Source organism: Mustela putorius, unplaced genomic scaffold (assembly GCF_011764305.1).
Source record: "Mustela putorius furo isolate JIRA1106 unplaced genomic scaffold, ASM1176430v1.1 tig00537350_pilon_pilon_pilon, whole genome shotgun sequence".
Taxonomy (NCBI): domain Eukaryota; kingdom Metazoa; phylum Chordata; class Mammalia; order Carnivora; family Mustelidae; genus Mustela; species Mustela putorius.
This window is the reverse complement of record NW_025422471.1, coordinates 21,779,730-22,068,087: the sequence shown is the minus strand read 5'-3', so window position 1 is coordinate 22,068,087 and position 288,358 is coordinate 21,779,730. Positions and strand designations below refer to the sequence as shown.

The following is a 288,358-nucleotide window of genomic DNA, read 5'->3' as shown; positions in this document are numbered from 1 at the left end:
AAGGAAGTGTTACATGGCAGGAATTGAAGTAGAATCTTCCTCGGGCAAAAGAAATATTCCTAGAGGGTCTCCCCTTTGAAGAAAAAATTCTCTTCTCTCTGATCATTTTATGTGTAGATGTATTCATTATGTATGTGAACTTGTTTTTAAAATAGTGTATTTTAAAAATCATTCTTTTAAAAAATAATTTGTACTTGCAGATATGGCCAATGGTTTATAAAAATTAAAAGAGAACAGTTAACTCTCAATTAAACTGCTTATCTGGTTCATAAGTGTCTTCCCTCTACTTGGATTTCATAAGCCAAATTGTGTCTTCAAACTGGCAAATATAGTTGCAATTTTTTTGAACACATTTTTTCATGGAAAATGCTATGAGTACAAAACAACATCTTAGAGGTGCCTGTCAATATATATTTTCCTTACACATACTATATGTATGTTTCTGTGTTTTAGAAATACCTTAGGAGACATTTGAGTAAAAGAATTAGCAATAGCATTCCTGAGTTTCTCCTCACAATAACCCTAGTCATAGTATTATACTCATTTTATAGATATATCCCTTTCAATCCAAGAAACACTTACTGAGTCCACAAAATGCTGGCACAGGTAATACCAAGGTAAATAAAATGGAGTTCTTATTATGGAGTGGCTAACATCAGAGAAGATAAGCATATAACATACATCCTGTTCAGTTTGTGCTCATTGGGATCAATTCAGGATATTATGAGACTATAGAGGAAGGATAATTCACCCATCTGCAGAGGGCTTGGCGATGAAGCAGTGTCAGGCAAACACCTGTTAGAAACAGTTGGCCAGGAAGGAGTTCCCAGCAGAGATAACAGCTCCAGTAAAGACATGGAGTAGAACCTACAGAATGGGAGAAGATATTTGCAAATAACATATCTGATAAAGGGTTCGTATCAAAAATATGTAAAGAACTCACACAACCGAACACCCCCAAAGCAAATAATCCAATTAAAAGTGGGCAGAAGACATGAACAGACATTTCTCCGAAGAAGGCAGAAAGATGGCCAATAGACATGTGCAAAGATGCTCAACACCACTCATCATCAGAGAAATGCAAATCAAAACTGCAAAGAGATACCACCTCACACCTGTCAAAATGGCTGAAATAAAAAATACAAGGAACAAATGTTGGTGAGGATGTGGAGAAATAGGAACCCTGGTGCACCATTGGCAGGAATGCAAACTGGTGCAGCCACTGTGGAAAACAGTATGGAGGTTCCTCAAAAAACTAAAAATCAAGCTATCCTATGATTGAGTAATCACACTGCTGTGTACTAACCCAAAGAATATGAAAACACTAACTCAAAGGGATATACGCACCCCTATGTTCATTGCAGCCCTGTTTACAATAACCAAATTATAGAAGCAACCTAAGTATACACTGATAGATAAATGGATAAAGAAAATACACACACACACAACACTGATAGATAAATGGATAAAGAAAATACACACACACACACACACAGAAAACATTACAGTGGAATATATTGAGCCATAAAAACGAGTGAAATCTTGACATTTGCAACATGGGTGGAGCTAGAGAGTATAATGCTAAGTGAAATGAATCAGAGAAAGACAAATGTCATATGATCTCACTCATTTGTGGAATTTAAGGAATAAAACAAACATGCAAAGGAAGAAGGGAAAAAAAAAAAAAAAGAACCCAAAGGAAAGGACTCTTAACTATAGAGAATAAACAGAGAATTACCAGAGAGGAGGGGAGGGGGATGGGTGAATAAAATGAAGGGGATTAAGAGCACACTTACCATGATGAGCTCAGAATTGTGTATGGAATTGTTGAATCACTATATTGTACACCTGACATGAATATAACCCTGTATGCTAACTACACTGGAATTAAATTTAAAAAAATAAAATAAAAAGACATGGAGTAGGAAAATTCTATGCTGAGGTCTGAGAACTATGTATAATTCAACTTTTTGGGAGAGGAAACTGAGCAGTAGAAAATGATGAGAAATCAGAAGCCTATGTAGCCCGCTAAGGGATTTGGACTTGGAGGCACCAAGGGTAAATATCTTGCCCTGAAAAGTGATCACATTACTTATTATTAAAAATGTGATTTTTACCCAGTTTCATTTGTCTCCAAAGTCTGTGCTTTTTACGCTATTGTATATTTACTCCACAGACGTTCTTAAAGTCAACTATTTACCAAAGGTGTAAATAAATTATATTGTAAGTAAGAAAAAAATAACATTAATTTGGAAAATACTGGAATAACACTATTTGGAAAATGCATGTTATAATCCTACTTTCAACAGTCTTTGAACTTTGTGTCTATCAATTAGACATCTTACACTCTGCTATTTTATACCATAGCATGCATTCTATTTGTTTTTGTTAACTGTCATTAATATTAAAATGGCAAACTGACCAGAATCTAATACTGGACTTACACTTGGTGGGTACTCCAAAAGAGGCACTCTGCTTTTTGAGCATCCAGCTGTCGCCTTCAGTAGCTACCTGACATAGTTTTGGATCTGAGCCCAGGCCTTCACATCAGGGGCATTTCTACCCAGGTACATCTTCTGGGCCTGATGGGAGCAGAGGTCTTGCCCAGTCCTGGCGTAGGGGACTAACATCCCCTCGATGGAGGTTGGGGGAAGCCTAGATGCCAAGGATGACTCTGTTGCCCCTAAACCATTAGCGTTTCCAAAGAGGAACAGAGAGAGCCCCAAGGACCGTGCCCCCTGTCATATCTAACAGTTGTACTGCCTTAGGAAGGCTGGGAAGAACCCCTCTGGATGACCTCATGCTCCATCCCAAGGTGAACGGTCTTCATCTGTTTTCACCAATCATTTAAATAGAGAGGGTACCGAGAAAGTCAACTATAATCACTTGGTGCAGAGCAGAGAGCAGAGAGAACACATTTTATATTCAAGAATAAATTGTCCAAGCAAAAAATGTCATTCGGGTGAGTTCTGTAATGAGACAGGAGAGAAACTTCGGACAGCTGAGGAAACTCCAGGAGAGAAAAGAAAACTGAAGAACTTCATGAAAGAGCATTAAGATTAAGGACTTCTGAGCAAAATTGCACTGATTGCACTGGAAAGCTGAACCAGTACAAACCCCTACCATACGGGTGTGTGGAGGAACTATTACTGCAATGGAAGTTCATGTGAAACACTTTGTTTCATCTTTCTCTTTACAAGTTTTATTAAATGCCTGGATTCTTATCATAAGAGCAAAGAACGTATTTTTTTTTTCTAGTTAGAACAAGTTTGTTGTTTTAAAAGTCAGTATTACAGTCTCTTGCAGATGAATGCACGTTAATACTTAACAATACTTGTGTTTACCTCCTGGGTTGGAGAACGCAGGTGGATATTACCAGGAGAAGGATATTGGAAGGGGCTTCAGTAATTTGCAATAATCAACTTAGCTGAGCAGGGGGGATGGAAGGTTTATTGCGTGATTCCTTATACCTCTGTCTGTGCCTGAAGCGTTTTATGTTTAGAAGTGAATTGGAGCTTCTGGTAATATTTATAGAAAAGAGAGAGGGAACAAGAAAGAGATCAGAAGGGCAGGAGATGAAACAGAAGAAATAAGCAAGAGATAGGAAAAGACAAGAAGGGATGGTTTTGAACCTACAAGAGCTTTTTGACTCTGTGCTGTTTGCTAATGGTTTGCCCTAGTAACGACTGCCTTGATGAAGTAGGCTGTTTCCCACCACACAGGAGGCTCAAGCAGCTGCTCATGGCATTCTGATCTCTACAATCCAGACACAAAAGCCGTTCTTCCAAAGGCAAAAAGAGGGGAGGGTAAAAAAAAAAAAAAAAAAAGACACAAGTGCAGCTACTTGGAGAAGAAAAGAAAAAACAACGAACATGTATATATGAACAAACCTAAAGCCGCTCTAACTACTCCCCTTTGGGGACAGAGGCAGATGCCTCAGCCAAGTTCAAAATGAAATCCCAAATCCCTCCAGACCCTTTCCTTGCCCTTACTGAGTAATTTACGGGCACGTTGTCTGCATAGTTAATCTCCTTCCGTAGCATCTGGTATTTATCATCAGAAACAGATTTGGGGGAGATTCTGGAGAAGCTCTTCATCTACGGTGGGTATTAAACATTTCTCTGCAAGTCTATTTCCTTAAGAGTTAAAGGTGCTGCTGAGCAAAGGGAAATATGTAATAAGAAGTAGGGGACACATGACTAGAGAGGTGAAGATAAAGGGACCTAAATTTTACAGCTAAAAGGACTTTGAAAACCTCCCAGTTCAATTCGCTGAATTTCAACATATGCCCGGTAGCTTTTGTAAGGGGTGAGAGCCACAGTGGCTGAGCTAGAACTAGAAGCTAGGTTTTCGGAAGTGTCATGCAGGGTTGCCCTGAAGGTTTTATTTTTTTTCCAGGTGCCTGGGTGGCTCAGTGGGTTAAACCCTCTGCCTTCGGCTCAGGTCATGATCCCAGTTTCCTGGGAACGAGCCCCACATTGGGCTCTGTGCTCAGCGGGGAGCCTGCTTCCCCCTCTCTCTCTGCCTGCCTCTGCCTACTTGTGATCTCTCTCTGTCAAATAAATAAATAAAATCTTTAAAAAAAAAAAAAAGTTTTTATTTTTTTTCTCCCAAGAGAAAATGGAGAAAGCTTTTATGAGATACCAATTTTAAAATGAAAACTAAGAATTGTAAATGATATTGTTCAAATTCAGTCCATGGGATCAGCACAACCTTCAGCTGGCCTGGGGGAGTCAGGATTCTGCCTTCTAGGCAGGTGCTTTCAAATGTTGATGATGGAAAATCTCTCTCAGCGGATCTGAGATCCTGCACAGGCTAGATTTTTGCAGCCCATTGGGTTGGACCCTTTAGATTACCCTTTAGATTCTCACCTATGAGGGTCTTCCCTTCGCTGTGGCCTGTAGAAATGATTTAGAAATTTGGAAAAATCTAGAAATAAACAAAGAGATGAACATTTAGAGCAATGTTTGCCCACTGAGGCAAAGCTTCAACTTTTAGCATTCTGTAACTGTGGAAAATGAAAAAATAATAATAATAATCAGGACCAATTTAAAAGAAGAATAATGATTAGAGCACAGAAATGGCAGTAATTAAACAAAGTTTATGTGGAACAGTTTCACTCGATATTTTGGAACAAGGTAGGTTTTCCTTGTTCTTTTTCTTAACTCCTTTTGCATAGATTTCTTTTAGAAAATCCAAAAAGTATTGTAAATGCCTTCACTTTTACTGTCATATTCTCCAGCTTTCCCACTACTGGCAAAAGTAATGGATTATGGATTCCTCAAAGCTTAGCAGCTTATAGTCCCATGTGTAATAAAAATAAATGTAGTTAAAGGTTAATTTAATTAGGGCGCCTGGGTGGCTCAGTTGGTTGGACGACTGCTTTCAGCTCAGGTCATGATCCTGGAGTCCCGGGATCGAGTCCCACATAGGGCTCCCAGCTCCATGGGGAGTCTGCTTCTCCCTCTGACCTTCTTGCTCATGCTCTCTCTCACTGTCTCTCTCTCAAATAAATAAAATCTTTAAAAAAAAAAAAAAAGAAAGAAAAAAAAAGGTTAATTTAATTAGTAAATTTGCAGTTATCTGAATTAACCATCCTTTAAAATTTCGTTTACCAGAATGACAGTTTTGGGATTAAATGAAGTCATTCCTAATATATTTTAGTGTACCTAAATCACAAAGTACCTTAAACTTTGTATAGAGAGAGGCTGGCCTAGAGGATGAACACTAGATATGAATCTAGTGAGTAAGAGGTGACCACATGTTGGCCCAAGCAGCTCACCTTACTTCTCTGAGTTCTGGAGTCCTGATTTGTTTGGAGGGGGCAATGGTCACCCTTCTGCTTGGCTGGTGGAAAGCTGTAAGAATCCAGGGTGTGTGTTAGAGATGTTTATAACCCGAACAAGTTCACAAGTATATGTTGTGTTTGTGGCATTGCTCTAAAGTAGAGGGTTTTGTATATGTTTGGCTTTTCCTGGAAAGCAGTGGTTTTCAGAACAGGAATTGGGGCAACTTGTTTTTCTCATAGCTATAAAATATCAAGAGGTCTTGCTTCCACAGGTTGGTCTGTCCCCCTCTGTTCTAGTTCTTCTTGGAATGAGACTTCTTCCCTCAGATGCTTTTGCACTCATGGTCAGATTGGACACTGCTCCCCTCACTGGACCTGATGGCAGAACCCCCAGGAGTGTGAAAGTCTGAAGTGGGAACAGCCAAGGAAGGAGTCACAAGAGCTGGCTGGGAATAAAAGAGGCATGCCAGTCATTCACTCAGTAAACATTTAGTGGGCACCAACTATGTGCTGGGCACTCTACAGGGTACTTGGGGTACATAAATAAATAAAATGGACAGAAATTCCTTCTCCCATGGCGCTTACATTCCTGAATATGAGGCCAAAGACATCAAAGTCCCAGCAGGATCAGATAGGAGGGCTAGTGGATGATGCCCAGTGAACAACAGAATAATGCTGGGGTGGGGAGAGTTCATCCTCTTTCATAACATCATAGCCCATAAACAGACACACACCCAGATTTGACCATAATGGGACTGAATACTAACAAGGAGTAATTAAGCTTATTTTTTCTTTTTCTTTTTTAAGATTTTATATATTTATTTGACGGAGAGAGAGAAAGAGAGAGCACAAGCAGGCAGAGTGGCAGGGAGAGGAAGAAGCAGGCTCCTCACTGAGCAGGGAGCCTGATTTGGGGCTCAATCCCAGGACCCTGGGTTGATGACCCGAGCTGAAAGCAGATGCTTAACAAACTGAACCACCCAGGTGCCCCATAAGTTTATTTTTTCTTACGATTTTCCCAGGCATATAAAATAACATGGTTAAAAATGACTAAATTAAATTAATGCTAGTAATTTTTTCAAACTTTCTGGTATTTAGTGTCAGTTCTTTCTTTTCCCAGCCATGCCCACTGGTAGGTTTGTGGACCTTGACTGCACAGAGCTGAGTGCAGGGGTATCCTGCATTTCCTGAAATCAGTTTGTACCATGAAGCTAGGTGGCTAGTGTTCAAGGTCATTACCCAGATCCTGGTTCTCAGTCCCATTCTACCTCAAGACTGGAATCTTGTCAACTGACACAGCCCTTGACGTCCATTTGCTGCAGGAGCCCAGCTTGTCTGTGAATCAAACTGAAGCCCAAGAATTGGTGAGAGCCCCAGAGTGAGCCCAGTAAAAGAACCTCATCCAGAATGCAGGTCTCCTGATACCAGCCCTCAGCCCATACACATATCATGTATTTGATGAAAGACAAATACTATTGTTTCAGGTCTTACTGTCACTTTTCTTCCAGTCATATGGATGGTATGTTAAGTTTTGTCTGAGATTAATAGTATCAATTATTCACATTATTCCCAAATCATAACTACTTTATTTTATTTTGAGAGTGAAGAGGGCCATAGATGCTCCTGCAAGGGAAGAAAATATAAGACCCCGATTTGCATATTTGGGGTAAGATCTTATTACAAGTTGAACCAGGGTCCAGAATACATGTGGACCATCCTAGCAGAGTTTAGGAGCATTAAAACATTTATTATCACAACTATGCTAACAAAAATCAGATGATTGGTATAATTTTCAGAGAAGAAGCTAAAGATACACTCAAGCTGTGTTCAGAGTAATACAGGCTCTGAAAGATAATTAGCTTGTTTATGTACTATTTAAAAACTTTTCAAAGACCCAGTTAGCATCTTCTAACTAACATCAGTGATTTAAGTTAAGACATAAAAATGGTTCTTCCAGTGAAAAACTAAGGCAAATGTTTCCATCTAAGGTAAGGTTGCCAGGCAAAATATAAGATGCCCAGTTAAATTTGAATTTCATGTGAATAACAAATAATTTTTAGATTGGTAAGAACTTTAACTCAGCTTCCTGTATTTTTATTTGATAAATATGGAAACCATAATCTGAGGGGAAATTTTGGTTTCCAAACACTGCTCCTGTATAAAACCAAAGGATATGATAGCAAATTAATTTGGAAAATAAATACAATTTCAAATCTTACTGAAGGCACTTACATTGGCACTACTGACATTTCAGGCTGGAAAATTCTTTGTCATGGGGGCTGTCCTGTGCCCTGTAGAAAGTTTTGCAGCACCCCTGGCCTCTCTCCACTGGGTGCCAATAACATCCCCTCATTGTAACAACCAGAAATGTTTCCAGACATTTCTAAATGTTCCCTGGGACACAAAATTGTCTCTGGCTGAGGAACACTGTTCTGAGGGAAGAAGCTTGTTTGTAAGTAATTATGGTGCGTGTATTTTTTTAGTAGAAAACTAGCCTGTCCTGGTTTTTTTTTTTTTTTTTTTTTTTTTAAGATTCTATTTATTTATTTGAGAGAGAGAGAGAGAGAGAGCACAAGATAGGGAAGGGTCAGAAGGCGAGCAGACACCCTGCTGAGCAGGGAGCCCAATGCAGGACTCAATCCTGAGACTTCAGGATCATGACCTGAGCTGAAGGCAGATGCTTAACCAACTGAGCCACTCAGGCGCCCCTGCCTGTCCTTGTCTTGAAGAAAGAAGGGGAAAGCCGTATTTTATACAGTTTTCACTTTTTTTTTTAAAAGCATCTTGGGAGACACACCAATGGAGAACTGATGGAAAGGGGTTGAGGAGTTGAAGAGCTGGTAGACATGGGATTGTTTTGCAATCTGAGGCTCTGTGAGAGAAGCTTCTGCTTCCTCTTTGAGAGAAAAAGGCAGCAGAAAGAACTTATGAGAAGTCTCAGTTTCCCAGTATAGCATTCATCCAGGCTCTGAAAGAACAGTTAGTACTGAGTCTGATTTCTGGAAAAGGAGTGTTGTATTTGGATAACAATAATTGAAATTCCAACCTAGACCACCTAGCTGAATACTCGTGTGTCCGTCCAAAAAAACCAAATTGCTGAGAGATGTGTTGAGAACCAGAGTGGGGAGAACTGTTTACTCTTTGATCTTCAGAAAACAGTTTGAGAGGAAATATTGCTATGGTGTTGTTGCTTCTGTTTTCCCCAAGAAACATATGAATTTAGTTTGCTGTCTTAACCAAGAAAGTAATGTGGTTACGCATATTATAGAGAATTTTTTAAAGAATTAACCTTTTGAGGCTCTGTGGCTCTAATTACTGTTTTTTGGTCGTACATAGAGAGTCACTAATCATTCCTTCCTCCAAAGATTTTTCAGCATAATCCTATTTTCCACTGAGTTCTACAGGATTGCCAGATTGGAGTGAAAAATCAAATCAACTTCCAGTGAAGAGAGACTCAAGAAAACAGTGGTTTAAACAAAATTCCAAAAAGAATACATGAACTTCTTATTCTGCCTTTATTAATTTGAAATCTACAATTTTATATTTTTTGAGGATAGCACAAACGATGTCTTTTTTTTAAGATTTTATTTATTTATTTGACAGAGAGAGATCACAAGTAGGCACCGAGGCAAGCAGAGAGAGAGAGAGAGCGAGAGAGAGAGAGAGAGAGAGAGGAGGAAGCAGACTCCCCAGTGAGCGAGAGTCCGATGCAGGGCTCGATCCCAGGACCCTGGGATCATGACCCCAGCTGAAGGCAGAGGCCCTAACCCACTGAGCCACCCAGGTGCCCCCAAAAGATGTCTTTTGATGGAATCATTCTAACTAAATTTAGGGGTTGAATATCCCTATTAGTGTTCTTCTCTCTCTTTTTTTCATTTCAATTAGCCAAACTATAGTACATCATTAGTTTTTGATAAAGGGTTCAGTGATTCATTAGTTGCATATAACACACTGTGCTCATCACATCACATGCCTTCCTTAATGCCCATCACCAGTTTCCCCATCCCCCCACCGATCTTCCCTTCTGCAACCCTCAGTTTGTTTCCCGAAGTCAGGAGTCTCATATGGTTTGTCTCCCTCTCTGATTTCTTCCCCTTCAGGTTTCCCTCCCTTCCCCTATTGTCCTCTGCAGTATTCCTTATGTTCCATATATGAGTGAAACCATATAATTGTCTTTCTCTGATTGACTTATTTCATTTAGCATAATACCCTTTAGTTTCATCCTTGTCAATGTAAATGGTAGATATTCATCTTTTCTGGTGACTGAGTAATATTCCATTGTATATTATGAACCACATCTTCTTTATCCGTTTGTCTGTTGAAAGACATCTTGGCTCTTTCCACAGTTTGGCTATTGTGGACATTGCTGCCATGTACTCTGGGGTGCACGTGCCCCTTCTTTTCACTACATCTGTATCAATGTTCTTGTGTCAAGCCAATTCTGCTCTAAGTGAGAATCCTCTCAGTTATTTAGACAAACAACAAACACAATGCCTGAAGATGCAGCAAAGACCCATTGCCCTTAAGATAAAGTCTTGAATTCATCCTGTGGTCTACAAGGTCAAAAATTATCTGACTGGAGTTGATCATGTTTTCTCCAACTCCTAAGATATAGGCTAAGCTGCTCTAACATAGAGACCCCAAAGTAGAGTGGCTCAAATAAGATCAAAGTTAGTTACTCTCTCACCTAACAGATTAGAATTAGGCAGGTGTTCAGTGGCCCAGGGTTCGTGGGAAGCTTGCTCCCTGAGGTGATCCAGTCACCAGGGACTCTATCTTGTTGGTCCTCGTCCGTAAGTCATTCTCCTCATCCATATGGTCAAAGCTCACTCAGAAGCACCTCTCTGTGCTCCAGCCATAGAAAGATGGACAGGGTTTCAGGCCAAAAGCTTTCTTTTAAAGATGAGTTGCAGGTGGGTTTCCTAGGAAACAGATTCTGAGATGGGGTTGGTTAGGGAGTGAGTGCTCCTGAGGATCGACAGCTGTAGGAGGAGAGGAAGGAAGCAGAATTGGGCAGGAGAGAAATTAGTCTGCAAGGCTTCAGCTGACCTTCTAGAGACCCCTGAAGCTGAGATGGCCCTTCAGAGGTGGGATGGGCCTTAATGTCCCTGACCAGTTATCAGCTGTGAACCCCTTCAGGCTGGGGCATGACCTTGGAGGAGATGGCTCTTCTCAGCTGAGGCAATGTCTAAAGAGGGCTGTTAACCAAAAACCATCTGGATGGCTAGGTGGCAGTGCAGCCCAGCAGCCAGGATGCGATGTAACCTGGAATTTGCATAAATCCCTTCTACTTACAGCTTCTTATCTAGAATGTTTAGAATGGTCACCAGAGTTGCAAAAGAGGCTGGGAAATATAGCCTTTAGCTAAGAAGCCGTTTGCCTAACTCTGACTAAAAGGAAGAAGGGAAGAATGGGTATCGGGGAACAATCACAAGAGGGAAGGAAATCATTGCTTGAGTTTGCTCTGCTTATTGACTATTTTAGATCAAAAGTTACTTCACTGAGGAAGCCACCTGCAAAACGCAGAGGCAGAAAGAGAGCTAAAAATGGGGCAAGAGGTTGCTTATACCTGGTGACGTACTTTGATGACTCTACACACCTTAGCTGCATTTTGGAATGAGCCAGAGACTGATTCCCTGGAGTTCAGCAGGAAGAGGTTCCTGAAGGCGCAATTTCAATCTACTTCCCCAAACCGCAAGCTTATAAGCATTGTCTCCATGAAAGGCCCTACTTGGGCTCTATCTATAGCCACCTATGGGACTAGATGCTTTTCTAAGACCTGCTATATACCAGAACAAGTCGTTTAATGTAGAGGAAAAAGTACATTGAAATATAATTTTGATTCTATAAAGAATATAGTAATTGTTCTGACCCAAATCAGGCACAAATCAGAGAGCAGTAATATAAATTTACCACTTTCTGCTGAAGGTACTTGGATTTTCAACAGAATGGTGTGGAAAGAAAGGAGGCTGAGAAAAGATTAAGTGCTGCCACCCGCTTTCTGCACAAAGCTTCCAGACCAGTTCCTGTCGCTGACTGGACCAGGTATTGAAATCTAAAATTAAAGCCACCACTATGGGCTGAACAGAAGGAGACCAGCAACCTCTAAAGAAGTCTGGTAGTAAACTCTTCCCAATAAGAGAACTGTATTAGACAGCATGGAGACTAACCAACCTACTGATCTTCTCGTGCAGTTGGAATAAGACAGGGAAAGAGCCAGGATGCAGTAAGAGGAAAATCACAGCGAAACTACAGAGACCACAGCAGAGGGAGTATGGGGGGCCATCAGTCTGACTTCAAGATGGCTGATGGTCTCCTAGAGGTATTCCTCTCTCCTCCCGGCTCCGCCCCGATTCCCTTCCTCTCCCACACACCCAGGGCTGGAATTCAGGGCACTTGTTAGCTGCCTGCTGGCAGGTCCATAGGGATCCTCAAAACGGGCCATGTTTCTGCCTTCCCCCATCAAAAAAAAATGTTTCATTTCTTAATTCTAGAGAAGTCTTGCCAGGATTCTGCATACTGATATTTTAAGAATAAAGTGATATTGTCATGCAAGGCACTACTTGGAGCCCCATCTATGTCCACCTATGGGATTTAGCCATAACCAAGTACATGTAATAGGAGATGGTGATGGTTTGCCCCATGTGTATTTGTACCAGGCAGTGTAGGACAAGCATTAAGAAAGCAGTCTCCAGAATTCCACAGATCTGGGTTTAAACTTTAGCTGTGCCACGTATTAGCTATGTGGCCTTGGAAAATTCACATATCCTCTTTAAGCCTCCATCTCCTTATTTGTAAAATAAGGACATAAGGATAGTGTTTGCTTCCCAGGGCCATTGTAAGAATTAAGTGGGGTAAAATTAGCTCTTGGCACAGGGCCTAGAATGTAGTAAGCACTCAAAAAATGACAGCTGTAATAGTAGCTACCCCATAAATAAGACTCCTTGGCAGAAATTTACTTTAAGGTAAGAAGTCAACCCAGTTTAAAAAAAAAAAAAAAAAAAAAAAACTCAGAAAGAGAGAATATGAATACAATTTGGAGGTGCCCAGCTCTTAGCTCCATTTCCTGGCCCACCTTCTCAGTAATTCATCATCAAATTCCATGACGAGGTGGGATTATAAGCGAATTATGAAAAGAGCTGTTTCATGAAAAACTCATTAAGGCTTTGGGATACAAGGCAGTGTTGCCTTGGCACCACCACCAATTCCTACAATGTATATATGTTCCACCTGCCCGGGGGAGAGGGAAGCCCTCAAACTTCCCTTCACCATGCTGCACAGCTCCGAAATCCCACAGGATCCAAAGCAAGAGGTGATACCAAGCAAAGGTGATAGATTTTTCCAGCAAACATGACTTCGGTCCCCAAGCTCATGTGACAGCAGTACTTAATATAGGCATCAATATGGTTCGCAACAGATGTAGCAATGATCTCCAGCAGACATGACAATGGTCCCTGACAGACATGGTGATATTTCCCATAGAAGCATGAATGGTGCTCTGTGGATGCAACAGGACCCTTGGTGGCCACAGCAGCGTGAGGCTGGTTGAGACAAGGGGTGCTGGGGCCCAGGGCTGTGGTACTGGCCAGTGGTTGGAGGAAGAGAGGAAGAAAGTGGCCAACACCAGGGAGGAGTTGTTGGTATTCACTCAGGAGCATGTGTAAGTATAGCCCAAGGTAGAGAAATGTGGGTATGAGGAGAAGTGGAGAAGAGACTCCGAGGTGAGCTAGAGTGAAGAAAATAGGCAAGGATGTATGGCGTATGCCTCTGTTAACTGGGATGTCCATAAGAGTCAAATGAAGACCTTCATTTACAGCACCCTATTTCAGTGAGGAAGTGGAGTGAACGCTGCACCAGGAGCCCGGAGCACTAGGCTTTCATCCCAGCCTACCCCTGACTCTTTCTGGAGAAGCACCTTCACCTTTTTGAACCTCAGCTTATCCCTGTACAGAAAGGAGGGAAGAGAGTCACCCCTTCTGTAATAGTTTTATTTCATCACTAGCAGATTCAGATAAAGCCAAGGTCCTTCTAATGCCCTTTTCCAGTTGAAATGTGTTAAACTCCTGTGAACTTGGAAATGCCACCATTCTGGTAAGTAATCTTTTCATAGGAATAGCACATCCTTTAACATAATTAACGTTCAGTACTCAACCTTAGAACATTATCCAAATTTAGATGAGAAAAGATGAAGCAAGGGAAAAGGTGCGACCCTATCATACTTTTTCTTTGGGGTATTCGAATACTCAGTAAGGGGATGGGGAAAGTTTTAGTTTCTTTAGCCCCAAGTTGGTGGCAGCAAAAGCTAAGTGAGAGTTGACTACGTCAGGTATGGACTTCCCTGAGATGATCCAGGTATCCAGGCTGCTTCCTTGTCACCAAGGCAAATGATGCCCATCTGGGGCTGGCATGCTTGGCCACAAGTAAGAGAACTTCGACAGAGGTCTACAATTTTAAAGAGCTAAAGGTGGACTAACCTGAGGGCTGAGGGGTGGGCAACCAATACTTCTGTGAGATTTACTAGGTGAGGTGAAGTCATCTTCTGGAGCTTATATCTCTATGCCTTCTCGCACATATCCCCCCCACCCCATTAAGGAACCTCTGATAATCACGTGTTTCACTGGAACAACACCATCCTCGTCATTCGGAAAATGATTGCTGATTGTGGACATTCATGGAAAAGGTGTCTGGGGAGGTCAGGTGTCACAGGGAAGACTGGAAGACAGACTCGCAAGGAGAGTGTTCCTTTCCATGGTGAAATTGCCAGAGCCCAGAATCTGGAATTCAGTCTTAGGCATATAGAAACTCATCTCTTGTCAGTGTGTGAGGGAGGCTGGAGAATAATCAGCACTGTCAGTATTGTCATTAAAAGTCAAGGCGTCTTTTAGGAGGCTGACATTCACATCAGCCTGGCATGCACATTCTTAGACAAACTGCAAGGAAGCCAATTTAACAGAAAGTTGTCTGGCAAGCAGCAAAGGTGCTACTGAATGGGGTCAGCCTGTAATTACCTGATGTATCCATTTCCACCGTGTGGCCTCCCTGCTTCTTGGACCAGAAGGGTTGTGTTCAGGGCCAGGACAGCCCTTCCACGGACAGTACTCCTATGTCCACTGCCAACTTTTGCCTCAATGACTCTTCCCGTGCCACCCATTTCCAAACACCAATGTCTGACTGAATCAATCCTTCCATAAATGTGTTAAGATCTTTCATCAAGACAGGTCATACTCCGAGTTATGGCTACACACTGGGTTGACCCATTACACGTGCTCAGCCGGTGAAAAGCTATTCCCTTTCACAGTCTAACGCGTGGGGTCACCCCATTGTTGCCCTCCCCCATGTGACACGTGCACTGTAGTCTTAAAATGTCATTTTATTTTATTTCATTTCCCTTTTATTTTCTGTTCTTTTGAATGTCTCCACTGATTTTTTTGAGTGGGATTACTCTGAGAAAGGATGTTATTTTTAGCATAAATCGAATCAAGTGAGATGAAATCTTATAACAAATTCCACTGCCATAATCCACTTCATTATATCAAGGGAGGGCAGGTTCTTTCCCTGCTATAATTTCTCTTTGAGGGACAAAACTATGTTCATAAATAGTGAAATAAAGATACATATATTATCACATTTAGAATTACTAGCTCTAAAAGTTGGTCAGTAAAGTACTAACAATGTAAAGTAATAGGTTTTTCTTTTTCTTTTTCATAAGACTTGTCTTGTTGGTGTTTTGTAACCACTAGCAGCTACTAAAAACCCTAAGCCTAGATAAACTGCTTGTAATTCCAACTTTAGATGAACAGATTCAAAGAGGGTAGATTAACCCATACTTCACTCCCAGTAACAAAGAATACTAAAAAACAGGCAACATAGTTGCTGCTTTCCAGATTTCAAGATTCTATTTGCTTTAATCACTTTTATTTATTGTCCCACTCAATTTTTTAAAAAGATTTTATTTATTTATTTGACAGAGAGAGAGAGATCACAAGTAGGCAGAGGGGCTGGCAGAGAGAGAGAGAGAGAGAGGAAGGGAAGCAGGCTCCCTGCTAAGCAGAGAACCCACTGCGGGGCTCCATCCCAGGACCCTGGGATCATGACCTGAGCCAAAGGCAGAGGCTTTAACCCACTGAACCACCCAGATGCCCCATCAAAGTGCTTTTATTGGCATTGAAGTGGAAAGAAAATTTTTATTTACATCTTTATATAAGAAAAACTCAGTAACAGGGATGACACCATCCTGCAATACAGTTTGGTAACACAAAAAAACAAAAGAATTTTGTGTTTTTTGAGGGTTTTGTTTTCCTTGTTTTCTTTGTTTTACTAGAGCAATGCATCCTTTGTCTATTCTTCCAGATGTTAGCAAACATTTTTTTAATACTTAATAACATCTAAGTTTAATCAGTATTTTTACCTGCTCCTGAGAAGTTCAAGGACATTATAAGACTCTATCAAATTATTTCCCTCCTAACTTTATAGTTTATGCTAGTTTGGTTCTATCTTGCTTTGTAATTCTACAAATGAAACATCATTGTTGTTGTTTTATATGACCGATGTTTATATTTATTTATGAATGTCTTTGTTTACCATCTCTTCTTGCATTTCAGACTTTCAATCTGAGTTCATTTTCTCTGAATCTGAAGTATATCCTTCAGAATTTCATTTTGTAGGAATTTACTCAGTTTTATTTGCCTTAAATGTCTTTATTTTGCCCTCATTCTTAAAAGAACTTTTCACTAATTGTAGAGTTTGGGATTGATCATTCTTTTCTTAGCACATTAAAGGCAATATTCCTTATCTTCTGGCTTCCACAACAACTGTTGAAAACAGTGCTGTAATTTTAACTTTTATTCATTTGAGGTGATTTGTCTTTTATCTTTGGCTGCTCTTAAGATCTTCTCTTTGACCTCAGTGTTCTGAACTTTTGTGATTTTTTGCTTTTTTATCCTGCTGAGGATTTGTTGGGATTCTATGGTTTAGAGTCTTTCAAGAATTCTGAAAAATTCTCAGCCATTATCTCTTCAAACACTCACTTTTTCATTCTTTCTAATGTTTTCACCTAGAACTTCAATTAGACATATGGACTTTCTCACTCTATCTTCCTTTACTTGTAATTTCTCAAATTTCTTTTTAATATTGTTCCTCTGTGTTATATTCTGTATAACAGAATAAAGCTTTATCTCCTGCTTCACTGGTTATCTCTTAATATTGTCCAATATGTTGTTTAATCCATACATTGTTTTTAATTTCAATGATATTTTTCACTTCTAGGTCTATTTCAAATACACTTGATGTTTTATTTAATACTTTTTGTGTGTTTCTTGTTCTTACTTTTAGGCTTCTCATTTATTTCTTGAGGCATACTAAATGTACTAATTATATAGTTTGAAAGTCTATAAAAGTGTAATTCTGTTCTCTGTTGTTTCTGTTGATTCTCACTTATGATCCTTGTTTCTTTGAGTGTTCTGTAATTTTCTTTTTATTGTGGGCTTATATTCTTTGGAACATTATCTGTAGGAATTTTTTGAAAACTGGGTTAAAGTTCCTGTCCCCCAGAGAGAATTTCCTGTGACTTCAGTGACTACAGGCACTACCAGTTTTCTGAGTTTTTCACACTGTATATTAACATGAATCTGAATCTACAGAACAATAAGGACCAATATCAGCTATGAAGCATTCATGATGAAAACATTTCACCTGAATCTAGTCGTGAGGAAAAAAACTGGTCAAACCCAGAAAAAACTGATCAAACAGAATATGACTGTTGGCCCAAATTCTTAAAGAAAAAAAAAGTCATTGTCACACATGTGAAAAAGAAAAGGGAGGTTATTCTTTTTAATTAAATAGAAAAAACTAAAGAAACAGAACAATCAAATGCAATGCATTCACTTTAATCAACTTGTTTTTCTCTTTTAAGACATATTTGGGAGATAATATTAGAATACAAAGTATATATTAAATGATATTATGGAATTATCATTACTTCTCTTAGGTGAGATAATGATACAGTGATTATATAAGAGGATATCTTTGTTCTACGAGATGCCTGTTCAAGTATTTAAGGGTGAAGTGTCCTGTGCTTATAACTTCATTTCAGTTGGTTCAAACAAAAACCCCCAGATGGTTATCTAACACACACACACACACACACACACACACACACATAGGTATAGGAAGAGAAACTGGTGATTCTAGGAGAACTATTGGTTGTGCTCTTCTCTGGACTTTTTTGTAGGTTTTTAAACATTCAAACTTTTAAATTTTGTGAGAAAAGGCAAAAACAAATAAACAAAAAATCACATGAGGGAAGGCTCTAGCCATAAATTTTTCTCCCCTTCATAAGGGCCAACATGAAGACAGGCAAATCTTGTTCCCCCCTTCTGGACAGAGGGCTTATTTCTAATCTTCTCTTACATGGAGGATGCAACTCCTTGAGGTCTCAGCTTTATCTGGAAGTTGGGGGGGGGGGCGTCCTGTATTAGACTCTTTGCCCTAGGAAAGACAAGCTTTTTTAAATTCCTTCAACCTAGGAAGCTGATAAAACAGAAGTTCAGTATCCCAGGGTTTATCAGATACTCTCAGGGTAAAAACTGATTTTCCTGCTCATCTACCTTCGAGGATTCATGCTTTAACTTTATATTTGGCCTCTGTGGATTTCTTGCTTTGTTGCAGCTGAGTAATTCATCTAATTTGTAAAATGTTTTCCACCCCAGAGATGCCTGGGTGGCTCAGTCAGTTAAATATCTCCCTTCAGCTCAGGTCAGGATCCCAGGGTCCTGGGATTGAGGTGCCCATTGGGTTCCTTGCTCAGCAGGGAACCTGCTTCTTCCTCTGCCTGCCACCCCCCCTGCTTGTGCTCTCTGTCTCTCTCTCTCTCCCTCTTTCTCTCTGACAAACAGATAAATAAAGTCTTCTAAAAAAAAAAAATATTTTCCACCCCCAAGTTTTAATTGTTTTTACTAGGAGAATCATTTAGGGCTTCTTGCCATATGATACTAGTAGAAATAGAAGTCTTCATGCAACAATATTTTAAATGAAAGGTATTGTTTTTTTTTTCTCAATTCCTGTAGAGATTTAAATAGCAATTAAAGCCATAAGCACATTTTGAAAAAATATGCCTTATCATATCATTATTATAAAGCCCCTGGCCTTAATAAATAAATCCAGTATATTTACCTTTCATCTGCCAGTTGGAAACATAGTTGTCTCAAAACAAAAGAGTACTCCATCAAGCCTATCTTTTCCTCCAAGTTATTATGAAGCTCATTGATTCAATTTATTGTAAAGTCATAATTCTACATTCTGTGCCCCAAAATGTATATGTGAAGAGAGGCTGGGTCATGAAAGAACACCTTCTCAGTGAGTCATAGACACCTTTCCTAACAACAGTGGAAACAGCCCTGTTGACAAGAGCAATACAACCCTTCTTTCATGCTTCATTTGTTTGCTTCTATGAGGAGCAGGCTACTTAAGCCAATATCCCCCACATTTTCTTTTTAGTGTACTGGACTTGGGAGCCCTGGACCAAGACACTCCAGGATGTCACACTTCCCTTAACACAAGCCTCCAGCTAAGAACCAGGGTGAACCTCTCCCCTAAATGGCTAAATAAGCTATCACCAGTTCTCTCAGTGGTGTGAACACCAGCCTCAATGGATGAAGGGAAACATTTATTAAAGAAAATAGATAAAGAAAAGAAAAGAAACATTGTTCTGCAACAAGCCAACCTCAGAATCATAACATTCCATGATGTTCCATAGTCTCTGATTATAACAGAATAATTGTTCTCCAAAGTCAGTTACATGGAGGTTGTGGATGGAGGCTCTTTTTATTCTGGGATCTTCCTTGGCCTGAACCAGCCCCCAAACTCTATTTCTCTGATCTGTGTGTTGGCCAACATATCTAGGTGTCCCTGTACGCACAGAGTCACTCAGGAGTAAGATTATTCTGTTTCTGTATATAGTAGCACAACCTCTTTGATAATCCTCCTCCTTGATTTTGGAGCTCCATTTTTGTCCTAGGTTACCAAAACAGCCAAAAGCATTAATTTTGCTTGTAGTCAGGGTAATTAACATTTCCTCTCAATCCTGCTTTCCTTTTCTTCTTTTTACAAGAGGTTTGGGTGCCCTTTCCCTGGGAGGATGTGCTCTGCTGTTTAAAGATTGTCAAGGCAACCTACTGCTTCTCCAATTCCTCTCATTCAGGCTCAGGACAATAATAGATTAACTAACTCAGTGACAAAGGAAAATACCTGAACCTCACCAAAGAAATAAAGAAAAAAGAAAGAAAAGATACTAATGTTAGACTACTGATTTAAAGAGAGAATAAAAGCCAACTCTGTAGATCCCTTCAGAGTTTAGTTTTATAATAAAAAACTGTTTGAATAATTAGACCTTTACATTCCTGAAGATAAAATAAACATGTAATATTTTATCTTATTTTGCTCAATAAAATTGTTCAGAAGATCAAAAGTGGTAAAGACAATATAAAATTTAACATTAAAAAGAAAGAAAGAAAGAAAAGATACTAATGAAACAACTATATGCCAGGCACTAGGTCAAATGTTTATTCTTTCACCTAAAAAGTGCCACTGGTATCTCCATTCACCTCACAGCCGGTACCATTAACATCCCTATTTTAGGGTGACACTCCGGTCTCAGAGCAGAGAAACTGAATGGCTGCCCAAGGGCACACGGTGACGGTGATGGAGCCAGGAACAAAACCAGGCAGTGTGGCCACAGAGCCTGCTGCAGTCCTAGCCAGGACACTACCCCTGCTCGTTGGCACCAACTCTGCTCAGAAGTGTTTCAAATTCATATGTCTGGGATGTCCGCTTCAGATCTCGAGAGTCACAGCCCCAACCTAGGAATAAACAACCAGTACTGACTGAAAGCCACAATAGGCCAGCCACCTCCCTAGAGCTGCCTCTCCCACAGCTCTCAAGATCTATGGCATCGCAGTTCCTGCTGAAGAAAAGGAAACCCCACCCCACCCACACAAGAGCCCAAACGAATTCCCAAACCATACCCCTAATAAGTGCTTAGGCCTGTGTGGCTCCTCCAGGCCACTTCCCCAGAGTAGACATAGCATTCCTTCATGGTGCAGGCGAGGTCATCATGTACTGTGCTGCTGACCTCGCCATTTTGGCAATGGTCTTTAAGAAGCATAGAGAAAGAGGGGCACTTGGGTGGCTCAGTGGGTTAAAGCCTCTGCCTTCAGCTCAGGTCATGATCCCAGGATCCTGGGATCGAGCCCGAGCAGAGAGCCTGTCTCTCTCTCTCTCTCTCTCTGCCTACTTGAGATCTCTGTCTGTCAAATAAATAAAATAAAATCTTAAAAAAAAAAAAGGCTTAGAAAAAGAAAAAGTAAATACTAGAAAACTGAGTTTTATAGAGCATTTTCATTTATAGAGCATTTATTTTCATTTATAGAGCATTTTCATGTATAGTTAAATGAACACCAAGAAATTCATTCTTATGGCCTCACTTCACTTAATCTGCCCAGGCAGCAGAGTTTAATGCGTTGGTCAGATATTTCCTGCTCCCTGAGATAGCACCGCAGAGTAGAAGGCTGCTGGGGCTGGGGCTGGGGCTGGGGTCAGAGACCTGAGTGTGACTCCAAGCTCTGGCATTTCCTTGGGGAGGTTATGCAACCTCCCAGACCTTTAGTTTTCTAGCCTTAACAGTGAGAATTAGAACCATCCTACCTCTCACACCTCATTGTGAAGATCGAGATCAAATATATGAGCGACTTAATGAGATATTTAAGGTCGATCGCTATGATTATGTGGGGGTACTAAGGCTCTTCCACAGAAAAAAAGAGAAAGATGAGGTGTATGTGTGTGCTCATGCATGTACATGCACAGACACGTGAGCACGAACATTGACACAGTGCGTGTGTAAGTAAGCTGCGTTATGCAGATGAAGGTGAAAAAAATTCGTCATAATGTCTCAGGAGAAGCTCTGATAGATTGTGCTAAGGCAAGCCATGTGCTAAGGCATGCCTGCAGGCCTCTGATTTTAGCTGCTTGACTAGCGGGACAGCAGACAGTGCTGAAAGATTGATGCCATGACCAAGATAAGAGGAACGACAGTCCTCAAAGGACTGGCACGAAGCCACGCCTCCCGCGGCCCCTGCAGGGAGCTACCTCGGAACTCCCTAGCTCCCCCTAGAGGGCGCCGCTGGAAATGAGCTCTCAAGGAGAGGGACGGGATGTCCGGCGATGAAAGAGGCAGGTATGATGAAGGACATGGGACTCTCTGACAGGTGTTTTAAAAGGAATCAGCATGTAGCAACCCGAGACACAATAAGCTTGTCCTTGAGGGACGCTCTGCTGCCTTCTCGTCTTTCCTTCCCATGCCCTCCTTCTCTTTTCTTGTTCCCCAGTTCCTCTGCTACTTTTGCTCACTTCTGGTGTTTTCTGGCACAGCTTTAAACTTTCCTGAATTGGTCAGGTCTATTTTCCTTTCCCGCTGGCCAATTTTTAAATGCAGCGGCCAGAATAATCATCACTAGGAATTAGATCCACACTCAGAACGACTTCTGGGAGGGGACATGCCAGAACCCCACAAGGAAATCTCTTTCCGAGAATTACGTTAAGTTGGAATTTCATTTTTAAATGACATGTAGGATGGAACACATGTTATATATCAATGAAAGTCAATGTTCAAACAGAATAATAAAATAAGTTTGCAGTTCACATCTCCCATAAGAGGAATCACATTTTCATTATCCATTTTTCAGGTTAGTGACCAAGTCCCTCCCGTTTCTCCTGAAACCGATATAAAGTTTGTCCATTTTGATGCCGCTGGGAAAATACTATATCTAGAAAGAGGAGAGAGAGGAACAGTAGATTTAATGTTTGTTAGTTTGTGGTACTAGGCAGCAGGATGTAACTCATGTCATGTCCCTCAGCTCCTAGGTCTGAGCAGGATTGTAGAGCAAGGAATAGGGTATCAACAACAGGAGTCCATTAATATTTGCTTCTTCTTCCTTCCCACCCACCCCTCCTTTTTTGTCTCTGCTTAATAATTAAGCCTAACTTAATAGATAGGATTTTTCAGAAAATGTATGACTTAAAACAGAGCTTGGTAACGTTTTCTATAGAGGGCCACGGAGTAAAGACTTGAGGCCTTTGCAGGCCATAGGCGCTCTGTTCCAACGGCTCATTCTTGCAGTGATGTAACAAAAGCAGCCACAGATGAGTGAACACGACTGTGTTCCAATAAAACTTTATTTATAGCTTAAATTTTACATAATTTTCACATTTCAGAAATAATACTCTTGGTTTTTTTTTTTTTCCTATCCTTTAAAAACTGTAAAAACTCTGTTTGCTGAGACCAGAAGAACAGACAATGGACCAATTTGCCAATTCCTGGCCCAGAACTTATTTATTAAGAGTATGCTTCCCATTAGACCTATCAAAGTTGAAGTTATCTTTTTTTTCCCTTCCACTTTTCCCTGCATCAGTTACTTTTTTCCCCACAGCCTCCTTCTTACTCTGATTTACCAATACCTCACTTCTCCTCTAGCTTTACTTGTTTTTTGGCACTATGAACCTCACAAGAGAATAAAGACCATTTGCCAAAGACCCCCCACCCCACCTGTAAGCACCCAGCACTGTGGTGAGCACTAACCAAATGGTAGACACAGACTCTGTGGCTGACCATGTTGATATCATCAGCTCTCTATTGTCCTCTTTCTCTTCCTTCCTGGTACAGTCTACTCCCACAATAGATGCTGGACCCTAGTCATCACTTCCCACCCCTCCTGGTAGATAAGATGTGGGTATATCTGTGATCTACTCCTACACAATTTTAAACCTGAGAAGTCTATTTGGGTGCTCCTGAGAAAGGTTTTTCCCACTGAAAAAAGAGAGAAAGAGAGAGTGACAGCAAAAGTGAGAGAGACAAGAACAGAAGACTCATCTTCTTGCTTCCTACTTTTGCATCATGTCATGTAAAGATATGATGTTTGGAGCTGCAGCAGCTGTCTTGCAACTGTGAGGAAGGTCCAAAAGCTTTTTGGCACCTGTAGAATACCTTCTCATTCTTCATGACCCAAATAGAAAGCCATCTCTTCTAGGAACACTTTTCTAATTCTAACTACAAGTTACTTCAAATATTTCCTTATTTCTTGGGACACCTGTGTATGATAGCCCTTGTTGTATTTTTTTATATCATCAGCTTCTCTGAGTAGACTATGAGCGGGAGAACAAGAACTGTGTTTTATTCATCTTTGCATGCCAGTTGTCTAACAGTGCTATGCACATTCTAGAAGACACTAAGTAAATATTTTTTGAGTGAATTAGCGATGGACACATAGTAATTATTTGTTGCTTAACTGATCACATTAATGAGAAGAAACTCTAAGATTTTATATGCAATAGACAAATATTCTTTCCAATTCAACACTTTTGTCACTGACTAGATAGCAACACCCATATAATTTTAGAATTTGGAATTGGAAGGGCACCTGGGTGGCTCAGCCTTCCTCTGAGGGTCCGGGATCAAGCCCTGTATCTGGCTTCCTGCTCAGCAGAGAGCCTGCTTCTCCCTGCCCCTCACCCCACTCATTCTCTCTCTCTCTTTCTCTCTCTCAAATAAATAAATAAAATCTTTAAAAAAAAGAATTTGGAATTGGAAAAATTGTATGTATCTAGTCCAACTCCTTTATGAACTCATTAATTACCATGAGCCTCATTAAGGCTCACAGTAATTAGCAGTACCAATTTTCCTGTTGACAGTTAACTAAAATCCTTCATATGTTTGTTCCTTTAGTTAGGTTAAACATGTACCCAAGGATTCCAGTGATACTATTTATTTGTGTCTAAACCTTTTTTCTGTCCATAGGTAAACTTCAGTTCAGAGCAAATTATCCCTAATCCTAAACTCCTTACATCCAAATGAGTAGCATTTTAGCACTTTTTGCAGGTTTGCTTTATATCCTATTATTTTATTGCAATTTTTATCATATTTTCTTAGCAAATATATTTAGACATCTGGCCCTAAAGTTGGTATTGTCTTGGTACAGTAATCATTGTTATCACTTGACATTGAAGGAACTACCATGCGGATGGATTAATGCATTATCTATTGAAGGAAAGAAGTTACTTTAAGAAATGCTAGAGGCAGGGTGCTTGGGTGATGCAGTTGGCTAAACATCCAATTCTTGGTTTTAGCTCAGGTCATGATCTCAGGGTTGTGGGATACAGCCCTGCTGATTGTGGAGTCTGCCTGAGACTCTGTCTCCCTCTCTCTTCGTCTCTTCTCACAGTCCCCACCCACCCACCCACCGCCGCCCCTAAGTGCGTGCTCTCTGTCTCGCTCTCTCTCTCTCAAATAAATAAATCAATAAATCTAAAAAAAGAAGAAGAAGAAATGCTAGTTGTCAAAACTCTCTCTGGACTTCAAGTCGGGTAGACATAGTTATTTGTAGTAATGGTCCACACAACTGCATTTTTCTAAGGAATTTTTACACGGTATTTGGTAAAGTATATTAAAGAAGCTTAATGAGAGTTTTTTTTTTTTTAATAATCTACTTAGACCCTTAGTGAGATTGAAAATGAGTGATTTTACACATTTGTTTTTTGCTTCACTAATCTTCAGTGCCTAAATTGCTATCTTTTAAGTTCTGGGGGGAAAAAAACCTGTTTACTTTTAACCGTACACTAATCTGAATCCCCCTACTTATCAGTTCCTTATTTGTGCTAACTAGTTTCTAGAGAAGTTATTATCCTGTCAGTGAATCAAGTACCTTCCTTTGGGGGCGCCTGGGTGGCTCAGTGGGTTAAGCCGCTGCCTTCGGCTCAGGTCATGATCTCAGGGTCCTGGGATCGAGTCCCGCATCGGGCTCTCTGCTCAGCAGGGAGCCTGCTTCCTCCTCTCTATCTCTGCCTGCCTCTCTGCCTACTTGTAATCTCTCTCTGTCAAATAAATAAATAAAAAAAAATCTTTAAAAAAAAAAAAAAAAGTACCTTCCTTTGTTATTAACATTAAACTGCATAGTAGCCCACAGTCTACATTCTCCAGGGCTGTGGCATAAATGTTATCACACATTAGGGTATAAACCATATTCCCTTTAAGCCATCTTTAATTGTTAATAATTATTTTCCATTTCCACTCCCTTCAAGAATTCAAGTGGAAAACTTAACCTAACTCATGATAATCTTATCCAAATATCAATTAACAAATATGTGTAAAACTTCTTAGTTGTGTCAGATAGCAGTATGTAATAATGAGTAACTTCCCCACTACTAAGGAACACAGGAGCAGGAGCAGGATAGGTATCTCCACACTCAAAATGAAATTCGGATGTTTAGACTGATGACAGTGCCACATGTGCAGCAGAAGGGTTTGGAAAAGTTTATTACCCACATAAGAAGGCTTTCTGCCAAGAGCAGGATGGGCTCCCAAGCTGGTGTGAAGATGACTTGGAAGAGCAGGGAAAGGACATTGTTTGGGAGAATTCGTGGTGGTCAGGGGGTGGGCCTGGAGTGAGGATTCCTGGGTGTGGTCTAGGGCTCCCACAGTTGGAACTTCCTGCCAGCACCAAAGGAAGAAGCACCCAGGCTTTCTTGTCAGCTAGCTCCGATGTGGGGCCAATGGGAAGGGGGAATGGTAGAACTTGAAAGCTGTAAGCAAACATAAAACATGGAGTTATGCTCTGTATAAAACAGTTATAAATGGAAGGATACCTAGTTTATCAGCTACCTATTGCTACAATAATATTACATAACAATCTTAAAATCTTATGACATACAAATTAAACTTTTATTGTTCACACGTCTGGAGTTGGCTACACAGCTCTGCCGATCTTGCCTGAACTCCTTTACCTGTCTAAATCAGCTGTCAGCTGATCTCAGGTGGCTATGCCCAGGGTGACTGTGGTGACCAAGCTTTGCTCTGTGTCTCTCATCCTCCAGCAAGCTAGCACAGCCATGCTTTCACGACAAAGGCAGAAGTGAAAGAGTAACAAGCCCAATCACACAAATACTTTTGAAGCTTCTGAATATGGCAGTTTTTTTTTTCTAATATGTGTGGGCCAAGGAAATTACATGGCCAAACCTAGAAGCATAATGGGAAAGCAAAAGATGTATAGATAGAAGAGCAAAGAATTGCGACAATTTTTGCAACCTACCACACAAATAGATTACTAACATATCACAACCTCTTATCCTACTTGACAGTGCTGAGAGAAGAAAAGTCAATTCAACAAGCTACTCACTAGTACATGCTAGGCACCAGGAAATGGGGGTACAAAAAGAAATGAGACAGTGCTAAGAAGGTCACAGTCTGATATTGGAGAAAAATTAAACAATCCATTATTAAATTAAAATTCAGTGAAATAAGTGCAACAACAGATATTTTAATGAGGTGGCACAGACTAGACACCGATGAACTCTTTCATTTCCTTTATCATTGATTTCATATCCAGTTTAATTGATTGTATTGTGATCACTGTCATCAAATTTCCTCTTTGTGTTGAAGATATAAAGAAAAAGCTGACTGAGATTCTCCAGTGAATGGCTTCCTCAAAAGTCAGGCTCTTTAGAAGCAAAACTAAATTGTAAGTACGCTAGACTAGCAGAAAGTCACTGGGTTCTCTTATTGATCCTTACACTTATTAGTCACTCAGGTTCAACCAAAATTTATTGTGTGCACCCCTGGGCAAGCTATTTTGCTGGGAATAGTCTAAGAATTGGAGTTACCTAACAAAGATGACTAAACAAAAATGTCTTTAAAAATAAGATCTGCCTTCAGATAACTTACAGTTTAGCCCTGCTGACTCTGAAGTCCTCCTTAAAGCAGAAGGTGGTAGCCTGGAGCGCCCTCTAACTCAGGCCATTGTTGGGGACACAGTTTGAAGATTTGAAGATTCTTCACTCATGTCATTAGTACACAATCACAAGGCCAGAAACACGTACACTTTGTCTCTACAGCACACTCTCATATGTAGGTAGATGGTGACCCATTCCACAGAGTGACATCAGTGTAATGGGACATTATATGAAGACAGACTTCAGATAGAAGAGCTATGTTAAGATAGCTCACAAATCCCCAGGTCACTAGTTATGACCGGAATCATAACTGGTGAGGATTATTCTAGTAGAGTTTGAAAATAAGGTGTTGAGTTAATCTTCCAGCTTGTGGCAGATCAAAGTACAATATGAAGTTCTTTGAGACATGAAGATAGCATAGAAATGCTTTGCTGGATCTTCTCCAATACTCAAGATTTTCCAACAGGGAAACTTTTTGCCATTGTTCTGAAATATTTTTTTTCTTCTACTTAATCCACGTTATTTCTAGGAGAACTCACCTACCTCTTACTACCCAGCAAAAAGACCAATTCCTTACGTTCCTTCCCTCTCTTTCAGTATGTTCCCTACTCCCATACCTTTCAACTGTCACATGGAATCTTTGGGGAAGACGGAACAAAAGTGGGCAGGCAGAGTGGAAACTAGACTGAAAATAAATTTTCCATAAAGCACCACCGTCCTATCTAGAACAATTCCTTGGGATGTGTTTTATTTCCTTTAAAAACTCAAAGCTTTCAAACGTTCGCTGTTCAGGTCTCAAAACTTGATGGGGGAAAAAAATACGCAACGTTTGAAGTACCCAAGAAAAGCTTGAAGAAATAAAAATCAATTGCTCCCTGGACCACTTGAGGAAGCAGGCGTTCCTGGAGAGCCTTCAGGGTTCCTTCGCAAGGGAATCTACGACGGGTGTTAAAAAGCCTCTCCAAATTCTGCTCCTTTTAGAAAACAAAAGGAGTAGAGGAGGTGGCGGGACTGACGGTGCCTAACGCTAGCGGGACAGGGTCACTTTGTTCCCCCTTTCGCTCCCCTCTTCCTCGTCCAGTGCGCCTATCGCAGCCCCGGCTTCCCGCTCCTCCAAAGCGCCTCGCCGGGCAGCGGCCGCTGACTGCGCCCAGACCGGGTTCCGCTCGGCCGGGTCGGCTTCCCCACCCGGCACCCGGGCCTTTCCCCCCGCCGCCCACGCTCCCCGCTCCGGCCGCCCCCTCTCTTCCCGGCAAACCGGCTTCCCCGCCAAGGGGGCCGCCCCGGCCTCGGCCCTCCCCCGGCCCCGGCCGGCCAGACCATAAAGAGCCGGGCGGCCGCCGCTCAGCAGAGCCGCGAGCGCACTCAGCTCCGCGCGGCGTCCGGACGCTAGCATCGCCCCCGACGGCAGCCCGGGACGCCGCGCCCCGCACACGCCTCGCGCTCCCTCCACCTGCGCCGCCCGCGGGGCCGGACGGAGAACGTACCCCGCAGGGGACAGCGAGGCGCGGCTGAGTTGCCTTCGCCCGCGGCTGCAGGAAGAGCCAACATGCTGGCCCCGCTCGCAGCCGCCTTCCTCCTGCTGCACCTGGCTCTGCCGCCGCGGCTGGGGGCCGGCGCCCAAGCCACCCCCCAGGGTAAGTGGGCTCGCGCCGGGGCGGGGGGCGACCGTCCCCGGGTCCCTCCTTCGCGTTCCGCTTGAACGGCAGGAGGAACCAACTCCGTGCGCGCTGCTCGGCCCCTGGTACCTCACTGTCCCTCTGGGGCCCGAGTCACAGCATTTTGTAACCGGACGCGGTGATTACAGTACAACATCTTCTGAGTCTATTATGCAGCGGTGAGACCAATTCCCTAAACGACAGCTTAGGGGATGCGAAACTTTTCAGTCTGTGGGTTCATTTCCGAGTTTACCGCCGTGCTTTAGACCTCTAACGGGTCCTGTCTGGAGTGGGGTGAAATCCAGGTTCTGTCCCCTGGGGCTCTCTCTGGCGGACCATCCTCTCGCCCTTGGCCCCCTAAATTCTCCTACGCGGGAATAATCTTCCCCCCAGAAAGTCTGAGGGTCATCCCCCAGAAGGGCACAGCGTAGTTCTGTTTGCCCCACCACTCGCTGTTTTCTGCTGTTTGTTTGGACCCCAAAGCCTCCTTTGGGAGCTGGCATGATCTGATTCCTGAGATAAATAGAGCAGGAAGGACTGAGAGGTCGGTCTTTCTGTTCTAAAGAATCTGAAAATACCCACAAAAAGACACCTGAATAATCTTCAAACCCCTTATTGAGATTGGGGTGACGATAACTGTTGGGCAGAAGCACTTAAGCTTAAACTGATTTTTTTTTTTTTTTTGTAAAGGCCAAAAGGAAGAAATTATTTAAGTGAGAAAAGATCTGAGCACTCTAACTAGGCACTCAGTAATGACCTTCACCTGTTGATGTGTTCTCACTAATGAAATAAAGCTGGAAGAGTCACATAGGTCCAAGTAAACGTTGTTACTCCTCACAAAGCCAGAGTGAAAAATGCCTGTGAGGGAATTCTCAAATTCCTTTCCCTCCCATTGCAGTCGCCCCCCCTTCTAAACTTTGCATTTCCCCCAAATGACCTCTTTTGATTTTTAGACCGGGCAACCAAATAGTGGTTTCAGGGGGTAATGTTCTGCGTTTAGTTTGCCTTGAACTATTTGAAATGCTGTGATTTATCATCATTGTGACTGCTCTTCTAGGAAGGTGAACAATGATTCCGCAGGTGTATACACTGTGAAATGATCACCACCATAAATCAAGTTAACATCTGTTACCATACAGGATTACAAAAAATCATTTTCTTGCAATGAGAACTTTTGAGGTCTTCTCTCTCAGCAACTTCCAAATAGATAATATCATAGTATCGATTATAGTTATCATGCTGCACTTTAAATCCCTGTGAGTTATTTATTTTATAACTGCAGTTTTGTTCCTTTTGACGCCATTCACCCATTGTCCCCATCCCAATCTGTTCTCTATCTATGAGCTTGGGTTGTTGTTGTTGACGATTCCACTTCTGAAGTAAAGTATTTGTCTTTGTGTGTCTCGCTTATTTCACTTAGCATAATGCCCTCAGGGTCCATCCATGTTGTCACAAATGGTGAGATTTCATTCCTTTTTATGGCTAAATGATATTTCATTATATACATATACCACATCTTTATTCATTCATTGTTAATGGGCACTTGGGTTGTTTCCATCTCTTGGCGGTTGTAAATAATGCTACAGTGAACTTGAACCTGCGTATATCTTTTTGAATTAGTGTTTTTGGGGTTTGGGTTTCATTTTGGGTTTTTTTTTTTGTTTTTTTTTTAATAAATACCCATCAGTGGAATTGCTGGATTGTATGTAGTTCTATCTTTAGTTTTTTGAGTATCCTCCATAATGTTTCCCATAGTGGCTGCACCAATTTACATTCCCACCAACAGTGCACAAGAAGTCCCTTTGTTCCACATTCTCATTCACATTTGTTGTTTCTCTTTGATAATAGCCTTTCTAACAGGTGTGTGGTGATTACTCATTGTGGTTTTAATTTGCATTTCCATGATAATTACTGATGTCGAACACATTCTCTTGTGCCTGTTGGCCACCTGTAGGTCTTCTTTGGATAAATGTCTGTTCAGGTATTCTGCCCACTTGAAAATCAGATTGTTTGGTTTTTTTACTATTGAGTTGTATCATTTCTTTATATATTTTGGATATTAGTCACGTATCGCATAGGATTTGTAAGTATTTTCTCTCATTTGTATGTTATCTTTTCATTATGTCCCAGGTTTCTTCTGCTGTCTGAAGCTTTTTTTGATGTAGTCCCACTTAGTTATTGTTGCTTTTGTTGCCTTTGCTTTTTGATGTTAGAAAGGAAGCTTTTTAACGCAATTCAGAAGTTTTCTGGTTGAAGACATTATCAGGCAGTTTTGAATTTATGGCTATAATATTTTGTGTTATATGAATTCTTGACGTTGGAAGACACAACTTCATGGGGTGCTATGGTAGGGATTTTGCTGCTGCTTAGAGATGCCCGTTTAATGGGACTTGTAATCAGGCTATACTACCTAAATTACCCAGTTAATTTAGTTGCTGGAGATTATCAGATTAAGTCAAGTTTCTGATACATTCTTTTATTGAGTTAATTAGTCTTATAATCATCAGCTCAAGTGAATAATTTGTTTATATCCTTTCTCCTCTGAGCTGCCTTGCTCGTCTTATTAGTATGTATTCAATTTTCATACCGCGGTGGCTGGGCTGATTGGTAGTAGTAATTTCACCTCTAACACTAGAAGGTTGCTTAGATCCTGGCACTATTACTAAAATGTAATTAATAGAAAATTGTTGTGTCTCATTTCCTTTTCAAAACACTTTCCAAACTCGTTACTGACTAATCCCAACTCTGTCTCTAGAGAGAGCAGCCAATGGATTAGATGAACCTTGCAGATCGAAATAGAGTAAATTTAGCTTGAGCTAAATTATGAACATAATCATAGATCAAGAATCAGGGATAGGAAGAATTTAGTTTTGAATGCAATTCACATGCCTTAAACTCACATCTGCAGATTCCTTCTCCTGAATGGAACTTCTAGACATACTGTCTCTTTGTCCTCACTGCCCTGGTGGAAAAGTAAAGCTTCCAGTTCTTTGGAAATTAAAAAATTCTGTTTCCCGGGGCACCTGGGTGGCTCAGTGGGTTAAAGCCTCTGCTTTCGCCTCAGGTTGTGGTCTCAGGGTCCTGGGATCAAGCCCCACATCGGGCTCTCTGCTCGGTGGGGAGCCTGCTTCCTCCTCTCTCTCTCTGCCTGCCTCTCTGACTACTTCTGATCTGTCAAATAAATAAATAAAAATCTTTTAAAAAAAAATCTGTTTCCCTTTTAGAGTACAGTAGGCAGCAGTGTTCAAGTTTTGGGAGAATGTGGAGTACTGGAAGGAACATAATAGATCTTTTGCTTTCCAATACTTCTAGGATCAAATTCATTATTTTCTAAGACCCTAAGGACACAGAAAAGAAACAATACAGATCTAGTATAAAGACGGATTGTCTTTTAAAGAGTAAACATTCTTGAGTAGCTAGGTTTTTGCCTGTTTTATAACTTATTTTTTTCTACTACAAACCCAACACCTGTTCATTGTAAAAATAAAAATAAAAAATTGGGTAAGCCAAAGTAAAGTAAATGTATACTTATACAATCCAAAGAAAGCTACTATTCACGTTAGCATTCTGTTGTTCTGTCTTTGAAATCTTTTTATTTGTGGGGGTGCCTATGTAATTCAGTTGGCTAAGTGTTTGCTTTGGGCTCGGGTCATAGTCTCAGGTCCCTGGGATTGAGCCCCACATGGGGCTCCTTGCTCACTGGGGAGTCTGTTTCTCCCTCTGCCTGCTGTTTCCCCAGCAGGGAGGAAAGGTCTGTGAGGTCTCTCTGATAGATAGATAATAAAATCTTTAAAAATTATTAGACAGTTTTATTAGACAATTGTATGGGTATTTACCCCCCAAATACAGATGTAATGAAGAAAAGGGCCATATGTACCCCAATCTTCACAGCTGCAATGACCACACTCCCCAAACTGTGGAAAGAGCCAAAATGCCCTTCAACAGACGAATGGATAAAGAAGATGTGCTCCATGTATACAATGGAGTATTATGTCTCCATTGGAAAAGATGAATACCCAACTTTTGTATCAACATGGACGGGACTGGAGGAGATTATGCTGAGTGAAATAAATCAAGCGGAGAGAGTTCATTATCACATGGTTTCACTTACTTTTGGAACATAAGGAATAACACGGAGGACATTAGGAGGAGGATAGGAAAAGTGAATTGGGGGAAATTGGAGGGGGAGACGAAGCATGAGAGACTGTGAACTCTGAGAAACAAATTGGGGTTTGGGGGGGGCGTGGGGGATGTGCAAGCCTGGTGGTAGGTACTAAGGAGGGCATGTTTTGCATGAAGCACTGGGTGTGGTGCATAAAAAATGAATCTTGGAACATAAAATAAAAATTATTAGACAGTGTTAGAGGCTAAAGTTCCTGCAGGTTTGGAATTGTTCAAATAATATTTGTATAAACCAACAAATGCTAAGTAACTTCTAGTATTGCCCATTTGGCCTTTGCCTTTAAAATAACTCTGGGGGCACCTGGGTGGCTCAGTGGGTTGGGTCTCTGCCTTCGGCTTGGGTCATGGTCTCAGGGTCCTGGGATCAAGCCCCGCATCCGGCTCTCTGCTGGACAGGGAGCCTGCTTTCTCCCTTCTCTCTCTGCCTGCCTCTCTGCCTTCTTGTGATCTCTGTCAAGTAAATAAATGCAATCTTAAAAAATAAAATAACTCCGGATGTATACTCTTAGAATTTGCATAAATACAACAAAGCTTGAAAGTACTGCTGTCTTAAAAGCAATTTATATAAACAAGTTTGGATTCTAGTTTTTGTAGACCACCTCTATCAGGTTACAGTTAAGAAAGAGAAACCCCATTGTTTTGTTTTTATGTCAGGATTTTTTTTTTTTTTTTTTAAAGTAAGCCCTATGCCCAGCGTGGGGCTTGAACTCACAATGCCAAGATCAGGAGTTGCGTACTTCACTGACTGGGCCAGCGAGGTGCCCCTGCATCAGGAATTTTAACAGGGAAATAATAGAGAACTATAAATGCATAAAGGGAATCACTTGGGTCTAACAGAGGCAGCAAGTCATTTTGTGGACAGACTGTGTCCTACCACAGCCATGCTTTCTTCTGCATTCTCTGTATTATTTATCACTGCCCAGGAAAGTACAGTTGTCTCTGGTATACCAGGTACATGAGGGACCCTAAGGCAGACATCCACTACTTGGGGACATAAGAGAAACTGTGATTTGTGAGTTCTCGCCTGTCCCCTTTGTTCTCTAAGCCAGTAGTAAGCTTTTCCTAGTGGGCATTTTCAGAGCCACTTCTTCAGCCAAATGCAATTTAGAGTTTGCAAATTTAGTCTTCTCCTGGTCTCCTAGTCATGACCTAGTGAGGAGAATTGTGTTGTGCTTTTTCTGGTTCACATGTCCAATCACTATAAGAGTGATAAGGAAGAATGGGTGATGTTAGCCCTGTGAAAAAATAACCGTGTTTGTTGACATTACTTAGATCTTGCTGTCAAACCGTGCCCCCTCAAAAAAAGCAGATTTGTCTGAAACTTCTTTCACTGATGATCCCCTTCTCCCTGTTCTCCCCAGTCTTTGACCTTCTCCCATCCTCCAGCCAGAGGCTGAACCCAGCTGTTCTGCAGCCAATCCTGACAGACCCCACCCTGAATGAGGTCTACGTGATCGCCACCTTCAAGCTGCACACGAAAAGTTCAGCCACCATCTTTGGCCTTTACTCTTCAACGGACAACAGCAAATACTTGGAATTCACCGTGATGGGACGCTTGAACAAAGGTAAGCACGTTGGCAGAGATCATTTTCTTAAGAATCATCTTTTCCTATTCCAGCATTTGGGGTCGACTTGCCTTAAGATGCTTCCCTCCTACAATTTTATTTTCATCCGTCACTCATTTCAGTTTTCAGTACCAAGTTCTTCTTATTGTACATTGACCTGTTTGGGGAGGGCGAGTTGATATATGGCATGAGAATGAAGAATTGATTAGGGCCAAGATGCCCGTCCACCTGTTGTTCGGGATCCAGATTGGAAAGGAACAGGACCCAGGACCTTTAGGCTACTGTCTTAGTTCGGGATGTTAGAGTAAATATTATAGACTGGATGGCTCAGACAGCAGACATTGATTTCTCACAGTACCGGAATCCGAGAAGTCCAAGATCAAGGTGCTGGCAGATTTTGTTTCTGGAGCAAGCCTGGGTGCTGTCACCTTCCTGCTCTGTCCTCACAGGGCCTTTCCTCCCTGAGCAAGCGAGTGGAGAGAGGGAGCTTCCTTTCCTTATAAGGATACAAATGCCATCCTGAGGGTACCACCCTCGTGACCTAATTTAAACCTAGTAACTTCCCAAAGACCCACTTCCTAATACCACCACATGGAAGGTTGGGGCTTCAACACATAAATTGGGAGGGAGGGAGGGACACAAACCTGCAGCCTAGAGCAGCCTCCCACCCCAATCTTCTGTTCCCTTGAGAGCATGTGGCTTAGCAGACCTCGCTCCCAGCTCTGCAAGCTCTCTCCTAGACATGATGGGGAAAATACACCTGACAGTGGCACTGAATGAACAGCTCTCCTTTCTACCTGTCTGACACCTGTTTGGTTGCTTGCTGTCAGATGTTCCACTATCAGAATAAGTTACTATGAATACTAAGAAGTGGCTCGCAGAGAGAAAGGTCACTATTTTTTCATCTCTTTCCCCTCCACCCGTGCCCTGAGGACACCACCTGTTCCTGCTTATTGAGGAATGTGACAGATACGTGTTCCTGCTGCCGCGTGCTTTTAATAAAAGAAAGGAAGGAGGACCGGTGCTTCTGGCGAGATTTCATGTTTATTTCAGCTGGCTTCACTTGCGCTGCGTCAGACTATCAGATTCCAATTGTGATTGAACACTCACATTTTCAGGTGTTAGGAGCTGGAAGAAATTCCTCATTCTTAGCTTTCGTGAGACTCCAGAGTTGACAGCAAGAAGGAATGGGATTTTAACCCCTTGGTGTGTCAATCCAACATCCCCCTTCCCTCTCCCCCTCCCCAACTCCAGCTCCTGCTTCGTCTGTACCTCATGCCATCCTGTCTTCTCAGACAGCATTTCCTGAACACGTATTTAGAAAACATACCTTTTAAAAAAAGATTTTATTTATTTGACACACAGACAGAGATCACAAGTAGGCAGAGAGGCAGGCAGAGAGAGAGGTTGAAGCAGGCTCCCTGGTGAGCAGAGAGCCCGATACGGCCCGATCCCAGGACCCTGAGATCATGACCTGAGCTGAAGGCAGCTTAAACCACGATCCGAGGCAGTCAGGCCAATGCTCTTCAATGCTCAGGCTCCTTCAGGGGCTGTGGTGAGGTCTCCAGTAGTGAAGGGAGTCCGGGAACATGGCTCAGGGATGCTCTAAGCACTCCTGCACCCTTTGCCCCATCCGTAGCCCCAATGGAAGGTGACTTCACTTCTCTCTCTGCCTTGACTCAGTCCCATTTGCCTCTCATCCCTGAAAGAACTGCTCATGTGCCACTAACAGGCTATTCTGTTTGTGGTCTATAAAAACCATTCTTTATCCAAGGGTCAGTAGCTTCTCACAGAACTGTAATTTAGATGCATTGGAAGATTTTCGTTTAGCTCACCCAGCTTAGTGGCCAAAGGGCCCTCCGCAGAGTGAAAAGCCCAGCATCTCGCTGTTCACCCTCAGTGAATCACCCTCTCGGTTTCGAAATGGGCCTTTATGTGTGCCTATTGTGGAAGAATCTGTTGTACGGAAAAGCAAGGCAGGAACTTCCCGGAACTGACTTTTTCTGTTTGCTCTGTATGGGCAGAGGTAACGCTAGATGGGAGTAGAGGGGTCAGGGTGTTGGTGTGTCCTTTGGATAACCATCAGTCATAGGATTGGCCTGTAAATACCTGCTAATCCCCATGTTGATGAACACATCTCTACCTTCCAGCCTTGGAAAAGATAAATAGCTTTTAGAATTTTTTTTTTTTCTGTTGTAGTGGATTCAAATTTAATGTCGCTTATAAGTGCATAATAGCTTCTATAAGTCAAACCATAATCATAATTGAAAATTAGAACAGTTGGGTAGAAATATTTCCAGTAATAATGCAAATATTCAAGTGATCTGAATTGTGTATAAGCAATTATATACTAGATACTTATTATCATCAGTATATTCATGCTGATACTATTAATATATAAAATAAAACAATGAACAGCATTTCCTGAACACGTATTTAGAAAACATACTTTTTTTCAAAAGATTTTATTTATTTATTTGACACACAGACAGAGATCACAAGTAGGCAGAGAGGCAGGCAAGGAGAGGATGAAGCAGGCTCCCTGCTGAGCAGAGAGCCCGATGCGGCCTGATCCCAGGACCCTGAGATCATGACCTGAGCTGAAGGCCGAGACTTAACCCACTGAGCCACCCAGTCACCCATAGAAAACAAACTTTTTTAATGAGAAACAAAATCTTGGGGCACCTGGGTGGCTCAGACAGTTAAGTATCCAACTCTTCATCTCTGCTCAGGTTTTGATCTGAAGGTTCTGAGTTCAAGCCCCTTGTTGGTCTCTGTGCTGGACAAAGACTCTTCTCAAAGTAGCCTCTTCTTAGCTTCTTCGTGTACTTCGCTCTATCAGTCCTCAGGGTAATTGCTTGAGTATTCAGAACGATTCAATAGTCATCCAGCTGTGCTCAAGGGAGGAGCAAGACTTGGGTTCTCCTACCATGCTGGCGTCTTAGCTCCCCTGACCCTGGAGTGTCCTCCCTTGAGAATTAATGGTGAGATGCCAGAAACACATCCAAGTGGAAATATTCATCACCTTAAACCACAATCCGAGGCAGTCAGGCTTATGCTCTTCAAGCAGGGACCCCACAAGTGGCAGATCTGGGGAGACCCCCTCCTTCCTCCTCTGCAGTGAGCCTTGCGGAAACACACTACAGGAATCTGCTGAGTTTGGAGACTCCAAACAGGGCCATGTGCCAGAGATAGAAATGGTCAGTCACAGGCCCAGTGAGCTCAAGAGTGCAGTGGGCCAGAGACCAGGGAAGTAGGAATGATTGCTGGCTTTTCTCTGATGTCATGCTTAGGAGCTCCTTAGGGGCTCCTACAGGACCAGAGACTCGAAGGCCACCATCTTCATTCCCATCCTCCCTTAGAATTCTTTTTATTTTTTTAAAGACTTTATTTATTTATTTATTTGACAGAGATCACAAGTAAGCAGAGGGGCAGGCAGAGAGAGAGAGAGAGAGAGAGAGAGAGAGGAGGAAGCAGGCTCCCCGCTGAGCAGAGAGCCCAATGCAGGGCTCAATCCCATGACCCTGGGATCATGACCTGAGCTGAAGGCAGAGGCTTTAACCCACTAGGCACCTAGAATTTTTTTTATAAACATTTTCTAACAGAATCCAGTAGTCAAAATCCTCAGAAAACAAAGAGCAATTTATACCAGAGTTTGGAGAGTTGAAGAATTTAACATGGAGAAGCTTCACTGGAGCCATAGGGAAAAATACAAAGATTTGCCAGCACTGGTGAATCTGAAGGTTCTAGGAAGGAGAGGCAGCCTTTCTGATGCTAACAAGGAGAACTCACTGGGGCCATTAGCTCCTGGAAAGGGTGGGGCATGTGGTTGTGACTCCCCATTGAAGTGTTCATCGGTGAGGGCCTGACATAATTGGAGGGGGATGGGGGAGAATCCTCCTCCCAGAAGGTGAGCCCCAGTCATTGTCTAGGGCCCTAGATGCGTTCCTATAGTAAACCAAAGTGGATTCCATGAAGAACGGGAAGCACAGGTTTGCTGCTGAGCTCTCTGCTTCTGCTCTCACGCTTCAGAGTCCTCCTTCCCATGGCTGCCTCAATACTGTTTATAAGCATAACTTGGAACAAATTATGCCTGACAGCAGAGACGTTTAGTGACTTCCCATTCTAAACTGAATAAGGTACAAATGTCCTTGCTGCTGGGCAGTCACGATTTTCTGCTGCATGATCCCCAACCACCTTTCCAATGTATCCCTCCTTCCAACCCTGCATGTAGGCTGCACTTGAGCCGGGTGTACTAGTTTCCATTCCCTGGGCCTACCCACGCTGTCTGTCCTTCTCCACCCATTTACCCTCCCCACTGGGGCATTTCCTGCACTGTCTTCAGTTGCCGAATCCTACAGATGCAAGACCCATCTCCTATTCCTTCTGACATCTTTTATCATAGAACTTTGTCCTGTGGAAGGTGCTAACCTTAGCTTGCCTTGTACTTGAATTACCTGTAGGTCTTCTCTCCAGTACGTTGTAAGCTCTGTCAAAGCAGGCGCTGAGCCTCCCTTAGCTCATGTCTGTGTCTGTCACAGCACCTAGCACAGTGCATCGTAGATAGGAGTAGCTCATGGGCAAACTGAACAGAATAAATGGAGGTTGAGAAGAGTAGCCTTGTTTAAGAAGACGGGAGATGAGGGGCGCCTGGGTGGCTCAGTGGGTTAAGCCGCTGCCTTCGGCTCGGGTCATGATCTCAGGGTCCTGGGATCGAGTCCCGTATCGGGCTCTCTGCTCAGCAGGTAGCCTGCTTCCTCCTCTCTCTCTGCCTGCCTCTATGCCTACTTGTGATCTCTCTCTGTCAAATAAGTAAATAAAATCTTTCAAAAAAAAAAAAAAAAAAGAAGACAGGAGATGAGGTATTGTGCAAATTCCAGAAGCGCACAATGTCTGGCATGTAGTAGGTCTGGCTCGAATTCATTAAGGAATTAATGAATTTTGAAGACATTTAGATGAGGTTATAAAGGAAATACAGTATTTCTGGTACAAATGATCTATCAGTTGTTAGTAATACAGGTGGTAGAATCTTGATAGAAATAAGCATTCTGTAGAAACCACCTGGCTGGACAGAAGATCTGGGTGATGCTTTTCTTGTATCTAGCATAGGGCAACTTTCCAGTTAGTATTTTGAGTTTGAGTCACAGTTAAAAATTTTAACAGCTGTGTCCCCACGGATATGTCTCTAAATTGCTTAGCCCTGGTTTATTGTCTCTAGAGTGGGGGTGATAATAGCTACCTCACAGGTTGATTGCAAGAACTGAATTATATAAAGTATAATTTTTTTTAGACTGCAAAGCCCAATAAAAATTTGAGGTTCTTCCGTAAGCTTCTATAAGGTAGGTAGAAAGAAAGAGGGAGAGAGAAAGATCTCTACTTTTTCGACAACTCTTCTCAAGATGATTTGGCAAACTCTTGACTTGCCCTAAAAAGGCCTTCACCTTTCAGAAAAAGCAAACGAGGGATGCCTGGGTGGCTCAGTGGGTTAAGCCACTGCCTTCAGCTCAGGTCATGATCCCAGGGTCCTGGGATCAAGTCTTGCATGGGGCTCCCTGCTCAGTTGGGTGTCTTTTTCTCCCTCACTCTCATGCATATGTTCTCTCTCAAGTAAATAAAAACCTTTTAAAAAAAAGAGAGAGAGAAAGTAAACAAGAACTGCTTTTTTAGTCTTAATTTGATTGCCACAGAGGAACAACTTGGTGCTGTGGTAAGGAAGGGAACCCCAAGAATTTGCAGTGATGACTGCAGACAGTCAAGCTCCTTAGCCTAAGGATAGGATGTGTCAAATAGACTAATGGTTCACAGGGAAGCCTGTGGGCTAGAGAGAAATACAGTATGAGAGAGAGAGAAGGGTTTCAAAATTAGAATTCTGAACCCAGTACAGACGGTGGATAATGAGGTGTGTCAGACATTAATATTTATGGAGCCCTTATAATGTACCAGGACTGTGCTGAAGGCTCAACACTCATTTTCTTTTTAATCTTCACAGTACTCTTGTGAGGTACCCTTGAATTAGCTCAATTTTAAAGTGGTCATGTACAGAAAATGGAAAGAATTTTAGTGAAATTTAGGACAAACTCCTGGAGGGTTATATTATTATCCTTGTATTGGGGGATTACCTGGGAAAGAAAGCTGGGATTATTTGAAGGTAAATGGGTTCACTAAAAGGCATGCTGAACTTTTTTAAAAGTAAAGATTCTAAGCTGATAGGTCATGCTCACCGCATCTTTGTGATCTATCTTGGCATCAGAAAAGAATCTTATGAAGTCATTCATTATACCTTTCTGGATACTATAAAAAAGAATGAGCTAGATAAATAGTACTCATAGGGACTGGTAAGTTGTTTTGTAGCAAAGCATCTAGAGTTTTTTGACAAGGCTCTATCTTGGGCATTGAACCATTGAACATATCAGTGACTTAGGTGAAGACATAAAGAGTATTTTATCATGTTTGCAAACAGTATATAGCATAGCTGGAAAAGATGGTGGAACATGTTAGATGGCAATCATCAAGATTAACAAGGCCCTACCATTCCGACAAACATGCCACAATCAGGCAGGTGAAATTGAATGGGAATAAATGTAAGTCCATCATTTAGGAGTGAAGAATAAAATGCCAAAATATAAGATATAAGACACCTCCCCAAGGAGTTCCAGTCAACAACATTAGAAACCAAGTAGTGTTGAGCACACAGCCTAACCTTTAGCAGATGTTTAGAAATGTTCACTGAATGAATGAATGCAAAGATACAGCGATATAACAGTTTCTTAAAAATCTCCTTCAATTTTAGGCTTCATTAATGCATTTATGTGGCCAGATTAAGGGAGCTAAGGAGTCCCACCTTGTGGCTAAGTGTCCAGGCCACATCTAGAATATTGTCTCATCCTGGACACATTTCACAGGGACATTCTTAACTCCAGAATCGCCTTAAGGAGCGTCACCAAAACAGTAGTCTTCTAGACCCCATTTTTTTTTATGACCTCACAAATAAAAATGTTAAAGGATCTGGAGAAATGAAGGAACCAGATAGAAGACATGAGAGAGATGAAAGTTGTCTTCAGATATTTGAAGAATAGCGTTTAGATGAAGGATAAGACTCAATCTGTCTATAGCTCTGAAGAGTATAGTTACAGTATAGTTATAGTTACAGTATAGTTATAGTATGATTACAGTATAGTTACTGTCTGTTCCCTCTGACTCCACATTGTGGTGGGAGTCAGAGGGAACGGATATTGGCCCTGTATTTGGAAAATCTTGGCGAGTGATCCGAAAGTGAAATGGGTTTCTCTGCAAAGTAATTAGTTCCTTGTTCCTGAAAATGTGCTGGTAGAGGCTATCCTTTCATTGAAAGGATTTGTGAAGTGAGATGCTGAGCTAGATGACTTACAGTCCTCATATTCTGTGGTTCTGCTAAGGCCAGAGAGGTTCCATGGGCGCTTAAGGAATTGCTTGGCAACTCTCTCCTGCAAACTGACCTTGGGATTTTGTACACAGTCACAGCTTTGTCATCCACCAGAGAGCTGAGGACATGATGAATCTCATAACTTTTCAAAATATAAAGCCCTCTGCAGATGTTTAATATCCTCACTGTGCTTCCTTTCCCTGGATGGTTTCCTTGCACAGGGCGTGTGTGTGTGCACGCGAGCGCGCATGTGTGTGTGTGTGTGTGTGAGAGAGAGTGTGTGTGTAGGTAGGTAGGTAGGTACACTCTTGTGTACTTTACCTTTGTTCAAACTGCTATAAGAAGACTTCAGAACCTCCAGACTGCATCCATCACACCTCGGAGTCACCCAGAGTACTTTCAAGAAACGCGATTTGATGATTTACCTTTTATGTCTTTCCAAAGCACTGAAGTTACAAAGACCCAGTGTATAGGGCATGAAGATAAATAAGCAAAGGCAAACAAGAGTATCCATCACAAGAGACATTAATGGCAAGAAGGCTTTTTTTAAATGTACAATTATTTAAAAAGAAGAGGAAAGGTTGACAGCAGTGGCTTTCATCATATATTTAAAAGTGCCAAAGAGCAAAGCCATTTGCCAAGCAAAGCAGAAAGCCCCAAACTACCTTTGCACGCTCGCTGCCCGCAGGCCAGGTCACTCTGAACTCTTTTCCCCAAGCAGACCAAATATTATCATTTCCAGTCCTTGAAAGCTGGCCTCCTCCTTCGTTGCTTTGACATTCAGTCCATCATAATATTTTTGACTACCAAGTCTACTTTTTCAACAGCACCTTTTGAGAATTCTTTTCCAAGAAAACAGTATGTCCAATCTTCATTGCTGGGGTTTGCACTTTCATCTCCCGCCAGGCCGGGAGATGGTCTTTAATCAGGCTAGGCTCTGCGGTTCTGGTGTCAGGCTGGTATCCAGGCCTGGAAATAGAGCCATAAAATCAGACCCCAAATTGTCCAGTGTGCAAAGACGCGAAGTTTAGAAGGAAAGGATTTTCAAAAAGAAACCAATAGAACCTACCTCCCCCACATTGTTGAAGAGACTGTGGGTAAAAAAATAAAAAAATGAAAAATAAATCAGAGTGGATACATGAGTACTCTGTTTGATCTATTTTTCATTCAGTTGATAGTTGTATTTAGTGTTGTCAGATGCTATGGTATATGTATGAGAAAATTAATAAGAAATAGAATCCTAGTCTCAAGTGCTCTAATAGAGAAGATAAGAAATAAACACAACCCACCGTTGTGTAGCAGTTTATAGTTTCTGCATTTTCTTGTTTGGCTACCACTGAAACAATGAGACAGAAAAGCAATTATTATTAGCTCCATTTAATAGTTTAAGAAATGGACCCTTGGAGCACCTGGGTGGCTCAGTGGGCTGGGGCCTCTGCCTTCGGCTTGGGTCATGGTCCCGGGGTCCTGGGATGGAGCCCCGCATCGGGCTCTCTGTTCGGCGGGGAGCCTGCTTCCCTCCCCTACCCCCTTCCACCTGCCTCTCTGCCTACTTGTGATTTCTGTCAAATAAATAAATAAAATCTTAAAAAAAAAAAAGAAAGAAAGAAAAAGAAATAGACCCTTATCAAAGTGAACAGTCCCAGGGTCACATAAGTTATCAGGAATCTGGGCCATGACCAGACTGTGCATCCTGGGAACATTGAGCTAGAAAAGCCCAGAGCAGGTGTTATGGGAACAGGAATGAGAACAACTGCCAGGCGTGGGGAGGAAGGAACTTCAGGGAGGAGGATGCATTGGAGCTGGATGTTGGCTTCCGCTGTGCAGCAGTGATGGGTCAGGAAAGAGAGGGATAGAGAAGAGAATGTTTCACAGAGAGGGAAGGACGAGGGAAGCCAGAGAAAGCTAGAGAGAGGTGAAAACGTAAGACGGGTTGTTCATCTCGGTGGGCATCAGCAGCACAGAGGGGAATGAAGCCAGGGGGAGGTTGCAGCTAGTCCTGGGACGAGGAGTTCAGGTATGACGTATGAACCACTAGAGAGCTATTAAGATTTTATTTGCTTGTGGTGTGTGGCTTTGAGAAGGCAATTAACTTGATCAGAAGAGTCCTAAAAGGAGCTCAAGCTGTCAATCCAGAAAAATTGCCACAAGAACACTTCAGTAGGAAGGTGAGTCAGGAATCTGGAGTCACATCCAGCGATAGAAGGGCATAGAGGTGGGAGACACCACACAGAGCCCTGCAACCTTGGGTTATAATCAGATGTGCACGGGTCTTTGTACTGGCCCTGAGAGAACCAGGTTGAGAGCCCCCAGAAGCTGATTTCAGCTAGTGGTGAGTGAAGAGAGAGTATGAGAACTCAGCAAGTCTCCGCTGAAGGAACAAAGATGCGCCCAATGACTGTTTTCCCGAGTGGAGTTCTCCTAGAGGTGGTGATGGGTAGAGGTGTGGAGGACCCAGAAGAAGACCACTGCTTCCAGCTTCAGGAGGCTGGCTCTGCGCTCCTGCTGGAGGAGGAAATGATTGTGTTCCTGGCGCTGTAGTACTTCCCCTCTGTTTTGCTCTCTGTCCGCTGTGTGTGTATATGTGTGTTGGGCTAAGCTAGGGCTATGTGAACACTGGGAAATGGGACTAGAGAGAAGAAGGCAGCCATGTCTGTTCTCTATGTCTGTTCTCTGTTGTTCCAGTGGTGCTATCTCTGCAGAAGGTCAGGGACACTTCTACCCAGCAGGCTGCAGGCTCCTGGAGCCAGAGCTTTCAACTGTTTCTGGACTTGCTATGACTGATGTGAAAACATTGAGCTTCCTGAGCAGGTGCCTGTCTGCCCTCTGGGGTAGTCTTACTCCTCTGAAGATAAAATAAGTATTGAAGCACTGAAGTAAGGAGTTTGCAATAAAACAGAAAAATGAAAAATGGAAGCCATAAGAGGAATGCGAATGACTGGATCAAATATGAAGAATGGCAAATGTCAACGCACTTGATAATTTTTCTGTGAACAGACACCGTGAAGACGGAAGTTTCCATAATTCTTCTTGTCCTTTTTTTTTTTTCTTTTTCTTCTTGCTATTGTCACAAGATCTAGGAGCACAAGGAATTTGTCATTTCAGTATTGCATTGCAACACAGAGCAAGGCAGAAGTGTAGAATGCCCTTAAATGACAGCATGAACACGACAGGAGGTTTTGCTGCCTGCAATGGATGTTGAATTGCCACTCTCCAAACTTTCTAATTTATATATGAAATGCTTTCAGTGCCATCGTTGCATTATTCATCGAAAGTGCACATGCACAGTGTTCAGTGGGCACCTGTTACATGCAAAGTATTCCGCTGGGTACTATTTATGAAATTAAACTCAGTGATCCAGTTGTGAAAAGAAATCATGGCCCACATGCCCTGGAAGGCCGGCTAAAAAGCAGACAAGATGCCCATACAATATGTTTCCTTTGAATTCCACAGAAATACCAGGTTGGGGAAGAAAACCAAGGCCATTTGTTTTAAGCCACTAGGGGTATCCTCTCCAACATGTTAATATTTGGAGTCTGGGGTTGCCTGGGTGGTGCAGTGGGTTAAGCCTCTGCCTTCGGCTCTGGTCATGATCTCAGGGTCCTGGGATCGAGCCCCGCATCGGGCTCTCTGCTTAGCAGGGAGCCTGCTTACCCCACTCTCTCTACCTACTTGTGATCTCTCTCTCTGTCAAATAAATAAAAATCTTTATAAAAAAGATATGAGGAGTCTGGATTGTCGCTGCTAGGAGAATAAGGATGTGTTGACTCTACGTGTCTGTGACCTCATTGAAGTTGGGTGGTCCCAGTGGCATTTTCATAGGCCTGTAAAAACCCCGGGTACTTGTAAAACTATTCAAAATAGTAAAGAAATAAGAGTTTTAAAAGTTGAACTAGTGGGACACCTGGGTGGCTCAGTCGGTTAAGCATCTGACTCTTGGTTTTGGCTCACGTCGTGGTCTTGGGGTCTCAGGGTAGTGGGATCAAGCCCCACATCTGCTTGTCCCTCTCCCTCTGCTCTCTCCCTTCTCTCTCTCTCAAATAAATAAAGTCTTTAAAAAGACATGTTTTGGTCAGTTTTCCCCCTTTTGGGTACCACATGGGCCTCCAGTTTCCAGCTATGCAGTTACTATTTAAATTCTCAACAAATAGAGGGGTAAAAATTCTATGGTATCCTGTATTTACAATATCTCAAGAATTTTTACTCCTCTTTTCTTCCTTCCTGTTCTTTCTTTTCATACCACAGTGATTTATGTCTTATCAGTCCTTTACTTCAGGAAACATAGTACTCTACTATCGTCCTACGAAGGCCTTCTAGCCAGTCTTGTCTTGCCAAGTCTTACAAATTCTTTTCTCTTAGTAAGCAAGCTGTGGTGACCACATAAGCAGAAAAGAAGATCTCCTTACTCCTCCTGGCGTCTCTCTACAGTACAGAACCTAAAGCCATCTGGCCCTCTCCAGCCATGGTCAAATGGAAAAGCAGACCTAGTCTTGTGGGAATAACAACCTAGAAAGTGTAATATATTTGGAGGAAGTCTTCGAGTAAACTCAAAAGTTTCACAGTAGTGATTATTTTCTCTGGCAGTACCACAACATAAACAGGCTGGTGACTCCATGAGGCAGCACCAAGTTGGTACATAAAGGGTACCTGAGGAAAAATAGTCCAAGTTACTTGCTACAAAGCATACAGCTTGACGGAAACACAGTCTGGGTATAGGTGTGTAAGTCATTGCTTCTTTTTTGTGTATTGTATAAGTAATTCATGTTTCTTGTGCAAAAATTAGACAGTAAAGATGAGCGAGAGGAAAAATTCATCATCCAAGCAACCAGCAGTGACCACATTAATGTTGACATATTTCCTTCTAATTTTCTGTATATTTTTTCTGTATGAGATTACACGGTGACTCAACCCTTTTTTCACTCAGCAAAACACTGGAAACATTTTGGGGTTTTTAGCATGCACCTATTCCGTAGTATTCCATTTCATGATTATATCATAATTTAAGTAGCCAGCCCACCCTCTCTTTTTATACATACATGTTGTGCCAAATTTTTCTTATATATTTCTGAAATGATTGTTTCTGGTAATGAACTTGGGTTTGGCAACGGTACCTTTGAATGGATCTGGAGGTGTTCTTGGTAGGCTCGCTAAGCCCTTGGAAGCAATTCACTTTGGTCTTTATAGCAAACCTCACCCAATGGGCTTTACTCCCAAAGGCTCAGCAGCCAGGAATAGATTTTTAGCTCAGAGCTCAACAAATTCAAGACCATAATGGAATAAAACCAGACAGAAAACCAGAATCCTAAAATACGTCTGAATTTTCATTTAACAAAAAAAGTGAAAATGCTTGAGCTTAAGCTAAATGAATAGATAGCTACCTACATAGAAAAAAAAAAAACAAAACAAAGAGATAATGAGGTGATGGATCCTCTTCTAGTCCTCCTTTTGCGACCATGGGTATCTTCGGTTCTCTGAGCATTGTTAAACTGAAGATGGGTTGTTGAGGGACAGTATGACAGATTCTGCTCCATTCGGTATATGCTTACACAGGCCTATCCATACATCACCTTCTTTTAGTCATGGAATAAGCCACAGTCAGTTTCAAATTCTGGTCCTGCCACTTAAGACGTCCTTGAGCAAGTGCCTTCCCTTTCCTGAGCTTCACTTTTGTCATCTGGAGTTATTCTAATTTGCTAGTTTGCAATGAATAGAAATTAAATGTTGAAAGCAGCTCAGGGCAGCGCCCAGCCCCCCAGTGTAGTGCTCAGGAAATATTTGGTCAATTAATTTATGCGTTGAAGAGCTTACTTGGATTTCAGTTGACTTTCAATGCGTTCTGCTTGCTCATTGTACTAATTGCTGTCTGAACTAGCGTGTTTTCAGATTTACCACCTATACTGTCTTCGCGTGAGCACAAAGCATCCTCAGTAACAGAGTGGCTTACCAGCGCCTAGAACAATGGATGGCACTTAAGATGTTGAATATTTCTGCTTCCAGCTTCCTTGGATTCTTTTCCGTAACCGGGCCTTGTGACCTAGAGGCTCAGCAGAGACCTGCCCCACGCCCCCAGCCCCACTCCCCTTATCTCATCATTGACTGGTATGTGCTTGCTTCCAGCCATCCTCCGTTACCTGAAGAATGACGGGAAGATTCATTTGGTGGTTTTCAACAACCTGCAGCTGGCGGATGGCAGGCGGCACAGGGTTCTCCTGAGACTGAGCAACTTGCAGCAAGGGGCTGGCTCTGTAGAACTCTATGTGGACTGCACCCAAGTGGATTCTGTGCGCCATCTCCCCAGAGCCTTTTCCAGCCCCTCCCAGAGTCCCGAGTCCATTGAATTGAGGACTTTCCAGAGGAAGGCACAGGTAGGAACCCACAAACCATCCTCCATCCTGGAAAGATGGGCTGCCCAGGCTCAGGGAGGGCAGGGGAATGTGCCGAGGTCAGGAGTGGGTCTGACTGCATAATTCTAATCACCTGGGGAACTTAAACTCTTGCTAGAGGGCCCACCCTCAGGATCAAGTGAATCAGAATCTATTGAAATGGTGCCAGGGTGTAGGTATTTTTAAAAATACCGATTCTAATGGGAAGCTAAAATGGAAAACTTCTGCTTTAGATGCTAAATAAAGACCTTTTGGACATAATTGCAAAGTTGGAAAGGATTAGCAAAAATTAAAGAAAACAATCTTAAGGGATGCCTGGCTGGCTCAGTTGGTAGAACATGTGACTCTTGATCGTAGGGTCATGAGTTCGAGCCCCATGTTGGGCATGGAAATTATTTCAGACAACAAAAAACAAAAACAAAATCTTAGGGCAGTAGGATGATATAATTTTAATCTTTCTATGATGATAGTATTTATTACTTTAACAAAAGTGATAAAGAATGATTGGAAACTGCCAAGAGCTTAGAAACAATATTTTTCAAAGGTCTTATTAGAGCATCCCTAACAAAAGGGACCTCATTGCCAACTTAGTTCCACAAGGCCTTGAAAGTTCCATCACGTCTGTTGTCTGTTTTATGCCATGTTGATGGTATTTTTCATTATATCATGGCACCTACTGTAAAAATTGCCGCATGTATTTCTTTTAAAAAATTTGTGTTAGGAGATAGTTTCCTATGAAGAACTAGCATTCTTTGTCCTTTCCATTAATTATAACTATAACTGGTCATAGTTCCTGAATTTTATCTGATATGGAAGTCAGTGCCAAAATCAGTAACTGTGTTCATCTGTTATGGCCCATAATGTTATTTTCTGTGCCTCAATCCGCACTTTGCATTTATGTTTTATTATTTTATTATACGTGCTTTAGTTACAAGCTGCTCTGAGCCCTTTGTACAAAGAGGCTGGGAATAAATAGTAATATCCATTACAACTAGGAATGCTGAGAAGTTTTATATAATAATGTAAAAACTATTAATCTGATACTAGAATTTTGTGCTTGGAAAATAGGAAGCATCTTCAAGCAGAAATTTCAAGAAAGCTAAAATTCAAAGATTTTGTTTTGTTTTTGCAGAAAAAGAGAGAAAGATGTTTACATACTTAGCGTAGATTTCCATAGACAAAAGAATAGTGAAGAGAGAGATATGCTGAACTTTATTTCTGAATCCCTAGGGTAGCCCAAATAATCAGAATGATAGAAATTGTGTCACTGACATTTCAGAAATTCATGTCTACCACCAAATAAGCCAATTTCCAAAAGCCAGGAGTCAGCCATGACAGGGTCAACAGAAACTATACCTACTGGAATTTTTTCAAAAGTTCTAAATCCTTAGACGATCAGAGACCCTTACACTCTATCTTCACAGTCACCTCATTTATTCAGTGAATTAACAAATAGGTATATTCTAGGCATTAGGGAAAGCATAGGAGGCAAAACAGTCATGGCCCTGCCCCCACAGAGCTCATAGCCTGACGTCCAAAACAATATCCATTATATAACACGTGTTGTACGCGTCATAACTCAGATAAATTAAAAAGTAGAACTCTGAAAATCCTCAGCATCCTCATTTTTAAATTAAAAGGGGATGACTTTACATTGGCAATTCACATAAACTCTTTCTGTCATGAACATATAATGGTCCGATTAAAAGTTACAAGAGAGGGTGCCTGGGTGGCTCAGTGGGTTAAGCCGCTGCCTTCGGCTCAGGTCATGATCTCAGGGTCCTGGGATCGAGTCCCGCATCGGGCTCTCTGCTCAGCAGGGAGTCTGCTTCCTCCTCTCTCTCTCTCTGCCTGCCTCTCTGCCTACTTGTGATCTCTCTCTGTCAAATAAATAAATAAAATCTTTAAAAAAAAAAAAGTTACAAGATAAAGCAATAAGGAAATTGACCTTGGGACTAACAATAAATGATTGACATCAACCCAAAATGTAAACATACGATCCCAGCTACCTAATAACCCTAGAGTATACTGCTTATTCATTCTCCTAGCCTGGGACAATCAGGGACTTCGCTAAAACTTGGAGCTAAGACATCCTAAAAACAATCATGTTTAAAATTGAGATCAGTATCTTTTTTATTATGGTCTAAGCTCCATAAATAAAGGCCAGACAATTCTTAATAGGCTCCTGACACAAAATAACTTGCTTACCATGAAACTCAAAGCCTTTCCTGGCCTCAGATCCACCTTGATGCACCCTCAGGCCAAGCTGGAGGCTCACATGTTCCTAGGCTGTTGGCTCCTTCCATATTTGCTTCAGTCAAGAGGATAGGGCTGGCCAGTTTCAGGAACAAAATCAAACCCACAGAATTATGTAAGATGTCAGAGTCCAAGGATACAGGGCTACTTAGGCTGTTAGGAAAAGTGTGTGAGTATGCGAGCACATTAGCTTTGGAGCAGCGGCAGCAGCATGTGGTATGGATGTGATTTCTTCCAGGACTTCTTGGAAGAGCTGAAGCTGGTGGTGAGAGGCTCGCTGTTCCAGGTGGCCAGCCTGCAGGACTGCTTCCTGCAGCAGAGTGAGCCGCTGGCCACGGCAAGCACAGGTGTGGGCTCTGGGGCGGGTGGTACACCTCCATCGGTCCAAATAAAGCCTCAGACCCCGAGGGCCCTGGGTCCCACCCCTGAAAGGGGGACTTCGGCAGAGAACCCCAATAGGATGTGTCTACAGAGATCAGTCTCTTGTGCCAAAGTCCAGGACAAGAAAATATGTCCATTGCACTTTTGTTTTTATAGCTCAGGAATCTGGGCTAACAGCCAGTGGCCTCAGTATCACTTTTTAGGTGAATTAGATGAATAAACCCAAGTTAAATTCCTGTACGTTAGGTATTTGTTGTGATGGTTCCCTGGGAAGTTACTGGTTTTCAAGGCACTGGAGGAGCGTCTGCTCACGGCTGAAGGCCCTTTGCTTTTTGCTGTTGCTACAGGAGACTTTAATCGGCAGTTCCTGGGGCAAATGATGCAGCTAAACCAGCTACTGGGAGAGGTGAAGGATCTTCTGAGACAGCAGGTAATGGCAAGGACATCAGAAAACACTGGTCTGGCGGAGCAGCTCATTGTACAAGCGAGCAGAGCTGTAGAGGCCGCAGAGGCGGACAGGCGGGCGGGAGGCCAACCTCAGGCGCCCCGTGCACCCAGCTCCCTGGAGGTCTGTTAGGAGGGCTCTGGAAATGGGGGTCGGGTACGTGAGAAACACAGTGGCTTGGAGCAGAGAGGGAGCCCTCAAGGGGTACCTGAGCACTCCTTTAAGAAGCGTTTACTAGATTGCTACCCGGGAATGCTTTCATTCCCAGATTACATCTCAGATCTCCTTTTCCATCTTGTTTTTTCTTCCCTGTTTCTCAAGGTCAAGGAAACCTCATTTTTGCGGAACACTATCACTGAGTGCCAGGCTTGCGGTAAGTGCTGTTCCAGTAGCTGCTTTGTTCAGAGTTGTTTGGGCAGGGGAGGATGGTTGGAGGGCCTGGGGTGAGGCGACACTGATGGTGGCTTCTGGATGGTTGGCACCAAGTTGGAGGGAAGGGAGGGCTTGTTGGGAAACCAAACTTTGTTTTGTATCAGCTGTGTGTGTTTTGCTGGTGGTCAGTAGGTCTACGGATTATTGCTTTTCTCTAGGTCCACTCAGCTTTCAGTCTCCAACCCCAAACACACTGATGCCCCCAGCGCCCCCCGCCCCCCCGACACCCCCGATACCACCCGTGCGTCGCTGTGACTCCAACTCGTGTTTCCGCGGCGTCCGCTGTATGGACACCAGAGACGGCTTCCAGTGTGGGCCCTGCCCTGACGGCTACACAGGAAACGGGGTCACCTGTTCTGATATCGATGAGGTAACAGTTCACCTCGATGGGGTGGGGGCTCCCTAAGTGTCTTGGACACCCTGCAGCCAGGTGGCTGTCCTGGCGTGTCCTCCAGCAAGGTGGAGGACTTGGGGTGTCCTCCAGGTGACATAACAACTACACCCTTGTGAACCCTGAGAGAGCACGAGCGACCGAGAGCAGGGGGACATAGTAGGCGTGATGCACCATGGTGGCGGCATGGATCATGTCTCCTTGTTCTGTCTGCAGCTCGTCCCTCAGGCCGTGTTGCTACCCTACAGACATTGGTGCTTCCAGCGCTGATTATTTCTGCTGTGCGATCAGCATTACAGTTTTGATTTTTCTACACTTCTATGTATGGGGGCAGGGGAGATCTGTGTTAGGTTGTATTTCAGGGCTTGCAACTAATTTCTTCAGCTTTCCTAAACTGGAAGTGCAGACGGGCATCTCAAACCAACAAGACCTGTTTGAGGAGGTCCTGTAATCTGTGAGTAATCAGAAGTGCTGAAGGACAGAGCCAGAGACACACATACGGCGAATACAGGCTGCTGGGCTGGCTTGTAAAGCCTCTGCAGGAGACTGATTCAAGGGCACAGCTAACCAGTCTTGAGTCCAGTCCCGAAGCAGTGTTCACATGTGTAGCAAGGCTACCGTGAGGATATGCCTTTCTCTTCCCACCAGGCTAGAAGGAGAAAGAAGGGGCATGCAAGGAGTTTAGGGGTGTGCGTGCGCACACGCACGCACATACACACACACACACACAGCTCTGCAGGCTCATGGTAGGACTGGGCTAATTACCTCCTCGGTAGTAAGCAATTAAGATGGTCTGTAGTAATCCCTCAATTGGAGAGTCATTGTACATGTGTCACAGAACTGCATCTGGTTTCTATCCGTGAGCTGGAATTTTCGTCCTTTTGAAAGTGCAGGAAGTGGTCATGTTTTTTACATTAGTTGAAGTGGTTAGGGAAAAAAAAAAACACAAAACCAGTCTCCTAGACTCCACAGAGAGCTTTGGAAGAGCTGTGGACTTGAGAGGACATGAAGGCAGGCACAGCCCCGGTAGACCACATCTTACAAAGACACAAGTGCTCTGGCTCGGTCTTCTCTGGATCCCTTCAGTGGAGAAGTTGGCCCAGTAGTGTGTTTGGATTCCTCTAACAGCCAGCTAACAAGTGGTCCCGGAGCACTGTCCTTTCGTGGCGATTTTTCTATTACAAGGTAGAATATCAGGGAATTGACACTGGGAGGTAGACTGGTGATCATGAAGGACCTTTTCACTTGGCCGTGCCATTCTCCCGTGGTTCAGCAAAGCCCACTGAAATGTAACCCCATCCTGTGTGTGTCTGGGATTCTGTGGGTAACGATGAAATAAGAAGCTTTTATTTCCTTTTACCACTTTGGGCACCAACTAATGGACGGTTAGGCAAAGGAGCACATCCGAGTGGATGAATGAAAGTTTGTGTTTTCCCTGTGACGCTAAAGACTTTGCTTTTTATTTTTGTTTTGTGTTTTGTTTTGTTTATTATTTTTTTTTTTTGTTTTCCTTTCCAGTGCAAATACCATCCCTGCTACCCAGGCGTGCGCTGTGTGAACTTGGCTCCCGGCTTCCGGTGTGAGGCCTGCCCGGTGGGCTTCACCGGGCCCGTGGTACAGGGTGTCGGCATCAGTTCCGCCAAGTCAAACAAGCAGGTGGGCTGAAGTGATGGTCTTTCTATTCATTTTTTTAATCTGAATTACCAACTGAAAAACTTTGGTTTGTTCCCACCTCTTTCATTACAACCTCTTTGAACAGTCAGTGCCACGTGGAATGTCACAGGGCCCTGCGGGCAAATGAGGACGCTTTCCGCTCATTTCTGAGCAATTATGTTCATCATGTCTCGTAGGAAGGAAGCCATTAAGTCAGGATAATAGAGCATCACTAGGAGAACAGTGAGTGAGGTAATCCTAAACACGCGGCGAGATTTCCAGCCTCTTCTGCTAGCCATTGAACATTTTGTCCCACAGAATAACTTGAGAATCAGGGAAACAAATAAAAGCTTTGAATAATTAGGTCACTTTTATAGAGTCACTGTGGCTGATAAGAAGCTGTTTCAGAGATGAGAGGAATTCAAGAGTAGAAATAATCCCCTGAGGAAACCCCCTTCTTCTTTATAAGCTATAAATTGCCATAAAGCACTTGAGCACTTTGTGACAGTCTCCATTTATTTCTAAATGTTCTACTATATCGTGGCTGTTATTTAACTGACTGACTGTGAAATTCTTTTTGATGTTTTCAGCCCTTGAAAATGGTTGGTCTATAAATATATTTTACTACCTTAGCGCAATTATTAGATTGAAGAAGGGCAAGGGTTCGTTATTTTCTAGCTGCCTATCAAAGGACGCTAGAGGGCATCGTTTTTTAGACTAGAAAAAGGAGGCAAGCTGGACACATAGGAGTGACAAGAAGCCGTTAGAGTAATGACCCAGAGTTTTTCTTCTTCTCTTCTAAAGACAAAATCTCCAAGACCAAACCAAGGAAAATAGACAAAACGAAATAGTCAGTGCTTTACGTGCGCTAGTAAGATTTCCAGCAGTGTGGTAGACGGAACTGAAGTAGAAGAGAGTCAGCTCGCCACAGCCTAACAAATTCAAGTTCATGGGACATGGGAACTGGGTGTCGGCTCTAGGAGTGGGGCTCTGGGGTTTAAGCATCTATGCACACCTTGGGAAAGTCCTAATGCCCCTGCAGAAAGACACAGTCTCAAAGAGCTACCCTACCTGTTCGAAGGAGATGAGAAAACTGCTAGCCCTCGCAAGTGACAAGGAAGCTGGATGTCATCTCTGGGACATGGTCGACAAAAAGGGAAATTGCCCACAACAAATCAAAGCTTCAGGGTTGTACAGTATGCTGCTAGGAGCTTCAAATCTATGTTACACATATAATGTGGGAATAGAAGCCAGAAAATTAACAGAAAAATTAGCCCTGGAGTAGGAAAATCCCCAGGGCCCTGGCTAATGTCAACACCATACTTCTTGTGAAATACCAGATCAGCAGCTATCACTTGAAATTGGGTTAGGTACAGAGTGATACAAACACAAGAAGGTGGCTAAAATGATGCTCCTCTTAGCATTGTACCTGAAATCCCATGCCTTCACACAAATCTATCAAAACAAAGCAAAATTTATTTGCATTTCTGCTTAAACAGAGTATCTCTTTGAACTTTCCTGCACTAGGTCTGCACCGACGTTGATGAGTGTCAAAATGGAGCATGTGTTCTCAATTCTATCTGTATTAACACTTTGGTAAGTATTTTTTCATGGAGGATGTTATCAAAGCAGACCAGTTATTGAAACAAGTGTATGTTTATAAATCATAACCCCAAAACACACATAGAACAGATGGGCACAATATATCTGATTGGCATATGAAGATAAAAGTTCATATTGAAAAAGAGCTTTCCATGTAAGAATAATCTTATAAGTAATTTCTATATGTAAGAATTTATAATAATTTATATATAAATTTTATATATAAGAAATTTTTTATATAAAAAAATTTTTATAAGTGCCAGACTTTAATTGAAGTTGCCATGTTAGGCTTTCAGAAAAAAATTTATTGAGTAAACCATTGGTCTTGTATTTTAAAAACGTGAAGATCTTCTGAGTTTATATGGTTCAGAATATGCATTGTATTGGTGATGACACAATCCCCAAAGAGTATTCATTATTTTTAGGAATCTTTTCAAAAGTCATTTGTATTAAAATGCTTAGCCCTTGGCGGGGGGGGGGTCCAAAATGTATATTCTGGTATATATTCAGAAATATATGTATATTTCTGAAAGTTCTTGTCCACTGATTGCAGGATAGAGGTGTGGCCCAATAAACTGTCCACAAGAGAGCCACTGAGTCCATGACAAAATGGCGGCTTCCCACTTGAGGTCCATGGGAAAGTTATCCCATCTCTAGGTTCCTAGTTGCCTTGTATGTAAAAACATTTTATAAATAACAAATCACATATTTGAATCTTGACAACCATTTTGTCTCTAGGCACTATTATTCCCATTTTAGAGTTGATGATGCTGAGCTGTGGGAAGGTAACGGGGCCCAGGCCTACCATCTCCTAAGGCTTCCGGTCTGGCCACAGAGCCTGTGTTCTCATCCACACGCTCTGCTACTGTTGCTTCTGGGCTTCTCCCCTGGGCTGTCTTACCTCGTGTGCCGATATCGATTTGGGAGACCCTGACCTGAAGGGAATCACTCACACCACCTGGGGGAGGGAAACCGGATGGTAGAGCTCTCTAGAAAGTAGAACTCCAGCGAACCTCAGGAAGGGGCAGAGGCAAAAGAGCAGGAGTAAAGAAAAGGGGAGACCTGGCCCCACAGAGCCGTCCCGTGAGGCTGACAGGTCAGGAGGGGCCACCAAAGAGCACCCTTTGGCCGTGGCAAGTGGGAGGCTGCTTGTGACCAGAATCCTTGAGCTATAGACTTTACACGGATGTCATTCATGAAATGTAAATTTGATCTCAGTCAAGCTGTTTTAAAAAACCATGAAGTCATGGCTGGCCTGGGCAGCACCGTTGCCGTGGAGCCGACAGCTAGCTCACTGGCCGCCGGCGCCGCCTCGCTCGTTGAGAATTCTCAGGGCAAGGCCACTGACATTTCTCTGCACTCCTGTTCTCCATCACTCAGTTGTAAAAAAGCCAAAGGAATGGTTAAAAAAAAAAAAAAACAACCTTTTTCTTCCTCCCTAACCTGCTTTTTAATCAAACCACCTCCCTTGTTCCCAGAATAAATCCTCACTCCACCTCCCAGAGCTTCATGGGCGCCATCAGTCCTTTCCCCTTTTGTCCTCACACTGGAGCTGGCAGGCCAGTGACAGTGGTTCATTCCAGCCTTCCTCCCTCACATCTGCGTGGCTCGCTGCCACTCCCAGGCTGGTGGCATCTTCCTCTGCATTCCCACAATCTTAGGACATGCACGCGGCGAGGCAGGCAGGGGAGGTCGCGTCTTCCCGGCATCATCGAGTACGTGTGAAAACAAACACGATCGCGGTAGCTTTGCTCATGGTTCTGAGCCCGCGGCTCACGGTCTGATCTTTGCTCCCTGCAGGGATCTTACCGCTGTGGGCCCTGCAAACCAGGGTACACGGGTGATCAGACAAGGGGGTGCAAAACCGAAAGGAACTGCCGAAATCCTGAGCTGAATCCTTGCAGCGTGAATGCGCAGTGCATCCAAGAGAGGCACGGCGATGTGACCTGTGTGGTGAGTTGTTTGTCGCCTGCTTGACCAGGTTTTCGTCCTCCATCTTAAATACCTCCCCTGCCTGGGTTCTGCTTGCTTCCCGGAAGAAAGTGCTCAAAAGTGAAAACATTCCCGTGGAGATAAGCACAGACTGTAACCATCACAGGGTTCGCTGAGCTCCTGGAGAGCAGTCTCAAGTCCATTTCACATCAATTGCCTTTTCTCTCTCTCTCTCTCTCTCTCTCTCTCTCTCGGCCCGGGGGTCGACACCCTATCCTCCGGCACATCAGCAGGGGAGCACCCCCCCATTTCCAGGCACCCACTGCAATGGGCCAAGAAGCGAGAAGCAAGCTGGGAAGGAACCTCCTCTTCCTCCCTCCCATCCACCCTCTTATTTGTTTGTGTCACTAAGGAGCACGCTGCTATCCTTTCTAACTGTCCTCAGAATTACTCCAGGCAGCAGGGGACAGTGAAGGGGTGAGCTGCCAGACACTCTCCGAGGGCCCCTGTCTCCCCTCAGGAAGCAGGAGGGGGCCAACGGCACCACTCCGTGTCCGCCTACACCCGGATTCAGGAATAGCTCAGTGGACGGTCACTCTCCTCCCTCTCTGTTCCCCTGGAGCCCATCTGGGGAGGAGGCGGCTGGGGAGAGAGCGGGACCGTTACAGGCTGATGCTGGTGCCGTGCCAGGCAGGGGTGTGAGGAGCCGTAGGTCAAGAAGCAGGCCTGTGCCTGCCCTCCACTCCCAAATCCCAGGCTCCAGGGTCCTCAGGGCTTCAAGGTGCTGAGACAGCAGCCTCTCTCGCTGCTCGCCCTCGCCTGCCTTCCCGCTAGGCCAGGCCCTGGGCAGCGGGGCCCTTCTGGTTCTGGGATCTGCAGGTTCCCATTGATCTCCTGACCCTTCTTTCTACCTCGAACACAGGCTGCTTCAGCGTTAGGCTCACAAAATGTTACACAGCAAGCATATTGCTTTTCAAATAGGGAAAATGCGAAGAATCAGGCCGAAGTTAAAGAAAGAAATATAATAATAGCATCTGTTCTCTCTGGTGGCACAGACAGTCTGTGACAACGTCCTGATGAAGGAGCAAGCTGGGTCAGAGGGGAAAACCCCACAGTTTTCCTAATTCCAGTTGCCTGGGCATGTTTATTACCATTGAGAGGCGAGGGGGAATCTATGTGTAAAATCCTAATTTTCTGCGAACAAATTAATGACTTCCCTGGGATGGTGGGTGATGGGGCTCTTAATATGTTTTTGCATTTGTAATAAGGCACAACGACAGATGGGAAAGGATTAATATACTTGGTGTGACTACTAAAATAATTTAATCTGCCAGAAAATGGCTCATTAAAAATGTATTTGTTCCTAGAGGAAATTTTTCCTTCATTAAAATGAGTCAAGGACCATACCCCTTGGCTGAGCTCTCCAGGCCTTCTGACGGCTGGCTGAAGCAATTGAGTGGAAATAGGGGCCCTATAGGGAGGGGCGTCTTTGGCCTCCTGCCTTCTAAATCCCTAGTTGCAGAAGGAGCGCCTGGATGATGGAGAACAGGCAGCGTGCCGCTCAGGAAGTCCCTGGTCTTCAATCACCACACTCGGATTAGCAAGGCCAAGAAATTTAACGTTTATTCATGCATGGAACGTTTCTTTTCCCTGGGCCCCGTTTCTGTTCCGCAGACTCTCTGCTTTATCCCCCACCCTGCCTTTCTGGTTCCCTCCTCTTTTCCAGGTCCTCCTCTTCTGTGTTCCTGGGATCCTGCCTGCCCCCGCCTCCCCCCGCCCCGCCCCTGCAGGCGCCTATCCTGGTCCTGGGCTGAGTTCCCGGTCCCACCTCATGCCAGGGCACTGTGGAGGGAACCATTTTATTTCTCTCTGGTTTGCCAATGATCCTTGCCCAAGAGCCTGGCCATCTCTGGTCCAATAGGATCACAGCGACCTTGTAGTGTCATTGTATAGAGTGGACACTATGGTAATACAATCTGATAGAGGAAAACTCTTCATGCCTCTTATGCTGGCAGTGGCTGGTGGTGGCAGGGTACTTGGGTAGACTTCTCCAGGGACAAAGAGAACCCAACACTGTACCTGGGGGAGTCCTTTCCTGTTAAAAGAGCATGAATAGAGGTAAAGCACCTTGGAAAGTTATTTCTGTTGTTGTTGACAACTAATCTAGAATACTGTTAAGTGCAGAGGTAAGGCTGTAGTTCAAGAATGACAAGGGAAGTGCCACAGAAGCCACACGCATGAGTTTCTGCTGGGAGAGGAAATGAGACAGTCACATGGAGACCATTTCAACAGTAACTCAAAATTACAAAGACCCATTGAACCAGAAATTCCACACTGAGAAACCAGTACAGGCGCGGAAGGACAAATGTACTAGAATTCCTTGTTGTGGCATTGTTGGCAATAGCGAAAAAGGTTTTTAAAAACCAGACAGCTACCCGTAGAACGCTGGGTGACTTCATGGAGGCACACGCCTACCACTTTACGCATCCTGCGTCTGTGACCATTAAAAAGAACGGCGTGAGCCTCCGTGGAGTGATACGGAAAGAGCGCCAAGGTACGATGCTAATTTTTTTTTTTCTTAATTAAATTTATTTATTTTCAGCATAACAGTATTCATTATTTTTGCACCACACCCAGTGCTCCATGCAATCTGTGCCCTCTATAATACCCATCACATGGTACCCCAACCTCCCACCCCCCACCACTTCATTCCCCTCAGATTGTTTTTCAGAGTCCATAGTCTCTCATGGTTACCTCCCCTTCCAATTTCCCCCAACTCCCTTCTCCTCTCTATCTCCCCATGTCCTCCATGATATTTGTTATGCTCCACAAGTAAGTGAAACCATATGATAATTGACTCTCTCTGCTTGACTTATTTCACTCAGCATAATCTCTTCCAGTCCTGTCCATGTTGCTACAAAAGTTGGGTATTCATCCTTTCTGATGGAGGCATAATACTCCATAGTGTATATGGACCACATCTTCCTTATCCATTTGTCCGTTGAAGGGCAGAAAGATTCCCTTCTTTTTTTTTTTTTATAAACATATATTTTTATCCCCAGGGATACAGGTCTGTGAATCACCAGGTTTACACACTTCACAGCACTCACCAAAGCACATACCCTCCCCAATGTCCATAATCCCACCCCCTTCTCCCAAACCCCCCTCCCCCCAACCCTCAGTTTGTTTTGTGAGATTAAGAGTCACTTATGGTTTGTCTCCCTCCCATCCCATCTTGTTTCATGGATTCAAATAAGGTGAAGAACGGTGGATATATGGGCTCTCAATTGCGTCAAAAGATCAAAGACGGAAAAGAATGTCTGTCTGCCTGTCTGCATTGTGTTATCTCTTACGGTATATGGAAGAACGGATTGCCTAAGCCAAGGAAACAGGAATGGGAAGGAGTTTTCACTCTATGTCCTTTGTACCTTCTGATTCATTAGACTATTTGAAAAATAATAATTTTAGGATCCTACCCAGCAGCGCTATATAGCTCTGGGCCCTCCCTCTGGGGCTGTGCACTGGGGAGCAAGGATTCCCAGGTTCAGAGCAGTGGCCTTTGTCAGTCCCCCCCCCCAACATACACACACCCCTCAGCTCCCCGAGCATGTGCTGGCCTTTACCTTCACAGTGTGGCGTCGGCTGGGCTGGTGATGGCTATATCTGCGGGAAGGATGTGGACATCGACAGTTACCCTGACGAAGAACTGCCGTGCTCTGCCAGGAACTGCAAGAAGGTAAGGGAGACACACGGGAGAAAAACTGCACCCACCATGGGTGGTCTGCACCCACCAGGGCCCTGTCTTCTCTGGGGGAGAGATGCTATGGGTTCCACTGAAAATGGCATTTTTCATGTAGCTGCCTCTCACACATCCCAAGGCAGCCAGCCATCCAGGTGAAGTCAGGTGGGTGCCGTCAGCATTGAGGTTGGAAATCCTTTCGGACTTAAGACAGAGGTAGATGAGGGTGGGGGACATAGGGAGAAGTTGGTAAAAGGGTAAAGACTTTCAGTGATCAGATGAATAAGGTCTGAGGCTGTCGTGTGTAACATGGTGACTTTCACTGACAACACTACACTGTCTAATTGAAGTTCACTGGAAGGGCAGAACTTAAACGTTCTCAAGGGGAGAAAAGGTCAGTATGTGAGGGGCGGGACATGTTAACTCCACGGTGGGAATCATTTCACAATATAAATGTACGTTAAATAATCACCGTGCGCTTCACATATATTAGAGTTTTTTTCACGTATGCATCAATAAAATTGAAAAATCGAGTCGGATGTAGATGTCTCTCTGAGCCCTGTTTCTTCTCCCTAGGACAACTGCAAGTATGTGCCAAACTCTGGCCAGGAAGACGCAGATAGAGATGGCATCGGGGACGCTTGTGACGAGGACGCTGATGGAGATGGGATCCTCAACGAGCAGGTACGTGCTTGTCGGGAGGGTCAGGGAAGTGCCACATGCCAGGGACGGTGGAAGAAAGCCCGTGAAATCACCTGTTTACACGGGTCATCCCAAGCATTGGTTTCCACGCCTGTGACCCTGTGGCATTGTGACTTTCTGTCCTGAGCGCTGACCACGCGGGACCACAGGGACGGAGGCTGGCTGACCCGCCTCTACCACAGGACCAGCGACTTGGGAGGGACTCTGTAGAATCTGAGTGTTTGGTCTTCTGACCCTTTAGGATAACTGTGTCCTGACTCACAACGTGGACCAAAGGAACAGTGACAAAGATATCTTTGGGGACGCCTGTGATAACTGCCGGACTGTCCTGAATAATGACCAGAAAGACACTGATGGGGATGGAAAAGGAGATGCCTGTGATGATGACATGGATGGAGACGGTGGGCCTGGCTTGCTTTGTCTCTTATTTGGGACTCCTTTGTCCTTTTACCCTTGTTCTCTATTAGGAGCAGAAATAGAATTGCTAACTCGGAAGGCCTCTCACACCGAGTGGTTCCCCGTGATCTGTGTCTGGCCCACCTGTTTACTTTTTTTTTTTTTTTTCCTTGAGAGGGAGAGGTGGGGACAGGCAGAGGGAGAGGGAGAATGTTTAAGCAGGCTTCATGCCCAGTGCAGAGCCGGACACGGGGCTCAATCTCACAAGCCGGAGATCATGACCTGAGCTGAAATTGAGATCCATATACTTAACCAACTAAGCAGCCCGCATGCCCCTGGACCCCTTGTTTCAATAAAGGAGGATCCATAACCCACTCCCCTATTTATTAACTCTGAGTGTTTCTGGAACGCTACATCATTGCCAGAAGCTTTGTAGGAATTCCTTTAAGCAGTGTCTTGTCAGGGCTGGGTCTTTGTAGGGCCTCTGTCCTCCCAGAAAAAGTATATCTCCCCCACCACCTCCTCCAGCATCCTCTCCATGCCCGAGAGCCCTGGAAGTGGAGAGTGGAATGAGTGGGCCTCGAGCAGGGTCGCAGGCTTCAGCTGGGTCTGGCTGCTCCTGCAGAGAGTCGGGTGTCTCCCGGGAGATGCGTCCATGTCCTGCCTATTCCGGGAAGAAGGTGGGGGCAGGAGAGCTGCAGTGCCCAGCTCCTGGCTCCACTGAAGGGGCCTTCACGAGTGTGGGCTGTGTGAACGGCACCCCCGGGAGCCCAGCGTGAGCGCTGGAGCCTCTCTGGATGTGAAGAAGGACATGTTTGGGTTTTTTTTTCTTTTTTAAGATTTATTTATTTATTTGAAAAAGGAGAGTGCAGGGGGTGGGAAGGGGGAGAGAAAGAATCTCAAGCAGACTCCCCCCTGAGCTCCACTAGGGGCTTTGATCTCAAGACCCTGAAATCGAGACCTGAGCTGAAATCAAGAGGCAGCCGTTTCACCAACTGAGCCACCAGGGTGCCCCAAAGGACATTTGTTCCCATATCATTTGCATAACACATAGATGACTGTCATTCAAGTATAGACTGGATCTCATCGTTTGTGAAAAACATTTCACATGACAAGGGCCTTGAAGGAAAATCTTTCCAGAAATATACCCCATTCCCTCCACCCACCCAACCACCACACAACCCCCCCCACTCCAGAATACCTACGCCTCCCTGAAACACGACTTCGTCTTCTATAAGCCTGACTGATGGCCAGATCCAGTGGTATGTGGCAAACCAGCTCAACAAAACAAAAAAGCCCCAAGTTGCAGCATTTGCCAGTTTCCGTGACAGAAATACCACTCCTGCCGTGACTAATGACAGGCTGCTGATATGAAAGGACGCGGTGAGACAAAAGCTGAGAAGAGAGGGACATGGTGGGCCTGGCTCTGGTACGCCGCCGCCCCTGCCCTCAGGTCTCTGTCTTTGCTCACACCCCAACAAGGCCCCTCTCCAGGGTGAGTCCTACCCAGGAGGCCTCAGTGCCCCCGTAGCAGTCTTCCTAGAACCTCCAGGCCAGAAGTATGCAAAAGCCCTTGCCCTTGTGACCTCCTCATCTGGTTGCAGTGATAGCCCTTGACATCTTGGACAACTTAAAACTCCATTGGGAAAGGCCTCAGGTCATCCTCATTGTTAAGTCTCTCAGAATCCATCCTTTGATGTTACTTGCAGATAACTGCTGAGAAATGTAGTGGCTCTGGGATGATGGCCCAGGCACAAGTCACTCCCCAAGTGCCTGGGTACAGGCCTGCTCTCTTAGCGCCTAGAAGTCCATGTTCTAAGACTCTCTGCAATATTCACTTGACTCAGGGAAGTGTTCCTTTCTTGCAGGAATAAAGAATATTCTGGACAACTGCCCAAGAGTTCCCAACCGTGACCAGCAGGACAGGGATGCGGATGGTGTGGGTGATGCCTGTGACAGCTGTCCTGATGTCAGCAACCCTAACCAGGTGAGTAGCTTTTGGGGGATTCAAACTCCAGACTGAGCTCCCCTGTGCAAAGAGTCTTTAAGACACTCTTAAAGATCCCAGCTCAGCTCCTTGCTGTTGCCATGTGCCTCCCTGAGCAAAGGTGGTGGGATTGTATACTTCTGGCCTGGAGGCTCTAGGAAGACTGCCATGGGGGTGCTGAGGCCTCCTGGGCAGGTCTCACAGGTTGCAGACTGCCCGTGAGGTGAGGAGAAGGAGTTGAGTGATGCCCCAAACCTGTGGGTTTGTTGAGAGGAACATGCAACATGGCGGCTAACCACTGGGAGCCTTGTGTCCTTTTAGACCCCAAAGTCCTACAGGACCCATGTATGGATGCCTCAGATGCAGTTCAATCAGCAACGTGTTGTTTCCCTTCTTACTCCTCCTTCCTGTCTAGATAATTGGATAGGATGTGTCATGTATTTTTAAAGCTCTGCGAGAGGGGCGTCATTGTTGCCCTCTGTGACTCACTCCCTCTCTGGCTCAATTCCAACATGCCGAAGCAAAGCAAAATCAGTTTGCCTTGTCCCCAGGCCTTTGGCCGGCTCCCCTCCGACCCGTGCCAGAGTCGCACGTCTCCACCTGCCAGCGTCCTGCCCCGGCGCCCTCTCCAATCAGCTCATCTGGTGTGTAGGCAGCCCCGCCATGTGGCTTGATATTTTGGAAGGCTTTCTTGACAATTCAGCATTGTGCCTACACCAATATGGTGTTGTCCTTTTGCAGTTCTACACCAACCCAATTCCAGAGAAATAATTCCTGAGATGCGGGGATGAAGGGCCAGGTCTGCCTTCTCTGGAACATTCTGTCCATGAAGGCCCAGGGGTAAATAACATGTTCTGTTCTCTTTGCAGTCTGATGTGGATAACGATCTGGTTGGGGACTCCTGTGACACCAATCAGGACAGGTAGGACCCTTTTACCCCAGCTGCATCAGGGCCAGATGAAAAATTCGAGACTATTTTAGCCTTCAGAGCTTGCTGCTGCTTCCTGGCTTTGGGATCTCTCTGAATAGATTGAGAGAGATTGAGCCACTGGTGGGACAGTAGCCCTGCCTCTGGTCAGGGTCACCACACCTCTTTGAAAGTTCTCCATAGCGGGGTGACAGGGTCAGGAGGGGCCTCGGGGCACTCCAGCGAGTGAGACTGTATTACAAGAGAGGCCGAGGGCCATCGTGCTTCAGAGCTGGGGTCTGGAGGACTTGCTAGATGCACACCCCAGGCCCTTCACTTACAAATGGGCTAGGCTTAAGCAAGTCACTGGTCTCTGTGCCCCAGAAAGCTTACCGGAAAAATGGGGATGACAGTGACATGTAGCTCATAGGTCTTTTGTGAAGACTGAGTTAATGGACAGAGTGCACATTACAGTTTCCCTTACATAGAAGCATTTGATAGGGTTAGTGGTTTTATTATTGTACTCTTTGAGCTCAGGAAGGCTTCCCCATGATCCCCGAATAGACAGTTGGCTGAGGGAGCGCCGGGATTTCATGGTCCTTGGAATTTGCTCATTCTGTATCTGTTATTTGGGGGGTAGTGTTCTGGGCAAGCGAGTTTTGTCAACCCTCCTAGCCCCACATGGAGAGAGTCCTGTATTAAGACACAGGGCTGGATCAGATCCAGGATCTGATCGTCACCAGGAACGTCACCAGGAACGTAGACAAGAGCACGTCGGCCTTGAGGGCGCCTGCAGTCAGAAGGGCTCAGTCCCCTCTCATCTGTAGCTGGAATGCTTAGGGAGGTAGCAGGACAGGGATGTGAGAGGTAAGGGATTTGGGAAGGCAGGGCAGGAAGAAGGAGGGATTCCCTTCCCAACTGCCTCTCCCAGGGTGCCCTACAGACAGTGGTTCCCGAGCCCAACCCTATGAAAGGACAGCTCCTAGCAAGCCCCACCTCGGTCCTCGCGCTCAGCGTCCTTGAGGCCGAGTCTACACGAGCCAAGTGAACTTAAAATGTGCTTCTCAAGTGCACTCTCCATTTCTTCCTCTGCAAAGTAGAGAGAATGAAATGTGCCTTGCTGCCTTGGATAAAAATGAACGAGAAAGTAGGTAAAGCTCCCAGCAGAAGGCTGGCCCTCGGGTGACCGGCAACAAGCCGTAGCTGTGTTACTGTTACCGTGGCGTGAGGAGAGGCAAGTCAGCACCAGAGTCTGACATGGGAGGTCACCATTGTTGCGAAGGTGGTGGGACTGGTACCCTGAAATCCCCCTAAGTGGTGGACATCAAGAATTTTCCCTGGGGCGGGTCCTCTTGCCCTGACTGCCATCCAAGGAATCTCCAAGAGATCCTACCCTGTCAGCCTCTAGATATTTGTCTAAAACAACTGACTCATTCTGCTCCATTTTAATACCCACAAACTTGAACCTTGGGGAGGAGGACAGGAACTGCTTGTTTTTGCAAAAAAATGTTCAAGGCTCTATAGAATGGCTTCGAATGGAAATAGTTCCATCTTCCTTTAAAAAAACAGCCCTGCTATAGGCACAGGCATTCCACTGTTGGAGCCGCGTCATTTTCTGCTTATCCAGGTGGGTCTCCTTTTCTCCGGGACCCATCTGGGAAACGGGGCCTGAGGGGCATGGACTCGTCTCTAGCTTCCCTCCCCCTTGCCTGGGAGAGGCCACAGGAAGAGCGGGGTGAAGGGAGCATCCGCTCTGATTCAGAGCAGCCGTGGGAGGCCTCCATTAACCCAGGGAAGCCTCTGGGGACAGGGCAGACTCATCCTTGGGTGGCCGTTAGGCCTGGAGAACAAACAATTGTCACGTGGGCAGAGAACAAGAGTTCTGAGAAGTGCTCGAGAGAAGGAGTGAGCCCAGCCTCCACGTTCCCCTCTCCGGGAGGGGTGGCCTTCTTCTCTCTGTCATTCTCCCTGTGGCATTCAGGTCTGAACCACCTTGGGTCTGCTGGGCAGGGAATGGGAAGAGGACTAGAAAACACCGCAGGGCTTTCCAGGAGCCAGGACATAGAAATGCTTCGTCATAGATTCAAATGTAACATGAAAAATTCTTATAAGCATTTAATCTTCGTAACAACCCTACGAGGTAGGCTCGGTTATGCCCGTTTCACAGATGAGGATACTGAGCCACAGTGGGGTCACACGCTGGTAAGTGGCTGAGCCAGGATTCACACTGTACGTTCTCCGAGTTGGGGGAGGGTGGCAGTGATCAGAGTCCCCTGGGACTGAGAGGAGCATCTGGTCACAACATCAGGAATCACCCTTTAACTTAAGTAGGATATGATCTACTTGTTTTAACAAGATGGGGAAGTAGAAAAAGGATCTCTGAGGCCCAGAGGCCAGGCTTGTCTAAAGACAAACGGGTTTGACAAAAGACAAGCCCCCAAACACCCTTTGTTTCTTATCCCTGTTGTCTGCTCACCGGTGCCACACGTCCTCTCTTCTTTCTCCCGCAGTGATGGAGATGGGCACCAGGACAGCACAGACAACTGTCCCACGGTCATCAACAGTGCCCAGCTGGACACTGATAAAGATGGGATCGGGGACGAGTGTGATGACGACGATGACAATGATGGCATCCCAGACCTGGTGCCCCCTGGACCGGACAACTGCCGGCTGGTCCCTAACCCAGCCCAGGAGGACAGCAACAGTAAGTGGGCCCAGCCCAGGATGGTGTGGGACCCCCCCCCCAGGCGCCCCTTAGGCACACGGTCAGGCCTCTCCCAGAGCTTCTCCAAGCAGCTACAGCTTTTGTGGATAGTGGATGGCCAGTAGACACCATTCTCTAACTCTTCAGAGAAGAGCTGCTTTGCGGCTTCAGAGCAGCTCTGGGATGCGGTCACATGGGACAGGGAAGCAGCCACATGCTCCCACTCAAGGGCCCTGGGCAACTGCTCCACCATCTTGCCTGCTGCTTTCCCCCAGGAGTCACAGAGAAGGAGCAGGGCAAAGAGAAGGGCATGGCAGCAACTGGCTTAGACCGGCTCCCAAAGAGTGCTGCGGGGCCGGGCCGATAGGGAAAAGCACGTGCAAAGCCAGAGACAGGATACAGCAGTGAGGACCATAGTGAGCTGGTGAGGGCATGTCCACCCACAGCTGGACAGTATTTAATTCACGTATTTTAATACCATGTCAGCTGAACAAAACCTACCACAAGCCAGATTCATCCCAAGGATCAGTAGAAATCATGGTCTAGAAATCATGGTCTTAGAAGCACTCTGGTGACAATAATTCCCCTGTTATTCATATGCTCTAGAGAAAGTGCTAGGGGCACTTGCTTATGTAAGGTCAGCCTTAAGATCCACCAGTCCGTGAACACCGGTCTCCTCAGAGAACCTGCAGGGTTTCTTATCAGCTTTGAACAGTTGCCTTCCACTCTGCCCCCAGGAAGTTCTTTCGGTCACACACAGTGGGGTTCACCAGCCCACCATATAGACCCCAGGGTGGGGCCCAGGGCCACCACGGACATAGCTGATTCTGGGCTCTTCTGCCCGCACTGAAAACCGTCTGCTGGGTGGGGCCTGGGTTCCCTTCAGCTCCTGGCCCAGCCCTGTCTCTGTCAAGGAGCAGTGGGGTGTGTGGGTGGCAGCCGGCTCCCGTCCTCCTCCCCCACCCCACTCAGGCGACGGTGTGGGAGACATCTGCGAGACAGACTTTGACCAGGACCAGGTTATCGATCGGATCGACGTCTGCCCGGAGAATGCAGAGGTCACCCTGACCGACTTTAGAGCCTACCAGACTGTGGTCCTGGACCCCGAAGGGGATGCCCAGATCGATCCCAACTGGGTGGTCCTGAACCAGGTACGTGCCATGCGGTGGTGCCTCTCAGCACAGCCCTTCTGCGAGGGGACAGGTAACGTGGGAGGGGGCACCGACCCGGGCTGCAGAGACTCCTCACCGTAGCCCTGTGACCGAGCACGGCTACTAGCGCCGGCTCACATGGGAGACAGAGCCGCACCTGTCTGTGATGCCGGCTCAGGGGAGCACCGCAGGGTGTGGCGGAGCACGCTGGGATGGGGCTCCAGGCGGGCCCTAGAGCTGTGCTCGTGCACTCTCCCAAAGACCACCCCCCCACACACATCCTCCTCGTCAGACTACAGCAGGCTAGCAGACTAGCACAGAGAGGCTGAGACACTTTAGGGTCACCGAGCCAGTCACATTCATCAGAAGCGTATGTTCTCCCCAAATGAAGCGGATCCAGCAGACCCTTCATTACAGTTCTAGCAAAATTCTTTCTGTTCCGCATTTTCTTTTCCCCTCACAAGTCTGTGGTTTCTTGGAGCACAGAACGAGGTAGAGCAGTTGCTCATATAATGCATCTTTGTGTGGAGGTCAGAGCTCGCTGACCACTCCCTAGCGCGCCGGAGGCCCTGGGCTTCCTCAAGCTTCTCCACCCTCTGCGGTGGCCCTTAACTCCTTCCACTATCTCTGCAGGGCATGGAGATTGTGCAGACCATGAACAGCGACCCCGGCCTGGCAGTGGGTAGGTCCAGGTCCTCTGTACCCTGTCGCTAGAATCCAGTCTTTGCAGCTCCTTCCGGGGCTGGTCTGCTCTTCTGACCTGCTTCTGATCCCTCCAGGGTACACGGCATTTAACGGAGTTGACTTTGAAGGGACCTTCCATGTGAACACCCAGACAGACGACGACTATGCCGGCTTCATCTTCGGTTACCAAGACAGCTCCAGCTTCTATGTGGTCATGTGGAAGCAGACAGAGCAGACGTACTGGCAAGCTACGCCATTCCGGGCTGTCGCCGAGCCTGGCATCCAGCTTAAGGTAGCCACGGTTCTCAGTCAGTCATCTCCCCTCGGAGCCCTTCACCCTCCTTATAAGTCCTGTTCTTCCATAGGGCATTTAGTTCATCTGTGAAACTGAGGTGTTTATGCTTGAGTTCAGGGCAGGGCCCACCCAGGGCCTTGCCTTCATTCCTTCATACAAGCCACATCTTAACCTCTGAGTGACTGACGGGGAGTTGGGGGGACTCTGGGGACATGTCAGCAGGTGCACACTGCCAGAAACTGGCTCATCTGTTCCTGCGCTAGGGCCAGCTCGGTCTAGAGATGCTACCTCTGTCACTCCTGCTGGGAGAAAAGGCAGCCTTTTGAGCACTCATTGGACAGATGTGGGGAGCAAGGGATTCACAGCAGGAAAAACATGGAATGGGTTAATGGGGTGTCAGCCAGTGTTAATGACTCAAGGACTAAGGGTGACCTCAGTAGAAAGGGCATTTAAGTGTTTATGCTTTCATCCAGATCCAAGGCAGCCAGATCATAACCATGAAGTCAGCACCCGACGGACCCAGGATGGGTGGGCTGTGCCTTCTGTTCTAGAACCTTGCCTATATCCTTTTCAGGCTGTGAAGTCTAAGACGGGCCCCGGGGAGCATCTCCGCAACTCCCTGTGGCACACGGGGGACACCAGTGACCAGGTCCGGCTGCTATGGAAGGACTCAAGGAACGTGGGCTGGAAGGATAAGGTCTCCTACCGCTGGTTCCTGCAGCACAGGCCCCAGGTGGGCTACATCAGGTACGTGCAGGACACAGCTCCTCACCAGGCAGAGGAAGCAAAGCTCCCCCCCACCCAACTCCTGCATCACAGGGCTGACCCAGGATGGCCTCCAGGACTGCCGAGATGTCTGGCTACAGCTCCCAGCAAAGAAGTGGGAAGGAGACACCCAAGCCCAAACCAACCACATGGACATTAGGGCCAAGCTGAGGGTAGAGGGACCTTCTCCACAGCAGGGCAGGGGCGGGGTTCTCAGCATTGGAGGATGGAGGTGCCCAACTGATGCTCCCCTTTCTGCCATGCCGACCAGTGTGGGGGAGATGGGGTTCAGCCTCCCCTCCACCCCTGCCCTGGATGGCAGCTTATTCATGAAGAGGTCACGGTGCACTGCCGTGAGTCCCTATGGTCCTTCCCTGCTGGACTAGAAACACCGTGAAGGCCATGCCAGGATCTCATTTTACCTTGTTCTCCTCGCTGCCAGGCCTTCCCACATGGGGCAGGAACTGATTTTCCTGGGAGCCCACACAATCTGCCTCCTTTCCCTCTAGAACGATTGAAAAACACTCAAAACTATTCTCAGCAGCCGCGGATGGCTTAGGCTGCATCCTTGAAACTGAGACCATGTACTTACTCTCAGTCCTCAGACTTGCAGATCAACACGGAGGCCTCTGACGTAGCACACTGAGGAAGGAGTACTCATCATGGTCTCCTGACCAGGGCAGGAAGGCAGCCTCGTGGAAAAACAATCAGGACCGCTAGTTCACGTTTTCTTCTTCTGTGAGACATTAAGTCCAATGTACTGTTTGTCACACAGGGAGATAGATGATCGTGGTCTCAGCCCTGTGAAGGCTAGGGCCTCCTTTTCTGTCCCAGAATGAAACTGTAGAAAATACAATCTGATCCCTAACCCCTATAACAGACAAATAAGAATGTTTAACAAAATCACGCCAATGCCTAGACACCATGACTCCATGACATGAAATGGAGGCAGCGACATTCTAATGCAAATTGTTCTGCTGGTGACTTAAGGTCTAAAAGGGAGAACAGCTCTTTTTACGCAAAACAAAGTGTTCCATCATTTCTCAATTTACCCCAGAAAATTCAGTATATATTAAAGCAGTGCAGAAAATACCTGATGTTCACAAGTAAAAGGAAGTTGGGTTCTAGGTCCAGATAATTATAAACAGGCTCTTCACCTACGCAAGTGTCTGGAGGAACTCTCCAAATGCATACAGCTTGCAAGACAAGCTTTTGTTCTCTCCAGGGCCTTGTAAGCCCTTCAGCATCCCTGGCTTCTATCATAAAATGCCAAAGAAACAGCCAGAAATGTCCCCACAAATTTCTAAAACCTGTTTTTAGGGAGTGCTACTGCCCCCCGACCAGGATCACTATTCTGAGATTCCAGCAGATTCTGTCATTCAGAACAAAGGAAAAGCAGTGGTTGTGAAGCATGATGTCTAGACAAGGTAACCCAAAGGACAGTGAGGTCACCAAGACTCTTGGTCCTAGGTCATAGTGTGGTGTAACTCTGCAGCAGGTACCCATCGAGTTTATATGCCCAACATCATGTTGGACCTTTGGAGACCAAGAATTTTGGCGGGCATGAACATACAGTGCTTGACCATGTGGAGCTCCCAATCTAGTAGGGAAGGGGCAACAGCTAGAGCACAATTGAGGCCTGTGAAAATGGATTATGAAGCAGCAAAGAAGTAGGTCTGACCTTGACCTCGGTGTGAGTTTCCTGGTGACTGGCTTGGGCTGTGTTGTCTGCAGAGTGCGATTTTATGAAGGCTCCGAGTTGGTGGCTGACTCTGGGGTCACCATAGACACCACCATGCGTGGAGGCCGGCTTGGCGTGTTCTGCTTCTCCCAAGAAAACATCATTTGGTCCAACCTCAAGTATCGCTGCAATGGTAACGTACATTCTCGTTACTATACAATATCAGAATTAGAATCCATCAAGTAACACCACCTTATGTTTATAGCACATTTTCCTCCCAGAAGCCCAAAGCCCATGCCCTGTATTCATTAACATGTAACCATCTCTGTGTAACTGAAGTAAATGATAGATTTTTTTTTTTCCTATTTGATAGATGAGGAAATTGAGACCCATAGAATTTAACTGCTTGGCTTAGGATTTGGGGGTTCAGTGAGAAATTCAGTCAGATTTAATTTACAGGCAGCCTTTATTTTCTTATGGCTCAAACATAATCACACTCAAAATCCATTCTGCCTGCTAATTTCCTTTAGGCCTGTGAATGAGCACTCCTGGGCTTTAAGCCAACAATTTGCAAAGCAGCCCGAGGTAGAAAATGGCTGTGGAGCCTTCTGGGGCCTGTTGCTCGGGCTAACAGCGACCCCTACAGGACGCTTGCACAGCACGAGATAGACCAGGATCCCGGTGGAAGGAGCCTTCCTAACCCTCTGTGCCTGTTCTTGTTTCCAGACACCATCCCAGAGGACTTCCAAGAGTTTCAAACCCAGAATTTCGATCGCCTGGATAATTAAACCAAGGAGGCAGTCCGTAAATGCTTTTCCAAACACTAAAGCCCTATATTTTTTAACTTCCTACAACTTTTTTTATATACACCGTGGCTTTCTTTTTTACCAGTCCAGATATGTAAAACTTTTTATATGAATGTGGCAATAAAGAAGAGATAATTTCTAAAAACCATGTTACTCAGATATTGCTTACGTGTGGCTCAGGCTTTGAGGGTGTGTGTGTTGTTCTCGGAGGGATGCACGTTGAACTTGAAGGGGCATCTTTTTCGTTGTTCAGACTGGGTCAGTCCTTGAGACTGAGCAAGTGTGTGAGTCAGAAGTCTCACACCAGAGATCTCTGTGGTCACCCCAGCTTCCCTTCACAGGAAAGGCTAACAGTGCCATCAGCAGCTTCCTTCTTCTGGGGAAGGAGCCTCAAAAACACCTGCTCAGGGGAGCCTTCCCCGAGAAGACATTTCCTGACCAATCCTGGAGCAAATTTGTTCAATCTTTTCTGACTCCCTCCCCCACTCCACACACACCTTCCACACCAGCACCTTCAGTGCCTGTTATGCTTGTAGATTTGGCTCCCCCTAGTGGAAGGCAAACTTACTGAGCTAAAGGACCCTGTCTTACTGTCATCCATATCCCCCACGCTCAGCTTAGTACCTGGATGTAGTAAATACCCAGTAAGCGTTTGCTGGCTGGTGGGCTGGCCGCCTCTTAAGTTATGAGACAGCAGTGCAGGTGGAGCCTGTAATCCCTCCTACAACTCAGACAGCTCCTCGCAATATGTGCTCCAACCATGATGGTCTCCCTGACATCCCATGAGTGTGGTACAGAGACGTGCCTCATCTCTACACTAGCCTTCTACCATTCCGTTTGTAAGGCAAAGAGCCTGGCAAGTTTTTACAAATTCCCTAAGAATTCTCCTTCAAAGAATATTGCTGGGTAGTAAACCATCCCTCTATTCCCCAATTCCCGGAGGTCTCGTGAATCCTAAATAAAGGAGAGACGCGGTCACCACAGTTGGAGCATGATTTCAGTAGGCAGAAAATACAAGGGCAGACGCATGACCAATGAGAGATACAGAGGGTTTCGCAGTATCTACCCACACATGTAAACCCAACAGACAGATGTTGCCTCATAATGCAGAACATTTGATCTCCCACATCAAGGTTTTCAGTGAGTGGCCCGAATTCAGGCCTACAACCGTTCCCTCCATGGACACTGTCTAGTCTCCCAGGGGGATTCTGCTCCAGGACCTGCCTTCCAAGGATTTCTGTGCCATGTTGCTCTCAAGGGTTTTTCCCAGTCTGTGGTTCTATATCTACAAGTCTTTCCCAATTCCAAAAAAACCTTAGGAGGACAAGTTCACTTGGTTGGAGATCTCTTTCGATCTTCTCCTTTTCCTCAATTTTTGTATCTCCCTGGAAGGTTATTTCTGAGCGCTTAGGGACTCTAGGAGCTCTTCCACCCACTGTATCAATAGTACCGTTAGGTTAGACCTTTGTAGCCATTTTAATGCCCTTTTACTGTGCAGCATATATAATAATGCTTTTGGCAGCATATATAATAATGCCCTTTCACTGAGTCTCTGGCACTTTCCTAAGCAGTCTGATGAAAACCACAGATCTACTTCTTGAGAGATTTCATTCTCATCATTGAAGTACATACCAGATCCTGGGCCGGAAATATGTTCATCTCTAGGGGGAGGTTGTGTTGATCAGCTCTGGATGTGAATCTGAGATGAATTCTTACAGTATCTTGATCTGACATGCAGTGAGCCTGGTTTCCTTATCGAAACCATCCTATGGCTCCCATGTTCGCTCCTTCCTGAGGCTGGTGGAAAGAGGAGGCAGCCTTTCTGTGCCCTCCCCACCCTCAAGTCTCCCCACCATGAGCTCTGCCATTGCTCTGAGAAAGCAGCATATCCAAAGGAAAGTTTCCTTAATCCTGCTAGTATCATCAGCCTGCTGGAGATCAAGAATCTAATTGCATCCCTTAGAAAGCTTATTACATTGTTGGGAGGACAAAAGTCATTACATGCAGAGAGCAGACAGATCCAGTGACGTGCTGAAGCCCGCACTTACAGCTCATGAGAGCCAGCCATCAAGTTTTGAGGAATTTTTTGAGCTAGTTGTCAAGCTGTTGATAGCCTGAAATTAGCCATGGTAAAAATATTTACACCACAGAAATTGGCAAACACTACAAAGCAGGGCACCAGAGAGCTGATCGTCAAACATTTACCAACACACAACTGGGTGGGTACACTATCTTGTCTTCTAGTCATCCCTCCTCAATATCTTGGAAATTGGTGTAGAAAGTTTGAAACTTTCAGAAAACTTTTTATTTAAATGGAGAATTGCTGGGGCAACTGGGTGACTCCATTGGTCAAGTGGCCAACTCTTGATTTCAACTCAGGTCATGATCTCAGGGTCTTGAAATCCCAGCCCCACAACGAACAGGTGACAGGCCCCTAGCTGAGCAGGGAGTCTGCTACCCCTCTCCCTCTGTTCCCATACACACACTTTCTCTAAAATAAATAAATCTTTTAAAAAGATTCAAAATGGGGAAGTATCAGAAAAAATATACAGAAAAAGCTTCTTGACAGTGGTCTTGGCAATTATTTTTTTTAATATGATGCCAAGAGCACAAACAGCAAAAGCAAAAGTCAGCAACAGAACTACATGAATCTCAAAAACTTTTGCACAGGAAAAGAAACTGAATGAAAAGACAACCTACAGAACGAGAGAAAAATTCTGCAGACCGTATATCAGATAAGGGGTTAATATTCAATACATATAAAGAATCATACTACTCAATAATTTTAAAAATCTGATTTTAAAGTGGACAGAAGGGGCACCTGGGTGGCTCAGTGGGTTAAGCCGCTGCCTTCGGCTCAGGTCATGATCTCAGGGTCCTGGGATCGAGTCCCGCATCGGGATCTCTGCTCAGCAGGGAGCCTGCTTCCCTCTCTCTCTCTCTGCCTGCCTCTCTGACTACTTGTGATTTCTCTCTGTCAAATAAATAAAATCTTTTAAAAAAAAATAAAATAAAAAAATAAAGTGGACAGAAGAAGTAAAGAGTTTTCCAAAGAGGACATCAAAATGGCCAATAGGCCCATGAAAGACCCTCAGGCAACTTCACCAAGGGTGACAAGAATCAGCAGGGGCTGATGAGGATCTGATGAAAAGGGAACCCTTTTACACTGTTGGCGAGAAAGTAAACTGGTCCAATCACTATGAAAACCAATATCAAGTTTCCTCAAAAAATTAAAAATAGGTCTACCATACCATCCAAGCATTTCTGCTTCCGGGCATATACCCAAAGGAAAGGAAAACAGGAGCCCAACCTGGTATCTGCGCCCCATGTTTACCACAGCATTAGTCACAGTGGCCAAGATATGGAAACAACCTGAATGCCTGTCAGTGGATGAGAGGATGGAAAGGGTGTGGTAAATATCCACAACGGAATATCGTTCAGCCCCAAGAAAGGAGAAAATCCTGCCATTTGCCACAATATGACGGACCTTGAGCACAATATTCTAAGTGAGATAAGTCAGAGAAAGAGAAGTACTTACATATGATATCACTTACATGTGGAACCTAAAAACATCAAACTCCCAAAACACAGAGTAAAATGGTACTTGCCAAAGGATGGGGTAGGGGGGATAAGATTGATGGTGTTTAAGAGTACAAACTTGCAAATAAGTAGTAGTAAATAAGTCACAGAGATCTGAAGTATAGTATAATGAGTATAGACAGTATTGTGCTACAATCATCAAACTACTAAGGGACTAAAACTTAATTATCCCAACTGCCAAAAGGAAAGAATAATTACATAACATGATAGAAGTGCTAAATATCACTACGATGGCCATCTTCTATTACAAAGGTCTCCAATTAACAAGTCGTAATGCTTAAATGTACACATTACATGTCAAATAGACTAAATTAAAAAAGGGGGGAGAAGTGGAAAATTTTGTGAGAATCAGGAAACACTTGAGAAAGTCTAGCCCGATACCAGCCACACAGTATGAGAACAGACTGGCCTGTGTGGGCCCCTCTCCCCCATCCTGAAACCAGGACTTTTCAATGTTTATACCCAACCCTAGCGCAGAAACTCAAGTTTCTCTGAGTTCTATTCATGTTATTAAGGTCTTCATTTGAATCTTATTAAGAGTTGGAGCAACCCTCACTCACCAACTAGGATTAACTCATTCTATTAGCTATCTTCCTCCTGACTGTCCATTGAGACCAAGGGTCCTGAGGGAGGGAGGGAGGGGTGATGGGGAAAACAAGAAGGATGTCGCTGTGGGGAAGACCATACCAGGAGAGACTCCCACAGGATGTGGGGAGAACTCCTCGGGCAGGAGGAGGGCACTGATGCCATGAGGAGAAGGCCCAGGGGCATGGAAGCAGGGGCAGAGAGAAAAAAAGAGCACATTTTGCCTTCATCCAACAAAAGGGAAGCTCTTCCTCCTCTTCTTCCAGGTTATTATCTCTATATCTGAGAACTATTACAGGTGACTGTCCTCAGATTAATTTTAATGCTGGGCTATGGAATGAAAGAGAATGAGAGAGATACAGAATCCAGTCACCCATTATTTAAGTATCTATAAGCATTCTTTATGACCCAGACTAGAAAGATAACTTGGAATAAATATACTGATACAGCTAAAAAGAATCTGGTCTGGAAGAAACTAGAGAACTAGGTCATTGAGGATACGAATCAAGGGGAGTAAGGTGTGAGGTACTCTTGTAAAAGGCCATATACTTAGGGTCCCTAAAATCACTGGGTTTATGAGCAGTCAGCCTTCCTTTCAAAGTTATGAACAAAATCCCCTGCAGTGTCCCCAGCTCCATATCCTACATCCTTGCCTACATCTTTGGCTAATAAATAACCTTAGTCCACCGAGAAGCTTACCCTAAATTTCTTGAGACAGTAGTTTCCTTAATGGGTCAGGGTTTTTTTACTCCTGAGAAAACTTAAAATTAAGTATAGAGACACTAAACCCACTATCCTAGTATTGTTGTGTAGTGTTTAAGAACTGTCTTTGAATATATGGTGTGTATTTTTTTTTTTTTAGATTTATTTATTATAGAGAGTATGAGAGTGAGTGAATGCACGTTGTGGGGGGCAGAGGGAGAGAATCTCAAGCAGACCCTTTGCTGAGCATGGGAGGGGAAGATGGGGCTCCATCTCTCAACCCATGAGATCATGACCTGAGCTGAACCCAACTCAGGTCATTTAACCAACCAAGCCACCCAAGCACCCCTGAATATGTGATATTTAAAATACTGAAGGGGCACCTGGCTGGTTCAGTTGGAAGAGCACAGGACTCTTGATCTCATAGTTGTGAGTTTGAGTCCCATGTTGGGTATAGAGATTACTTAAATAAATACATTTTTTATTTTTATTTATTTTTTTAAAGATTTTATTTATTTATTAGACAGAGATCATAAGTAGGCAGAGAGGCAGGTGGAGAGAGAGAGAGGAGGAAGCAGGCTCCCTGTGGAGAAGAGAGGCTGATGTGGAGCTCGATCCCAGGACCCTGAGATCATGACCTGAGCCGAAGGCAGAGGCTTTAACCCACTAAGCCACCCAGGCACCCCAATAAATAAAATCTTTATTAAAAGATCTAAAAAAAAAAAAAAAGCAGCCATCCAAAAAAAAGAAAAAATCTTTTTTTTGCAACGAAGTGGATGGAACTAGAGGGTATTATGCTAAGCAAAATAAATCCATCAGAGAAAGACAATTATCATATGAACTCTCTGGTATGAGGAATGTAAGAAACAAGACAGAGGATCACAGGGGAAGAGAGGTTAAAGTGAAACAAGACAAAACAAGAGAGGGAGACCAACTGTAAAAGAATCTTGATCATAGGAAACAAACTGACTGGCTGCTGGAGGGGAGGTGGAGTAGGGGATGGGGTAACTGGGTGATGGTGCTGACTCACACATGCTGAATTGCGCTCTGAGGGAGAACGCTCAGAGCCCACCCCCCCTCCACCCCCGCCTGAAGCCTGAATGCAAGCGTCATCAGGGAACAGGAACTATGAAAGGGAAATGGGGTCAGTGTCTTAAGGAGCTACCCCACCACTGTCTGAACCACCTGAAATGTAGATGATCTAAAGTGTAGGATCCTCTCTGGGTTTCTGGGACCTACAGAAAAGGAAAAGGAGAAAAACAGCTACCAAGAATACTGTTTGGACAAGTTAGACTTATGGGATGAAATCAGAGTTGCTCAAAAGGCAGCGGGGGGATGTAGCAGAAGAAGAAGGAAAAGGGATTTCCCCGAGGCTGGAGGAGCAGAAGGGTGGTGGGGGCCCAGAGTGGCCTTGTCTGCCGCACCCCTATGTGGTATGAGAAAACGTGAGAAGCCTCTCAGGGGGTACCTGCTCCTGACTGTGGCCTGGGCACCCGGCCTACACCCCGCAGCAGTGCCCAGGGAGCCGCGCTCGGGAGGACAGGCAGGCCCATCGTGAGGAGCGCCGAGGTAGACAACCCGAATAAAAGGACCACCTTCTCTCCCCATGCCCCATAAGTCCAGGGAACCCACGGATGGGTCGAGGAAGGAGTCCCATTAGGAACTGAATGCAGGCTGATGGAGTGAGAGAGCAGGGGGATGGAGCAAAAGCTGGGAGCAGGGCTCTGTTTAGCCCTAACAGACAGGAGCTGACAGAAAAGTTAAGGAAGGGAGGACATGAGGGCCAGGGCCAAACCACCTGTGTTCCGGGGAAGGAAGGAGGCCACAGGGAGAACCAGGACCACCTCCAGGCCCCCCACACTCCCAACTCCAAAAGGTGTTTCTGGTGACACTGTCCCTCCAACCCTGTCACCAGAGGCCAAAGTAGGCAGACTTGGACCCTCTTTTCTGCAGAAAGAGGGAGTCTGCCAAGCATATCCACTCTTCTAAAACTCCTGTACCTCTGTAGTTTCTAGAAGAAGAAATGGAATAGAATCAAAGTTAAGAAAGTATCAAGGAGGGACGCCTGGGTGGCTCAGTTGGTTGGACGACTGCCTTCGGCTCAGGTCATGATCCTGGAGTCCCGAGATCGAGTCCCGCATCGGACTCCCAGCTCCATGGGGAGTCTGCTTCTCTCTCTGACCTTCTCCTCGTTCATGCTCTCTCTCACTGTCTCTCTCGCAAGTAAATAAATAAAATCTTTAAAAAAAAAAATTATCAAGGAAACCAATCAACAGTTTAAACTGATTCAGCAGAATACTAGCTAAGAGAAGTATGGGTGATTAGATGATATAAATGGGAAAAAATAAAATGGAAGTCAAACAACCTCAGCTTTACCTCCTAATTCACATCACCAAGGTTGGACCGCAGCTCAGTTTCTTGAGCCCCTACAAACTGACCTGGATGAGTCAGCTTCTACTATTGGATTTGTTTCTAAAACTGAAAGATGCCTGTGTTTAGGGAATAGAAGATATTTGCAAATGACACTACAGGCAAAAGGCTGATATCCAAGATCTATAAAGAACTCCTCAAACTCAACACTCAAAAAACAGATAATCACATCAAAAAAATGGGCAGAAGACATGAACAGACACTTCTCCAAAGAAGACATGCAAATGGCTAACAGACACACGAAAAAATGTTCATCGTCATTAGCAATCAGGAACATTCAAATCAAAAGCACATTGAGATACCACCTTATACCAGTTAGAATGGCCAAAATTAATAAGACAGGAAACAACAAGTGTTAGAGAGGATGTGGAGAAAGGGGAACCCTCTTACACAGTTGGTGGGAATGCAAGTTGGTGCAGCCACTTTGGAAAACAGTGTGGAGATTCCTTAAGAAATTAAAAGTAGAGCTACCCTATGACCCTGCGAATGCACTACTGGATATGTACCCCAAAGATACAAAAGTAGTGAAAAGAAGGGCCATCTATACTCCAATGTTTATAGCAGCAATGGCCACAGTTACCAAACTGTGGAAAGAGCCAAGATGCCCTTCAACAGATGAATGGATAAGGAAGATGTGGTCCATATCTACAATGGAGTATTACACCTCCATCAGAAAGGATGAATACCCAACTTTTGTATCAACATGGACAGGACTGGAGGAGATTATGCTGAGTGAAATAAGTCAAGCAGAGACAGTCAATTCTCATATGGTTTCACTTACTTGTGGAGCATAAGGAATAACAGGGGGACATTGGGAGATGGAGAGAAGTGAGTTGGAGGAAATGGGGCGGGGGTGGGGGAGATGAACCATGAGACACTGTGGACTCTGAGAAACAAACTGAGGGTCTTGGAGGAGCCTGGGGTGAGGGATGGGTGACCAGGTGGTGGGTATTAAGGAGGGCACGTATTGCATGGAGCACTGGGTGTGGTGCATAAACAATGAATGCTGGAACACTGCAAAAATAAAATAAAAAATTTTTTAAATGCCTGTGTTTGGACCAAGCCATGTTCTGCACCTAGAAATTCCACAAACAGCCACTGAGCCGAGTGATCCATGTTGGTGGGGGAACCCAGGTCTTGACCCCACCCTTGAGGGGCAACTCTTGAAGTCACAGCTTCGGTTCCAAGTACCCTGAAGAAAAGATTCATTTCAAATCTTTACCCAAGCTATGATCTAGCACACAAGTCTCCCTTCACTAAGTTTACCTTGTTAAGTAGTATCAGAATTTTTTAAAGATTTTATTTATTTATTTATTTATTTGAGAGAGAGAGAAAGAGAGAGAAGACGAGCATGAAATGGGTAAGGTCAGAGAGAGAAGCAGGCTCCCCGCTGCTCAGGGAGCAGGATGCCGAACTTGATCCCAGGACTCCAGGATCATGATCTGAGTGGAAGGCAGACGCTTCACCAAATGAGCCACCCAGGCACCCTAAATAGTATCAGATTTATACATTATAAAACACAATAGGAAATCACTGTCGGGAACATATGTCTCAACAACAAAAAAAGTTTCCTAACTAGTGTGAATATCTCTTACCATATCTGGGGGGGGGGGCGGTTCTTCTAAATAGCTGTGGTTGGTCTTTTGATAGAATGCAGTAGAAAAACAATGGAGGTCTAATGTCAAAGAAAAATTTATGGAAGGAAAATTCTCATTAAAAATGTTCTCCAGGGGCAGCTGGGTGGCTCAATCGGTTAACTGTCTGCCTTCAGCTGGGGTTGTGATCCCAGGGTCCTGGGATAGAATCCTGCATTGGGCTCCCTGCTCAGTGGGGACCCTACTTTTCCCTCTGTCCTTCCTCCAACCCCACACTGTTCTCTCTCTCTTTCTCTCTCTCTCTCTCTCATTCAAATTAATAAACAAAATATTTTTTTAAAAAAGAAGGAAAGAAAAAGAAAACATTCTCCATTAGTTTATTTTTAATGCATTATCCTCCCAAGAAGCCCATCTCACTCCCACTCCTCTTCCAACACACTTCTGAGGAACAGGGGTTGAGAACTAACATCTCAAAAGTCCCTTCCAGCCTGTGGTTTCTGTGAGCTGCTGGAGGATGAGTACTGTGCAGTATTTATCTCTGTACTCTGCCCTTTGCCCCTCAATAAAGCATGAGCCAAATCAGAAAAGCCATTTGCCTCAATCAAGCCCCAAAGAGACTTCAAATTCTTGTCTTTCCATAGAATCCACGAGGGGGCAGCAATCCTCCAAAAATAGGCCTCGTCTTAGCAAGCTGCTCTTTTCTGGCTAAAAAACAACTCCTGAGGTTCATTAAAAATAAAGTAACAACTACAACTGATTAAATACTTACTTTATTCTAGTATCAGCACTGTTAATGGTCCCTTACTTCAGATCCCTTATTTACCCAAACATTCAACTAAATCAAAACCGTTGCAACCACACATGAAAACAAAGGAAATTTGAATTCTTGCAAATTCAGCACTAAATAAATACTGAAGCCTCATTTTCTTTGTTTCCTTTCCAGAATTGCCTAGAGAAGACCTTCCTTGTTCCTCAGCCTAATTCATATGACACAGTCTTCTCTGTAAGCTGACTTCATCTGTCCATTCATCACTCACCACTCATCAGACAAGCACCTACTGAACAACAGCTGTGTGCCAGGCACTGTGCTAGACCCCGTGAGGGTCACCAAAAAATATAGGTAAAGCCAATTGGCTTTAGTCCAAGTCTTTGCATGAGTGAAAGCCATTTTCACTCAAATGCTGATAAGTGCGAAACTATAACCTGGTTTAGGACCTGATGAAATTTAAAGCAGCTGTGTGGATTCCCTTGCTCTTGGACTCTACCTGTAAAGCATCTGTCTACTGGAAGAACTCCTACTTCCTTAGTCCTGAGAGTTTTTAGCTAGGCCAAAAACAGCCTTGTCCTAAATGGCCCACCAGGTAGAGTGACTTTCCAGGGAACAAAGGGCAGCTTCAGTCAAAAACTGTTTGGCCTGCAGTGTTCTCATTATTCTTGGGGTTTTTTGTTTGGTTGGTTAAACTCTGCAACCATGTAGAACTCGGAAGAATTTGTGGTCCAAGATGGCAATCTAAGACCCTGAACTTACCTCCTCCACAGACACACCAAATCTACCCCATCTACAGAGTGACGCCTCCTGAAAAAGGGCTGAGGCCTGTCTGAGCGGCTTCCCCACAACAAATAATAGAGACCCCACAGAGAATGTCGTCAAGAGATGGAGACACAGTAACAAGGGGAACCCTCAGTCCCAATACCATAAACTGCCCTGGGGAGGGACGGTTCCCAGAGACTATGAGCACATTTATACTCCCTGAGGTACAGAAAAAAAGCTATAGTTTAAAAGGGCAATTAGAGGGGCACCTCGGTGGCTTAGTGGGTTAAGAATCTGACTCTTGATTTCAGCTCAAGTCATGATCTCAGGTTCATAAGATCGAGCCCTGTGTCAGGCTCCACATGGAGTATGGAGCCAGCTTGAGAGTCAGTCTCTCCATTTCCCTCTGCCCCTATGCCCTGCTCACTTGCTCTCTCTCAAAAAAATAAATAATGGAATAAAAAAATAAAAAATTAAAGGGCAACCAGCATAAAAGGAACCACCCTAGAACCCTGCCAGACTGTGGGAGGGTTCCAGCTGCTGGAATGCTCTCAGGGTTAGAGGGACTAGTGAGCACCACAGTTTATGTCCCAACCCCCAGCTGGCCTGCCACCTCAGTGAGCCCCAGATCCCCCAGCTCATTCCATAGCCAACCATCCCATGAAGGTGGCCCCAGCATGGTGCCCATGGCAACACCCCTGATTAGTCACTTCAAGATGGCACAGGCTGCAAAACCCCCTGGAACACTCCAGGCCTACACTATTTTGTCCCCAGATGACCTGCCAGGCACCGCCAATGCAGTGCAATCCACGGCCCTCAGGGACACACCAACCTTGGCTCCAGTCACCCTGGCGGGGCACCACCTACACAAAAGACCCAGTCCTCTGGCCTGTGCCCACCTCAGCTCCAGTCTAATGCCTGAAAGCTCCCTGCACAAGACAACCTGAAACAGCCTAGGGCTTGTACCCACTTCAGAGTCTGCTATCTTGCCAGAGTACCTTCTGCAGAGAGAGTCTCAGGACCACTCTGGCCCCATGCCTACTTCAGTTCCAGCCATCCCAACAGGGCAGCCTAGTACAGAGTATCCCCAGATGCCCAACCCATGACAGCAACAGCTCCAGCCAACCAACCAAAGTCACCAGGAATGCACAGTCTTCACAGGGGACAACCATACACAAGACCATTCTCTCAAGGTTAGAAGTAGATGTTCCAGGTGCCTGGGTGGCTCAGTCAGTTAAGCATCTGCCTTCAGGTCAGGTCATGATCCCAGCTGGGATGGAGCCCTATGTCTAGCTCCCTGCTTAGCAGGACACCTGCTTCTCCCTCTCCCACTCCTCCTGCTCCTGATCTCTTTCTTTCTCTCATGCTTTTTTTCTCTCTCTCAAATGAATAAATAGAATCTTTTGAAAAAAATAGAAGTAGATGTTCCACCTAATGCACAGAAACACAGAAAGTTGAGCAAAGTGAGGGAACAGAGGAATATGCTCCAAACAAAAGAATGAAACAAAAGCCGCTGAACTAGAAGCGAAATGGAGATAACCAATCTACCTGATAAAAAGTTCAAAGTAATGGTCATTAAAATGCTAAAAGGACTGAAGAGAAGAGTGGATAAACTCAGTGCGAATTTCAAGAAAGAGATAGAAAATATAAAGCAGAAGGAATCTGACTTGAAGAGTACAATTACTGAAATGAAAAATACAGTAGATGGAATTAACCGTAGACTAGAGGATACAGAAGAACCGATCAGTGATCTGGACGGCAGGACAAGGGAAAACACCTAAGCAGAACAACACAAAGAAAATGGGGATTTTTTAAATGAGCATAGGAAAGCCTGAGAAGGTGGCAGAGTAAATAGACCCTAACCTTGCCCCATCCCATGGATACAACTAAGTAACACTCACATCAGCATAAATAACCCAGAAAATAACCCGAAGACTGGAGGAATAAACTCCACTAGTGAAGACTGGGAAGAGGCCACATCAAGAAAGGTAGAAAGGGGGGCACCTGGGTGGCTCAGTGGGTTAAGCCGCTGCCTTCGGCTCAGGTCATGATCTCAGAGTCCTGGGATCGAGTCCCGCATCTGGCTCTCTGCTCAGCAGAGAGCCTTTTTCCCTCTCTCTCTCTCTGGCTGCCTCTCCATCTACTTGTGATTTCTCTCTGTCAAATTAATAAATAAAATCTTTAAAAAAAAAAAAAAAAAAAAAAGAAAGGTAGAAAGGATGAACACACAGTTTGGGAACAAAAGGACCACCGCCATCCATGGTGGGGAAGGAGTTGGTGGTGCAAAACAGAGTGAAAAAACAGAAGTTCACACCAGGGAGCCTACACAGGGAAGATGAATCCTCATAACATTTTCTTTAAAAACAAGAGGGAACAAATTTAGTAAGTTCTTACAACCAGGAGAATGTAAGACCTCAATTTTAAAAATCATAGGTCTCGGCTCTGGCAGAGTCTAGAGGATATTAAGAAGCCAAGTCCCCAACACAAACAGTCTTGCAAATACAGCCCAGAACCAGCATTTTGAAACACACCTGGAGCAAATGGGAAGGAATGACTCAGAATGGCAGGGATCATGGGGAAGCCCCTTCCGGAACAAAAGACCTGGAACATGCCTTTTACCTCCTCCTCCCACCAGCATAAACAACAGCCCTCTAAAAGACCCAGGGCAGCTCTACACTTTTTATCTAACTTGCTAACACCAAATCCTAAGCCTCCCCACTTGCCCCAACCTCCATCCCCACCCTCCCCACACACACACTTCGGCAGATCCACCCTTTCCAGTCACACCTGCTGCCCTCTCCAGGGGCAGTGATGGTAGCAGGTCTCATTTCACAAGCAGACCAGCAAACACCTTGTAAAGACACACCCCACCCCTGTGGAGTAACAAACACTGCCTATGACAGGCAAACAGGTACTGGACTGAAGGGAAAAGAGGCAAGGATTCAGCAAAAGAGCTCATGCAACACACATACGAGACACTCCCTGAAGTACCAGGCCCGGGGAAAAAGGGGACAAATCAATGCAGGTCACTACAGGACCTCTTCCTCCTAAGGCCATTGCCATCCAGAACAAGAGACGTGGGTGAATTAACAGGTGATTTTTTTCTAACAAAACAGACACAGAAAGTTAGGCAAAATGAGGAGACAGAGAAATATTCCCAAATGAATGAAAAGGACCAAACCAGAGCAAGAGACCTAAGTGAAACAGATGTAAGTAATATGCCTAATAGAGAATTTAAAGTAATGGTCATAAAGATAGTCACTGGAATTGAGAAAAGAGTGAGATGCTTAACAGGGATTTAAAAAAGAGCCAGATGGCGTTCTTTATGACTGAATTGTTTTTTATGTAAAAATGAAATATTTCTACCTCTTCACTGCCTGACACAGCTCTAGAATACAATTTCCCTATTTTTTTGGCCACATACTCTGATTACCTCTTACAGCAACAATGTGTAAGTTTATTTTCTACAGAGTTTGGAAAGATAGATCACGCCAAGATCTAGAATACTTGACCAGCATGCTTTCTATCACTGATAATTCTTTAGAAGTTTCCTTTACTTTCACAACTCATTACTGATAGGTCATGTACAGTTCTCAGAATGTTGTCTCTTTTGGGAAAACATCTATCAAGTTCTTTTCATACAGTTATTGTATCATTGTGCCCTATCCCTAAAACTAACAAAACATTGTGTATGTTTTATCATGTACTGTACTTCAATAACAATGTAATGAAATGAAATAAGGAATATTTAAGATTCTGGGGACACCTGGGTAGCTCAGTCAGTTAAGCGCCTGCCTTTGGCTCAGGTCATGGTCACAGGGTCCCGGGATTGAGTCCCACATTGGGTTCCCAACTCTGCATGCTTCTTTCTCTACCTTTCACCCCACTAGCGCTTGTTCTCTCTCTGTCTCTAAATAAATAGAGTCTTAAAAAAACAAACAAACAATAAGACCCGTCTATATGCTGACCACAATACACTCATTTCAGACTAAAGACACGTGCAGACAGAGAATGAGGGACTAGAGAAACATTCATCATGCAAATGGAAGTGTAAAGAGAGCCAGGAGGGACGCCTGGGTGACTCAGTTGTTAAGCATCTGCCTGGCTCAGGTCATGATCCCAGGGTCTTGGGTTCCAGCCCCACATCGAATGGGCTCCCTGCTGGGCGGGAAGCCTGCTTCTCCCTCTCCCACTTCCCCTGCTTGTGTTCCCTCTCTCGCTGTGTCTCTCTTGGTCAAATAATAAATAAAATCTTAAAAAAAAAAATAACCAGGATAGCAATATTTATACTGGACAAAATAGACTTTAAAACACAGACTATAACAAGAGACAAGAGAAGCATCATATAATAATAAAGGTAAGAATCTAACAAGAGGTTAGAACAACTGTAAATAATAAATAGTAACATAGTAAAAATATAGGACTTTAGCATCCCACTTAGATCGATGAACATGTCATTCAAACAGAAAATCAACAAGGAAACAGTAAGGAGCTTTGAACGACACACTGGACCAGATGGATTTAACGGATATATTCATAACATTCCATCCTAAAACAGCAGAATACACATTCTTTCCAAGTGCACATGGAACATTTTCCAGAACTGTCTCAAGAAATTCAAAAGGATTGAAGTCATTCCATGCATCTTTTCTGACCACAACACTAAGAAACTAGAAATCAACCACAAGAAAACATCTGGAAAGAGCAAAAATACATGAAGGTTAAGTAACATGCTACTCTAAACAATGAAAGGGTCAACCAAGAAATCAAAGAAATCATAACGTACATGGAAATAGATGGAAATGAAAACACAAAGGTCCAAAATCTTTGGGATGCAGCAAAGGCAGTTCTAAGAAGGCAGTTTATAACAATATAGGCCCACCTAAAGAAGAAAAAACAACCTAACCTTACAGCTAAAGGAGCTAGAAAAAGAAAAACAAAGAAAACTCAAAGAAAAAAGGAAATAAATATTAGAGCAGAAATAATATAGAAACTTAAATAAAAATAAAAGAACAAATCAATGAAACCAGCAGGTGATTCTTTGAAACGATCAAAATTGATTTACCTCTGACTGCAGTCATAACGCGCGCGCGCACACACACACACAGAACCCAAATAAAATCACAAATGAAAGAGAAGAAACAACAACACTATAGAAATACAAACAATTGCAAGAGGATATTATGAAAAGCTACATACCAAGAAATTGGACAACCTAGAAGAAATGGATAAATTCCCAGATATATATAACCTACCAAAATTGAAGCATGAGAAATAGAAAATTTGAACAGTCTGATTGCCAACAATGAAACTGAATCAGTAATTTAAAAACTCCCAACAAACACAAGTCCAGGACCAGATAGCTTCAAAGGTGATTCTACTAAACATTTCAAGAAGAGTTAATACCTATTTTTAAACTATTCCAAAAAATAGGAGAATAAAGAAAATGTCCAAATTTATTCTATGAGACCAGTATCACCCTGATACCAAAACCAGATAAAGACATCACAAAAGGAAAAAAAAAAAAACCACTACAGACCAGTATCTCTGATGAATGTAAACGCAAAACCCTCAATAAAATACTGGCAAACTGAATCCAACAATACATTTTAAAAAACCATACACCACAAAGAAGTGGAGTTTATTCCCAGGACACAAGTATAGTTCAGTATTCACAAAACAATCAACATGATAAATCACATAAATAAAGAGCAAAAATTAAAACTATATGATCACTTCAATAGATACAGAAAAAGCATTTGACAAATTTCAACATCCATTCATGATTTAAAAAAAAAAAAAAAAAACCTTCAATAAAGTAAGTCAAGGGACCATACCTCAGTGTAAAAAAGCAGATCTGAAAAACCCACAGTGAACATCATACTCAATGGGAAAAAAAAAAAAAAAAACCTGAGAGCTTTCCTCCTAAGATCAAGAACAAGACAAGGATGTCCACTCTCACTACTTTTATTCTATATAGTACAGGAAGCCCTTGTCACAGCAAATAGCAACATAAAGAAATGAAGGCATCCAAATTTCTCGGGAAAAAATAAAACTTTCACTACTTGTAGATGACATGATACTGTCTGCAAAAGATGCCACCAAAAAAGCTTCTAGAACTGATAAATGAACTCAGTAAAGTTGCAGGTTATCAAATCAATGTTCAGAAATCTGTTGCATGTCTCTACACCGAAAATGAAGCGGTAGAAAGAGAAATTAAGGGATCAATCTCATTTACAATTGCACCAAAAATAATAAAATGTCTAGGAAGAAACTAAACCAGAGGTACAAGGCTTACACTCTGAAAACTATAATACACTGATGGAAAAAAAAAAAAAAGATGAGACACAGAAATGGAAAGCTCCATGCTCATGATATAAAATATTGATAAAAAGGTCTATATTACCCAAAGAAATCTACATATTTAATGCAATCCCTATCAAAATACCAACAGCACTGGGGCACCTGGGTGGCTCGGTCAGTTGGTATCACAATTCCAGACTTCAAGTTATATTACAACACTGTAGTAAATAAAACAGTATGGTATAGACAGAAAAAGAGGTCAACAGAACAGAATAAAAAGAAAATCGAGAAATAAACACAGTTATATGGTTAATTTATCCTCAACAAAGAAGAAATGAATATACAATTGGAAAAAGATGGTCTTTTCAATAAATGGTGTTGGGAAAACTGGACTTACATAGAAAAGAATAAAACTGAATCATTCTCTCTCACTATACAGAAAAATAAACTCAAAATGGATTAAAGATCTAAATGTGAAACCTGAAACCATAAAAATCTTGGAACAGAACATAAGTAGTCATTTCTCTGACATCAGCCACAGCGATATTTTTCTAGATAGGTTCCCCAAGTCAAAGGAAACAAAAGCAAAAATAAACTATCGGAACTATATTAAAATAAAAAGCTTCTGCCCAGTGAAGGAAGCAATCGACAAAACTAAAAGGCACCTACTGATGGGAGAAGATATTTGCAAATGACATATCTGACAAAGGGTTAGTATCCAAAATATATAGAGAACTTATAAAATTCAACACCCAAAAAACCAAATCCAATCTGAAAATGGGCAGAAGACATGAAGAGCTATTTCTCCACAGATGACATATAGATGGCCAGCAAAATATGAAAAGATGTTCAACATCAATCGTATCAGGGAAATGCAAATCAATACTGCAATAAGATATCACCTCCTACCTGTCAGAATGGCTAAAAGCAAAAACACAAGAAATGACAGGTATTGGCAAGGATGTGGAGAAAAAAGGAGCCCTCTTGCACTGTTGGGAATGCAAACTGATACAGCCACTGTGGAAAAGAGAATGAAGTTTCCTCAAAAAATTAAAAACAGAACTACTCTATAATCTACCAATGGCAATAAAGGGTTTTTACAAAAGAAAAAAGAAACAGTAATTCAAAGGGATACAGGCATGTGTGCGTGCACACACAGAGAGAGAGAGGGGGGGGAATATTATTCAGCCATAAAAAGGAATGAAAACTTGCCATTTGCAATGACATGGATGGAGCTAGAGAGTCAAATGCTAAGTGAAATATGTTCATCAGAGACAAATACCATATGATATCACACATACGTGGGATTTAAGAAACAAAACATAGGAGCTAAGGAAAAAAGAGACAGAGAGACAAACCAACAGACTCTTTAATATAGAGAACAAAATGATGGTTACCAGAGGCAGGGGAGGTGAGGGGATGGGTTGAAAGGTGAGAGCGACTAAGGAATGTACTTGTCCTGATGAGCACTGGGGGACTATGGAATTGTTGAATCATGACATTGTATACCTGAAACTAATATAACATTGTATATTAACTATACTGGAATTAAAATTGAAACTTAATAAACAAAGAGCGGCTGGCTGGCTCAGTTGGTTAAGCATACAACTCTTGATTTCAGCTCAAGTCACGATCTCAGGGGTGTGAGATTGAGCCTCATGTCAGGCTCCACACTCAGTGTAGACTCTGCTTGAGATTCTCTCTCTCCCTCTTCCTCTGTTCTCCCTGTCATTCACATGCACAGTCTCTCTCTAAATAAATAAAATCTTAAAAAAAAAAAAACTTAAAAATAAAATAAGATGAGGATAGAGTACAGGATCTCTTAGCTAAATAACATCAAGCCAAGAGACACTTACATTTATTAATAATTTTAATTTATTAAAATAATTTTAAATGATATTATTATTGATATTATTTATTTGAATAAACAATAGCTGAAAAATTCCCTAACCTGGGTAAGGAAAGAGATATCCAGGTTCACAAAGCATAGAGAGTTCCACATCATGAACCTAGAGAGGTCCACACCATGTTACATAATAATTAAAATGTCAAAGATGAAGGAGAGAATTTTAAGTGACAAGATAGAAGCAACTAGTCATAAAGAAAATCCCATAAAACAACAGCTGATTTTTCAGCAGAAATTTTATAGACCAAAATGGGGTGGCATGATATATTTAAAGTGTTGAAAGGAAAAAAACAAAACAAAACAACCAACCACTTACAACCAAGATCACACTATTCAGCAAGACAATCATTCAGAATTGATAGAGAGAGAAATAGTTTCCCAAACAAAATCTGAGTTCATCACCGCTAAACCAGCCTTACAATGAATGTTAAAAGGACTTCTTTAAGTGGAAAATAAAAGGCCATACTTAAAAAAAAAAGATTATAAGAGAAAAAATTGGGGGGCACCGGGCAGTCTCAACCAATAGAGCATGCAACTCTTGATCTCAGGGCTGTTGAGTTTAAGCCCCACACTGGGTGCAGAGTTTACTTAAAAATAAAATCTTAAAAAAATAAGCAAATGAAAGGAAACAATTTCATTCAAAAATCAAACATACAATAAAGGTAGTACAGCCATCATATACAAAGCTAGATGAAGATTAAAAGACAAAAGTAGTAAAATCAGTTACATCTAAAAAATTAATTGAGAGTTGGGGTGCCTGGGTGGCTGAGTCAGTTAAGCATCAGGCTCTTGGTTTCAGCTCAGGTCACGATCTCAGAATCATGGGATCAAGCCCCGTGCTGGGCTCTGCACTCAGCATGGCATCTGCTTTGGATTCTCTCTTCCTCTCCTTCGCACTCACTCACTCGTGCTCTCTTGCTCTCTCTCAAATAAATAAATAAAGCCTTTAAAAAATTTAGTTAAGAGGACTTACAAATCAAAAAGATGTAAAATATGAAAATTTTCATAAAATGTGGATGAAGGACTAAAAGTTCTTTTCAGAATGTATTTAAACTCAAGTTACATAGACTGCTATATACACAGAATGTTCTATATGAACCTCATGGTAACCACAAACCAAAAACCTGTAATGATATAAATATATTTATAATTGCGTAATTGTAATAATATAAATATTATATATATGTAAATATATAATAAAAATATAAATATAAAAAACAGAAAGAAGGCCAAGCACATCTCTTAAAAAAAAAAGCCATCAATCATAAGGAAAGAGAGGAACAGAAGAAGAAAGGAACAGAGAAGAACTACAAAAACAACCAGAAAACAATTACTAAAATAGCAATAAGTACATATCAATAATTCCTTTAATTTGCAAATAGCCTAGATGCTCCAATTGAAAGACAGGCAAGATGGATTAAACAAACCAAGACCCATTTATATGCTGCCTACAAGAAACTGACTTCAGAATTAAAGATACACACAAACTGAAAGTGAAGGTATGGAAAAAACTTTGTACACACAAAAACATTCCACACAAAGCCAGGGTAGCAATACCTTGATCAGATAAAATGGACCTTAAGACAAAGGTTTTAACAAGAAGTAAAGAAGGGCATTGCATAACGATAACAGTGAAGATCTAACAATTTTAACATCTATATACCCCACTTTGGAGCCCCAAAATACATAAAGCAAATATTAACTAACATAAAGAGAGAAATTGACTGTAGTACAATACTAATAGGAGACTTAACACACCACTTCCAGCAATGGATAGATCATCCAAGCAGAAAATCAAAAAGGAAACAGTGGTGTTTTTCTTCTTCCTCCCCACTCTTCAGCAACAATGTTTTAAAATGACACAGTAGACCAGATGGACTTAAGAGATATATACAGAATATTCCATCCAAAACAACAGAATACATGTTTTTTTCAAGTGCACATGGAACAGTACCCAGTATAGATCACACATTAGTCCACAAAACAAGTTGCACTAATTTTAGAAGGAAGTCACATCAAACATCTTTTCCAAACACAACAGTATGAAACTAGAAACCAATTACAAGGGGGGGAAAAATGGCAAAGACACAAACACATAGATACTAAACAACATGCTACTAAACAACCAATGGGTCAATGAAGACATCAAAGAGGAAATCAAAATATAAATTTGGCGGACACAGCAGAAGCAGTTCTGAGAGGGAGATTAGAGCAATACAAGCCTACCTCAAGACACAAGGAAAATCTCAAAACATCTAACCTGACACCTAAAGGGACTAGAAAAAGAAACAAAGCACAAAATTAGTAGAATGAAGGAAATAGTAAAGATCAGAGCAAAACAAACGAAATAGAGACTTTTAAAAAAAAAGAAACAATATAAAACATTAATGAAACCAAGAGCTGGTTCCTTGAAAAGATAAACAGAATGAATAATCTTTAGCCAGATTCAATAAGAAAGAAAGAGAAAAGACCCAAATAAAATCAGAAATGAAAGAGAGCTAACAACTGACACCACAAAAATATAAAGGACTCAAGATGTCTGGATGGCTCAGTTGGTTAAGCATCCAACTCTTGATTTCAGCTCAGGTCATGATCTCAAGGTGCTGGGACTGAGCCCCACATCAGACTCCACACTCAGCATGGAGTTGGCTTGAGGACTCTTCTCCTCTCCTCCTGCCCCTCCCCCTGCTCACATTCTCTCTAAAATAAATAAATCTTTTTTAAAAATACAAAAGATAAGAGATTACTATGAAGAATTCTACACCAACAAATTGGACAATCTAGGAAAAAATGGATAAATTTCTAGAAACATATATTTTCCCAAAACTGAATCAGGAAAAAATATAAAGTTTCTACAGACTGATTACTAGTAACAAAAATGAATCAGTAATCAAAAAACTCCAAATGAACAAAAGTCCAGGACCAGATGGATTAACTAAATGACAAATTATACCACTCATTTAAAGAATTAATACTCACTCTCCTCGAACTATTTCAAAAAATAGAAAAGCCTGGGAAGCTTCCAAATGCATTCTATGAAGTCAGCACTACTGATGCCAAAAGTAGACAGGGACACTACAAAAAAAGAAAACCACAGGCCAATATTCCTGTTGAACATAGATGCAAAAATCCTTAACAAACTGTTAGCAAACCATGGGTACATGGGCGGCTCAGCTGGTTGGGCACCTGACTCCTGATTTCAGCTCAAGTCTTGATCTTGAGGTCCTAAGATTGAACCCTATGATGGGCTCCATGCTAGACATGGAGCCTGCTTGGGATTCTCTTTCTCCCACTCCTTCTGCCCCGCCCCCTTTTCACGCACACACTCTCTCATAAAATATATTTTATATATATATATATTAGCAAACCACATTCACCAATACATTAAAAGAATCATTCACCATAATCAAAGGGGATTTATTCCAGGGATACAAGGATTGATCAACACCTGCAAATCAATTACTGTGATATACAAAATGGAGGATAACAAATCATACATTAATCTTGATAGCTGCATAGAAAGCATTTGAGAAAATTCAATACCCATTCACGATAAAAGTTCTTAACAAAGTGGGTTAAAAAGAAACATATCTCAACTAACTAGAATTTGAATAAAAATTTGAAAAAAAAATGAAACATACATCAACATAATAAAGACCTTATATGACAAACCCATAGCTAACATCATAATCAATATAAAACAACAACAACAACAGAGCTTTTCATCTAAGATCAGGAACAAGACAAGGATTTCCACTTTCATCACTTTTATTCAATACAGTACTAAAGTCCTAGCCATAGCAACTCTACAAGAAAAAAAAAAAAAAAAAAAGACATCCAAATTGGTGAGGAAGAAGTAAAACTCACTGTTTGCAAATGTTGTAATACTATACCCAGAAAACCCTAAGGATTTTACCAAAAAACAACAAAAAACAAAAAACTATCAATAGTAATAATTCAGTAAAGATGAGGATGCAAAGTTGATATACAGAAATCTGTTGTGTTTCTATACATTAATAACAAAACAGCAGAAAGAGAAGGAAATAAGTCTATTTATAATTGTACCAAAAAGAATAAAATACCTAGGAATAAACTTAACCAAGGAGGTAAAAGACCTGTACTCTGAAAACTATGGAAGATTGATGGAAGAAATTGAAGTTGATGCCAACAAATGAAAAAATACTCCACACTCACGGATTAGAATTTATATTGTTAAAATGACCACATGACCCAAAGCAATCCACAGATTCATGCAATCTCTACAAAATACCAATAGCATGTGTCACAAAACTAGATTAAAAAAATCCTAAAATGTGTATGGAACCACACAAGATCCCAAATACCAAAAACAATCTTGATAAAGAACAAAACTGGAAGGATCACAATCCCGGATTTCAAGATATACTAGAAAACTGTCATCAAAACAATGTGGTGCTGGCACAGAAAAAGACACAGAGATCAATGGAACAGAATAGAAAATCCAGAAACCTACAGTTATGTGGTCAAATAATCTGCAACAAAGGAGGCAAGAACATACAATGGGGAAAAGACAGTCTCTTCAACAAATGTGCTAGGGAAACTGGACAGCTCCGTGCCAAAAAGTGACACTGGGCCGCTTCCTTACAGCATACACAGAACTAAATCCAAATGGATTAAGGACCTAAATGTGAGATCTGAAACCATAAAACTCTCAGAAGAAAACACAGGCAGTAACCTCCTGGATATAAGTCTTACCAACATTTTTCTGTCTCCTCCGGCAAGGAAAACGAAAGCAAAGAGAAACTAATGGGTCTAATGGGTCAACACCAGAATAAAAGGTTTTGCACAGCAAAGGAAACCATCAACAAAAAGGGAATCTATGGAATGAAAGAAGGTATTTGCAAATGACTTATCCAGTAAGTGGTTAATATAGGATATAAAGGATATAAAGAACCTGTACAACTCAGCATCAAAAAAAAATCCCAATTAAAAAAATGGGCAGAGAGACTGAACAGACATCTTTTTAAAAAATTTTATTTATTTATTTGACAGAGATCACAAGTAGACAGAGAGGCAGGCAGAGAGAGAGGAGAAAGCAGGCTCCCTGCTGAGCAGAGAGCCCGATGCAGAGCTCGATCCCAGGACCCTGAGATCATGACCTGAGCCGAAGGCAGAGGCTTAACCCACTGAGCCACCCAGGCACCCCAGACATCTTTCTAAAGAAGACATCGGATGGCCAAAATACACATGATAAGTGCTCAATATCCTCGGCATCAGGGAAATGCAAATAAAAATCACAGTGAGATATCGCCTCACACCTCTCAGAATGGCTATCTTTTTAATAAAGACAAGAAATGACAAGCATTGGCGAGGACACAGGAAAAAGAACCCTTTTACACTGTTGGGGGCAATGTCCACTGGTGCAGCCACTGTAGAAAACACTACAGAGGTTCCTCAAAAAGCAGAAATATGAAAAAAAAATTAGAAAATTTTTTTAAAATTAGAAATATCAAACAATTCAGTAATTCCACTACTGGGTATTTACCCAAAGGAAAAGAAAACACTAATTTGAAAGCATATAGGCACCCCTATGTTTATTGCAACATTATTTACAATAGCCAGGGTATGAAAAGAAGCCAAGTATCCACTGATAGATGAATGGATAGAGAAGATGTGGTAGGTACACACACACACACACACACACACACACACACAAACACACACACACACACTGAAATATCACTCAGCCATAAAAAAGAGATCTTGGGGTGCCTGGGTGGTCAGTCAGTTAAGCCTCTGCCTTCTGCTCAGGTCATGATCTCAGGGTCCTGGGATCAAGCCCTGCACTGGGCTCCCTGCTGAATGGGGAGCCCGCTTTTGCCTCTCCCTCTGCCCTTCCCCCTCCTTGTATGTACTCTCTCTCCAATAAATAAAATCTTTTAAAAGAAAGGAAAGAGATCTTGCCATTTGCAACATGGTTGGGTGTATAGGGTAGGGTATTATGCAAAGTAAAATAAGACAGACAAAGCAAGACAAATACCATATGATTTCACTTATATGTGAAATCTCAAGGAACAAAACAAACAAAACAAACAGACCCATAAATTCAGAGAACTGGGGGGTTGCCAGAGGGGAGGGAGTGGAGGGATGGCAAAAGGGCTGAAGGGGAATGGTAGGTGTGGCTTCCAGTTTTGGAACCAGTGATTCATGGGAACGAAAGGCACAACATAGGGAATATGGTCAGTGGTTCTGGAAGAGTGATATTTGGGGACAGACAGCAGCACCACCTGCGGTGAGCACAGGATAATGTAGAGTCATTGATTCATTCTGCTGAACTCCTGAAACTAATGTAACACTGTGTCAACTATACTTCAGTTGAAAAAAAAATCCTGGGCGCCTGGGTGGCTCAGTCATTAAGTATCTGCCTTAGGCTCAGATCCTGATCCCAGGGTCCCGGGGTCAAGCCCTGCATCCAGCTCCCTGCTCTCTCTCCCTCTCTCTCTCCCCCTGCTTCTGTTCCCTCTTTCACTATCTCTGTCAAATAAATGTTTTTTTAAAAATCTTGAAAGAGTTCATGTTAAAAGCTGGATTTTCATCTTCTTTGAAAACATCAAACACTCTGACCAGTGTCTATAGTGTAGTGGTTACGTTTGCCTCGCAAGCGTAAAGGTCCCCAGTTTAATCCCGGGTGGAAACACACTCATGTTTTTCCTTACTACAGAATTTTAAAACATATTTCAAAGTAACCGTAATGAAACTCAAAAGCTCTGTCCACACTCTCAGCATTCCTGCCCCAGAATCTTAGAGAGGGCTGCATTCCCCACACGCCAGCCTCATTCAACTCCCTTCCCTCGCCAATCTCCTGAGCCCCCTGGATTGGTGATGTCCCAGGCACTCTGAGAGGCCAGTCAGGGTACAGAGAAGGGTTAGTCCCCACCACGCTGACACCTGTTTGGTAACCTAGCCCTACTCCACAGCTACTGAACGGCAAGGCCTGGGCTCTAATCCAGGAGTCCTAACTCCTTATACCAGCAGGGCTCCACTAGAAACAGATGGCACATTCAAATGGGGTAATTAAGAAGGTGTTAATAACGGGGCCATTTACAAAGCTTGGGACAGGTCTCAGGAACCGAAGGAGAGAGTACAGCGTCCATCTCCGTGTTCCCCTCTACCTCTGTGCACTAAGCAGGAGTGAGAGCTGCTCCCACCCCTCCCCACCAGCCTTGCCAGAGCAAGTAGAAAGAATAATCATTCATGGAGAGGGTAGGGGTGCAGTGAGGGTTGTAGACCAGAGCTGTGGCCTTGGATAGAGGGACACAGCGACCCTGCAGAACGCTGGGGAGAAGGAGCCAAGGAAATAAGGAGCCCAGCCTCAATTTGTCCCTTTCCCCAACTATTTAAACTCAGCACTCAGGTGTGCGAGGGGGTCCATTAATGTGAATCGTTCATGCCAGCCTCTTCAGAGGGAAGGCAGGGTGGAAGCAGGTGGGGAGTGGGCCCTGCTTGTGCTCCAGGAGGAAAAAAAAGACCTCAACATACTCTTACTCCACCTTAATTTAGCCCCACACTGCCCTCTGCCCCAGGCAGCAGGCACCAGGCCAAAGCGACACATTGACACATCGCAGACAGACAGGGAGGAGAAAAGAGTAACAACAGGAATAGCTTGGCTTAGCATTCCAGACACTCTACACACATCACCTCTAATCCTGACAACAACCCTGCAAGGGGCAGGGGGAAGGAATTTCTTCCCGTAAACGAAGAAATTGAGGCACGGGATGGTAAGGACTCGGCAAAGAACACCTACTTTAAAAATGGGAGGGACAAGATTCAAACTCCGTGTCACTCGCTCTAAAACCTGACACTATTATATAGTTAGAGAAAATATTACTAGTTGTGCAGGGGGAGTTAACATAGCAGGCCTGAGATTTTTCAGAAGGCTGCTTGCAAAGTTAGCCTTTGGCTGGTGTCTGAGACCTTGAATTTCAGGAGGGCCCCTGCCATTCCCAGAACTGATAAATGTGGCATGCCAGGCCTGAACGGTATGATGTGGTTTGTGCTGAACACCTGCTTTCCTTCTGGGAGTCGGGAACTTCGGTGTGTGCTAGGCAGACTGTCCTTCCACATCCAGGCCCCGGTAAAAACCTGCATGTAGAACCTCTAAAGGGCTTCCCTCGTGGAATTTCCACCCACATTGTTTCAACCCGTTGGAGGGGAGTGTGGTACAGGGGGTGGAAATGAAACTCATTCTTCTGGGAGAGTAATTATGGGAGCTTGTACCTGGTTTCCTCAAGATTCTACCCCATGCACCTTTTTCCTTTGCTGATTTGCTTTGTATCCTTTGCTGTAAGAACTCATCACCACAAGCTCAGTGATATGCTGATTCCTAGCAAGTCACTGAACCTGCGTGTGGTCCTGGGCACCCCTGAAACATCACACCTCTTTCCAGGAACTGAAAGAGATCTCAGAGCTTGTGTATGGCAAAGACTACACAAGGCGCTAGTTCTGCTTCACTAATCAAGACATAAAGGGAAACAGAGACCCAAAAGTTAAGGCTAATAATTGCAAATTGCCTGTAGATCCAGAAGGCAGACTCGAAATGGGAGAATGAACACGTGTAGCCAACAAGGAGCACGTGGAGTGGCTTATTTGGCTAGTCCTGCACCTGGAGAAACTTAAGTAGGGGCAGTGACCCCCAATGTCTTCCCTACCTTTCTTCCACAGTCACAGAGCCCTCAGTTTCATCTAGAACACAGATGTCCAGAGTAAGACCCCATTTCCCAGATTTCCTTGTAGTTGGGTGTGGTCATATAACTAAGTTCTGGCCAATAGCATATAAGCCAAAAAAAAAAAAAAAAAATCATAGTAGCGTCTGTCTACTGCGTGCTCTCTCTCCTTCCCTTCCTAGGGTTCCTTCACCTCCCAAATAAACAAGTTGTACTCAAGGTCTGCTTCTAGGGAAGCCAATGAGAAGTAAACTTCCCTCAACACTAGCCCGTGCAGATTTTACTTAATCCAGTCAGAGAAGGTACACGGATACCCCGTGCCCATAAGCAAGCACGCGTGTGCACGCACAAACACTCACACCCACATAACTTCTCTCTGGACCAACCATCCCAAAGACATCCATATTGCTCAGCCACTTGGCTGGGCTTTACGGCTCCTCCACGAATAGCCCAGAAGACAAGTGAAATGAACGCCGGAACAGTGGAGGAACAGCAGTACTGGAGCTCTCCAACTTTTTAACCCTACCCACCAACCACACCATCCACCACGGACTCCCAGGCTGCAGACCTTGGTAAGCACTCATTAGATCTCTGTTCATCAGATGAGAAATTGGATCAGGCAGCCTCTGCTCCACAAAGCTCCACCCCACTCCCCTGCTGTATTCTCTCTCTGGGCACCAAGGATGATTTCCCCCACCCCTACCCTCTCTGTACACAATGGTGCAGAATCTGCACTTGGTCTTTCGATCTATTCTTCTGCATCTTCAAGACAGCCTGCCAGAAATATGCTCCTCCAACAGCCTGCTTGTTCACAAATACATTTCCATTTTAGCAAGCGCAGCTGTCACTCCTGCTGGAGGGGGCCCGCTGGCTCATTGAGGTCTGCAGTCTCACCCCTGCCACCTGCCCAAAGGGAAAATTTAATTCAGAAACTTAAGAGCGCCTAATTCAACCACCCTTCTAATCAAAAGATCCTCTCAAAAGCCTCCCTGACAGCTGCCATCCAATTATTTTGGGAACGCTCCAAATAACAGGGAATCCAGTATTACAGGCTACAGCCAATCCTATGGCTGGAAGGTTCTGATTAATAATAATTTTTAAGGAGAGACATTTATTAAACATTTACTATGTGCCAGGCACTATGATAAGTGCTTTAAGTGCAAACTCACTTCGTCCCAACCACCCCATGAAAGAGCTGCTGTTTATCCCCTGCTGTCACAGCACAGAGAAGGAAAGAGCTTGCCCAAGATGACAGAGCTGACAAGTAGCAGAATGAGATTTCAAACCCAGGAAGTGTGGCTCCAGAGTCTTCCTGTATTGCCGTTTTCTTGACTGGGGGCAGAAATCTCTCACCATATAACTTACCTTTTTTAGGTTCATATCCCTATGAGATGGTGATGCTATCCAAGGATCTGCCCCTTGGTAATGTGCATATGGACCTAAAATTTTGCATATTATTTCAGGGAGCCAACCCACTCCAACCCATCACATCCAGGTTTAAAGCTTCTGCCAAATCCCTATCAAAATTCCAATGGCATTTTCACTGAAGCAGAAAAAACACTCCGAAACCAAAGGCCCCAAAGAGTCAAAGAAATCCTCAAAAAGAAGAACAAAGCAGGAGGCATCACACTTCCTGATTCCAAGCTGTACCACACAGCTATAGCCATTAAAACACTATGATAGCGGCATCAAAACAGATGAACTGATGGAACAAAATCTAGAGCTGAAAAGTAAACCCAAGCATACACTGTCAACTAAGACTGGACATGGGAGCTAAATATACTCCACGGAGTAAGGACAGTCTCGTTAGTAAATGGTGCTGGGATTATTTCTGTCACTTACAGGCTTCCCAGGCCCTGGTGTGTTGTTATAGCAGCCTGGAAGGACGAAGGCGATGTGCACCCACGGAACAAGAACAAAATTCTGTATCTAGGGAAGAACAGGAATAATTAGGAAACAGAAAAGAGCTCTTGCAAATTAGAATTATGAGAGCTAAAATAAATTCAACAGAAACGCTGAAAGATTAAAAAAAGGAACCATCCAGTCAAGGCAAGGAAATAAAGAGGTAGAAATGGAAGAGAAAAGATGACCAGTCTGGAAGGCTCGATATCTACCTAGTAGGATTCCCGAAGGTCAGGGACAGCTGTCAGGACAGAATGTCGTTGGCTAAGTCAAAGGCATGAGCTCCATCGGCAGCTGGGTAGGGAGGTGAGGAGCTGGCCCCTTTAGGTTCGAGAGGACAAGGGTGCGGCCTCAAAGGTGACTACACACAGGAATATGGTCCCCCAAAAGGTAGTAGGTGCTCTTACGAGTGAGGGGGAGCTGATGGATGGCCAGAAACTACAAATGCCACCATTCAGGGACACATGCTGACTCTTAGGAAGCAAACATTCTTCTCTAACTACTGATAGAACACCTTAAACAGGATCTTAGCATCCTATCGATGAAATCTACCCCCCTCAGACCTCATGTGCACCATCATAGGTAAGACTTCACGTGTATGTCCTACCGGCCAGTTGCCTCACCTGGGCTCTCTCATGAAAGTTTGCAACAAAGCAGCTATATACATTCTTAATATCCCCATTTTACAAACGAAGGAATTACTGCCCAGAAAGGTTAGGAAACAAATTCACACTCGGGGCGCCTGTCTGGCTTTGAGGGTAGAGCACAAGACTCTTGATTTCAGGGTCGTGAGCTCAAGCTCCACGCTCAGCATGGAGACCACTTCAAAAAATTTTTTAGTTAAATTTTAAAAAGCAAGTTCAGCCAGCTAATGACGAAAGCCAGAGTTTGGGCCAACTTCTCATGACCATGGAGCTCGCTCCCTTACGCATCCACGGGACTTTATATGCCTCTTCCAGGGCTCTCCAAGATCCAGAGGTCCCACGGTATTCAGGACCCCACAGGGATTACTGGTGGGTCGTTAAACAGCCACAACCTTACCAGAGCCAGGCACCAGGGGCATACAGCTCAGCACCTTGGCTCAGGGAGACGCTGGGATCCCCAGTCACCCACAGGAGGGCCAAAAGTCCTCCCCATCCCTTTTAAAAATAGACATGTAGGGACGCCTGGGTGGCTCAGTTGGTTAAGCAGCTGCCTTTGGCTCAGGTCATGATCCCAGCGTCCTGGGATCGAGTCCCACATCGGGCTCCTTGCTCAGCAGGGAGCCTGCTTCTCCCTCTGCCTCTGCCTGCCATTCTGTCTGCCTGTGCTCGCTCTCTCCCCCTCTCTCCCTCTGATAAATAAATAAAAAATCTTTTAAAAAAAATTGACATGTAACATTAATTTCAGGTGTACAACATGATTTGATATTTGTGTTTGTTGCAAAACGATCACCATAGTAAGTCTAGTGACCATCTGCCACCAGTTGGACATTTTTTTGGAATGAGAATTTTTAAGATCAACTCTTAGCAACTTTCAAATTTATAATACAGTATTAAAAACTATAGTCACAATGGTGTACCACCTGTCCTCGGGACTTATAACAAAGCGTGTTCCTTTGGACCCCCGTCACCCATTCTGCCCATCACCTACCCTTGGCAGCCACCCCTCTTACCTTCCTCTTCCCACATCTCCCTCAGGGGCTGCGGGGTATTTGCTCAGAGTACAGAACAGTAACCTCTACTCTCTCCCTGCTGGGAAGCCAGGCAAAGCAGAAGCTTGGGTGGTTTTGAGAGCTTCCAAACCCTGCTTCCCCCTTGCCCTTCTGCTTGATTCTATTGGGCCCACTTGGATAATCCCTAGTATTTATTTTAGGTCCACTGATTAGTAACTTCAGTTCCACCTGCAAATTCCCTCCTCAGCTGTACTACATTGGTGTTTGATTTGAGTAACAGGGCCAGAGAACGGTGTGGGGGGAGGGGAAGGGCTCGCAGAAATTTCAAGGGCCACATACACCCCCGTGGGAAGGCATCCCCGAGATGTGCCCGCAGCAGCCCGGAGAGCTGCTGAGACAGTGCTTGCCCCTTTAGCCCACCGTCACCGGCACATGAGACACCCTTTCAAGGTCATGGTCTTCCGAAGGCTGAAGCCTCACTTTCTGACTCTGGCTCTCTTGGGAAGGCATTAGCTCTGCTCCGAACCACACTGGGACGGGACCTCTAGAGGCCGTGGTGTCACCTCTCCCTCAACACACCACACAAGCCATTTCCTCCCTGAGGGCTCCCAGGGCTCGTCCAGTTTGCAAGACGCAGGACATCCCCCAGTCCCCCATATAGGAACCACTGTTTCTGTCCCATCATCGCATTTTCCTCTTCCTCCCCGCCCCGCCTCATCATCAAAGACAACAAATACCATGTCCCAGATACTTGGGCTAGATCCAGAGTCCTGTCTGTCCTGGAGCTGCTTTAGGCTTTTAGAATCTGAGGCCTGATCCTGTTTTCCTCCCCATCAACATTCCTCACCTGAGGCAAAAGGCCTGGTAATCAGCTGCTTTCCGGTTTAAGTCTGTGTGTACGGGGGAAGTGGGAGGGGCAAAGCAAAGCAACCGAGTTTTCCTGCCACTCTCCTGATGTGGGCTCTTCTTTAGAATGCCCTTAGCACTGGGTCCATCACAGGACATCCTTGGACACCGAGTTGGAGCCAGAACCCCCCTTCCATGGGCTTCACCTTTAAGCATGGGGTAAGGAGTGGCTGCAGGCAGCTTTAAGGCCTGCACCTGACCAGGGAGAGTTCTCTGTTCCCTGTTCGGGCCCAATTCAGAACTCACCTCTCTATGTGGCCTCTCCTTCCCTCCTTGTGGATTCTCCCATTTGCTGTCTGATGTCCTTTCAAGGAGGTGGTGACACACTTGTTCTTCAGGATCAGACTGCCAGAGAGAGCACGTCAGAGAAGCCTGTCCCCGGGATGAATGAATCAGGCACAGCTTTCCCCGGGCCCACCTGGAAAGGAACACATTAAGGCTCAGCTTCCCATCCTAACCATGCCAGAAGGTCCACAAGCAGAAGGGGAACACAGGAGGGAGGAAAATCCTTCAGATCACATAGTTGCATTGATCTTCTGACTAGCCCTGGGCAAGGGCGAGTGGAATCTTTAAAGGAACATAATCTTGATCCTTGTCCTCAGGAAGCTTACGACCATTGAGGAGAAACAAGATTCTCACATAAATGAATGAGACCAGGGGACCCGGGTGGCTCAATTGGTTAAGCGTCTACCTTCGGCTCAGATTACGATTCCGGGATCCTGGGATCAGGTTCTGCATTGGGCTCCCTGCTCAGTGAGGAGTCTGCCTCTCCCTTTCTCTCTCAAGTAAATAAATGCAATCTTTAACATAACAAAAATAAAAAATAAGTGAATGAGACCAGACACCGAGGGGGACGGACCAAGTTCTCACACAAGCCAAGTCTGTGCAGTAAAAAGCAAGCTGGGCAAATTGGAAGGGGGCCGCTGGGGCCGCTGGGGCAGGGTGAGGCAGGAGTTTCTACAGGCGGTCTGTTACTTTGCTGGGGCTGCTGGAACAAAGCTCTGCAAACCGAGGGGTTTAAACAATGGATATTTATTGTCTCACGGTTCCAGAGAACTAGTCTTAGAAATTAAGGTTTCTTCTGAGGACCAGAAGGGATGATCTGTCCAGACCTCTCTCCTCAGTTGTTGATGGCCATCTTCTCCTTGTGTCTCTTTACATCATTGTCCCCCTGTGCCTATCTGTGTCCAGATGTCCTGTTTTTAACAAGAACACCAGTCATATTGGATCAGGGCCCAGCCTAGTGATCACGCTTTAGCTTGGTGAGCTTTGCAAAGACCAAGACCCTCTTTCCAGGGTTCATATTATGATGTGCTGGAGGTTAGGACTCCAACATGATTTTTAGGGGACATGATTCAACTCAAAACAGGTGGCTTCAGGGAGGAAACGAGGCTTGAAAGACAAAATTTGCCCATTGGAAGGGGCAGGTTCCTAGGCACAGACAGGCACTGGGGGTCTTGCACTGTGTAATTACTGAATTAATTCTAGGATTTGGAACTATAGGAACATTGTCAGGGCCAAAAGATACCACATTGCACAGGCCTTCTGTAAGCATGCCCCACATATGGGTAGTGGGGCATGCAAATTAGTGGGTAATCTCTCCCTGTCCCTCACAGAGTCATGGTCCCTGAGGAGACTGCATCCAGCCATAGGCATCAGCTAAAGCCAATTCCCCAAGGTTTCCCACCAAAGGGGAAAACTGCTGAGATGTACATGAGGACCCTAATGGACACTGGTTCAGAGGGCAGCAAGCAGCCAGAGTAGGCTAAGAGGGCAGGAGGATCCTTCTCTCTGTCCTCACTACACATGAAAACATAGGAAAAACCCCTCTCCTGCCTGTTTGGATGACTTACGGGTCCAGGACACAGGGTAGAGGAAGGAGAGCCACTGAACCTGCACCTGACATGCACGAAGGGGCTTTGTTTGACTTTTGGTGCCATTTCCAAATGTCTTTGTTATAAGCAGAGTCGTGTCCTCCAAAAATCAAATGTTGAGGTTCCTAACTCCCCAGGACTTCAGAATGTAGCAGTATTTGGAGATAGGGTTTTTAAAGAAGCAATTAGGTTAAAATGAGGTTATTAGAGTAAGCCCTGATCCAACATGATTGGTGTCCTTATTAGAGGACAATGGGACACAGAAAGAAAACCATGGGATGACACGGGAACAGACAGAAATCTACAAGCCAAAGAAAGAGGCTCAGAAGAAACCAACCCTGGGGACGGCTGGACTGCAGACTTCCGGCCTCCTGATCTGGGAGATGATTTCTATTGTTTAAGCCACATGTCTGTGGTACTTCATTAATGTAGCTCTAGCAAACAAATACGACGTTAAATCAAGATTCACATCCTGTGTATTTTTAAACACTAATTCTTAAGTGTAAATATTAGAAGACTGTCACATTTTCATCTGTTCTGACTTTTTTTTTTTTTTAAGGAGGCCCCACACCTAGTGTGGAGCCCAACACCAGACTTGAACTCACCACCCTGAGATCAAGACCTGAGATGAGATGAAGAGTCCCCCACCTACCCAACTGAGCCACCCCAGTGCCCCAGCATTTCTGCATTTTCAATACACTGGAAACTACGACCAGCCCTCACAAATCAAAGTGGCTCGGATCTCTGGGTACCTCTGCGTAGCCCCTGTGCAGTGCCTAGGCTGCGAAGAGACGATCAAGCAGCCCACTGCTGGCTCTCTGGAAATGGGGAAGGTTGGTGTGCCTGCACGCGGCCGGCATATCTGGCCCCAGAGCCAGCTGGCACCACTGGACCGCACTTTCTCGGTAGGCTGGCAACATCCCAGCCCCCCTTCCCCCAACCCCCACAGAACCATCTGGAAAATGAAAATAATACCGTCTGCTTCCTACCAAGCTCCAGGGACTCTGCGAGGGACGGGGAGAGATTACCGACTAAGTCCCCACATTCCTAGAGAAGCTTGTCCTGGAACAGGCTGTTGTCTGACCTTCTTTAAACAGCAGAAGGTGCTGGTCGGAGCGCTCTCCAGCTGCCCTGGGCTCAGGAGCCCCACCGCCTCTAGCCCATGTGACTGAAGGTGAGGCTACCCACGGGCGCCAGCCCCTCTGAGGGGTCCTTGCCTCCCACTCCCGTGCAGAGTGAGGCCAACTCCAGCCACCTGGGGATTGTGAGACTGCAGACTCCAAGCTTCTTCTGCCCTTCGCCCTCGTGATGCAGATCTTAACGGTCAGGGTGGGAAAGAGCTAGACAATACAGCAGGAGGAAAGTGGAGTCTCGGATGTGTTTTGGCAGAAACCCCGACTCCCAGGCCAGCAGCCTGATGGTTGTTGTGAGAAAGTGTGCTGCTCTCCCTGGAGGCTCAGAGGGGGTGCAGATCCGCCTGGGCTTTTGCCCAGGCCCGTTTCCTCCCACTTCCAGGTGGGCAAGCAGCCCCAGAGTCAGGGCAGTGTTTTCACTGGCTTTCCATCAGGCACCAGCAATTAATTTGTAAATTAGGGCTCTGGAAATCCATAGGTGGGCACAGCTCAGTTTTAGAGTGTCCCTGAGAAACAACGCAGCCCCTCTCCAGATGGGCCTCTCTCTGCACCTTTCCTCCCTCCAGGGAGGCCTGGCCCAGGCCCCAGGGAAGATTCGTTCTGGTTAATTGCACTTTTCCTGGCAGGATTTCCAGGCTCATGAAATTTGTCTCTTGCCAAAGGCAGAGGATCAGCTGGCAACAGCACGGGCTCCAGCGAATCAGGTGTAATCATTTTTTAATGACACATTCTTCCCCCTAATTATCAAAATCGTGCAACTCACTTCGTGTAATTAGAAAATGTTGAAAAGTATAAAGAAGGAAACGAGCCTGCGGTTCTAGAACTGGAAAATAACCCGTTTTAGCATTTTGAAAAATGTTCTTCAAATCTTGCATATGCTTAAGTGTAATTGGTATACGGCTCCGCACTGGGCTCCCCACGGTCTGAAAACATGATTTTCGACAGCTGTGGAATATTTTCCCAAATAGACCCTGAGCCACTTGAGGCCAGGACTTGTTCCTGTTCATATTCCTGCAATTTGACAAACAGTAGGTGCTTGACAAAATTGTGGTGAATAAATGGAAGTTTCCTGAGTTTATGGTTTACTGCAAAAAAGATGATCCGTTTTTGCTAATTTCAATCTCAGTTGAATCTCTGAAGGCTAGTGTAGGAGTATACAAAAAACTATACGTAGAGGTCGAGTGCAGTTACCCTCTGCAAGCAAGCCATCTAGAACGTTTCTAGGGCTCTTCAACAAGTCTTCAGGGGGACCGCTGCCTCTGCTGACAAATGGGGAAAATTCTAGAAAGGAAGGGAATCTTTGTTTGGGGTACGTAATAGATTGGTCACAAAGTTAATTCAGCATTGAAATGGACAGAAGACGTCAATTCCAACAAATGTAAAAGAAATCAACCGTCTGGCCTCATCTGGGAAACCCATGCTGGGGAAGAATGGGGCAGATGGACTAGTGTGGGGCAGAGCAGAAAGCCTCCCGTTGCGGCAGTGTCAAATCGGACCCCTTACCTTTGGCCCCCCTGGCATTCCATCTTGTCTCTCCCCTTCTTGCACAAGCAAGCTATATTAGATTTCCTTTACAGATTCTAAAACCAAGCTTTCCTGTTAGAGTCAGGGCCCAAGACTTTCTGCTGCCTCTTGCCCTGGGGATATTTGACCTGGGCCTTAAGTCCTATAACATTGTTTTCTGGGAAAGAAATAGAAATGAAAATCTAGCTTTGTGTCCCCTCTTCTCACTGACAGAGGTGGGACAGGCCAAGTCAGTCCAGGCCATTTCGAACCTTGTAGGAAATGTCAGTGCTTATTCCCTCCTTCCTTCTCTGGGACGTGGGAGGCCCATCTCCATGCTCTGTGGCTGAGGAGGGGTGAGGCAGGGATGCCCACCTGCTTTCTCCCCCACTGTGGGCAGAAGCTGAGAAGCTGGTGGCTTACCTCTAAGAGGATGTCATACGTTCCTCCAGTGGCCTGGAAGCAGCCTGAGCTCAGCCAGCATGCCAACCCATGCCAGCCCACTGACTCATTAGCAGCCCTCCGCGGAGCCAGTCCTGGCCTGGCCTGGAGGGGAGGCTGTATACAGGAGGATGAAGGCTTGCAGAGACCATTTTTCATTCCACTCCCTGGCTCTGGCCACCGGAAGTCATGGAGCCCAGAACAACATAACTAAGCACGTGCCAGAGAAATGACCCACAGTGAAAATGGTGCAGGGGGCCGCTTAATCTAAGATGTGGGGGTAAGACAGACCTGAGTTTCCGGGGTCACTCTTCCCTGACTCGCCATCCCACCACAGAGTAGATAGGACCTGAGCCTCAGTTTCCTCATTTGTACCCTAGGCTACTAGCGGCACCTCCCCGGGAACTGGTGGGGGGCTTAAGTGAAGTGTGCCCGGACAGCACTGCGCCTGGGGCCCAGCACATATGCAGCACTCAACAATATTAGAAATGACGAAGGCAATGATGAAAATATCATAAGTGTGACACCACCAAAAGGAAGGGGCAGATGCTGACGGATGATTACAGTGGGCACCCTGACTCCCCAGTCTGCAATCTTTCTCTGATTTTCAGGGCTTTTTTTTTTTTTTTTTCCCAGTCTGCGAGCACACGGCATTTCCATCAGCCCTGAATGCTCACTGGTGTTTTCACTTGAAGCAAATAGGCTGTATTAGTTTTCTGTGGTTGCTGGGGGAAAAAACATGTCAACACAGGAGTTATACTCTCCCAGTTCTGGAAGCCAGGCATCTGAAATCTAGGTGTGCTCTGAGGCATCTACCCCAGGGAGCTTGCTAATGCAGGTTCCTGCCCTGCCCCCTGGACTGGCGCAGGAAGCTTGAGCCGAGTGGGGATAAGAACTAACCATTTCAAACAGGTGCCTTAGGTCGTTCCCATGCACTTGGACAAAACCAGCCATGACAAAGAAATTATAATGCAACCAACCTGTCCGTAGCCATGGGCTCAGTCCCCAAACTTTCTAAGATCCTATATGTCAGACTGGAAAGAGTAAGAAGTTGGGAGTCCAGCAGCATTGAGTTCCAAACTGAGGTCCTCCACTTAATAGCTGTGGGACCTTTGGCAAAATGCTTGATGTCTCTGGATCTCAGCCTCCAGTTCTGGAGAGTGGGAATAATACACCTCTCGTGATTGTAGTGTTAACTAAATGGCGATTGCGTAGAATGCCAGCAGTAGGTTGAGGCAGAGACTGCCGCCCTTCACTAACTCATTCCCTCCTCTTCGCTGATACACAGCTAAACTATGTCTCCAAACACCCGGGATAGTTAGATATGACCACTTGGCCAGCGCTCGCCAAGGAAATGACTGTTGTGTGCTTGTGCTGGACAAAGGCTTAAGGAACAGTGCACCTACTCCATGTTTTCTTCCATCTCGCACTAACTGGAGGTAGACGACAGGCCCTAGAAAAGAGGGGAGCAACAGTTACACAAGGAGCCTGGGTCTCTGAACTGCTAGACAGTGGAAAGCTACCACCAAGAAATCCCGCCCGGTATTTTTTTGCAAATGAGTATGAAGCCTGTAAACTTTGAGAATCTATTTTTCTTTTTATTTATTTATTTATTTATTTATGAGCATGAGAGAGAGAGAGAAAGAGAGAGAGAGAGAATGAGAGAAAGAGAGAGCAAGTGCCCAAGCGCAGCGGGGCGGGGAAGGGCAGAGAGAAAAGACTCCCAAAGAGACTCCATGCTGAGTGTATAGCCTGACGTGGAGCTTGATTTTATGGCCCTGATATCACAACCTGAGCCAAAACCAAGTCCCCAGGAAATGTTTATCTTCTTTCTGCAGCTCCAAATTACAATTACAAATTACCTAAAACTAGTGAAAGAGTTTAATTCTACTCAAAATACCTTTATAGGATAGAACATGATCTCTTTGTGGTAGGCAGAACTCAAAGATGGCCTCTCTGAGATTCTTATCCACTGGTTATTCAATCAACTGAACACAGATCTAGGTACTTATGTGAGGGAATTCTTTAGATGTAATTAAAGGTCCAAAACAAGTGACCTCAAAATGAGATTATATCAAGGGACTGATTCAGTCATGGGGAGGGGCACCTGGGTGGTGCAGTTGGTTAGGACTCCCAGCTCAGTTCATGATCTCAGGGTCATGATCTCAGATTCTTGAGATCAAGCCCTGCCTCAGACTCCCTGCTCAGTGGAGAATCTGCTGAAGTTTCTCTTTCTCTCTTTCCCTCTCCCTCTGCTCCTTGCCACTGTACTGTCTGTCTCTAAAATAAACAAATCTTTAAAATACAAAACAAACAGGGTGCCTGGGTGAAATAGTCAGTTAAGCATCCTACTCTTGGTTTCAGCTCAGGTTGTGATCTCAAGGTTGTGAGATGGAGCTCCAGGCTGGGCTCCATGCTCAGCACAGAGTCTGCTTGAGACTCTCTCTCCCTCTGTCCCTCCCTGCTCTTCCCCCTACATCACTCCCACACCCCTGCACTCTCTCTAAAATAAATCTTAAAAACAAAACCAACAAAAAAAGAAGGGAAAGTCAGAGAGATTCAACCGTGAGAAGGATCCATGTGCCCTTGCTGCTTTGAAGATAGAAGGCTATGTGAGGAGCACCTGAGGGCAGCCCCTGGCTGGCAGCCAGCAAGGAAACTAGTCCTTCAGACCTACAGCCACAAAGAATTGGATCCTGCCAATTACTTGAGAGAAGATTCTTTCCAGAGCCCAAGATAAGAGCTCTGTCTAGCCAACATCTTGATTTCCAACTTTGTGATACCCTCAGCCTAGAACTTAGCCAGGCCCACCCAGAGAGTTCTCACCTTCAGAACTATGAACTAATTTGTGTTGTTTGAAGCTGCTAAGTTTGTGGTAATTTGTTACAACAACAAAAGAAAAATAATATATTCTCTAAACGCAGCAGTAGTAAGTTAGAGGAGTTGCTATCCAAGTACCCTCTTAGATTCCCACTTGCTCAGTTCCTAGTGCTTGGTTGTATATTCGGGAGCTCCTTGCCCTATAGCACTTGTGATCTGGTGGGAACACACTCTGGATGTTAGCTGGAGTTTTATGAGCAGAGATAATCCACTGCCCACGTCACCAGCCCTTAGATCCAAAACTTACAAGTGGGACTGCTGTCAAGAAAGAAAAGTTGGGCAAAGCGATTTCAAAGCCCACTGTGCTCACCTTCAAGTAATGGTAGTTGAGTCCCCTACTATGAAGCAAGTTCTAGAGAGCCTTTGCCTGTTCCCACTTAGCTCGTCTTCATCTGTTTCCACCATATTTATTTTTCAAGTAGATTTAGGGCTCTGAGATAAAGTAACATATTAGGTGTTTTTAGTAGTTTTAGAAATTATTCACAGTAATTCCAATAATAAAAGGAAAATTTCATATAAGGAGGCTACAGGAATGGGTGGTGGAAACTCATAGTCAGGAAAACATGTGGGGAAGATCCTAGAACCAGAATCTGGAAAAGTGACCAGAGCTCTCTCATTATCTTGTATCTTGTCTCAGAAATCTTTATCTTATCTTATGACAGATAGCCTTCTTTCCTACATCTCTGGTCCATAGGACCAAAAAAAAAAATGTGACCATGGAATGGCCTGTATTTAATGGTGATTATCTGGCCACTGGCAGGGAGATTGCTCTTCCTCCCCAACACCCTATCCTGATTTCAAATTTCAGGGGAAGGGACACAAACTGGACCACCTTGGTCCAAGTGCCATTCTAGATTAATTCACCAACTAAGTCGCCAACCCCCTAACCTGGGTGGTAAGTGGCTGTGGGTTGTCTTACTTATGAATGTGGCAACTCAGCCTATCTCTATAACCCTTTGGAAGAAAGGGTTGGGGAGGGGACAATTCCTAGAGAAAATGTAGAGGGGAAGACAAGGCAAAGGGGATTCACCCCATTCCTGATAGTGTGGTGAGATAGTAGTTACATGGCACCAGACTCTGTGCCTCCCATTATCTCAGTATCAATAACTAACATGCTATAGTCACACTTCCTTGTGAAGCCATTCACCCATCCATTCATTTAACAAAGAGCAACTACACATCCCGACATTACACTAGGTACTTGGTACACACAATGGTGGAAAAAAATAGGATATTCTATCCTCTTGGAGAAGGCAATACTACCACATAAATTGAAAAATTACAGTACTGTAAAAAAAATATATTAAACTTAGTCTAAAACCCACATCAGATCAAGGGTTGGGCTGAGGAGGTTGTCAAGAAATCTTCCTAAAGAACATGATACCTGAAAGGAATCTTGAAAATCAGTGAGACTGGTAGAGATAGGGATAGGAAGAGTGCTCCAGGCAGCAGCAAATTTCATTGCCATGGAGGAGCATTTGGGGAAACAAAAAAGTAGTATAGAAAATTGACATGAAGTGTATGGGGGTGAGAGTATTGGGAAATAGACTAGAAAGGTAAATAGAGACTAGATCTGAAGGCACCTGGAAACCATAAGCACATGATGATGGCAATGGGCTTCCTACAAAGGCATGAACTAAGTAACTTGAGTTAATTTCTTGAAAGGTCACCATGGCTTCTAATGGACTGGGAGTATCCGAAAATGGAAAGACACAGGTGGGCAGTTGTTCCAACAACTGGTGACTAAAGGTGGCCAAGGTGAACTAAGACAGCGACTTTGGAGATGGCAAAGAGCAAAGTGATTCAAGAAATGTCATTGCATGGGTCTAGAAAAGGCCATACAGTAGGTGGGGTGGTGAGAAAAAGATAAATAAAGTTTACTTGAAATAGTGGGAAAAAGACTCATTCTATCAACATTTACTCAGCAGATTCACAAGGCTGAATCATGAACATTCCTGCAAACCTAAAGTTTGAGCTTATCTGAGCAAGGAGGAGCTTATGAGTTACCTGTCCATGTGGTCGTCTGGGTTTTCTTGTCTCCACAGGACAAACAGGAAGAGAACCTTTCAGGATCATTATTACAAAAATTCAGTCAAATACAATGCAAAGCCAAAATGGTGGGGTGGAGGAGAACTGAAAATTTGATTGAGTTTCAACCCCCATGTAGAACTGGGACAAAAATGACCAACTAGGCAGAGACCCAACTTGGATTATAAAAAGCTAATTCATCAGTAAGATCGGTACTGACTCTAAAAACAGAAGTAAATGAAGAGTCAGTTAAGCACAAAAGTTTTTGCTGTGATGTTATGCAGGAAGATCCAAACTGCATTAAATATGAAATTCCCTGCCAAGGAGAAATATCATCTTCCCTGATGGCAAAAGTCAGAATCTCATGACATCAGCCAGATAACCACAAAAGAATGAATCTTGTAATACAAGATGTCCGTAAGCCATCATGAGACTATGCTCTCCCCACTAACTAACCAACATTCATCATTCACTGATTCTTTTACTTAACAAACACATTCCATTTCATACCCATGTTTTTATTATGCTGACGAGTAAAATAGTGATCTACCTAAAATGTAAGCTTTCCAACCAGCATTTTTTCCTTCAGTGTTGTGACATGTATCTTTCTATTTTTGTGTGTGTGTGTGACATGTATCTTTCTAAAACGGCTGTACACATACCACTCTTTCTGTATTAAAACCAACAAAGAGTTATCTACTGCCTTTTTGTCCAAATAAAATTTATAAATTTTAACCTGGCTACTAAAGGAATTTTTAATTAAAAACTTTAATTTAAAATGTTTAATCTGACCACAGTACCTGGCTATATTCATTGTAGAAATTTCCAAAGAAGAATATTAAAAGCATAAATTCAAACACTCAGAAGCAATCAAGTCTGTAAATTAGCACATATTGACAATATAGGTGACAGAGAAAAAAAGGAAACTGTAAGAAAAATGTTAAAATCTCCTTATTCCATATTATGATTGTATTATACATTTTAATATTTGGTGTCCCACCCTTGGGGGAGATAATACGTCCCTGTCTCATTGCATCAGCCCTGGGTGTGTGACTTGTGTGGCCCCCAGTGTGGGAAGGTTATATATCCCCACCCTGTTGACCTCAAGAGTGGCCATGGGACTTGCTTTGAGCAAAGTGATGGTAACAGAAATGTACACCACCTCGTGCTTCTTCCATCTTCTCTCTTTCTTCCATGTGATGAAGGATAATTAGAAGGTAGGCAGACAGGGACTAGCCCCCATCCTCCCACCCACCACCCCCGCCCTAAAAGGAAACCACCCTTCAAAGGATTTACATCACCCTCAAAGGAGCCCTCCTCCCTTTCCCATGTGACAAAAACCTGATTGGATGGCAGGCGCAGGGATGGTTAATCAGATTAAAATAGCCCACCAACAAGCCTATAAAAACCCCTAGACTTAGAAATTCCTGTGGCAACCCCTTTGGGTACCCTCCTTCCTTCCTTTGTATTATTTTGCTGTCACTCAATAAACCTTACTTTGCTCTCCACCACTCTATCTAGTCTACTGCTTCATTCTTTGAAGTGGTGTGACCAAGGACTGTGGGCACCCATGGAGAAAAAAGTCCTGTAACATGCAAGACCAGTGTAGGGGAGAAAAAATAATTTTCCTTCTACCCTTCTAAGTTCTAGGCTGGAGCCCCTATAATAAAAGAGAAAAACAGAACAAAGAGAGATTTATTGACATGTTATAGTAAAGGAAAAAGAATTTTCACTCTACCCTTGAGTTCTTGGCTGAGACTCCTGTATTAATAAAAGATGAGCAAGAAAAAAACAAACAGAAGCTTATTAATATGTATATTTCATGTACACATGGGAGATAACCCAGGGGAAAATGAGTGATCTCTGAGGTGGCTTAGAATTCAGGCTTAAATACTGTCTTAATAAGAAAAGGTGTGTGTGAGTGGGATAGGGTGGGAGGTGTAGGCTTTTTAGGGAGAGTAGATGATTTTAGAAAAGAGGAATGGGCCCTTAGGAGAATGGATGGGAGGTATGATAGTTTGGAACAGTTCATCTGGGTGTGATGTCAATTTCTAGTCTCTCCTGTGATGAAGTCCATCCTCCCCAGTTGATGACAATCCCAGGGAGATTTATGATAACTGAGTTCCTTTTAGAGGATCTGTCTTTAGGCAAACAGGGGGAGTTCAGAAAAAGCTTCTCCCTGCACTTGCTGTTTTTAAAGTACCTACAACTCAAAATAATATGCTTAAGTGGCATGTTTGTTACCCATCATTCTGTACTTTGTGTATACATGGAGATACCCACAATGAAATAACTCTCAGAAACGGGTAACAACTCAGGCTTAAATAACAGCTTCAGCTAAAGACAAAAGAAAGAACAGTGTGGGGAAGGCCAGTTATGGGCAAGTAACCCAGAAAGAAAGAGCATGGTAAACAAGAGTAAGGTTTTTATGCAGATTTAAGTCACTTACCTCCTCCATTGATAAGGGTCTAAAGTTGTCTCCAGCGATGAACATTTCTCCTTTCTGGTACACAGAGGATAGGGGTAGGAGTGGAATATAGCTGTAAATTTACTCCCTGCTTTCAGGCAATAGGGAGAGAGCAGAGCTTTTCTTCTGTTTCTTCTCAATTACCTTCAGCTCAAAATAATCCTTATGCAAAGTGACATATTTTGGTATGCCATATTCTGCTATCTTTCATCAGCAAAGTGTCAAATAGCCGCTGTATCAATCTGCCTTCTGAAGTGAAGAGAAACAAACAGAACTACAGACAGCCCACAGCTGAATGTAACATGAAGGAGAGCAGAACTTTAGTCACTATGAACCGCTGAGACTTTTGGAGTTGCTTGTTACCACAGCATAACTGAGCCTACACTGACTGATACACCCCAGGTGTCAACTGAGTTTTTACATCTAAAGAGAGCTTTCAGTGGTGCCTGGGTGACTCAGTGGGTTAAAGCCTCTGCCTTTGGCTCAGGTCTTGATCCCAGGGTCCTGGGATTGAGCCCCACATCGGGCTCTCCGCTCAGCAGGGAGCCTGCTTCCCCCTCTCTCTCTCTCTGCTTGCCTCTCTGCCTACTTGTGATCTCTGCCAAATAAATACATTTTTTTTTAATCCTTAAAAAAAAATGAAGAGAACTTTCAGGCACTGAGATAAGTAAGTAGAGTTTCAACTTATGTTTGATATATACAAATAATGTATTTTAAATTTTAATTTCTAAGCCTTTAAACTCATGTAATTTTATTTACAAATTGATGATTTTTTGTTAATATTTTATTATCCAATTTGATTTTGGTTTGATTCATAACTTTATAAGCCTAATTAGCAAATTAGGTTTACAAATTTAATAAAGTACACCCTAATATTATCAAATTTTTAAATTAAGTTTTAGAAAATTCACATTACAACTAATATATTTGATTTTCTCAAGTCCTTCAAAAATTCCAAAAAAGTATTCACATTTCTATAGACTAAATCTTTCTAAACATTTGAAACACGCTAGAGTTCAACTATATAAACTTAATAATCTGTAACTTAAACATTTAAATAGTGACTTTAAACTACCTATATGTTCTTATGAATTATTGATATTTTAAGTCTAATTAATCAGTCTCTTTACTTGCCTTGTCACTCTAAAAGTTGGAAAAACGTACTACATACTATAATGATTACAAAACTTATTTCTAGATAAAATTCATTACTAGACATAACTTATCTTGTCATCAGTTTTTGTAAGTATTCTTGTTTACTGGCAGTATCATAATATTCCAAACCCTCATATTTCCTGTCCTAAGATATGCAGTGTGCTTCTCTGCAGGGAGCCCTGAGCCCTACCTTGGGCTTCTGTCTAGAATGTCAGAAGATGGATATACAAAGTAGCCCCTGAGGGCCACAAAGAAAAAGCCAGAAATTCACAATAACCTTTGGCTTGAAGTCCTTGAGATACTGAACCAAACAGTCAGGTGTTTAAGACACTGAGGTCCAACAGATTACTCCAGGGCAATTCCTCACTAATAAAATTGCTATACAAATAGAAAAGCCAAGAGAAAGCTCTATATATGAAGAGAAAAAAAATTGACCGGAAAGGGTAATTTGGATGGGGGGTTGGGGGATAGTAAAGAAAAGAAGGAAAAGGGATAGGAGAATGGAGATTCGGCAACCTCTGTAAAAACAATTGCAATTATTCAGAATTTTGAGAAAAATTTGCCCCTTTCCCCTGTGTAAAACAAGGGTTAGAACAGTAAGGACCATGGGATCTTTGTGAGGATTATGCCAGGCACACATCAAGGGTTCCATAAACATGATCTACCACTATCCTTTTAAACTGGAATTCCAGAATGGATTAGAGCTGGGGACTGGACACCATAAGACATGCAGAAGCCCATTCTCTCTCTGCCTCCCTCTTCTCTTTGACTTCTCCTCTGAGCATCTGCTTCAATCCTGTAGCTTTCCTGCAAACTGGGTTTGTGTCCATAATGCCTAAAAGAATCACTAACAACATCTTTTAAGTTTCCGACCCTCTTGAGGTGCCTGGGTGGCTCAGGCAGTTAGGTGTCCAACTTTTGATTTTGGGCTCAGGTCATGACCTTACAGTTGTGAAGTTAAGCCTGACATCGGGCTCTGCTCTTATTGGGGAGCCCACTTGAGATTCTCTCTCCCTCTCTGCCCCTTACCCCACCCTCTCTCTCTCAAAAAATATAAATAAATAAATAAATAAATAGATAAATAGATAAATAAATAAACTAAAAAAAAAGAAGAAGAAGAAGGAAGAAAAAAAGGTTTCCCACCTCCTTGGTTCAAGAATGCAGCCACTCTCTGGCTGTATTTTCAGTTCTAAGCCCAAATTTCGAGAGAGGTCTGCTATGAAGAGATGAGCATATGGGTACATTTTCTGGCTGTGCACGCTTGTGGGCATGTTCTGACAAAGACCCTCCCCTCTCCTTGACCAAACTTTAGTCAGGCTCCTCTGGGCTCTCTTCTTGACTAGGCCTGGGCTATCCATGTCCATTCTGTCCTTGCCAGGCCCACACAGCCCAGTCTTAGCAAGAACACCCTACCCTTGACATCAGCTCATGTTCTTCATCCCTCACCCTTCCCCCCAACTTTTTAAAGGATTTTATTTATTTGACAGAGAAAGCATAAGCTGGGAGAGAGGGAAAGGGAGAAGAAGACTCCCCACTGAGCAGAAAGCCTGACATGGGGCTCCGCCTCTCACCTTTGATGTATAAATTTTTGGTATGCCTTTAACAAGAGTCTGGTTAGGCCAATTTATCAAGAATCCTTCCATTTGGTGATGTGGAGCTTAGCATAAGCAACTCCATTTTGGGCCTGTTGTCTTATTTTTAACAGCCTGATCTCTGCCCTGTTGTAGAACTCCAATGACAACAGTCCCGAATAAAATCTTCCTTACTGTTTTAACAAGTGTCAGAATAATTTTCTTCTTTGACAGTTCACACACACCCAGGGCTTGGGTTACACTCCAATAGTTTTCTAAACTATTTTTCATTTAACAACGTATCTGAACACATTCAATGACCTATTTCCAACAGCACTATTTTATTAGCTGCTTATCATTTCTCATATGCCACAAGTAAAATGTGACCTCAGCATCGTGATAAAGCCCTCTCAGCTAAGACCTCAGAAAGATTCGAGGGAGTGATTCTCAGATCCTCCTGGCTAGACAAAAAGGCTTCTGCAAGAATAGGAGTACTGTCACACAGCACTGATCTACAGCCGAAAGCAGAAATCTAGAAAAGATCAGTGGAGATGGCTTTTATCTGACCTATTGAATCTCACTAAAATTCCCAGAAAACACGATGTTTCTAAGAGAAATGAGCCAAAGCACCACAGCTTACACTGAGGCAGAACTATTCAAACTAAACCCACTGACTCGCAGTCATTATGGGCTGAAAGCCAGCTGAGCAAACTATTGAGCTGCAAATCAGACCTTATGGAAAAAGAAAGGAGGTTCCAGAAAGTGGTGCTAAGAATGAAGGTACTGTCCACTTGAAGACCATGCTCCCAGGGGTGGTTCCTTGGGTGTGGTCCTGTGGGTGCAGAGACTAGGACCTTGGGTGTGGTCCTGTGGGTGCTGAGAAAAGTTATCTCCTTCTTCTGATCTTAAGATCTATGTCAGCAGGGCCAAGGTAACAGAATAGACAATCCCTTTCAAAACAGGGTGTAAATATCAGTGAAATCTGAATGAGGTTGTTTAGTTGATACTTTCGAGTGCTTCTGATAACCCAAATAAGATGAGGACAAATGGATTCAGCAACATGGAGGTTACCAATGGCCTGAAAAAGCAGCTTCAGGTAAAAGGTGTGTGCGAGGCCCTGTTGCAACCGGTTCAGTTCAAGAGCCCATGGAAGAAATGATGGCAATGACAAAAGTAGAGACTTTGGATATTCCTGAATTCTCACACAAAAACAGAGTACTTAGCACGACCAAACTCACATGGGCAACATTTGCAACAAAAAATGGTGCACCCCAAAGTACAAGTGAGCCAGAAACCTGCACAGGATCGTCATCTAGGTGGGAAGATGCACAGAGGGGACAATGAAGCAAATGGCAAATTCAGAGAGACAGAAAGTAGGACAGCAGTGCAGAGTCAGGCACTGGTGGGAAGTGCCATCTAATGGGTACAGGGCTTCTGCTTTGCAAGATGAGAAGAGTTCTGGAGACTGGTTGCACAACAGTACGGATGTCCTTAACACTATGGACCACACACTTTGAAATGGTTAAGGTGGTCACTGTTATATTATGTGATATGTATAATTCACATTTAAAAAAGGACTAGAAGAATCAAGATTACATTTATGGGATGCCTGGGTGGCTCAGTTGGTTAAGCATCTGCCTTCAGCTCAGGTCATGATTTGTGGTCCTGGGATCCAAGTCCTGTGTCAGGTCCCCTGCTCAGTGGGGAGCCTGCTTCTCCTTTTGCCTGCTGCTCCCCCTGCTTGTGCTCTCTCTCTGACAAATAAATAAAATCTTTTGAAAAAGAGATTAAATTTCATACAAAGACATTTTAATAAAAATAGCAATACTATACCATGCTACTAAAGAAAATTTTAAGAACCTACATGAATGAAAAATAACCCTAGATTGGAAGACTTAATGTTAAAATGTCAACTCTTTCCAAATTAGTCTAATGACACAATGCCATCCCCCTCCCTCAAGCCTAAATTTTCAAGGAAAATATAAAAGGCCTAGAAGAGCCAAATCTTGAAAAAGAAGACCCATGTTGGAACACTTCTACTATCTTCCTTAGAGACTTGCTCTAATTCTCGTATTTGTGAGAGTGTGGCACTAGTCTAAGAATAGGAAAAAGGAAGCAGCCCACAAAAGCTGTGGGGTGGGGGGAGTGAAGGAAACAAAAAAGTTAGGTTTTCACGTTTATATTTTCATTATTAAGAATCAGAAAAGATTCTATGAGCTTGAGAGAAAGATGATTAACACCTGAAGGCAACATCTTTGGAAAATACCACCTGGAGGACTTCTAATTACAAAAAAACCCCCCAAATCAAAACAACAGCAACATAGTTTTCCATTTTAATTTTTATTAAAGTACAGAGTTAACAAGTTCTGAGTTTTCTACATAGGAAAAGACTGGTCAACTTCAGACACTTCATAGAAAAATTAGCATTCAAAAAACAAATATAAACCCACAGTTGCCTTTGTGACTCGAGGGAAGAAAATAACTTTTAAAAAAGTTACCAAAACTCTAACCATATCCAAGGCTATTATAAATTTCAAACAGTAAATTTATCACACATACTACATTTCAAATTCTAAATAGAGCAAAACATAAACCCATAATTCTGCTACAACTAGTTATTTTGGAAAAGTTTAAAAAAATTAACAATGTTACAATTATAAAACTTCCGTAAAATTTTTTTTTGCAAAAGTAAAAAAAGAACTTAAATCTTTAATATAGGAAACCAAAACAATCCTCATAAATTTCTTATAAATAACTCTCAAGACATATATTACACATCTGTTGCAAACTTTCTTTACCTGAGAGAACTTCCCAGGATCCTTCACCCAGAGTATTACCTTAAAGAGTTCTTCATCATTTTACTCACATAAATATGACTAAACTCCTAAAGAAGCAGATTTGGACATATGTGGTTTTAATCTATCCTTACCCAATTAAGTTTTTCTGAAGGAATTTTGTTTAATAACAAACAAAAAACCCTCTTTGGTAAAAGCCAAATATTACCCCTTTCAAAATGAATGCCTCTGCAAGTGACTTACTGAGGAAGAAAATTTTTAAAAGGTAAAGATCTTTAGAATGACCAGTGTTAGTTGGAAAGATCTATGTAAACAGCTATCTAGTTCTGTAGCGTAGGTCCAACATGAGAGTGCCCATCTCTGCCTGAAATGCAACACTGAGATGAATGTGTCTGAGGCTTTACAAGCATTGTAAAGATGGTGGGAAACATGGTGACCTTAAGAATTAAGCAGAGGGAGTTAGTCCTATTAGGAGACTATCCTACAGAGAATTCCATGAGCTGAGTGACTCCTGCACTGTCCCTGATTAAGGAGGACCCAGCGTTCTCTCTAGACAGGCAGGGTCGTAGCCCAAGGTCACACCCTTCTTCATTATAGGTTAAAACTGCTTTCACTTCCAAGAGGAGTAGAACACAAATGTACACTGAAATGAAATGCTATTTAGAAAGGCAGTCAAAGGAGAAAAAAAGCCCAGGTGTCTTAAACAAAGGCTCTGGAATTCCCTTTGTAGGGTAACATGAAGCACCAATGGTGATAAACTTCTGGCTAAAATTAAATAAGTACATAATCTTAAATAGGCAGAGGGGGACAATATGGGGGTGAGGGTGGGGACTAGCGCTACATGAAGGTCACCCAGAACGAAGGATCCTCTGAGGAACTGGAAATTTAAAAAGATGAGGTGTGGGGGCCCAATTGCTGTCTATTCCTGATGGGCACCAGAACCCCAAATCTCCGTAACCCCACCGTCCAACAGCCCACATGCAGACAGTCCTTCAACTCCACGAAAGAGCCCCAAACACCTCTGGGGAACAATTCTCTCAAGCTATTTCCCAAGAACGGAGAGGACAAAAGCAAAACCCGCTAACCAGTATTACAAAAACTCAATCCAGTAAGGACCGAATCGGGTTTCCAAAAGCTTTTGACAGAAAAGTCTCCAGCCTTAACTCAGATAACCCATCTAGGTATACAGCAACATTCCCAGAAGAATCCCTTCCCCCACCTAGTGTTTTTACTCATGAAAACGAGAGGGGAAAATATTTCCATATCTAAGGAATAGCACAAAAGAAACATATACACAGTTTAAAAAAAAAAAAAATTTCTCTCACATCACTAAAGGAGTCTGACCAGCAGCTACTGGGAATGTACTTTTAAAAATCATGTACAGAAAGGTGGAGGAAGCAAAATTATTTTAAAAAGAGATCAGTGAACTTACCCAATGAACAGCATCATTACAGCAACTGAAAGCAATTGACACAATTTTTCCAGTTTCTCATATCACAATAGCACGAGAATGTAGGTTCTTTACACCCACAAACATTAACTCATCACCTGAGTATTGTTTATAACAATTAATAATCATTAAAGTCGACTTATTTATATGCCCTCAGTCCTTCGAATATATTCACATCTCTCCCATCGTTCAGATAAACTTGCTTCGATTCTGTTGAGGATAAAAATCAGAGTGACCGCAACTCTATCTCTTCCATCAGACTACACTTCAAGAAGAACTTTGGGCCACAAACCAATGTGAAGCAGTTGGCAAACACGGTTTGGCTGGGTCAGCTAAAGAAGGGAACTCTGAAGGCCCTGCCACTGGCAACGAATGTCCTTTCCTTTCTGTTTCCCTAAGCTTCTTTCTGCAGGGGAAGCCTGCCAACAAAGGCCAGCCAAGGAAGAGGAGCCTTGTCAGCTGGACCGTGACCTGCCCTGAGACCAGTTCTCAAGTCACATAGTTGGCTGCCCAAAGCAGCAAGACTCCAGCAGGAAGAAAACACAATGAAACTAGTATCCCAGTTTTTGATGGGATTCTTCTCGAGGTCTTTCCTAAAGCCACTCTCGGCTTACTGCCCTGTGTCACCGCGCCAGCTACTGCCACAGTTCCTGCCGGGGGCTCCCACACACGGCCAAGTCCCTCAACCTGTCCCCGACCCACAGAGCTCCCAGGCCAACGGGCTTAACAGGGGCTGCGCATGGCGGCTTTCCATTCTGTGACGCCAGAGGACCTTTCAACTGCCAGAAGAGCTTCTGGCCTAAAATAAGAAATGGGATAAAGTTTGCAAAACAAGGCTCTCACTCATACACGAGTGCCTTTCAAAACGGAATCTCAAACATGAGAAATAAGGCATGATTCTAGAAGAATTCGTCCACTGAAGTTGTCTCCCAGCTTGTGTTCCTGGGAGGAGGGCAAAGGAGCAGAAATGAAGAATCTAATTCCCCAGACCAGCATTTTGGCACACTGAGACCCGATTCTGCCCAGCTCGGCAGGATACACTCTATTCTCAGACCCTCTGTGCCAGAGAGCTCAAGAAGACCCTTTCCACCCTTACAGGGCACTGACAGAAGCCTCCGCACCACATCTCCACTGGGGTCTCTGATAGACTTTCCGCTGAGAAAACTCTTCCCTGACTGAGGACAGACATCAACACTGAACATGAGTATTTTCTTGGGCAGCTGCCTAAAGTCAAACCTCTTACGAGGATTACTTTACAAGTTTGTATTTTTGGAAATCTCCGTGGATGTTGCTTATGGCTTAATTAAATACCCACCTCCCCACCACCCATCCTCCAACCCATCGTTTCTTTTAAGTATATTTGGCCACTTCTACATCTTGTACAAAAGGCCTTATCCTGTCAGCGCAGTTTGAGGTGCTGCCTGGAATCCTCACCTCAGCAAATTTACTCCAAAAACCACAGTGAATATTATCATTCACATTCCAGATCCAGGAAACAAGAGCCCTTTTGCTTTTACAACTTCAAAGGCCTCAAGGTGGAAAAAAAACTGGCTGACTTTCACAAGAAAAGAGAGGTGCCGTGGGCTTCGGTTAAGAAGCGACTTTTCGGGTAAGGTCCTAGAGTATTGTTAAAATTAATAGTAGAAACAAGTAAGAACGATAGCCTTCCACTGTTCAGGCAAAGAAAACAACATGAATATTGTTCTATAATCATGTGAACAACACCACAGACAGGAGTCATGATTATTGCCGGAACTCGGATCAGGAACGAATAGTACAGTGGGGGAACCACATGGTAGTGATGGCAAATTGTGCTTTTTCACATTATAGCAAAGACGGCGAGGCCAGACAGGATGGGGGACCTCTGGGAAAGGCAAGGGTAGAGAGTGAAGTTGTGATTCCCAGCACCACAGCCTCAAAGGGAAACGTCTGGGGGCCAGGAGGAAACAGCACAAGGGTGGAGTTCAAAGCAGGTGCTTCCTCTTGTACCCTATAAATACCAAGTAGCGGGGGGCAGCAGAACGAGTGCTGGCTGCAGAGCCCGCTGCAGACGAGGGTCCCGGCTGAGGTGCGTGACAAGGGTCTGCATTCTGTCAGGGGCTGAGGGTTTGAGATTTTGGCAAGTTTTTCTATTCCAAGGATAAAAATGACAAGGGCAGATTTATCCCTGTCGTGCCCCAAACTCTGTTTTGGTTAAAAAAAAAAAAAAAATCAAGGAAAATACTAGCCTAATTTCTATTCCAGTTTTTAGGGCTAACACACACACAAAATACATTATCCCTCAGGATCAGCTTGGTTTAAAATTTCAATTCTTTTGGAGTAAAATGGTTCTTTCTCTTGATTTTCCGAATTAAAAAGTCAATCGGGTGACTTTTTTTTCCCCCTCTGAAAGCCTTTTTCAGACTCACTCAAACCAGCCAGCTTTTCACAAAGCACCAGTCACGGCTCAGACCCCTGGGACACTTCTTCAAAGCACGTCACTTCCAACCTGCAGGCCGGCTCAGGTCCTCCTCACACGGAGAACTGCCGAGAGGGACAGCAGAGGGGAGCGACCAGGGTTGCCAGGTATAAGAGCACACACATCCAGCAAGAGGCCATCTTGACCCAGAAGATGGACCAGCTTCCGCTGAAGAAGGTTTCGATGTTGGCGCTTTCATAGCTATGGAAACAAGAACCAACTGTTGTCAGAGCAAGAAGAGAACAGGCAGAGGGGAGGCCTCTTCCAGAAGGGGTAAATCCCAAACACCAGAAGGGGTCTCCCTGCTCCCATAGCCTCCAGTCTTTCTGTTGTTCTGTTTTATCTTGTTTTTCCTAACAGCTCGATTCAGATACGACTCACACTATTTAAAGTGTACACCACTTCCCCACCTCTTCCCAGCCCCTGGCATTCACTGGCCTACTTTACTTTCTGTCTCTCTGGATTTGCCTATTCCGGATATTTCACATAAATGGAATCATGTGGCCTCTTATGACTGGTTTTTAAGATTTATTCATGTTGTAGCATGGATCAATACTTGATTCCTTTTTATAACTGAGGATTATCCTACTGTATGGAGATAATGTATTTTGTTTATCCATTCATCAGCTAACAGCCATTTGGGAGGTTTCTACTTTTTGTCTGTGATAAGTGATGCTACTATCAACGTGTGTGTAGAAGTTTCTGTGTGATCATACTTCTTCCTATAGGGAATATACCTGGGATTCGAACAACCAGATCCTACCATAACTGTGTTTAACATTTTGAGGAACTGACAAAGTGTTTTCCAAAGTGGCTGCACCGTGTTTATGATCCTAGCAGGAGTTTTTGTAAAAGGTTCTAATTCTTCCCATATTCTTGGCAACATCTCTTATTTTTTGCCTTATTAATTATAAGTCCCTCCATCAAGCTTGCCATGCCAAAACTTGCCAGGAATTACCAAAGCATTAGATGCATTGGGGATGCATTAGAAGCCTTCCTCCTCCTCTCTTCTTCCTAGGATGTTCTGGAAAAAAAAATCTCCCCGACGAAGCCTTCTGCTGGCCCCAGCATCCCCAAGCCCCACCTGGTATTCCTCATTCCTCTTCCTCTTTTTCCTCCCTAATAGTCAGTGCCATCTGCCTACTGCATTTGGATCACAGGCTGTCTCCTCCACTAGATTATAAGCCGGCCATTTATAAAGGGGCAGCACGTAGGAACCGCTTGGATAGTTGCTGCGTGAATGGATAAAATAAAGCACAATGAGCCTAAATGTCTATCCCATGCGTATTCTGAGTTATAACACAAAACTGGTTCAGTGAAAAATGATCCAAAAAGAATTAAAAAGAGTTTCTATGTAGTGACAGGGAAAGTGAGATCCATCATGGATTACCAACTTTAAAAAACAAAACAAAGCAAAAGAACAAAAAAAAAAAGCTGAAGGGGAAACACATATAATCGTATCTATGTTTTTTTGTTAATTTATTTCTTTTTAAACATTTTATTTATTTATTTGACAGACAGAGGTCACAAGTAGGCAAGAGAGGAGGCAGGGAGAGAGAGGAGGAAGCAGGCTCTCTGCAGAGCAGAGAGCCCAATGTGGGGCTCGATCCCAGGACCCTGGGATCATGACCTGAGCCAAAAGCAGAGGCTTTAACCTACAGGGCCACCCAGGCACCCCTGTTTTATGTTTTTTTCCTATGTTTTAAAGATTGCACAGGCTTGGGGGCTTCTGTTGTTGAAAGGGCTGCCTTTGGCTCAGGTCACGATCCCTGGGTCCTGGGATTGAACCCCACATAAGGCTCCCTGTTGGGCAGGAAGCCTGCTTCTCCCTCTCCCACTCCCGCTGCTTGCATTCTCCCTCTTGCTGTCTGTCAAATAAGTAAATAAAATCTTTTTTAAAAATCACACAGGCTTGTAAATGCACAGGAAAGGAATGAAGGAATATGCGCTACCGTAGCGCAGGTTGTGGGGCATGAGGATCAGGAAGTCCCAGGATTAAAAGCATGTCTGCAGACTGTTGAGACCCCAGGACTGTTTCTGTGTAGGTGAGCACAGAAGGACCTGGAGAAGAGTTAACTGACTCCCGGAGATTGGATCTGGGACTCCGTGTGGCTCCCAGCACTTAAAAAATAGGACTTAAGTTGATTGTCTAAAGACTGTCCCTTCTTAAATGTCTAAGACAATGGGCCACTCACTTGAACCAGCTGGTGACGGTCATCATCACATAGAGGGAAGCCAAAAAGAACACGAAGTGGAAATAGGAGTAGCTATACACGGTGCCTCTCTTCTCATCATAAATGACCCGCGGTCCCTCCTTTACGTTCTGCTGCTCTTCAGTGTCTGTGAGGCACAAAGCGAGCGCAAGCTCATTGAGTGGACACATGCACACCTGCTGCCCCCGCAGAGCCACACTCATTCATTTCCACCCCAGGGGCTGGTGAGTAGAGAAAGATGGCAGAAGCCATGTGTAGCCTTAGGCAATTTCATCCACACCCTCTGTGCAGAACCCTCACCCCCGGGACCGTTCTGCACAGGATAAATTTCCCAACCTCTCATTCGTTTGAAAAGAGCAGAAAAGAGCCCATATAAATGGAAAACCCATGCTCAGCTCAGAGGGAAGTGAAAGGGCATGACAAGTGTTTTCGAGCCCCAGGATTCTCCAGTCCAAGAAAGAAAGAAGGTAAAGCAGAGAAATTTTCAAAATTTTCATTCCTTTGAAAAATGTACTCCTCGAAGTCTCACTTAGAATTTACCTTACAGATGAGCCGGCCAGAATACCAACATGAATACACCCAGCGATCGATCGCTAAGAAAGAATGTGAAAGTAGAGCCAACAATTCACCAGCTCTGGAAGAAAACCTTCCGCTTACCATTCAAGTTATCTGGGTGTAAATCCCAAACACCTACAGACTAGAGCTGCATGGGAGGGAGGTTGTCTACTTACCCTCTCCATCAGGGCCGAAGCAAAAACAACAGCGGGCTACCTGCAAGGGCAAAACCCAACAGCGTCAGGTGGTGTTTCTACCGTCAGGAAGGCACGAAGGGCCATCCCCATGCTGTGCCAAGCCCTCCATGCAAACCCGCGGCCAGGCTCGGAACTGCGCTCATGGACCCCTTTCAAAGGATCTGACTAGGCATCTGTTCTTCCCAAGTGCTTCAGTGCTGGTGACAGGAAACAGATACGGAGGTGAGCCACCCAGGTTCCCTTCAGCGGTGCTCACTTAGTGCTCAGTCAGCTCCCTGGGAGTGCTGGGCACAGCCTCTAGACGGCAGCTCCCAGGCGTTCTCTCAGCCACAGCGCCAGCCTTCCCAGGCAACCCACGCTGAACTGGCTGCTCGAGGCAGGGAGGTAGAGGTGCAGCCACTGACTCTTGGCGACAGTTCTGATGGGTCATATCTGCTCTGGGGCCCTGAAGGGGTCAACAGAGACTTTGTCCCACCTCTGGGGCTTTTTAACTTCGCCCAATCTTGCCTCCCTCCCTTCCACCAACATTGATCCCTAAGGGACAACCTGCACCTCAACTCTGCCTTGGCAGCTGCTTCTGGAAAACTCGGCCTGAAACACAAGGTGAACAAGACTGGTCCCCCCCCTCACAGAGCTCATTCCTGGTGACGATTTGCTATACTTGCTAGGTCTGGGAGCCGGTAGAGCTGGCAGGATCAGAAACGGTCAAGCTAAGAGGTCTGGAAGCAGGAGGTCCACCTGCATTGCCGATGAAATCAGGCTGCTCAACTGTCTCTACAGAGGCAGAGGGCTAGGGACCGGGTTAGATGGAGGGGATACTTTCCTTTGAAGAGTCTCTGGCACCTTTTAAATTCTGTACCATGTTTCTGACCTAGTCAAAACAATAAACTAATAAAAAACTGGATTACAAAAAATTAATACATGATTTCAGAAAGACTCTGGTAACCAGAGTAAGAAACATTACACGTTGGGGCACCTGGGTGGCTCAGTTGGTTGGGTGTCTGCCTTTAGCTCAGGTCATGATCTCAGGGTCCTAGGATCGAGCCCTGCATTGGGCTCTCTGCTCAGCGGGGAATCAGGATCCTTGCTTCTCCCTCTGCCCTTCCCCCGCTCATGGTTTTTCTCTCTCTTTCTCAAATAAATAAAATCTTTTTTTTTTTTTTCAAATAAATAACATCTTAAACAAACAAACAAAAAGGAACATTCCACATAGCAAGACCAGCTGGGAAGTACTGGGTCGTTGGCACTTTCAGGCTGATAGTATTTGTACTGGAAAGAACAGAGAGCCAGGGACAAGGGACAAGGACATAGGAGCTCCAGCCTACATACAGCAAGGCCAAACCCCTGTTTCCCTACTACATCAGGGACACTTCTAATAGAGGGAACGGACTTGACAGAATCTTGGATCAGGTGACACAGTCTAAGATCCACTAATCATGCAGGGGGCTCAAGACATGGTATCCTGGGGTCCTAGTTCTTCTGAAACTTAACTTAGCATAAGAAACTACTAACTTTCTCTTTCAAAGGTATATCCTGTGAAACCTGATACAAGGAGAACAGACCAACTTCCGTTTTGCATGCTCTCCAGTTCAGAAGAAAACACTGGGACACTTTCCTTAGCACGAGAAGGAAAACATCCTCTTCAGTCTAACTTGGAGATGTGCTATTCTTTGGGCTTGCACTCTACACAACAGGGATATTGAAGCCGCTGTGCACAACCCCAGCAGGTGGTCACCCGGCTGTGGGGAGAACAAACGTGTCCCTTCTAGAGACCCTTCTCTTCTGTGTAGGAAGCAGTAACCTATTCAGACTCAGCAGAGCCTTCTTCTTTTTTAAGGGACAGAAAGAGCTGTTGAATGCTGCTGGCAGCCTGACAACCCCTCATAATGTTCACTGTCTCCAGGTCAGGTGCAGGAAAGACCGTCCCCATAGCCTCAGCTGCAGAGAAGAGTGTCCGTATCTGGACACATACCAGGGCTCCTCCATCCGGGGAAAGCTCTGAGGACACGGCAAGGGAGGGGGGGTGGAGGGCTGGGGGTCAGGCAGGGTCTGCAGCAGGGCTGGGAGCTGGCACTGAGCTCTCGCAGCAGAGTTCGGGAACATGGACTCTGGAACCAGGGTGCCCAGGTCACAGTGCCAGCAAATCAGAAGCTTAAGTAACTTTTCTGTCTCTCCCTTCTGTTAAAACAGAGTTTATAAAGCCCTCACTGGGTTTTTACAGGGCTGAAATGCGATCACAAATACAGTGCTTAGAACAGTGCCGGGCACGTAACAATTGCTGTGAAGTCTCAGCCATTATTGGAACCCTGTGTTCCTTCCATTCCTGGGGTCAGACTTTTCCTGGCTGCCTCCACGGAATTAGCCCTTTTCTGACCTTGATGGATGTTCCAAGGGCCCCCACAAAAGATTATGGCACAGGGAAGGAAGTGACAGGCTTCCTGCTGACCAAAAGGCATCTACTGCTAAGCCCCCTGATTCTCCGGACCTCTACTGCTCCCAGGTCCTTACCCAGAAATGCCCACCTGACCAAACCGAAGCAATGAGATAAGCTAACGTGTAGACAACGCTCAGCAGTGTGGCAGGGAGGGTGCTCATTCCTTCCCTTCTGTGTTATACCTGTCTGTGGCCTCCATACATAGCACGACCCTAAGGTTATGTGTAACAGCTGTTCTGGAGAAGAATGGACTAGAAGTTAACACACACACACACACTCCATTGTGACAGGAGGAAAACGCAGAGAGCAGCCCAACAAAGCGACCCAGGCCTCGGATGGGAGAGGGGGAGCAAGGCCACAGTAGAGGCTGATTCTGTTGGATGAAAATCAAAGATTCATTTTAATCCCATTGTCTCTACATTATTTTTTTTCTGTACAAAAATTGTGTTCTTTCCTGAGGAGAAAAATGGGATCATGGAATGCAGATCAATAAAGACACAAACACACAGAGCCTTCCTGAAAAATGGGTCTTCTGAGATGAAGCAGGGCAAGGGAGGGAAATGAACTTACTTCCAGTTCCGGAGCTGCGTATCGCCCCTGCAGAGCATCAGAACTTGACCTTGTCGTCGATGTCAAGCTAAGAAACAAACACACACATTATATCCCATCAGAGGAAGGGCAGAGCCCCCTGGCCAGTGCTCTCATGAGAGGCTCACCACGTCCTCCAGCTCTGGCTCCTTAAAAAGAATTGTCTGTTTCAATATTCCACTTTACTCCAAAACTGACCGACCAATTCTACAGTTGTCTTTTTACACAGATTGCATTAGATCATTCTAAGCAAGAGAAGTTTGTCAATAAAGAGATAAGGTATCTTTTGGCCCTATTATCTTGATTTTCACCTCTCCTCCCTCATAAACCAAGCCAAAAGGATTTTCTGATTTCCATTTTATCTTTCCACAACTTTTGATTAGTCTCACTTAGAAGGATCAAAACCAATGAAAGAACCCAGAGATGGCATTAAAACAAAAAAGGCAAAGGCATGGAAAGCAAAGGTCACAGTTATTTACTATGATAATCAGCCTTTGGCAGAACAAGGTTTTCTGCTCGGAAATTCAACATACTAGCTATCACTGTGATTAGGGAAAAAAAAAAATTCTTCCCACCACTCTCCCTATACCCAGAGAGTAAAATATTATAAAATCTGGCTTATAGGGGTGAAAGAGGTATTTCTTTGGGGGGGGAAAAAGGGAATAGTTTAAGCAAACAGAAATGTATATAACACTCAGGGTTCTAACAAACTCTGTAAGTTCATTTAGCAAATATTTACTGAAGGCCTGCCATGTGTCAGGCCCTGTTCCAAGCCCTGGGGACTCAGTGAAAAAGACAACAGTCCCTAACCTCTTGCATCCTCTGTGCCAGCCTGGGGGTGTGGGGGTGTGGCCATGGGAGAAGCAGGAATTAGCAGACTCATTTCAACCAAATAAACCCCATGAGGCAACATGCCTTCTCTGCTCATTCTCATGCTCCTTCTCAAAGACAGAAGAGATCAATGAAATGCAAATAAACAATAAAAAGCCTTCCGCACAAAAAGGTCCTCTGGGATCCAAGCACACTGCTTCCTTTGTGGGCCACTCAAGTCCAATAGCATCACTTTCACTTCTGCGCGAAACAGATGGGATGCTGATCAAGGCCCAACCGCCCCTGCTTCCTGACTTCAAGCCTTGTCAGAGGAATTTTAGAGATCCTTTCCGACGGCGGTACACCCCAGAAACACATTCCCCTCGCTCCTGCATGTAAGAGCGTGCTGTATTTTCTGCATGTGAGTTATGATTTAATAGTGTATCATTTCTGTGGAGGAAAATGTAACTTTTTAGAAAGATCAATTTTTTTTTTGCAATTTTCACCTAAAGGATGGTATTCTTTCTTTAAAAGCATTAGAATAAATACTGTACTTTTGCAAATTTCTTTGGAATAAAGTGGTTTCAAGAACAACAAAGCTTTTGATTCTGGCACCTCTGCCAACTTACTTCCATCATCAGAGAGCACCGAATGGGGAAGCTTTTGTTCTTTTTTCTAAATACCTATATTCAATTACTCAGCAATCAAACGGGATCTTGCCATTTCCAACAATGTGGCTGAAACTAGAGCATATTATGCTAAGCAAAATAAATCAGAAAAAACAATTATCATATGCTCTCACTCATTACTGGAATTTAAGAAACAAAACAGAGGATCATAGGGGAAGGGAAGGAAAAATAAAACAGGATGAAACCAGAGAGGGAGATTAAACAATAAGAGACTCTTAACAAACTGAGGGCTGCTGGAGGGGAAGTTGGTGGGGGGATGGGGTAACCGGGTAATGGGCAATGAGGAGGGTGTGTAATGTAACGGGCATTGGGTCTTACATATGACTGACGAATCACTAACCTCTACCTCTGAAACCAGTAACACACTATATATTAATTAACTGAATTTAGTTTTAAAAACAAATAAATACATTCAGTTCATCATTAATGACAGAGAACTTCTACAAGTAAGATGCCATTATAAAATACTATTATAATTCAGTCATGGCCTTCACCCAGAAGATACTCTTTTTGGAATTAACAAGGACACACTGTTTTCCCAAACTCCTTAAAAGCTTAGGAAATTCTTATTGTCTGCACTCTACTACTCAGACCCCGCTGTTTGGTGAATGCAAGACACATTGCTGAACAACAACTCCTGGATTATGCAGAAGCTCTTCCCTTCCAGGGCTAAGGCATGAGCAACTTTCACCCACTGCTTCTGGTGGGGCGCGGAAGGACAATGATCACATTTGATTGGGACGGGGCTTCACTGTACAGACAAGTCATAGCCCGTTGACTATCTCTAGCCCCCACTCACAAGAATCCAGCAGTGCCTTGCAGCTATTGCGAAAAGCAAAAAAGTTGTCTCCCGTCTGCCCATCCCCCACCATCACTGCCATGCCCAGGGCCTCTTCTGTATTGGCAGAATGACTCAAAATGCAGGTGGCCCTCTGCACCTGTTTCAGCTGCTTTTGGAATTGGCCAAACTCTCCTAGATCAAAGAAAATCTCTAGAGAACAGGTCCAGACTTTCCTGTTGGGAGACCATGGATTCTGCTCCCTGACAAACTTACAGGGCCCTCAGGAGATCTCAGGACTAGTCCTACCCTTTGTGTGAAGTTTCAGTTAGGCCCCCGATGCACAGTATAACTGGTGACTCACAGCTCCCAAAGGAGATGACAGTCCTATGTGAACTGAGGGGGGAGGCCTGGCCATGTCCCTAACGTACAGCCAGGAAGATTTCTAGCTGGTAGTTGAGGGAGCAGCAGGATTCTCAAAATAAAGCTTGTATATTCCTCCTTCATTTTTTTTTCTTAACTTGTTCTCCTTTCTTAAATAAAGGTAGCAGACACAGAATGCACCAAAAGAACAGACACCATGATTTGCTAACTCATCTTGGTTTAAGCCAATCTTCTCTCCAATTCTCTTACCAACCATGTACTTATTTCTACATGGTTGGCCTTATTGCCATGAGTGTTTCATTTTGAATTAGCAAGTTGTTTCACATTTAATAAGAATTCTCAGTTTTTCTCATTTCAAATTCAAATTCCTAAACATTTAAATAATAAATTCTCATAAGCATGGTTAAAACTGAAATAGCTGGGGCCATTTTATAGCACAAATACCTTCTAATAATAAAATGAGGCAAGGCACCCAGCTTATGGTTGAACCTCAGTGAAAGACCTTACTCCAGATAATCCCAGGGGGAAAAATTACTTTGAACCTGCCTCTCTCCCAGAACCCTAGCACAGGAAACTCAAGGAGAGGGTCCCTGAGACTAGGAGTAGAGAATCACAGAAATGGGCTCTATGCTCTTCAGTTTCCTTTTGATGTACAATGAGGGAACTGAGGCTCCCTCACTGAATCCAGGATCCCGCCTGGCTGGACGGTGTGAACTTGAAGCCAACAAAATAACAATTTCAATCAAAATCTAAAGACCAAGGAGGGAATTAAGAAATAGTATAGTGGAGGCTGGGACCTAAGGGTGTGTCAGGGGGATGGACCTATACAAAGGCCATTAGGGAACCCCTACCTGGGATCCAAGCTGTGATACTTCTTCATAGCAGTAATGTCTGGGGACAACAGAAGGGGCATCTGGAGAAAGAGTGGCCTCAGCTAAAAAGCCAGGGAGTAGGTATAGGTTGAGCCGTTCCTTCAAGCTATGACAGCAAAGATAAAACATACTCAGAGTGAGTGCCCCAAAAGCAGGACTTGGGACAGAGAACAGAAACTGAGCGCGGAGGCCAGCACGGGAGTCCCCTAAAGAAGCAGATAAGGAGATAGCGCAGTAAGCCTTCTAGGAGCTTACAAAAAACTTAACCCCAAACATACGCAACCTTGGAACTTTCAGTAACAACATGTAATGTTCACCCTATGCAGTCTTTAGGCTTCCTACCATTTCTCTCACGAATCCTAGATATTCCTGGGGCAGACAGCAGATTCAGTCAGAAGAGCATACAACTCTTCATCTGGGGGTTGTGAGTTCAACCCCATATCAGGTGTAGAGATCACTTAAAAAATAAAATCTTTAAAAAAAAGAAAGAAAGAAAAAGAAAAAAGAATTCTAGATATTCCTTTAAAAAAAAAAAAAAAAGTATGGGGCGCCTGGGTGGCTCAGTTAGTTAAGTGTCTGCCTTCAGCTCAGGTCATGATCCCAGGGTACTAGGATTGAGTCCAGCCTTGGGCTCCTTGCTCAGCGGGGAGCCTGCTTCTCCCTCTCCCTCTGTCTACTGCTCCCCTGCTTATGCACACATGCTCTCTCTCAAATAAATCAATAAAATCTTTAAAAACATATATTAAAAATACATAGTTGTGTCTTCATATATAGAAAAAAATCACCACTGTTTTATGGTGAGGTACCATGTCTCTTGTTTGTTTTTATATCACTAAAAAAAACTCTACAGATATTTGACAGAATAAAATGGTCTGTTTTTGTGGGCTGCGGAATGCCTAATCACACACGAGAAAAAGCGTTTGCTGCTTGGATGAAACAAGGCTGCGATTTTCTATAAATCCCTCAGTGGAAAGATGGCAGTGATTCTACTTCATGGGCTGACAGACCTGCCACGTGGTGTTAGTTTACAGCACGGCATTTTCACCCTGTCAGATTTTCACTGCCACTCTTGAGTGAGAGATGAGGAAGAAAACCTCACCTCTTTCGGAATTTAGAGGCTCCACAGTGGAGGCTGGTAGAACTGGTTTGATATTCCCAAAAGATAACAATTTTCAAAGCCAACCATAGCTACTTGGAATCTGTGTAAATGCCAACAACAGACGTTACCAAATGCTAGTAATTAAACTGTGACACCGTGGTGCCTGCTGGAAGGAGATGGAAATCAGTATCCGCACAGGGGGAGCCCTTCAGGAACCTCATAGCTCCGGGAGCCCTTGTGTGATAGGTGGAGTCAATGGTAATTACTCATTAGTAATCTACTTTCGCCTCACATAATCTGCAGTATTTCTTATGGGCCAATACAGAAAAAATCCTGAGGGATAAATGATGAAATTAGCCATGCTGCTGCTATTTCCCTCCAAAGCCCACTAAAAACAGACTCAGGAAGGAAGAGCTTACTCAGAAAAAGAAGAGCTGGAAATCAGCATTCAAAATTTGGGTGGCTTTACGGTTTTCCTGACAACATTCACTGACTTAGGCCCGAATCCTATCCACTGCTTTGGGTAGAGTAGGTACAGAGTGAACAACTATGGAATTAATAGAAATGAGAGGCCAGACATGGCCAATGTAGTCCTTTCCACTGCAAGGACAATCTGTCACTCTGTGGGGGACAGGATGAGGACCAGTGTTATGGAACCTTCCATGGGACAACCATTGCAACACAAGCAGGGACTTTCGTGGCCTAACACATGACTCAACAAGTACTCTAAAAACCCAGTTCCCCCATTTCCAAAATGTCTGTCTGTAGGTCCCTTTCTAACAGGAGGGAGTGTAGGAGCTGTAGGAGAAAATGCCAGCGTGCACAGAAAGACATTTTATTTACATAAGCTAGCACCACCAGGATTCTTTGGTTTCCACCAGAGGAGTCCATAATGCACCCATGACAAGTTGAAATTTTTATACATTGAAACCTAACAAATAAAACATAAAACACAGAAGTAAAACCTCAATGTGAAAAGGTCACTGCCGATGGGAAGCTTCATTATCAGTGAAATGTGTACTCAGAATCAGTAATTTCTATCTGTTACTTTCCTCCCCTGGGCAATCTTTTAAACATTCTAAATAAAGGGGGCACCGACTCCACCACGAACAAGCACGTGAAATACAGCCCGCTTTAACGGCATTGTGGGTTTCGGCATAAAAGAAAGGGGACGTTTCCTGTCTTTTTGGGCCAAGCACAAAATGACCGTGTATGTACTGCTTTGTACTCTTTCCATCAGCAGCAGAACAAATGGTATTTCCCATGGATTAGAAAGCTGCCAAAACATTCTGGCACAAGCCATTTCTTCCCTACTTTGTAATCCCTTGCCCTCCAATAATGCTTTAGCAACGAATATTCAACCCTTTCCTCAAGGCTTGCAATGTACTATAGATCTATTATAGTTACCCACACAAATACAAGTCAGGAAAATGTCCAAACACTGAGGTTCGATGCTTTGAGACACACTTTTTAGTTCAATCTACTTTCCGTCTTCCTCGGCTGGGATTTGTTTTGCTACTTCGCCGTTGCTAAAGCTTACTTAAATTATCCTCCAAAATATTAAAGTCTGCAAAGGTGACCTCCAGTATCTCCTAAGACTTACCATGAATATAAGATGCACAAGAACAGGAGAGTGGTACCCAGGCCAGTAACCAAGTTTTCATCTCTGTACAGGTCCTGACCAAACTCTGGCACACAGATTGTCACATTCTTCCCATGCTCATCTAGAGCTTACAAGGAAAAGACAAAGAAATCAGAATTCATTAAAAAAGCATGTTGTAGCTCACAGACACATTCACTTGGGGAAAATTCTGGTAGCTTAGAAGAGTGAAGGCTTCTTATTGCAAACTCCTACTCTACAGTCCCACTGAACTCAGGCTAGATTGCTCCTACTTCAAAGGACCCCCTGCGACACAGTGGCTCAGTTGGTTGAGTGCCTGCCTTCGGCTCAGGTCATGATCCCAGGGTCGTGGGATCGAGTCCCACATCAGGCTCCCTGCTCAGCAGAGACCCTGCTTCTCCCTCAGATAAACAGATAAAATCTTTAAAAAAAAAAAGCAACCCCTCCCACCTAAGCAGCATCTTCAAACAAGACCCTCAGATTCCAGTGGAGGGCCAAAGGGTTCAAAGGTTTCCTCTATGCCATGATGTAGTAAGAGTCTCCTCTTTTCAGTACTCTTCAAACAGTAGTAAAAAGTGAAACGAGATCCATTTTTCAGTTGACTTAGCAGGCTCTGAATAGAAGTAGTATGCACACATTGTTGAGTTTCTCCCATGTCTATCTTCTCCAGAAGCATGTTGAGGCTACTCAGTCACCAAATATGTACTGACTACAGCAGCCCCTGGTTCAAAGCTCCAGCCAGACGAGAAGTCCCTTTACGTCAGTAATAGGATCATCATGATCCTATGATCCTTTGCTTACTTCTTGCCTCCTTTCCCAGGAAGAGTCTCCCATAATGGTCCCTTTCTCTACACTTTCTTTCTTTTATTCTTTTTGTAAGATTTTATTTTTAAGGTGGTGCCTGGGTGGCTCAGTGGGTTAAGTGACTGTGTTGGGCTCAGGTCATGATCCTAGAGTCCCAGCATTGAGCCCCACATCAGGCTCCTTACTCAGTGGGGTCACAAGCCTGGAATATGACAGGCCCCCTACCCGCGCCCTCAACTCAGCTCCCAGTGGAGCCTGCCTTTGCCCCCACAGATCAGGGTTGCCATGCCTCTACGCCCTAACCCTAACCCTAGGTTGGCTTCTGTACCCAGAGGCCTGGCCGAGTCAGTTTCTCCCTCTCCTCACCAGCCCCCACCCAGCTTGTGTTCTCTCTCTACTCACTCTCCGACTCAAACAGGCAAATAAAAATTTAAAAGAAAAAAAAAAAGGATTTTATTTTTAAGTAATCTTTATACGCAACTCAGGGCTTGAACTCACAACCCAGAGCTCAAGAGTCACATGCTCTGCCAACTGAGCCAGCCAGATGCCGCCTCTCTACATTTTCTTTATATATATATATATATCTTATTTCTTTTTATTGATCAGGACTGTAAATGTGCTAAGTCTACAGTGCTAAAATAAAAAAATCAGTTTATTTATAAACAGAAGAGTTATTTAAAGAGAAGTTCTTTCCTCAATGATACTGCAGTATGCATTAATTCCATTTGTTACTACTGTGCACAAAAGTCTTGTTTACAAGGGAACAGAACAAACATATCATTTTGCTCAGTGTATTGAATAGGTATAACTGGTTAACAGTTACTGAATCATGATGTAGAGAAACATGACAATACCAGGTGTGTACTTCCTGAGTGTTTCAAATTACAGTCTATGAAATTGCTGACATCCACAGGACAGAATAAAATTACCTGTGCAAAGGTGGGGTAAAATTAGTGTGTGGGGTCGCCTGGCTGGCATGATCGGTAGAACATGTGACTCTTGATCTCAGGGCCATGAGGTTAAGCCTCATGTTGGGCATGGAGCCTACTTTTAAAAAAATAAAAATAAGGGTGGCTGGGTGGCTCAGTGGGTTAAGCCGCTGCCTTCGGCTCAGGTCATGATCTCAGGGTCCGGGGATCGAGTCCCGCATTGGGCTCTCTGCTCAGCAGGGAGCCTGCTTCCTCCTCTCTCTCTCTGCCTGCCTCTCTGCCTACTTGTGATCTCTCTCTGTCAAATAAATAAATAAAATAAAAATAAAAATAAAAATAAGTGCTAAACACAAACACACCCTGGGGTGCCTGGCGGGCTCAGTCAAAGGAGCACGCAACTCTGGATCTCAGAGTTCTGAGTTCAAGGCCCATACTGGGTGCAGAGATTACTTAAAAATAAAATGTCTTAAAAAAAAAAAAAGTTTAGGGGCACCTGGGTGGCTTAGTCGGTCAAGTGTCTGCCTTCAGCTCAGGTCATGACCCCAGGATCCTGGGGATCAAGCCCCACATTGGCCTCACTGCTCAGGAGGAAGCCTGCTGCTCCCTCTTCCTGCTGCTCTCCCCACTTGTGCTCTCTCTCTGACAAATTTTTAAAATCTTTGAAAAAAAAAAAGCTTAAAAAAATAGCATATGAACATCCTGATGTTTTCTAGATTTCTAGATTTCTTAAAAGTTTCAAGAAGTAGGGTACCTGGGTGGCTCAGCTGGTTAAGCATCCAACTCTTTTTTTAAGATTTTATTTATTTATTTGAGAGAGAGAGAGAGAGCATGTGTGCACAAGCAGGGGAATAGTAGGCAGAGGGAAAGGAAGAACCAGGCTCCCCGCTGAGCAAGGAGCCCAATACTAGACTTGATTCCAGGACCCTGGGATCATGACCTGAGCCAAAGGCAGCTGCTTAACCTAATGAGTCACCCTAGCATCCCAAGTAATCGAACTCTTGATTTCGGTTCAGGTCAGGATCCCCAGGTTGGGAGATCAAGCTCCATGCAACAAGCTCCCTACTGGGACTGGAGCCTGCTTGAGATTCTCTCTCTCTCTTTCCCCACTCCCTAAATAAATAAATAAAAATAAAAACCATTTTACAAACATGCACATTCTGAGTATTAGAAGATGGACTACAATTATTACTGGCACTCACATTTGAGACAGCAAAAATAACTGTGCTGTGGTGTAAGGAATCTTTATTCTTAAGCCAAAGGGGAAAAAAATTTTTTTAACTGACCAAAATATGAACTTTTCTCTTTAAATAGTATTTCCTGAAACTACGAGTAAGTTTTCTGTTTTTAAGTGATAACTGCCATTTAAGAGAAAAACACTCTAACCAAAAACCTCACTATATTAAAACCAAAAATTAATAGCTGTAAAAGAAATTCTTAAAGAAGCTAGATAAAAAAACTTAAGAGTCAAGATAGAGCTATTTTAAAAAAGAATTAAATCTAGGATAGACTATACTTAATATAAGACCTACAATTGTACCACTCTGCACTATAAAAAGCTCTAAAGACAAGACTCATACACACAATACATGTATGTAAAACTTTAAAGATGATCTTTACATTTACTTCCTACATTTAAAAAAGGAAAACTTCAATTTTCTATTCCAGAGAAAAGATAGCACATTTATTTAACTTGATTTATAATAAAAGATCAAATGTACCCAAACATACACACATTTATAAATACTTCTGTGTATATATGTGTGTATACATTTATATATACATTTATCACAAAACTGATATAGATAATGAAATACAGTGAGTTCAGAAATCAAAATAAAAAATGGTCTTTTGGGGCGCCTGAGTTCAGCTCAGGTCATGGTCTCAGGGTCCTGGGATCAAGCCCTGCATCAGACTTTCTGCTCAGTAGGGGGCCTGCTTTCCCATCTCTCTCTGCCTGCCTCTCTGCCTACTTGTGATCTTTGTCTGTAAAATAAATAAATAAAATCTTTTAAAAAAATGGTCTTTTGGTGTTTTACTGACAAGGGGCTCATACATTAACAATTTATAATACGACAGGGCTCTTATAGTTCTCAAATAATCTTTACAACCACTCTCCAGTAACAATAGCTAACCCACATAGAGTACCTACAACATGCCAGGACCATATACACACATACACACTCACTGAATTCTTTAAAACTACCCTATAAAATAGGAATCTTATTTAATTGCCTTGATAAAATAATAATGAAAATCCTTACTTTAAAGACAAGGTATCTAGGCAGAGAGAGGTATAACCTTCTACAAGTTACTGAAGTGGCAGAAGCAAGCTATAAACCCAGGCGGTCTGACTCCCAAGTTCATGCATGTTCTATAGTCTCGATAAATAAACAGCATTTAAGAAGAGCAGTTCAAGTCAGCCACTGTTAGAGCTGGGCTCAAATCCTGTCTCCTGCTTCCTTCTCCCACTCTCTCTTACGTCAGAGAGATGACCACCTGAAGAAAAGTAAATTAACAACAAGCAAAAAACAACACAAAATAAGCAAAATACAGTAACGTTCATTGAAAACACAGAGTGGGAAAATGCATATTAGGCTCCAAAGCAAACTCAACAACCCATCTTTGTTCCTGTCTTCCCTACACAGCGGGAAGACTCAGGAGAAGAAATTTTTCATTTTCGTATCCAATTTTAAAGACTTTATCTAGTGAAAAATTTAGATCATCCATTCAATTTATTGTACCTTCGACATTCTGAATAACAGTTCAAATTCCTTCCTCCACAATGAAAATATTTGTACCGCACGCACACACTCCCTAAGGTGGCGGGCTGGCTTACCTACTTCTACGGGTTTGCTGGACAGAGCCGAGAAAGTGAGATACGTCACGTAGCAGCTTATAAGCCCAGACTGCAGTAACCCGGAATGGGGCTGTCCTGGAAAAATCAGAGGGTCAGATTTTAACACAGGGTCTGAAATTTCAAAAATAAGAAAGCCTAAGAAAACGAGGTCCCCATCCCCAAATGATGCTTCTCAAACCAAGACCCCCATCTCTGAAGGAAGGAAAAGGTCAATAATGTTATTTTCCAAACAACACTAAAAAGACAGGGAAAGGGGCAGAATTATCCACGAAGCCTGACTATGTTGTTTTAGAGACGCCAGGTTCTGCAGTCCTCTACTGCCACATCACTCTAATAACAACTGAATTAAGTGTACTGCCTGGTCCTCCTGAAGTTCATGGACACCAGTTCTCAAATCTTAAGACCTCAGAAGAAAATTCACCATCATTATCGGTGAGACCATGTAGCTTAGTGAGATAAATGGGAAACAGATGTCACAAGGCATGGATTCCAGATTCTAGGAGGCCATCAGACACTTGAAGTCCATGACAGCAGAAAAACTTCGACTTGTCAATAGACAAAAAACAAAAAACCTTCGTGAATACCAGTTCAGGTCAAAGAAGAAGGCACTGGGGTTCAGCAGTCATTGAGGGAAGAGCTTTAACATGCTATAATATTTAAATTAAATGAGGTGTTTCCTTCATTCAGAGTTACCAGGAAATGACAAAAAGGATGTATCATTTTTGGGTGGAATTTTTAACCATCTGCCTACATGAAAGGACTCAGAGTTCATCCAGTCTTCCCTCTGATTAAATTTGTTTCAAGTTTTAATTGCTAAATTTTACTAACCAGGGGTGCCTGAGTGGCTCAGGCAGTTAAGTGTCTACCTTCAGCTCAGGTCATGAGGTCAGGGTCTTGGGATCAAGCCTTGCATTGGATTCCCTGCTGGGCGGGAAGCCTGCTTCTCCCTCTCCCACTCCTGCTTATGTTCCCTCTCTCACTGTCTCTCTCTCAAATAAACAAATAAATAAAATCTCCTTTTAAATTAAATAAGATAAACTATACTATACAACAAAAGTATATAAGTAGTCTTTTTTTTTTTTTTTAAAGATTTTATTTATTTATTTGACAGAGAGAGATGGCGAGAGAGGGAACATAAGCAGGAGTGGGAGAAGGAGAAGCAGGCTTCCCGCCGAGCAGGGAATCCAATGCAAGTCTCGATCCCAAGATCCTGGGATCATGATCTGAGATGAAGGCAGATGCTTAATGACTGAGCCACCCAGGCATCCCTAGAAATAAGACTTTTATAAATGCTGCTCTTTGACACGGGAATAAGACTAACTTCAGCAACTAATGGCATTAAACTAAATATTTCAAATTATAACTATTTTAAAAAGTAGGATTTAATCCAAATGGAAGTTTAATCTGAATACTAGCATGTTTTAGGAAATTCTTAACTGATCAGTTAAAGGGACTGGGAGATTAGGACTCTCATTTTCAATAATGTAATTGGAATTTTCAGTACCAGAAAACCTTTAAATTATTCAATACTAGTTCACTTCTTTTTAAAGTTTATTTATTAAATTCCTTAATCCCTACACCAAACGTGAGACTTGGACTCATGACCCTGAGATCGAGTGTCATACACTCTTCCAATAGGGATGGAGCAAGCCAGGTGCCCTAAGACTAGTTTCACTTTTTAGATAACCATTTTAGAAATGACTGGAGGCGCTATACATTATTGGCCACCTTTCCCTTTTCCTATTAAAAACCTAGATATCACTTGCATTTCATCTCCTGTAGAGTAAGATACCTTCAAGAAAATTAGATCATGAATACTTCTTTCTACAACCAAAGATGGTATTCTGGTCTAAGATATCAGGAGTTGTTTATAAAAGACAACTCAGGCCTATACTTTCTAAAGCATTTTCAAATCCCAGTATCTCTTCCGTTTTGCCTTTGTGGGGTTTTGTTTGTTTTTAAGTAAGCTCTAGCCCAAAGTGGGGCTCAAACTCATGACCCTGAGATCAAGAGTCACATCCTCTACTGACTGAGCCAGCCAGGCGCCCCTCTTCCATTTGCCTTTGAAACAACCTTGAGCCAGGAAGGTTTACAGATTTCTGTTGGCTTCACTGAGAAAGAATTGGGTCTGAGGAAGGTTAGCTCACGGGGCTGGCTGCTGGCTCAGCCAGACTGGATTTTCTATTTCCTGACTCCTACACCACATGGTTCCCGATTTCTGACCCAGAGGCCTTGGGTGAAAGATGAGCCCAGAAAGAGCTCCTTCTGGAGTTTTCTCATTCAAGTTTTACACAGGGAATACAAGGAAGAACTTAATACACACTCAAGGCATCCTCCACTTAAAGGGTCCCTGTAGTACATTATTTAATAATGGTAACATCTGGAGTGCCTGGGTGGCCCATTTGGTTAAGTGTCTACAGCTCAGATCATGATAGGATCAAGACCCATGTCACACTCCTTGCTCAGCAGGCTCCCTGCTTCTCTCTCTCCCCCATTCCCCCTGCTTGTGCTGTCACTATCCCTGTCTCTCTTCCTCTCAAATAAACAAATAAATAAATAAAATCTTTAAAAAATAATAATAACGGTAACATCTACCTTCCTGTTGATTGACTTCACCATATTCCGATCTTTCTGGACCCGAGGCACGCCGGCTATCACATTCAGCCCAAGTGTGTCCTACCCTTCCTATGGCGGACCCCTCCACAGTAACTTAAGGAATGACCATAGTTTAAAAACACAAAAACATGAGGTTTTGCTCAAATTTAGACACAACAAAATACAAATCAAGGGGAAGGGGGAAAAAAAACGTGCTTACGATTTTGGACGCAGGGCGAGATGGCTACTGCTGAAATGAGCAGACACAGGCCCCCATTCAGCCCCAGGAGAATTTTGTTTTCCAGACAGCCATCTTTCTGTGTATAAAACACCGCCATCAAAATCAGGCCTCCGGTGGCAACGGAGTACATGATGAGTGTCACGAGGGCCAGAGCTGCGTACCACAGCTTGTTGGTAGCCGTGCCTGCAGTCCTGTTTCTCCACAAGTGTCAGACAGAGGGGAGAGAAGACAAGTCAATGCAGCCCCCATTCTCTGACCACACTTAACCACCCCTCAGGCACTCACAGTGCTCTCAGGCCGCAGGCCAAGATAAACCCAACTGTCCAGAAGACCTATCCTTTTACCACAATTATGCTCCAGCAAAGCCAGAAGATACAGGTAAATATGCAAAAATGTTTTAGATCAGGCTCAGAATGTTTTCTAAACATGAAAACGTTATTTTTAATGTGTGTTCATCAACTACAATGCACGTCCACAGACTTGACTCTACCCTCCCCGTTCTGAATAGGAATTACCCTGTGGCGGTCTTTGGCAAGTCTCAAAAACAAGTGGCTCCTAGATGGGGTTCTCTTCACATTTTCCCCGCTCAACATGGAGCCCGAACGTGCCACTGCCTCTTACTACTTTAGGGAGAGAAGCAGCAAGTCAACCTCACTCACAGAAAGACTAGCTGACCTCGGCCCTTTCATCGATCTGCTGCAAAGAGGCATCTACTGCTTCTCGAAAACAATGCCATGTAGGATGGAGGGAGAGTGTGAAGAGAATAAAATCAGCCTGGAAATGAGTAAAAATTATAACGGGATTTACAATAAGAAACTTCCAGAGATTAATCTGCTTTCTAGTTTATATATATATTAATAAAGGGAAGGAAGGAATAAGTGGTGGTTTAATAATCTCTAGAAATTCTTCAGAAGAATGACCCAAAAAAGTGTTCCAAACCACGAAATAAAGAGGACAGAACAAGAGAGCGCACGGAGTGAATCAATGCTGTCCGTCTTACGATTAAAAGGCCCCGCTGTAACTACGTTCCAACAAACCTTCACAGAGAGAGCAATTTGCTTCATGTTTTCACAAAACTGGAATGCATTCAGGCAACTCAGCTAAAATGTTTTAATTATGAAAAAGTTATTGTAGCCAGAGACAAACAAGGAGGACAGAGAGAAATGATGATGACCATCATATTCCTGAAACCAAGCCAGGCACTCAATGACGACAGAATTAGTCTAACATAAAAGGCACACAGAGGAAATGACAGAAAATGAGACTTATGAAAAATAAAATTCTAAAAGCCAAATGGTGATCAGTGACAGAGAAACAGAATGCATCGTGTAGAAAAAGATGAACACAGCTGACCAGTATGTGGGTGGGGTGAGACTGTTTCACCACTGGTCTTTTGGGCTATTTTTAGCATATGAAGGGCTTTTTTTTTTTTTTTTAAGATTTTATTTATTTATTTGAGAGAGAGCACACACAAACAGGGGGAGGAGCAGAGGGAGACAAGCAGAGTGCCCTGGGTGCAGAGCCCAAGCTAGGGCTCAATCCCAGGACCCTGAGATCATGACCTGGAGCTGAAACCAGGAGATAGACGCTTAGCCAACTGAGCCACCCAGGCACCCTGAGAAGAGGAATTTTTTTACAAAAAGGGAACAACTTCTGACTGTAATCTTCCTCTCCCAGCTCCCTCCTCCCCGACCACATCCTCATCACCAGCAGCAAAGTCTATGAGTTCCAACTTTGGAACATACCAGAACCTAACTGCTGCCATCATTGTTCGAGCTACAGTCAGGCCTGCTCACTTGCAACTCTATCCTCCTCCAATCTTTTCTGGAATTAAAATGTACATCATATCATGTTCTTCTTGTTTCAAACCCCAGTGATGCCCTCCCATCTCACACAAGGGCCCCAGAAGCCTGACATGATCTGAACCAATGCCTTCTCCTATTCTCACCTCTGGTGCCCACCCTTCAGCACCAGGGGGCGCAGCACAGAGGATGCCCGTTTGCCCCTCAACACACTGGGCCTGGGCCCAGCAGAGTCCTGCCTCCAACTCTCCCCCTTCCACCTCTCACGGTTGTCTCCCTCACACCTGATTGGGAAGCCTTTCCCTGCCCTGCTCTCCCCAAAGCCCACACCCTGCTTTCTTTCCCTCCAGTCTTTTCTACCACTGAGCCTGTTACTTCCTTATCTGCTTGATCATAAACTGATGTCCTCCCGGTGCCCCTGCCCTCCCCAACGGAGGAGGTAAGGTCCATGGATCAGGACATCACTGTGTTCTCTGCTCTTCTCCTGCTGTTGAGCGACTGGCAGATAATATGTGCTTAATGAATACTGGTGTGAGGACTATCAACCATTAAACCATAACTTTGTGCAGCAAAGGTAGCAGAATGGCCGCCACTCCTGCGGCTTCAGACTCATGACTTCCGCCTCGGTGACAGCTTGCTCCGGCAGGTGTCCCACATAGGTGCCATATCTTTATACTCTCTGTGCCTACCACACAGTCTGGCACATAATTAAATCCCCCCCAAAATGTGAGTAAATGCTAAATGGGAAGAAGCACTTGGAAGGAGATGAGAAAAGGACCAGAAAACCGGCAGAGTGCACAACACAGTATGCGGGTGCCAGGTTGGGAGAGTCGGCTGCCCTTGGGCTTGGGACTCAGTAGGACCCAACAACAATGGAAATAACAGATCTAGCACATTTAGAAGATGGGTCTTTGTGAGAAACACCTGAATGTACCTTCTACTTTTTGCTATTTCATTTTTGATAAAGAGTTGTCATTTCAAATCACAAAATTTGAGGTAGAAAGGAAAGAACACATGAAACATCTAATGCAACCATATTATTCTGTAGGTATGAAAACTGAGGTCAGAGAGGCCAAGTAATATACCTAAAAAGAAGTGGGGACATGAACACTTGGAGTCTCCTGGTTTCTGGGCCCAGGGCCTCAGGCCTATTAGCACTGGGATCTTTTCCTTCTCAGGATGTTTACTGAAAAGAGAAGAAAGGGGGGCCCTGGGTGGCTCAGTCATTAAGCCTTTGCCTTTGGCTCTGGTTGTGATCCCAGGAACCTGGGATCAAGCTCTGCATCCAGTATCCTGGTCAGTGGGAGGCCTGCTTCTCCCTCTCCCACTCCCCCTGCTTGTGTTCCCTCTCTCACGGTCTGTCAAATAAATAAATAAATAAAATGTTTTAAAAAAGAAAAGAAAGGGATGCTTGGGTGGCTCACTCAGTCAGGCGTCTGCCTTCGGCTCAGGTCATGATCCCAGGGTCCTGGGATTGAATCCCATGTCAGGCTCCTTGCTCAGTGGGGAACCTGCTCCTCCCTTTCCCTCTGCCTGCTGCTCCCTCTGCTTGTGCTCTTTCTCTCTGACAAATAAATAGAGAAAATCTTAAAAAAAAAAAAAAAAAAGAAAAGAGAAGAAAAGGAAAGAAAAAGTACTTTGGTTGTTCCATAAGGAGTGATGTATTTTCTAGACTAACCCTGTAAGCAACAGTCTTTATTTAAAAACGACACCCCCCAAAAACTAGTAAATTAATTTACCTGAAAATAGTTTCCTAGCTTAATCCTAATTTTAGGCAGACAAATCAGCTATGAATATGATGACAATAGGGATTTTGTTGGGATATTAGCCTCAACGCCAAGACAACAGCAACATCATTTGTCGCAAAGCTCTTAAGCCATTCTTATTGAGTGGTTTCTGGAAGGTTTTTACAGCAGCCTAACTCTTCCAAAATGCCTGCTAAAACTTGGCATCAATAATTAGTCTCTGAAAATGGCTTTAGAATCAATCAAAACAGTCAAATCAGAGCTGAAGAAGCACAAGTATTCTCAAGAGAACATACTACTTAATGGGCAAATCAGGCACTCAGTACTGAAGACATTATTATTTTTAAAAGTTCAATATTTGGGGGGCGCCTGGGTGGCTCAGTGGGTTAAGCCGCTGCCTTCGGCTCGGGTCATGATCTCAGGGTCCTGGGATCGAGTCCCACATCGGGCTCTCTGCTCAGCGGAGAGCCTGCTTCCCTCTCTCTCTCTGCCTGCCTCTCCATCTACTTGTGATTTCTCTCTGTCAAATAAATAAATAAAATCTTAAAAAAAAAAAAAAAAAGTTCAATATTTGGGGGGCACCTGGGTGGCTCAGTGGGTTAAAGCCTCTGCCTTCGGCTCAGGTCATGATCCCAGGGTCATGGGATCAAGTCCCGCATGGGGCTCTCTGCTCTGCAGGGAGGCCTGCTTCCTCCTCTCTCTCTCTCTCTCTCTCTCTCTGCCTGCCTCTCTGCCTACTTGGGGTCTCTGTCTGTCAAATAAATAAATAAAATCTTAAAAAATAAATAAATAAATAAAAATAAAAAAAATAAAATAAAAAAATAAAAGTTCAATATTTTGAAGTATACATGTGAAAATTTTACAAAAAATTTTGGATGACTTTTTATTAGACAAAATAAATTTCTGTAGTGCTATCTATGTGACTATTCAATGTGCTGTAAAATTTTAAAAACTGTAAGTATTTGAGTGCTTACTCCAATATTTACCAAATTAAAAAATGATAACACTAGCCTTTCACTCATGCACCTCTTGATTTGTTCTCCAAAGAAACAAAACCAAAATCAAAATGAAACTACTACTACTACCAAGCTGAGGAATGTAATCAGAATGAAAAGTATTTTCAGGGGCGCCTGGGTGGTTCAATTGGTTCAGCATCTGCCTTTGCCTCAGGTCATGATTCCGGGGTCCTCCTAGCAGGGAGCCTGTTTTTCCCTCTCCCTCTGCTGCTCTCCCTGCTTGTGTTCTCTCTCTCTCTCTCTGTCCAATAAATACATAAAATCTTAAAAAAAAAAAAAAAAAGATTGTCAAAGAATTCAGACCATGTGTTTTTTGTCCAAGATAAAAAATAAATTTCAAATTCATTCATTACTTTCTGCCCTTTTTCCAAAACATTATAAAATAACACAATACAAACAAAAATCTACAAAATAGCAAAAGTTTTATCAGGTACAATAGGTATTTTCATTCAAGTATTTTTAAAAGATTTCATTTATTTATTTGAGAGAAAGCACGGGGGGGGGCACACAGGGCAGGGGGAGAAAGAGAAGCAGACTCCCTGCTGAGCAGAGAACCTGATGCTCATACTTTCCATCCTAGGACCCTGAGATCGTGACCTGAGCCAAAGTCAGGTGCTTAACTGACTGACCGACCTAGGCACCCTTCTATTTGTATTTTATAAGCAAAGTAAGACAACAAGAAGCCAAGTGCCCCTTGCCTGGAGTCACAAAGAGAGCCCAGCCAGTCTTAGCACTCAAAGGGCTAACCCTCTTCTAGCTGCCCGTCCCTCAATGTGGTTCAGTAATAAAATAAATAGAAATAAAAGTAGCTATTAATAGTTTGGCATTTCCCACTTCATTCTAGGATGTGAATCCCATGTTCAAGGCAGTTAGAAGAACTCTACATCTTTTAATTCAGGATAGCTCTCTAAGGCAACACAACAGACCTTCCTAGTGAAGGGATCTTTATACTCTTAGGCAGGTGGAGGAGGAACCAATAAAAATTTAAGAAAACAACTATCATATTCTTTGCAGAAAGTGTATTTTCAGCTCCAAAGTTTTTTTGTTTTTTTTTTTTCTTTTTAAAAATCTCTTAAGGACAGAAGCCTACAATAAAGCCTGCCCAAATTTTCAGGCACCCACCATCCCAACCAGGAAGCCAGGGCTGAGAAGTGCCAGCCCACTCAGAGCCCAAACGACAGCGCATGGGAAAAAGCCAAAAAGGGAAGAGAAATGAAATGGAAGAAGGAAAGGGAGAAAGGAGAGAAAAACAGCATGGTAAAGGAGTGAATGAAAAGGTTCAAAGAGCAGGAGTGAAGGGAAAGTGTGGACCAGCTATCTGAGGCGTAAGCAAGCTGCTGATCCCAGCACAATTCAGAGCTGCTGGTTAACACCGTCCTGTGGGCAGTTTCTCTGAGCAGCAGGCGAGCTCACTTGGAAGCTTCCCCCAAAATGCACATACCAGTTCTTGTTCCATTTATGTGCGAACTCAACGAGCAGGATGAGTTGGATGCCTATGAAGATGAAGCCTCCGACGGCTCCCACATAGCGCCAGGCTGCAAAAGAAGACCATCGTCCCAAAGGAGCTGAGGTGACTGTTCTGGCATTGAGTTCAAAGGAGAATAAAGACTGTAGTTATCTTTACCGTGTTCTTCTTGTACCTTTAATTTCCAGGCAATCCCATACAATGGGTGCCACCACTATACCCACTTCACAGATGAGAAAAATGGAGAGTCCATGTAAACCAACCAAGTCCCATAGTTAGTAAAGGACTAGGCTGGGATGTGAACACACAGAGTGTGGCTCGGGAGCACCTGGGCTTAACCTCCATACCGCATCTGCCAGATAGCCTAACAGATGAAGTCGTTCATAAAATCAACAATGACCCACAATCTAAAACTAAAAAACACAAGTTATGAGGTAAAAAAGGGTTCAAACTGTATTGCCCATGGAGTCACCAGAGACTAGTAGAGAAATGAGGTTCAGAGAGACTCAGATCCACTTCTCTGCGACACAGAAGCTCTAACCTTGAGTGAGCCATGTCGCTCCTCTGGGTTACAGCTTGTCTGTAAAAATGACTGAGCTGCACTAGAGGACCACTGGGCCCCTTCCCACCCTAAATCTACCATTTCCATACATAAAAGTACATCTGTAGGGGACAGAAAACTAATTAACAGCATTTTAGGAAAAAAATAAGACTTAAATATAACTTCCTTAAGGACTACAAAAATTAGTATGACCCTAGGGGCACCTGGGTGGCTCAGTTGTCTGTCTTCAGCTCAAGTGGTATCGCAGGGTCCTGGAATCGAGCCCCACATCAGGCTCCCTGCTCAGTGAGGAGCATACCTCTCCCTCTGCCTCTGCCTCTGCCTCTCTCCCCATCTGGTCCATGCATATATGCGCTTTCTCTCTCAAATTAGTAAATGAAATCTTGAAACAAAAACAAAAAAATTAGTATGACCCTAAAAACTAGCCAGACCCTAGTGACCATCTGAGAGGCTGTGGGCTGTTCCTTACGGACGGCTACTGCGTGCATGTTTTTACTACTTGAACTAGACACATGAATTCGTATGGGTTAAACAGAGTTTCGAACCACTGAAATTCAGGCTTTTTTCCCTTCCGGACTCTTATGAAAAGAGGCCCCTGTTTCAGGTATGATTAAAGGCTTCCAATTAAATTAATTTTGGTAAATCCTACGAAAAAGAAACATAATTCGGTGTTACACAGTTTCACGTCAGGTAAGTTTACAGGTAGGACTAGGACTAGAGGAAGCCGGTCTGATCTCACCACAGCTGCAGGCAGATCTGAAGCTGCTAAGACAGCCCAAGGAGGTCGGGAGCAGGCGGATTTCCTGGGCGGTTCCCTGGGAAAGAACAAGGCCTCCCTGGGCCCATTCAAACATGGCTGATGGGAATCATGCTGACAAGCCGAACTGGTTTTCAAACACATTTTAAGTGCCCCACTTTTCCCCTCCGGCCAACAGCCTTAAAATTATCCTTTGAATTCTCTCGGCTGCAGAGGAACACCCAGCCAGAAAGGGAGGAAATAGGGGAGAGATCAAGCAGGAGTGGGTGTCGCGGGGAGAAGAGAGGGAGAAGAGAGGGTGGATGAAGAGTGGGCAGGGAAGGAGGGGCTTTTTTATGAAACCACAAGAAAATCACTAATTCAAAATATCAAAGGCACCCTGGACTACAGTTTGCAACAATTTTACAAAACAGGTAAGGACAAAATAAATAGGTACCACCCAAATACCCCATTTGTACCATTCAGAAAGGTCTCCTGATCTGGAATGAAGAAAGCTCCTGAGCACATGGCCCCCAGCAACAGAAGTTTAAAGAACCAAAAGCTGGAAGGGAAAAAAAAAAAAAAAGAGGAAATGTATTTAAATGATATTCATGGAAGGACAAAAGAGCTCTTAGAAGGTAAGTATGTCAGCCCATGTTTCTGTTGTTGGTACTGTTCCTTCCAAATCGAGGGGAAGTAATTAAGTGACTGGAGACTGCCTTTTCCCATAATTAGACCAACCCAACCACTTTGTTGAGGTGGGGGGATGATGTAGGGACAGGCCTTAACACAAGAAATAAAAACTCTCATCTCCGCTGCAATTCTCGTTGTGGTACTAAGTGTTACAAATAGGACTCTAGTTCTTAAGCCACTGAGGGGTGACAAGTCCCACCTTCCCTAAGGTCAGTCAACAATTTCAACTAGAGGAAGAGTAGTCAGACGGTCTGATGAGCATGAGGTTGAGGATCAGTACTCTAAGCATCAGGGGAGACCATCTACCCCCACTCTCGAAGACCAAAGACTTACCCATTGTGAATATGCGCTCTACAACCTTTGCTGCTATTGATTTTCAGGGTCAGGAGGCAGAAGATGAAGAAGAAACAGGCCATTCCAAAACAGACTCTGTACACTGCAGAATACCCCACCAACTTCTCACAGGTGTCACCAGCTTTAATGCCTTTACAAATATCTTCATAAAATGGAATCTGAGGAAAAAGAAAAAATTCATCTGTTCAAACTGGGTGAAGAGGGGCTCCTGGCTGACTCAGTCAGAATAGAATGTGACTCTTGATCTTGGGGTGGTGGGTCTGAGCCCCATGTTGGGTGCAGAGATTACTTCAAAAGTAAATAAGTAAATAAAGGGGTGCCTACGTGGCCCAGTAGGTTAAGCATCTGCCTTTGGCTCAGGTCATGATCCCAGGGTCTTGGAATCAAGCCCCACCTGGCACCCTGCTCAGCAAGGAGTCTGCTTCTCCCTCTCCTTCAGCCCGGTTTCCTCTGCTTGTGCTCTTATGCTCCCCCCCGCCCACCTCTCTCTCTCTCTCTCTGAAATAAATTAATAAATAAATAAAATCTTAAAAGAAATAGACTTCTAAAAAAAAGAAAGCCAGATGAGGAAGGGATGTCATGAGTGTTTGTTCAGCACAAGTCAAAACCCAATGTGGAAATGTACGTGGTACACAGAGAAATGCAGACTGAGAAAAAAGTCCCTCTTCCAAAGACTTTTTCTTAATTTTCTTGGAATCTTTTTTTTTAAAGATTTTATTTATTTGATAGACAGAGATCACAAGTAGGCAGAGAGGCAGGCAGAGAGAGGTGGTGGAAAGCAGGCTCCCTGCTGAGCATAGAGCCCATGTAGGACTCAATCCCAGGACCCTGGGATCATGACCTGAGCCAAAAGCAGAGGCTTTAACCCACTGAGCCACCCAGGCACCCCTCTACGAATCATTTTTAAAGATATAGTGCTATAATGTACCATTTCACCTTTACTTAGTCTAATGAATTCTGACGTCTAGAATCAGAACTTTAAGAAAATTATACAGTAATACACGGATATATTTTTTGTGAAATGCATATACAGACTAAAAAGTGAAAGACTTCCTTCGGTCCCACCCCAAAATATCACTCCTCTCCTCAAGAGTTAACAATTTGGTGGGTATTTTTATTAGTTTACAAGTGTGTCCCCAACCCCAATATTCATTCATAATATACCCACATACACATACGTACATACATACACTTGTATGTGGCATATATACAGTGTATAAACAAAAAACTTTGTTAAAGAGTATATGTATTGTTCTACAATATGTTTTTTCCTAATTAACAATAAGCCATAGAGACCTTTCCCTACTAATTTATGTAGAATTCCAATCCACTTTTTAACCACTATTAATATTTTATGGTTAAGAATAGATCAAAACTGATAAGCATTCCCACAGTGAACACCTGGAGATGATTTTTTGTTTTCTGTTATTTGTGGTTTTTTGTTATTACACACACTGACTCAGTAAACACTGTTACGCATGCTTCATTGAACATGTGCCTTATATGGATAGACTGCTGACCTAGAAATGGAATCAAATTTTAAAGTTTCAAGAGGTAAAGTCAAACCATGCTTTTGAAGACTGTACCAATTTATATCTCATCAGTAATATTGGAGACTGCTCACCATTCCCAACGTGAACATCCAATTTAAAGATAATGTGTAAGTTCAGAATAATATGGCACTTTGGTATGCGAATTATTTTTATCTGAAAACAATCAAGTTCTAGGAGACTCAAAAAAATGTTGACCTCCCTGATAATTGCCTAAAAAAAATTTAGACTGGGGGGCATGGATTTAATAGAGGACCTGCTCCAGGAAGAGAGCTACTGCCACAGAGAAGCACAGAATACTGTGAACTCAGTGTGGTAGAGAAGAGGAATTGAGCAAGGTCTGTTTGTAAAAATTCCTTTCTCCATCCCTTGCTTCCATATGGCTCAGTAAACATTTGTTTACCAAACATTCGCTCCTCTTCATCCTCCTGGAAATTACTTTTCTTCCCATCGAAGTCTCGGGTCCCTTCGCCCTTCTCCTTAGTTCAGGATAACATATATATCTCATTTTGCCCTTCTTTGGAATCTCATGCTTATGAAATTATGTGGATTCCACCAAAGTACAAAATTAAGTTTGACTCTTCCAGATTAATCTGTCTCATGTCAATTTAATTTTTAGACCAGCCAAAAGATTCTTGAAAGGCAAAGAAAAAATTTTCCTTCCCAAAAAAAACAAAAACAAAAAAAAACCACTATCTTATTTCAATGTCCATCTTCCTCATTACAAGTAAGGTTCACATCATCTGTTAAATTTATGGCTATCTGGATTTTACTCTGTGAATTGGATATTAATTGGGCTTTCTTTTTTATTCACTGGCATTCTTTATAAGTCTTAACCTTCTGAGAAAGGTTGACAATGCTTTATTCTAGTCTAACCAGAAGGTTTCAGTGTAAAATCTATGCATATTATCAGAATAATTAAAATCTTACATAATGAGAACAAGCAGGGTATTTCTATTAATGTTGGGAAATAAAGTGGTTAAAAAAAAAAAAGAAACCTTGCTTCTTATTAACATTGAAGTTGAACATTCTTCAAAATAAAAATATAAGTTGAAAATCACACTGTAAGTGTTATGCACAAGACAAAAAAATATTGCAGAGGAAAAAAAAATGACACAAAGCTGGAAGTAAAACTGAAGCATAACAATTTGGTTTTATCCTCTGAAAAGATCTTAAAGGAACAATAGCAACTGAGGCTATTCAGATTTCCATAAGCAAAAAGACTAAGTTTAACCAGAGTTCATTTTCCTAAATGAGGATTCCCTCCACTCAAAAAAGGTCCACAGTCATTACTACACCCTAATCTGAAACATGTTTCTCTGAAACAACATGTTTTTTCAAGTTAGTGCCTCAGGCAAAAATGTGTTGCTGCTGAGACCCAATTAAGTATAGCTCCCTTTTTTGTGAACAGATGGATACAAAAGTTTTCACAAAGAAATGTCAAATATTTTGTAGTCACAAAGTTTCTGCAACTGCAATTTTTTTTTTAAAAGATCCAATCAAGATGTAAACGCATAGAGAGAGACACAACTGTGTTTCTGAAAAGGCTACAAAACAAAGTAGCAGACATGTAGGATTGTCAGATAAAACACAAAATATGTAATTAAATTTTGAATAAACAACTACTAATTGTTTAGTATGTCTGCAGGAGTGCTGACAGTAATGACTCCATCTTTGGTCCTCCATTTAGTTTGTGCTCATTCAATGACCCCTCTTGGGGTCCCCTGAGGATTAATATACATACCTTAGAAATGTCTGCCAAGCCTAGGATAAGGGTTGCAGGGAAGGCTTGTTTGAGGCTCCTGTGAATCTGTTAGATATACCACAGGTGGTGTCACAGATCTAATTAAAGACTGGCTGTCAATGAGGGGCCTACCAACCTTCTGATCTCCTGATAGTCCCTTCTGCCATGTCCCCTCACTCTGTAAAAATCTGGACTAAGGTCTGGACTTTGCAGAGAATTAACTGTGCAGCTGCTATAGATCATTGTCTGCCAGATCCACCCCCCTGCCATTCCTGCCTCACCCTCACCATCAATAAGGTACCCTGAATAAAACTCTATAAATTGTATGAAGTTGCTTGCTTCATTTTCCAGTCTCAAAATTGCCTTCTTAGTTTGGGGGACACTTTACTGTTCCTCTCCTATCTTCCAACAATGCCCCCATACAATATTTGGGACATACTTATACTAAATATTACATGAGACATACTTATACTAAAAAGAGCATTCCTTTTGCACAAGATAAAGCTAAAAGAAAATTCAGGATCTCGCTCCAAAGAGCCAGGTGTACTACTCTAATGCTAAGAAGTCTGGTCCCCATCCTACACGCAAGAGAAAACAACAATTTTAGCTACAATATGGAGGTAGGGCTGGGAAGGCAACCGGCTTCAGGCAGGAGGGTTAGTTGAAAGGCCACTGGTTTAATAGTCCAGTGGATTGTCGATGGATGCCAACAGTCAATGAATGAAGAAGGTAAACCACTGGCAGGGAGACCAGAAATTCTATAGGTAGAGATCAGAGTTGGTAGGACTATATGGATGACAAGAAAGAAGTAAGGGAAGTGGGCAGGTGCTGTTTGGTGGGGGAGTAGGGTTGGTAGAGGACAAACAGGTGAACCAGAAGAACAGATCAGGAGTTTGTGTCAACTTATAGGGTTTGAAGCTTCCTGGGGCATCGCAGTGAGAATGTCTGGTCTGGAAATTCCTCCAGGACAGTAATTAGGACTAGACGCAAGAACACAGGAAGCACTCCATGCAGGTAATGAGAGGAGTCAGCAAGTGCTTTCTGAATTTTGAGTGTGAATTTTTAGCTGTGTTTTATAAGTGAGTAAACTCACATGGTTAAAATCTTCAGATATTCAACATCCAAAAAACAAATAATCCATTAAAAACTCAGCAGAAGACATGAATAGACATTTCTCCAAGGAAGACAGATACATGAAAAGATGTGCATCACCTACCATCACAGAAATACAAATTAAAATTACAATGAAATATCACCTCACACCTGTCAGAATGGCTAAATTAAATAACACAAGAAAAACAGGTGTTGGCAAGGATGTGGAGAAAATGGAACCCTCGTGAACTATCGGTTGGAATGCAAACTGGTGCAGCCACTCTGGAAAATACTACGGAGCTTCCTCAAAAAGTTAAAAACAGAACTACCCTATGACTCAGCAATCACATTACTGGGTACTTATCCAAAGAATATAAAAACACTAATTCAAAGGGATACATGCACCCCTATGTTTACAGCAGCATTATTTACAACAGCCAAATTATGGAAGCAGCCCAAGTGTCCATCAATAGATGAATGAATTAAGAAGAGGTGGTATGAGTAAATGTATACAAATATACACGTGTGTACACACACACACACACACACACACTCTCTCTGGACTATTACTCAGCCACAAAAAAGAATGAAATCTTGCCCTTTGCAATGACGTGGATAGAGCTAGAGAGTATTATGCTGAACGAAATAAGTCAGCCAGAGAAAGACAAATACCATATGACTTCACTCATATGTGGAATTTAAGAAACAAAACAAATGAGCAAAGGGGGGAAAAAAGGAGAAAGAGAGAGAGAAACCAAGAAAGAGTGAACTTGTCATGAAATGAAATGAGTGATGGTTGATGTATGGAATTGTTGAATCACTATACTGTACACCTGAAATTAAATAACATTGCATCTCAACTAACTGCAATTAAAATAAAACTTAGTTTAAAAATTTTTTTTCAAAAATAAATAAATACAAAAGCACCTGTGTGGCTCAGTCAGTTAAGCATCTTGATTTCCCCTCAGGTCATGATCTCAGGGTCCTGGGATCAAGCCCAGTGGCAGGCTCCCCTGCTTGACTTGTCTCCCTCTGCCCCTTCCCCTCCTAGCGCACATTAGCATTTTCTCTCTCTCTCTCAAATAAATAGGTAAATCTTTAAAAAATAGACAGAGGTGCCTGAGTGGCGCAGTGGGTTAAAGCCTCTGCCTTCGGCGCAGGTCATGATCCCAGAGTCCTGGAATCGAGCAACACATCAGGCTCTCTGCACAGCAGGGGAGTCTGTGTCTTCTTCTCTCTCTGCCTGCCTCTCTGCCTACTTGTGATCTCTGTCAAATAAATAAATAAAATCTTTAAAAAAATAAAACTAAAAAAATAAAAAATAAATAGACAGAGAGAAAATAAATAATAAATTTTTTGGATACTGACATAATGGGAGAGCCCACACGAAGTGAATGTTTCTAAACTTTTCAGAGAGGAACAAAAGCTATACCCATATTAAGTAATGCTGTGAGAAACAGGTAATATTGCTTTAAATCTGTAAAAGTCACGGAGGCATGACACCACCTCACTTATTCAGCTGTTTTATTTAAGCGGGATTTATTGCTCTACAATATTCATTCAGCTTTTTCTTCCTTCCCTTCTTTCTTCCACTCAATCAACAAAACTAATTCCTGACACCTCCCTCTCCCCCGCAACTATAACACCTGCAAGTCAGTACCCCTTTTGTCTCCACCAGCCCATCTTTTACCTTCAGTCCCCTCTCCCCCACCCCAACAATCCTCACACCCATTTCAAGAAAAATGCTAATGCCAGGAGGGCCTAACCTTGAATTCTATCACCACCCCCCAAAATCCCCTCCCTTATTTACTCCCAGAGGCTCTCAGGCTCATCAGTGGGTGACTATGTGGCATTGAGTATTTCATCCCAAATAGAAGTAGCCAAACAACCGGTTGCTCTGTACTAAGACCTGCCTTACGCTCTGTGGGTGACTTAGTCATTTAGTCCTCAGTAAGTGGTGAATATTTTTAAGCGAAGAACCTCTATTTGAACAAGCCAAGAGAATTTACCAAGGGGAATTTGCTCTGATTAAATATTTGCTACTCCAAGCTCCATCCCAGTTTTAGAAAAAGAAAACTCACATCACCCACAGACTCTACACTGTGGGGGGGAGAAGGTGACGGGCCTGCTCAGGGTGTTGCCTCTTCAAGTCTGGCTCTGGGCATCCAAGGACACTACTTCTATGTTGGTTCTGTAGGGACCTGTGGGCAAGAGGCTTCCTTTCAACCCTCAAGGCAGCCAAACTCAGAGCCATCATATTATCAGTAAGAGTAAACAAGGACTCAGTAGACTTCCGACCCTAACTCCACTACTAACCTGAGCAAATATCACACTCTCTCTGAGCCTCAATTCCCTATTTGTACAACAAAGTAATATTGCCACCACCTTATGAAGTTCTCCCAAGAATTAAATCACTCAGTCCTCGTAAAGTGCTTGCCATGGTTCCTATTCCAACATAGCCATGAAGTAAACTTCCTGGGTGCCTGGCTGGCTCAGTCCTGAGACCATGGGACTCCACACTTGGCATGGAGCCTACTAAAAACATAACAAAACAACAAAACAAAACAAAACAAAACAAAAAGAAAAGAAAAACAAAACAACCCCTCACACAGTAAGTTTCCTTAAATTCTAAGGTGCTGTCTATCTTATAAAAAGAACTTTGGGGAGAGGGAATCAGCACATTACATGAATGACAGTTTCCTGCATTCTGATTTGAACATGGGGGGAATAAGCATCTTAGAATTCAGTAGATGCTCTACTCATTTTGCCAAGGATTCATACTGCAATAGTCAGGAAAATATATCTGGGGGCACCAGGGTGGCTCAGTCATTGGGTGTCTGCCTTCGGATCAGGTCATGATCCCAGTGTCCTGGGATCAAGCCCCACATCGGGCTCCCTGCTCAGTGGGAAACCTTCTTCTCCCTCTCACACTCTCCCTGCTTGGGTTCCCTCTCTCACTATGTCTCTCTCTGTCAAATAAATAAATGGGGGGAAAAAGAGAAAGAAAGAAAAATCAGGGAAGATATTTTCAAAACATCAACACAAGTATTAAGCGCAAAGAGATGGAGCTAGAAGAAACCCCACATGATGTTTCTTGCACAAGAGAGACACTAACTATGCTCCCCGAACAATTTCTATCTCAGATGAATAAATATAAAGAAACTACAGAAGAGCCACAGAAAGGCCCACATACAGCTCTGGTTGGCCAGGGGCCCAGATGCTGCAAACCCAGAAGAACAGACTTTGGGAGGTTTCTTAAAGAAACAGAGAGGAGAAAGATGAGATTGGTGCCCCTCTGATATGGAAGTGTTATTTGGAAAGATAAGAAAATGGTATATTAGCAAAGCTAATGATTCTTACAGTCTATCAGATTTCTAGAAGGCTGCATGAATCCAAGGTGCCAAAAAAGCTGTAGGCAGTTTGGCCTGAGTCATAGCATAAAAACTAGAAAAACTGGGTCTTCAAGTTCAGTTTAATATCCCTTACCTGAACATGAATTTCAGAACCAGAGCCTCTTTCTGTCTGCCTCTCCTCTTTCTGGAATTCCACTGATCTTCAAACATTCTAATTCTAAGACAACTTGGTTTTTCTCTGTGGAATAAGTCCAGGTCCAGCAATGTCTGTCTGCTACCCACGACCGCCAGCAGCTGTGAAAGGGGGAATGCTGAGGTCAGCTTCCGTGCTCCCGGGGACCACCTCCAGGTTCATTCCTTGGTAAGGAGTCAAGTCTACATTTGTCATTATTAAAAGCCACAAGAGAAACTAAACTTAAATGTTTAACGTCTAGTTTTATCTGACCCCGTCACTTCTGAAATCAGGAACTTAATGCTCCCAGTGGTAACTCTGCAGAATCTCAGAAGCATGAGACAGAGACTAGCATTAGGGCTCACAGCCCCTTCACCACAAGCACTTCATCAGGATGGAGCAGCCACAAATTTGATTAGATGGAAAACAACTCTGATCAAACTGTAAACAAAAAGCTTTCAATCCAAACAAGACAATTCCCAGAGGACTGACTAATTATGATGGAATGAAGGGATCCTCCACAAAAGGAGACGGACCAACTAATGTCAGTCTCTGTAAACAGAGAATGAGTTAACATCCAAGGTGGAATGTACAAACCAAATCGTACAAGTAACCAGTCTTGAATGAGAAGTCGATCCCAGTGAAAACTTACGTTAACTCTTCAAGGAGGCAAAGAATTTGGTGACTGGGGGCCAGGGAATGGGTAGGTCCTCTTTGCTGATTTGGGGTAAGCCTACAGATAAAGGCAGAGGAACTCAGGTATAGGAATCCTGGTTTCTAGTTTGACAGCTGATCCAATGGTCGACCAGTGGGGAAGAGGAATCACAGAAGAGCAGTTTCAAAGCAGTGGGGCAATACTTCACTTAAAAACAAATTGCAGGGGTGCCTGGGTGGCTCAGTGGGTTAAGGTCTCTGCCTTAGGCTCGGGTCATGATCTCGGGGTCCTGGAATGGAACCCCACATCGGGCTCTCTGCTTGGCAGGGAGCCTGCTTCCTCCTCTCTCTTTCTTTCTCTCTGCCTGCCTCTCTGCCTACTTGTGATCTCTGTCTGTCAAATAAATAAATAAAATCTTTAAAAAAACGAAACAAAACAAATTGCAGGGGTGCCTGGGTAGTTCAGTCAGTTAAGTGTCTGCCTTCGGCTCAGGCCATGATCCCAGAGTCGGGCTCCCTGCTCAGCAGGAAGCCTGCTTCTCCCTCTCCTTCTGCCTGCCTCCCCTTGCTTGTGCATGCCACACATGCTCTCTCTCTGTCAAATTAATAAATAATTGATTATTAATAAATATATTTATAAATTAATAGACTAATAAATTGTTTGAATAATTAATAAATATAAATCTTAGTTTAAAGATTAGTAAATTAAAACTCTTTTTTTTTTTAATTGCACGGGAGGTGCCTGTATCAAGAGGACGTGTGAGCAGGTGACTCAGCAAGGGCGCGGCACTCCAGGAAAGATGGCTGGACTAGAGCTACAGATTTGGTAGAGCAGCAGAAATGACCGTCAGTAGACTCCCATGGAGAGGAACGTGGTGAAGGTGGGGAGGGGGATGGTGGACACAACCCAGAACCCTGGAGAATACAAATATTCAGGGGCTGGGAAGAAGGAAAAACTCAAGGAAGAAACTGAAAAGGTCCAGAACTGAAGGAGGAGACTTGGAAAGAGAGGCTTTCAAGAAGCAGAGCGAGGTCAGCAGCATCAAATACCACCAACATGAGGAGGACTGAGAAGGAACACAGGGTCTGGCTGCCGGCAGTCCTTTGGGACACTGAATCAGAATATTCTCTAGAGCCAGTGGGAGCAGAAGCCAGGATGCAGATGGCCAAGGAGGTAGCCAGGCTCTGTGTAGGGATCAGGAAGTGAACCCAGAGGGTCTTCCACCCCTGTTTTCAAGAAACCTAATGGCAAATGCAGGGGGTCCAAGGATCATTCCTAAATGTCACTGATTTGTGATTACACAGCAATACATAATTACATGCCTGTTGCCAGGGAAAATGTAAATTACCATAAAATAGAGAAAATACAAGGGGCGCCCAGGTGGCTCAGTCAGTTAAGTGGCTGGCTCTCGATTTCAGCTCAGGTCATGGTCTCAGGACTGTGAGATGGAGCCCCACTGCGGCTCCGTGCTGGGCTCAAGCCTGCTCAAGTTTCTCTCTCCCCCTCTGCTCCCCTCACCCCACCGCCTCGCACCCAAGGACATGCACCTTCTCCCTCTCTCTTTCAAAATAAATAGATAAATAAATAACTAAATAAATAATAAAAGAGAAAATATTATTCTTGACCATTGTCCCCCAGCTCTAACTCGATAGCTTTCCAGAGGTAATAAGCACCGTCGCAGCTGTGTGTGGACCCTTCTGGACCCTTCGCTGTGCTGCTCTCCACTCATTGTGTCTTGCAGATCGCTGCACGTCTGCACCAACCATCCTTTAGTTTCTTTTACCCAAATGGCAGACGTTTAGGCTGTTTCTGATTGTTCATCATTACTTCATCCATAATTCACAAACAAAGCGTACTGGGTATTTTCCCTATTGTGCATCTCTCTCAGCACATGTGTAAAACATCCAGGAGGACAGCTACCAAGAAGGTAATCTGGGGGTCAGAAAGTCAGGTACTGACTAAGCAGGTACTGCTAAGCTCTCCCCAGGGAGGGTTTCTGAGAACTTGAGGGCTGGAGTGACAAGTGGAGGAAAAGAAAGGAAGGACACAACTTTCAGAGCCACTGGCCTCTCAGGGTCAGCATCTCAATCCTTTTTCTTGGGGGTCTTTGTCCAGAAGCACTGCAAGGGGGTAGGATAGGGATGGGGCCCTCTGACTCTAAGGAAAAAATCTACACCTAACCACAGAGACACCTTATAACTCACCACAGAGCACTGTACTCCATTTTACTGGCAAATAAGGTTACTATCCACCCTGCCCCTCCCACAGAGTACAGGGTCTGAAGGAGTTTGTACCTGTCCTGAGGAAAAGAGGCCACTGAAGAATCACCCGTGAAGGCAGAGATGCTGGACTGTCTCTAATGAGAAGATGAAACATCTCAACAAGCAAAACTTTCTATTTAGATCACTTACCAGATAGAAGACATGTTCAGAGCCCAAGTGAGCCCCAAATCAATGGTCTTTGTGACTATGTGGACTGGAATACAGTGATACACAAATTCAACTGTGTGCCTGTCTTCTATGAATAATTTTTTAGACCCAGTAAAACTAGATTTCATATGTGCAATCTTTCTTCTATACTATATGTTAATGTCATTCAAGCATTTTCATGGTTAATGTTAATTGTTCGTGATTTTTGCCTTAGGTAGGACATGAGAATCTAATATCCCCCCAAAAACTGCACCCTACCACACCTCTAACTGCAAGTTTCTGAGAGCCCCTACTCCCCAATCCTCGTACTGAGGACCAGGAGGACATGGCATATGTTCAGGTTTCTGGCCCAGCATCTTTTCCATTTTACAATTTACCTGACTTGGAATGGGGAGTCCTTGGCAGCCGGGGAAGCAAGGCATCTTCTCCCTCCCCACTTTTTCCTGATCACCAAAATGCTTCATCTGACTACAGAAGAAGAGTATAGATTATTTTTATCTGTGAATAATTTATCATTTATTTCAAAAGGCCACGCATACCAAGACAGAGCATTAAATGTGTCACAGTAAATTTATTGCTGCAATATTCTTGTCTCGTCGATCTAGCACGTGGTTGACACATCCCAATTATCTAAAACTGAAAGCAATGACTCTGGTGTCCTCAACGTAACTTTTAACCATTGAAGTTCTCCTCCCAAGGTGGACAGACTGACTGTACATGACATGCATAGGGCCACTGACAACAGAACACAAGAATCAAAAACTCACAGTCTGTGGGTTAAATCCCGCTAGCTTCTGTTTAGGAAAATAAAGTTTGATTAGAACACGGCCACACTCATTTGCTGGCACATTGTTTTGGCTGCTTTTGCCCTACAATGGCAGCATCTGAGAAGTTGCTGGAGACCACAAAAACCCCCAGACTGGAGAATGTTATCTAGCTGGCTTTCTACAGGAAAAGCTCATCAGCTCTACAGATCAAAAGCCAAAGGAGGAGCAGAGAGGTCCTAGGACTCTGCCCTGCCTTCTCACCTCTACAAGACTCTGGAACTTGTGCTTTAAATGAATCCAACTGTGTATCTCCCATATGCCATTTTTAGAGCAGCAAATTAAGTATTTTAATTTAGCTGCAGGGTGGTGGGGGTGGGGGGGACAGGCATGGGAGTCCCAGTGCTCCTCGCCACAGGCCAGAAGCCCTCAAGAGCTCTAACAGAGAAAAGTCCTCACATCTGTTATGCAAACACACTCCATGCAACCAAAAATAAAACCCACTCTGATGAAAGCCGCCATTTGGAAAGATAATTTTAGACTTATTCTGAGACTGTAGAAACAGTCATCACTGAAATGTAAAAACCACACCCCCAAAATGCCTGACCCCCTAGAGGTACAGCCTTAAGCTTAGAGGGCTAGACACATTCCCTCACAAACCCCTACCCTCACCCAGGCTCCTCTGCTTGCAGTCAAGGACACAGAGAAAACATTCCTGAGTGCTAACATGACCCCAAAGGTTAACAGAAATGATGGCGAAGCTGAGGGCACTGTTTCCAAGTCACTAATGGAGTTCACACACCCGGAGCTTTCAAACCCGTCCCCGTGTGCACACTTGCCATCTAACATCAAGGGGCTCCTCCTGAGTGCAGTTACTAAACCATTCTGCTTCCCCTACCTGGGGGCCAGTTCTCTAAGGACGACAACTGTGTTACTACTTACATACCCTTGTACCTCGCCCAGGGCTTGGCACTTACATAGGAAAGAAGGAAAGACAGGAGGAAGGAAGGAATTATTTGACTTAAAAGACTTTTCCAAGCACAAACTTGGGCTACAGTTTAACCAAGGAACATGATCCGCCTTTTAAATTCTCAAGAGCATCAAGACTCAACTATTCACAATATTTATGTTTCCTGCTCCCAGCTCTTTGAGGCTACTGACTCTTAGTTCTTTCTGCATCGTGCCATTGGTCTGCTCCCCCGGGCCTGTTTTTATAATGACAGAACTGTTTGCTTCCAACTGGAAGTTCTTGTCTGTTTCATTTATCTGCAGAGGGGTGTTCTGAGGGCCCAGCAGACAGTCGGTGAGATGCTTTTGAAGATGACAGCAAAGGGGGTTCGTTCTCCCCTTCCCACAGCCAGATCCATCTTGAAACAGAGATCCTCTTTAACACTTGATGCCCCCCCAAAAGTTTCTAGGTAATGGATCCTCCAGTCCAAAGACAATAACTATTGTTTCATTGTTCTCTGGCTCCTGGGAAGCTCATTATTCCTGGACAAGGATCAAACTTTTCTACCCTTGGTTCAGATTCAAAAAAAGACTCTCAGCAGGGTCTCCATTAGTTCAAATCGCTGCTTGTACTACAGAACTATTTCCCACCATCATTTTCCCAGAATTCACTTGTGAGCAGGAGGGTGAGGCCCGATCAAGGGGAGGAGGGAGGGATGGCAGGGTTGTGAGGACTCTTGGTTTTGTCCCACACGGTGTTAGGTCTGGATGGAATTGAGACCAAACAAAAGCTGTTCGGAAACACATGCCCCCAAAGTCACTCCCACTTGGAGGGGAGGGGACCCAGAGTATTAAGAGGTGGAAAATTCACTGCCAGCTCCCCATAGGAAAATTCTCATTAAGACATGGTGAAAATATTCTCACGGGGTCCTATCAAGGACTTTGAGGTTTGAGGGCCCAAACCCACCTTTAACCTCAGAAACATATTCATTGATAGACTCTACACATACAAGGTACAACAGTACGATGAACTCAGCTGCTGTTCAGAAAGAGAACTTCTGGAGAGCATTCTATCCCATCTGGATTTAAAAAAACAAAAACAAAACAAAACAAAAAAAACTCCAGAATTAAAGAACTGATCAGGTCAGCATTTTTTCCCCCCTAATTTGACACTGGGTCTAACACAAAAGCATAAAATGCCAGCTAAAAAAGGGGAGTTCTACTATCTACTACTCTATAAAGCTTCATTGCTTGGTAATAACACCTGATACCAGGTCTCAGATACACAGTTTTCTTCACATTCAACTGGTAAACATCAAAATCAAAACAAGAGCCAGACTTTCCACTTGAGTGTGAATGACTGTCATTCTAAGCTGGGACAGACTCCTCAGTGTTTTGGATCAAAGCAGAGTATTTTTCATTGCTGATATTTGTTTACTTTTAAAATATAATGACACCAAACACAACCTGAAGGCAGTTTCTGTTTCACATGCAAAGCCGCCAAATAAATGAAAACTAAATTTGCGGTTGCTTCTATTTTCTGCGACAGACCAACCATCATTCCTGGAGCCCAGCTTCTGGTCCTCACCACCAGAAAGCAGCAGATGGGAAGATAAGCTAAGAAAGCTGCCTCAGGCCCGAAGCTGAGCTGCTTACAGAAGAAACACTTCTCCTGTACCACGGGCTCCAGAAGAAAGATTAGCATTCAGGAGGAAGGATAAGTTTTCTATGGCCTTCCCTATGAGACTTCTTTGAATACCCAAGGACAACCAAACATAGAGGTACGGGCAGGAACAGCACTGGCCAGGCAGCCAGGAGGCCAGCACTCCTGGGGTTCTAGTCTCAGCTCCATCTGGGGTCACAGCCTTGGACAAAACATGTCCCTGCCCTGCTCCCAACCTGTCAAATGAGGGGTCTAGTTAGGATTCTGACTTAAGATTCTCCCACTTTTAAAATCTCTAACCTCCGGGGCATCTGGCTGGCTTGGGCCAGCTTGATCTTGATCATGGGGTGGGAGGTTCAAGCCCCACAATGGGTATAGAGATTACTTAAAAAACATCTTTCAGGTGATCAAGATATGTCATGGGATCCAGACCCATGTCAGGCTCTGCGCTTAGCATGGAGTCTGCTTGTCCCCCTCCCTCAGTTCCCCTTCTCCCCTTTTCTCTCTCTTGTGCTCCTTCTCAAACAAATAAAATCTTTAAAAAATAATCATAAAAATCTAAGTAAATGTCCAGTGATGGGGCCTCTGAGGAAGCACGGCAGGCTCACCCCTCCTAAAGGAGCCAATTTTAAATTTTAAATGAATGATAATAAAAACCACTGGCCAAACAAGAGCCTGTAGGCCAATGCACAAGTCCTAGGCTCACCGGCAATCTCTGGATGTGGCAATAGCTGGCAACTGGGGGCCCGGATGCTAATGTCAGGCTGGCTGACTTGCAGCAAGTCCTAGGAGAAAATGGAATGTAAGGACTGCTTTTAAGACACTGAAGAGGGGGCACCTGGGTGGCTCAGTGGGGAGCCTGCTTCTCTCTCTCCCTCTGCAGCTCCCTTTGCTTGTACTCTTTCTCTCTCTCTCTGTCAAATAAATAAATAAAACATTTGAAAAAAAATTTAAGTTTAAAGCAAACATATAACAACAAAAAAACCTCTGTATCCACAATGTTAAACATGTGTTTGGGTTCTAAAGACAATAACATGCAAAGATTCAGCTAGTTCAGGCACAAATTACCACATCTCAGTGAATGAGAGCAGCCTGGGGACAGCATGGGACACGAGTGAAGAAAATGGATCTAGGAAGGTTCAGGGTAGGCCCATTTAAGTCTGCTCTTATGCTGGCCTGTCACCTGAGCTCACAGGGAGCAAGGCCCACCTGTCCTTCCCTCTCCAAAGCAGGCAGGTTTGGTTTTAGAGGCCCCTCCTCCACGGGAAACAAGGAGAACCTACCTTTCTCCTCCCTCTTAAAAAGCCACGGCAGGGGCACCTGGGTGGCTCAGTGGGTTAAGCCGCTGCCTTCAGCTCAGGTCATGATCTCAGGGTCCTGGGATCGAGTCCCGCATCGGGCTCTCTGCTCAGCAGGGAGCCTGCTTCCTTCTCTCTCTCTCTGCCTGCCTCTCAGTGTACTTGTAATTTCTCTCTGTCAAATAAATAAATAAAATCTTTAAAAAAAAAAAAAAAAGCCACGGCAGATTCCCCTGGGCAGATTCCCAGGGGACAGAGCCCTCAAAGTGTCATCACTTACTTCCAAACAGAGAAGTTACACCTTGATTTAGTGGTGCAGGTCAGGAGGCTTAAGTCTCTCAAAACAGCCCCTCACCAGCCCATTTTGGGGTTTTTGTGGTGTTTTCTAGTCATCCCACATTCTGAAATGGATTTTTTAATCCCCCAGCATCAAATATCTCAAGACTGATGAGGGAGCAAAAGGCAGGTTGCTGACAAAGCACAAGAGGACCCCACAAACCAGCCCGCTCCCCCAGGGGGGATGGTGTGACATTCCTCAGTCACTCCAGGCTGCCCTAAAGCTAACAAACAGTTAACTGACAGAGATCACAATCTTGCAGGACAGGAGCCTCCACCAGTTTACAAATGTCTCAGTGATTTACAAGGAAAAGGCATTCTAACCAATAGCCTAACTTTTAGAAACCCAGAAACCGTGGACTCCATTTCCTAGAGGCCTGACAGCACCCTCCCCTCCACAGTGATGTGGGAAACAAAGGTAGAAGAGAATGTAAATAAATTAAAATTTCCTTATAACCTGCAGCCCACTGACCAATACTTGAGGCAGGCAGAGTGTAAGTTCCCTCCAGATACTCCCCAAAGGTCTTATGCCTTACTAGAAGAAAAACACCTTCACTTGATACTAGCCAGGCCTCCAGCATCCCAAGAGTCTTCCTTAGCATATGAAAGTCTTTAGGAAGACCTCCCTTTGTCCTGGCCTCCAGCTCCCTAGGCTGTTATCAGCCACTCCTCACAATCCCTGTGCAGCAGGTTTTCCTACCCATGGGTCCTGTCCCCATGCTTTAATAAAATCACCTTTTTGCACCAAAAACATCTCAAGAGTCATTTCTTGGTCTTCAGCTCAGGACCTCACCAACAATCCAAAAACCATATCTAAATGATACCTGCTTGGGGCCCCGGGGTGGCTCAGTAGGTTACGGTCTCCAACTCTTGGGCTCAGGTCATGATATTGGGGTTATGAGATCGAGCCCAATGTTAGGTTCTGTGGGCAGAGTTTTTTTCTCCTCTCCTCTCTCATTCTCTCTAATAAATAAATCTTGGGGGGGGGGGACTATACCTGTACCAAATCAATTGACCTCAATGACCTGCAGTAAAATGGCTCCTACACTTTAGGATGGGAAACATGCCTCAGGAGAAGACAGAGATCATGCCCTGCTTTACCAGCACTGGCAGAGTTTGCTCTGAGCCAAAGTTCTCATGGAAAAGAGGAGTTTCCCTAGTGAAAGGAAGCAGGATGAAGTGTGGCTGGGCAGCTCCTTGCAGTCCCCTCCTGCTCAAATCTAAACTTGGGCTACATTTTGAAACCAAGGCAATAACTGAAAAGGAGGGCTGCCCTCGTGTTCTTAACCCACGCACCGATGGCCCGTCTGGCTCTGGACAGAGCCCCATCCTCTGTACCCCAACGTGAGAATGCTGCGTACGAGGCAATTACACACTCCCACCCGGGCCGTTACAAGCACCCACGCTTTCTCCTCTTCCCATCACATCCTCAAACTTTCCACAGCCCAGCAAAGCGGGGGCTGCAGCAAAAGCCCAGTGTGTCTGCCCACAAGGGGACCTTTCAATGCCTGCCTTCAAGCATCGCCTGAGTATGAGGTCAGCCTCCATTCTATAGGCTGCAAACAAGCTGACTTTGTGACCAGCCAGTCTGCCTCCTATGAGGCCCTAAGAATGGAAAAGGAATGGTTTAGCCAACAGAGACCTCATTCCCTATGCAGAAAGCCCAGCCAAACCATTTTTAAGTAAGTACATTCAGGAGAGAAGCATAGAAATGCTTACAAGAGACAATGTGAGGAGACGGGGTGGCCCCTCTCCCTTTTCCTCCTTCTGTTCCTCCCTGCTCTGACCCCGAATCACACTGTACACACAACCACACCACCTTGCTGAATATCTGTCTCCCACTCAAGAATCGATAATGGCTTCCCACATTTGCCACCACACCATGGTCAAATGCCTAACCTTGGCACTAAAATCCATGCAAGACCATTTCACCTACCCAAATCTCCTCTCTTTGCCCTCCTCCCCACCTACACAGCCTAGTAGCGAAGAACACATTTGGCCCAGGTTCAAATCCCAACTGTACCACTTAGAGCTGGAGGCCTCGGGCATGGTAACGAGATGATTCAGTGCCCCAGCCTCCTCGTCTGGAAGGCAGGAGCAAGCACAGCACCCACTGCCTGGCCAACAGCAATAGTGAGGAACCGAGAGAATTCAGGTAAAATGCTCAGAATAAAACCTGGCATGGGGTATCACCCAATAAATATCAGCAATTAAAATACTTATTATTATCACACAAGTCCCTTCCATGAAGCCTCCCTTAGGCATACCCCTCAACACTCAATGTCTTCTGCTTCTTAAATGTTCTACAGAGACCTGGAAATCACAGATACAGGCTCAAGTTGTTAAGGATGGTTTCATGCAGGCAGGTTACCTGGAAGGCCACCAAATGTTAAAATTATTATTATTAAAGTCGTAGTCTAAAATGTATCCTTGTGGGTCCCAAAGGACACCTCCCGCCCCCCTCCCCCAGTCCCCCCACCAAGTAACAATGTTTCTGATGGGTTCACCACTACATGTTTGTAGAGTCTCTGGATTTGTTTCTTGGATCCAAAGCTGAATTCTATGGAGACTGAAATTTTCTGAAGTGCTGGAGTTGCAGCAGAGACATCTGCTACCCGCTCAGAATTCCCACCACAACCCCAAGGGGATCCTCAGACCAACGCCTGCTACATTAGAAAGAGAACATGAAGTTATCTGGAAGACAGAGGTGATAAATGTGAGATCAGACACCCTGTCAGTATTGCTCTTCTCAAACTTACTGCCACAAACATACAAGATCAAACCACAGTATGATGAAGAGGACAGGTGCGGACTATCACCAATGCAGGGTGAAGCCTGGTGTGGCCTAACAAGGCAGCCTTAGCTATGGGTCTCCCTGCCTCCAAATTTCCAAAGCATTTTATAGATCCCTTCATATGGCACCTAGTCATTTCTACTTTTTTTATGCCTCTGAAGACTTTACACGCTGTCTTCCACAGAAGCAGCTCCGTCTCTCACAGGTCTGAATGCCCCGGAGCTCCCACCGCAGTGCCTTACTGAGGAAAGAGAGCCAACGTTTAAAGCAGTCAGCAGAGAATCGCAATTTCACAAGCTTTCACAGTAGTCCCACTATATTCCAGACTCTAAATTCACAATTATAAAAGCATTACCTAACAGAACTCTTCAAAGGGCCTAATGGATAAGAATGTATCAAGTGTTTTTTAGGAAATGGTTGTTTTGAAGCCTTGAGAGTGAGTGTATGGAATAGAGTCCGTACCATCAACCTAAGGTTGAGGAGAAGAGACTCTCGTCGGGAGCTGCTCCTGGTGATGTCACCTCCACTGTGGACAAGGTCCATCAGAGTACTGCCCCTGGCCTCCTCCCCATCCTCATTCTGCTGGTCTATAGGAAAACAGGGTTGGAGAGACAGCCTTTCCTCTCCCCCTTTCCTTTGGATCTGCTGCTCTTCCTGGTGAACTGTGTACCTCTGTAGGGGACGTCAGGTCCAGCCCCGTGAGACTGGTAACTGGGTCGGGTCTCCCAGAGTCATTTCGGGGTTCAGTAGTAGGAAACACACTTCTCGGCAGATGCAAGCCACAGTGTCTCCCATCAGCAGTATGAGGGATAAAGGTGATGTCTGGCATCTATCTGCTGACCTTGTAGTCTCTTTGGTCAATTTGTTGACAAACTGACAAAACTTAGGAAGAGAAATGTTATTTATTAGGCTCCCTCAAACGCCCCAACGTGACCCCCTTTCATCTGGCTGATCATAAGGCCTTCCACAGGGAAAGCCCACGAAAAGGGCCGCAGGTGTCTTCCTTAGCATCACATCACCAGGCCCACCTCTGCATACACTGCCCCAGAAATGGCCAGAAATCCATCCCTCACCCAATTTACAAATGATACATCAGCAAAATAAAAACTGCCCTATTGCCCATTCCTCATTATCTGTGGGGATTTTGTATGCTTTATCATGCATCCCACGTAGGCCAAATTGAGTTAACAACAGCTACTACTTGAGACACCGGCAGCCTTCCTTCGGACAAGGGAAAAGTACAAAGTCTACAAGAAAAGACTGTACATCCGAGGAGGAACAGCTCTAAACAAGGCTAGGATAAAACACACACTACATCTAAAGCATCGGACTCCATCTGTACTACTGCAAAAGTGCAAGATGCTGAATGGTTCCCCAGTTTGGCAGGAAAGTACCCAAGAGGCTTCCGGAAGGTTCTGAGAACGCAGGCCGACCCCCAACCACACCACGGTTGCTGGGCCCTATCCTCTAAATTGAACACTTCCCACACACCCTCCTCAACCAAGGAAAATGGGAAGGGCTGGAAAGAGGCCAACTTACATGCTCTTTCATCTCGTTAGCCACAGTTTTGGACATCATGACGCAGCAGAGCAGGACGACGAGAATGAAATACAGCGCATACATGGTGCGTGTGCTCCGGGACTGTCGGATCTTGGGGCAGCAGCCGCAGCAGAGGGAGCAGCCAGCAGTACCACAGCAGCAGGCCAGCTAGGGAAGGAACACAAAACAGCCTCTTAGAGTCACACATTGACAGCCCCACAGATGCCAGACCTCTACAGGTCCACCTTCCCAGGCAATCATTCTTCAGAGCCACCCTGCCCACAGAACGTGCGGGAACAGCGCGGTGTGGGGACAAAGCTTTCTCTCTCTCTCTCTCTCTTTTTTTTTTTTTTTTTAAGATTTTATTTATTTGACAGAGAGAGACACAGTGAGGGAGAGAACAGGAGTGAGAGAGGGAGAAGCAGGCTTCCCACTGAGCAGACAGCCTGATGTGAGACTCGATCCCAGGACCCTGGAATCATGACTGGACCCGAAGGCAGGCGCTTAAGGACTAAGCCGCCCAGAGGCCCCAGGAACAAGGCTTTCACCACAATCAGTCTGACATTGTCTTTAGTAGAAGGTGGGCATGTGGCTTGGGAGATGCCCCATTGTTAACAGAAAAGCCACAGTTCACCCGAAGCACTGTCATCATTACTCTGCAATAAAACAAAGATTTCTGAGATCAGCTGTAGAGTACAAGAAGCCAAGAATGAGACAAAGGGCAAAGTGGGTGGGAAGAACATGAAAGTCAAGAAGCAGGGCCCAAGAAAGGGACGTGCCAAAAACACAGGAGGCAAAGAATTAACTGTATAAACACCTAGGGACAGGCTGGATGGGAAAGACTATGTGGGCGGGTCCACATCGTCCTTGTCCTTCGGAGGCAATGATGGGAGCGTGTAGCCTGCAGCTTCTGACACAGGCTTTGTTCCCCAGAACTCCGTGCCCCCACCGTGAGCTTTCAGGCTAATGAGCAGGCACAGGCACCGGGGAGCACAGAGATCCTGCTGTACCACTAAGTGCACACGCATCTTTTATTTGGGGAAACAGGTTTTTCCCCGTCCCCAATCTCTGATTGGGCTTCATTGGTCAATGCAAACTACACATAATTTGGGAATAATAAATAAAATGGGGATTAAGTTTTCAAGTTTGAAACCAGTGTTGACTTTTTTTCTTTTTAAAGACTGTTTTTTTAGACCATTCTTAGGTTTACAATAAAACTGAGAGGAAGACACAGAGATCTTCTATACCCCCCTGCCCCCCACAGATGCATGGCCTCCCCCATTAGCAATATCACTCACGAAAATGGTACTTTTTTTTTCTTAAACAAGGATGAATCTAACTTGCATAACATCACCCAAAGTCTACAGGCTACTTAAGGGCTCACTCTTGGTTTTGTGCACTCGATGGGTTTGAATAAATGTATAATGACATATACCCATCATTGTAACATCATACAGAGCATTTTCACTGCGCTAAAAAGAAACTAGATCTTTAGGAAAGCATGGGGTAATGGGGAGTGTTGTTAAAAGTTCAGGCTCAAGGGGTGTCTCAGTGGCTCAGTCAGTTAAGCCTCTGCCTCTTCAGTTTATGTTCAAGTCATGGTTTCCCAGTCGTGAGATGGGCTCCGTGCTCAGCATGGAGTCTGCTTGAGATTCTCTCTCCCTCTGCCTCTCTGGCCCCTTTCTTCTTCCCCGTCCCTCTCTCTAATAAATACATAAAGGTTTAAAAAAAAAAAAAAAAGGCTCAGGCTCAAAGTCAGCCTGCCAGGGTTTAGAACCTGGCTCCTCAATCTACCAGCTGTATACCATGAGCACGGTATTTACCCTTTTAAGACTCAGTTTCCTCATTTATAAAATTGGGGTATTAACGGTATTTATGCTTGTGCTATGACCTCATAGGTGACTTGATCTAACATACCTGGTCTTAGGAAGGGATTTCTCTTAAGCAAACAGGAAATTTTACAAAAAGATTACCATAACTTACAAATAACAACAAAAGTTATATATGTTAATGCTATAGTCGGGCACCTGGGTGGCTCAGTCAGTTGAGTTTGGCTCAGGTCATGATCCCAGGGTCCTGGGATGGAGCCCTACATTCGGGGTCTCTGCTCAGCGGGGAGTCTGCTTCTCCCTCTGCCCCTTCCCCAGCTCACGCTCTCTCTTTCTCTTTCTCGTATGTTCACTCTTTCTCCCAGATAAATAAATTAAAATCTTAAAAAAAAAAAAAAGACAATATACTTGTTCTACAGATGAACTAACCTACTTTCCTTGAGAACTGCAGACCACCGGCCTTAAGGAATAAAGGACCAGACTTCCCCAGAGGAGAAGTCCTGACCACTTCTCCTGGAACACAGCTGCTGCTGATGCCAGCAAGTCTGTTCAGGGTCATGCCAACATATGACTATTAGCCTGGGTACCACCTTCTCCTGCAGGTAGCCCAGCACCAGCCCCCAATGTCCCATACCTTCCCCTTTAAAACCCTCTGGCTTCACCTGGACAGGGAAGAGGGTCTTTGGGACATTAGTCCACCATCTTCCCAGGCTGCCAGCTTCCTGAATAAAGCAACCTTTCATTTCCCACCATCACTTGACTCCCGAGTACTGATTTTGAAGCAGCTGAGCTTGAGTTTAGAACTGATTCACTGCCCAGGGACACCCATCATTGTCTGAGTACTTTGTGTACTATTTCATCGCTTTCCATGGTTGCTAATGCACTCTTTCCATCTTATGTTCAGCTTTCCAAACTGTCTTCCTCAAAAGACTCTTCTGGCCTCATAAGGCAAGGCCACAGCCTGGTAAGGTAAGTCACTCTGCTTGGGCTGGGCTAACAGATCTCATAAGAGAGAGCCCAACACCACTGCCTCTGTGTGCTTCTGATAGGTCTCCTTCCTTTATAATTTACTCACATCCTCCATCCACGACTTTACTGACCTCCTTCCACCCGAGGCCCGAGTTTCCCCCTCTCCCTACCTTCTTAACCTCTCTCTCCTTCCGCTGACGTAGCAATCTTCTCCCCGGACGCTCACTTACCTCTTCCTCACCTCCCAAATTCTTTCCCAACTATCTCCTTTGTTGGCTAACTTTTTTTTAGTTCTAAGGTTTTTAAATTCGTATGTATTTCAAATTCAAATGCAATAAAATATGTATTCTATTTGGGAAAGAAGTATTTTTAAAGCTGTTAATGCTTCCCATGATAGAATGTTCCCATAGGATAGTCAACATTTACATCATTTCCAGATTTTATATTATTTATTTATTTATTTTATAAGAAATAGGGACTTTAATGAAGACGATTTCCCTTTGGAATAATTGAGACCCATGGAGACACCCGAATGAAACGAAAAGGCCAGGACGGATATCTGGGAGTCCAGTACTGGCAGCGGAAGGACGCCTCCGGGGGCTCTGGGGGTCCAGGAAGGGCCGGCGAGGCGGCGCAGGGCCTGTCACTGCAGGTGTGAAGCTGCTCACACCCGTGGGGCCTCCCGGGCTCCCTCCCAGTCCTAGCTCAGGACCTGCTTCTCAAAGACCTGGGTCTCTGGTAGAAAGGAGAATGCTGATGGGCCCAACAGCCACAAAGGCTGGGTGGGCGGGAGAAAATGCCATCATTGTAAAAGGGCTTTGAAAAGTCAAAGAGGTGATGTGTACACATAATTGATTGCTGTCATTTTGTGCTCAGGATAAGCCACAGAAAACAAAAAAGGAAAATAAATCTACAGCCCTAAAATATATGCATAAAAAATAAAAATAAATCCCTTTCTAAGTTATTTTATTTTTATTCTAATATTTATATTTTATTTATATATTTTTATTTATTTACATATATAAATGTATCTTATATATTTATATTATATATCTATATAAATTATTTTATATATTATTCTTTGTTATTATTTAAAGGTAAGTAGTAACAGAAAGAATGTGATTCCAGAAAATGTGAAAAAATCATACTGCTTACTTAGAAGACTCCTATTATTAAAGTCACATATCATTGTATGGATTTAGCTTTTCAAACTTTCCTTACTTTTCACTTTCCCTCTTTATTTATTTTTCTTTTTTAAAGATTTTATTTACTGGGGCTCCTGGGTGGCTCAGTGGGTTAAAGCCTCTGCCTTCAGCTCAGGTCATGGTCTCAGGGTCCTGGGATCAAGCCCCACATCGGGCTCTCTGCTCCGCGGCAAGCCTGCTTCCCTCCCCCTCTCTCTGCCTACTTGTGATCTCTCTCTGTCAAATAAATAAATAAAATCTTTTAAAAAAAGAAAGATTTTATTTACTTATTTGACAGAGATCAAAAGTAGACAGAGAGGCAGGCAGAGAGAGAGGAGGAAGCAGGCTCCCCACTGAGCAGAGAGCCTGATGCAGGGCTCAATCCCAGGACCCTGAGACCATGACCTGAGCTGAAGGCAGAGGCTTAAACCACTGAGCCACCCAGGTGCCCCCACCTTTCTTTTAAAAATATACATGCACATGTATGTGTATCTGTATGTATACACACACATGTGTGTATCTGTATCTGTATGTATATTTACAGGTGTGTGTGCATATATATTCATACCTAATATTAGAATCTAACAGCCATTCTCTACTAGCCTAAGAGTTACTTATCAAATCAATCTATGCCAATAACCAATGATAAAAGTGCACTGTCTTAACCTAGACACAGATATGCATACCAAGTATATATTCAAAATGGCATTCTTAAAAGAAATGTTGTGCTAGCATCTAGAAAATCTCACAGAGCTGCTGACTTACCACTTCTTTTAGGAAGAGCATAATTTGGAATAAAATGGGTGCACATCCAGCCCCTGCCACTTACAGGTTTATTACTTTGAGCATGTCACTCATACTGATCTTTACCTTCAAACTGGAAAAAATCAATTCCTGTCCAGCTGAAACTTCCAGCTCTGTCACATGCTTGGAGAGAGGTTCCAGAGTCTTGTTACCTCTGGCTCCAGAGAACCTAAATCTTTTACTGAACAAATTATGGTCTTAAAAAACCTAATAAATGCATTTACGACGACGTGGATGGAACTACAGGGTATCATGCTTAGCGAAATAAGTCAATCGGAGAAAGACAACTACCATATGATCTCCCTGATATGAGGAAGTGGAGATGCAACATGGGGGGTTAAGGGGGTAGGAGAAGAATGAATGAAACAAGATGGGAAGAGAGACAAACCATAAGTGACTCTTAATCTCACAAAACAAACTGAGGGTTGCTGGGAGGAGGGGGTTTGGGGGGGCGGTTATGGACATTGGGGAGGGTATGTGCTATGATGAGTGCTGTGAAGTGTGTAAACCTGGTGATTCTCAGACCTGTATCCCTGGGGATAAAAATACATTATATGTTTATTAAAAAAAAAACCTAATAAATGAAGAATGTACAACACAAGAGTGAAACCTAGTGTAAAGCATGGACTTTAGATGATAATGATATGTCAGTGTAGGTTCATCAACTGGAACAAGTGTACCACCCCATGGGGGCTGTTGACAACCACGGAAGCTATGCACGGAGGCAAGAGATAGACTCCACAGAGTCCAGTTCGGAAGTCAGGTGATGCACTCTGAATCTCTCATACCAGCATTGTATTATGAACAGCATTGAGGGTTTTAATTTATAGATACTGCATACTCTCCCTTCCCACAAGAAAAGATTATACACTCAAGAGAGACCCAGGAAATCTCTTTGGAGGAGGCTTACAATTCTTCTGTAAGTTCATTCATTCTGCTAATATGCTTGCAAAAGGGTACAGAGATTTAGTATAAGGTTATTCATTATGAGCATGAAAACAGTCTTTTTCTCTAGCTACATGGGGACTGGAAAAATGAATAATGGGCGATCTATACAACAGGGTATAGTTAAAAAGAGTAATTCAGTTGTTGACTGAATTGTGCCCTCTCTTCTCCCCTCCCCACCCATGAAAATTCCTATGTTCCTCTTCTACCTCAGAAAGTGGCTATATTTGGAAATAGGAGTCTTAAAGAGGTGATTAAAGCTAAATAAGGTCATTGGAGTGGGCACTAATCCAACATGACTAGTGTCCTCAGAAGAGGAGGAGGTCAGGACAAAGACACACACAGAAAGTAGACCATATGAAGACACAGAGAGAAGACTGCCATCCCTAAGGCAAAGAAAGAGGCCTCAAAAGAGACCAACCTCCCAATTCTTGATTTAGGAATTCCAGCCTCCAGCACTGTGAGAAATGAAATTTCTGTTTTTTAAGCTACTCTGGCTGTGGTACATTTTTGTGATACCGCCAGCAAGCACAACCAGCATGCCTGATATTTTATACACATGTCCGGCTGTGGGAGGATGCAGGGGCACCAATGTACAGCCCACAGTGACCCGTGATGCTGCTTATCTGTAGAGTGGGTCTAGATACGAGAGGAAAAGACCACATCGACTTGTTACTCTACTCCCGTGCTTGGGTTTTTATCATGTTCACATATCACGCTTACAATTAAATAAAGAAAAGAAAACTGCCTTTAAAAATTTAAGCTTGAAGATATTGATATAGAAGTATTTGCAAGTATAGAGTTGACTTATGTGATTTTTTTTTCTTTCTCAAGAACCTCCCCTCCCCCAAACACAGCAAAAAAGTCTCCGAAGAACCCTTTATCCCCTCTATGTCACTTCTTTCAGAATACCAATGGTATGGGGGTCCCTGACTGGCTCAGTAGGTGGAAAGTGCAACTCTATATCTTGGGGTGTCTGTTTGAGCTCCATATCAGGTGCAGAGATTGTTTAAAAATAAAATGTTTAAGGGGCGCCTGGGTGGCTCAGTGGGTTAAAGCCTCTGCCTTTAGCTCAGGTCATGATCCTGGGGTCCTGGGATCGAGCACCGCATCGGGCTCTCTGCTCCACAGAGAGCCTGCTTCCTTCTTTCTCTCTCTGCCTTTCTCTCTGCCTACTTGTGATCTATCTCTGTCAAATAAATAAATAAAATCTTTAAAAATAAATAAATAAAATAAAATGTTTAAATTTTTTTAAGATTTTATTTGTCAGAGCAAGAGTACAAGTGGTGGGGGGTGAGGGGCAGGGAGTGGCAGGCAGAGGGAAAAGCAGGACTCAATTCAGGACCCTGGGATCATGACTCCAGCTGAAGGCAGATGCTTAACCGACTGAGCCACCCAGGCTTCCCAAAAATAAAATCTTAAAAGAAAAAAAAAATAGCAAGAGTATGAATAGCAAAGGCTTTTGGAAACAGAAGGAACTTTGTCCTTGCCAGGGCAGAATCAAAAGGAAAGGCTACTCCAGCTACTTACTTCTACCTGGGGCTGGGCCTCCTCAGTTAAAGTCACTCTTCTTCTCCCGTCTAAGGACACCACACACACCACCCCCCACAATAAATAAATAAATAAATATCATAAATATCAGTCTTCCTTCCCCCACACCCCCGACTTTGGACACAAGATAGTTCCTCCAAAGGACTGACCTCAGGCATGTGAGGACATGAGCTAGGGCTGGTTTCTAACTCCCCTCTGTCAAATCAGAAAGCACCATTCCTTTATTACTTAGACTCTCCAGCTGGCAACACCACCAATTAGAAATAGAAAAGAATCGGGAGGAAAGCCAAATAAATGTCACAGAATCCGCGCACACACATAGAACATGTATCTTATTTATGACAGTTGCTCCCGCCCTCCCTCCCTCAAGTCTTATTTTCAGTTATAACAGGCTTGCTTAAGCCCACAGCTGCTTGGAGGGAAAAACTGGCGGGAGTTCTCTGGCCTGAGAACCAGAAGACCAGGATTCTAGCTCCGGGTGTGCTTTGTGTAAGTCATCTTTCCTCTCTGGGGCTTTGTTTTCCTCACTTGAAAGCTGAAGGAGCCTAGGCAGACAAGACAGTAGGTAAATAGGTTTCATCTCACATCACACAGCCCACCAGCAGGGCTGGCCCTGTTATGCTGTCTGAGGTGCATCCTAAGACCGAATGTCTCCCCAGAAAAACTGAATTCTACCTGCCAGAGGCATGGCGACGTTCATGCTACATTTTGGTCATCCCTGCAAGAAGTTATGAGACATCTCCACCATCCATAGATACTTAGATGTTAAAAAATGAACTACAGGGGCGCCTGGCTGGCTCAGTGGGTTAAGCATCTACCTTAGGGTCAGGTCATGATCCAGGGTCCAAGGATGGAGCCCCACATCAGGCTCCCTGCTCAGTGGGGAGCCTGCTTCCTCCTCTCATTCTCCCCCTGCCACTTGGGCTCTCCTCCCTCTCTCACTTTCAAATAAATAAATAAAATCTTTAAAAAAAAAAAAGAAAAGAAAAGAAACAAAGAAACAAAGAAAAATGAAGTGCAAGAGGCAAGCACACAGAGTTAACCCCAAAGCAAGAGAGAGAAAAACCAGTTATAAAAAGAAGCAAGAACTCGAAAGTGGAGCAGCTGAAAGCTCTTCAAACACCCCACAGGGAAAGTGAGCATCTCTTGCTTCCAGCCTCTGCTCCGGAAGCATAGCTGACACAGGGCACTGTGCTAACTCATCCATCGCGTCCCCTTTGCTCCACTTAGGAAGGCAAAGAAGGACACTTCTGCCACAAGGACATCCCAAAGAGGGTCACTATTTTATTCTGACTTGCAGTGTATTAGCTTGGGGGCACGTACATCCTGCAGCAAGGTGGAAAACATTCATTCAGAAGGACTTATTCCTCGAGAGTTCCAGAGAGCCAACTTGGTTTTAGTGTGTCTGAACTCAATCCAAACTGCGAGAGGAAAGAAATCTCTAAATCTGACACCACCCTTCATTCATTTCCCAACTTGGGAGATAGGGGAGCCCCAGCAGAACTGAGGGAAGACATAAAAACCTTCTGTTAACTACAGGAATTAGAATATTGATCCCTGATAAAGGGTGGGGAGCCGGGGCAACAGGAGGGCAGTTCCTCAAATACGAAAGCTGGTGAGGGTGTTAAAAGCAGAACCAGGTCCCTGGACATGCTGCAGGGTGTTGATCGTCAAAGAAACAGGAGCAAATCTTGAAAGCAGAAAATTGGGTGCAAATTTTTTTATTCAAGTGAACAGTGTTCTCCCACCTTTAACTATATTTAGATTTCCGTATCTTTCAGTAATATACACAACTACACCCGCTGCTTCACAGCCTGCTTCCTTTCGACCTTCTTTGAGGTTTTAGGATTACTTAGGAATCATAGGGCAGGGTGGGGTGGGGGTGGGTGGTCCACGCAGAGGTAATGAACAACTGATTAGACCTGAACAAGCAATATCTGTTTGAACTCTAAAGCCCACAACCAACATTTTGCAGCTCATTCTGGCCCTGAGCTCAAAAACAGCTTCGCATTGGGTTTGTAGAGACCTTCTTCTAATACAAGAAGGCAGACGGGGTGGTAAATAGCCTCTCTTGCTCCCATGGTGTCACAGGCTGTCCTTTACGAGGAGCTATGTAAGGGAACAAGGAGACAAGGGAACAGGGAAAGAAGTAGCTCACCAAACAGCAAACACAGGTGGCCGGTGGTCCCTAACACACAAAGCAATCGTGTGCTGGGAAACTCAACACATATTACACACGTGTCAGTAAACCGCTTTGGGGCATACTGTGGATTTCTCCCATACAAAAGAACAGAGGGCAGCTTATCAAAGCGTACTTAATCCACAGTATTAGCTAACAATAGCTAACACTTACTTATTCATCCCTTAGTCTCTGCAAGGCACAACTATTATTATTATGTTAGCACCCCAAAGTTACAGAGCTGAGACAGAGACGCAGAGACATTAGGCAACTTCAGGTCAGAAGGCTGATGAGTGGTGGAGCCAGAATTTCAATCTGGTTGGCCCTCTGCCATTCAGCCCTGCTTAATGCTGGCATAGAGAGAGTGAGCTGGACAGACAACACCCGCAAAAGGGAAACTCTGGATGCATAAGGAGGAGGCAGCAGGAGAGGAAGCACTTTTTCTTGCCTGCCCTTGGGTGTATAGTAAGCATTCAACAAATACCTGAAGAAGGCCATCTTCTCTGGGACCCTTTCTCTCTTCCAGGTCATGTCAGGCCTCAGTGGCTCTGGATGACCTCAATTAAATACAGCCCTGCCCCCAAGCAGCCCAAGCACCAAGCTCCCTACATCACCATGAAGTCCTAGCCACCATTAAAAGCCCTACTCCTAATCCTATGGAAATAACCAGGGCATTCATTCACTCAATTCTATCTATCATAATCTACACCTACTAAGCACAGTGTTAATTCCCAAGAATGCAGCAATAAAAACAAAAGACCTTTTTCTACCCTCACTAAGCAAGAATACAAAGATACAAGTAAGGATGACCATCGAGGGGTGCCTGGGTGACTCAGTCGTTAAGCGGCTGCCTTCAGCTCAGGTCATGATCTCAGGGTCCTGGGATGGAGTCCCACATCAGGGTGCTTGCTCAGTGGGAAGCCTGCTTTTCCCCTCTTCCCCTCCCCATGCTTGTGTTCCCTCTCTCACTGGCTCTCTCTGTCAAATAAATAAAGTCTAAAAAAAAAATGAAATGAACATCTACATGCTGTTTAGAAGAGAGAAAGGAAACTTGGATGTTCCATGAAAGATTAACCACCGAAATGATGGTGTGTTCACTTCTGGTGTGTTCACTTCGTTGAAGACAAGGCTTCCACCAAAATGATTACACAGTATGATACAGAACAATTTATTACCATGGAAGATAGCAGCATTGTATTCACTGAAAATAGTTAACAACACAACAGTATAGAGTATGAGAGCATGGGGGGAGTAACAATATAGTAAGACAGAGACCAGCAATGACAATAACAAAAAACAATCTAGAAGGATATACCAACTTGGCAACAGTAATTAATAAACTTGTAGGAGTAAGTGACTATGTTTTTCTTTATTTTCTAAACTCTTTGCAACAAGCACATAGCTTCTAATTAGAAAAACATGACAACAAGTTTCTATTTTGGGGAGAAAACAAAACAATGTTCCTATTCTATCTCACAGGTGGTAAGCATTCAAATATTTATTTACTGAATCAACCAATGAGTAAATGAAATCTACTTTAGCTATGTGACTGGGAGAAAACAGCCAAAGTAAACTATCACTGAAACTGAGGGATAAAACCAGAAAATTCCTACTGCAGTGCATCTTTAAAATTGGGTAAGATGGGAAATTTTCTATTTTTTTACCACAATAAAAAAGAAAATTCCTTAACCCTTGCAATATTTTTTTTAGTGTTTAATGGATGTAAATAAACCCCTACTTGGTAGAATTTGAAACAAATAAAAATGAAATAGAGAAAAATTACACAGCTACCTAAAAGTTTAAGATGTTGAACAAGAAGCTATACATTTGCCTAAACCAGAAATGAGCTCTTTTATTACCTTCATCTGAAATTCTTAAGTTTTTCTCTTTTGAGTTCAGAGAATCCCTCAGAGTTCCAAGGGTTTGTCTGGGTTTTTTTTTTTTTTTTTAAGATTTTATTTATTTATTTGACAGAGAAAGAGAGAGAGAGCACAAATAGGCAGAGCGGCAAGAAGAGGGAGAGGGAGAAGCAGGCTCTCGACTGAGCAGGGAGCCCAAAGTGGGGCTCGATCCCCGGACCCTGGGATCATGACCTGAGCCGAAGGCAGCCATTTAACCGACTGAGCCACCCAGGCACCCCAGCTCCAAGGTTTTCACAATTGTTCCCACAACCGTGGCAACCAGATCCCAGGCATTTGCCAGAAAGAAGTTTCTGACAGTTTCTCACGCAGGTTTCAACTCCCTCAACAGCACTACCATGAAAAGCACTGTCAAGGGGCAATGTCCTTCCTTAAATGGAACTGGGCACCTAGGGATTTGGGGACCGAATCCAAAACAGGCAGGCTGTGAACACACACAAAGCCAGCACCAGCTTCTGGGTTACAATGGGGCCCGAACAAAACCGTTCTCCTTGCTGAGACTCTCTTTCTCACAAGGTTAGGGTTATTTTCAGCAACTCACACATACCAAAAAAAAAGAAAGGAGAAAAAAAAAAAAAAGGTTGATCAAATTCTCTGTCCTTAGGCAGCAGCTGGAATTCTTTGACTCTTTCCATCACGTCCCCCTCAGCTTCTATCTCTTCTACAAAAAAATACCACACTTGATATGTTTTAGTAGGTGGGTGGAGAGAGTCTATTGGTTTAAAGTTAAAGAGGTTAACTTCATGGCCCTTCAGTAGGAAACAAACATTCCCGGAAGGCAGGACTTGCACAGTGGTTTGTCCAACTTGGCACTGGAATGTTGGGGGTGCAGGAGTCTTTGCTGGGGTGTTAGGGCGGTGGCTGGCATGTGTACTGGTGGGTGTTTCTCAGCGTCCTGAGCCTCTACTCACTAGATGCCAGGAGCCCCCTTCCTTGTCCCCCTCGCAGGTGATAACAATCAGAAATGTCTCCAACAACTGCCCTCCCCTCCCTCTGTTGTCAATCACTGCTTCAGGTAACAGTGAGGTAAGAGCAATGAGGGGGGGGGTCAAGCCATCTGGGTTCACACCAAGGCTTGAATGCTGCCGGGTTATGTGGCCTTGGACCAATTCTTTACCTCTTGAGGTATTACTGTCCTCATTCATAAACTGGGAATAAAAATATCTACTTCACAGGGTCATTATGAGGATTAAATGAAACAATCCAGATTAAGTTCTTAACATGGAGCCTCGCACAGGGTGCTCAGGAGAAAAAAAAAAGAGCCAGCTGTTCTCAACATCTTTAACACCATCAGTCCTCTCCCTCCTCCCTAGATGTGCATTGTCCTTGGCCCTTCAGGTCATAAGGAAAGAGGTAAGGATAGGAGGGTGATGGGACCAAATGATTAATACCTCATTTATAGCAATGTTTTCATTTCCTGCCTTAACATGGCTGATAAATGCATCTGTTGAAGGAGAATATTTTTAGAAACAAGAACTCCTAAGATCTGAACCCAGGAGGGCATTCTAGCAACCTGGAAAAAAGCTTCTCCATGCATGCAGAAAGAAGCACTTCCCACCTGCCAAAAGCACAAGCTATCTTTGTACTTTGTTTCCACTGAAGAACAAACAAGGCAGCAGAACATTCATTTGCACACACTGAAGCCACCAGTGCCTGCAAGAGAACAGGCGAAGAAAGAAGAGTTTTGAGGGGGAAAAAAAGGTGTTAAGAACATGAAACCCTGAAACTGGAAATGGTAGATTTCCCAGATTTTCCCAGGATGGGAAGAAAAGTGCTCATTTTTAAAAGTTTTAAATCTTCTCATCCAAATAACAGGGGGAAAATCTTGCTTGTTCTACTTATCCACAAGTATGAAACACAAAGCCCCAAATTCGCCTAATTGTGTCATGGAGGTTACGCTGCAAAGGAAAAATCTGTCAAGGCCCTTCCAAAGGGGTGCTTTCTGCCAACCCAGGCCACAGACTCCGCCAAGCCACGGAGCACTTCGTGGGCTGGCAACGGAGGCCACAGAGCCAACGGGATCCAAGTATGCTCTAAACAGAGAACAGAAATGAGCTTGTTTCACCAGCTCCCTGCCGCCGGAACGACCATGACCTCAGAGCTCAGGAGGGTCTGCAATTTCCAGGGTTGGCAGGGCACTCCTCTCCCCATCAAACGGAATTCTATAGGCTACTCCAACATATAAAACCTATATGTTTCCCTGTATGAGATGAGATGAGATATGAGATGCACTGTAATGCTATAAATATGCTTACATGTTCATACAGCCCACTTACCAAATGCTTACTAGTAACCCAGAGTATGCTAGGAGCGGGTCATACAGTTCTTACCCTCCTGAGGCTTGCATTCTAGTGGATTCTTTTTTTTTTTTTAAGATTTTATTTATTTATTTGAGAGAGAGAGTATAAGCAGGGGGGAGGAGCAGAGGAAGGAGGGGAAGCAGACTCACGGCTGAGCAGAGACAACCCCCACCCCCAGTGCGGGACCTGATCCCAGGACCCTGAGATGGCAACCCAAGCTAAAGGCAGACACTTAACTGACTGAGCCTCTGAGGCGCCCCAACATTCTAGTGGATTTACGTCAAACTCGGCAGTCCCCAAATTCTACCTAGCACTTAGGTTAAAAGCCCCTGATCCAGTCCAGTCCTCTTGTGTTCCTGACATGAAACCTGTGGCCCAGAAATGTTAGGTGATGTGGCTCAAAGACAGATTTAGTGATGCGCCCCAGGGAACCAGGAAAAACAGGCCGCCTGAAACAGCTAAGCAAATCGAGAGGAGGGACAGGCTAAGTCAGTCAGTCTTTGGGTCCCATACTTCTGTATGGATGGTGCAGCAAACCAACAGATACTTGAAGCAACTAAATGAAGTCACCGTAAAGTTTAAATGGCACTGTGGACCACGGTAAGAAGGCAGCGTCTGCGCGTCTAGTACATTTTGAAAGGCTTCCATCCCAACACAGCTAAAATGAAAGTCTGGCACATGATGAGGTAACTGGAGAGGTCACAAAACCTGAATGCTGCTCAACAGCCCCAGGCAGGAGTAGGGAACACCCAGTCCCCAGCGGGACCTACCCACCCGCAACGCTCCCCATTTTGAGAAGGCAGCCAACAGGAAAGCCCCTCCACCCACCCGACCCCACCCCCCACCCCCCCACGCCCACGCCCAATCCCACACACAACCCATGTGCAGGATCAAGGGCTGGCCAGCTTCCCTCCCCAGGCTGCAGAAAGGAGCCATTACTCAAAAGCCACCTCTGACCCTCTGCCCACTGGCGAGATGCCTCTCTTCGAAGGTTTATCTAGCTCCAGTGGCTCTGTACAAGGAAAAGCTTGCACACACCATCTACCTTGGGTTTTCTAACAGTCAGGATTTCACTGGATCCTATCCTTTAGGATTCACAAATAGACCAACAGAGGGTGACATCTGGGACCTCTTTTCACATAAATGAACACGTAAACTGGAGACAAAAAAGTCAGACATGGAGACTCTGGTTTGGAAAACTCACAGCTGCACCTGGGTGGTTCTAGCATTTGTAGGTGGGAAAGGGGAAGGGGAGCAGAGGGAAGATTTACACTGCCGTGGACTCCTCATTCTCATGGGAAAACTCATGTCCCTCCCACAGGTCCCCCTCAGCCCTCTAACTCTCTTCATGGAGGAAAACCTGGTGGCCACACCTGGTCCTGGTTTTTAACAGCTTTTTCTTGGAGCTGAAGTAACAGCTACGCTGCTTTCCTACAGCGGAGAAACTTTCTCACACTTCATTTCACCATCCCTCAGTCCATCAAAACTTCAGGAAGCCTTATTAGTTCTGCGCTCCTTTCAGCTTCCAGATTTATCTCCTTCTATCATCTCCAGCTTAAAGAGGAAGGAAGACTAGGTGTGACTTTCCCCCAGGCAAGTATCTACAGTTCATTGCCTTTTTCTTTTATCTTTTTTAAAAAAATATAATATCATTTTTTTTTTTAAAGATTTTCTTTATTTGACAGAGAGAGATTATACACAAGCAGCGGGAGCAGAGGGAGAGGGAGAAGCAGGCTCTCTGCTGATCAGGAAGCCTGATGGGGGAATCAATCCCAGGACCCTGAGATCCTGACCTGAGCCAAAGGCAGATGTTTAACAGACTCTGAGCCACCCAGGAGCCCCGTAACTGCGTTCTTCAATCAAAGTGCTGTCCAGATGCCCAGCGGACTCATCATCACCCCCTACTGATGAGGGAGCAGGAGGCTGGCTGAGGACAAAGCAAGAGCTGGCGCCTTGCACCCCCCCCTTCCATCCGCTCCCCTCCATAGGTGTAGCATTCCTTAGGCACCCCTGACTGCCATAAAATGATAAATAGTTAACTTGCTAAGATCACAATCCTACAAGACAGGAGTCTCCCTTGGTTTGCAAATATCCTTCAGATTTACAAACAAAGAAGTTACCTTATCAATAGCCCAAATTCCAAAGACACAGAACTCAGTTTCTCAAGCCTAATGTCACCCTCCCCTCCATAAAAACCGAAGGAGGCGGAGGTAGAAGAAAAAGTAAATAAAGTTAAATTTCTTTAAACCTAAATCTCATTAACAAGGATGTTTGATGGCAGGAATGTAACATTCCACCAGGAGACTCTCAATTGTCTTTACTTAATAGTAACTAAGCCTTCAATATCCTGATACTATTCTTTGCCCCAATAGCCCTTCTGAACACCCCTTTGTCCTCACCTACCCAACTCCTGTGTATATAACCAACCACCCCTCACAACCCGGGGCGGCCGCATCTCTGCCCGCCCACGGGCCCTGTCCCCGTGCTTTAATAAACCACCATTTTGCACCAAAGATGTCTCAAGAATTCTTTCTTGGTCATCGGCTCCGGACCTCAGCCCACCAAACCTCACCTAGGTTCTAGAACTTCATCATATGGCGCCCAACGTGGGGCTGTGAGTCTTTACATTTGGACTCTGAGCTTCGGTGCAAAATTGGTGAGTACTTTCTTTCCGTTTACTCTGATTTCAGGGGCTTTTCAAGGAGTGTGGTCTTATTGGAACACTTGCATGTCAATTGCTCAGGCTGTAATCCTCTAGCCCGTGGCTACTCTATGGGGAGGAGAGCGTCTGCCTTTTGGCTGTAAGCTAGTACCCTGGCCGGAATGGCAATAAGACCCAGAAACTTGATGGCCTCACTCTATTCCTGTTCTTATAGAAAGTTGTCTCTCTTGGGCACGGGACAGCCACCTAAGTCACCAGGACGGCTGCCAATCTTAAGACTCCCGTGTGAGGTTTCCTCCTGAATGATCTAATGTGATCCCCTCCACATGCCCGGTCTAGCCACTTCTGGCCGCGAGACCTCCACTGGGAGCCGGCCGAAACCAGTACCCGATTGAATTAAAACGCAACCGGGGACCGTTTCCTAGGGAAGTTGGCTGCAAGGACCACATGTGTTGGAATGTCGCATAGACCATGATGGATTTCAATCTTTACTGTTTCTCGTCAGTGTCTTCTGCAAACCGCCTATGAAATTGAGTAATTTCCCCTTGCCAAAACTTCTCTAGCATTTCCATGGGTTAATATGGCAAAACAGTATGCAGTCTTCAGGACATACGATAGCATGGCACAAGCGTTTTAGTCCATTCACCACGCACCCATCGGCAGCCTAGGATGCGATGGGGAAGTGGAGGGATGCCGGCACCCCTCCAGGGCCTTTTATGGCAGGAATGTCTTCCCAGGGAAGGCAGGATGGTGATCAATAGCGATATCTTGAGGGACGCCTCTGGTCGCTTTTGACACACAAGAACCTCTGACATATCCTGCGTGGGACGCTACCCAGGAGTCAGGGGGGATTTGGTAATGGACCTTCATTACTTTTCTGGAAGCATGGCCTCAGTAGGCTTCTTCAGTTCCCAAGGACTCTACCTTGGGGTGCCTTTTAACCCACTGGAAATAATTTGGATTGCAAAACTTAGGAAAGGACCGAGCTCCTGTAACACTGCATGGCCTCAGTGGGATCTATCAGTTAGATCTCCTCTGCAGGAAGCAGGGCAAATGGACCTAGGATACCTTCACTGCTCATACCTAGGCCTTTATTGCTCTATACCAGGACCCCAGACTAAGGGGCTTTTGCGGAATGTGTTTGCCCAAATGAGTCAGCTAGTACGTAAGTAAGCCTTCTTCTAGTAAACCCAGGTTGCTGGGCCATCCCTAGCAAAGTGGACTCTGGCTTTATTTCTCTCTGTTTCTCCTAATAGATGTGGGGGCTTCTCCCTCACTCCCTTCCCGTGTTAATGGCTATAACTGGAGCCAACTGGGGTTAGTCTAACTCGAGACAGAGACTATAAGGAATATTCCCAAGCAGCTGCCGAAACTCTCTTTGTTTCGGGGAAGTTTCCCTGTGTTCTCTGGCCTGACTTGGACTGCCTAACCCCTTCCCCCTTGCTGGTGGGAAAGCATGGCGTCTGCTCCTCTGTTGGGGCTTATGAGCTCTAAAACCGAGAATCTTTTCTCTGCCTCCTGGCAGCACTTTGTTTCTTCTGTTTCCCCCTTACGTGTTTCTGTACCAACGTGTGTGCAGCCTGCATGACTGGCCTCTAGATCATGCACCACGGCTCCTTCTCTCTCCACTGTAAAGGAGCAAGAAGAGCACCCCTGGACCTAACACTCCCCACTCCAGATCTTCCCACGCATGTCTCAGGTAAACATTCAAAGTGGAGTGGGCCCAGGTGGAACATAAATCACTATTGGAACTAAGTTAAGTTTGTTGGTTTAATTAAGACGTGTCTTTGAAGTAACAGCAGTAAATGTGAAGCTTTTATTCTATCAAAGTTTACTGAAGGTCAGATAAGCTTGTGTTACTTGTTAAAATTTGTTAGCAAAGAAATGACTAAACTGATGGTTAATTGTCTCAAAGTTCTAATGGGTAATTGCTGAAGTAGCTTTCAAAGTCTTTGGTAACCTGAAAGTTTTAAAGTTTTGCTTGGATGACAAATGGAATTAAATTGTGGACACCTAGGTCTTAACCAAACAGGATAAAATGCTAAGTCGTTAATTACTGAATGTAGGTTTGTGCTTTTGACTTCTTACTGCAAAGAAACTAAGAGTATTTAAATCTGCTGGTAAGCTTGTTTTCTACTTAACTGATTCATAAATTGCCACCTGAAGAATTCTGTTGTAACAGTTCACAATTGGTTAATAACTAAAGGTGTTTCTAAGAATACAAAGTTCTGCTTAGTGTAACTAAGACTGATGGAAATAAAGGGAAACTGTATGTAGGAAAGTAGGAGATATGTAAGAAAGATTTAAGGAATGGGAATACATTTTGTTGAAGGTAAAGGAAGGTAATTTTGTCCTAAATGAGATGGTTGTTTAGAAGGAAATGGCTTGGGACAAAACCTGAATGCAAAGGAAAGTTGTAGAAGGTTTGTGAAGGGAAATCTTCAGAAAAGGAATTTTAGCTATGGTCAAGAATGGATTAAGATTGAAATGAATGGGTTTTAAAGGTACATTGGTACAAGACTGAAATTCTCTGTTCAAAAGGACAATGTTTTCTTAGATCAATTGATCTGTTAAGAAAATGTAAATGGTTTACTCTTTGCCTGCCCAGAAAAACGAGTTTCTATGTTCAGTTTTATCAGGTGTTTAACATCCCTAATTATATTTAGGCATGTGCTTTAAAACTTTCTAAGATTTTAGCAAATGTTGACAAGATTTAAATTGTAAATCTCTTTAACTCAGGCTTTTCCTTGGTATGTGAAGTTGCTCATGAAGTACTACTGAACCAATGATAAACCTTGGATTACATTTGGGAAAATACTATAACTATTCTAGAGATTCTATGCACTTCTTAAAGTTTTAATGTTTTGAGAGATCATTGCTTGATACTGTAATTATGGAAATGTTATGTATCACAGAAATAACCTGATTTCCTTGCAGCTAAATTGTAAACTCCCATGTCTCTTTAGCTCTAACCATATCCATTCTGAGTTTTTGTAATTTATAATTGTTTTAATTCTCTTGTAAAATGAGTTTTATCTTCAAGGATATTCCTATAAAGGACTTTCAGGACAAATACAGATATTTGATATGCTTGAAAATCCTAAAACTGAAATGGGTAAGAATTTCCAGAACTGACTAAAGCCGCATTCACCAGAATCAGTAACATGGGACTAAATGAACTAAAAGATTATAGTGTTGTGTCTGTTAATGTTTTGTCTTACTTTAAACATTGCTGGTTCTCTCTACTGTTTGCTCTTATAGACTAGGGATACTCCCTCCTAGTTATCTGTAACTTATAGAGATGTAAAAGTGCTCATTTGTAAAAGTGCTCAAAGCATTCACCTTTTCTCTTTATCTGAACCCTCTGAAACCAAAAGGTCTCAGTAAGTGTTCTTTCTTCCATGGCAATCAGTCATTTGCATAAGTTCAATAAGAATCTGTTCTCCTTGTAACAGGAAAGAATTGGAAACACGGGTTATTTTACCAAGGCTTTGACTGGGATGTCATATTTGAAAAGACTCAGATATGACCAGACAGTTTAAAGGAACTAAGGTTGACTTTATGAAACCTGGAGCCATAAAGCCCCTTGGGACTGTTGGCCTGATACCTTGCTTACAGAGTTCCCAGCAGCCTCACCAGGTGAGTAAAGAATGTCACTCCTTGGTAGGTGCAGTCTTGGGAAGAGGAATTCGCCCAAAGGTATTGCAGGCATGCCTCATGGCAAGTACAGGGCTTGGCTTCTGGCCCGGAGAGGCTACTAAAAGTTCAACCTAGAGATTCCTTATACAAAGTCCCAGCAAAGCAGATTCTAAAAGATCTATTTGATCACACTCACTGTTCTTGCTGAGCTTATGTAAATAATGGGCCAAGTTTGTTAAAACTGGACCTGTGTCACAAGTGAATTAGTCCTGATTTGGCTATCACTGGAAATGAGGGTTACTTTAGAGAGAAAAATTATGTTTTGGTAACACACCTTTATGGATATTAAATTCTAGATTTGATTGTCTTTAAATGTTTGTTTACCTAAGCTAAACAATTTGAGGTAAACTTCAGAGAAGTTGCACAATAGCTTCTTTAGTCGATCTTACTGTTTTGTGGGGATATTAGCAGACCCCACGGCACATGATTAAACAACTGGAATAATGAAATTGCCTAAAAGCCAACCTATTGCACTCCATAGGATTAACTATGGACTTGTGGAAACAATGGATGACCCCACTTTCTTTATGAGTGGATTGAATGATCCATGGGGGACTCCCCTTATCTCTTGACAAGTTTTCTCTCACTTGCCAATGATCCTCTGTAATCAGGATATTGTTAAGGCTGGACCACTCAAAGGTCTTCTTATTGGTTTCATCCCTTAGTTATATTTATCCTAGAGGCCACCTCTGTTGAGGTGCAATTGCAAACAGATGCTTTAGCTAAGCATGGAACAGCCCTCCTATAAAAGAGCCTCAAAGCTCACTATGGGACAGTCCTTGACTGTAATGATGTCACATCAGGTCCAGATTTGTCTTAGAAGTCAAAGACCACCAATGGATGATGGAGGCCCACTTATTAAATACTGGGCTACACTAACAGATAAGCCAGAAATAATACTTAAAACTTGTCAAACTTTAAACCTAGTTACCTGTATGCCTGAACCTGACCACTGTACTTCTTTCTCTATAGAGCAAAAAAGAATAAGATAAGCTAGGTGTGCCATAGTGCTCACTAGCACTTTGCAATTGCCAAAGTCTAAGAATTAACATTTATACTGACTCCAAATATGCTTTCCTGGTACTACATGCCCATGGAGCTATTTGGAAGGAAAGGGGATTGCTATCAAGCCATAAGTCCCCAATCAAATATGGGCCTAAGTTCCAAAACCCTCCTTATCGCTATACTGAAGATGGCATATATCAGATCCGGGATACATATTTGTGGTTCACACCCACGATTGGACAGCTCAGTTAAAAGGCAGTTTTATGCTGGGAACAAAAGAATCATACGAGTGATACTTGGGCAAATAACGCACGATATCTGGGATGGCTACCACTAGAAATGTGTTCCCAGATAATAGTACTCCAGACTACTGACTGGTTTTGCTACTGACTGGGTAAGGCGACCTGGCATTAGATGGCCAGCTCCAAATGGAACCCACTGGATATGTGGAACCAACCTGTGGCCCTGGCTTCCTCCAGGGTGGATAGGTCGCTGTACTTTAGGATTTTCCTGGATTCATGGGCGCATTACTAAAACCATTACAACTCCAGCTAATCCCCCAACTTGAAACAAAGATGGACACAATCTGTTTTTAAATGGTATGATCACTTAGCATCCATTTCTGTTCCATCTGTGGGACTAGAGGATGTCATGTGGCATGTAGAAGCCCTTAATAAATATACTACAAAGGCACTCAATGACTCACTGAACAGCATCTCCCTGCTTAATACCGAAGTGTCACAAATACGCCAGGCAGTCCTACAGAATAGGATGGCCTTAGATGTCCTGACAGCAGCACAGGGTGGCACATGTGCAATTATCAAGACAGAATGTTGTGTGTACATTCCAGACTATCACAAAAATGTCACAGGACTAATAAAAGACATGAATACCCAGATTAAGGCCCTACAAGATCCTTCTCTCTCTCTCAGTGAATGGTTAAGTTCCTGGTTTGAAGGAGGGCTATGGCCGAATCTCCTTTTCGGGCTTCTTATTCTTATCACCTTATTAACCTTAATATGTTGCTTTGTTCCATGTTTCTCTACTTGGTGCCGAGACTCCATTGCTACAATGACTACACCACAACAGACGATCCTTGTCGCACGCGAGGACGCCTCCTCACTGTCAGCGCTGGATTCAGCTGCCTCCACCTTTCGTAACTCCCTTATACGTTCCTACCCTGATCAATATTGACCCGAGCAGGTAGGGACAGCTCTACGCCCCTATTCAGCACGAAGAAGTTACAGAAGATGAGACCTTCCACCTTCAACCACCTTAAAGATTTAAGGGTCAAAATTGTTCAGGGGGGAATGATGAGGGAGCAGGAGGCTGGCTGAGGACAAAGCAAGAGCTGGCGCCTTGCACCCCCCCCCCTTCCATCCGCTCCCCTCCATAGGTGTAGCATTCCTTAGGCACCCCTGACTGCCATAAAATGATAAATAGTTAACTTGCTAAGATCACAATCCTACAAGACAGGAGTCTCCCTTGGTTTGCAAATATCCTTCAGATTTACAAACAAAGAAGTTACCTTATCAATAGCCCAAATTCCAAAGACACAGAACTCAGTTTCTCAAGCCTAATGTCACCCTCCCCTCCATAAAAACCGAAGGAGGCGGAGGTAGAAGAAAAAGTAAATAAAGTTAAATTTCTTTAAACCTAAATCTCATTAACAAGGATGTTTGATGGCAGGAATGTAACATTCCACCAGGAGACTCTCAATTGTCTTTACTTAATAGTAACTAAGCCTTCAATATCCTGATACTATTCTTTGCCCCAATAGCCCTTCTGAACACCCCTTTGTCCTCACCTACCCAACTCCTGTGTATATAACCAACCACCCCTCACAACCCGGGGCGGCCGCATCTCTGCCCGCCCACGGGCCCTGTCCCCGTGCTTTAATAAACCACCATTTTGCACCAAAGATGTCTCAAGAATTCTTTCTTGGTCATCGGCTCCGGACCTCAGCCCACCAAACCTCACCTAGGTTCTAGAACTTCATCACTACATCCTTCTGAACCTGGTCCTCATGACAAAGCCAGCTGGTACAAAAGCTCAGGCAGTGTTTATGAAGATACTTTTATTCAAGTATGGCTGCATTGATGGTACTGATGAAGTCCCAGAACCTAAGTCAGGTTCGGTGGGGTGAGGTTCGGAGCTGATGACTAAAGAAAGAATTCTTAAGACATCTTTGGTGCAAAATGGTGGTTTTTTAAAGCACAGGGACAGGACCCGTGGGCAGGAAGAGCTGCGGCTGCCCCGGGTTGTGAGGAGTGGTTGGTTATATACACAGGAGTAGTTGGGTAGGTGAGGACAAAGGGGTGTTCAGAAGGGCTATTGGGGCAAAGAATACTATCAGGATATTGAAGGCTTAGTTGCTATCAAGTAAAGACAATTGGAAGTCTGGTGGAATGTTACATTCCTGCTATTAAGCATCCTTGTTAATGAGATTTAGGTTTAGAAGAAATTTAACTTTATTTACTTTTCTTCTACTTCCACCTCCTTCGGTTTTTATGGAGGGGAGGGTGACATTAGGCTTGAGGAACTGAGTTCTGTGTCTTTGGAAATTGGGCTATTGATAAGGTAACTTCTTTGTTGTAATCTCAAGGACATTTGCAAACCAAGGGAGACTCCTGTTTTGCAGGATTGCATCTCAGCAAGTTAACTATTTATCATTTTATGGCAGTCAAGGGTGCCTGAGGAATGCTACACATATGGAGGGGAGCGGATGAAGGGGGGGTTGCAAGGCGCCAGCTCTTGCTTTGTCCTCAGCCAGCCTCCTGCTCCCTCATCAGTACCAACTGGCAGATAACTGTTATCATAGGCAATTCCTGGGAGCAGCCAACCCCCAACTTGAGAAACTTCCTGCTGATGTTCTTAAAATAAATTTGCAAAACGAACCAGGGCCAAATGAAGGAACCTATGAATCATATTTTTTCTATCAAAGAGACCAATAGTCATGAAAATATTTTTACATAGGGAACCCCAACCTTTACCTTCTTATTTTCCACTCATCAGGGCATTCGCTTTGTGAGCAAGTGGGAGGCAGGGTAGAGGGGATTCTAAGAGAGGTTTCCCTTGGGGCATTCTTTCAATGAAACAAGTTACTACTCATGTTGAGAGTGGTGTTCCCTCTGCTTTTTGAAAACTATAAAGACAGAGCTCTTGGGTGCCTGGGTGGCTCAGGTCATGATCTCCTGGTCCTGGGATCGAGCCCCACATGGGGCCCCATGGCAGGCTGCCAGCTCAGGAGGGAGTCTGCTTCTCCCTCTCCGTCTGCATCTCCCCCCTGCTCATGCTCTCTCTCTGTCTCTGTCTCTCTCTCTCTCTGGTCTTGAACGAATAAATAAAATTAACAAAAACATAAAGACAGAACTCTTCTATCAGTCCTTGGCTGTGAAGAACAGTATCCCAGCACTGAAATCAAACACGATGGACCACAAAGCTAGGCTGACACACAAACCAAATGAACAGTGTTTGGGCTGCAAGGTAAACAGGCCTCAGGGGTGGGCAGCTCAGGAAATGGACCTTAATTACTGTTATTTGTTCAGTCAAACCTAGAATTTCTCGAGAGTCTGCTGGGTAGAGTGGAGGATGGAACAAATAGAGGGCTCCTTTGATGATTTCTGGATCTGTCTCACCCCTCCTTCTGTCCCTGGGGCAATCCAAGACCTCGGTGTTCAGGGAGCCCCAAGGGGCGTGACAGGTTGGGGTTGGGGCAGGGCTGATGGACGGTACCTCTGAAGTGGGCACCCCCACCTTCCATGAAGATAGCACATAGGTATCTGACAACACATGGAAGCTGGGGGGGTGTGGGAGGATGGCAATCAAGGAGGAAGTAACTGAGAAACCTCTGGGGACCCAGACTTGTTGGTGATGGTGGGAGGAGCAGCCTGGGGGAAATCCACCTACCCTCACTTATGTTGGCAGGTAGTAAACAGAACAGATCACAAATATTAATGGAAAACCAGGAATCAGAAGGTGACATTTAGCTTGCATTTTCATGAACATGCTGGAATTTTTATAAGACATAAACAATAATTAAATTCTGCTGTCAAAACTCTCCAGTTCATATCACTAACTTTCTCATGAAACTCTGTAAGGAACGCCGTGCTTTAAAAAGGATATCCCACTCCGAGAACAAGTGTGAGAGGCAGAGTTCTAATCAAATTAAAACTCATTTGACAGACTGGTTACCCTCAGGCGTCCAGAACATCTTGAAAGGAAGCATTCCAAAGCAGGAAAAACAAACCAAAACAAAAAGTAGTTGTCAGGTATAAATTGGAAACCTGAAGATTTAACCTGTGATAATACAACTTCCCATTTACCAACTAGAAAGGGAGAAGGCTTGATCCACAGATATTCTAGCCAACTTCCAGTCTTCCCAAGGAAGGTGAGGAAGCAACTGGGGAAACAGAGAAAACAGGCTAAAATAGGCAACAGAAAAGATAACAGAAGCAACTTAACTGAGCACCTATTGCATGCATCATACACTTTACTTGATTCCTTATACACATTACAGAATTTACTGTTCATCATGACCCTTTGTTGTTATCCATTTCCATTAAGGGTGAAAAAGTTGATCAAATAAAGACACATCTATAAATGAAAGAACGGGGATTTCTGTTTCAGTTGGGTGGCTCCTAAGTCCATTTCTTTCCACTGTTTTATAATGTTTAAATATCAGTGTAACACTTTGGGTCAGGGAAGGGTAAGAGGAAGTAAACACTGCTCCTTGGTAGTCTACACAATTCCTTTCTGCAAATTAGAAAAAGGCATAGCATGAGCAAGCCAGCAGGGACTGCATCTCAGCTCTCACTTTCCCTCTCAGCTGGTTACCTTTGTGCAGTACACAAACTGTGCAACCTTATATGGCAGCCCTAGTGCTAATGTATCCCCGAAATGCCTCGTGACCTGCTTAATCCTACTGCCTGGATTAAGTTCTTTTTATAAATTGTCTTAACTTCATAAAACCCATCTCACTGGAATTAGGTCTCTTGGGAATGATTTATTTAAAATCTGTTCCAACACTAGCCTCTATATTCCATCAAAGCAAAGACTATGCTTCTTGTTCTAGGCTCTCTTCAGTACCTAGCCTGGTGCCTTCATCACAGCTGGTGCTCCCTAAATATCTGTTGAATATTTTAGAAGCTGTCTAAAGGAGAGATAGCACTCTTATTGAAGTAACTGGCATGAAAAGGGCAGGCAAACAGCTAAATGAAGAGTGCAGCCCCCAAAAGGAAGATGTCACTTCTAGCTGAGGTCATCTGGGAGCACTCACAACAGAGGTCGTGTTTTCTTTTGCCTGCTTGTTTATTTTTTATTAGCTCTAAATGTTGGGTACAGACCAAAGTCAAATATAAAAATATCTCTACCATCTAAAAGGGAGCATTTGTTTCCTAACCTTTCTCTTTCTTTTTTTTTTTTTCAAAGTAAGCTCTGTGCTGGATGTGGGGTTTGAACTCACAACCTAGAGATCTACCAACTGAGCCTGCCAAACCCCTTTCTCTTTCCATGTTAAAGATTATAATGGCAGGGCATCTCGGTGGCTCAGCCGTTAAGCGGCTGCTTTAGGCTCAGGTCATGATACTGGGGTCCTGGGCTCAATACCCGCAGGCTCCCTGCTCCACAGGAAGCCTGTTCTCCCTCTGCCTCTCCCCTTGCTTGTGTTCCCTCTCTCACTGTCTCTCTCTCTGTCAAAGAAATAAATAAAATCTTTAAAAAATAAATTTAAAAAGGGGCACCTGGGTGGCTCAGTGGGTTAAAGCCTCTGCCTTTGGCTCAGGTCATGATCCCCGTGTCCTTGGATCCAGCCCTACATCGGGCTCTCTGCTCAGCGGGAGCTTGCTTCCCTTCCTCTCTCTCTGCCTGCTTCTCTGCCCACCGTGATCTCTTGTCAAATAAATAAAATCTTTTAAAAAAATAAATCAATCAATCAAAAAATAAAAAATAAATTATAATGGCAAGTAGGTGCATTATGGGATAAGAACTGTGTGAGTTCTATGTTCCAGGGGCCTGTACCCTAACTTCATTCACTTAGGAAGGTTGAGCTCTCGGTTGAGGCTACACTCGTCCATTCTCAACACTTCCATCAAAGTGTAACACCTGCATCAGCCTTCGCAAACCTCCTCACGTTCTATCCTGGTAACCACCCCACTGATGGGCAGGAAGGGCAGCATTACTCCCATCATGGAATTGAACGCAAAGCCTGGATGAGTTGCCTCACTTTCTGAATGCATTCTTTCTAACATAGCACTGGACAAGGATAAGGGGAGAGAGAGGAGCTTGCTCGCAGGAGAAAGGACAGTTGAGCTAACCTAGATACTTCCACACTGCTGTGGGAGCACAGGGTTCCCCAACAGGCAGTGTAGGACGCAGTCGCACAGACAGGTGAGATCCGCACACGGGCACGTGAATCCAAGAAGGACAGAGTCCCAGCACTCGGGCACTACTTCCACGTGTCAAACTTTGCAGCAAGTTCCACAGTCCAGGAAGGCAGAGAATTACATGCTGCACTGCTATCAAAACACTGATAATTAAAGATGAGAGTGTCTGAGGCAGCCAGGGCGATCCTTCTACTCAGTACTCATTATAAATAATCGTTACCTACCCTTTCTTAAGCGCTTCCTCTGTATCACGGCACTGCCCTGCGGAGCTTCTGTGACATTCTTTCATTTAATCTTCAAAAGAGCCCTGCCATGTAAGTGTTGCAATCCCCATTTTACACCAGAGGAAATCGGAATTTCTGACTGTAAAGATCATCAGGATTCCAAAATCTGGGTTGATACATCACCACATCTCCAGCGGACTTAAGAGTACACGGTTTGAAAAAAGAAAAAAAAAAAAAGGAGTACACGGTTTGGAAGCTTCCTCCACCCGCCCCAACAGAGATACACAACATGAAGACACTGTAGAGCAGGTCCAGGCACACAAAGCCCGGGGCAGTGAGAAGAGCCCACCGGACCTGCGTCCTCCTCGCCCCGCCCCCCTGAGCACCATTCCAGTGGTTTGCTGTCAGAACACAGCCCCGCCAAGGCACCCTAAAAAGCCCTCCATAGGTCTTTCTGAAGGGCAGTTCTTCATACTACTAAGTTCTGGCAGTGGCTGTGACATAATTTTTTTTGAATAACAACAACAACAAAAAATTTGTGTATTTTCTAGGTACCAGCCAGGGTCCTAAATTTTGGGCATAGATTCATTTCATCCTCACAACCCTGTAAGGTAAATACTCATTGATGCCACTTTTTCATTGGTAATTTTCCCATTTTTTTCCCCAAACAAGAAAGTATTACTGAATTTTTTGGCATGAAAATATACCACTTTTATAAACAGAAAAACACTGTATAAGCTATAGGGACTCAGAAAAGGTGCTGGAAAGACAAAATAAAAAGTGTTAAAAAGAAAATCACAGGCTCAAAATGGTGTCACTTAGGTTAACACCCCAAGTCAGTAAATAAGACTTACTACCTAACTACAGCGTCAACTCCCCAGAAAAGTATCCTTTAACCAGTTAACATGGAATTTCCTGGTCAGCACTGGGAAGTTTACTAATAGACCCCTTCCACTCCCCTTACGAGGCAACCATGCCTAAAACAATGGATTCTCTGCTAGTGATTTCCTGACCACCCCCCCCTCTTTAAAAACCTTTCCTCTTCTATAGCCAAATGGAGCTCTCCTCTACTTGCTGGATGTGAAGCTGCCAGATTCGGGAATCGAATAAAGCCAAATCTTCAAAATCTACTTGGTTCAATTTGTGTTATTTAACAAAAGACACGGAGAAATAGAAGGTCATTTCCATTTTTTCACACATGGGAAAGCTGAGGTGGATAAAAAGAAATTAACTTTTTTTTAAAGTTCTGAGGTCCCGAGATGTGAACTCAGGACCTAAAATTCACCCAGACTTCAGCAGTACCGTCTCTAAAATGAAGAAACTGTCAAGAGCTGATGACATACACGTGTGATAAGATTATGATCTACAGAGAGAGAAAGGATGTTTAGAAGTTTGAGCAATTATTTGAGGCTTTAGTTAAAAACACAGACACTAAGCATAGAACAGAGCGAAGCTGAGTTTGGTACCTGTAGCAAGTCTAAAATCCTACCCGTAATCCCAATATCCTCGCACCACTAGCTACCTTCCTTCAACTATTATACTCAGGAAACATTTTTAAGCTTGCTTACATGTTCATTCACTTTGATTCTGCACAAAATGCCCACTTCTAAAATGTCCCATGGTTCCTTTTTCCCATTGCTAATATTAGAATTCCTCCCACTCTTTCTAAGATACATTAACAAGATCATTCCAAACTCTTCAAACTTAACTATTACAAGAAGATACAAAAGCAAAAGACAGAAAACAAAAATTATACTTGGGCTTAAAGCAAATTGAGTGGTTAAGTTCTTCAGAAAATTCCCTTTCCCTCACAATACCACCTTCCAACACCTGAATACTTTACACAGAGGCAGATTTTCCCTATTTTAACATCTTGGAATCATCCCCTTTTAGGCTATATAAAACAAAACAATTTTGGGGTACCTCGGTGGCTCAGTTGGTTAAGTGTCTGCCTTCAGCCCTGGTCAGAATCCTGGGGTCCTAGGATTGATCCCCACATCAGGCTCCCTGCTCAGCATCCGGGCTGCATCTCCCCTCCCTCCCCCAGCTTGTGCTCTCCCTCCCTCACTCTCTTTCTCAAATAAATAAATAAAATCTTTTTTTTTTTTAAATCATCTTTTCTCAAATAAATAAATAAAATCTTTTTTTTTTTTTTAAATCATCTTGCGGTGAATTTTGAAGTTATCAAATAACTGAAAAATGATCAAAAGAAACAAGAATTTGAACCCCCTCACATTAAACACTCATACTTAAAGTCAACACTACAAAAGCATGAAAGCCAACAAGTAACAGAAACTTGCTCCCTGATGTAAGCAGGAACCCCAGCCAGTGAAGCAATACAAAAGTACAGCGCCCCGTATCAGAGTTACGATGATGAACACCTGTAAGGATTATGGGAGATCCGCCGTGCAAAGTGTTTATTTATTAGCCCACATGCCCGGCACACAGAGCAGAGCTCCACAGTAGCTTGGATCAAATACTCATCCCTTTCAATACGGTTACTTAACTACACTGTGCCTTGGTAGCCTCATCTGCAAAACAGAAATACTAGTAGTTCACACATCGTGGGATTATTAGGATGGACAAGGCATCCACCAAAGCACTTAACAACATTAGGAAGAAGCTCAGGGCTCACAGGGGCTGGGATGTGAACCTAGTTACTCCAAAGTAGCTATGACCTCGTTTCCTCGAACTCCACCTGAAAACTGATGCTCAGGGAGACTTAGCCTGATCACCAAAGTGTTTCCCAATGCTCAAGGAAACTCCCAAGGGCCCCCATCCTCCCGACAGCTCAGTCAGCTCCAGAGCTTGCAGCTTACACCCTCTTAGCCGGATCACCCACACCCTACATCTGACCAAAAAGTGATTCCCCTCTGTATTCTGGTGTGCCAACTTTTTTCAAACAGGGCTTGGAAAGGGTAGGGAGGGGAGGGTCATAACTATCTAAAAAATTACAACAGGGGCGCCTGGGTGGCGCAGTTAGTTAAGTGTCCAAACCTTGGTTTCAGCTCAGGTCATGATCTCAGGGTCATGGGATCGAGCCCTCCATGGGGCTCCACACTCTGCGTGGAATCTGCTTGGGATTCTCTCCTCTCCTTCTGCCCCTCCCCCCTGCTCGCTCTCTCACTCTCTCAAATAAATAAATATTAAAAAAAAAAAAATTACAGCAACAAAGGCAACCACACACACCTGGACAGCAATTGGCTACAGTGCTATGATGGACTCCAGCAAATATGGACAATTTCTGCCACCCCATGAGGCGGTTACTTTCACTATTATCTCCACAGTAGCAATGACGCATTTGGGCTCAAAAAATTAAGTCATCCAAGGTCACAGCTCATTAGGCACAAGGATAAGGGCTAGACCCAGGTGTGTGACTTTAAAGGCAGTGTTCTTCAGTTAAAAAAAAAAAAAAAGTCAGCATTCTTAACCACCTCACCAAGCCAATACAGGAAAGATAAAAAAGGGGTGGGGGGAGCAACTGGCCTGCTCAGTCAGGAGCCTGCAATTCTCAATGTGAGTCATTGACTTTGAGTCCCGCGCTGGGCATAGAGATGACAGGAAAAACGGAAGAGCACTTTAAAAAAAAATAATCTTGGGGGACGCCTGGGTGGCTCAGTTGGTTAAGCAGCTGCCTTCGGCTCAGGTCATGATCCCAGCGTCCTGGGATGGAGTCCCACATCGGGCTCCTAGCTCAGCGGGGAGCCTGCTTCTCCCTCTGCCTCTGCCTGCCATTCTGTCTGCCTGTGCTCGCTCTCTCCCCCTCTCTCTCTCTGATAAATAAATAAAATTTTTAAAAAAAAGTTAAAAAAAAATAATCTTGGAAAACTGAATCAAAATTTATTTTCCAATCAACTTACTGCTTGGTAAATGGAAATATTAAATAAAAAAGAAATGGCTACTGCTCCATATGGCAAGGAAGTGCACTTTAGTCCTGACAGCTCCACTACCAAGGAGCAGTTTAACTGTGACCTGTGGATGGCTCCAATTTCTACTGCTACAGTGTACATAGTCTTTGATTTGTACAAACAAAACCATCTCTCATGCCCCTCACAATATCTACCACAGCCCTGTGTTACTTATAATTAATCCTCTATAATATTTAATCTCATGACCACACAGAGATGAGTCAACCACCTAAGAATGACTAGTCACCAGTCACCAAACTGCAATTTCAAGCCCATTGACTGACTGTCCCACTGTGTCTATAGCCCAGATGAATAATTCATCCAGTGTATAGTTGATCTTTATTTTTTTTTAAGATTTATTATTTATTTATTTGACAGACAGAGAGAGAGAGAAAGCACACGCAGGGGGAAGGGCAGCGGGAGAGGGAGAAGCAGCCTCTGCACTGAGCAAGGAGCCCACCCAGGGGACTTGATCCAACGACCCTGGGACCATGAGCCAAAGGCAGACACTTAACCAACTGAGCCACCCAGGCATGCCTGTATAGTCAATTTTTAGAAATTAAGAATTGAGAGCCCAGAAATAAATCCTAACATTTATGGCCCAATTGATTTTTGACAAGAAGATCAATTTAAGGGAGAAAGAGCAGTATTTTCAAAAAATGGTGTTGGAACCCGATAACCAAATGCAAAAGAATCCCATCTTATATCATACATAAAAATTAACTCAAGACGGATCAAAGACCTAAATGTAGTAGCGAAAAACAATGAAACTGTTAGAAGAAAACACAGCACTAAACCTTCATGACCTTGGGTCAGGCAAAAATTTCTTAGCTACGAAACCAAAAGCATAAGCAAAAATAATAATAATAATAAAGTGGACTACATCAAAATTAAAAGCTTTTATGCTTCAAATGATACCATTAAGAAAGTGAAAAGACAAGTCACAGAATAAGAGAAAATATCTGCAAATCACCTGTCTTATAAAGCTATCTAGAATATCTAGATATCTAGAATCTATGAATCAAGATATCTAGAATAGATTATAGAATATCTAGAATATTTGAAAAACTTTTAAATTACAGTAATAGGAGTACATGGGTGGTCCAGTTGGTTAAGTGTCAACTCTTGGTTTTGGCTCAGGTCATGATCTCAGGGTTGTGAGATTGAGTCCTGTGTCCAGCCCATGCTCAGCGCAGTCTACCTCAGAGTCTCTCTCTTTCTCCCTGTGCTCCTCCTGCTCACGTTCTCTCTAAAATAAATACATCTTTAAAATTAAATAAATAAATAAACAAACAAATAAATAGCATAAAATTCAGTAACAAAAAACCACCCAGTTTAGAAATGGACAGGGTCTGGGGGCACCTGGGTGGCTCAGTGGGTTAAGCCTCTGCCTTCGGCTCAGGTCATGATCTCAGGGTCATGGGATCAAGTCCCACATCGGGCTCTCTGCTCAGCGGAGAGCCTGCTTCCTCCTCTCTCTCTCTCTGCCTGCCTCTCTGCCTACTTATGATCTCTGTCAAATAAATAAATAAAATCTTAAAAAAAAAAAAAAGAAAGAAAGAAAGGAAGGAAGAAAAGAAATGGACAGGGTCCAGTGTGGCTCAGTCAGTTAAGTGACCAATTCTTCATTTCAGCTCAGGTCATGATTTCAGGGCCATGAGATCGAGTCCTGTATTGGGCTCCACGCTCAGCAGGGAGTCTGCATGAGATTCTCTCTCTTTCCCTCTCCTTCTGCCCCTCTCCTGCTCGCACTCTCCTTCTCAAATAAATAAATAAAATCTAAGAAATGGGCAACGGATCTGAACAGACATTCTTCAAAGAAGATATGGGAATGGTTAATAAGCACCTGAAAAAAGATGTTCGACATTATCAGCCATTAGGAAAATGCAAATCAAAACCAAAATGAGATGCCACTTCACACCCACTAGGATGGCTGTAATTAAAAGGGAAAAAAAGTAACGAGAGTCAGCAAGGATGTGGAGAAATCGAGAGCCCTCATACAGTGCTGGTGGAACAGTACGCCACAGCAGCCTCTTTGGAAAATGATTTGACAGTACCTCAAAATGTTAAACATGGTTCGTTACCACACGATCCAGCAGTTTCACAGATAGGTACTGAAGAGAAATGAAAACATATGCACACAAAAACTTGTACACAGATGGTGATAGAATCATTATTAAAAGGCAAAAAGCAGAACCATGCTCAAACAACCATCAACTGACAGACAGATGAGTAAGATGAGGGATAGTCCATAAAAGAGAATGAAATACTGGTACACGCTACAACATGGATGAACCCTGAACACAAGCCCAGTGAGAGAAGCCAGTCAAAAGACCACACACTGTTTGGTTCTTTTCATAAAACATGGGGGCGCATGGGTGGCTCAGCAGGTTAAGCCTCCGCCTTCGACTCAGGTAATGACTTCAGGATCCTGGGATCGAGCCTGATATTGGGCTCCATGCTTGGCAGGGAGCCTGCTTCCCCTTCTCTCTCTCTCTGCCTGCCTCTCTGCCTACTTGTGATTTCTGTCAAATAAATTAACTAATTTTTTTAAAAAACACGCAGAAGAGGCAAATCCACAGAGTTAGCAAGCAGGTTAGCCATTCCCAGGGCTCTGAGGACATTTGGGAGGAAAGTAGGAATGGCTGCTTACAGCCAGGGAAGGTGAAAAAATGTCCCACAGTTAGACTGTAGTGATGGTTTCCCAACTCTGGGAATATCCTAAAAACCACTGTTTCATACAGTTTAAATGCATGAGCTGTATGGTATGTGTACTATGTTATCTTAATTTTTATAAAGATTTTTTAATTAAAAAAATAACTTTATAAAGTCCTTTTAAAAGAAATGGGGGAAGTGTTTAAAAAAAAAAAAAAAGAAAGAAAACCTCAAATCATGATTTTTTTTTAAAAGCTGGCTATTTTTCCTCAACAGAAAAGTAAAAGCTTAGGCATTTCTCCAACTCCACTTCAAGAACAAAAAGGAAACTATGAGGTTTTTTGGAACACCTATTAATTTAAACAGGAATCAAGTGTCCCCCAAGGACAAATCTCTAGCACTTAAGGCTGAAATTGTTTCATGTATTTAACTTATTGGTCAGCTATAAAATGCTTTGTAAAGTTTACATAAAGTTTTTCATGGATCTTTCCACATTCAGTTTTCTTAAGAGACTGCACATTGGCGATGGCTGAATTCTGGCACCAGAGCTCCCATTTCTCCAACAATTTTCTTGTTTTATACCAAAGCAGCCCTTTCAAATGTCTTCTAAAAATCCAGAGACAGCTGGAGACCCTTACAAAAACTAATTTGATGGATTAACCGTAATCTTGGCACCCACTTTTATGGGTGGCATATTCTTTTTTTCCAGTTCTGTTCACCTCAGTACACTCCAGTTACGAAAAAAAAAAAAAAAGATATTTACATATGCAAATGAATAATACACATATACCCCATATCTGTACAGAACTGTGCAGCCAAATTAATCATCTCAGCTTCCTGTCTTAATGCAAAAATGGGTCAAATCTATTATGTCTAAAGCCATTTCCTAAATATATAACACACATACTACTACCACCATCATTTCCTTGAGGGGCAAGAGCAGTATCAAGAATGAAAACAGGGCCAGAAAAATGCAATCATACATGTCAAAATTCACACATTTAAGTTTGCTAAAACCGAAGACTGAACATTTTAAAAGTAACCGACACATGCTCGTGAAAAATTGAAACAGCACAGCAAGATGTCAAATGAGAAACAAATGCTCCCTCCATTATCCTCTACCATCCAACCTCCTATTCTTACTCCAATGCAGTAAGCACTCACCACAGGGTTTTTTTAACATTTTTTTAAAAAGATTTTATTTATTTATTTGACAAAGAAAGCAAGAGCAGGGGGAACACCACAGGGAGAGGGAGAAGCAGGCTCCCTGCTGAGCAAGGAGCCCGCAGGACCCCAGGATCATAACCTGAGCCAAAGGCAGAGGCTCACCTGACCGAGCCAACCAGGAGCCCCACGACAATTTCTATGTGTATCTTCTATATGACAGTATACAGTATTCTATATATGACAGTTTTTGTATATTACAAAATATCTTAAGAGCTTTCAGAAGCCTTTATGCATTTACAAGCACTGACATACATAAATACTTATGTACCCATTCCTTTAGAAAACCATATATATTGGGTTTCATCACATACGTACTTTTCTTTGATTCCTATTTAACAGCACATCTGGGACTTCTCTCCCTCTCTGCACAAATTTACCTTGTTTTTTTAGGGGCAACCTAATATTATGTTGTATGGAAGTCTAATAAATTTATACTTATAAATTGGTTTTCACTACCAACAATGAATTAAGATGTTCCACATTTACTCCCAATACAAAAAAAAAAAAAAACAGAATTTATTCCTTCAGAGGTGAATAAACATGAATCTACAAACGATGGTTTTTCTATCACTTTATCAACTCTGGGTATTATACTTTTTTGAGAGAGAGAGAGAGCATGCAGGAGCAAGGGAGTAGTGGCAGAGGGAGAGGAAGAAGCAGGCTCCCCGCTGAGCAGGGAGCCCCCATGCAGGGCTTGATCCTATGGCCCTGAGATCATGACCTGAGCCAAAGGCAAAAGTTTAACCGATTAAACCACCCAGGAGCCCATGGGTATTATATTTTTAACTGCCAATCTGATTAGAGATATTTTTTCACTATATTTTTAATTGTATTTTTTAATTATGAGAAAGACTGAGCATCTTTTCACATATTCTCTGACAATTTACTTTTTTTTTCCCTAAAGTATCTATCCCTAACCTTTGTACATTTTTTCTATTGTGTGTCTTTTTCACTGATTTATAAAAACTCTTCTGGTACACTAAGGAAAACATATCTTTTTTTTTTTTTTAAAGATTTTATTTATTTGACAGAGAGAGAAATCAGAAGAAGTAGGCAGAGAGGAAGGCAGAGAGAGAGAGAGGAGGAAGCAGGCTCCCCGCAGAGCAGAAAGCCCAATGTGGGCTTGATCCCAGGACCCTGGGATCATGACCTGAGCCGAAGGCAGAGGCTTTAACCCACTGAGCCACCCAGGTGCCCCAGGAAAACATACCTTTACCCTATGAATCACTGTGTATCATTTGTGCTTGATTTTGTTTACATCTTGCTCTGGACAAGCTCCTCATTTTTATATAGTCAAATTCATCAATTTGTTTTATGTATCTTCCATTATAACTAGAAAAACCTTAGCCATTCCAACATTATAATTTTAAAAATTCACTAATCTTTCCTCCTAATATTTTTATGGACCTCTTTTAACCAATTTTAATACGGTTAAATATGAGAGCTACACATTATTTATTCTGATGTAAAGGGCATGGATCAAGCCTCAAAGACACTTATTTACATCTTAGAATTTTGGTATTGTTATCCCAAAAAAAGTGCCAGTCCATCCTGTAACAGGGAACATTTATGAACTCATATTCTGGGCCAGCTACTGTTCCAAGTGCAAAATCCTATGAAGACACTAGTGACTACCCCATATCACAGGTAAATAAACTAAAAACAGGAAAGGCACACCACTGGAAAGGGGCAGACTACACCTAAATTCAAGCATCAGAATCAGCTCTTAACTATCTAACTATACCACCTCTAGACAGTCAACAATAAAGCCTAAAATGCACATTTGAAATAGGTCTAGATGAATTCTCTCACTATAAAGCATGCTTTTCCTTTTCCTATCAAACATAGGCTCATTTAACTGGCTTACCTAAAGCACTAACTCTTAACATACTATTTCTGAGCAACATTTAAAGTAAACCACATCCAAAGTACAATCTGTGTCCTTATGTCAAGTTTTTATTGTATCTCATAGTATATATTGTATCTACTATATCTCATATATGTCAAGGTGGAGCTGTAGTAGAATCATCTACTTTGCTCGGGTCCTTTTTCATCTCTACAGTTGTGCGGCTTTCAAGGAGAATTCAGTCTGTTTCACAAGAACTCTAAACTGTAGGGAAAAAATTATCAAGCCCAAAGCACTCAGTGGTTCTTATCTGGGCAGTGTCCCACCTCCCTGGGGCTTTGTGGGTCACAGATGATAAAGGGCAGGGCAGTGTTTTCACCAAGACCAGTGAGTGCTACTACTATCTGGGGTTTATCGCTCTGGCTCTGCAGGAAGAGTCGCTCAAGAGAAAGAATTGTTGCACCCAAAAGACCAACACCACTGCCCTGGGACATGCTGGCTCACATCAGCCCTTCCAAATGCTACAGCCCACTTAAGTCCACAGCTTTTTATCTCTTCTAAGAACAGCCTTACAGAATAGATAATTTGTGATCAAGAACTCCAGAAATTCTTTACAGTACTAATTTCTAATATTCTCGAAGTCTTGCAAACAGGGAGTTATGCCAACCAGAAGACAGAAGGGATGTCTCCCAAACAAAATAATCTAGGAATACCCCCAGACTTGCCATAATGAGGATCAAATGCAAATGAGCATTAATTAGCCTTCTTCGCCAGCACTCCAAAGCCCTGCTTGCTTTCTGCCACACCACAGCAGGAAAAAGAAGTCAGAGACTCTGCTCGGCTGGACCTCTCGCTTCCAAGAAAAGGCAACCCCCGGGACAACCCACATCGCTCTCCTCCCCCCATCATAAGGAAATGATTTACTGCTTCATGCTTTTCAAAGCCTGCGAGGAGCAACTACTGCTCAGCATAATAATGTGCACAGAGCGGCTCACTGGTTAACCAGCTCTTTCTAAATAGCCTAATACCTCTTATTCAGCAACCTGCAATTTCCACAAAATGATATCACTTGGTAAGAAAACATAGTCTTAAAAACTGCTTTCTGTTAAATCCTACAATCCCCCAACAGAGCAGAACTTTCTGGGGGGAAAAATGGTAAACAATTATTTGGGAATTTAAGGGAAGAGACAGGACAAAAGGTGTAAACTGATTTTATTTCAGCAAAACATGGTATCAAAAACCAATATGGGACATCAACCATAAGATGTTTAAAACCTATAGCCATGAGCTCTTTGTTGAACTGCTCTGCAAAGATGGTAGATGTCTTCAGGATAATTAAATATATATATCCACCCATTCACTCTCTTGTCATTTAAGAACTGTGTACTGGGCACTGAGCATGGCCAAGGCCTGGGGAGCAAGGTGGCAGCCCCTGGGCCCTGATTTGCTGTTGGTTGTAGAAGAGGCCCTGAGCTCTGGGAGCTACTCTCCTCTTCAATAACATGTGAGGGTGGGTGTGTCACTCCCTTAAGGATCCTTTTAGCTCCAGAAGTCACCTGTGACTTCCCAGATTCCCACAGGCCACAGGCCATCGGAAAACAGCAACCCACAACCAGAAGTGACAGCTATCACTCCTACCAGAAAGTCAGGAGAGAGACTCCAGGTGGCCTGCTACCAACCGAACACTTCCCAAGATGGTTCTCATTTCAAACTACCTGACCATTATCCTTAAAAAGTATCTGAGTTGCTAAAAGTTCCAAATATTTTGGCTTCCGATTGAAATTTCTCATACCCCGAGGCCCAATTCCCCTTTGTCAGCATGTCCCAATTTACAGTTTGTGGTTTGGGAGGATGCTGGGGATTCCCATAACCAGCAGGATCAACCCAGCTGTGGTCCTCTTATGGCCCAGGAGCCACCGCGCGCACCCACCTTCCAACTTCGCCTGCCTCTTCTGACTATTACACAAAACTATCTTCTTCCTCTCCAAGATCCTAGCTGACGGGTCATTTTGGACTCGGGAGGTCCACAGGAAGAATTAAACCAGAGCTCCCAAAAGTGGAGGAGAACAGCTTCCAAAGCTAGGACGTTTCTGTCTCTGGAGCTATTTGCTTATTATGGTACAAGAAATCTGAGCATAACTGGGTACGAGGAGGAGCAGAAGACAGAAGATCCTTCCAGCCACTTCCAGCACCAAGTTTCTGATAGTTGGTCCAAAGGGAGGCAGGGGGGCCAGCTCCCCCCTCACACAGCTAACAGGAGCATAAACTGGTCAGTTTAGTGAAGAAGGTCTCCAACATCCAGGGTTTCGGAGCTACTCATCCTATGTCGGTCCTGCTATACTTGCTTTAAAAACACAAATTTGGGGGCGCCTGGGTAGCTCAGTGGGTTGAGGCCTCTGCCTTCAGCTCAGGTCATGGCCCCAGGGTCCTCAGATCAAGCCCCGCATCGGGCTCTCTGCTCAGCGGGGAGCCTTCTTCCTCCTCTCTCTCTCTCTGCCTGCCTCTCCACCTACTTGTGATTTCTGTCTGTCAAATGAATAAATAAAATCTTAAAAAAAAAACAAACACAAATTTGCTCCAACAGAATTGATACATTTTTTAAAGATTTTATTAACTTGAGAGAGAAAGAGAGAAAGAGCACTTGAGCGAACAGGTAGGAGCAGAGGGAGAGGGAGGAAAAAATCTCAAGTACATTCCACACTGAGTGCAGAGCCTGATGTGGGACTTGTTTCCCTCAACCGTGAAATCGTGACCTGAGCTGAAACCAAGAGTCAGACGCTCAACAGACAGAGCCACCCAGGTGTCCCCCAACAGGGCTGATAATAAGAGTTCAGAGCATGTCACCTTAAAATATGACACTTTGGCGTATCGAGTAAAGACACCTGAGAAACAGCAGGTGCAAGAAAGACTCTGGCCTTCCTTTTGCTTCCTGAATAAAGGAGATAAACTCCCACAAGGAAGGTGCCCTCCCTATCCCGGGAGGAAAGCATTCCTATGAAAGAACAGAAGCTTAATTAGTTTCCTTTTTTTTAATGTATCACTGACAAAGTTAAGAATGCTATGTCCCAACCTCATTATTCCCTTGGCCTGTGGTTGTTTTGGTATTGTTTTGTTTTGTTAAGATTTTATTTATATCCTTGCAAGAGAGACAGACGGACCATGCACAGGGAGGAGGCAGAGGGAGAGGGAGAGGGAGAAACAGACTCCTTGCTGAGCAGAGAACTCTATGGAGGGCTCAATCCCAGGATCCTGAGATTATGACCTAAGCAGAAGGCAGACACTTAAACAACTGAGCCATCCAGGTACCCTGCGCCTGTGGTTTTTACTGTACAATTCTGCATTGGGTGATTTTTAGGAATGTATATTCACAATGTGTTACAGTAGGACTATTTCCAGTGTTCTAACCTAAAGAGGCACAGGTATAGAGAAAAATTATAGAAGACTTATTTATAAGAGTTGGGGGAATTTTTTTGAAAGAAATGCACTGGGGCACCTGGCTGCTCAGTGGTGGAACCTGAGACTCATGATCTCAAGGTTGTAATTTTAAGCCCCCTGTTGGGTATACAGATTACTATAAAACTTTGGGTGCCTGGGTAGCTCAGTTAGTGGAGCATGTGACTCTTGATCTTTGGGTTGTGAATTCAAGCCCCACATACAGCAAAGAGCTTACTTAAAAAAAAAAAAAAGACAAAAGACACAAATGGGTTGAAAGTTAAAAGGAGTATATGGTCTTTTAGAGATCAGACAAAGACTTAAAGATAAAGAGCATTTCCAGAGATAAAAGAGACCATTTTATTAAAGGATCCACTCAGGGCCCCTGAGTGTCTCAGTCAGTTAGCATCGATTCTTGATTTGGGGTCAGCTCATGTTCTCAGGGTCTTTGGAGGGAGCCCCACACCCAAATCCAACTCCTCGCCCAGCAGGGTATCTGTTTGAGATTCTCACTCTTCTCTGCCCCTCCCCAACTTGAGTGCATGAGCCCGCCCATGCACACACGCCCTCTCTCTAAAATAATTATGTAAATCTTAAAAAAAAAAAGATCAATTCCTTACAGAAACATAACAATCTTAAATGTGTGTACACCTAATCCAGCTTCAAAATATAGTAAACAAAAAATGATAGAACTAATGGGAGAGATAAAAAACACAATCATTTTAGAAAATACCCTTCTCCTAGTAGTTCATGGAATTAGATTATCTCCATCCCCACCACCACCGACACTAAAAAAATCAGTACAGGAGATCTGAGCGACACAAGCAATCAATTGAACACTATAGGTAATAATGGTAGAATCTGCTCTTTTCAAGAGTACATGGGGTAGTCACCAAGATGTATCATTTCTGGGCCAGAAAACAGCTTTAAAAGGAGATGCAACATGGGGGGTTAAGGGGGTAAGAGAAGAATCAATGAAACAAGTTGGGATTGGGAGGAAGACAAACCATAAGTGACTCTTAATCTCACAAAACAAACTGATGGTTGCTGGGGGGAGGGGGGTTGGGAGAAGGGGAGTGGGGTTATGGACATTGGGGAGGGTGTGTGCTATGGTGAGTGCTATGAAGTGTGTAAACCTGACGATTCACAGATCTGTACCCCTGGAGATAAAAACATATTATATGTTTATAAAAAATTAAAAATTAAAAAAAAAAGTAGGCACCAAAAAAAAAAAGGACTTAATATATACAGAATATGTCCTTTGATCCCCACAAAAATAAATTTGAAATCAATAGCAAAAATACTCCTGAAATATCCTCAAATATTGGAAAATCTCTAAATAACCCGTAGGTCAAAGAATAAATCGTAAGAGAAATTAGAAAATAAACAGAATAATAAAAATACAACATCAAAATATGTGGGATATAAATTATGACTTTAAATACTTATTTACAAGAAAAACAAGAGTTTTAAAATAATGGTCTAAGCTTCTGCCTTAAAAAAAAAAATCAAAGGGCAGATTAAACTTAAGGTAATGATTAAGATAGAAATAAAGAGCAGAAATCAATAAAATAGAAAACAAATGACAATGAAAAAAATTATTTCTTTCACAACATGTTTTTCTGTTTTGTTTTGGGTTGGGTTGTTTTGGGTTTTTTTAGAGGGAGAGAAACAGAAAGAGAATCTCAAGTCAGGTTCCACATCCAGCACAGAGACTGACATGAGGCTCGATCTCACCACCCTGAGATCACGACCTAAGCCAAAATCAAGAATCAGACGCTTAACCAACTGAGCCAACCAGGCAAGCATCTTTCCTAAGTTTAATAATAAAATTGATAAACTCCTAGGTGGAGTCATCAAAAAAAGAATAAAGAGGGTCCCTGGATGGCTCAGTCAGTTAAGTGCCTGCCTTTGGCTCCAGTAATGATCTCAGGGTCCTGGGATCGAGCCCTGCATCAGGCTCCCTGCTCAGCAGCGAGTCAGCTTCCACTTTTCCTCTCCCTCTGTGACCTCTCTCAGCCTCACTCTCTCAAATAAATAAACCTTTAAAAAAGATTAGAAAAAAATTAAAAACAAATTGCTCATATCCACAATATTCCTAGTCCTATCAAGATTAATATATTCTAGGGCGCCTGAGTGGCTCAGTGGGTTAAGCCACTGCCTTCGGCTCAGGTCATGATCTCAGGGTCCTGGGATGGAGTCCTACATCGGGCTCTCTGCTCGGCAAGGAGCCTGCTTCCCTCTCTCTCTCTCTCTGCCTGCCTATCCATCTACTTGTGATTTCTCTCTGTCAAATAAATAAATAAAATCTTTAAAAAAAAAAAAAGATTAATATATTCTAAGTAACGGATTTCTACAAAGGACTCACCTTTAGAAAATCCACTGCATTAACCCCAAACAAGATTGGAAAAATCAAGCAAGGGATGACAAGATTATAACCATACTTTAGTAGAAGGATCAAGCTGCTGGTGGTGTGAAAGAGATGACCATGCAATGCAAGAAGGGACTAGAGGGAGGAAAACCTGTTTATCCAACACACATTTCCACCTTCCTGCCTCTAAGCCAACACCCCACACACACACACACTCCGGTCTCACTTCAGAGGGTGTCGTCTGTTCTCCAATCCAGCCACGATGAGTGGGAAGCACAGTGCTCACTGGGGTCGAGCTGATCACCCTAGTTCCTCACACCATGCACTCCACATGGACTGCCTTGCTCAGCCTCCATTCATTCCTACCTTCTCTCACGGATCCTTCCAGTACTGCAGAATCCAGAAAGTAAAACCACATTTCTCAGACTCCCTTGCTGTTCGGGGCCTGACAGTTGGTAACACTCACAACTGGAAGAAAAACCAAATGGGCGCCTCTCTCCTGCTGTGGTATCTGTGGTCAAGCAAGGTCCCCGGACAGGAGAGGCAGTTGCCTCAGCTAGACTCGGAGGTCCTCTGTTGAGCCACCAGCTTTGTGGGTTTCAAGAAATCGTCACCACCGTGACTGGAAGCAGCTTCAGCTTCCAGACTTCTGGAACACAGCTATCGTAGTATGTTCTCAAATCCAGCAGCTTAAAGGCTGGTCCCTGATTCTTGCTCCTCTACTTCTTTTATTTTTTAAACAGCTTAGTTTCTTGCATTGTAAATGACACCCTTGCATCACCACTTCACAGAGAACAAAGAGTCAAAGATACCTAGTTAGGATCCTTTTCAGCAATTATATAAGGGAAGCAAGACACAAATCTCCTCCATTTGATGAACAAAGAAACCAAGGCTCAGAAAGCTTAAGAACTGGTAACAGGACTGAGCCCCCAACACCAGGGAGGTTTCTAAGGTTCACTTAGAAGGGACATTTAAAAAAAGACATCTAAGTTTTTGAGATGCCTGCATGGCTCTGTCAGTTAAGCACCTGCCTTTATTCAGCTCGGGTCATGATCATGATCCCTGGGGTCCTGGGATCGAGTCCCCGCATGGGCTTCCTGTTCAGTGGGGAGCCTGCTTCTCCCTCTGCCTGCTGCTCCCCCTCTGCTTATACTCTCTCTCTCTCTGACAAATAAATAAAATCTTAGAGGGGGAAAAAAAAAAAAAAGACATCTAAGCTTCAGATGGGGAATTTAAAAAGGGGTGCCTTTTAAAGTCTCTTCCAGAAGTTTCTCTGATTCCATGATCTGCCTCAAAAATCACCCCAACCACAAAACCTGATCTTTCCAGAACTAGACTTGAGGATTTTCCAAAGAATAAAATCTCAATGGATCAAACAAATTTAAACAAGAAAAACAAAGGCGAAAGGGGGTAACGGAAGAAAAAGAGAAAAACCAAGGGGATGGAGGCTACCTTCAGACTAAATGTTGGCAGCTTCCAGAACTTAGAGTAAATGAACTTCAGCATCCTGCAGTCTGGGGAAGGAACTGTCCAAGTTTCTTCACTACGCATACCAAGGGCCAGCCCCAGATCTGTTCATGTTGTAACCCGTTCCTCCTTCACGAGAGCAATCTGTTCAGATCTCCCTCTAAAATCAACCACAGGCCCACAAAGGAGTCAGGGACGCCAGGCCAAGAAACCAAACTAGGGCTTGATCCCTAACTTAAGTGAAGTCCTCCCCACCCTCCACCTCCTTCTGAGAAATATAGTCTTAACAAGTCAGTCAAGAATTTTGCAGTAAGCACCAATGAGATCATCTGTCACACGGGCCCTTCTCCACCCCCTCAAAGGAATATGAGGAAATCTGCCTGTTAAGACCCCTTTCTTGGGATACCTCCGTGGCTCAGTCAGTTAAGCGTCTGTCTTTGGCTCAGGTCATGATCCCAGGATCCTGGGATCGTGTCCTGCATCGGGCTCCCTGCTTGGTGGGGAACCTGATTCACCCTCTGCCTGCTGCTCCCCCTGCTTGTGCTCTGACAAATAAATAAATAAAATTTAAAACACACACACACACACACACACACACACACCCTTCCCACTAAGGGAAAGCGACCTTGCTTAAAACAATCCTTTTTTTGTTGTTGTTGGCTAATAACGTCCTTGCCCCACTCTCCTTCCTATAAAAACCTCCCATTTCCTAAAACTTCTTGAAGCTCCTCTCTATTTGCTAGACGGGATGCTGCCCAATTCATGAATCGGTTTTTTACCCCCCCCAATTTTTTATTTATTTTTTTATTTTTAAGTAATCTCTACACCCAGTGTGGGGTCTGAACCCACAACCCTGAGAGATCAAGTGTCGTATGTTCCACTGACTGACCCCACAGGCGCCCCCAATTCATGAACTGTTTAATAAGGCCAATAAGATCTTCAATTTTACTCAGCTGAATTTTGTTTTTTAATACCCCAAAACATTCCACTAAAACCCGGTATCTCGGGATGCCTGGGTGGCTCAGTTGGTTGAGCAGCTGCCTTCGGCTCAGGTTGTGATCCCAGCGTCCTGGGATCGAGTCCCACATCGGGCTTCTTGCTCAGCGGGGAGCCTGCTTCTCCCTCTGCCTCTGCCTGCCATTCTGTCTGCCTGTGCTCGCTCTCCCCCCTGCTCTCTGATAAATAAATAAAATCTTTAAAAAAAAAAAAAAAAGATATCTCCCACATCTAGCTACTAACCTCCCCTCTACTGCCACAGGTCCTAAAAATGCATTACCTCCCCTCCCCGGCTTCAGTTCCTTAGCTCCCCAGTATCTCTAACCCACAGTGCCATCGCTGCTCCTCCTTGGAAACCAGGGTTCCCCAAATCCCCCAGCATCTAGGACTCTCCCTTACAAACTTCTAGGATGTAGGGTGCCATCTGACAAAGCCAAAACATCTCCCACCCCAAACCCCCAGGCCCTTTCCTCTCCAGGCAGGCTGTACCCTCCATCACTTTATTCTCTTTCTATATTTGCTACAGGAATGTCTTCCTTTTAAAGTTTTGGGTTTGGTTTTTTTATTTTGTTTTGTCTTCAGATTTTATTTTTATGTAATCTCTACACCCAGAGTGGGGATAGAATTTACAATCTGGAGATCAAGTGTCACTGGTTCCACTGACTGACACAACCAGGCACCCCGAAAGCCTGGCTTTTAAATGGAGATGTCTCCACTGTTGGGTCTTCCTTTTATCATCTACATTAGGTCTTTTGAGGTCATAAGATTCTTTTGAGAAGCTAAAATGGTAAGAACCCTCCCACATGAAACACTGTATAACCACAAGGCTGCACAGAAACCACCTGCACAACTTCCCACCTGCTCCCCTGGGGCTAGTTCATTTACTCCTAAGGAATTGTCTCCCCCAGTGAACCCACTGCTTCCTCCCCTTTCACAGGCATAACTTGGAAGCTGAAATACGCCAGCCTCCATTCAGGTCTCTGAAGGAGTTCTGCCCAGGAGAGATCTTATATGAAGAAAATCCAGCATCAGGGGCACCTGGGTGGCTCAGTGGGTTAAGCCTCTGCCTTCAGCTTGGGTCATGATCTCAGGGTCCTGGGATTGAGCCCCGCATTGGCCTCTCTGCTCGGCGGGGAGCCTGCTTGCCTGCTTCCCCCTGCCTCTCTGCCTACTTGTGATCTCTCTCTCTCTCTCTGTCAAATAAATAAAGGAATAACCTTAAAAAAAAAAAAAAAAAAAAAGAAGAAGAAGAAGAAGAATGAAAGAAAAGAAAAGAAAAAGAAAATTCAGCATCAATTCACTAGTTGCTCCCAAGCATAAAAGTAGGACTAGTTAACGCCTTGAGCTCTATTTTTCCAGGTACCCAGTGATTATTTACTGATTGACATATTGCTTTAGTTGTAGTAAGCTTTTTCTTTTTCTTTTTCCTTTTTTTCCCAAACAGCAGAGAAGACATCAGTATCCTTAGGAATGTTAAAAAGAAAACCACAGGTCCAAAATGGTGTCACTTAGGTGAAGTGAACTGCAGTTTCACCCCCTGAAAATGTAACTTTTAACCAGTCAACGTGGAATTTCCTGGTCAGCACTATGAAGTTTACTGATGGCTCCTTCCCCTTCTGCTCCCCTTAGGAAGGCAAACTTGCCTAAAACAATGGATTCTGTACTGATGATTTCATTTTTCCCTCTTCCTCCTACTTTTGAAAACCCTTCCCTGTTGGGAAGTGTAGTCGGTTGGATATCTGACTCTGGTTTCTGCGCAGATCCTAGTCTCAAGGACGTGGGATGGAGTCCCAAGTGGGCTCAGAGCTGAGCGTGGAGACTGCTTGAGACTCTCTCTCCCTCTGCCCCTCCCCCGTAAGCTCTTGCTCTCTCTCACACACTCTCTCTCTCCCTCTAAAATAAATGAATAAATCTTTAAAAAAAAAAAAAAAAGGAAAAGAAAACCCTTCCTTTTCTGTAGACTTTTGAAGTTCCCTTCTACTTTCTAGTTGGAATGCTGCCCAATTCATAAATTGATTAGTAAAGCCAATTAGGTCTTTAAAATTTACTTGGTTGAATCTTTTGTTATTTAACAGGAATAATGCTACCAAAGCGGGGGAAAAAAAAAATTCATACTGATAAAGAATCCTATTACAGAGACATTTTCATTACTATGGTTACAAAATACGGCAATTGTTTCTGAGAATACCACTGGAGGAGTTCAGTGAGCATGGAGTCAACAACAAAAGACTCAATTCTTCCTTGTTTTGGTGAACCACACACACACACTAAGGATCAGAGCATTAGGAGACTGAGCCCTCTGTGAAATTACTGAGATATAATGCAAGAACAAAAAACTAGAAAATAAATCCTATGAAGACCTCATGGGCTTTGTTTCAAAGTATGGTTGGCCCGTTTATAAAGACAATACTTAAACAGAAATTTGACTTTCCAGCTCTCCTACTTATCTCTGCATAAATAAGATTTAAGGGGTTGAGTGTCCATGTGTTTTTCCTATTTTTGTTTTGACTAGACGGTTTTCATGAGGGGGGAAAATGCTGTTTAATCACTGTATGCTGCAACTTTACTTCTAACCTGCAAGTTGTTTCAAAATTTAATCTGTGCTAAAAAATTCACTACAATTTTTCCGTAACAGCTGCTTTCCTTAAACATCAGCTCAGCTTTAATCTCAGATGGCAAACTACAGAAGAAAAGCCAAAGTAAAATCCCGTTTCCTTTAAAATTCAGATGTTTTATGTAATCAAATCAATCCACTATTTGAATTTCCTTACACATACGCTACACTGACTCTCACACTGTGTTCAAAAATTTTGCAAAGTATCACTTTAGACTACTTGGAAAACCTGATCATTAAATATAATCACAGCTCAGTGACTTGATCAATATTGCTCTCAGGATCCTGTCTCAACCCTAAATTCAACTGACAATGACAAAATGTAACGACACTGTACCAACAGTGCTGCTTGACGTGATGCCCAGAACACAGGATCTCTACAGTGTTAAAAAGAAAACACACCCAAAATAGTGTTACTTAGGTTAAGACCCCAAATCAGTAAATGAAGACCTAATACCCAACCAAACTGCAGTTTCCAACCTCCAAAGATGTAACCTTTAACCAGCTGACATGGGAATATCCTGGTGAGCACTGGGAAATTTATGTATATATCCATTCCCCCCCCCCCGCCTTAAAACGGTGACAATGAACTCTTTGCTAATAATTTCCTTTTTTCTACCCTTCACCCTTTAAAAACTATTCTTTTTCCACCCTCTATCTTTATTTTTCATTTTTTACATTTTTTAAAAGATTTTATCTATTTATTTAACAGAGAGAGAGCATGCACACAAGCAGGGGCGGGGGTGGGAAGGCAGGCAGGCAGAGGGAGAGGCAGGCTTCTGGAGGAGCAGGGGGCTGACCCAGGACTCATCCCAGCTGGAATCATGACCTGAGCCCAAGGCAGATGCTTACCTAATTGAGGCACCCAGACGCCCCTCCCTCTCCACCTTTAAAAACCATTCTGCTTGCTAGTGGGATGCTGCTGGATTCATGAATCATTTAATAAAATCAATTAGATCTTTAGAATTTACTCAGTTGAATTTTTTTCTTGAACCATAGTTATGTTATAGTGAAAATTACAGGTACTGAAAACAATTCAAGAGATAAAATGGAACTGTGTCAGTGGCTAGTTCTGCATACCATCTTACATGAGGACATCTTTTTATTATTTTATTTTAATTTCATTTTACTTTACTACTTTATTTATTTTATTTTATTTTACTTTACTTTACTATTTTATTTTATTTTATTTTATTTTATTTTATTTTATTTTATTTTTTGGGTAGGCTCCACACACAATGCGGATGAGCTCAGATCAAGAGTTAGACGCTTAACCGACAGAGCCCACCCCCCACGCCACACTGAAGACTTCCTTTTTGAGGTCAGATTATCATAGATGAACTGAAATATAGGTAGACAACGCTGTCCTCACTGTTCTACCCTTGCAGTTCACACTGAAACACCGGGGACACTGAAAGGTAAGCTTCCGAGTCTCATACTTGACTCACTTCCAGATCTTGAATAGCTGTGGGAAGCCTATAGGTGATATTTACATGGAAAACCAGGCAGAATCAAGCAATGGGGAAGAGATGATCTCATTAGCAGACACAGTCTGAGGCTGCCTCCCACTTCCCACAGGCCGGTCCTCTTCAGCCCTCCCAGCCAAGGCATCCCACGCAGCCCAAAGCTATTTGTCAGCTCGCCCAGGTCAGCTATAAAGCAGCCCAAGAAAACAAATCTGAGCTAACCCTCACACTAACTCTCCAACCAACATGGCTACTTTCACTCTATTTACTGCATAAGATATGTGACAGACTTATCTCCCCAACAACCTAAACCTGCATAACTACACAACATCTCCAAACACTCTTTCTGTATTAGCTCACCAGTGAGGTATATAAGCCTACAGGTCAACATCAGCCAATCACCACCCTTTGTTAGTGTGGGAGAGTGACTATGTGGGCACCTGAGTGCACTCTGCCTGCATTTTACAAAAATGAACAGAAAAATAAAAGTGCTGATACTAGTGATTAGAAGACAGGACTCAAAGTTCATGTAACTGAAACAGTGATGAGCAGCTTCATACAACAGGAAAATAATGACTCAGACACCATCTAGATAGGTAGTATCTATATAAATAAAGGTAAGGGAAATTATTAAAGTTAAAGAAAATGTTAGAAATGACTGAAATATATTGTCGATGATGGCATCGAAAGGGGGTGTAATTCAGATTTTCTTCACTATTTTTGTTCTTTTAGGAAAAGAAAAACACCCAAACCTATTAATACCTGTGCTTATTAACTAACTTTCACTTATTCACCTTTATTTAACACCTCTGGAGAATTTATCATGTTTGAAGGCACAAGAATAACTACACCTGAATGTCAGCCCAGAAAGTATTAATGGCTACAAAGGAGTGGCTTCTGTCTGTTAGAAACTTCCCTGACCAAGGGGCACCTGGATGACTCAGTCAGTAGAACCTGCAATTCTTGATGTTGGGGTTATGAGTTTGAGCCCCATGCTGGGAGTAGAGATTAGTTAAATAAACAAACAAACAAAAACAAAAATTCCACAAAAAGAACAGGACAAATACTGCAGCTACAGCATAATCCTAATTTTGCAAAGTAAAATTATATATACTAAATATGGGTGGCTGGACTTTAAAATACCAAAATGTGGTTCTCTGGGTGATAAGTGTGTGATGTTTTTTCCCGTGTTTCACAAATACCCCCTGCAAAGTTCAAAAACACACCAGTCATGGATAGAAATGAACTTTCATGCCTGGATCCCTTCCAAGGGTCGAAGCATCACATGCTATAATGAGGACCTAAATTTCCAATCACTATAAACAAAGAGCTATAGGGAGAAAAGGTTTTGTAACCAAACGCATTCAACAGGGGGTTCAGTGAGGTCATAGTATAAGCTTTGTCTAGGGAGAGAGAGGAAGCCCATACATGCAGTAACCAGGAAAGAATTCCTGTCCATCAGATGACCATGTAGTGGGTGGTGTGGGCATGTTCAGAGAGAACTCTCAAAGCAAGGGGAAGATCATTACTAAGGAAATGCTTCTTGAGCTTATTTACTTTTTGTACAAGTTTTCATAAACTCTGTGTGTGTGTTTTAAGCTCTAATATGGGGGTGACAAGATGCCCTGATGAGGAACACCCATGCCAGCTAAAACTTCCTCAGAGGCCACACTCTTCAGTCTCCTGCATGGGCTTTGATGACCTGTACCTCCAATGAACCCAGGTTTTGTTAACCAGCATAGTCATGGTGAGAAATGGTGAAAACTCCCTCGAAATCTCAACACAAAGCAACTCTGCACAAACCCCTGCACAACAATGACCGAACTGTAAGAGGGCTTCCAGCAGTCTGAGGCTGCATCCCTGGGATGACCCAACTGCCTTTGTCCTTTCCGTTTTGAGTCAGGAGAAGCTCAGGGCTCTCAAAAGAAATGAATTGTCCTAGTCAACACCTAAGATAGGCCCTGGCCTCCCTTTCTTAGAGCACTGACCAAAGAGGGCTTACAACTCTGAGTCCTTGTCCCTTTGAGATGTATATGTATTTCCTATGACTCTGCAGTATCTTTCTCAAAATTTACAAAATTTTCTCAAGGACCCACATGCCATCGCTTGGAAATATAATCATCAGGAAGGACAGGACGTGTCTCCCCAGTCTCAGTGGAAGGACAATCTTAACTTGCCAACCAGCAGACACAACTGGCCTAGTCGCAAATACACTCACCAACTCCTCTAACGTTTCACTTCCTTAACTCTGCTGGGCCCCACTCACTCCTCCCTACTCCCTCATTCCCCCTTGAAAACTCTGGACAAATGGCAAAAGAGCTCAGCTATTTTCCCTGCTGTCAGTGGCTATGGAATAAAAGGTTTCCACTGCTTTAACATTTAGCTTTATGTGTCTTTGACCATGGATGGTTCCTGGTGGCATTCATGATTTCATTAACCAATGTAACCAAATGGGCTTTCAGGGGTGCCTGCATGGCTCAGTGGGTTAAAGCCTCTGCCTTCGGCTCAGGTCATGATCCCAGGGTCCTGGGCTCTCTGCTCAGCGGGGAGCCTGCTTCCTTCTCTCTCTCTGCCTGCATCTCTGCCTACTTGTGATCTCTGTCAAATAAATAAATAAAATCTTTAAAAAAAAAAAAAAGAAAGAAAGAAAGAAAGAAAAAGAAATGGGCTTTTATTTTCATTGAGAATCTCAATGATTAATACAATCTGGCTGGAAATACCTTGGCCAGGGCATTCCCGCCTTTACACGAACTGGCTCGACCACCACTGGAGAGTGAATCTGCACCCCAGGAATAGCACCATGGCCAGGATCCATCCATGCAGTCATGCTGGCTTGGCAGCCTAGGGCCCTGCGCACTAGACTACAGCTGTGCCTGGTGATGCAGGGAACATGCAAGTTCCATGTCAATGCCCCCCCAAGAAGGGCCAAGAGCTGGGATCAGATCAGGCTGCGTGATCATTCTGTACCTGCCTGCCAATACATGTCCGGATGAGCGGAAGAATTTTGTCTGGAAGAAACTAAACCTCACTCACCCACAGCCACTAGCAACTACCAATATCTATCAAAACAGTCCAGTAGCTGGGTATTCAAAACCACCTGAGGCCCATGATACCCCCAGGTAAGATAAGGAGCAACTGTTACCAATTATTTATTCATTATCAGAATATTAGAGAATGGCAATCTTGTAGTTAAAAGCCCCAACTTAAGTGGGCCAGTGTTCAAGGCCTGGCTCCACCACCATGAAATATCAGTCAAGTTCATTTATTTCTCTGTTCTACTGTTGCCTCCCCTGCAAAAGGAGGCCAGTTAATCGCCCCTTAAGGCTGTTGTGAAAAACGAAAGCTGTAACAGAGGTGGAAACAGAGAGCACGTTGTGGGCATGAAACAAACTTCAGCTATTGTTACTGCTATCATTCATGCTTACACTTGCCTGGAGAAAACCCTGTTGAGCTTTATTCTCAAAGTGCCCTAAGAGCACTGTCTGGATTTTTCAACACCTCATTTCACCTCTGACAGAGTGCGTACTGTCATTTTCTGTAGCTAGCTTTCCCCGCATTTCCACCCCCGACTAGCCCTTAAGTTCCAGGAGAGCGAGAAGCTTTCTTCATCATCCAGTCTTCAGGGACCTGCCACAGTGCTGGGTACCCACAAAGTGTTGAGTGGTCACTCTATCCTGTCATCTCTCCTTCCATTAGCATCCATTAGCAACAGCATAAGCAAAATCTAAGTGCATATTAGAGTCAGCACAAATGTAAGACGACCTGGACAACGCCTAGGCACAGGTGGATATTGGCCCATAACAAACTAAGAGTTTTGGGGTTCCTTACTCTGTGCCAAGCCATGTTTCGGAGACCATATGTCTAGATCACATACTATCTTCACATAACCCCAAGAGGTACTATCCCACCCATTCTACAGTTGAGGAAAACTGAGGCTAATAGAGCAAAGGTAAAATGCACTCATTCACAAGAGCCCTGGTTGTCCAGATTTCCCAATTCAAACCCAGACCTGAGTCCGTAGCTCTCTTATGGCTTACATATTTTTCCTAATGGTCCTCAGTTAAAGTCCCCCAAATTTCTATCACCAACCTCAAACTTCTCCTAACTTGTTTTTTAAGATTTTATTATTAAGTAATCTCTACACCCAGTGTGGGGTTGGAACTCAACCCCAAGGTCATGAGTCACATGCTCTACCCATTGAGCCTGCCAGGCGCCCCCCAAACTTCTCCCAATTTAAACATCTAACTGGGGGCACCTGGGTGGCTCAGTCAGCTGAGAGTCGGCCTTCAGCTCTGGTCTTGATCCTGGGGTCCTGGAATCAAGCCCCACATCGGGCTCCCTGTTCAGCAAGGGGAGTCAGCTTCTCTCTCTCCCTCTGTCCCTGCTCATGTTCTCTCTCTCTTGCTCACTCTTTATATCAAATAAATAAAATCTTAAAACAAATAAGTAAAATAATCATCCAACGGATAACTTGCCACTTCCATTTAATTTATAATAGGCTTCTCAAATGTAACAAAGCCAAAAGAAAATTACTGGGCTTTCCTTCCCAAATGTCTCCTCCCTTCAAGCCTATCTCACCTAGTAAATTGTCATCAATCCACTTGCTGGGGACAAATCCAGAACCACTCTCATTCCCACACCCACTTCTTATCCAGACAGAAGTCCAATTCTATCTCTAAAATTAGCCCAGAAGCCAACAACAGGACACTGTAAACACTACAGCCTACGTTAAGGTAAAACACGCTCTCCTCAGACTAACAGCAGCAGCTGATCATCAAGATTTAAGCTCCAGCAGGAGGTATTTCTGCTCAGTGCTACAGCCTACTTGCACACGGAGGAGGCAGTTAAATCATATTCACTGAATGAACAGCTCTGACTGCTCTCCCTGCCTCCACTCTAGTCCCTGATACGGTTGAGTCTTCACAGCACCCAGAGTGATGGAAGCATAAATCGAACCACAGCTCTCACTGGAACAGGAACAAAACCCCAACTCCAACCGTGGCTGACAGTCTCTGGTCACGTCTGCCCCCCCCCCCCGCCTCTTTACCCCATCTGCCTCACTGACGACACCCCAGCCACACTGTACTCCCTTCTGTAACTCGAAAATCCTGAAAGCCTCCTTACCCAGACCTTGACATGGATGTCTCTCTTTGCCGATCTGTCTCAAATCCGGGAGCATTTTCTCAGTCTTCCCCAGCAAGCTACCCAAAGCCCCTCGGCCACCAGGTCTGGTTATAGCACTACTACTGACCGTTTCACAGTTTACATACTTATGGGATGTCCCCACCCACAACGGGACAGCCACGGAGGGCAGAGATGATGTCCACCTGGCCCACTGCCCTATCTCTAGCTCCTGGCACATAGTAGGTGCTGTGACATTGTGATACAACCAGAAACAGAGATTTGGTCTTCCTTTGTGGTGTGGGAGGCTCAGGAGATTTGTGACTGGTATCTGAAATGTGGGACGAGAGGCAGTCTTATCTGACTAAGCCTGTGGGATACTAAATCCAGGTAGTGTCATAATTGAGTTGAATAGTTGTGAGTCCAGTTGGTGTGCGGGGAGTTGGGAAACTGGTTGGTGTGGTTGGCTTGGTCAGTTAAGCGTCCGCCTTCAGCTCAGGTCATAATCCCAGAGTCTCACATGAGATTCCTTGCTCAGCGGGGAGCCTGCTTCTCCCTCTGCCTGCCTCTCCTCCTGCTTGTGTGCTCTCGCTCTCTCTCTCCCTCTCTCTCTGAGAAATAAATACATAAAATTAAAAAAAAAAAGAAAGAAAGAAATGCTGTGAGTAAAAACAGTTCATAGGTGCTCAAACAAAACAAAAGATTGGCAGAACAGAAAAATTGACTTAGCTTCTGATTGTGCTATGAGGTTTTCTACAGTTGTAACAGCCCCATCCATATGAAATCACAGTGTCATCAACCCCTCACTGCCTTGAGACCCACCACATTTTTGCCTCCAGCAGCCCAGAGAAAGCAGAAGTTAATTTTTCCTGTGATGAATGGCCAGGATTTGGTTCTTTCCAAAGTCCTGAGAGGGGGATTTTAGAAACAAGTCATTAAATCCTGCCAAAATATCAACCATACCAATAATTCTTTTACAAGACCACTTGAGTCCCAGTAATCATTTTCAAAGCCCTAAATTAGCCGCTTGGAGTCACAGAAGGCCTCAAGGGGCTTTCAAGGGACTAGAGAAAGACAGATGCCCCTAAATGTCTGCAATTACTAAATAATGCCATCAAATTGGAAGGCATCTCAAACAACAACAATGAAAGATTTGCAACTCTTTCTTGAGCTTGGGAACATTCAGAAAATCACCTTGGTCTCAAAAGCCCTGGCAAGGTGGTAAGCACCATCTCTCTCTTCTTGCCTGACTTAATGCAAATCACTACAGCTCAAGGTAAAAACCTCAATTGTCAGCGGGGCCTGGCTGGCTCAATGGGTGGACCACAGGATTCTTGGTCTCAGGGTTTTGAGTATGAACCCCAGGTTGGGTAGGGAGACTACTTAAAAATACAAATCTAAAAAAATCCCACAAAAACCTCAATTTCCTCATGTCTGAAAAGGCCAATGTGAATGCATGCCAAGTACAGTATTAGACCCCCAAAAACCAGGATAACTTCACATAGCCACTAGAAGGGTGATGGATTATCTGCCAGTATAACTGGCCAGTTACAGAAACTCACAGTTTAACCCCTGCATCACTTACACGGGCTGCCCTTGATTGCCCTGAGGCTGAATATATTAGAAAGCAACAACATCCCAGCACGTGAATGCTCCCGGAGATAGACTCATTTGGGGGAAAAAAATTAAAATTGTGTACAGAATAGAGAACACAGAGAGAAGGGAGCTCCACATCTGTAAGGCTTTACCTAGTTGGTTGTTTCTTACTCTGCAGGAAGGCATGAAATTAGTGTTCAAGAGTTAAAAACCTAGTAATTCTGCCCAGATGCGCTACTCACCAGTAGGAGTCGCCAATCCCAAGTAGACATATATGTTTTAAGATACTGTATATATGAGTGTAACTGGCAAGTTCAGTTAAAAGGAGGGACGGGAAGGTTCACGCTCTGCCCAGGCAGCCAGGTTGCTTCCAGCCAGGATTGCGTCGGCAAACTCGGGAAGCAGGGCTGAGTCTTCCCCGCGACCCGCCCTGAGTACCATAGTTTGGAAACAAGGTTTCGAGACATTGTCGAAGGCACAGAGCCAATGCTCTACGCTTGCAAGATGCCAAGTGCAAGCTGCCTGGGCCATATGACCCGAGTTTTGCTCGCGGCAAGAGAAAGGAGACGTTGCCCAAACGCACGTCTTTTTCTGGGCTCGTCGGGTAGTGCAGAACCGGTGGGCTACGGAGCTCAGCACCACACACTCATGCCCTGCAAAGGGGGAGGCGAAACTCTCCGGGGACAGTCGGGTTCCTTCGCCCGAGCCCTGCCTGCCCCGCCCTAAGTCCTTAAGACCTGACGGGAAGACCTCAGGGTCTCCTCTCGGGCTTCCCCGTGTCCCTTCCAGGCCGCCCACGGCACAGGGTTTCCCCGACGGCTGGGCGCCGCGCTCCGGCCCGAGGCACTCACCCGGACTGCGCAGCGTCAGCCCCGTACGACCCACCTGCCCCAGCTCACTCCCAGCTGCGGCGCGCACGCAGGGAAGTCGGCGGTGCCTGGGCTCCCGGTCCCGCAGCCCGACCCTTCGCCCCGCTCCCGCGCTCCCCCCGGCTCACCTGGCCCGCACAGCACTGCGCTGACATCGCGGCGGCCGACGACCACGGGCTTACTCAGCCCACTGCCCGCTCGGCTCCGGCCCTCCTGGCTACCTCCAGCCGCGATCGCCCCTTTCTGGAGCAGCTCACTCCTGCGTGCCGACCAGCCCCAGTCCAAAGCCCGGCACTGCCGCCAGGGTGAAAACAACCGCCGCCAAACCCCGCCTCGCCGCCCAGGCCCCGCCCGCCCCCTCGAGCCGCGGCCGCCCTCAGCCCCGCCCCGCTCCCGCCCCTTCCCTGGCGCTCCGCGGCGGAGCAGGCTCGCCCTGGGCTCGCACTTCCGCTGGCGTCAGGCGGCCGGGCCGCTGCGCTCACTTCCCGGTGCGGCGCGGGGCTGCGCAGTCCGCCCACCGTCGGGCGGGCCTGGCGTCCCCGTGCCTCGCCGGCGCTCGGCCCCCGCAGAGGAGGTCCGGCGGCCCTATGACCCGCCGCTCGGATGAGAGAGCTGGTGGCCAACTCCAGGGAAGCTTAGATCCTTAACTGATTGCGGAGTGACCGGCACAGAACCGACGCCGTGGGGACCAGCGAGTGCTGGTCGGCTCTCTGCCTCGCGTCCACTGAGATCTCGCCCGGATCCGTTTCTGAAGTCCCGTTATCTCCCTCCTCTGCCAGGGAAACTAAACGACTTTAGGGAAAGTCCCCTCTTCTCCAGTTTCCTTGAATCCATGCGCCCTTGGCTGTTTGGCCCTGTCTTTGCCAGGGCACTTTGGGGGATTCAGTGAGAGCCCTTTCCGCGCTTGCCTGGACATTGATCTATATTCCAGCTTTCATGCCCGCCCAGGGACTCCGTTTGCATCCCTGCTGCCTTCCTCCCCGACCTCACTTGAAAAAGGGTCCCCAATTGCTCGCTACATACAGAAAATAGCGCCCCTAGTTCTCCCTACCCAAATCTGCTCTCCTCACAGCCACTTGAAGAAGAGGAGTTAGTACGAACTTTGCGTCAAGCCCTTTTACTTAAAACATGACAGTACCCATTTAGAAATGAGGCACTGAAGCCCAGATACCTTAAACAACTTGCCCAAAGCTTCACAGCAAAGCTGAAGAAGCAAAATTCGGACGGAGTTCACTTGCCTGATCCTCTTGCACTCCATGCAAGTCTTGCCCTTAAATGAACTCGCTTCCAAGACAGAGCCTTTGGCCAAGGAGTGTATTGTTGGGCAGGATAGAGGCTCACGTCTGGGTGGTTCAATGCGTTAAAACCTATGCCTTCAGCTCAAGTCATGATCCCAGGGTCCTGGGATGGAGCCCTGCATCCGGCTCTCTGCTCAGCTGGGAGCCTGCTTCCTCCTCTCTCTCGGCCTGCCTCTCTGCCTACTTGTCATCTCTGTCAAATAAACAAATAAAATCTTAAAAAAAAAAAAAGTATATACGCTCAGAGTGGAAGGAAAGTCAGATGGGAACTGGTCCTGAGGTTTTATGAGCTGTGCAGGGTCTCCTTGAATCTCAAACCCTTGAGTTTAGAGGAAGAAAGGTAGAGCAGGACCTACTCAGAGCTACGGAAAGTAATGAGAATTGGCTTTAAAATTCGGAAATAATAACAAAATAGAAAAAAAATTTTAAAACAGCAAAAATAGCAGCAGACCAGCCCAGCACCCTGCTCCCTCATGGCCCCGGACTCATCCAAAGCCAAGACCACTCTGGCCCCATTTTGCACCTGGGGAGACTGGTTGGACACCTAGAGTTTCTGTCCAGGTGGGAAGAGCCAGGCAGCTTCTGGGAAAGGGGAGGTGTGACATTTATACGTGTTTGAGCAGTCTGGGATCTAGGCCTCCTATCCAGTTAGAGAAACTGGGGCTCAAGAAGGCAGAGAATTCTCACCAGCAACCTCTGTGATAGAGGCAGAACTGGTGGAAGGATCAGGCCTTCTGACCCTGAATCCCGCGCTCTTTTTTGCCAAAGCGATGCCAACATGGGAGGGTTCTGTGACTATATCAATACCAGCCTCCCAGAGAGTTAACGCAAGAATTAATAATAACCCAGGGATTTGGGGCTCCTAGGTGGCTCAGTCAGTTAAGTGGCTGTCTTAGGCTCAGGTCATGATCCCAGGGTCCTGGGATTGAGTCCTGCGTCTGGCTCCTTGCTTTGCAGAGAGCCTGCTTCTCTCTCTCCTTCTGCCTGCCATTCTGCCTGCTTGTGTTCTCTCTCCCTCTGTGTCAAATAAATAAGTAAAATCAAATAATAATAATAACAACCCAGGGATTTGTCAACCCTGCCCTAAGGTATGGAAAAGCAGAGGGGAAGCCTGAGCTTCCAGAGTCACGAAGTTGCAAAATTTAACTCTACAGAAAACTGGCTGGGCCACTTAGTTTCAGTGTTACCATCTGCAAAACAAAGCTAATACACTCTCCACAGATTAGATCAACTCACCCCTACAGACCTTGCTGAACAGGGGCCAGCCTTCTTAAGCACTGACTAAATAACAGCCCCGACTGGTATTAATAAACAAGTTTAAAGGATAAGAAATAATCTATGCAAGCTGATTCCCCCCTCCTTGCTGGAAGATCTCACAAGAATGTGGCCTTGTGTGGAGCTGTACCACCTGCCTTGCTCTGAGCTTGAGCAGTTACTATTTAAGGTCTGGTTGGTACCATCTTTTGCATCTGTGCTCAGTTAACAAGAATAGAGGTAATGTCAGCAGATGTAACATAAAACAGTGGCACCGTAATTTTATTTTAAGTGCTCTGAAGACTTCTCCAAGGAAGACAGATGTACATGGTGTTCCTAATGTGTAGATACCTTTACAGTCCGTCTCTTTTGATTTGGATTTTTCAGGAACAAGCAGTAATAGGCCTGTTTTAATAAGACTAGCTCTTGGCAGACCATGTAAAATATTTCAACCACAAAAATTTTCTTAAATTAACTAAATTAGCTCCTTTTATGCCATATAATTAGATATGTATAGATGACACATTAAAAATAACCAGTTATAATTTGCTTTTCTTTCCTCCTGAATTTGAAGTGCTTTTTTTGGTTTTTCTTTTTTAGGAAATAGAAGTCAATGTTGAGATTTAAAACACCACTCACTGAACTGAAAACAGTGGTATACACATATTATTAAAGAAAAAAGCTAGTCATAGACACCCACAAAACTTCTTAATAAATTTAACATCCAGTTCAAATAATGGCTTAGGGGCGCCTGGGTGGCTCAGAGGGTTAAGGCCTCTGCCTTCGGCTCAGGTCATGATCTCAGGGTCCTGAGATGGAGCCCCGCATCGGGCTCTCCGCTCGGCAGGGAGCCTGCTTCCCTTCCTCTCTCTCTGCCTGCCTCTCTGCCTACTTGTGATCTCTGTCTGTCAAATAAATAAATAAAATCTTTAAAAAAAAAAAAAAAAAAAAAAAAAAAAATAATGGCTTAAATACAAATAAAATTAATTATTCCAATTCCCTCAAATTTTCTCAACTTTGGGGAAAAAAAAACCCTAGTGGTGCACACTCTGTTAATTTCGGAGTTTTTTAAGTATTTTTAAAATTTATTTTTATTTATTTTTATTTAAATTCAATTAATGTATTATTGGTTTCAGAGGTAAAGGTCAGTGATTCATCAGTCTTATATAATATCCAGTGCTTATTACGTCACGTGCACTCCTTAATGTGCATCACGCAGTTACCCCATCCCCCACCCCCTTCCCCTCCATAGGAAACAACCTTCAGTTTGTTTCCTATGCTTAAGAGCCTCTTATGGGGGGGCGCCTGGGTGGCTCAGCGGGTTAAAGCCTCTGCCTTCGGCCCAGGTCATGATTCCAGGGTGCTGGGATCAAGCCCCGCATCAGGCTCTCTGCTCAGTGCAGAGCCTGCTTCTCTCTCTCTCTGCCTGCCTTTCTGCCTACTTGTGTTCTCTGTCAAATAAATAAATAAAATCTTAAAAAAAAAAAAGAAGAGCCTCTTATGGTTTATCTCCCTGTGTTAGTTTTTATTTTTAATTACTTTTAAATAATTTTTAAATGAATTTTTAAATTATTCTTAAAGATTTTATTTATCAATTTGTCTATCTGTCAGAGAGAGAGAAGGAGAGCACAAGTGAGGGGTGGGCAGAGGGAGAAGCAGGGTCCCCACTGAGGACGCGGGACTCAACCCCAAGACCCTAGGAACATGACCTGAGCCAAAGGCAGATGCTTAACCCACTGAGCCACCCAGGCGGCCCCTTTCCTCAATTAGTTTTTAAATATAAAAGAAGAGATCTCTCTAATCTTCACTTATAAACTCTCCAGGGACCTCAAAGTAGTACTGGAAGTTTCATTAATTTCAATTACAGTGAACAACAAAGTATTCATTTAGAAATAAAGAGCTATAAATTCAGGACCCCAAGCAAAAACTAATCAGAGCCCTGTAGTGCCTCCACCCCACACCTTCTGGGAAGTGCGTGCTCCTTGATTTCTGCTAAATTAACATGTGCACAGTGTTTTTTTAAAATGTCAAAAATAGGGCGCCTGGGTGGCTCAGTGGGTTAAGCCGCTGCCTTCGGCTCAGGTCATGATCTCAGGGTCCTGGGATCGAGTCCCGCATCGGGCTCTCTGCTCAGCAGGGAGCCTGCTTCCTCCTCTCTCTCTGCCTGCCTCTCTGCCTACTTGTGTTCTGTCAAATAAATAAAAATAAAAAAAAATCTTAAAAAAAAAAAAATGTCAAAAATATGACAAAATAGAATGAAAAGCAGTATCTCCCTTCTACACACCCTACCTTTCAATCCCCTCTCCAAAGGCAACCACTTTCAATAAGGTTAGTGGTTTTCTCCTATTCACCCCCATATTTTCATTTGTTTAAAAGATTTTTATTTATTTGAGAGAGAGAACGAGAGAGAGAGAGAATGAGAGTGAGCACACTCACACAAGCAGGGAGAGGAGTGGATGGACAATCAGACTTCCTGATGAGCACAGAGCCTACTGCTGGGATCAGTCCAAGGTCAACCTGAGCCAAAGGCAGACACTTAACCAACTGAGCCACCCAGCCCCCAAGCACCCCTGGAAGGATTTTTTTTTTATGTACTTTTATTTTTCCAAATTTAAGTAATGACTGTAAAGAAATTAACAGTGTGTTGCCTGGTCAAGATTCTTTGTTTAGATGCTTTAGAGAACTGAAGAAATTTTTTGTAATTATCAGTTAGTTTGTCAGTATGGAAAGCTAATGATTCTTTACCACTCGGCTGGTGCCTTAAGTGTTTTTCCTCAGTGTTTTAAAGATTCTCCCAGGAACTCATTTTACATTACTAATTTCCTTGGTAAGTCCTGTGAGTATATCTAATACAAAGGAAAATACTCCTTTGAACATCCCAGGGAAACTAAACTCCAAATTAATGAAGAGGGTAGAGGGTTGTTCAATGGGTTTTTCAAAGTTGCTCAACCCTTCTGGGAACAAATTAATTTTTTTCTAAATCCTCAGGTTAATAGCCTAGACTTAGTATCAGTGGGGAGAGAACATATATATGTATCATATATGTGTATATATTTCTGTACCCATCTCTGATTTGTGTGTAGGGGCCAAGGACAGACTGTCCCAAGATGGACCATTTGGCATAAAGATTTTTTGAGTTAACTGGAAAAGAAACCCTCTACCAGGAAGAGAACAATTAACAGAGATCTCTTTCACTAAGGAAAAATCTCCCTGACAGTGCAACCTTTGTTTCCAAACATCTCCTCTCACCTTCTTAGTAGTAGTCTTCCTCCCCTCCCTAACCTCAGGTCCCACACCCTCTCCTTAGCTCAGCATAAGACTCAAGTTGCATGTGTTGGGAATGTGTCTATGTGGATTCCCGGTAGGAAACTACACAGTACATAGGAAACTAAATCTGATTTTCTCCTGTTAACCTGTCTCATGTCAGTTTGATTCTTAGTCCAGCTGGAAGGACCTTGAAGGGCAGTGGAAATTTTTTGGTATCCATTTTCCTCTCTTAAATATTTACGTAAACCAGGCAAATCAACATTGCAGTTACTATTCAATTTTATTATGAACTTTAAAAAAACATTTCTGCAAACAGTTCATTTCTGTTCTTCTGCATACCAAGGGAAATTATTCTGACTTCTTTGGTTTTAAAACTCAATCCAAAAATCCCGATTTCAAGTACACACATTCAGAGAGGCTTGAGGTGTAGGGGAGGAGCGGAAGACAAAAGAGAGAGAGCAGGCAACCTTTTCAGTTTTCCTGGTTAATCTTTTCTAATTAATTTTCTGAGGGGAAGAACAAGAGGTGAACCCACTTCTTCAAATAAGAGTACTCTGGGGGTTCCGGGTGCTCAGTCAGTGGAGCATAGGAACCTTCATCTCAGAGTTGTATGTTTGAGACCCATGTTGGGTGTAGAGATTATTTAAACATAAAATCTTAAAAAAAAAAAAAAAGCACCTTGTATTGTATTGTCTTTTTAATGTGTATTTAAGGAGACTACTCCTGTTGGTTTCTTTTAAATCCCCTTGATATGATGCTTCCTTTGAAGTTAGCCTCTTAGGAGGTGATTGATTTTAAAAGAGCCACAGAGTGTTGCCTGTGAAACCATCTAGTTTCTTGAAAATCATTAAAAGGCTTTCATTGAGGGTTTCACTTGAAATCTGTTTACTTTGTTCTGTGAAGGATGGAAAAGTGGAAGGAGCTTCCTGAGGTTTCACAGAAAGACACGTAGCTTATTTATTTGTAATCACATTTCAGTTAGAGAAGAATGTTTAAGATTCAACAATAGAATTTTAAACCTGTAAGAAAAAAATGGTAAGAAAATATTTAAAAACTACTTATTTTTGTTCCCTTTTCAACATAAAAGAGTACACCCAATGAAGAAAGTTAGTGACTCTAAAACTCATGAGAAATTTAAAAATGGCTGCGTTAAGATTTTTTAAAGTATGCATTTATTTTAAAAAGTATGCATTTACTGAACTGACATCAATCAATCATTTTGAGTATTTTCTTTTTGTGTTTTTTTCCCATGACATTTCTACAAATTGAGAGAAAGAGTGAACATTCTTATTTTTTGTTTTATTTTATTTTTTAAGATTTCACTTATTTATTTGAGAGAAAGAGAGAGCACAAGCAGGGGAAGGGGCAGAGGGAGAGGGAGAAGCAGGCTCCCCCCTGAGCAGGAGTCTGATGTGGGGCTCAATCCCAGGGTCCTGGATTCAGGACATGAACATAAGGCAGACACCCAACTGACAGAGCTATCCCGGAGCCCCCGTTTTATTTTGTAAAAGCGGTGGTGTTCTGTTCCATAACCTAACTGCATTTTCTGAAGAAACAAATGGAACCTTAGCCATTTTCATTTCTGACCCATCAGCCAAAGTATAAAATCTGAAATGAGGATGTGTGATCTGAGCCACAGTAAACTGAGATAAGACACAGACACCAAATTTTTGTTTGCTTATTTTGGCCAGGATATGGGACCAAGTAGTAGGAATCGTAGAGTGAAAGCAATGTTATAGACTTGGGGGTGGAGGAAGAGAGACAAGGGAAGTAGGAGGGAAGGAAAAGATGGGCCATTTAGTGGAGAGAAGGCTGAACAGAAATCTCGCCCCCAGGAAAACCTTAGATACAAGTTTGTGAAAGGCTCCAGCTGTTGTCAAACTGCAGATTCACCATCTTATTCCTGAGAGCCTAATGGTGGTGACTTCATCAAGGAGATAATTTGGGAGGCTTCTCTTTTAGAAATACAAGTTTTTCTGGTGCTGTTATTTTTAAATTCCTTTGAAACACAGAGACTAGGGGGGCATCTGGGTGGCTCTCAGTCACTTAAGCGTCTGCCTTCAGCTCAGGTCATGATCCCAGGGTCCTGGGATTGAGCCCCGCATCGGGTTTCCTGCTCAGGGTAGAGTCTTCTTCTCCCTGTCCTTCTATCCCTCCCACCCTGCTCATTCGCTCGTGTGTGCGTGCGCGCTCTCCCTCTCTCTCTCTCTCTCTCTCTCTCTCTCTGTCAAATAAATGTATAAATAAAAATCTAAAAAAAAAAGAAAAGAAAAACAGAATCTTTTGGGAAAATAGGAGACATTTCAATGTCTTAGCTTCTACAACAGGAATAAATGAGGTTTAGTGCTTGGGCAGAAGAAATACCAATAGGTGTAAAGTCTTCTTAGCTTTTATGTTTTAAAAATGTCAAATGGTACCTCTACCTATGTGCCTACTGCAGTCAGATGGGCCCTCATCTTCTATACATAGTTGACCTCTGTCTACCCTCAAGACTTGCCCTGTGGGAATCCCCAAGGGGAAACAACACCTTAATCTGATCAGAGTTCTCTAACTCTGGGGGATCTTTCACACTGGAAATGCTAGGAGGCAAACAGGTCTTTGAACATCTATTAGTTCACAAAAGATCAAAATTTCAGGATGTGGACCCTGTGGCATCTATTTTACCATAGATATTGGGGACACTGGATTTGAAGGAAGAGCTTGAGTAAAAAACCACCACCTTTTGTATGACAGGAAGCTGGAGCAAGAGAACCAACTACATTGTGTCGCACTGATTTCCAAATCTCCCCAGATTCATCCATTTTAATAAAGCTGGCTATTTTCATTCGTTTTCATCAATGTGTGTAACATTATACAAATACACCACAATCCACTTATCTATTCTACTTACACTGTATACTGAACTGAAGTCCATACCTGGTGAGTTACAGATACATTACACCAGGTGGTAGTATCACACAAAGAAAACATTTTGAAGCAACTAAGGACTTCAGGGGAACAATTTGCAAAGCCATGACTCCCCAAGTGGAGGTGAATGGGTTTCTTTTACTTAAGCATTAGGATGAATATTCAGAAAAGGAAGTTTAGTCATCGCTTATGAAGGCCAGCATGTGGTTGTGCAGACTTACTTAGAAAATATGCCTATACGTGTATCCTAGGTGTATTAATGATGTTTGTCCTCCTCCTTGGGCAGAGATTTTAACATTATAATGAGGTGGAGGTACCTGTTGTACATTCCAAGGTCTATCTGTGCAGGTGTGTGTCCGTGGTCCCGCTCAAACTGGAGCTCTTCCTGTTGTCTGCCTCTGAAAGATAAGGTTAACATTCCTGTGAAGAAAAGGTTGGGGGGAGGTAGTCAGTGGAGGTCTTGCTGGTGATAGGTTTTTTGTTTGTTTGTTTTAAGATTTTTACTCATTTGTCAGAAAGAGAGAAAGAGCACAAGCAGAGGGAGAAGCAGGCTCCCCACCTAGCAAGGAGCCAGAAGGCAGACACTTAATAGACTGAGCCATCCAGGCATCCTGTTGGTGACAGTTTTAATGTCATTTATCCTATGGGGCATGGTTTCAATATTGGGTATGTCTTGCTTCAGCTTTTCGTTGTTTAAAACAATGGTGCTATAAAAATTCATGTCCATAAGATATGTATATGTTTTCTGGTGCACATGTACAAATATTGTTCTACGTCAGTAGTTCTAAAATGTGGTCTGAGGGCCCATGGTAGTCCTTCTGGGAGATACTTTCTTTTCCAAATATGTTTTTTATGTGAGTCCAAATTTTCTTCATATCCTTTAACCAAAACAATACTTCACAACATATTGAAAGCAGAAGCAGATATGAGAATCTAGCTGTCTTCTATTAAGCAAACATTAAAAAGATTTTTAAAAATATAAAATAGGGGCATGTGGGTCATTTGTTTGGTTAAGCCTCTACCTTCAGCTTGGGTTGTGGTCCCCAGGTCCTGGGATTGAGCTCTGCAGCAGGGAGTCTGTTTCTCACTCTTCCTCTGCCCTTCTACTCCTGCTCTCTCTCTCTTTCAAACAAATGAATAAAGTCATTAAAAAATAGTAATTATTTTGTAGAATATAGTTAGCATACATAAACATATATATTTTAAAACAATAGCCAAGTTATGTATCAGACACATGAAAAAATGTTCATCATCACTAGCCATCAGGGAGGTTCAAATTAAAACCACATTGAGATACCACCTTACACCAGTTAACTGCAAGATAGGAAACAACTTGTGTTGGAGAGGATGTGGAGAAAGGGGAACCCTCTTCCACTGTTGGTGGGAATGCAAGTTGGTACAGCCACTTTGGAGAACAGTGTGGAGATTCCTCAAGACATTAAAAATAGGGACGCCTGGGTGGCTCAGTTGGTTAAGCAGCTGCCTTCGGCTCAGGTCATGATCCCAGCGTCCTGGGATAGAGTCCCACATCGGGCTCCTTGCTCAGCGGGGAGCCTGCTTCTCCCTCTGCCTCTGCCTGCCATTCTGTCTGCCTGTGCTCACTCTCTCCCCTCTCTCTCTCTGATAAATAAATAAAATCTTTAAAAAAAAAAAAAGGAAATTAAAAATAGAGCTTCCCTATGACCCTGCCATTGCACTACTGGGTATTTACCCCAAAGATACAGATGTAGTGAAAAGAAGGGCCATCTGTTTATAGCAGCAATGGCCACAGTCGCCAAACTGTGGAAAGAACCAAGATGCCCTTCAACAGATGAATAGATAAGGAAGATGTGGTCCATATACACTATGGAGTATTATGCCTCCATCAGAAAGGATGAATACCCAGCTTTTGTAGCAACATGGATGGGACTGGAAGAGATTATGCTGAGTGAAATAAGTCAAGCAGAGAGAATCAAGTATCATATGGTTTCACTTATTTGTAGAGCATAACAACATGGAGGACGTAGGGAGATGAAGAGGAGATGGGAGTTGAGGGAAACTGGAAGGGGAGGTGAACCATGAGAGACTATGGACTCTGAAAAACAATCTGAGGGTTTTGAAGGGGCGGGGGGTGGGTGGGAGGTTGGGGGAGCCAGGTAAGGGTATTAAGGAGGGCACGTATTGCATGGAGCACTGCGTGTGGTGCAAAAACAATGAATTCTGTTATGCTGAAAAGGAATAAAAAAATTTTTAAAAATAGCCAAGTTATGGAAGCAATCTAATGCCTATTGATAGATGAATGGATAAGGAAGATATCTTTTATATATATATGTATATGTATAAATATATATATATATTACACAACCATAAAAAAGGATGAGATCATGCCATTACAACTTGGATAGACCTAGAGGGTATTACGCTAAGTAAAACAAGTCAGAATACCATATGATCTCATTTATATGTTAATTATTTAAAAAGCAGATGAATGAACAAACAAAATGCAGGATCAGACCAATAAATACAGAGAACAAATTAATGGTTGCCATGAGGGGAGAGGGGTAGGGAGATAGCAAGATGGATGAAGATGAGTAGAAGATACAGACTTCCAGTTATGGAATGAAGAAGTCACAGGAACAAAAGGCACAGCATAAGGAAAATAGTCAATGGTACTATAATAGTGTTGTATGGTGACTAATAGCTACAGTTGGGGTGAGCATAGCATAACATACAAATAAGTTGAATTACTATGTTGTATACCTGAAGCTAATATAACATTGTATGTCAACTATACTCAAATTTTAAAAATTTTAAATATCATTTTTGTTAATATGCAATACGTTTATTATTTTTATTTTTAAAATTTTTTGCAATAGGTTTATTATTTTAAAAATGTGTTACATAAATATTTATTTTTTTCTTTTTTCTTTTTTAAGATTTTCTTATTTTTAAGTAACTTCTACATCCAACCTGGGGCTCAAACTTACAACCCAAGATCGAGGGACACATGCACCACTGACTAAATGAGCTGGGCACCCCTAAATTTTTTCTGTTTTAATTACTGATACTATTTCCTGTCAAGAATTCCTATCCCCTTGGGGTGCCTGAGTGGCTCAGTGGGTTAAAGCCTCTGCCTTCAGCTCAGGTGATGATCCCAGGGTCCTGGGATCGAGCGCTGCATCAGGCTCTCTGCTCAGGGGTGAGCCTGCTTCCCCCTTCTCTCTCTGCCTGCCTCTCTGCCTACTTGTGATTTCTCTCTCTGTCAAATAAATAAATAAAATATTTAAAAAAAAAAAAAGAATTCCTATCCCCTTAAGAGTCTTTCTTGGTGGACTAAGAGAGATTAATAGGAGAAAATAAAATTTTAATATTTATGGGGAATCCACATAGACATGGAAATTCCAAAGACAGTCAGGCAAAAATATACTTATCTCATTCTGAACTAGAGATTGGGGATAGTGGTCTGGGACTTCTGAGTAAGGGAATGCACTTCCCAGAGCAGTAAGAAGAGCAAATGTCTGGTAATTATATATTTGCCCTACCACACAGTTGGGTCTTTCAGGTAAAATTTATCTCTATCAATAATCCTTATTCTGGGAAATTCTGGGAAAGACTCCCCAATTTAGATTCTTTCGTGTGGTTAAGGGTAGTCAAATTTTTCTCTTGAGCCCAGAAGGTCTCATGCCTTCAGCTCAAAATAATCCACATGCTAAAGTGGGGCATTTGGGCAGCACAGAGGCCCTATTCTGGACCCCTTCACTATAAATAGATTTAACCCATATAAACAAATGCTATTTGGTGTCCTCAATTATCTGTAAGATATTGTAAGGGTCCTGAGACCAAAAAGTTTAAGAATTGATCCTTTAGGTCATGGTCTTCAAAGTAAGTGGACTATCCAGGGAGAAAAAGTGTACAGAGAAAATTAAAAGGAGTCTGTTTCCAGATCCCTAATGTCCCTCTGTACTCCATCCCAGCTTCCTTCAATTCTCCTTTCCTGCCTTCCCATTCGCAGTACTACCCCCTCATTGATTCTAAGGCATTCTTTTCCCCCTCCACATGGTAAATTGGTGAATGTTACCATCTATAGCCACCAAGTGGCAGTCTTGTCATAGTTGTCTTTGCCTGGCACCTTCTGGTCAAAATGAGAAAGTGCTAGCATCAAAAGTTGAGTAGATGATGGTGACCTAGAGGAATACCCTCCTGAGACCAGAGTGAAGGGGGGTTTTGGTAGGAACTGCTGCTTCACCAATGTTCTTGATGCCCCCGAGACAACATGTGGGAAAAAGTAAGACATTGACTCTGAGTGGAAGAGCGACTCACATGAGTCACCCTGACACGAAGACAGTTTAAAAATACTTTAGCCTATTTATTTCACAAGGTTAAAAAAAAAAAAAAAAATCTGTGTCATAAAGTTTTCTTAAATCTCCTTCCATAAATATAACATTTCAATTTTGTATTACTAATAATTGTCATGTATAAGACAGAGTTTTAAGTTCATAAGAAATTAAATAAAATGAAAATATACACATTTATGTTGCAAAGAATTATGAGAAGTAATATAACAATTTTTAAGCATCAGTACATATTACAGTAGGATAAAATTCTGGGGGAGGAATGTATTGGAAACAACAGTTCAAGGAGAAGAAGTGATATAAAATTTCTCGTTGTTAAAGAGGAGATTGTATATTTTTAAAAGGATGCTGGTGCATTTCAAATCATTACAGTATTTAGATGTTATTGGATACATTTGAAAGAACGATGTAGCATATTTATGTCAAAATGCCAATATGTGGGAATTATATTCTATGTACCTAAATGAAATTTGCTGAGAACATTTATCCAAGTAGAAATGTGTGAGGGAGTACATACTTTTCAAAAACTTTTATGTGGAGTATACAAACAAAAAGATTTGAAAAATGCTAATCTAGAACACTTGCAAGCAGGTAAATGTTCACAGAATTCAAACCAGTGCTAAGAAAAAGGGGCATATATCTGAAACTGTGGAATTTATGGGGTTGGAAGGGCTCCATGACTATTTTATCTTTTGTTTTTTACTGGAGCTAGAATTGAGTCCTTAATTCAACATTTACCTCCCAGATAAAGGAACTCTTTAAATCACTGCAACTAGGGCTCAGACTAGCCCTGAGTCCTTGAGCCGGACTGATTGTGAACAGGGAAGGCAGGCCTGCTCAAGGGCAAGGCCCTGATTCGTAGGTAATATGAGACTCCTTTTAGGACAAAAAAGAAGAGGAATTGAGGAATGCAGAAGGCTGGATTGAGGTTGAACTGAGGCCTATTTGAAATAAGAGCTCTGACAAGCACATGCAGGAGGAGAGATAATTCAAGAAATATTTTAAATTTCACTGGACCTTTCTTATAAACACATAAAAACACGCAATTTTTTTCTCCTTTCTGAGTAATGCAACCCAAAACTCTCCCCATTTTCAGCCCATAGAATGTTCCAGATTACTTTGGGATGAAGACAAAAATAATTCACTTCATGTCCCTCCACATTCAATCATTAATTATAGCTTATTTTTCAAGGCACTTATCTTGGCTGAGACTTAGAAGATCCTAGGGCTGGGATCTTATGCTTTTAGGAATAAAAATCCCTCTGGGGACTCCTGGCTGGCTCAGTTGGTAAAGCATGTCTCTCTCTCTTTTTTTTTTTTTTTTAATTTTAATTATTCATTTGAGAGAAAGGGACAAAGACAGCACAAGTAGGGGGAGAGGCAGAGGGAGAGAGAGAAGCAGACTCCCCACCAAGCTGAGAGCCTGATGTGGGGCTTGATCCCCTGAGATCATAACCTGAGCTGAAGGCAGATGTTTAACCATCTGAGCCACCCAGGTGCCCCATGTGACTCTTGATCTCGGGGTTGTAAGTTTGAAATCCACTTTGGGTGTACAGATTACTTAAAAACAAAATCTTAAAAAGAAAGAAAGAAAGAATAAGAATCCCCTTTGTTCATGTGAACCTTCTATTTCTGTGACACCCCTTTCCATGTCTCATTCACTCCTTGCACCAGGATGGCAGTGATGCAAGTCATCTATAGCAATAACTTTCACCTTTAAAGAGCTCTCAAATCAGACAAAATCAACACAAGAAAAGAACTTTAAAATTCTATCCCATTGGGAAATCTGGACGGCTCAGTCAGTTAAGTGTCTGCATTTGGCTCAGGTCATGATCTCAGGGTCCTGGAATTGAGCCCCACATTGGACTCCCTGCTCAGTGGGGAGTCTGCTTCTCCCTCTCCCTCTAACTCCCACTTGTGCTCTGTCTCTCTCTCAAATAAAAAAATAAATAAAATCTTTAAAAAGTAATAAAATAAAATTCCATCTCATTTATGAACATACATTGAAAATTCCTTAATGAAGTGCAAGCATCACTTCCACTTGGATTTCACCGGCCAGAACATGTAGTCACATGACCACACCTAGGTGCAGAGAAGGCTGGGAGTTACAGTCTTTACTCCAGGCAGCCTTGTGCCCAAATAAAAATTGATTTCAAATTCCCAAGGAAGGGGTGCATGGATGACTCAGTGGGTTAATGTCTCCCTTTGGCTCAAGTCATGATCCGAGTCCTGGGATCACGCACCACACCCTCACCCCAATTGGGCTCCCCATTCAGCAGGGAGTCGTCTTCTCCCTCTGCCCCTCCCCCTCCCCTGCTCATGCTCTGTCTCTTAAATAAATAAATAAAATCTTTAAAAAAATAAAAAATAAATTCCCAAGGAAGTCATTTCCCCTCCTTTCAGTTAGCAAAAAGGTCAAGACAAGCAAGTTTCCCTACTGTGCCCTCTGTGATGTGCATTACTTCTATTCACCCTTATATAAAGCGCTTACCATTTTGCAGACCTAGCTTTACAGAGAAATCTTCCATTAGATTCTGAGAGGGTTTTGTCGCCTCCTCTCCTCTATTATCCTCAAATGTCAAAACTGAAATTCAAACTTACCAGGTTTGGAGATGCCCTGAGGGAGCAATCTGGTTTCTTGCTTCCTCTGAATGTCCACATAGCTGTTTTACTGGGAAATTTGTCCTGGGTATCTGGACACCATCCTGACCAAGTGGAAGTTCACTCTGATATTTTTAGAGGTTTGTTTAATAAAACTTCAAAGGACAGCTAATCTTCATCTTATACAAACTATTTCAAAGAAGAAAAAAAAGAAAGTTACACAACTCATTTTTAAGACTCATGTAATCCTCACACCCAAACCAGGCAAGGTCAACACAAAAAAAGAAAATTAAAAATCATTGTCACTTATAAACATAGATAGAATTGCTGCTGGAATTTTCAGTCAAATGAACCAATAAACTCTCTTTCGTGCTTAAAACATTGTTTATAGGGGCACCTGGCTGGCTCACTTGGTAGAGCCTGTCCATGATTCTTGATCTTAGGATTGTGGGTTCGAGCCCCATGGTAGGTATAGAGATGACTTTAAAAGAGAATCTTTAAAAATAAATAAATAAATATGGGGTTCCTGGGTGGCTCAGTGGGTTAAGCCTCTGCCTTTGGCTCAGGTCATGATCTCAGGGTCCTAGTATCCAGCCCTGCATCGGGCTCTCTGCTCAGCAGGAAGTCAGCTTTCCCCCTCTCTGCCTGCCTCTCTGCCTACTTGTCATCTCTCTCTCTGTCAATAAGTAAATAAAAATCTTTAAATAAATATATAATTAAATATCTAACTAACTAACTAAATAAATAAAACAAAACATTATTTATAAACATAGATGGAAAAGACCTGAATAAAATACAAGCAAATCCAATTCGACAGTATATTTAAAAACCCATGATTTCAAAATAATTCAAGGATGTCTTAATATTAGAAAATCTATCTATATAATTTACCAGATCAACATATTTAAGGATAAAACCACATGATCCTTTCTACTGATGCAGAAAACACATTTGATGAAAGTCAACACTCATTCCCGACAGACTAGAAGTAGAAGAAAACTTCCTTAAGCAACAAATGGACTCCACGTAAGACTTTCAACACTCATTCCTACTGTGGTCAAAATCTGCATAATTAGAGGAACTGGAAGTAGTTCTTGTGGTGTCTAAATGGGGTATCTATCCTGATTGGATGGAGGCCCTGAAATGTGGGGGGAAGATCAGGTGGAAGCCACATGGAAGGTGAAAGAATTCTCCTGAAGCAGAACAAAGGAGATAGAAGTTTATCAAATTTACCAGGAAGGAGCAGCACTGCAGCACAAGAGAGGTTGTCTGCAATGAGGAAGTGGGTAGGGGCAGTTTTTAAGGGGGGAAGTTGAGGAGGTATGGCAACTATGGAATTCTCCCCTTTTGGGGAACTGTGCCTGGTTGTAAGTAGCCCACTGGTCAGTTAGGCCTCTGGCTATTTTGAGATGGGTCACCTGATGTGCCTGTCCGTATTCAGCCATGTAGTTGCTGGGGGCCCTTTCTACATGCCATGGCTCGAGACCTATTTGCCTAAAAGCGTTCTCTACAGCTCTGACCTTGACATGAAAGCAATGCCAGGAAAGTGCCAAGTTGCTTGTCCAGGTCTAGGTAGTATGGCATGATTCATTCCTCCCACGTGAGCAATTTCTCCCAAGTTATGTCATCCCAGAAAGGCAGTGAACCTGATTTCAGGTTTCTCACTGTTCCTCAAGTCTGGCCACTAACCTCCGATCACTGGATTCCCACAGAAGACCACATGTAGAAGCAGCCCTCGTGATCATCCAGCTCAGCATCTTATCCTATAGGGACCTCTCGGAAACTCAGACTAGAATGCTCAAAGTAAAATGCCAGAGAGCCACATGCTCAGCTAATGGCACATGTGGGACTGGGACCAGGCCTGACACCCAGCCCCATTCTCTTCACACTTCCCTCTCATGAGCAAAAAGAAATTCTTCTCAATTTCTCACGTACCTTAACCATCTTTTAAATATCTTGGGTTTCTGGGGTGCCTAGATGGCTCTACCATAGAGCATGCAACTCTTGATCCTAAGATTTTGAGTTCAAGCCCTATATTGGGCATGGAGTCCATTAAGAAATTTATATATATAGAAATTAATATATATATTATATATAGAAATTAATTATATATAGAAATGAATATATAATTTATATATTATATAATATATTATATATTTTATATATCAAATATTTATATAAATATTTAATTTATAAAATATTTATATGTTAAATATTATATATATTAGAGAGAGAGAGAGATTTGCTGAATATCCACGATGATGGAGATTTTGCGATCCATCTTGAATAGCAATATGGAAGGGGCTGGAGGAAAGAAAAGGCCAATGGGATTAGATAAACTGAAATCTTTCCCAGAAGGAAGGCAATGTCTACCTCTAGGATCATTCTAGGGCCGGGAGTTCACACTGCAGTGGGCAGGAGGTACCGGTCACTGTGTCTGATTGTACATGTTGTAAATGGCATGTCTTTAGGGAGCACTAGTCACATCATACTCACCATAGATTTGTGCACGTATTATAAAGCCTCGTGGAAGGAGCAACTTGGTATTTTTAAAATTTTTTAGTTATTTTTAAGTAACCTCTATGCCCAGTGTGGGGCTTGAACTCACAACCTCAAGATCAAGAGTCACATGCTCTACGGACTGAGCCAGCCAGGAGCCCTAGAAGTGCCTGTTTTCCCACACTGGTGCTACTGAGTTACTGCGCTGCTGAGGTGGGGGTCTGACTGTAGCAGGGCTAGAGTACGATCCGTGGATGGACCAGCCCTGCCTGACTCCACAGTTAAGATCTGGGTGGCAGGCCGTGTTACAGAACTATAGGGAAGTCTTGGGAGACCAATGGATCTTGAGCTCTAGCTCTTCGTTCTCCTGGACTTTTCATCTCACCTGGTTCTGGTAGGAAATTAGCTTCAACAAGTATACCCACTGCCTGTTCCCAGGCTGGGGCTCCTTTCTCTGGTGCCTGCTGACCTCCGCCTTCTATCTTCTCTGCCACATCACTGTTCCACTCTACAGTCATAGCCTGATACTCTTCCTTCCTTCTTTTCTTTTTTTTTCATTTTTTTCTTTCTTTCACATAAACTCTACCCTCAATATGGGCTCAAACTCATGACCCTGAGACTTAGAGTTGTACACTCTACCACCTGAACCAGCCAGATGCCCCTCCACAACCTAATTTTCAAGTGCCTTGGGAATCTATAACCACCATATTGAGAAGTAATTACTTTAGCATTTTCTTTAGGAGCAATGTTTCTGACCATAATGGGAAAAAGATATGAAGCACATTCTAAAGAAATTTTAAAACCTCATGGGAGAAAAAAGAAATTCTCAGAGAGTTGTCAGATTATCAATAGATCATGAAAGCTCCAAAGAAGTTTTCTAAGGAACCCGGGATACAAATAAGAATCACCTTGAGGAAGTTGGTTTAAAGATGCAGTTAAATCAAATGCCAGTGATAAATCCATTTGTTATTTTAGGCCCCCCAAAACAGGAAAGTAAGGAACCAGGATAAAATATTACAATGCAAAATCTCAGTGAAAATATCACTGGTTTTTACAAGGGCTTTGGCAAATTGACAGAGATAAGAGGAACTTTTAATGAAGTTAGTCTAAGTAAAGGCACAAGACCTAAATTCCAAAGGGTTAAAAAGAATACACTGGATTTCAGAGACTTGGATACTTGCAGCTAGAAGCAGAAGACTGAAATGAGCTCAGTGATCTCATCCAACACTGTCAGGAGTTTCCAAAAGACATAGCAAGTGCGCTTGCTTGCAAATAAAATGAAATTCAAGGTTTGAGTAATGGCATTGTGCAGCTGAAATAGCTGGCAGGTGACCAGATTGAGAAGTTAAAAAATAGATGATAGATGGCCCACAAAGGGCACTTTTGTTAACCATAGTTGAAAAAGATAAAGGCCATTTCCAATCCAAACTGATTGCTGAATTGCTAGCTTGGCAAGGGCTGGAAAACAGAGAACTTGGAACACAAATCTTACTCACTGCTTTAAGCCAAAACTCTACAGGAAAATGAATACAAAACTTTGCATCAGCAAGTTGATATACTTAATAAACTCTTGAACAGAAAGGCAGCATTCTTCCAAAGATTTTTCAGGAAGGTTAAGAATGGGAAGAGAGAAAACAGAAATATCAGCTATAAAGTAGGTAAAATTCTATAGGTGGGAAAAAGCAGGAGATGGAGGATGAAACAAAGAAAACACAGATCTTATGAAACCCAGATTTCTCTTCATGACAACAAAGATCATGGCAGTCGACTGATTGCATGTACTGCAGACTGAGCTGTAGGGAGAAGATGCAAGTGCCTAGTTCCAGACATATATTAATGTGTGTGTATCAAAAGATGATAATTTTTTGACAGCCAGGAAACGTCCAACCAGGACAACCATAAACCAACCCAGGAAGACCATAAAGATAGAAACCTTCTAAGAGAGATTTACTAATTCTAGATAGGTCTTTTAGTTCATCTTTTAAAACTAGTGAAAACCTTTACTGTTACTGATACCAATTCCACCTGGAATTTCTTTCTCTTGTCTTAACCGAATAGATGTGTTTAAGTAAGCCTGGGTCTGTCACTGGTCCCCTATCTGATCCCAGGAGCCATTTCAAGTATCTAAAATAATATCTATTTCTTATCTGCATCTCAGTATATCTTCATCAAAATACCTTACCAGGGAAACTCACCAAGATCTCACATTTATTCATACATTCCACAAACATTTGTAAGTGTCTTTCATGTGCCAGGGATTTATAAGTGCTAAAAATACAAGGAACAAGACAAAATTCTTGGCTTTGCAGACCTTACATTTGAACAAAAAAAACAGGTAAGTAATAAAGAAATGATCATTTAACACAAGGCAGGAGTTACAAAGGACAGTAATCCTGAGAACACCACTTTCATATGGTGATCAGCAAGGCTACACTAAGGATATAACATGTAGGTAGAGAGACGTGAGTGAAGCAAGGAAATGATGATCTAAGAAAGATCCTCTCAGACAGAGGAAATAGCCAGTGCAAAGGCCCTGAGCCAGAATCATGTCTGGTATATTGGAGAAACTACAGATGCTTCAGGCAGAGAACAATATGTTTGAAGGCTGAGACCTGAGACCTGAGACCTGAGACCTGAGAATGGACATAGTAAATGAAATTTCTAATGGCTCCAAGATTGGTAGAAGCTGTTGAAAGGTAAACCCCTGGGAGATGCTCTTGTGCATATAAGTCATGTTAAAGGGTTGGGACTTTACTATATTACTATCATATGTTGAATCCTTACTACATGTCAGACAATGTAATAAAACCTTCACTAGGATTTTTTTACTTGATCCTCATGAATATCCTATGAGTTAAGAACTAATGTGATTTCAATTTTATAGATGAGAAAATTGAGTCACAGAGGGAATAAGTAATTTGAACAAGGACCCAGAGCTAGTATATAGCAAAGCTGACATAGTACTCTATGTACTCATATTACTATGTCAGCTTGGGTCTCAAGCCTGAACTCTTAATTCTCCACTAGTCTGCATTTTTTAATGATCCTAATGACTGAGTGTAATGGAGGATATAGAGAAGAAGGAAACCCTTTAGAGACAGGGATTAAAGGGAGAGATGATGGTAATGGGACCTTGGTAAATGAGAAAGGGACTGAGAAGAAAGAGATGGAAGATTGAGATTTAGGAAGTGGAATGGTTAGGATTTCGTATTTGATTGAATCCAAAGAAGGAGGGAGAGAGGAAGAGAAGAGTCAAAGATTATTTCCAGATTGCTGGTTCATGGAGCTCTGCGGGTACCATTTAAGGAGCCAAGAAACAAAACAGGAAGAGGAGTTTGGGGCTTAGGGAGAAGATGAGTGGTTTGCTAGTGGTTTGCTAGGTTTGCTAGTATATAAGATTAAGAATGGCAGAATAAGGACCTCTGCAAATCCACTCTTTTATGTAAGCAACAAGATTACTTGCAAAGAATTGCCAAATTCTGAAAGTTAACCAAAGGCTTGTGAGAACACAAAGAGCATTCATTCAAGGAAAACAACTGAAACTTTTTTTTTTTTTTTTTTTTTTGCATTTTAAGTTTTTGTTTAACTCCAATTAGTTGACATAAAGTAGAATAGTAGATTCTGGTATATAATATAGTGATTGAACCATTCCAAACATCACCCGGTGCTCTTCATGGTAAGTGCACTCCTTAATCCCCATCACTTACTTAACTTATCCCCCACCACCCTCCCTGTGGTAACCACCAGTTTGTTCTCTATAATTAAGAATCTGTTTCTTGAGTTGTCTCTCTCTTTTGTTCCCTTTGCTCTGTTTTATTTCTTAAATTCCACATGTGAGTGAAATCAAAAGATACTTGTCTTTCTCTGATTCATTTTGCTTAGTATTATTCTCTTGAGCTCTATCCATGTTGTTGCAAATGGCGAGATTTCATTCTTTTTTGTGAATGAATAATATTCCATTGGGTATACATACACCATGCCTTCTTTATCCATTCATTAATCAACGGACACTTGGATGGCTCCCATGTCTTAGCTATTGTAAATAATGCTGCTGTAAACAAAGGGGTGCATGTATCCTTTTGAATTAGTGTTTTTGTATTTTTGGAGTGGATACCCATAAGTACAATGACTGGATCATAGGGTAATTCTATTTTTAACTTTCTGAGGAACCTCCATACTGTTTTCCACAGTGGTTGCTTGTCATTGCATTCCAGGGCACAGCAGTGTTCCAGTTCTCCACATCCTCACCAACACATATTGTTTCTTGTGGTGTTGATTTTAGCCATTCTGACAGGTATGAGGTGATATCTCATTGTAGTTTTGATTTACATTTCCCTGATGGTAAATGATGATCAATATCTTTTCATGTGTCTGTTGGCCATCTCTGTGTTTTCTCTGGAGAAACATCTATTTGTGCTTTCTGTCCATTTTTAAATTGGGTTATTTGGGTTTTGGATGTTGAGTTTTTAAGTTTTTTATAGATTTGGATACTAACCCTTTATCACATATGTCATTTGCAAATATATTCTCCCATACCGTAGGTTGCCTTTTATTTTTGTTGATTGTTTCCTTTGTTGTGCAGAAGCTTTTTATTTTGATGTATTCCCAGTAGTTTATTTTTGCTTTTGTTTACCCTGCATCAAGAGACATATATAGAAAGAAGTTGCTATGGCTGATGTCAAAAAGTTACTGCCTGTGTTCTCTTCTAGGGTTTTTATGGTTTCAGGTCTCACATTTTGAATTTACTTTTGTGTATGGTGTAAGAAAGTGGTCCAGGGGCTATCTGGCTGGCTCAGTCAGAGGACCATGAGACTCTTGATCTTGGAGTTGTGAATTTGAGCCTCATGTTGGGCACAGAGATTACTTTAAAAAAATTTTTTTTTAAATAAAAAAATTAAAAAACAAGACAATTCCTTTCATGAAGATGGCACTGAAGGGAAGAAGGAAGCCACCAGACCCCCAAAGCCAAAGCCAAAGCCAAGCCTTTGAAGGCCAAGAAAGTGGTGCTGAAAGACATCCAAAGTCACTAAAAAAAAAAAAAGAAGATTCACATGTCACCTACATCGTGATGACATAAGATATTACTTCTCCAAAGGCAGCCCAAGTATCCTGGAAAGAGCACCCTCAGGAGAAACAAGCTTAATCATTATGCCGTCATCAGGTTCCCCCTGACCAATAAGTCAGCCATGAAGAAAACAGAAGACAACAACACACTTGTGTTCATTGTGGATGTCAAGGCCAACAAGCACCAGACCAAACAGGCTGTGAAGAAGCTCTATGATATTGACATGGCCACGGTCAACTTCTTAATCAGGCCTGATGGAGAGAAGAAGGCATATGTTTGATTGGCTCCTGACTATGATGTTTTGGATGTTTACAACAAAATTGGGATCATCTAAACTAAGTCCTGCTGGCTAAACGTAAATATAAATTTTTTCACCAAAAAACCAAGAAAGTGGTCTGGTTTCTTTCTTTCACATGTGCTATCCAGTTTTCCCAATACCATTTGTTGAAAAAACATTCTTTTTCCCATTGGATATTCTTTCTTGCTTTGTCTAAGATTAATTCACCATATTTGTGGGTTTATTTCTGGGTTTTTAAGAAAAACAACTCAGGGTCCCCAGGTGGCTCAACTGGTTAATCATCTGACTCTTGATTTTGGCTTGAGTCATGATCTCAGGCTTGTGGAATGGAGCTCCCCACCAGGCTCTGTACTTAGCACAGAACCTGCTTGTCCCTCTCCCTTTGCTCCTCCCCCTGCTCTTTCTCTCTCTTTAAAATAAATAAATAAAACAAAATAAAATTTAAAAAGAGAACAACTGACTCTTAGTAAGAACAGTGAGATTTGTGGTGTGTTAAGTTGCTCCACTCTCATCGTCCTCTCCCCAGCTGAGGAGTAGCCTCACAGCTTGAGCAGCTATGAAAACCAGTAATCGAGGAGGAACCATGAGGGGCAGAATAGGTTTGGAGCTCCCAAAAAAGCCCTAGCCCCAGTAGAATTGCCACTATTTATCTATCTAGAAGTTTCCAAAATGCTGCATTCTCAATACCTGTCTTTACTTCACCTAAAAGCTCACAGTGTGAGAACAGCCCTATCCCCAAGGCATTTATCATAAAACTATTAGCAGCAAGTGTTTGATATTGCAGCTGCCTAAGGGGCTATACCAGCTGAAGCTAATGAGAAACGGGACCAAGAAATTTAAATGGAAAAACTGGGGAATGAGATTTCAGTGGTGGCTTTGAAAAGATAAGACATATTCCTGGGAATCTAGACAGCCATGCATGTAGAAAGGACTGAGTAAGCAACAAGAATAAAGCAGAAAATCCCGGAAGTTGGGGCCATGGAAGAACAAAAAGGAAAATTAAGTCGCAATTTACTGAATGCTTATTGAGTGCCAGCCAGATGCTGTGGTCAGATGCTTACAATTTCCTGTGTCATGGGCACATATAATCACAATTCCCATGGAGCAGTTGAGGAAACCGGGGCTTTATAAGATTAGGTCACTAGCCAAGCTTGCAGGGCTAGTATGTGGCTAAGCCGAGTTTTGAACTCAAGGCTCTCTGACTTCAGAGATTGTTCTGGGCCTGGATGTCTAGAATGTCCAAGGGTGTAAAATGTTGCCGAGGGGACTAGTCAATAAAGATGTAAACTCGTCTTTTGGATTTCTTCAAGGAGGTCTTTGAGGAACTTCTTGATGTTCTGGGGCAAGAAAGAAGATAGAATCTAGTAGTTTGAAGGGGGAGCAGGGATAAGGAAATGCATGTGGTGTTCAGCTGTCTGCTTAGAAAGAGAAAGGAGGTAGGGCCTCACTTGGAGGATGGGTGAGGCTGCGATGTTCTTTTTTATTTTTTGGAGATTCAGCATATGTATACAGTACAATGTAGCCATTTAAAAAAGCCTGGTCTTTCAGGGGATAAAAGTCCTGGCATCCTAGGCCCAGAGGAGATAACGGAGAAAGGAGAGTGAAGATGTCAGGCCCAGTAGGGAAGAGAAATCTCACATCTAGAGACAAGCTGCTTGGGTTCTTCTTATTCTCCAGTCGATTTCAAGGCTTGCCCTTTTTACTTTAGAGCTAGAAGCTTGTCTTTAGTAATTAAGAAACAAGGCAGAATTTATGACCAAAAAACATCATAGTGAAGGAAGATTAATTATTTACATCATTCAAGTGCCCTGCAATTCTTCTAATGCTGTTACATCATCATTAGTCTTATTAATTACCATAAAAGCATGCCAATGTTAGGTTTATAGCATGTCATATTGACAATCTGTCTGTCTTCAGAGGTTCCTAGAGACCCTCAGACGCTATGCAGGAGTTGGAAACTGCTTGATCTTACTGAGCAAGCAGTGAGCTCTAACTGAAAACCAGGATGAAGAAGTCTAGAGACTTAATGTACAGGCATGATGACCATACTTAATAATACTGTATTGAACCCCGAAAACATGCTAAAAGAATACATTTCAGGTGCACCAATCATGCACACAAAATGCTAACTATATTAGCTTGACTAGTAAACATTTCATAGTAATAAGTTCATTAAGTGTATATATATAAAATTATTATGTTGTACACCTTAAATAGATACAGTTTTTACTTAAAACATATAAACAAATGAAAACAAATCTATTAAAAGTTAAAAAAAAAAAACAGAGGAAGGACCCTACTGGTTCTTAAACTTGACTGCACATGGACATCTAATGAGGAGCTTTAAAAATTACCTACGTCTGGGTCCCAATCTACAGACTGTATTCAAGTTTAATTGTCCCAATAATGCCTTTCAAAGGTAATTTAAAAAAAAAATTAAGGATCACACATTGCACTTAGTTGTCATACTTTTTTGATGCCCTTTGAACAGGTTCTCAGTCCTTTTTCGCTTTTATGATCTTACATTTCTGAAGAGTAAATCCAGTTATAGAATGCCCCACAATTTTTGTTTTTCTGATATTTCTCATGTTTAGTTTCAAAAGATGCATTTCTGGCCATGAATGCTACACAAGCGATGTTGTGTCCTTCTCAGTCCATCCTGGAGGGTAGGAAATTTTATTTGTCCTATTACTGGTGATACTAACTTTAATCACTTGGTTATGGTGGTGGCTGGCTCTTTCCTCCACTGTAAAGTTACTCTTTGTCCTCTTGCTATTAATACCTATCTTTAGGAAGATGCATGGAGATTATGTCAATATTGGGTTTCTACTCAAATTTTCACCCATTAGTTGTTTTTTTTTTTAAAGAAGGATTTTTTTTTTAAGATTTTATTTATTTATTTGACAGACAGAGATGACAAGTAGGCAGAGAGGCAGGCAGAGAGAGAGGAGGGGAAGCAAGCTCCCTGATGAGAGAGAGCCTGATTCAAGGCTCCATCCCAGGACCAAGAGAGCATGACCTGAGCAGAAGGCAGAGGCTTTAACCCGCTGAGCCACTCAGATGCCCCCACCCATTAGTTTTAATCACACATTGATGATCTTTGTTTGAAGCAACTGTTACTATAGTGATTGCTAAATGGTGATTTTCTTTTTTTTTTCTTCTTTGTTCTTTTTAAGGATTTTATTTGTTTATTTGACAGACAGAGATCACAAGTAGACAGAGAAGCAGGCACAGAGAGGAGGAAGCAGGCTTCCCGCTGAGCAGAGAGCCCGATGCTGGACTCGATCCCAGCACTCTGGAATCATGACCTGAACCGAAGGCAGAGGCTTTAACCCACTGAGCCACCCAGGCACCCCCTAAATGGTGATTTTCTAATCCCATCATTACTTTTGCATTTACAGTTGCCATTCTTTCATAAGACTTTGTTCTTTATTTACACTTAACTATATATACCACTTACCTATCATCTATCTATATTTGTATGAACTCATGGATTCTTATTTTAGTCTTTGGGTCATTTCTGTTAATACCATTATTTATATTGCACTCAACATCCCATATTTGACAGTGGGAACTCCTTCAAGCCAGCTCTGTGTCCTTTTGACATCTACAACTTTCAGTTACATAGGGCTGAGAAGAAGACATACAAATCAAGTGACACAAAAATTTCAATTTCATAATTAATTGAAATCACATTCTACCATATATCTCAGTGTTGCCAAGTAAGGAATTTGACTAACTTTTTAAAAATAACCTTTTTTATTATTATTATTTTTATTATTTTTTTTATTTGACAGAGAGAGAGATCACAAGTAGGCAGAGAGGCAGGCAGAGACAGAGGGGGAAGCAGGCTCCCCACTGAGCGGAGAGCCCAATGCAGGGCTCGATCCCAGGACACTGAGATCATGACCTGAGCCGAAGGCAGCGGCTTAATCCACTGAGCCACCCAGGCGCCCCAACCTTTTTTATTTTTGAGTGAAATTTCAGATTTAGAGAAAAGTTGCAGGACGCCTGGGTGGCTCAGTCAGTTAAATGTCTGACTCTTGATTTTGGCTCAGTTTATAATCTCAGGGTCTTGACATTGAGTCCTATGTTGGTCTCTTCCCTGGATGTGGACCCTGATTAAGATTTCCTGTCTCCCTCTACCTCTGCCCCTCCTTGCGTACGCGCTCTCTCTCTCTCTGAAGAAAGAAAAAAAAGAAAAAAGAAAGGTTGCAAAGACAGTTCAGAGAGTTCTCGTATATCCCCCATCCAGAGTCCTCTGTTGTTAACATCTTATGTCACTATGGCACTTTTACCACAACTGAGAACCAACAATAGTGCATCACTGTTAACTAAAATTACCACTTCATTCCGATCTCACCATTTTCCCCTTGATGTCCTTCTTTCCAGAGTCACATTCGGAATACTACATTACATTTAGTTACCATGTCTCCTAAGGCTACTCTGGTCTGTAACAGTTTCTCAGGTTTTCCTTGCATTTTATGACTGTGATAGTTTTGAAGAACTAGTCAGATAGTTTGTGAATGTGCCTTGATTTGTTTTTTGTCTAATGTTTTCTCATGGTTAGACTAGGGATGATGGGTTTGCAGGAGGAAGACCATAGAGATGAAGGTCCGTTCTCAGTACATCAGGGGTACATGTTAGTACCAGGACTCAGCACTGATGGTAATAGCCCAGAGAGTGTTTACCAGGTTTCTTCAAAGTAAAGTTACTTTATTATTTTTTAAGATTTTAATTATTTATTTGACAGACAGAAATTACAAGTAGGCAGGGAGGCAGGCAGAGAGAGGCGGGAAGTAGGCTCCCCACTGACCAGAGAGCCTGATGTGGGGCTCGATCCCAGGATGGCGAGATCATGACCTGAGCCGAAGGCAGAGGCCTTAACCCACTGAGCTACCCAGGCACCCTGTAAAGTTACTTTCATTCCCTCTGCCCATACTTAACTTTTGGGGGGCAAGTCATTAAGCTTTGTCACAATCTGAATTTCATCCCTGTGTTCTTTGACCTTGTGATTGATTTTTAAAACTTTTTCATACATTGGGGCACCTGGGTGGCTCAGTGGGTTAAAGCCTCTGCCTTCAGCTCAGGTCATGATCCCAGGAGGGTCCTGGGAACAAGCCCCGCATCGGGCTCTCTGCTCCTCGGGGAGCCTGCTTCCTCCTCTCTGCTTGCCTCTCTGCCTACTTGTGATCTCTATCTGTCAAATAAATAAATAAAATCTTAAAAAAAATTTTTTTTATACATTATTGTTGGCATTTTCTGCTATAGGTTCTATGGGTTATGACAAATCCATAGAATCATGTATCTACTCCCATACAGTTTAATTCTATTACCTAAAGAATATCCTGTGTTTTCCCTAGTTAACCCCTTCTTCTAATCCCTGGAATCCACTGATCTGTTTTCCACCCTACAGTTTTGCCTTTTCCATAATATCTTATGAGCAGAACGATTCAATATATAGTCTTTCCAGACTGGTTTTTTTTTCCTTTTCTCAATTAACAAAATACATTTAAGATTCATCTATGTTATTGTGTGAATGAGTAGAGTGCTCCTTCTCCTCTTACTGAGTAGTTTCCCATCATGTATACCAGAGTTTATCCATTTGCTTATTCAAGGACATTTTGGTTGCTTCCAATTTTGGGGTGATTATGAATAAAGATGCTATAAACATTCACATGCAGGTTTTTGTGTAGACATAAATGTTCAAATCAGTTGGGTAAACACCTAAGAGTTTGATTGCTCTGTCATTTTGATAAGTCTATGCTAACACTGTAAGAAACTGGGAAATTGTCTTCTAAAGTGTCTGTATCATTTTTGCATTCTCACCAGCAATGGTGAGACAGTACCCTTGTTCCAAATTCTTGACAGCATTTGGTATTGTCATGTTGTGTGTGTGTGTGCGTGTGTGTGTGTGGTGTTTTAATATTCTAATGTTATGTCATGGCATCTCTATTGTTTTGCAGTTTGTCTTCCCTAATTACAAATGATGTTCAGCATCTTTTTATATCCTTGTCTTATTTGCCATCCTTATTCTCTTCTTTGCTAAAGTGCTTTGTTCAGATATTTTGTGCAGTTTTTAAATTGGGTTGTTTGTTTTCTTATTGCTGAGCTTTTAAATATATATAGTGGCTATAGGTCTTTCCTTGCATAAATGATTTACAAATACTTTCTCCCAGTTGGTGGCTTGTCATTTCATTCACTTCACAGTGTCTTTCACTGAATGAAAAGTTTAAATTTCTGAAATTCCAATTCATCAAACTTCAATTTCATGCATTATGTGTTAAGACCAAGTTTTCACGTCCAAGAGACCACCAAGGAGCCAGCACCGATGCAATCACACAAGGGTTTATTTGACAAGCCCAAGTATACCCGACACAGCAGAGTAGGGACTTGGACCCCGAACCAGATTACTGTCAGAATTTTTAAAGGCAGAGTAGGGGTGGACTCTGTGGTGGGTGAGGACAAAGGGGATATTCAGAAGGGCTATCAGGGTAAAGAAGACTGTCAGGATATTGGAGGCCTGGTTATTATTAAGCCAAGGCCGTTTTTCTCTCTAATGAGGCACTAACATGAAGACTATTGGGAGTTTCCTGGTGGAATGTCACCTTCCTCCTATCAAGCCTCCTTGTTAGTGAGATTTAGCACTGGGACATTTGTAAACCGAGGGAGACTCCTGTCTTGCAGGATTGTGATTTCTGCAAGTTAAGTATTTGTTTTCCTTTTAGGGTAGCTAGGAGTGCCTGAGGAATGCCACCCATGATGCCGAGGGGAGCGGGTGGAGAGGGGGTGCAAGGTGCCAGCTTTTGCTTTGTCAAGATAGCTGTACTTATGTCAGGGCTAGACTCAAGGTGGGTACAGCCTTGTTTTTCTTGGCCTCCAGATATGCTTTGGTATTGTATCTAAAAATTCATCACCAAACACAGGGTACACAGATTTTTTTGTTTTCCTCCAGAAATTTTAGTTTTTACTTTTAACTATGGGATCCATTTAGAATTAAATTTTATAGGTTTTAATTTAAATTCCAGTTAATTAACATACAGTGTGATACTTGCTTCAGGTATGTAACATAGTGATTTGGCATTTCCCTTCAACAGCCAGTGCTCATCATCACAAGCGCATTCCTTAATCCCCAAAGAGTTACATTTTTTTTTGGTGAGATGTCAGGTATGTGTCAAAGTTTATTGTTTTTTGCACACGGATATCCAATCTGTCCAGCACTATTTGTTCAATTGCCTTTGTATTTTTGATAACCATCAGTTGGCTGTATTTGTGTGGGTCTACTTCAGTGTTCTCTGTTGTGTTCTATTGATCTATGTGTCTATCCCTTCACCAATACCACACTCTTTTGACTACTGTATCTGTAGAGTAAGTCTTAAAATCAGGTCATGTGATGGCACTTGGGTGACTCGGTTCCTTAAGTGTCTGCCTTTGGCTCAGGTCATGATCTTGGAGTCCTGGGATGGAGCCGGCCATGGAGCTCCCTGCTCAGCGGGGAGCCTGCTTCTTCCTCTGCCCTCACCCCATGCCCCACCCCCACTTGTGCTCTTTCTCTCTCTCTCTCAAATAAATAAAATCTTTTAAAAAAATCAGGTCATGTGAATCTTCCTACTGTGTTTTTATTTTTCATAATTGTTTTGGCTATTTTGGATCCCTTGAATTTCTGTATGAATTTTAGGATCTGCTTGTCAATCTCTGCCAAACAGGGAGCTGGGGTTTTGAAAGAGATTGTACTGACTTTGTAGATCAGTTTGGGAAGTATTGCTATCTTAACAATGTCAAGTCTTCAAATCCATGAACGTGAGATTTTTTTCTATTTATTTGGATCTTCTTTTTTTTAGAATTTTATTTACTTGAGAGAGAGAGAATGAGAAAGAGAAAGAGCATGAGAAGGCGGAGGGTCAGAGGAAGAAGCAGGCTCCCTACCTAGCAGGGAGCCTGACACAGGACTCAGGACCTGATCCCGGGACTCCAGGATCATGACCTGAGCCAAAGGCAGTCGCTTAATCAACTGAGCCACCTAGGTGCCCTATTTGGATCTTTAACTTCTTTCAACAATACTTCGTAGTTTTCAGAATGTAAGTTTTTCACTTTTTTGTTGTTATTTCTATATATAGTCAAATCTTATCCTTTGCAGTAATGTTCTATAAAGTCACTGCCAACATTGAATTAGCAAATACTAAATTATTGCTTTTGTGGGAAATACAAGGTTAGATTGTTGTGAGTCTCTGGTCACATTTTTGTCCATCTGAAATGTCATTCTTGTTACACAGGTTTGTTTGCCAAAATCTTGTAAAACAAGCCAGTCTCATCAGCTTTGAAAACCTGCTTTTCCACATAACCTCTTTCTCATGTAACACTTAGATATTTAAAAATTCTTCCACAGCCTCTTAATCTGCAGAACCTGCTTTCCCTTCTCGTTTAACTCTAATCCCAGGTCTCATCAAAACTAGCTGTAACTCAGGGCAAATCACGTAGAATCACCACTCTCAAATTCTGGGAGAAAAAAAAGAAAACTGTGGATGAGACTATTTCTGCAGTATCATTAATTCTGAGTTGGATCTTGAAAAGACTAAAAAAACAAACAACACCCCCCCACCAAGCGATTTCTGTGATGTTGGAAGCCAACAGCACCACCTGGTGGTCCAAGAAAAGAGCCCGTGCAGAAGAACACGACTATACCTATCCAGTTATATCTGTGTTTAGCATGTTTGAATAAAAATTCCACACTTTCAGATAATTTTTCCTCTGACTAGATGCAAGTACACTACTACTACATATAAAAGCAATCATACAAGTCATTATATTTAAAATCAAACCCTGCCTAGATTCTCCTGTGAGTATAAAGATCTGTAATAGTCCGAATTATTCAGCTGTTGCTTTGGGTTCAAAACAAAATGCAAGGGGCGCCTGGGTGGCTCAGTGGGTTAAAGCCTCTGCCTTCAGCTCAGGTCATGATCCCAGGGTCCTGGAATTGAGCCCCACATCGGGCTCTCTGCTCCGTGGGGAGCCTGCTTCCTCCTCTCTCTCTCTGCCTGCCTCTCTGCCTACTTGTGATCTCTGTCAAATAAATAAATAAAATCTTTAAAAAAAAATGCAACTACTGAACAACTAGAACAATTAGGTAAAGCAAAAATATAGTTTATTATACCACAAATTTTTCATCAAATTAAAATTAATCTTATGTATTTGAGCAAGAAAATAAATTATAGTATTCAATTTTAAGCCCCCAAATAAAATAAATATCTATGAGTCCATATGTATATAAATATGTATTTGAATGAATGAATGAATAAGTAAATACAGGAAAAGAGACAGTTCTTCTTTACAAAATAATTCATAATTCAAAATAATTCAATCAACACATATGAAAGGAATGACAGAAATAGAAAATCACCATTAAATAGATCACCACTGTAATAATTGTTGCAGGAAAAAAAATCCACCTCTGCACACTAAAATTATGTTGTATGGGCAAAAGTTTTAGAAGAAACAGAACACTTTCATAGTGTCAAAAAACCTCTCTGTGATATTTGTTAATTACAAAGGGAAAGAGTAACTTTATGGCGGATAAATCCAGCAGATACCACTTAATGAAGTGACCAAGGTTAACATTGCCAGGAGTAAGACCTATTGACAGCATGCATACGGAGATATGAGTTATGCTTTTGTTAAGATAAACTGATTTTATTTTATTTTTTATTGATCACTGTAACCATTTTTTAAAAAGATTTTATTCATTTATTCATGAGAGAGAGAGAGATAGAGGGAGAAGCCGTCTCCCAGCAGAGCAGGGAGTCAGCCGCACAGCTCAGTCTCAGGATCCTGTGAGCTGAAGGCAGACGTTTACCCAACTGAACCACCAAGCTGCCCTAAGGCAAACTGGTTTTAAAGAGAGAGAAAATTCTATACAAGTTTTCTTCTAATATTTTAGGAACAGCTTTTTGCATTTTAAAAAATGTTTTACTTTAATTCAAGTAGAGTTAACATACATGTAATATTAGCTTCAGGTGTATGTTATGATAATTCAGTACTTCCATACAACACCCAGTGCTCATCACAGCGAGTGTACTCTCTAATCCCCATCACCTGTTTCACCCATGCCCCCTCTGGCAATAATTTGTTCTCTATAGTTAAGAGTCTGTTTCTTGGCTTCTCTCTCTCTCTCTCTTTCTCTCTCTCTCTTATTTTTTTCCCCTTGCTCGTTTGTTTTGTTTCTTAAATTCCACACATAAGTGAAATCATATGGTATTTGTCTTTCTCTGACAGACTCATTGCAGCATTTCTTTTTTATAAGTCATTAAACTATTGGAAACTTAGTGGACAACAATTGTAAGACAATCTAAATCTGTTTAATATGCATAGTTACCCACTGAGAATATTGGTCAATAAAAAAAAAAAGAAAGAAAGAAGAAACTTCTCCAGATATCTTTTTTCCTAAGGTTTTATTTATTTATTTGTCAGAGAGGCAGGAAGGGTGAGAGAGAGCACAAGCTGGGAACAGGGAGAAGGAGAAGTCTCCCTACTGAGCAAGGAGCTCAATCCCAGGACTGTGGGATCATGACCTGAGCCAAAGGCAGGTCTTAACTGACTGAGCCACCCAGGCATCCCACTCCAGATATCTCTCAGCATCTACAGTAAACTCAAATTTCAATAAAATTAATAGAAACATTATTTGAAATTCATTTAACTTATAAGGAGAAAGGAAATATTTAAATCCTCTTTTGAGGGGAAAAAATTATGTCAGTCTCTTGAGCGAGCCATCTTTAAACCAGTTTCCATAAAAATTAAAAGCTAAGGTAGTATTAGATTTAGGTCCAAAAGCATCGAAAGCCACAAGCACAATAATAAAAAAATACATTAATTTTCAAGTAGCCATGAAACACAAATGAACACTGATAATTAAGCTAAAGAGAAAAGATCAATTTCAAAAGGTAGAAATTCTTTATTTTCTGATTACAGTGCAATAAAGCTGGAAATTAATTACCAAATGGGGGGAAAAATAGCCCTTCCCTTGTTTGTTTGTTTGTTTGTTTTTAAAGACTTTATTTATTTATTTGACAGACAGAGGTCACAAGTAGGCAGAGAGGAAGGCAGAGAGAGAGGAGGAAGCAGGCTCCCTGCTGAGCAGAGAGTCTGATGCGGGGCCAGGGCCCTGGGATCCCTGGGATTATGACCTGAGCCAAAGGCAGAGGCTTTAACCTGCTGAGCCACCTAGGAACCCCCTTCCCTTGTTTTGAAGGTTAAAGCATTATCTTAAAGGATGGTTTGTATCAAAGGGGAAATAGCAACAAAAGTTGGAACTTAAGACATAGAATGAAAGCATAAGGGCAATTGCCAGTCTCTATGGTATTAACTCATGAATTAGAAAATGTGCTCCTAGTTCAAGTAGAAGAGAAAGACCTGCATGACTCTCTCCATGGCTCTGAGCCCAGCTGGCTGGAAGACGAGCATGAAGCTCAGGGACATTTAAGACAGAGTGAGTCGGTAGCAATGAAAGAAAAAAAGCATACATTTCTTTTCTTTAAGGCAACACCCCCCCTCCCCCGCGCCGCAAAAACTACTAGAGTATGAGTTTTCCCTTAAGATTGGAAGCAAGCTTGTAGTTAGTGAAGTGCTTGCTGGCAAGATTTTGAAGGCCAAGAAATAGTCTCACTTAAGAAATGTTTTCTTTGAATTTAATATTCTCAAGGTCCTGACTCCTAAGGCAAAAAAGACATAGCCCACTATAGGATTTAGTTGTTTCAGATGCTTTAGATAAATGATGCTACCTTTGGCCAATTCTTGTGAAAAATTATGATTAAAATTTTATATACCTGTAAATGAGTGAGGAGCCAGATTATAAGCCTGTCTTCAAAGATGCCTCTATTGAAGCCAAGAAAATTCCCACTTTGTAATTGTGTTAAGGAAGCATTCATATATTCTCTTTTTACTGCATTAAATATTTTCGAATGGAGTGATTTGACATTATTTCTCTAAATTCAAAAAAACATGAAGCTCTTTTTGGGTTCTATTTTGTAAGGACAACTTTCTTTTATGGCAACATCTCTTCTAGAATGGGAGCAATAAGGTTTCAGCTGCTATGGAAAGTCCAGGGAGGATTTCTCACACCATGCACTTTGGTGGTAGAAAGAACATACTGCTGTTAAGTTTGGGGTTGTAAGTAGTGGAGAGGTAGGGAAGTCATCAAATACAGTTAAAATGAGTTGAATAAAAACCTAGAAAAGTAGGGAGGGAAAGGACTGGCATAAAGATATTTCTGGGGTGAAGAGTAGAAGTCAGTCAATGTTGGTTTTGATTCATGAGTCACTGGGCAGGGGTTTAAGAGGCTTCCATTGTGACAAAAAGAAACAGAAGCTTGGAGATAGGCTACAAGAGTTCAGTGACAGAATAAAGACCTGGTTGCTAGGGTCAGGAATAAACACCAGAAGCTTGGAGAAGGAGAGATGGAGTCCTAGCTCCTGGTCCCCTTTCTCACCACCCCCAATCCTCTAGGTCATCTGAGATGTCACCTTCTACCTAAACATCATCTCCTTGGTTTCAGACCTTAACTGTGGTCTCTGACTTCTGCTTAGTTCCACATTCACTACCCATTTGCACGGAGGACCACCACCTTCTCTTCCTGGAATCTCTGAGGTGTTTCTGCTTGCCACATGCTCTAATCACCAGTCCTATAACTCAGCTGAGATGGATGCATCTACCCTCTCCAAAACTTTTAAGCCTACTCCTGATCTCAATCAAGAGTCTTCGAACTCTAGGATTATCTTCGCCTTATTTGAGATTGAATCACCTTCCTTTGTCTCCTGGGGTTCTTTCCCTTCCCTAAACAATAGTGGCCGTCAAGCAGCTCAACAACAGACTACACAGAAATTTGAAAATCTCTTAAAAGAAATTAAAGAGCTAATTAAAAATGTGACAAGTTGTGAGGAGATCACAGAAGCAAAAGATTCATCTGAGGAAACCAGTATTTCTGAGAATGTATCAGAACTGAAAGAACAAATGAGAGAACTTGAGAAGGTAAACAAAGTATTATTGAACAACTTACTTGGTAGTTCAGACCTAGAGGAAGAACAGAACACAAAAAACGAGGAGATGACCCTGGGACATCAGAACTGCAGCTACATGGTACCAGTTTTTAGAAGGGATTTGGTAAATTGTCCAGAAGAAAATAGAGCCCTTAAAGAAACTCGACTAAGTGAGGAAAAAGCAACATACAGATTCCCTCCTGTTCAAGAAGAAAACATCAAACTTAGGAACAACATGGAGCAGTTACTGCAGGAAGCAGAACACTGGAATATGCAACACACTGAGCTCAGTGAACTGATAAGATCCTATCAGAAATCTCAGAAAGATATACAAGAAACTCTTAGAGATAATGGAGTGCATTTCCAAACTCAACCAAATCACATGTCAGCTAAGCACGACCTGGAGGAACAAGTGAAGAAACTGGAACATGACACTCATTCATTGCATTTGATTGCAGCTTTGCTGGAAAATGAATGTCAGATCTTGCAGCAGAGACTAGAGCTTCTCAAGGAACTTCATGATCAGCAAGAGGGAACTCTGCAAGAGAAGCCAATTCAGATAAACTCTGAACAGGACAAGAAAAACCAGACGCTATCAGAAGTAGAGCATAAACCAAAAATGCAAGAAAGAGAGGGTACATTGCAGAAAAAAGATAACTTCTACAGAGGCCTGGATGCTTCTAGTAAGAAAGCACTTAACAACCACCTCAATACTCATATTGCAAGAGGAGCTCTTGTGGAAAAAAAGAGACCAACCAGCAGCCTATCTTAGAAAATACGAAAGGTAGAAGAGAAGGGAAGTCTTCAAAAACTTAATACCTCAACTCCAGGCATACTCAATCATGAAACCTATGACAGAGCTATTGGTTCAACCAAGAGGGAGCTACAGAGCAAGAAGATTAATGCTTAACATTATTCATTAGTTCAGTAGTTATGTAAGTTTGGTGTTTCATGACCATTAGTGTCAATATCCACTTCAGAACCTGTCATACAATTTCCTTCTTTTGGTAGTTATTAGAGATCCTATGACACTGTAACCAAGAGGGAGAAGTTACAGGTCCAATTAATAAAGATCTAAGTAAAAACTAGAATGAACAATGAAAAGTTTTTTTTTTTTCTTCAATCATTTACTGCATATGGGGAGTTCTGGGAAGAAAATGTATTTAATACATTAATTGTGAACCTTTAAAGCTCATGTTTTAAATGCATGTTTCTTTTTCCCTTTTTTTTTGGTAAGATTTTATTTATTTATTTGGGAGAGAGAGCACCAGCAGGGGCAGAGGCAGAGGGAGAGGGAGAAGCAGCTTCTCACTGAGCAGGGTCAGGGATAGTTCAGAGGACCCTGGGATCATGACCTAAGTTGAAGCCAGACACTTGATGACTGAGCCACCCAGACGCCCCTCCTTTTCCTATTTACTGAAATGTGGGAAGTAGTGATGTAAAGAAGTAAAAAAAAAAAGAAAGAAAGAAAGAAAGAAGAAAGAAAATGCTGATAAATAACCGCAGAACAGGTTTTCTCTTCCCCATTCCTTAGCACTACTTTTCATAATACTTCTCCTTTGCTCCTGTAGTGAACAGTGGGCATATCAAGCAGCAGAGGTCCTTGGGGAAGGATACTTCTGCGGGTTTAGAAGAATAGAGGTAAATTTTGTTCTGTGTTGGCAAAATTCCTCCCTTTCCTCCAGGTGGGGGCAGTAGAGCTACCCACGGGAAAGAGCCGTGTATCTTCCATTAAGAACTGGACTCCTGATTCCAGAAAAAAATAGGCAGATGCATTTCTTCTTATTCCTCCCATTAGGTATGATCAAGACCCCGGACCTTATATATAAAATGAGTATACAAAGACCCTTATAGAGAGAATGAGATAGACTATCCAGAGAGCCTGAGACTTAAGGAAGAGCATGGTGTTGAATTCCTTGGGTTTTCTTCCCTCCCCCCTTTTTAAAAATATTTCATTTATTTGACAGAGAGACAGCGAAAAATGGAATACAAGCAGGGGGAGTGGAAGAAGGAGAGGGAGAAGCAGGTATCCTGCTGAGCAGGGAGTTGGATGCAGAGCTCGATCCCAGGACCCTGAGATCATGACCCAAGCCAAGGGCAGACACCCAAGGACTGAGCCATCCAGGCATCCCTCCCCGGGTTTTCTTTTTGTGTCATGTATCCTGGATGGAATGTTGGAGGAGCCCATGACCCAGAAATGCCAATGCACTTAGACCAAAAAAAAAAAAAAAAAAATTGTTCCCCTCCCTTGCTCTCCCTTGGCAACGAATGAGGAAAGAGATAGACAGGAAGAGGACAACTCTAGCCAAACTGCATGGAAAATGCCATGCCTCCACACTCACCCCCACCAGCAAACACTGAGTGCCAAGCCTAGATTTTCGCCTTTGCCTGGTGGTAATGAGGTACTCCTCCCCCTGTCTTTTGGAATGGTACAGAAGAAGCAGAGTGGGGATTCTGAAGTCCCACTCCCACCTGATGGTAACAAGGTGGTCCTCCCTGACCCCCTTCTCCGGTGGATTGTAATGACTTGGAAGACTTAAAAGCCACCTAGATTTTTATACCCTTTTCCTACTGGCACAGCATCAGAGGAGGCCTGCAAAAACAAAAGAGTTAATAAGATCCAGGGTCTCATTACATAATGCTAAAATATCCAGGATACATAGAAAAATCATATATCATACCAAGAACTTTTCTCTTAAATGAGAAAAGACATCAGATGTCAACAATGGGATGACATAGATGTTAGAATTATCAGATAAGGATTTTAAAGCTGTTGTTATAAAAAATATGTCACTGAGCAATTACAAACACATTTGAAACAAATGAAAAAATAGTCTCAGCAAATAAATAGAAAATATAAAGAAGAAACAAATAGAAATTGTTGCAAAATAAATCCACTCGGTGTGCTCAAAAGTAGAATGTTGATGTCAGAGGAAAAATTCCATGAAATTGAGGATAAAACAATAGATATTACCCACTCTGAACAATAGAGAAAATAAGCTGGGGAAAAAAGATTCGCAAGAACCTGTAGAACATTAACAGAAGATCTAACATTGGTGTCATTGGAGATATCCCCCAAAATGGGTAGAATGTAGCCTGAAAAATAGTCAATGAACATAAGACTGAAAATTCTCCAAATTTAGTGAAAGGCATAAAGATACAGATTCAAGAAATTGAGTGAACTCCAGATATATAAACTCAAATAAGTCTGAGACACTCAAATGAAATTTCTGAAACCTGGGGCCCCTGGGTGGCTCAGTTCGTTAAGTGGCTGCCTTTGGCTCAGATCATGATCTCAGGGCCCTGGGACTGAGCCCCACATTGGGCTCCCTGCTCAGTGGGGTGCCAGCCTGCTTCTGCCTCTCCTTTGCCTTCCATTCCCCCTGCTTGTACTTTCTTTTCTGTCAAATAAATAAAATCTTAAAAAATTTTTTTTTCTGAAGCTTACAGATAAAGTAAAAGTCTTGAAAGTAGAAAAAACTCATTAGACATAAGGGAACAATTATCCAAATGGCAGCAAATTTCTCATCAGAAACCACAGAGGACAGGGGCACCTGGGGGCTGAGTTGGTTAGTCAGTTAATCATCTGTCTTCAGCTCTGGTCCAGATCCTGGAGTTGAGGGATTGAGCCCCACACCGGGCCCCCTGCTCAGCAGGCAGTCTGCTCCTCACCCAGCCCCTCACCCTGCTCATGCATTCTCCCAAACGCGTAATTTTTTTTTTAATCCTAAAAAAAAAAAGGAAAAGGGAAAAAGAAACCACGGAGGCCAGAAGGAAATAACCATTTGTCAAGAACTGAAAGAAATGTGAACCTAGAATTATTTACCCAGTGAAAATATCCTTTAGGAATAAAGGTGAAATCAATACATTCCCAGCTAGAGGGTAACTGAAAGAATTTACCCTAAGGCCACATCTATCTGAAAGCAATTGGGGAAATGTGATTTTTAGCTGGGCAACCATGTTGCCCAGGCAGAAGGAAGAATTAGTTTTGGAACACTGTGAGGTGTTGAGAAAATATTTTTGTGTTTCTGCACAGTTAGGGCTTCCTCAGAAAATTCCATGGAACCTTGAGATCTTGGACTAAAAGCAAGCTACAGAGATAATTTAGAACTGCATAAATAATTAGAGCTCAAAAGATAAACCTAACTTCGCAGATGTGTGTTTTCATTTCGATTTGGTGTGAGGCCTGGGACTCTGGAGATATCTCTAAGTTATAAAGCTGGAAATATGGGCTTCTCTGGCTCCGGAGAGATTTATTTACATTACAAAAGAGTTAGAGAGAGAACAAGGATTCTTTACATCTTGTCTTCAAGGAGCAAAGTATTTTTTTCTCCCTACTTTTAGAAGGGGAGGACGGCTTTATTTCCTACAAAAATGCCTAGACTCATTTTCTCACTTACAGTACAGACCCTGTTGTATGTAGGGCTCTCTTTGCATCTCTCCAGAGATAGGAACTGAAGCAAGAGGAACCAGCACAATTAGTTTATGTAAGTAATAATAATCTGTCTCTGATCCAAAAATCTCATGTCTGTGTTCAGGATAAAATAAATATGAATATGAAAAACCCACAAAGACAATCACAATCTGCACCACATATTCTATTACGAATAAAGCAAAAGGCATAAGAATTTTTCATATGTTGGAAGTACTGAATATACAATCTGAAACACTGCTTCCTACTCAAAAATTTATGGTTTTAGATACTAAATCATATTTCTTTCCATTTGACTTTCCTTCAAATGGAAACTACCATGTACACTATTCTGTTTTCCAGCCATCTTGATTAATAAAACATGCAGTTCCTTTTTATACTTTACCAGATATATGGTTCATACAGCCAAGAAAGAAATTATTGTTGAAATGAATTACAGCTTTTTAATTAAGCTTCAAATACAGCAAGTCATCTCTGTTATCCCAAACCATCTAGATTTGGCATTACCTTTAACATTTTGTATGTGTAAATACAATTGTTTCCCTACCATGAAAAGCATACACACACACACACACACACACACACACACATAATTACACAACATTCAAGTGAGAATTTCTAAAAGCAAGGCATTATTAAAAGTGTTTCATGTGGGTTGCTGTGGGTAATTACCTATTATATTCCTTCAGTCGATGTTAAATGTATTTGGAGATGTATCATGGCATTTTATATGTGGAAAGAACTTTAAGGCATCCCTTGTTGGCAGTGAAAAGCCAAGGTGTGACATCATTGAAAATCTGGAACATGAATCAGTACTGATCTAGTCCAGGTTTATTTAACACTATATTCTCTCATACCGGAGATTCAAATTCCAATGAACATCAAACTACATTTTCAGAACTTTCAGATGTCTATTCCTATCATCAGTATACTTATATTCAACAGCAACTTTAAAGATATATTTTATATATCTTATATATAATTCTATATAATGTATTTTATGTATCATAATTTTATATAATTTTTGATACATTTTTGGATAATCTTTCTTAGGAAAAAGGGAAAATCCTTGTCAAATAAACTTTTTCCAATAATTTAATGAGCCTAGAGATTCTTGATTTTAAATTATTTGGATCTCTATAAAATTTTTCACATCAAGCCATAGGAGTTCCATAGACTTAAAAAAAAAAAAAAAAACACAACTGTACTTGATAATATTAATATTTTAACAGTAATAAACATCTTGTTTGCTCTTTAAAATACATTTGATGAGGGGTGCCTGGGTGGCTCAGTGGGTTAAAGCCTCTGCCTTCAGCTCAGGTCATGATCTCGGGGTCCTGGGATCAAGTCCCACATCAGGCTCTCTGCTCAGCGGGGAACCTGCTTCCCCTCTCTGTCTCAGCCTGCCTCTCTGACTACTTGTGATGTCTGTCGAATAAATAAATAAATAAAATTTTTTAAAAATAGATTTCATGAACTAAAATATTTTTTTAATTTTAGGTCAGGGGCACCTGGGTGGCTCAGTTGATTAAATGTCCCCCTCTTGATTTCAGCTCAGGTTATGATCCCAGGATCGAGTCCTGAGTCAGGCTCCCCACTCAGTGCAGAGTCTGCTAGAGATATTCTTTCTCTCTCTCCCTCTGCTCCTCACCCCTACCTGCTCGCTTGCTCGCTTTCTCCCTCTCTCTCTCAAATAAATAAATTGTAAAAAAGAAATTTAGGTCATAGAAAGGGTTTCCATTTAGGTCAAAGTAAAGGTTTATTTAGTACCTTTTTAACTGAACAAAAATTATGAGGGTCCCCTGGGTGGTGCAGTCGGTTAAGCCTCCAACTTGTGGTTTCAGTTCAGATTGTAATCTTGGAATCAGGAAATCATGAGATCAAGTCCCACCTTGGGCTCCACGCTCAGTGTTCTCACTGCCCCTCTGCCCCTTCCTGCTCTTGTTCTCTCTTGTGCCCTCTCTCTCTCTCTAAAATAAATAAATCTTTAAAAAAATTATGAAAGATGACAAATATACATTAAAATACATAAAACTTATATGTACAGCTTAACAAATAATTAAAAACTCATTTAACCACCACTTGGGTCATGTCAAACCAATTTACAGCCACCTATCACTGTAAGAGTGTTTCTATTGCCCTGCATTCTCACTAAAATTTGGTACTGTCAGATTGTGTGTGTGTGTGTGTGTCTTCTATTATGCCTGTCTGGTTCAGTCCATACAGCATGCAACTCTTGATCTCAGGGTCATGAGTTCTATACCCATGTTGGGTATAGAGCCTACTTTAAAAATATATTTTTAAGTTTTTTATTATTTTGTGGGACACATTCCTGGGGGGTGGTCAGACTGTTTAATTTGGTGATTGTGTAATAATATCTCATGGTAGCTTTAATTTGTATTTCCTTAATTATATACCTTTAAAAAAAAAAGAATTTTATTTATTTGAGAGAGAGAGAGACAGAGAGCACAAGAGTGGGGAGGAGAGGGAGAAGTAGGCTTCCCACTGAGCAGGGAGCCAGATGCAGGACTCCATCCCAGGACCCTGAGATGAAGGCAGAGGCTCAACCCACTGAACCACCCAGATTCCCCTCTATCTATCTATTTAAAGTAGGCTCCACACCCAATGTGGGGCTTAAACTCATGACCTGGAGGTCAAGATTTGGACACTCTACCAATGGAGCCATCCAGGCACCCGCCTACTCTTCCATCTACAAGCAAATACAATAACCTCTAATCTTAAAACAAAACGAACTGTAGCTCCTTTATCCCATCTCCCACTTCAGCTTGAGTCTAGAGAAAGCAATTTATATTCAGCATCTCTAACTCCTCAGCTTTTACATTTTTTTATCAAACTAATATACACAAAGGCTTAAAAATTATTGCATTAATTGAATGCTTACTATGTGCCTAGTGCTACTTTTAGGCCTTCCTATGTATTATCCTAGTTAATCCTGACACCAGTCTGCAAGGCAGATAAGTTTATCTCCATTTTAGAGATAAAGAAACCAATGTACAAATGCATTTATGAAGAAAAGCACTATTTTCCTCACACCTCATTTTTTTTTTTTCTCATCAGTTCTGCAGTCTGCAGGCCCCTAGTTAAAACTGTTTTCGTGATTTGTTCTTCTTTTGGTTGCCTCCATTTTTGTAAATATGCTTACATTGCTATTAATTGAGTGAACAAATTTAGATATTTTCCTTTGACTTCCCAATGTAAAAGATGAAGATTTAACTCCATTATGTATATTCCCCTTGAAGAAATTTACATCGCCCTTCTCAGTTCCTTCTCTGATCAACTACTATAGCTCTAAGCATCACACTTAACTCTCTTTTGCTCTGTTAGTTATAAGCAACTTTGTTAGATGAAAACATCAGTTCACCCCACCTTACACAGACTCCTCATCTTCTACTTCACAGTGTTACCTCTCTTCCTTGCACTGGAATTCTTGCTGATGTGACTTTCCTATTCTTGAATCCGTTGACATTTTGCAATCATTTTTCTCATTTGATCTCTCTGTGGTGTTTGACACCTATTCACTCAACATACTTTTTCCATAGCATTTTGTTCTTAGTTCTCATCTCTTCTTAGATGATCTCATTAGTATATAATCCAGACACCTCACCATACTTGCCCAAAACTACCTAAAGAATAGACAAATTGGGGAGGGGGGTACCTGGGCGGTTCAGTGGGTTAAGCCACTACCTTCAGCTCAGGTCATGATCTCGGGGTCTTGGGATCGAGCCCTGCATTGGGTTCTCTACTCAACATGGAGTCTGCTTCCCCCTCTCTCTCTGTCTGCCTCTCTGCCTACTTATGATCTGTGTCTGTCAAATAAATAAAATTAAAAAAAAAAAGAAGAATAGACAGATTGGGACTGAAAAATAGGGTTGGATATGAATCCCATATCTCACAGGCTATCTATTCTGTGTGACGTGGTGAGGGAGCAAATGTGTACCTCTGGAAAAGTGAGTCAAAGAAAAAAGGAGTTGAAGATAAGACCTAAGTCTTCAACTTCAGCACTGTGTTCCATTCACCACAGCAGGAGGTGAAACAGGTGATGTGGTTTGGAAGGAAATTTACTAAAATCAATTTTGGGGTATGTAATTTCTATGTCTTTATTGTTTTCCACAATGTACAAACTACTGAGAGCATATATTTGAAAACAAAATAGTTCCATAAATGTGGGGTGCCTGGTTGACTCAGTTGGTAGATCATGTGGCTCTTGATCTCAGCATTGTGAGGTCAAACCCTATGTTGGGCATGGAGCTTATTTCAAAAAAATAATAATTCCCTAAATGAAAGGAAATCTATTGGTTCAACATGTCCACCCTTTTAACAAAAATATGTAGTCATATAGTCAACAAATTTTTATTAAGCACCTATTTTATACCAGACCTTGGGCAGGGTAAATATTAAAGAAACAGAGAAACGTATCATTTGGGAGACAGTTCTTTATGGATTTTTGAAGACTTATGGCAACTTTTACTGACTTGTCTTTTCAGGGATATTTGTATAACAAATAGCCTTAGAAGACTAAGATAGTGTCTTCCTCAAGGTCAGAGAGCAATGTATTTGCTGTCTAGGGCAATAAAGAAAATGTTTCCCTCTGTGGGAAAGGTTGGGTAGGTTTTCTAAAAAAACTCCTGGGTGGCTCAGTTGGTTAAACTTCTGACTCTTGCTTTTGGCTCAGGTCATGATCTCAGGGTCATGAGACTGAGTCCTGCATTGGGCTCTGCGCTCAACATGGAGTCTGTTTGAAATCCTCTCACTCCCTCTCCCTTTGCCCCTCCCTCTGCTCATGCTTAAACTCTCTCTCAACTAAATAAATTAAATCTTAAAAAAAAAAAAAAAGATTGGAATTTCATAAATTCAGAGCTCCTTAGTAGGGACACAAACCCATTACATGCACAGCATCCTTTAGGGCTCTTCTCTCTTTCACTCCTGTGGGATCTTGGGGGGCAAGGAAACAGATGCAAGCCTGAAGCTCATGCTGCCTCTGCTATGAATATTAAGGCCTTTTTTGTTGTTATTTCCTGACCTAGGAGTTTCACATCTTTGGTCAGCCCCTCTAAAACTATCAGGTTAACTAGCTTTCTTAGAAGTAGGTCAAAATCTCAAACCATTTATAGTTCTTGACAATGGCCAGCAGATAGTTGGATACATGATCCTGAGTTCAGAAGAAAAATCTGGGTTAAAGATGGCTTTGGGTGTCATCAGCACATAAGTGGTAATTAAACCATGGTAGTGGATACCACCATCTAAGCTTGTGTTATCTGGAAAGAGAACTTCTTTCAGAGCTTTGAGAAACTCCAGTATTTAATAATCTCCTAAAAGACGGGAAGTTCAAAGGGGACTTGAAGAAGACTTCAGGTCAGTGTGGTACGAGAGAGCCAAAGGGGAAGAAGGCTTGAAGGAGAAGGGAATGGATTAGTAGATCAATGCTGAGACCATATAAGAACTGGAAACGTCTATTGAACTTAGCAATTTGGAAGTCACTGTGACTTGGCCAGAACAGTAAGGAAACTTTAGTGAACTAATTGGGTAGTGTCTGTCTATTGGATATGGTTGAAGTGAGGAAATGGAGGCATTGAGGGAGGCCCCTCAAGGATGGCTCTTTTCTACAGAAGAGGAAGAGAAAGAAAGAGGGTCAAGGAAGAGCTTCGGCTTTCAGTTTTATCAACAAAGACTATGCAAATAACACTATCAAAACTCTTCATGGGTGACTGAAAATATTTTCTCTGCTTTCAAAAACATGTTGATTTAGAGAAAGCCCTTTGGTTTGGGGATGAATAGCTACAGAGTCTGCTCGGCTTGTGTGTTCCAAATCAAAAGAGTAATTCCTATTCCATGAGATCTACTGATGCCTTTAGTGTCAAGTTAGAAACAATAAGAAAAACTCAGAAATAGGCTTAATGGAGATATAGGCCATCAACAAAACAGATAAAAACCTAAGAATGAAAGTCCCATTTGGGAAAAATTGGATGAGAAAAATTATTGTTATCAAGATAACTGAATCCCAGAGGGACTGCTTTGGAGCTCTTAACCTTAGTAGGACACCCATAAAGAGATACTCACAAATAAGGAGAAAATACTGTGAAGGGAATGAAGTCCCAAATGAGCCAAATCCCTCCGTGAACTGAGCACCCATTGCAATCACCCTGTAAGGAGCTTTATCTAAAGAGAAGTCTGGACACAAAGTTTCTTTTTTTCCATTTAATGCATAATTTTCTTTAACCTGTCTGCTGTAAATTTTTGTTTAATTTATATAATTAGGGCCTGAAAAGCCAGGTGTTTCTATTCATATTTATTCATTCAATGAAGGTACGGTAAAATCAATATTAAGTTAAATGATACAAAATGGAGGGAAAAAATACATCTTGCATCCTTTAGAATCTATTCTTGACCCAAAAGAATAAACCAAAGATTTACTAACTACTCCACCCCAGGAATGGAATGGAAAATACTACTAAAGTTTGTTGGAAACGCTCTTAGAGAGGTTGGGAATCCTACTCGATTCCAATCTTTACTGAGAGATTAAAAATCATACTTAATACGTACTAAACAGTCAGATACAAAAAGTCACAGACCCTTCTTTCCCTAGATCACATTTAATCTGCTTTGCATTGTTGTGTGTGTGGGGGGGTGGTAGTCAACCTCAGTAATTTGAGGGCTCCTTCTTCCCCTCCATGGGATTTCACAAGAATTCTGGATTCCTATGTCTCAGAAAGCAGGGTTAGGGCTAGAACTTTGCCTTCAGCAGTTGCATTTTTGCTATTGCTTTGAAGACTTCACAGCCTGGTCCCAGATACTGTCTTTGGGCTCTGAGGTTCCAAGGCATTTTCATGGATGCGTTTTGGCTGATTCTCCCCCTACTGACTTCAGATCATGCCCACATTCTCTGGTTCTCTGCTACCAGATGGTCTCTGTAGTTTCCTGTTGCCTTCCCAGGCCTCAAAGAAGCTTAAAAACTCTCAAAAGCTTTGAGAAACATGATTGATCTCTGCAATGGTGAGTATGAGTAAACAATATGCTAACTCTAGTTTATTTTTTTCTTTTCTTTTGTTTTTAGGGAGCCCTACATCAAGTGTGGGACTTGAATTCATGACCCTGAAACCAAGAGTCACATGCTCTACCAAGTGAGCCAGCCAGGTGCCCCATCCAGTTGATTTTTTTAAATAACCTATCCAGTATAATTTGTATAACTCAAGATTTAGTCATTTGTTTCAACATTCTTTCTCACAAAGTATATTTTCAAGAAAAATAAAAAATAAAAACTGAAGGGCACCTAGCTGGTTCTATCAGAAGAGCATGCGATTGTTGATCTCAGGATGGTGCTTTCCTTGGGTGTAGAGATTAGTGGGGGGAAGGGGAAGGAGAAGGACAGAGTAAATACCCAGTAGTGCAATTGCTGGGTCATAGGGTAGCTCTATTTTCAACTTTTTGAGGAACCTCCATGCTGTTTTCCAGAGTGGCTGCAGCAGCTTGCATTCCCACCAACAGTGTAGGAGGGTTTCCCTTTCTCCGCATCCTCGCCAGCATCTGTTATTTCCTGACTTGTTAATTTTAGCCATTCTGACTGATGTGAGGTGGTATCTCACTGTGGTTTTGATTTGTATTTCCCTGATGCCGAGTGATGTGGAGCACTTTTTCATGTGTCTGTTGATCATCTGGATGTCTTCTTTGCAGAAATGTCTGTTCATGTCCTCTGCCCATTTCTTGATTGGATTATTTGTTCTCTGGGTAGTGAGCTTGATAAGTTCTTTATAGATTTTGGATACTAGCCCTTTATCTGATATGTCGTTTGCAAATATCTTCTCCCATTCTTTCAGTTGTCTTTTGGTTTTGTTAACTGTTTCCTTTGCTGTGCAAAAGCTTTTGATCTTGATGAAGCCCCAATAGCTCATTTTTGCCCTTGCTTCCCTTGTCTTTGATGATTTTTTTTTAAAGATTTTATTTATTTATTTGACAGAGAGAGATCACAAGTAGGCAGAGAGGCAGGCAGAGAGAGAGAGAGAGGGAAGCAGGCTCCCCGCCGAGCAGAGAGCCCGATGCGGGACTCGATCCCAGGACCCTGAGATCACGACCTGAGCCGAAGGCAGAGGCTTAACCCACTGAGCCACCCAGGCGCCCCTTTGATGATGTTTTTAAGAAGAAATTGCTGCAGCTGAGGTCGAAGAGGTTGTTGCCTGTGTTCTTCTCAAGGATTTTGATGGATTCCTGTCTCACATTGAGGTCTTTTATCTATTTTGAGTCTATTTTTGTGTGTGGTGTAAGGAAATGGTCCAGTTCCATTTTTCTGCATGTGGCTGTCCAATTTTCCCAATACCATTTGTTGAAGAGACTGTCTTTTTTCCAGTGAACATTCTTTCCTGCTTTGTCAAAAATTAGTTGACCATGGAGTTGAGGGTCTATTTCTGGGCTCTCTATTCTGTTCCATTGATCTATGTGTCTGTTTTTGTGCCTGTACCATATTGCCCTGATGATGACAGCTTTGTAATAGAGTTTGAAGTCTGGAATTGTGATGCCACCAACTTTGGCTTTGTTTTTCAACATTCCTCTGGCTATTCGGGGTCTTTTCTGGTTCCATATAAATTTTAGGATTATTTCTTCCATTTCTTTGGAAAAAATGGATGGGATTTTGATAGGGATTGCATTAAATGTGTAGATTGCTTTAGGTAGCATAGACATTTTCACAATATTTGTTCTTCCAGTCCATGAGCATGGAACATTTTTCCGTTTCTTTGTGTCTTCCTCTATTTCTTTCATGAGTACTTTATAGTTTTCTGAGTATAGATTCTTTGCCTCTTTGGTTAGGTTTATTCCTAGGTATCTTATGGTCTTTGGGTTCAATTGTAAATGGATTGACTCCTTAATTTCTCTTTCTTCTGTCTTGCTGTTGGTGTAAAGAAATGCAACTTATTTCTGTGCATTGATTTTATATCCTGACACTTTACTGAATTCCTGTACACGTTACAGCAGATTTGGAGTGGAGTCTTTTGGGTTTTCCACATATAGTATCATATCATCTGCAAAGAGTGATAGTTTGACTAGAAACCTAACACATTTATAACCAGACCCTTCTGAGATTTGAATTTTACTGACTTTACTTATGGTAATCACAACTTTGAATTGGGATCATGGCAATGGATACTCCTTGTAATTAGTATAGGCAATAGACTTTTGGACAAAGACTTGAAAAATGCCTAGATATACTGAAGATGCAAAATTAGGTCAGATGTCTGATACCATGGAGAACTGAATTAGAATTTAGTGTGACCCTAAAAAATGGTACAAGTGGGGAGAAATTTATGTAATATATATACTTACTAGAAAACTGTAACAAAAGTAATTTAATTTACTTGAGAATTCTTTAGAGAAAGATAATGAGGAAAGATGTGCTTTCATCATGTTACTTGAAATAACGTTATGGGTGACTCACAGAACTTACATAATGATATTGAAGTAGTATATATGAAAACTTTGCTAGAAATATAGCTATCTCCCATTCCAGATTCTATAAACTTAAGCCCAGCAATATATTCATCATTCAAGGCAACTTTAGTTAATAATACAGTGTATTTTTCCCCAATCTTTTTGTCTGTTGATTTTGTTTTACATAGTGTAATCATACTATATATTCAACTTTTGGTTACCTATGTACGATTGTGTAATTTATGGATTATCTACAGAAAAATTCTTTATCACAGTTTAGCTTTTCTTTTATAAAAAGCCATAGTCTTAGCCTCTAGCATTAATTAATATTTGCCAAGAAATAGAAATAGTTTTAATATAAGGAAGTAACTATGCTACCAAAAATTTAAGTGTCCTCACAAAACAAGTGAAATTGCTCTTTAAATTATTCATTCATTATTTCACCACTTCATGAGTACCTGCTGTGTAAGACACTGTGATTGAGCCAGTGAGAATGAGATAGATAATAAATAGATATTTTTGCCCTGAAGGAATAAAGGATTCAAGGAGTTCTTATATCATGGCAATCATTTGGAATTAATGATTATTTTTCTCACCCACATGCTTAGGAAATGACTTCAGATTCTTTGGGGGAGATTTAGAAGAATCTTTCTTCTGTGAAAGAAATTTAAATTTCTATTATTTCATGTGATGATTGAAATGAACTTTGTACATCAGATATAGTACTAAATCAAACATTAATGAAAAAAAATTCTTTGGTGTAATTTGAGAAATAACTGCTAAAAATCATTCCGGGGAAGATCTCATGTATTTCTAACTGCGTATTTGGAGCCCTTGAGGAATTCCTGCTAGTTCTAAAGTATTTGACCAGTTTTTTCTCTCTCAAAACTAGTCATCACTTTATTCATCAACAGCTTCATTATTTTTTTTAAAGACTTTATTTATTTGACAGAGGTCACAAGTAAGCAGAGAGGCAGGCAGAGAGAGAGGAGGAAGCAGGCTCCCTGCAGAGCAGAGAGCCTGATGCGGGGCTCAATCCCACAACCCTGGGATCATGACCTGAGCTAAAGGCAGAGGCTTTAACCCATTGAGCCACCCAGGTACCCCAACAGCTTCATTATTTTGACTGGTAATCAAATCTTGTTGATGGTTTTAAGAAGCTTAAATTAATAGTGGCATGTTTTTTCCAAATTTCCAAATATTTTACACTGAACACCATATTATTTATGAACTAACTATTTCCTTCATATGTTGCATGAAGAAAATACCAGAAGCATGTAACAGTGAATTATTTGTAGTTTTCCTCTCAATGTTTATTGTTGCTTTCTCTCTTTCTTTCTTTCCTTTTTTTTTAAGATTTTAAGTAATCTCCTCACCCAGTGTGGGACTCGAACTCAAAACCTTGAGATCAAGAGTCACATGCTCTATCAACCAAGCCATTCAGGAACCCCTGTTTAGTGTTTTTTTAACTGATCTTCTATAATAAACACTTTTTTAAAAGTAAGCTTTACGCCCAATGTGGGACTTGAACTCATCCCCTAAGATCAAGAGTTGTATGCTCTACTGACTGAGCCAGCCAGACGCCCCTATGATAAACATTTTTAAACAAGGAATTCAAAACACTTCTTGGGTTTGTAGTTGACTATAGGTTTCAATAGTACTTTTGTGTAAGTAGTATGTGTTTCTTTTCTCTTCTTTTTAAAAAAGATTTATTAACTTATTTGTGAGAGATAGAGAGCACATATGACAGCAGGCAGAGGGGCAGAGGGAGGGAGAGAGAAAGAATCCTTGAGTAGACTCCCCCATGAGTGTGGAGCCTGACTCAGAGCTCAATCTCAGGACCCTGAGATCATGACCTGAGCTGAAATCAAGAGTCAGCCATTTAACCAACTGAGCTACCCAAGCACCCCTCGTGGTTCTCTTAAAACAGCTATATTTCAAGAGAAAGAGCTAAAATTATTTTCTGAGAAGAAAGCACCTTTGTTACAAATTATCTTCTGGCCTAAAGCCAGTTCCGTTGGTTAGAATAGAGATACTGAGGAAAAGTAGCCGTGGTTCTAATGATCATAAGAACTTGATTAACTTTGTTCAGTCTCAAAGCAAGAGACTGTAATTCTAACTACATTTTCTTAAACAAGTGTGTTACATGGTAATGCAAGATAAATGAAAAAGCCACTATTCATTTATTTATTTACTTCTAACTGAATCTGCATTTTGTTCATATTTTCTTGGTTTTTAACCTGACTTCCTTTTTTCTGTTCCAGGGTCCCACATTACATCTAGTTGTCCTGTCTCCTTTGATTCCTCTTGTGCCAATTTCTCAGTCTTTGTATGTTTTTGATGACTGACAGTTTTGAAGGGTACTGGTCAGTTGTAATATAGGATGCCTCACTCACAATAGGACTCGCTCTGCATATGTTCCTATGATTAGACTGGGTTATGGGTTTATGAGAGGAAGATCACAGAGGTAAAGTGCCTTTTTCATCACATCATATCAAGCGTACATACTATCAACATAATTTGTGGCTGTTGATATGGACCTTGATCACCTGGCTCAAGTAGTTTTCTCAGGTTTCTCCACAGGAAATTTATTCTCCTCTGCCCCCTTCTCATACTATATGTTCTTTAGGAGGAAGTCACTATGCGCAGGCTGTACTTATCACCATTTATTTTTGGAAAACAATTCAGCATGCAAGCCTTTCTAACTATTGATTAGTAACAGGTTTTGTTTTCAGTTGTCAAATTATGTGCAATTCACTTTGTTGGAAAACTATAACTGAATACTAAAGTAGACTTTGAAAAAAAGATTTATTCACTTATTTTAGAGAGAGAGAGACCACAAGTGGGAGGGGCAGAGGGAGAGGGAGAGGAGAGAATATCTCAAGCACACACCACACTGAGCATGAAGCTCAGGGCTCAAACCCATGACCCCCAAATCAAGACCTGAGCCAAAACCAACTGTGCGATGCAGTTGCCCCATTACTAGGGTGGATTTGGGAAAAGTCTCCAATTTTTCTAGAATACCTGAGGAGTGAGCCACAACATATAATTTGTATGAATTATGAACTTTCAAAAATAAAATATAATAAAATATCTTTGCCCCTAAAATTGCACACACTGTTTATCTATTTCTTTGTTTTTATGATTTACAAGATACTTCAGGACCTTACAGTGCATGTACCAGGATCATCAACAGAAACAATTAGATTTAGCTCAACGAGCAATAGATATTTGTTGACTTGGATAACAGATATTCCCAAATTTTACTGAACATGTAGGAAGTATAAAAGTATTGGGGCACCTGGGTGGCTCAGTCATTAAGCGTCTGCCTTCAGCTCAGGTCATGATTCCAGACTCCTGAGATGGAGCCCCGCATCTAGCTTCCTGCTCCACGGGAAGCCTGCTTTTCCCTCTTCCACTCCCCCTGCTTGTGCTCCCTCTCTTGCTGTGTCTCTGTCTGTCAAATAAATAAATGAAATCTTTAAAAAACAAACAAACAAAAGGAAGTATGAAAGGTTTGCATAACATCTGCACTAAATTTTATAACCAGGAAGCCAATAAAATAATTAGCTTATCTTATATTATCTAATTTGTTGCCCCCAACCCTTGGTTATTTGCCTTTTTAATCTTTGGAATATTCCATGTACAAGGGCTTTATCACTCTTCTCAAGGAACTTCAGTGATTATATTGTGGACATTACAAATGTAAACTGTCCTCAGAGAATTGAAAAGTCTCTTACAAGAACCAATACTAAATAACAGGGTTTGGTATAAGGGAACAAGGTGATATTAGCTCTGTGTTCTTGCATGACTATTTTTCTACTTAACAAACAACTAAACACCATGAAAAATTAGTGATATGTCGGCTTGGGTTACAGCTAAAGACCAAGATTGTTCACAGTCAGGAAGAGTGCAATGAAGTGACTCTTGGTATGAGTAATTTTGCATATAAAGCTGATGACTGTAATCAATGGGTAGGAATTGTTTTAGCACTATTTTGGAATATTGCTGTTCTCAGAGATTTATAGTTTATGATTAAACGTTGTGTGAGCTAACCTGGAAGAAAAGCCTATTTGATTGCAATAGGATTGTCATTTCATTTCTGTGAAAGGACTAAAAGTCAAAATCTGAGTTCCTGAATGTAACTTTTTCTGCTTGTTTTGTGAAAGTGAAAGTGAAATGTCTAATAGAAATTAGTAAATTTATTTTAAATATAACTATGTTGATGCCTTTCAGCCAAAACCACCAGGAATACACTTACAGTTAGATTTATTCCTCATTGCTATGAGGGAGAACAGATTATTACAGGAAACTATGGGATGTCACAGGAAAGGGATGTTAGAAAAAACTTACAGGATCTGGCTTATGTTTAGCGATATGAGGGGTTACACAGGTAAGGAAGCCAGGATTTGTTCTGAATTGAAGACTGTTAGGAAGAAGGGTAATTCAATGATTAAGTATCTTTTTTTTTTTTTTAAGATTTTATTTGTTTATTTGTCAGGGAGAGAGAGAGAGAGAGAACAAGCAGGGGGAGCGGCAGGCAGAGGGAGAAGCAGGCTCCCCACTGAGCAAGGAGCCCAATGTGGGACTCCATCCCAGGACCGGGGGATCATGACCTGAGCTGAAGACAGACACTTAATAGACTGAGCCATCCAGGGATCCCTCAGTGATTAGGTATCTTAAAAATTCTTATTTAGGAGAAGAGAACATTAGACCCATGCTAACGCTTTCATTGCTAAAAAAGCAGCAGTCACTCATATTAGCCAGGATAGGAGATGTTTGGCATTTTAAGGTTTGGACAATTTCATGTTTTTGTTTATGTTTAGACGTGATCAAGAAAAGGTCTTGTTTCTGTTTAGATCCATCATATCATGGTGTGGCCTTATATAATGTCAGTGTTTTGTGAAATTGTTTATGTTCAACAAGAGAACAAGACCATGGTCTAACTGAGCACCAGGCCAAATCCCATATGTCAGGGGCTGCTTGTTTCTTTCTCAACTATTATGTCATTAATTGGTTAAATAATCATTGGTTATTTAAATCAAAGATTTTTTTCCCCATTATTCTACATGTTTAACAAAATTCAAATATAACTCCTACTCAAAATATGAAGCAGATAT

The 288,358-nt window shown here is 43.0% G+C and overlaps 4 protein-coding genes and 1 long non-coding RNA gene across 6 annotated transcripts; 2 read left to right on the top strand and 3 right to left on the bottom strand.

Moving 5' to 3' along the window:
- The first annotated feature begins 28,890 nt into the window (after positions 1-28,890).
- On the top strand, positions 28,891-73,803 carry THBS4 (thrombospondin 4). The gene is made up of 22 exons (XM_004766802.3): positions 28,891-29,196; positions 34,761-34,964; positions 48,484-48,731; positions 51,244-51,352; positions 51,734-51,816; positions 52,153-52,204; positions 52,422-52,633; positions 54,173-54,310; positions 55,835-55,903; positions 57,710-57,862; positions 61,473-61,577; positions 62,157-62,264; positions 62,524-62,683; positions 64,547-64,665; positions 65,535-65,587; positions 68,083-68,276; positions 69,249-69,427; positions 70,061-70,109; positions 70,207-70,403; positions 70,981-71,153; positions 72,906-73,045; positions 73,579-73,803. Exons 1-22 carry the CDS (start codon positions 29,109-29,111, stop codon positions 73,638-73,640), a joined length of 2,895 nt encoding a protein of 964 aa, XP_004766859.2. The 5' UTR covers positions 28,891-29,108; the 3' UTR covers positions 73,641-73,803.
- A 49,047-nt stretch (positions 73,804-122,850) lies between these two features.
- SERINC5 (serine incorporator 5) lies at positions 122,851-233,161 on the bottom strand. The gene is made up of 12 exons (XM_045074539.1): positions 232,955-233,161; positions 175,606-175,773; positions 155,248-155,426; positions 154,701-154,783; positions 152,900-152,993; positions 146,875-147,086; positions 144,039-144,134; positions 139,452-139,578; positions 133,199-133,265; positions 130,174-130,213; positions 129,425-129,569; positions 122,851-127,430 (listed from the first exon to the last, which is right to left on the bottom strand). Exons 1-12 carry the CDS (start codon positions 232,979-232,981, stop codon positions 127,283-127,285), a joined length of 1,386 nt encoding a protein of 461 aa, XP_044930474.1. The 5' UTR covers positions 232,982-233,161; the 3' UTR covers positions 122,851-127,282.
- LOC106007261 (spidroin-1-like) lies at positions 233,009-234,084 on the bottom strand. The gene is made up of 2 exons (XM_013063668.1): positions 233,998-234,084; positions 233,009-233,449 (listed from the first exon to the last, which is right to left on the bottom strand). The coding sequence occupies exons 1-2, from the start codon at positions 234,082-234,084 to the stop codon at positions 233,009-233,011; spliced, it is 528 nt and encodes a 175-aa protein (XP_012919122.1).
- A 4,822-nt stretch (positions 234,085-238,906) lies between these two features.
- Positions 238,907-248,729, bottom strand: LOC106007270. Of its 2 annotated transcripts, none has more exons than XR_001181939.2 (3): positions 248,485-248,729; positions 241,870-241,972; positions 238,907-239,664 (listed from the first exon to the last, which is right to left on the bottom strand). It is a non-coding gene; the product is annotated as an uncharacterized LOC106007270 (long non-coding RNA). The 2 variants fall into 2 exon arrangements; XR_006604987.1 differs by having other exon boundaries at positions 241,870-241,950.
- A 20,181-nt stretch (positions 248,730-268,910) lies between these two features.
- On the top strand, positions 268,911-270,526 carry SPZ1 (spermatogenic leucine zipper 1; the record flags this gene model as incomplete). The annotated part of the gene is made up of 1 exon (XM_004766801.3): positions 268,911-270,526. A coding segment is annotated over one exon (1,233 nt), but the record flags the coding sequence as incomplete, so codon positions are not given.
- Positions 270,527-288,358: the final 17,832 nt, after the last annotated feature.

Bases quoted from the DNA above. Each gene is read 5' to 3' on its own strand.
- LOC106007261 (XM_013063668.1), bottom strand. From the start codon at position 234,084: ATGGAGTGCAAGAGGATCAGGCAAGTGAACTCCGTCCGAATTTTGCTT. The intron at 233,450-233,997 runs GTATCTGGGCTT...GCTTCCCTGGAG, and splicing joins CTTTGGGCAAGTTGTTTAAG to TTGGCCACCAGCTCTCTCAT.
- SERINC5 (XM_045074539.1), bottom strand. From the start codon at position 232,981: ATGTCAGCGCAGTGCTGTGCGGGCCAG. The intron at 155,427-175,605 runs GTAAGTTGGCCT...CTTTTTCCTCAG, and splicing joins CTAACGAGATGAAAGAGCAT to ATTCCATTTTATGAAGATAT. The intron at 127,431-129,424 runs GTGAGTGGCCCA...TTGTTTCCATAG, and splicing joins ACCGTCACCAGCTGGTTCAA to CTATGAAAGCGCCAACATCG.
- THBS4 (XM_004766802.3), top strand. From the start codon at position 29,109: ATGCTGGCCCCGCTCGCAGCCGCCTTCCTCCTGCTGCACCTGGCTCTG. The intron at 29,197-34,760 runs GTAAGTGGGCTC...TGTTCTCCCCAG, and splicing joins CGCCCAAGCCACCCCCCAGG to TCTTTGACCTTCTCCCATCC. The intron at 65,588-68,082 runs GTAGGACCCTTT...TTTCTCCCGCAG, and splicing joins TGTGACACCAATCAGGACAG to TGATGGAGATGGGCACCAGG.